The following is a 288,358-nucleotide window of genomic DNA, read 5'->3' on the forward strand; positions in this document are numbered from 1 at the left end:
TGGAAGTACCTTTGGTTAGAAGAGCTAAATTGGCGGGGGGCAAGCTTTCAGTGTTGCTGCTGCAAGACTCTGGAATAAGCTGCCCACGGAGCTGCGGCAGATGAAAGATCTTTTGCCATTTCAAAAGAAAATAAAAACCTGGCTCTTTCCCAGATTTTAATGACTACATGTCTCTGTTATAGGTGTCTTTTCCGTCTCTTTAGCGCTAGGATGCCCGATGGGTTGCAGTGCGCTTTATAAGTGTACATTACATTACATTACATACGTATCGCCGCTACACTTAGGGGAGTGCGCGTGTGGCGGCCTCCCGTGCTCCGGTGACAGCTCTGCGCACCCGTGCATGAGAGGCCTGGCCTTGTGCTCCTTTAGCAAGCATCTCCTTTCAGAAGCTAGTGCTAGCCTGCTGCAGCGAAATCCAAATGCCACTCACCTGGTAGTGCCAATCATGATTGTAATTCGAACGGATTCAAAGGTAGTGAACATTTGCATGTAAGTGGCTTGTATCTGTATCATATTTTTAGGAGTCGGGCACTTTGAATGAAAACTTTGCACATTCTGTCATCTCTGATGCACGCTTCAGAGTAAGTGTTTTTAGGTCTCGCCTGGCGTTAGCAGTGCATCATGCGAGGGCTTCTTGGAATCAATACGGTTCCAGAAGGCGTGTCTGCTGAACCTGCAATTGTTATTGGCGTGCGTCGGTTTTCATCACTAATTATGCTAAACATGCTTCATTCATTGCACAGGAGGGTTTTTAGTCCCTCCTGGTTGCCACCCTGTCTGCTTTAGGCCACGCCCACCGGGATAGGATGATTTACTGGCGGCGTGAGACGGCGACTTTAATCTCTTTTTTACTATGTTGCAGAGTGCATGTGAAGACTGCTCGTGCTGCACTGCCTGCGCTCGCCCATACACCTCCCACTCAGTTTGTTCCACCCCCACCTTCAAAGACCCATCTAAAACTCTCTCTGTGCCAGTCTGACCTACACTTTCATAGTGCTCTCTATACTACCCCTACCCTCTCCCTCTCGCTCAGGCTTCAGGAACGCATTCCCGTCGCTGCTCATTCATCCGGCGGTGTTTACTGTCCCATCCCCATGTACGCCTGAGTGCTACCGCCAAAACCGGTCTACGCGCCCTTTAAGGAGCAGTATATTTACGGCACGCGCTGCTTGTTTGCTTTCGTTGGCTTCGCGGCACTGGAGGTCTTGACAGGGGGGGGGGGGGGGGGGGGGGGAAGGTCTGCACGGTGACTCCCAAGGGTCGCTAGTATCTATGTTAATCAGCCACTACCTCTTTTCCGAGCAGTACTCACTTGTGAGTGAGTTTGGAAGGTTCAGTTTTTACCTGTTTTCTGGAGCGCCTGTAGTTTTAGGTCTATGCTGTCATTTGTGCAGTCTGATATAGCGCGCATTTTATCCGCAGGTACTAGAGCGCTTTACAATGAAACGCAGCATTACATGGGAGTTTAGGAGTGACACGTTATATTGTTTACATCATCTCGTTCATTCCATCCACCCACCCACTACACACTAAGCAGTCGGGCACCGTTACTTTGCAGCGCTCTAACGTCAAGCTTATTGTTGTTGCAAGTTGACGCTTTACAAAACAAACAGTTTGAGTTCATAAACTGACACACTCTCGCTCTCTCCTGCGAACTGGGTGTGTTCATGGGCCCTAATTATATACTGCTGGGTGTTTTATTGTTTCTCCATCTCAGTCTGGGGAACTCAAATTAATTAAAATATTTTTAATAATGCTGTACATATTGAGCAGAAACTATCTTTTAACTCTAATTTGAATCCCAATGGCGGAAAATATTGCCTTATTTTCTGAAGCGGTTTTCCAGCCCCTGCCAACCCCAGGACCAACCCCAGGATACATTGAACCCAAGTGAGATGTGAAAATAACGCAAATTTCTGCACCTCACCTCATGGAACTGTTTCCAGCATGTTGCTTTGGAGAATGAAGTGTAGCAAATTCACGTGTCCCTCCTGCACCCCTCCCCCAGTTCCCCCCCCTCTGTCCAGGAGTGGTCATAAAATGTTTATTTCACGGCTCAAGAGGGAATGAGGTAGGATCTTTCCAATAAATCGTTTTTATTTTTGATTCCCAGTACTCACTCGAGGTTAGGATTCTCCCGCGTCGAATCTGGTAATCCTGCACACCTTCTGGGAGCGTTTCACGATAATCAGCAATCAGCAATCAGATTAAATCTCCCTCAAAATCCTCGTGAAAAGAAAATCCGAATCGTTTGTGGGTTCATCCGCTCTTCGACATCCCGTCGCCAGTGTAATGATGGATGCACGATCATAAATGATTAAGATATCCTTTATTGTAGTCGAAGAGCTGAACCAGCATGCAAACAGCTCGAACATCAAGCGTAACTAAAATTCCTCCAAAAGATACATTCCATAGAATGACTCCACTACATTCTATCAGTGACATACATAAACTTCCACATTACATCTTAAAGAATGTTGAACCATTCAAAACACTAAGAATGAAAACACAACACCCACTTACACTTGCTAACCCTGTTCTCTTCAAATTGACCAAGAAAGAGGCAAACTAAAATAAGGAGTAGGGGGCAATCCACCGTTTTCCTCGGTCTGCCTGTGCACCCTCAATTGTTGCTTTACTTTGGGCAGAGAAGGGGAAACTTTCCCAACCTTAAAGATAGTTTCTTTCCATTTCCTAACTGCATCAGTGATGGAAAGATAGCTCAGTGGGTTAATGGTGTCACTGCAGCTGTTTCTTTGCAACTAGAGGGGCCCGTTACTACTAACAGCATTGCTATTTCTTTTCTAGCGTGCCCAGGGCCCCCAGGTCCAACACCGGTTGCTCTTCACCCGCTGAGGCAACAGAAATAGCACTCCAAGTGCAGTAATTCAGATTATCTCTGTATATGCGTGGACAAACACAAAAACAGTTTGTACATTTGCGACGCTAGCCCCCATTAAAAAGTTGCTCTACATACACAGAGCATTTTGTAAGAAAGTTTTTATAGTTTCGCTTTTGTTTTTACAAAATTAGAAAAGAAGGGTTTGCCAGCTGTCCCCTCATGAAAGTTTAGAACAGACTTTAGGGTGCAAGGATGTGGGCTGGGGGCGACAAAAAGGCAAGAGGTGTTGGCACAGAATCCTTCACCCTTCATGAAACTACAACACAGCACCAATGAACAGAAGTGTCTGTCGGAAGAGTGACTGCGAACTGCTGCCTCAGACCTGTCGGCCAATAAATATGAACTGGCTGCCCTAGAAAATGGCGACCATTGTGTCGTACTCAGAAGGAACAGCAAATAAGCGAGTCCTTCTTTGCGTAGATACGGTGTCACAACCAGATCGCAGCAGCATGTGCATTAGCCCCTTGAGCTATCCGTCCCGTTGGGAGAAACATTCTCTTCTGAAAAGCCTGACTGCTCAGCACTGAAGATGGTGTACATCGGTGAATAGCGAGATTTTTTTTGAGCAAGGGTGAGGGGGTGTCGGGTGGGGGGGCAGGGTGGAAGGCAGCATGCTACTTTAATTTGCAAGCTAGCTAAACTGCTGAATGGCGGGATTAGAGGAGGAGAAAACTGCATGAATACAAGAATCGCTTGTGTCCAGTCTCTACTACAGGGCGGGGGCGTAGAGGGGGGGTGTTGTGAGTTTTCTTTTTCTTTTCTATAATGTGTCCCTCCTGACAGAAACTGTGCTACTACCTTCCAAAAGTGCAGGCAAAAGACACGTTATAGACGGATTTCTCCCCAGATCAACGAAACTCTTGAGTTTGAGTCTGGCCAGAAATGTAACAACTTTTTTTGTTTCTGCTGCTTTGCTTCATTCTAAACTTTCCCTAAATATTTCCCACGTTTGACATCCTTTGACTTTTTAACATCTTTCCTAAAATCGTTGCTTTTTGCTGGACTGGAGTGTGGTCGCGACATCAAAATGCAATAGGTCTCGCCTTTCATTAAGTTAAAGCCATTTGTTTTGCTATACAATACCATTAGCAAAGCAAATGGCTGTAACTTAATAAAAGGCGAGACCTATTGCATTTTCAATGCTTGTTCTTGTTTGTCTTTCTCGAAGTAATTTTGAAATTGGTAACACGTGGTACTCAACAGTTCGAGGAACCTTGCTGCTCTGTAAAACTTCCTCTGAATAACCATTGCCACTATGCAAGGACCCCCTCCCTCACCATAGCTTTGCCTCTCTCCTATTCTTTCTCGCTTTGTGTGGCCTCTTCTCCATGAGACTCTCTTTCTCTCAGTATCACTCTACCTTTTGCTGTCGATGACACCATTTTTTCTGCCTCCTTGTCTCCCATTCTCTTGCTATATCTCCCTTTCTTGTTCTTTCTATCATCTTCTCATTGTAGCTTTGTCTTTCTCTTGTCTTTTCCCTGTCGCTCCTTCTCCTTTTTTACTGCTTTGTTCTCTTTTTCTTTGTCTCTCTCATCTTTTCTCTGTCTCTCTCTGTGCATACTCTCTCAAACGTTTTCTCTCTGCTTCGCTCTTTCTCGCTCTCCTCTTTCTTTCTCTAGCATCAGTTACATACATCTCAGTACTATGATCCCCGAATATGTTACCAGACTTAGAAAACCACACTCCTTGCAAATATTATTTGGGGGATTGGGAGGGCAGGACAAAATATGTTGTGTAATTTAGTAGCAGGAAGAGACTGTCAAAGCATATTCCACTGCTTAGCTACACCCCTAATCGTGGTCCCTTGGTGCAGTTTTTAACTCTTTACCAAATTCCACCGTAGCAGGGTTTCTGGCATCACACTGGCCAAGAATGAAGCTTGAAAATAGCAGCTGCTTGGGCCCTTTCCTCACTGATGCCTGCTGCAGCCACATGCTTTGCAGGATTGTGTTCAGCCCAAACCTCTACATGATCTGAGCATTATTACTTCAGCCTTACATATAGTCCAATGCGGATACGTATAGTCCAATGCGGATGACAGACAACTGCTTTTCAGCGTTCTGGGCAGTTGTTGCTCTCTGGATAATTTACTATAAACAAAGATCTCAGCATGATTAATGGAATAGGGGCCATGGTCGTATGTAGCATACTAATCACAGGCCCCGTTTTAATGAGGGCCTACACCACCAGGGTAGTCATGGGCCGAAGTGGCTTTCCACAGCCCAGTGGTTGAAGAAAAGTTTACCCGAGATTGTAATCGACCCATCTCTTGGGGTCAGGTAAAAATATCACGGGCAGCATGGTTAGTTCTTAAGAAAGCAAAAATGCGGACACATTTTCTGCAAATACTCAAATATCCTCCTTATCCATGGGGGAAAAAGCCTGACATACCGAGTGAATGTGGATTCCAACAGCAGCAGGAGAAGCATCCTGTCAGTTGATACCCAGGGTTCTACACCAGCTTCGCTACAGAGTTCCAAGGAACTACTAGAATGCTAACATTCTATTATCATGATAAAAATTAGGCCCTTAATGACACCATATTTCTGGAATAGGAGAGGTCTTCTCCTCTAGCATATATCCCAGTGCAGACACATGTTGGGAGCTAAGTAAATACTATAGTTCATTCTTGCAACTCTGTGAACTTAAAGGCATCTGTTAGGGGACGAAGTGGGTCGAAACTGTAGTAAGGCTTGCCTCAGGCACTATCTATGTATCTGATGAATAAATATTGACCATCTAGGAGGCAATCAAAATTTTGAATTTTAGTAGTTTAAAGTTGCCTGATTTACAATTGTGCTTATCAAATGATTGGGTGTGCAAAGTTGTGGAGCTATTGGACTTATACTTTGTAGTTATTTTATTAAAGTTTTGGAAGGCTGCTACTCACAAAGTTGAAATAAAGGGCATTGCCATTGCTGGCAGCAGGAACCCACTCTGGTGAGGAGTCTTGGCTGAACTGCTAATTCCACCCCATCACCGCACATGGCCCCAGAGCAACTTAACTCCACTGCTGTTTTTTGATTAGAGTCAATGATCGCTGGGAAGAATATTGATGCCCCTCAGCTGGCGAATCGTAAAATACCAGCTTTGATGTTTGCGGACGACACCGTCTTGCTTGCAAAATCCCCTATGGGAATCCAGAGGACCCTTGATAACTTTAGTGTCTTCTGCAAACAGCGGGGTCTGGAGATTAATCTCCAAAAAACAAAGTATATGGCCTTCAATGTGAGCAACACCACTCGCCCAAATCCCCGCCTGGATAGAAGACCCCCGGAGAGGGTAATCATCTTTGAGTATTTGGCGATTACGTTGACAGAGAAGATGGACTGGGGTGCCCAAATTAACAAAGCAAGCCTGAAATTAACTCAGACAACGGGGGTATTCTAAAATTATACAGGAGCTGTACCGAAAAATTGGTTAGCCCAGTGGTGGAAATGACAGGCCAGGAGTGCTGCTCTGTTTGGAGCGGAATTATGGGGTCACTGCGCATCAGGCTCGCTAGTACGCACTGAGAACTTATTTGCTAAACAACTTGTGGGACTCCCTTCTAGCACACCACTAACACCTCTCCGAAAGGACCTTGGGATTAGGCCCATTGCGGATGAAGTTGCTCTTAGACCTTTATTATACTGGTGTCGTCTGTGGAGCACCCCTGAACTAGCTCCATGCAGGGAAGAGCTGATTGAAGTCATGGGGATGCGAGGTGCAGGGAAGTTACCTTAGTTGTCATATATTAAGAACACATGATAGGGCCTGGGTAGGGGTAATTTGTGGTTTAAAGCAGAAGAAACCTGCCAAACGACCCCCAGAAAGGCCCTGTTAGAGAGCTATAGAGACCACAAACTCACTCAGCTTGAGAGGAGGTCTACACTGGGCCGACTGACTGCTGAGTTTGTGGAAGTAAAAAACAGATATATCCTAGAACTGGTGTTGGACTACATTCAGCCGCTCCTCGCCAAGAAGCTCTATTTACAATTTAGACATGGAGACCTTCCGCTGGGCTCGTTTAAAAAAAAATGGGAGGGCTCTTCCAATGGGGAGTGCCCAGCGTGCAACAACGCAGACGGAAGTCCATGTGCTATTTTTCTGCATATTTTTCAGGAGGGCAAGGTCTCGTTAGCTACTCCAACTTTGCAGGAACTTGGGGTCTAGACATTGTAGTGATGTGTACAGGCTACTTAAATTTGATACTCAGATGCCCTTTGTGTTCTCCATTTCAGGTTTTTTTTCGCCATGTGGTGCACTTGTAGAACCATTCTAAAGAAGACTGTTAATAGGAATGAGCAATAACTGATGACAAATCCTGCTCAAATCCTTTTATTGTTAAATTTTGTATATATTATTTTTACCTTTGTTATTGTCAAAATGAATGAGCAATATTTAATGATTAATTCTCGTCCACACCAAATGATGCACATAATGTCGGCTTCTCACTGTTCAAGCACTAGACAACTTCAGTGCAGCTAAGTGGGGGCTAATACGATGGCTGAGTAAATGTTGTCCTCTTAAAATGTTTTAACTCTTGTCTTGTAGAGTTCTACACCTATACTTTGGAAGGGTTTTAACATCTCCGACTAAAGCACTTTTAAAATAGATTAGTAGCTTAGTAGAACTAAATAGGAGGACTATTATGATCAATGTCTCATATAGGTACTGCTCTTGTGTCCAACTGATATTACTCTATGTGCACCGCAATTTTAAATGTAAAACACAACTGAGCAAAGATGACCCTTTGAACAAGCCATTTTTTTTCTCTTTTAAACCAAATTTAAGTACTTCATGGAACACCAGTGCCTGACAAATGTTGAGGACTCGTGAGGTTTGTATACTGCACAAGCACTTTATAACTGGTTTATCATTTTGGTTGACAACTGGAAAAGCAGCTCTAGATTAGCAACCTTGACATTTTATGAATTGTATATAATCCATTGTCTTTTAACTGTTATTTTAATTGTGCTTTTATGGCCATGTGAGCCGAAATAAAGTTTTATGAATGGATTAGAGGTTGACTTGCTTTTCCCTGGCAGGACATTCTGTGGCTCGATGTAAGCCTATTTATGCATGGCCGTGGGCAGGGAACATTTACATTGGAGAAGTAGGGCACAATAGCATAACTTTCTCCGACTTTGCTGATGAAGTCTCCCAAATTCATCATAATTTGCAGCTGAAGGTAAATGATTTGGCCACCTCTAATGGCAAAGCGGTTTCATAAAGGGAGACTTTTTAGCAATAGAGAAATGTAGGATGGACTTAATTCTTTAAAACAGTCCTGTTGTGGAGGCTCCTTGGCCCTTGGGAATCCAGTGAATTACCCAGATCCTGATGGTCCTAAAGGACCCTGGCAATCCAAAGGCTTGCCTTCTCTCAGGCAAGCAAGCTATCCCCTGACGAAAGGAGAAGATAGGGATTTTCTTGCTGGTACCACAAGGTACCAGCAAAGGAATCTCCTTTTGTGGGGACTGGTGGCGCACAAAAGGGAATGTAATTGGTATGATTTTGAGGATACATTGGGTTGCACGAGTACCAAAAGCTATTTTGCTCCCCCCCCCAGGGCTCCGGAACCCCTCCAGGATTTCCCAAAGATCATCTGAACATAGAAATTCCCTATATCTCAGGGAGGTTGAGGCAGCGAGATATGGTCAGTCCTGAGCTTAGGGGCCCTTCTCCACTCTCCGTTCATCGTTCTCTCCCATCAGGCATGCAAACAGGGTGTCAAATACAGCTATGGTATCATTAAATGTAAAGGAGTTTAGCATGTCATTGGTTTTGGTATGGATAATGCCATCAAATCACACTGTCTTGCACCCACCACCATCTAGTAATTGGTAGGCAGGTGGTGGTACCTTGGAATACGGAGGCCAGGGACGAGCTCCAGATAAGAATGGAGAGTGGCCAGTCAGCAGCACTGATATTGATTGATCTATCAGCTACATTTGATACAGTGAATCATAAGACACAACTAGCAAGATTAGCTGGGATTGGGGTCAGCGGGACAGTACTGAACTAGATGGGATCCTACTTGTCAGAACGTTGTCAAGAAGTCTCACTACCTCCTTACTGTTCTGACTTCAAAACCGTTGAGCATGGAATCCCACAGGGATCAGCACTCAGTCCAATAATTTTTAACATTTATATGAAGCCCCTTATAACTTTCAATAAGTCCCACAACATGAGGCTGGTGAATTATGCTGATGGCACACAGCTGATCTTGTCCATTGAAAGCAACAAACTGCATGGTCTGGTCTCCTTTTATAACTGTATAAGTGACATTGTCAATTGGCCTAACAGCAACTCACTAAAATTCAGTGGGGACAAAACCGAGTTCATGTGCTGCCCAGCTACAAAACTCCCATGAAACTGCCCTGGATTTCTGGCCACTGACATAAAAGAAACCAAATTGAAACCACAAGAAACGGTGCATAACCTAGGAATCACTTTTGATAACAAGTTGTCCTTGGAGAGCCATGTAAATAAAGAGGCTGGCACGTGCTTTTCTCTTCTCAGAGGCTTAAGGAAACTCTAACCATTGCTTTCCCCACATGCAAAAACCTTGATCGTGCTAAGCGTGATCCTTAGTAGGCTTGAGCACTGTAAAGCTCTACAGCTTGGAGTACTGAAATACCTACCAAGAGACTGCATCGATTCCAGACCTCGGTCGTAAAGCTGGTACTGAATAGGCCAAGGAGATCACCTGCCTCCAGTGCTATGAAGGAACTCCACTGGCTTACAATAAAGCAGAGGATAGCCTTTAAATCTTTGTGCAGTCTTCAAAGCACTTCAGGGAAAACGCCCTCATGGCCCTACAAAGACGACTAAAAAGATACGTACTAGGGCGATTCCTTTGTTTGGCAACCTCAAACCTCATCTGCGTTGCAAAATTCTGTACAAAAAAGACAGGGCGGGCAGGCCTTTATGGTCAGAGCGTCTCAGCTTTGGAATAAGTCGCCCTATGATCTGCAACTAATCTACTACACCTCAGAAAAGCTGTAAAAACATAGTTCTTCCCAGTGTAACTCCAGGACCACACCTACCTGCTTTCGATAGCAGTTGGTAATCTTTGTCTATACAGAGGCCCTCAGCGATAGGATACCTGTAAGGTGATAGTGCGCTTTATGAGTGGTATAAATAAATAAATACATACATAAATAAGTGATCTGGAGCTCAGGGCTTGCCCTCTTTGGAGAGGACTTGGTGCACCCCATGGTGTCTCAGTTAAAAACAACTTTTATAACAAACACAGCAGCTCAACAGACATTTGTTCAAATCACTGAAATTTATGGGGGTGGGAGCAATGATGATTTAATGTGGGCTGAAGACACACTGCTGGACATACGCATAGACACAGATCAATGCACACAGGCACAGACGTTGCACACAGGTAGACACACATGCACACTGCTCGATACACACAGGCACAGACATGTACACACTGCTAGACACACCGGCACATATACTTCTAGACATACACACTGCTAGACACACATACAGACACAAATACACTGCTGGACACACAGGGATAGAGACTAACTTCTAGGCCCACACCGGCACACACACACACTGCAAACATGCATAATGCTAGACGCACACAAGCACAATCGAATATACACTGCTAAACACACACATAAGCACTATTAGACACATGGGCACTGAGACATACACACTGCTAGATATGCGCATACACTTAGCTAGAAACACTTAAACTCACAACAAAAACACTGCAAGACAGACACAGGCAAAAACACATTGAATGAATTGGGACTTATAAAGTGCATGGTTACCTTATTGAGTGTTACTGCGTTGAGCTTTCAGTCATCAGTGATGTGTTGTGAGATCACCTACTCTTGTTGGAAGAGCCACGTCTTCAACCTTTTCTTAAACAAGGCAGTAGCTGCTGTAGAGCATAGCGCCAAATGAAGTTTATTTCAAGCCACTGGTCCGAGGTAGGAGAAGGTCCTTCTGCCCATTCTCATGCGACAGATCTTATGGATCTTTGGCAGAAGGCAGTGGGCTGATCGCAATTTTCTGGAGGGCGCAAATAAACTAATTCTGGCCCTCAGATAGCCTGCACCTGAATGGTGTAGCACTCTATTGACTAGTGCTAACGTTTTGAAGAGAATTCTCTTCCTTATCGGAAGACAGTGGAGAGCACGCAAGAGCGGAGACATGTGTGTTCTTGGGGGATAGCTAAGTAAAATACGGGCTGCCGTATTTTGGACCACTTGAAGCTTGTTCAACAGATAGTCCGGAAGTCTCAGATATAGGACATTGTAGTAGTTCAGCCTTGATGTTATTAGTCCCTGGATGACCACCTTACATACACAATACTAGACACACACAAACAGACACACACACAAAAAATAGACTGCTGGACACACAGGCACAGACAGGGACAAACTGCAACACACACACAGCACACATCGCTACACATACAGGCACATACACAGTGCTAGACACATACACAGGCACAGAGACACACACAATGCTGGACACACTCAGGCACACTGCTAAATACATTGCAAGAGAGACACACAAACATTGTGAAACATATACATATGCACTGCTACAAGCACAAAGGCACACACACAGGCACAGTTACATTTACACTACTAGACACCCAGAGGCACACACAAATAAACACTGCAACACACACACAGCTGCTGCTAGACACACACAGTCACAAATACACTGCTAAATAAAAACAGGCACCAACACACGCCGTTAGACACACATTCACTGCTAGACACACAGGCATAGACACAATGTTAGACACACATACATACATAGCCACACACTCTCTGCTAGATACACACAGGCACTGACACAAACACTGCTAGATTTACTCAGGCACAAACACACACATGCACAGCTAGACACAGGCCCATACACACTGTTAACCACACACAGATACAGACACATACACAGAGCAAGACACACACAGAAAGCAACACACACACACTGGTAGAAACAAAGGCACATACAAAGTGAGAGGAACACATTGGCACCAACGTGCACACACTGCTAATCACACACAGGTACAAAATGTACACACAGCTAGACACACACATACACACTGCTAAACACACCTATAAAAACTGCTAGACACAAACAGGCGCACATAAACACAAGCACCTACACATTGCTAGAACAACAGCAATAACATACTAGACTCAACTGGGCACAGACACTTACACACTGCTACACACAAACTTGAACAGAGGTATACACACAAAGGCACATAAACCCTGCTGACATGCACAGACACGTACACACTGCTAGACACACAAAAACATATTATCAAACCACTGAAACAGAGGCACAGATACATACATAAATACTGATAGACACCTACAGGTACACAGATACTAAAGAGTGCTGGGCACACATATGGACACATACACACAGACATAGGGACAAAGGTGCACACAAAAACTCCTGCAGACAGGAACAAACAGTCCCACACACTGCTAGACACAGGGACATACACACATACAGGCAGAGACACACATACACACTGCTAGCAACACAGGCACACCTATTTACACTGTCAGACATATAAACGGAGACATGTGTATTGTGACGCACATACTACCATACACAAACATACAGGAAAAAACATATCCAAACACACACACAGACATACTGACAAACACACACAGACACTCATACTGAAACACACACACTTGCAGACATAGAGGCATGCACAGACACACATACATATGAGCATCCACTCAGGCATATTGCTTATGTGTGTCTTTCTATTGCTGCAATATTGTCACAAAAATACTATAAGGGGGCACGTGTCTTGAGGCTTCTGCCTCAAACATTATTATGGCTATTTTTAATGTTATTATTTTTCAAATGGTTGCTGGCACATACTGAAATCCCATTTCCAGAAAGGCACATACAGCTGGGGAAGAGTTGGTCATAACGCTCTAATATTAACATGTTTTATATATAGTGCTTCCTACCTTAGTTTGTGTTTTCTTAATACTATAAACAACAAATATTACTATTAGAAAGGTAATTTTACTTAATATACTCACACTGGAATGTTGAAAGACTGAATTGGTCTTGACAGGAGTTGAACCTGTGACCTACAGATTCAGTTGGGCCTATTGGGTAGTCTGGCATTGTCAGAAGGGCTAGTGTGTGAGACGATCTGTGGGCTGTTTTCTGGTCTGGTGGGTTGGTTCATGCAGTCAGCCATAGCTTGCAAAACACTTATACAGCTTTACATTACAAGTTTAAAACTGCCTCTATTTGTAGAACGTGAACCGCTTTTTAGGTCTCATCTGTCACAAGTCATGCACGCTCACTTGCAAGAGATATTGTATACAGCAAGGTGCTTACACCCCGCTCACTGCCTACCTTTCACTGGCTTCATTGTACCTCCTATTTGCTACCATTCTACTTGGCTAGTGCGTGCCAACTTCATTTCCTCTTCTTTCGGCTGCAGCATGGCCAAAGTACTGTGCTTCAGCTTGACTGCTGTCCTTTTGCTGACCGCACTGTGTTTGAGGTATTTTTATTTGTTGTTCTTCTCCTGTCGTCCTGGTTTGTGCTGCTTTTTTCCATCCCACCTCCTGTTGTCCATGTTACTTACCCCTTCTCCTTTATTGTCCTTGTTGCTTCTTCCCGCTCCACCCTCCCGTTGTCCATGTTACCCACCGGCCATAAGAAAATAAAGCGTCATCTCACTATATTTTTGTCCAGTTGCCCTTTACCTCTCACCCTCCCTCTTGTTATCAGTGTTGCCCGTACCTCATTGTCTGTGTTAACCACCCACCATATGAAGCAGCCAGTGCTGCCTGAGTCTTACCACGTAAAAAACAAATTAACTTTAAGACATGCTGGACAGCAGTCACGCTGTTTTATAACATGACAAAAGCCATTGACAAAGTAATAGCCCTTACTTAGGTGAGACATATTGGCTTTGCGAATGCTTGTTAACATAAGGCGTATTAGAGGCAAAAATGTAAAACTGAGAAGATCCAAGAATAGATTCCAGATCCCTGACTACCAGTGAATACTGGTGAAAACAATGCAATAAACATATTTACAGACATGCAAGGGCGGTGGGAATATTCTCCCTTGATGTACTGGGTACTTTCTTAGATCAGTATATTTCCCACCTGTCAAGAGAGTCAAAGGAATTCGGGATTTGATATTTTGAACCAGTGTTCTGTCTCAAAGTGAATACAGTCGTCAACGAATATGAACATAAAATAACTACCTTTATAGTGCAGACAGTATGTCACCATCGCTGTTGGAAACAGTTTGGGCAGAACTAGCACTTCCTGTAAATATGGTGCACCTTTAAAATTAAGTTTATAGTAAAGCAAAAGCAAATCATAACATCTGGCAATCATTTCACTACCCTCTTTTCATTTTATTAACAAACATGTTTTACTAAATAAAATGCATATCAATTTTAGAATGATTTTGGGAATATTCTAAATTACAATAATTAATATAGGCACAATTGGTTTCAACCAAAGGTTTTCACTAAATCAATTTAATTTCTCCTTAATGTTTACCCAGAAAAGGTAAACAACTTTCAAAATGATTTTGTACAATTAAGTATACAAATATATAAATATAGATAGAAATCAACATTTACAATAGATGAAAGGCTAAACATAACTAGGTTCAATATGTGACTATTACAGAAAATCAAAGTGTGTGTTAAAATATTTCTGTTTCTAAAAGTCCATCCTTTTGCCCCTGGTTGGCACGGCAGGATGGCCCAGGGAACACTTGCTGGACCTTGGGCTTCAGTGGGAACTGGACAGCTTTAGATACTTGGGGATAAGAGTCGCTGGGAATCCCAAACAGCAATATAACTACAATGTGGGAAGGGTGATTGACGGGCTGCGTTAGTCGATACGTCTTTGGACCTAGTTGCCCCTGTCCACAATGGGAAGGGTGGCCATTGCGAAGATAATCTTTCTGCCTAGGTGCTTGTATGCAGTCCAAAATTCATTGTGCCTGCTGCCTCAAGAGACGTTTCAGATTTTCAACAGCCTACTGATCGCACTGATGTGGAAGGGACAGAATAGTCAAGTGGTTTTGGATACACTTAAGTGAGATCAGGAGGACGGGGGGCTGGGTCGTCCTGACATTGTATTGTTATGCCGCATACCTACAACATAAGGCAAAATGGGCCACCGAGACAGACAACTAGGAAAAAAGGCTGCTAAAGGGAACATGCACAGACACACCCTTGATGGCACTCTTGATGAGGGGATTCAGAGTTGAGGGAGAATACCCATATCTGGTGCGCCACCCCACCCATATATGGGAATGGTTGGTGGTAAGGGTCTTGCTGTGGGCCCCCTTTTCTAGGGACCTAGAAGTATAGATTTTAAAGCTATTCCTTGATATTAGTAATAGCATGTCCAATATACAATGGCAGACAGGGGGATATGGACTACTGAGTGACTTATATCCTGGGGAGCACTTCATTTTTCAGGAGGCCAGAGAGACATTCTTGTAAGTGAGGGACAATACCTGCAATATGAAATATTGTCCAGGACAGCCACGCCAGGCACATCTGGACGGAGTTCACTTGTCCCTCAGCAGAGACATTACAGATGATGTTCAACATAGGAGATTGTGGACATATGATATCACTGCTGTACAGAGCCATAAAGGCTGACAGGCCTTGGAAGGATCTGGCGACCAGAGTCACCCGGTGCACTGACCTCGGAGAAGAGATCACTGATAAGGACTAGGGGGAAAATGTGTGTTGGTCGGGGGGACATCTATCAATGCTAGATTTAGGTTGATACACTTTAATAATGCTCATCGCACTTACCTCACCCCCATTAAATTAAGCAGAATATACGTTGGTCACCCTGCCAAAGACAGTGGGTTTCCTTCATCTGGCCTGGAGTTGTCCCACTGTACTGACATATTGGTGGGCGGTTGTGCTTCACCTCCAGGGAGTGACTAGAGGTGTCCCTGAACTTACACTGTGGCACTGTATGTTTGGAATCCTCAAAAAGTCGAAATAAGGGAAGATGCACCTCAAATTCCTATATTTTGTGGTGTTGTTAGCAAAAAGGCGAACAGTCATGAGACAGCTGGGAATGAGGGCCCTGGGAGTCACACTCTGGCCAAGGGACATGATGGAATGGGTAGTAGCTGAAGAGATTCACAAAAGGATGTCACATGGGTAGGATAAGGTATTGGAGGACCTGGAAACGTGGGCAGAATTACTCACTGCCTCAGTGAATGGTACGGAGCGAGAGAAAACTTATCTGCTACGCAACAGGGTGGGGGGAGTGATTAAAAAAGCTCTCATGACTGGAAGGTTGTAACAGAGACGGAGCACCACCTACAGGCATACTCAGAGGAAAACCCACGAATAATGGAAGGAATACGTATGGTATAAGGTTAACAAACTGCTGAATGGGATGTGCACGTCAATCTATGGGTGGGAAAACCACTACTAGACCAGTCTGTATATTGTCAGGAAGGGAGGGGGCCTCTTTAACCCAGTCATGCTTGTTATAGTTAACGGTTTGCAATACTCTTTGAGGAAAGAACACGTGCAATGAAAACCAATAAAGACATACGTCGAAAAATATATATATTTCTGTTCCTGAAAGGCATTGCTCTCCTTTACTACTATAAATATTTGAGCTCTTCATGCTGAACTGGACCGATCAATGTAGAAATCACTCCTGAAGTCTGTAATAACAAGAGGAAATCAAAAAACGAATATTAGATTTTGAGACATATTTTTTTTAGCAGATTCTTTTTGATAATGAAGTGCATTTAGTTCAGTTTCTCTATTTTAAACATTGATACCTAAATAATAATCTTTCTTTGGGAATTAAAATTATGACATGAACAATCATGACAATATTCAACATGCATATCTCCATTTTGTTACAATTCTCAACCAGCAGAACAGAGCAAACATTGCTATAATAGGCTTCCTACCTTAGCTAAAGCACAAGACCCTTGATTCTACATACATTTTATATACTTACCTTTGACTTACTAATGTAATAGATCACTATCATTTAGTCTAAAGAAAAGGTAAAACAGAAATACCATGCAAAACTGTAGGGCGTCTGCAGTTATAAGTGCCATACAGGGGAGTAGAATTTGCCCCCAAGTGACTGCCAGTGGGGTGCTGAGGGAAATATGAAGCAAATGAATGTAGCCCCTACAGATCTGTATCCTTTTGTAAACTTGCACTCAAAACATACACCAAGTTGACATAGGGGTAAATGCCTCGTGCACTGTGGGAATGTGAAAGAAACTCTCTGTTTGACAGTAAGGGAAGGTCTTAAACACAGAAAGGGAATACAGAGAAATATTTCAAATCCATCTATTTAAACTCATACCTGTAGATTGACCGCTCTGTCTAGATTTCACACGCAGAGTGGACAGAAACTACAAGCATGCAAAGCAAGAATCACAAATATTCGATCACCAGCAGCTAAACGTTACTGGCGTCCTACCACAAGTGGGTAAAATTTCAGCAAATGGAAGTCGAAAATTCGATTCAAAGAGGTGTTGGTCGTCAAAAGAAAGTATTACAAAGAAATTATTACAAAAAAAGCAAATCAATGGACATTGATGATACCATAAACCCAAGAGTCTTACTGAACAAAAGGTCTTAGCATGCTATCTTTGGAAAACAGCTACACATTTCTAATTGGATAAGCATATGTGTGGAATTGGTGACTTGCGAAAAAATAAGAAATTAGTACAAGTCCAGAGGATAGCAAGGAACAACAATTTCAAGAGAGAAGGTATATGAAATTGAAACACTGAAAAAAAAAGACAGCTGAAAACAAAACTTGGAGCATGAAAGCAGGTAAAAGGGGAGTCAGTCAAAAAGGCTATCTGGTTTTCCTAATTATAACAACCAAGCAGATATCTAGGCCAGCGGGACCACTCCCTTATTAAGACTGACAGCAGTGACAAACAGGTTGGAGAGAATGAGGAATGATTATAAAGTAAGGATATGTTTGGGTAATCTACAGTGGAAATGACATCTAGTGAGAGGAAAATTATTTTACTTGCATGACAGATATAACAAGCAACAGTTATATTCATTCTATCGAAGAAGGGGGTATTTGCACACCATGCAAAGAATGCAGATAATAATATCGGCAAGCCCCTGCTTGGAAATAGGAGTATTGTACAACAAGAGAAACACCAATAAAGATTATTTGATAACATTATCTTTAAACTGATGAAGTGGATATTACACATAAAATGCACCTATTGGAAAAATATAACCCGAATAAAAAGTGAAATTAAGTAAGTAAGAGTTCTAACTTAATGTAAGTGGGTGGGGTGAGACGGTGTATTAAAAAAACAGGGCATCACGGTTATTGCTGGTGGAAAAGTCCGCTCTGTCTGCTGCATGCTAGACTGCAGGGTTAGCATTAATCAGTATTAGGCACAGATTACTCAGTGTTTCATGAAATAACTGATGAGTGGTATGGGGAGGGGGTTTCGGTGCTGGCCTCGTGTGGGCACAGTGTACGTGTGCAACAGCAGCTTGAGCGTGTGATGTACAAGGTGGTAGTTTGCAATAGAGGAAATGCTCGTAGTGTTGGACTCTATCCCCATAATCAAATAGCTATTTAACCCATTTAAATAAAAGCAGGTCAGAATTGGTGAATAATATTAATAAATGCCAGTTTGCTCTTAAGTGCTCCACTTGAAATATTTACTAATTTTTCTTAATTTAGACGATCATTATGCCATTATGGTACAAGAATATAGAAGAATACGGTATATTTTCCCAGGCACATTCTTATACCATCAATTGATTCTTTATGTAGACTTTCACCTCTGATCATATGATACTGCGACACTATTTCTAGTAGCATTTTACCTCCTTTAAGAGAAATGAACGATAATATGCGAAATAAACTGAAAGCCAAAGCCTCAGATGCAGCTACTTATCTGAAATTTCATTCAAATGTCATGTCAGAAAAATCAAGTGAAATGGGTATCTAGTTGAGAGAAACGTAAATGTTGGCATTTCATTAAGTTGATAAACATACAAAATTAACTGGATGGTGTTCACATATTGAAAGATGTGACTAAAAGTTACATTCGGGGGGGGCGTGGCCTGACGCCCAAGGAGTATGGCAGCTGCGCTCACCGGCTGTCTCCCGCGAAGCCTTCCAATGAAGAACCTATCATAAGGTATGCTGAGGGTGATGTGAGCTTTGCCATTCATGTCTGCACCCTGAACGAAGCTCTTTTCGCCTAGAGAGTCTCTCCTGTGATGCCGCGCTACAGCGGCGGCCATTTTCTTTTTTCAGCGCGTGAGCGGAGCTCCGAGAAAAGGAGGCAGTTCCTCACACAAGTGCCGCTTCTCCTCACCAACCCGCCGACGAATGGATAACTCTTTCAACTTCCTACCGTCATCAATAGAATCACAATTGTAGTTTAACTTGGGATCTACAAGCAAAAAACGAAACACAGTGACTCAGGTCAGAAAGCTTCTTTCAAGGCATAAATCTTGGTTCCCTTTAGACCACTGTCTCCCAAAATTTTTGAGAAGGCTTATTTTCAAGAGCCTATCAGGTGTCGTTTCAAAATCAGCACATCTTTAAAAAGTCTTAGGAATGTGTAACCTTTAGTGTTGTGTTATATGGTTCTGAAAACTGCATTGTGGGAATATCTTGCAGATGTATCTCATGGTTCAGTTCCCTACTCATGTAGCCAGTTACACGCTAGATGGGATTTTCCCCAACTACTCAGGAAATTGTGAAGGGGTCGTCACCCAGCTTAGCTGGTCTGATCACTATGCATTGGTGTCTGCATTAAAGTTAAATTGCCCTTTTCTCAACAGAAGGCTCAATGTCCCTGTTCTGAGGTGAGATTGGAGAAAGATATTGACTGTGGAATTTAAGGTGGTCCTATAGTTTGGTCCTTTTGCTTTTTATCTAGACCTGCACCTTGCTGCATCTCAATATTATAAGTGGCTCATTTCCACTTTGGATAGTGCTGCCCCTCTTAAGTTAGCCAGGTCTTGCAACAATAAACCCACAGCCCATTGGTCTTCGGATTAACTCAGACTTGTGCGCCTCTCCTTAATATTTCATGCTATTTTTCTTCAGATATGCTCCTTCATTAGTGGAGTGATTATTACGACAGCCATTTTGAGGCTTCCTTTATAATATAGCATGACTGGCTCTATTGCACCTCTCCATTGACTTGAATTCACCTCATTTCTCAGTTTTACTGAGTGTTGTCTTCTCCATTTTTGTGCACTGGTAATCCTTCCTCAACTTTTTAAAGGGACACAACTTCACCTGTTAATCTGGAGATCCTCTTTAAGGTATTTTTTATGTGTCAGAATTTAAACGTCATCTTCCCCTAATACATGCACGTTTTATTTTTTACTTGATAATATGCTTAATGGGAAGAACTAAGATACACTCTTCTACATTTTCAAAAAAGAAGCAACTTTTTATTAAGACGCAAAAATGTTTACAGAATTTTCCAAACTAGAGGACTCTTTACTGTCCATACCTCAAACTCCGGAGGCTAACCTGGAGCCTTCTTCGGCTACTTCAGGAAAGTCTGGCACCAAACGCTTAAAAAAGGATCCTCCGTCTCCGGCCCAAGGAAGTTTCGTCGGTCTCTATGGAGCTCCTGCTAGAAGAAATCAGAGCCCTCCGACCGTTTAAGGAAGAGACTAATGCCAAATTGCAAATCCTTACAGATAATTGGTCCCAATTAGACACACAAGTTTCTGCTGTTGAACAAAGTGTCTCATCATTAAAGGATACATGTGCCAGTGTTTCTCATCTCCACTCCCAAGTCTCTGTGCTTCAACAACAAGTTGAGGACCTTGAAAATCGAAATAGGCGGAACAACCTCCGCATTTACGGCCTGGCGGAAGGACTTAAAGGGTCTGATGCTCTCACCTTTTTTAAATCCGTCCTTCCCAAGCTACTCCATATGCCGGATGGCACTACGCTTAATATTCAACAAGCACACAGATTGGGCTGCATTCCTTCCAACGCCTCATCTTCACAACGACCAAGAGGTGTTATCTTATATTTCTTGGAGTACACGGACCTGCTAAAAGTTCTGTCAGCGGTCAAATCTATTCAAAGAATCACATGGTCAGGATCCACCTTACTTTTCGCACAGGATTACGCCAAGGCTACTGCTAACAGACGCAAAGCTTTCCTCAATATGAGATCCGACCTCCGTTCGATGGGAGCTTGATATGGACTTTTTCTTCCCTGTCTTTTTAAGGTCACGTACAACAGAACAACTACATATGAAGACCCGTTACGACTACAGAGTTTCATTAACTCGTGCAAAACAGTCAACATGGACCCCTCTCATTCTTCAACTTCATTCAATGCTTAATGTTATGTTATGCTTCAAAGGTTTCTCACAGTTTATTCTTCTCTTGGTAGTATTTATCTGCATTAGGATAATACCTATTGGTCTTAGATAAGTTCTCATTTCACATTGGACCCAGTTTGCGTTTAGCTGATTGATATGTTATTTTGCTTTTCTTGTGTACAATGTGTTTCATTCTATCGCCTAATTAATTGTTGTTCTTCGCTTTCACAGATTCTTTTCTTTTATGGCGTGGCTTCCCCAGGTCCTCCGTGTGGTCTTGCCTGGATGTTTCGCCTCTCCATGTGGTTTCACCTCCCCCATCTCCACATTTCTCTTTTGTAGGTATGTTTCTTGTTTTTTTTTTGTTTTGTTTTGTTCTTTGTGTCATAATGTCTTTGCTCTTTTTGTATGTTCTGTACCCAAAAATTATTTGTTCGTTGTCTTCAATATCTTTCTTTACTATTATCTGACTCACTTTTCCTTTTTACTTATTATCGCATGTTCACTTCTTATCATCTCTTCTGTTTCTCTTTTCTTCTACATTTTACTTATCTTCTACTTTGCTGTTATAATGTGCCCTCTTATTGGCATCCGAGTTCTTCATTGCCTTTTGCTATCTAGACTTCACATTTCTTCTTACTCTGATATTTCATCACTCATTAATTTAATTATGTCCTACTTTTATATCTTATATTGTTATTACATTGAATTGGACTCTCATTTCTTATTTTTAGTTCAAGTTGTTTCTATCAATCCATGTCACTAAAATTAATTACCTGGAACGTTAGGGGTTTAAATTCTCCAATTAAACGACAAAGAGTCTTGTCCCAATTAGCTAAGTTAGGTGCTGATATTGTTTTTCTGCAAGAGACTCACCTTTCGGATGCTGAATCCTTAAACTTAAAAAAAGGTTGGGTAGGAGAAGTTTTCTCCTCTCCGGGGGATGGCAAACGTAAAGGAGTAATGATACTTTGTCGTAAATCCCTCTTGTTCTCCGTCTTATTTCAAGAATCAGATGTCTCTGGTAGATGGTTGAATGTTAAGCTTTCTCTAAAGGGTGTTCCAGTCTCTCTTCTAAATGTTTACGTTCCTACATGTGGTGAACCCGCCTTCTGGCCTACGTTGGCCAAGCAAATCACTCACTTTTTAGAAGACAACTTTATTCTAGCTGGTGATTGTAATCAGACTTTTGACCCATTTATAGATAGAAATTCTAAAGTTTCCTTTGTACCTAATAAACCTCATAAGTCTTTTATTCACGCTATTAATCAACATAAACTCCTTGACGCTTGGCGTCTATGCAATCCGACCACCAGAGAAGTTACTTTTTATTCCCCATCTCACCAATCTCAATCAAGGATTGATTATATATTTGTATCCCATAATATTTCGCAAACTCTTACACACGCAGAAATTGGTCCCATTTTATTGTCAGATCATACCCCTGTTTCAATTGGCCTTTACATCTTACCCAAAACCACAGGTCCCAGAAGATGGCGTTTTAATAATGCCATTCTTTTAGATCCAAATTTCACTGCTTCCTTTATTACTTATTCTGATTAATTTTTCATGATAAATCAAACTCAATCCATGCCCTTCTCGACCCTGTGGGACGCATTTAAAGCTTCAGCAAGAGACTTCATAATTGGCTTTGTTGAGAAGAAACGAAATATTGCTCGTAAATTAACTAAGGATCTCTTTCAAGATATTAAGAGACTGGAGCACTCTTATTACACCTCACACTCTAAAGATTGTTTAACAGCTCTCAACAATGGCAAGATGCAATTTAATAAGAAGTCCACGGAAGACGCCTCATTATACTTGTTAAAATCCAGCGCTAAATTTTATGTTGGCAAAAACACAGCCGGGAACATTTTGGCCAATTACCTCAAAGTTAGACACAACAAGCTGAACATTGATTCTATATACGACACACACTTAGATTTAAAGATTAATGATGCTGACATTTTAAATGAATTTTCTATTTTTTATAAATCATACGCCTCTGAAACACAACCTACTGATCATTCCTTACTACACTTTTTCACCACCATTCAAAAATCTCAAAATACTCTCCCAGATCTATCCTCATTGGAATTAGATCTAACACAGCAAGAATTATCTGTCGCCCTTCACCATCTCAAAAAAGACAAAGCGCCGGGAGCCGATGGTTTCACTGTTGAATTTTATTTACATTTTTCTAAACTTTTACTGCCCAAACTATATTCTCTAATAGCTTCCTTGGGCGCTTCAGGTGTTTCTTCGGGCTCTTTCTCAGAAGCACATATTTGCCTTCATCCCCAAAGACAGTAAAGACCCTAAATATTGTAAGAATTATAGGCCCATATATTTGGTTAATATCGATTATAAAATCTTCTCCAAAGCACTGGCCACAAGATTAGATCCTTACTTGCCAGATATTTGGGGGAAAGAACAATCTGGATTCGTTAAAGGCCGTTTCATAACCGATAACACACAACTTCTTTTTAACGTTTTATCCAAATCCTCACATATTAAGCAACCCCTCGCAGCAATAGCATTAGACGCTGAAAAGACATTTGATAGAGTTGAATGGACCTATTTGTTTTACACTCTCAAATGGTTTGGGCCCTAAATTCATATCCTTAATTTCTCTCCTTTATTCCAACCCTCGTGCAGCTGTTTGTGCCAATGGTTTGATATCGCCATTTTTTGATTTAGGAAGAGGTGTGCGTCAAGGATGTCCTCTTTCTCCCTTTCTTTTTAATTTGGCTTTGGAACCCTTCCTCTCTAAGCTACGTCAGAACCCAAATTTACATGGTTTTCAAACATTGAACTCTCACATCAAATTGGCAGCGTATGCAGATGATATTTTGCTTTTTATGTCTAAACCAAATGAATCAATCACTGCTTTTTTGGCAGAGGTACAAGCTTATTCTAGCATCTCCGGGTACAAATTGAATAATGATAAATGTGAGATTTTACCTTTAACAAGGTACACTTTTAAACCAGACTTTACCGCTTCTAATTTTACATGGAGTTCCCACCACATTAGGTATTTAGGGCTACATGTTACGTCTTCTATTTCGGACACAGTAGCACTATGCATGAATAACTGTATACAAAAGATCTCTGACCTAACCTCTAAATGGCATCCCTTTATTTATCATGGTGGGGTCGCTTAGACACTATAAAGATGATGCTTTCACCAATAATTATATAAACTATTTCTAATATCCCGGTTTCTATTCCTACAAAATTTTTTAAGAAGATTAACTCCATTCTTTCTTCCTTCCTTTGGAATAATAAGAAATCCCGAATGTCTCTTGTTAAACTAATTCGCCCCAAAACAGAAGGAGGAGTACATTTTCCCGATTTCCCAACATACCAAATAGCATTCCTTTTACGTCAGGCTTCTTTTTGGTTACGCAACTCCACGGAAAACTGTCCCTTATGGATCACAATTGAACGTCTTTTTTTATCTCCCTTTTCCTTTGACGAATACCTTTCCTTTTCGCAAAAACCGCAGGCCTTATCGACTCCCATTATTAAATTAACCTCTAAACTTTTGCTACCTCTATCCCCCTCTCCTCACAATACAATAGATTCCTTCTTAAATTCTACACTCTGGCACAACAAAAACTTGCTTATTCGGAACAAACCCTTTTATTGGATGACATGGCGTCAGAAAGGATTAATTTGGATCCATCAATTATTTTCACAATTGGATTTTATATCTTTCTCCTCACTTAGTCAATCATTTAATTTACCTGCCTCATTTATTCACAGATACATTTTACTTAGAAAAGCTGTGATGGACACACATGCCCGATTGTTTGCTGCACGGAATACTTCCACCATTCCAGCCTCCCCTTCGCAACTCCACTCACTGTTAAGGACTGAACCCAAAGCTTCCATCATATACACTTTTTTACATAGTACTGATACCGTCAGGCAGAAATCCAAAATTGAAGAGGCGTGGGAACGAGACTTTGTATCATCCTGGTCAGTGCACCTATGGGACAATTTATGGTCTTAGATTCGTAAGTCATCCAGAGCTGCCAACAGAACGCAAACATTGTTTTTTGTTTATAACAGACTTTTGTTTACACCGAGTGTTTTAAGTAAACAATTTACGACTGTACCCGATGCTTGCTGGACATGCTCCTCCCCAAACGCCAATTTGTTCCATATGTTATTTTTATGTCCTATTGTATATAACTTTTGGAAACAAGTCTGGTCCCAAATCAATTTGATTTTTGGTACTAACTTTCCTTTCTCCTATGCTCATGTCTTCTTAGGAAGTCTCTCAAACTACTGGGAGAATGCTATGCTAAATATTAAAATTATTGATTTGGTATTAGCGGTTGCATTCCAGCAAATCACGGCAAATTGGAAAGATTTTTCTAAAATTTCTTACAGGGCATGGTGGTTTGCTGTGTGCCATAATCACAGGTTGGATACTGCCTTTGTATACCCTACACACTTCGCAGCAAAACGGTTGGATCTATGGTCACCCGTTACAAGATACTTGGATGCAAGTGGCAGCCATTTTTTTCAATTGCAACATATCCATCAGGACGTCTTAAAACCCCCCTGAATCCCCTAAACGTTCCTAAATTTTTTTTTGATATTCCATTACTTTGTATGACTTATTTATACTATTCTACTCAGCCTTGTTTCATTCTTGAGTCCGATTTTTGTATAATTGTGTATTTTTATTGCAATGTTTTCCTCTGTATGAAATGTATTTAACATTGTGAACTATGTTATGACACCCTGCGTCTTATTAATAAAAAATTTCTGAACATAAAAATAAAAATAAAAAAGTTACATTCGGAGGTTACTTTTTTTCATTTATCAAATTCTAACTTGGTTTGTGCAAGTGGTGGGTGTGCATACATTGAAACAGTTTCTGCAGGTCCACAGGACTAATCATTTTACGTCGAGCCTAAGCCAACGCGCAAGTGCTGCTCTGGGGATAATCTGCTGTAGTTCAGTACGAGAGAGACCCCCCGCCCATATTTTTCATTGGCTTGTGTCTTTGTCCTTCGTAATTGCTGGATTCTGATTCGGTTGTAGGCTTGTTAGTTCCTCCTTAGCACGGCCTTGTCTTCATTTGCAGCCTCCCATGGCTACTGGCCCCTTTACTTCGGTTGTTACACCATACCTCTTATTTATTTTGTCTAGTAAGCACTATTTTCTTGATTGAGTTTCTCTCGCTGCCACCGCACAACATGGTCTGCTTAGATTCTGCGCGCTGTGTGCACTTTCACTTTCTAAGCAGTCGGGACAATCACAGCCGCTTGTTAGCAATGCCATAGGACCTATGGCATTGCACATTTTTTTTTCAAGGAAATTAAACTCCAGACGTCCACTTGTTTCAGTGGATCGGTGCAATAATAAAATGTGGAGGCGCCTATTGTTCGAAGACATGCTCTTTGAAGCGCTACAAAGAATTAACGGCCCAAGAGATGTTAAAATGTTGGGTGGTCGATTGGTGATTTTGTGCAACTGCAATAATTGTGTATAGCGGTTACTGCACTGCGTTGGCTGCAGCTTCATGGCGCTGAGTAACATTACCTGGCTCTTGCCAACTTAAACATGGTTAACCATTGCTGAGAGGATTATGGGAAAACGGACCCTTAACCTAGAGGTGATCTGCATATTATCGCCCCCACCTCCACCATGCTCGGGCCTATTGAAGCTAAAACCATCTCCCGGCTTCAGGGGACCAGCAGAGAGCTCCTTCTGGGACATTTGCAAGTGAAGCCTCCCCGGGGAGCTGGACCTGGGTCAGTCCCCAAGGGCATGTGATGAGTCCTGATGGCCAGTGACAGGGGAGGGGAATATGTGGATTCTATGTGACCCCCCTGCTGGGGGCGGGGCACTCGGCCTCATTCATATGTGGGAATGTGAGGCTGATTACTGAACTTGATTAACTCACAGCTGTCCTCAGTGGGTGCATCCTGCTCAGGAGAGCTTTGTGGGCTTAGAGTTTGTCACATTGAAATGCATACACCTTGCTCCCTTCCCTCCCATCTACAATCTCCACCTAATCTCAGAACACAAAGGGATGATTAGAAACAAGAACTGTTGCGTTTTAGGGGGTAGACCCCACCCCAAGCGCCCAGGGTCCCTTTGCTGTACCCGGAAACTCCTGGACCTGGAGTTGTTGACACTTCCTGTTCCCTGGAGAGAAACATTCTTATGGGGTGGAGCTCTGAAGGGGGTTGGATCCTCTCCTTGTCCTGCGGACACCCCCAAACCATTACACCCCGAGGATCAAACACAGTTTAGAATATGCTCTCTGAGTGCCATGGGGGCTCTGGTACAGCAGACCTGATAACGGACACTGGCAAACATGCCAATGCTGAAACGCATCATACACACTTTCTCTTGCCCTCCATGAGATCATTTGGCATTGGCGATTTCTGGTAGTGGGTAGCCTGGCGCCTTTCCATCCTGCAAGAGACCCCTCCTTCTCCCTCACAAGCCATGCTTAGGAGAGCCACCAGGTCGAGGGCTGCAGAATGTTGTAGTCCAGAACTCTAGCCAGGCCAGACTCTGCTTGTAGTGTCTCGAGTCTGCAGGGCGGCCCATCACCCTCAGCACCCAGGTGCCTGTGGCCACCAGACTTTGGTCCCAATGCCCCGCCTCCCAGCCATGTTAATTATTGTTAATTACATTAGTGCGCAACTCACCCCAAAGGGTATCTGGGTGCTGCAAGTATTTAGCAATCACAACCCGGGACTCCACGCCCTGTGAAAGCAGCGCTCCACCTATGCGGCACCACAGCTCACCACGTGCACCCGTGAAAGCTTCAGCCTCCTGCCCACAGCAGTGCACTATAGCTCCTGAATCAGGACCGGACCAAGGCGATCAAAGGGACACAACCAGAGAGAGCAGCTTAGCGCAGTAGCAGTGAGTGTCAGTGCATTAACCAGTCAAGACAAATCTCTGAGCAGCACAGACAGACACCTACAGCCAGTCTACAGCGCTACTGCGTGCAGCTTCAGTGACCCTCTTCCCAACAACCTGGTCAAAGACGCTCTCTGGACCACCCGGGAACCGCAGGAGGGCACGTCATGGTAGCACAGGTGAGAGCGTCTAGAAGAACACTGAAGTATGTCTGTGAGAGAGTCTGAGCGAGGTCAATTATGACTTAATGGGCAAACTATTCAGTAGTTTTCAGGTGTACATATGAGGGATCTGTGGGTTTTGGAAGCAGGGTCAGATTGGGAGGTTGGGCATTGGGCCATGGGCCAGTAGATGAGGGCCATCTGTTAGCGGTGTGTTTGTACCCTCAGTGCCTCGTCTGTAAACCCACCTGCCAAGAACACCTCATACAAACCTGAGATGGTGTAGCCATAGAAAGGTGTGTATTCCACCCAGCCTGCTCGGCCCACCCTCAAACACAGAACAACAATGGACCGTCCTGGTTAAGAACCCCAAGTGAGACCTTCCCCTCCTCTGAACTGATCACATGCTTGGGCCTGTCCATTCTCTAGAGATGCCTGCAACCGCACTACGTATGAGAAGGTGTGGGGGGCGAGGTGGAGTAAAGCAGTTCTGTTGCACCAGTGCCCTGGTCCGCTAAGGTTAATTGGACATGCCGGGCTGGCATCAGTACCTTTTTGCATTACCCTGGCCTCTCGGGTTTCAAGCAAACCACAGGGTGTAAAGGCTGACGCCAGAGGATGATGTAGGACGGGCTCAGTTAAAAACAGTAAAGTTCCCTTTGTCACGCAGCATGAGTCTTGTAAAGCGAATCCCTCAAACTGAGTTGCTTCTTAGGGTTCAGGGGAGGTCAGATGGTGGAAGGGGTTCTTGATAGGGCACAGTTGAGAGCTTCAAAGTTGAGTGTGAAAGCAGTGTGAGTTTCACTTTGCCATAAAGCGTGTGGACAGCTCACACTGAGTGAGCCTAGAGATGCACCACTTACATACTCTTTGACATGGGCTATGTCTTCTGCCTTGGGGTGCAACACACAGTTCCATCGAGGTCAGGGTGCATCGTCCATTTATGGGGTGGATGCAGTAAGTGCAGGTCTGCATTTGGGAAAAATGCACCAGGCCAAGACCTGCCCTTAGAGAGCGTTCAGCAAACACACCTCAGCACAGGGGAATGTCTCAGAAGAAGGGTTCTGTCAGTCTGGAGGATGCAGGACGCACACTCTTGTCAGTCACTGAGGACAAAGTGAGAAGCACAGTCATGTCAGGAGTGAAGCCTGAGGAAAAAAACAGGTGTACCTGGTGCCAGTGGGTGTAGAGGGAGCATGACGGTGGAAAAACACGTAATTTACCATACATTATTCCGAAACTTAGCACACTGATACATATCGAGCAAGGTTTTATGATAGGTCACAGTCCGCAAACATGGGATGCTTTTTTAGGGTGCCCGGGTCTCTTATTGGTCCCAATCTAACCCTGCTGGGAACCGTGTCCACGGGAGTGGGTGGGGCCGGTAGAGTGGCTGTCACTGCAGGAGGCCCTAAGCCTGCCCCCTAGGCCAGGAATGTGTCAGGACACTGTGTTCCTGGTCCTCCGCCCTCCCACTGCAGGGTGGCTGGAAGGCTTATAGAGGTCTTTCTGGTGCACAACGCCTCCAACAGGGCGCGAGGATGGTGTTTCTAGTGGGGGTTTCACTTTGACCTTCAAAAGCTCGGATCAGCTGATGTCCAAGAGTCCGCAGAGTCTTTCTGTTTCCTTCCAGTGGTGTGCAGCACTCAAAGGGGGGCGGGGGGAGGTGGGGTTGAGGGAGTTGGCAACAGTGGGACTAACACTCAGCAGGCAGGTGCAACGCACACATACCTATGTACAACAGCCCCCACGGCAAAGCCCGCAGGCATGTCCGCAGCAGCACCACTCACCTTACCTTGACTATAAAAAGCGGTGTTGTGTAGAAGATGAACTGCCAAGTTTTTCTTTTCGAAATCGTTGCATCCTAAAGTTCTGTTCGACTGTTTTCAGTGTGTCAGTTGAATTGTTCTTTAATTTTTGATTGGCACCAGTGACACAGAGAACGTGTATCTGTCTTATCTTGCAGACAGCATCTCCTTAGCTGTGTTTAAGGGTTAGAGGAGGGGAGCTGTACATGTGTTTCTGATCACGGATGCACTATTTTGTTACTGTATTGTTTACAATCTGTTTACTGTCCATAGTATTGTATACCAGCACATACTTGTGTATCTCTGCACATGCTTGTGTTCCCGAATACACACTTAATGCTTCTAATTTACTATAGTGTTGTTCTGCACACACCCTTGTGTTTGTGTACATGCACATTGTCTGCAGCAAGCACAAATATATGCTTTCTTCCATACATTGCAAAACACTTGTACAGAGTTTCTATACAAGTTCGAAAATGCCCCAATTTGAAAACATGGGCCATTTTTTAGGTATTTAATTCACTAACGAGGTCCATTCTTATTTTGGTGCGGGGGGGCCTCTTCTCTGTCCCAGCCCGACCCTGGTGTTTCACCATGCATAGTAGTCTTTCTGAAAGCATGTGTTTTTTTAAGTACATTTTCACTTATTTTATACTGAGCATTTTATTCCTTAGCATACATTAGTGCCTGCCATTGGATATTTACCAACGTATACAGCAGTGAGAGTACAGTGATGTGATTGGTCTACTGTGCATCCTGTCATGGTTGACGCTAACTTTCAACCCAGTGTTAGGGAAGTTTGAAAATTGACAGTCCAAAGGCACATTTTACAGTTGAAATACAAACATTTTTTTTATTTCTAGTTCGGCAATTTGTTTTACAATGGGGGCATTTCTCTAACTAAGTGGTGCGCAGGACCCTTTAAGTAATAACATCTGTGGTCCTCTTAAATATAATCTTATATTTAATTGTAGGGACCCCAGAGACTTCCCTCAGGCGTAAACTACCTCTCTCTGAAGTTCATATCCAGTGGCCTTATAGCTTACGTTTCACCTGAGAAGAAATGGCTGTGAATGAGAAAGTAAAACTAAACTGCAAATACATTAGACGTCATACAGGTGCTTAGTAAAGAATAAAACACACAATAGGTGCAGGTGAAAAGCTAACAAATCCTGACGCAGACGGAGCATCACACACAGAACTCCTCCCAGGTGACGCAGAAGCTTTTTCAAAGAAGGGAAAAAAGGGAAGATTTTGAGCTTTTTCACCTAGTGCTGGCTGCCCTTGATAAGTCAATAGACAGTCCTGAGCAGTCAAGCCAGCAGGGAACCTCCTGCTTCTCCGGTAAATCAGACCACCCCAGCACCTGGATACCCTCACGGGTGACAAGCAGTGCTCTACAAATCCACCTTACATTACATTAGATTACACCTAAGGGTAAACCAGAACTCACCCAGCAGGGAAGTACTGGTAACTATAGGTCCTTCTACAACAGGTGTTTCCAGCATCGTCACACAAATAGAACACGGTGACCATTACGGGGTTGTTTGCTCTACCCCATGCCCCAGTGACACACTCAGGAGTGACACCCTCTGTAATGACACACCCAGTAATGACACACCCGGTAGTGATACATCCATGAGTGATAACCTCAGAAGAGACACACAGGAATGACAAACTTAAGAGTGACACACTCTGGAGTGAAAGTACATGGGCCCCTGTCCCTGCAGGCTGGACTCATTAAGATGTGGCCTAACGGTTAGAGCATATGACCTCGAAGCTGGGTTACCAGGTTCGAGTCTCCTCGGCTCAACCTCTTGTGATTCTGGGCAAATCACTTCATCTCCCCACACCTAACAAAACATGGATGTGCCCGTCTGCAACAGCTGGTGCTCGTGTATAGCGCCATGATACCTCCGGGTTGAGTTCGAGCTATATAAAATTGCAAGACAAAAAACACGGCTCTGCGGATCTCACACGCCCTCACACGTGCACTCACTGTCACGTGCCTCAGAGGTACTCTCGTGCTCATGGGGGATACACTCTCTCCCCTCCATAAGTGCCCCCACGCTACCAGAAGATTCACGCACTGCTGGTTGGCGAAGAGTGAGACGCAAGCTCTCACGTGACAATGTCGGGGTATAGTGCCCACGGTTGTTAAAGTCACCAGAGAAGCCAGAGACACTTTTCTCTTTTAGAGCCGTCCCAGTTGAACTGGCTCGCCTGACTTCCTTTTGTGCTAAAAGGTTTCTTATCTTTATGGGGTCATGTGTTTGGCCCCATAAAGATAACAAACCTTTTACGCCAGCAGTAAGTCGCGGCAGCCAGTCCAACTGGGACAGCTCTAAAAGAGAAAAGTGTACGTCACTGGAAGCTCTTTTCCAATGGCTGGCCACTGTTTACCATAAACGCTGACGCCAGCCAATGGAAAAGAGGGGCGGGGCTTGAACATCGTTGGTGAAAGCTACCCTAAATCATTAAATCTCGCCAGCGAGACTGTGCATGTCTGCGCAGCCTACGCCAGGCGAGACCTAAAAAGGAGAACATATCCGTAGCTGGCAAACATGAAAGGTGTAACCCTCACCTGTACCTTTTATTTTAGTTTCTAAAGTGCCCAAGCAGGAATTTCACATGCAAAAGCAAGTTGATTCTGTGACACTATCTTCACTCGGGTCAATCTAGTAAAATAGACCCAGAGAATTCTGTCAGAGGCAAGCAGAGCTCACTGAAGGACGACAACATTTAAAAGTATGACATCAAATTAGTCATTGTATATGTAGTCATGTCCACTGGTATGCATCTCTTCCTTGGTACATAAGAAACTGAAACACTATGCCTGAAGATGACATATTCAAACCATACGTAAAGTCTTCTTAAAAAAAGTCAATAAGGTATTATGTTAAATATGGTAACTATTATGTATCTAAAAGAGAGGAGTCGATTTGCTTCTTTCTAGGCAGTACAATTATCAACAGCATTCCATTCAATTTAAACCCATTACTGCTGCATAAACTTCATTAGGATAATAGGCTATTAAAACTCAGACACGTGAATTATATCTGTTGATGGCTCAAACAATAAACAAAATACATCCAGTACCTGAACCGGAAGTAAATAGACCTGCCCCAGCCTGTGGGTTTGCTCCTTAAATCTTCCACTCATGTTTAGTGCTGTAGCTAGCTATAAATCTGCACTATATTCGTACATGTGACACATCCACTATAAAATCCATTATTAGTTTCATAAAATGTGGGAATAAACTGCAAAAACAACAAAAAATAAATCAAATTGAAATTGAACTTTACCTTAAATATCTTATCCGAGTAGTGCCACAAACATCACTAGGCCCATAAATTGTGTGAACAGCAACAAGGGAGTGAGATATGACCAGACTGGCCAGAAAGCAACATTATAGCTGTAAGAGATTAAAATAGAGATTACCTGAACATATTATACATGTAGATGATCTAAACCAAGATAGTACTACTGAAATATTGCAATGTGGTAACTAACATGTTGAACAACGACAGTTGTGATATCACATTAGTTCAGCCAATCATTTCCAAAAACGGATACTTTTCAAAAGCAATGGCTTTAATGTAATAAAGGCAGTTTTGGAAGTTGGAATTCTGCAACCACCACTTAAACGTTTTTTTATTAACTTTTTTCCATTTTAAAAACTTGCAAGCAAGATGTATTACTTGCTCGTTCCGTCTCATAAAAAAAGACAAAATAATATAAAAGATTGTGGTGTATTTTTGTAAGTTGATAACCTCCGGGTATTACAAAACAGGCTTCTTCCGCTATCATGTCATTGTCTTCGATCATTCATTAAGGCTTCCTCTGTTTCCTCAGTGAAGAGGATAAACAGTAGAAGAGTCTACAAGAGCATGGAGTGACAAAGTTATGAATTCAGGAGGAAGTCATCCATTTATATTCGGAAAAAGTCCATCTTCTCATAAAATACCCTTGATACAACACCTCAGTCTTTTTTAATTGCTGTAAATAACGGCTGCTCCTATTAATTAATTTAAAGGTACTCCAGCAAGAAGAGAGGTTGGGTTTGCCATGTCTGGGGACAGAAACGTGTAAGCTTCAGGTTGCAGTTTTACTCTCACAGAAAATATACCAAAACAACATAGTGATAAATAGGTCGCACCAGTCAATTAATCCCAATCCAATTATTAAACTGCATGGACTCTTGTTCATGAGCATACACATGGTTCAGAGGTTTGTCTAAATAAATGCAACAACCAGGCCCAACACACATTTCATACCCTACGTCCACCCATCGCCATCTAAAAACACACACTGCCAATGCCAACAAGTTTAATTTTTCCAAACAAGCATTGTCAAAGCCAATGTTTGGAATGTAACTGAAATGCAACACTTTCCTGATAAAGCCTACAGCATATGAGGGCTTTAATAAAGGTTACTCCATTAAGCACAAATTTTTTTTTGAGCAGTCGGCAGTAACTCAGGCAATTACCAGAGGTGATACAGGTGTCCACCACTCTCCACAAAATCTTAGAACACCAGAACATTATGAGCAGATGCCCTTTCATGTCTCCTTCTGTTGAAAGTGGAAAGAAACAATGGAAAAAATGTACAGTTCTCAGTGGCCACTGCCTCTCGGTCCTCTTCGCCAGCTTTGTACAGGACTCCAAGGCAGGAAGCACCTGGCTCCCAGGCTCCCTATGGCCAATCACAACGCTGCAGTGCGGCATTGTGATTGGTTTGAGCGCCGTGGTTTAGTGCTCAGCCAGGGAATGGGAGCCTGGGCATGTTCTCCAACCAGGCGGTAATGCAGCCTGGGCAGAGACCATGCAAAGTGCGCATGATGGTTTGGCCAGCGCAAGACGGACGGCCAAAGCGTTATGCGCACTTGGAGTGGGCAAACGACTCCTCCCTGTCCTGATCTGCGAGTAGAACAGCCCACCCCGCCCCTACCCAGCTGAGCAAGGACGGAAAAATAAAATGATAATACAATGAGTTATTATCATGTTATTTGTTTCCTTTTTGACCTGCTCAGTGGGTGGGCGACGCTCCTCCGCTTTAGCGGAGGAGTCACCCCTGACAGTTCTTACTTGTATGACCACACCAGAATGTGCTACTTCAGTGAAATCTGCATATTCACTTTTGCAAGCATAATGATTTTTGCTTGTCTTTCTAAATAAATATGTCAATGTTGGGTAAAATGGGGATATTCATTATCAAGGCTCTGAGTGCAACTCCTGTAGTTAATGGAAAAAGTGACCTTAATATTGATAAGTCATAATAGTCACTGTATGTAGTAACTACATCTATTCCAGCTGTAGAATATCTCTAACAGTTTTTTAGAAGGGATTTGTACAAGCCATAGATAGGCAAAGCGACAAACATTGTGTAAGAGCAGAAATCAAGAGAAAGCAGGGAGCTAGCCACTGGGTGTTGTCAGATGATGGAGAACATGAAGGAAAAACAATTGAGGACAGATGGAGCAGAAAAAGTAGGAATGGAAAGTAAGTGATGAGACAGGCAGGGAAAATGACAGGGAAATAAAAATGAGAAGCGACTGAGGCAGGGGAGGGAGGGATGACAGGGAGCAGTAGGATCATGTGAGGACGCTGAGCAAGAGGGCAAACCACAACTAGCAGCAGAGATGACAAGGAGGTAAGCAAGAGAGACAAGGAAGAAAAGGTTCAGTGAGACAAGAGAGCAAGAAGGAAGGGAGTGAGGGCAGTGGTTGGGTGGAGATGAGGAGTGAAGACGCGAGTGAGGAAGATAACATTTGTATGACTACTTGAAGCTCATCACCAAAGAATAATAGGAACAGTAATGGGACAATGTGTCCTTTGACTATATACTATGAGCTTGATGGACAGCACATTTAAACAGTAGCAAGCTGTGAAATACTCACAAAAGCCAGTGGCTAAAGATATTATATATATATATATATATATATATATATATATATATATATATATATATATATATATATATGCCGAAAATCTTCTCCGTGGGAGAAATCAGGGTCGCACTCCAGTTTACTCAGTTTGTAGAAATTTTATTTTAGTATTCCATCAGCAATCGTGCCAGACACACAGGTCTCCAAACCAACGCGTTTCGGTATTCTCACAATACCTTGGTCACGGTCGATTGTAACATATCCCATGATTGGTTTTTAAATAAAGAAAAAAACTTTCAAGGAAATGCTGGTTACCTCATTTCCTGTTCCCATCAGGACTCACTCCATTGATTTATGGGAGTTGTAGTCCGATAACTTTATGTATGTAAACAATTATATCCATGAAGTATAAAGAAACATTGAAACAGTGTAAAATTAAACTCTTTCAAAGCGGGATAGGATAATAAAAGACAAATCAACATTATCAGGTCGACTTTCACATGTGTCCATGGTACGAACTGTATTAGTTCATGTAAACCTGCAACACCATAGTTATTTACAATAAATGATTATTCCCAAGTGTTTGAGTGTCTTATTTGTCGCCCGTTTAATCTCCTCCAGTGGAGTGTCTCACTTAGTTTCACAGGGTGAGCAGTGGGTATTCATTTTCTTTTCAAATGCTATATTTTTGTGCGGTTTGATAATTAGATGTGTATGTAGAGTTCTTCCGACTGGTTCAATCCATTTGGTGCCAAAGTCCTGAAATTCAGGATATGGCGTGATTCCCGTTGGCGTACAATAACATTTCGTAGAGCAACCAATTTGAAGGATCGACTTATACACAGTCATTTACAAATCAAACAACCAAAGGAAACTTGGCTCAAAACCAAAGGATTTATCAAATGCCACAACTGCAAGGTATGTCAAATTGCACAGCCCATCTCAGAAATTTCAATGGCCAGTGGGAAAGTCTGGCACATACGAAACTTAATATCTTGTAAAAGCCAATACACCATCTACATCATTGAATGTCCATGCAAGTTAAAATATGTGGGGAGCACCATATGCGAACTAAAAAAGAGAATATTAGAACATGTTCGCGCAACCAAAAACAGAGACAAAAACAACGCAGTGGCAAAACACATGGACATGCATCACAATGGCAATTGGAAACTGTTGAAATTTCATGGGATAGAATCCATCCCTACCTTGACACGCGGTGGCAACAGAGAGAAAATGCTACACCAACGGGAATCACGCCATATCCTGAATTTCAGGACTTTGGCACCAAATGGATTGAACCAGTCGGAAGAACTCTACATACACATCTAATTATCAAACCGCACAAAAATATAGCATTTGAAAAGAAAATGAATACCCACTGCTCACCCTGTGAAACTAAGTGAGACACTCCACTGGAGGAGATTAAACGGGCCACGCCCCCTGATACCGGCTATAAAGTGCGCGCAGCTGATAGCGCGACACAACAGAACCACGAGTCTCCTGAGGCGGAAGCCGGGAGTGAGCCTTATTCTTTTAAAATTGTTTGTGCATTACTCTGTTTTTTAAAACATATCCACTCACCTCCTGGTCACGAACAGCGTTTTTCAGCGCTGCAACGATTCCTATCATCGCCATTACCGAGGGCGAGGCGCTTCCTTAGACACGCCCACCTCAGCTGGCCACGCCCCCTGATACCGGCTATAAAGTGCGCGCAGCTGATAGCGCGACACAACAGAACCACGAGTCTCCTGAGGCGGAAGCCGGGAGTGAGCCTTAATCTTTTAAAATTGTTTGTGCATTACTCTGTTTTTTAAAACATATCCACTCACCTCCTGGTCACGAACAGCGTTTTTCAGCGCTGCAACGATTCCTATCATCGCCATTACCGAGGGCGAGGCGCTTCCTTAGACACGCCCACCTCAGCTGGCCACGCCCCCGTGACACCCCCCCCCTCAGGTATAAACTATGTGCCTCGCTAGGAAGCGCAGCAGACGGGCGCAGCGGGCGCGCCGTCAGCGCGCCGAAGGCGCGCCAAAGGCAAGCCCGTCCGGGCCTGGATCGGGCCCAGGGCCAGTCCCCCTGCCTGTTCCGCTGATTCCGCTCGCACGTCCTGGACCAATTCCCAACTGCATTCACTTAATCCCTCTCACTGCGCGGCCACAACCCCCTGCAACCCTATCTGCTTAGAATCCGCTCCTTTTCATTGCCCTCAATGCAACTTCACTCTCCCTTCCTATTCTTTTCACTCTCCTTCTCATCCCACGCCGCAGCTCCCCGCATCTAACCACCGGATGTTGAAAGCAGGCTTGGTCAACTGCCGGTCTCTCCCCCGTCATGCCAACGACATCTGGCTGTCGATTTCCTCCGACGAGTGGGATATTTTATTTCTCACTGAGTCCTGGATAACTGATGCCTCCTCTCCGGACATCTATCTGGCCATTCCTTCAGGCTATGACATAAAATGTATTAACCGGGCTGGGGGTAAATCGGGAGGCGGACTAGCAGTAATTTTCAAATCTCGTCTTCAGCTGACCACCACCAAACTTACCAACATTGGTATAATTGAAGCCCTATACTTCTCTGTATCCGATTCTGCAGCAGTTATACTGGCTGGTTCACTAATCTATAACCCCCCCACTGCTGCTCCCCTTTCTCTTACCGCTCTCACCCACCAGCTGGCCGACTTATCTCTTAAACATCAATGCTTTTTAGTTCTAGGTGATTTTAACCTCCACGTTGACAACCCTCTTTGCGCGAAAGCAAATAATCTGCTGGAAATCATGGGTAGTCTTAACCTCATTCAACTAGTCACCGGTCCTACTCATGTGGCTGGTCACACCTTAGATCTTATTTTCGCCAATTTCTCCACTATCACTGTCTTCCCTCCCCTCCCCCTTACGTGGTCCGACCACTACCTCATCCCCTTTTCTTTGGCCTTAGACCGGAAATCTGTTCCTCCCGCACCCAGGAAGGAGCTGGGAAGGAAGTGGCACAAAGTAACATGCGCCACCCTGGACCCGGTATTTCACTTCCAGACGGAGCATCTATCCTCTGATATCGACGGAAATATTTCTAGGCTTAATACCGCCCTCATCAATGCCATCGACCACATTGCTCCCCAGAAAATCATTGCCTCTACTAGATCTCGCCCCTCTGCTCCTTGGTTCTCCACCTCTCTCCGTGAGGAAAAAAGTAGATGCAAAGCACTCGAACGGAAGTGGAGACTAAATTACGACCCTGAAGCTAAGCTTGCCTACAAAGTTGCCCTGAAAACATTTCTTAAACACAAAAAAATCACCATGAAAGATTATTTCTCACTTCAAATTGCCAAGGCCAAAAACTCTTCAAAAACCCTCTTCACCATCGTTAAAGATTTCATCAATCCTCCGGCCAGGGCCACTCAGAACTCAGCTAGTCAGACTCTGTGCGAAGGACTGTCGGACTTCTTCCTTGAAAAAATCAACAAACTATGCATCTCTTTCCCTAAAGGGCCAATATCCTGGCCTCCGTCCACTAGTCCCCCTGTTTTACCGTCCTTTCTCGCTTTTAATAAACTCACCCAGGAGGATGCCATCAGACTACTCATTCATTGCAAGTCTGGTGCACCCTCTGACCCTGTCCCTGCCAAACTTATGGGTGAGCTGGCCCCCTCGTTAGCCGATTCTTTCCTCACCATCTGGAACGCCTCCCTCCACCATGGCTTTTTCCCTACCACTTGGAAGGAAGCCTTGGTGATCCCCATTCTAAAAAAGGCAGATGCTGATCCCACTGTCTTCTCCAACTACCGCCCCATTTCCCTTCTCCCCAAACCCGCAAAGGTCTTGGAAAAAGCCGTGCAGTTGCAACTCACGGAGTACTTGGAAAGCAACTCACTACTGCACGACTCACAATCTGGTTTTCGGGCGGGATACAGCACAGAGACGGCTCTGCTGGAAGTATCGGAGACAATCCGGGAGTGCGTGGACAGGGGCGAGGAGGCCATGCTAGTCCTCCTCGACCTGTCCGCTGCATTCGACACGGTCTCTCACCCCATCCTCCTTGACCGACTAAAACAGATTGGCATTGGCGGCACTGCATTTAGCTGGATCGAGTCCTTCCTTTCAGGAAGAAGTCAGAGGGTATTGTTGCGGCCTTTTAAATCGGAGGAAAAACCCCTGTCTTGCGGTGTGCCACAGGGCTCTGCCCTCAGCCCTCTGTTTTTTAACATCTACCTTGCCCCACTGGCCGGCCTGGTGGAGTCCTACGGAGTCAGGGTGGTCTCCTATGCTGATGATACCCAGCTAGTGTTTTCCTTTAGAGACCACTCTGACTCCGCGTTCTCCAACTTCCGCCAGTGCCTCAACAACATCAGTGGTTGGATGTCTGAAAACCATCTAAGACTCAATGCAGACAAGACAGAGGTGCTGTTTTTTAACCAGAAAAACTCCATCCCATCCTCCTGGTGGTGGCCCGCGGCACTTGATCCCGCTCCCTCTCCCGTCCACTCGGCCCGCAACCTGGGTTTCCAGTTTGACGATTCCCTCTCATGCAAAACTCAGATTAATAAAGTGACCTCTGCCTGCTTCCTGAAGTTGCGCATGATTAGAAAAATACTTCCCTATCTCCCTCTGGACTCCCGCCGTACAGTTACCCATGCCCTTATCACGTCCCACCTGGACTATGCCAATAGCCTCTATGCGGGTGCTCCCCAATACCTGATTGACCGGCTGCAGATTATTCAGAATGCGGCAGCCAGACTGATTGGCAATATTCCCTACCGTCAATCAGTAACCGCATATCGTAAGGAACTGCACTGGCTGCCTGTGGCCAGCCGTATCCAGTTCAAGGTCCTCACTCTCACTCACCGAGCCATCAACGATCACGGACCAAACTACCTGAAAAAACGTGTCTCAATATCCCGTTCCATCAGATCTTTGAGATCCAATGACCTACGCCTTCTGATCTCTCCCCGTTTCAGACTATCCAGAATGGGTGGCAGAGGGTTCAGTGTAATTGCGGCAAAACTATGGAACGCACTGCCAGTCGATCTTAGATTCTGTCCCTCTGTATCCATCTTCCGGGCCAGACTCAAAACTTGGCTTTTCTCTAGACTCTGATTTACTACGCTACTTCCCCTTCTTGCTCCTCTCCTCTCCTTGGAGGTTCAGGTTCTAGCGCCGGGACACCCCTTTGGGGGTAGCTGTGCGCTCTACAAACTACATAAAATAAAAAAACGGGCGACAAATAAGACACTCAAACACTTGGGAATAATCATTTATTGTAAATAACTATGGTGTTGCAGGTTTACATGAACTAATACAGTTCGTACCATGGACACATGTGAAAGTCGACCTGATAATGTTGATTTGTCTTTTATTATCCTATCCCGCTTTGAAAGAGTTTAATTTTACACTGTTTCAATGTTTCTTTATACTTCATGGATATAATTGTTTACATACATAAAGTTATCGGACTACAACTCCCATAAATCAATGGAGTGAGTCCTGATGGGAACAGGAAATGAGGTAACCAGCATTTCCTTGAAAGTTTTTTTCTTTATTTAAAAACCAATCATGTGATATGTTACAATCGACCGTGACCAAGGTATTGTGAGAATACCGAAACGCGTTGGTTTGGAGACCTGTGTGTCTGGCACGATTGCTGATGGAATACTAAAATAAAATTTCTACAAACTGAGTAAACTGGAGTGCGACCCTGATTTCTCCCACGGAGAAGATTTTCGGCATATACTAGCGGCTCAGGTTCGAACCGCGAGGATCACGCACCTTTATGCAGCGCCGCCCATCCGGTTTTCGAACCACTTCTGAGAAAAAAAATATATATATATATATATATATATATATATTCACTGAAAAAACCATAGGTTTCACACATGTTTTAGTTAGCTGGACATTTCACTCGTAAAAAACCATACTGTTAATAAGTCAGTTATACAATTAATTTTACAAAAAAAAACATCCATTTAGACACTTATTTACCCATTTATTCTTTCATTAACCTTTAGATATACATATATAAAAAATATTTATTTTTCAGAAAGACACATATTCACTGGATGATGTCATCAGTGATGTCATCAGTGATGTCATTTGAGATGTCATCAGTGATGTCATGAGTGATGTCACTGACCATGTCATGAGTGATGTAATATGTGACGTCATCAGCAGTGGATTGCGGTCGCGCGAGTTATAGTTAGCTGAACTAACTATAACGGGGGAATTTGAATGGTTTTTTACGAGTGAAATGTCCAGCTAACTATAACATGTGTGAAACCGATGGTTTTTTCAGTGAATTTGCAAATTTTTTTAAATGCTAATTCCTAACTATAACGTGTGTGAAACCTATGGTTTTTTAAGTGAATTTGCAAGGTTTTTTAAATGCTAATTTCTAACTATAACGTGTGTGAAACCTATGTTTTTTTTAGTGAATTTGTAAGGTTCTTTAAATGCTAATTTATGTATGTATTATTATATTTTTTATATATTTATTTTACAATAAACTACCTATGTATATAGTTATAGATTGACTGTATCCTGTAATATGGAATGGCTCAGCTCTTTTTTTTTTAATTTGGATAAAGTTGAACAGCATAGTTAATATCTTCTATAAACTTATAAACAGTTTAAAATGTTTTTTTTAAGGGTTTTTCACGGTGCGCGCACCGTGCTCGCACCCCGTGATTTTTTGAAAAAAATTTAAATTTTTTTTCACCTTTCGGGGTCCTTCAGGGACCCCCTGACAAAGGCTAGGGGGTCAGGAACTCTCTACCCTGCCCCCTTTTCACATGCTCTACCTTTCTTTTTCACTGTCACACACAAAATGGCGTCCGACACTTCCTGATTTCGACCGATTGGAATGTTGACTGACATCTAACCACCAATCAGAATTACGCTCGCGGTCATTTGGTGCGCGCCACGTGCGCGCACGGGGCGCGCATATAGATATTTATGTACTTTTAACTGCAATTTTCTCAGGAACTACTGAACAGATTGACACCATAAATGCAAAAGGCACAAGCCTGACCTCAGGACTACCTCTTTGCCAAATTTCAAGTAATTCTGTTCAGCCATTCGGGCTGTACCTTCGACTAAAGCTCCTATGGGAAAATGCATGGGGAAAACTCGTTTTGGGACCCCCTTTTTTCTCAGCCCCCGCTTGACGAATCACCCAGAGACTTTCAGGGTAGGAGCTGAGCGGAGCGCCCCATTAGTTTTGAAAATTTCACGAAGATAAGTCAACCGGCGCCAAAGTTATTCAAAATAGAATTTTCAGATTTCCTATGGGAACTCGGTCATAACTATAACTATCTACTGGCGACCGCCAGTAGATAATATATATTTTATTCACCAAATGCCCTGAAGCTTTTGAAAGGAGCACTCGACCACGTTTCCGTCCTCATGGTCCATTGTCACCTCGTTGCAGCTCGCTCCTCATTGCTGTAACATTTCTTTGAAGTTGCCGACGCGTTTCGAGGCATCACACGCCTCTTCTTCTTGGGCAGAATTAAAACATGGATGGCTCACCTCAGTCTCATTTTATGTGCGCCATTAGTGGGCGGGGCCTAGTGCAGTATTTGGAAAGGCATTATAGGATTCGTGATCCTTGATGGTGAGTATTAGTAATTTACTATAGTAGTTTCAATGTCTTATTAATTATTGCTTTTCTTAGCCTTAGTAGGCACAGCGATGAGGGGCCAGCTATTGTGCATGAAAACGTGGTGCTGTGCGGAGTCGATCCATTTCGCTCCACAGCCTTCGTATTAACGAATGGTGCAGCTTTCCACGGCCAGGCTGCCGTGACAGTAATTTTATTCACCAAATGCCCTGAAGCTTTTGAAAGGAGCACTCGACCACGTTTCTGACCTCGCGGTCCATTGTCACCTCGTTGCAGCTCGCTCCTCATTGCTGTAACATTTCTTTGAAGTTGCCGACGCGTTTCGAGGCATCACACGCCTCTTCTTCTTGGGCAGAGTTAAAACATTGATGGCTCACCTCAGTTTCATTTTATGCGCGCCATTAGTGGGCGGGGCCTACTGCAGTATTTGGAAAGGCATTATAGGATTCGTGGTCCTTGATGGTGAGTATTAGTAATTTACTATAGTAGTTTCAATGTCTTATTAATTATTGCTTTTCTTAGCCTTAGTAGGCACAGCGATGAGGGGCCAGCTATTGTGCATGAAAACGTGGTGCTGTGCGGAGTCGATCCATTTCGCTCCACAGCCTTCGTATTAACGAATGGTGCAGCTTTCCACGGCCAGGCTGCCGTGACAGTAATTTTATTCACCAAATGCCCTGAAGCTTTTGAAAGGAGCACTCGACCACGTTTCCCCTCGTTGCAGCTCGCTCCTCATTGCTGTAACATTTCTTTGAAGTTGCCGACGCGTTTCGAGGCATCACACGCCTCTTCTTCTTGGGCAGAGTTAAACCATTGATGGCTCACCTCAGGTTCATTTTATGCGCGCCATTAGTGGGCGGGGCCTAGAGCAGTATTTGGAAAGGCATTATAGGATTCGTGGTCCTTGATGGTGAGTATTAGTAATTTACTATAGTAGTTTCAATGTCTTATTAATTATTGCGAGGACGGAAACGAAGGCTGTGGAGCAAAATGGATCGACTCCGCACAGCACCACGTTTTCATGCACATCCACGTGAAAAGCAATAATTGCGGGCACCGTATCACCTGACATCATAATATGGTGGGCGGAAAATGGCCTCATGATGGCGGTGAACCCGCCACCGACAGCCTGCCGGTGGCGGGCTCACCGCCATTGTATTGACCCCCATAGTTACTAGCCCCTTTAAATTATCAAATGTGTTACCATTGCTAAAAAGAGGGGTGCTTAGACGCCTCCAAGACTATAAATTATTACCCAATCTCTTTACTTCCCATCTGTGCAAAAATCATCGAAAAACAAGGTCAGATTCCTTTGTAACCACTGGCAAAAGTCACATTTTTAGGTCTCGCCTGGCGTAGGCTGCGCGCATGCGCAGTCTCGTTGGCAAGATTTAATGAGATGTGGTATTTTCTGTAAAGGGCACCCCGCCCCTCTTTTCCATTGGCCGGCGTCACCGTTTATGCTTAACTGTAGCCAGCCATTGGAAAAGAGCTCCTTGTGACGTTGTTGCTCGGCTTTCTGAGCCGTCCCATTTGGACGGCCTCGCCTGCATTGCGTTGGTCGCAAAAGGTTTCTTATCTTTATGGGGCCAAACACATGGCCCCATAAAGATAAGAAATTGTGGTAGTACAAAGCAGGCACCAAAGTATTTGTTGTGGAAGAGAGACGTTTATTTGTCAACCCTCTAACAGCTTCCCCACGGCAGCAGTAACCGTTCAGACCCGAACACCACAGAACAGGACATTCTGGCGTTCTGGAATACTACGCTGAGAATTCCACCATGAAGGAATAACAAGACATCACAACACATTTCCCTCCTCTTAAACATTCTGAAGAGAAATAACAATATAACAAAATAAAAGTTAAAGAAAATCAAAATCCAGAAATAATATAAAATTTGAAATCAACTTTAGTACACTTAAGTTCTCGTCACTCCTTTATACATCACGAAACCTGACAGGCTTGAGAGCACTCCTTCTGCTTCTGCGCAAAACAGGAAACGTACTTTCATCAGGGACACTCTTGCTACAAACATCTGATGTTGTGTCCCTTTTACTAACACCGCTCATACCTTGCACCTTCTCCTCCTCCCTGTTCGTACTGATTTTATGTTTTCTGTTCTTATTCCACCAATCACGCCCTTGAACCCTCACAGCATTTCTTGACACCGCATCAACCTGTACAGGATCTCTAAATTTTGAATTCCCTTTCACCACATGTGTGGGATTCTTGATTCGAACCCAATCACCTACCTCTATCTTTGTTTGTTTTGCACCTGCTCTATGCTTCTCATCATAACACTCCTTCATCTTCTTCTGGTATTGTTCAACTTTAGTTCTCATTGACTCATCACTAGGGTTCAACCTGTCCATTTTAGATTGAAAAGACCTCAACCATGGTGGACATAATTTTGACGTAGAAACACGCCCCCTCATAAGTTCAAATGGACTCTTACCCGTAACAGCATTGGGAGAAGTGCGATGAGACCACAACATACTTTCAACAGCCTCATTAACAGGCACAGAATTCTGTATTGCCCACTGTATGCATTCAACCAACGTTCTATTCATTTTCTCCACCAACCCATTCGCTTGCGGGTGATAAAGAGCAACTCTCTTATGAACCATGGCATTTTTCTGCAGAAAAACCCTAATTTCACTGGAAGTGAACTGAACCCCGTTATCCGAAACCAACTCTTTAGGTAAACCCTCCCTCTGAAAAATCTTCTTGAGAGAATTTAAAACTGAATTAGTGTTAGGCTCTTCCATGAAATCAACCTCCCACCATTTGCTAAAATAATCCACAATGACCAAGGCAAACTTGGATTGGCGTGGTAACATATTAAAAGGACCAATAAAATCAATGGCAATCTTGACCCATGGCCCTTCAGGTAATACACAAGGTTGTAATGGAAAAGTGGTAAGTTTGATACCCTTGTCACTGTTAGCACAAATGACACATCTTTCAATTTTATTATTAATTTCGGTGTCCATGGCGGGCCACCAAAAATCTTCTCTGATTTTCCTTTTCGGAATGGTTTGCCCCAAATGTCCCTCATGGCCATTCTCAACGATTCTCTCCCTTAAACCGAAAGGTGGAACGAACCTATCACCTCTCATTAAAATCCCATTTTTTTTAACATGAAGTTCATCTGCAATTTTTGCATACACTTGCAGATTAACAGGCAAAACTCGTTCCCTCGGCCACCCTTCGATCACACACTTCTTTACAATGGCCAGATCTGCATCATCATCCATACTCTGAATCCATTCTACTTCACTAATAGCCTGACCTTGGCACACATCCACAGAGGCAATCAGGCATTCATCCAAGTCTTCGTCACATACATCAAATTTGGTTTCACCTGACATTGGAGCACGTGATAGAAAATCTGCCCTCACATTTTTTCCCCCAAGTATGTATTCAATCTTGAGATCGTACTGCAATAATTTCGCACTCAATCTTGATATTCTTGGTGTATGGTCTCTTATAACTGTACCCGTTAAAATATTGACCAAAGGTTTATGGTCCGTTTGCAAAACAAACCTCCTTCCCCAAATAAAACACTTGAACCTTTCCACGGCCCAACAACATGCTAACAGTTCTTTTTCGATCACAGAGTATATTTTTTCACTGTCTCTCAATGATCTAGATGCAAACCCTAATGTGACTTCTTCTCCATGCCTGTTTATCTGAGATAAAGTCGCACCCAATCCTTCATTACTTGCATCTACAGTAATGATGCATTGTCTTGAAGAGTAAAAAGGTGCCAACATACTTGGAGAACTGATCTCTTTCTTTAGTTTGTCGAATTCTTTTTGGCACTCAGAAGACCACGTGAAAATTTTCTTTTTCTTAAGCAACTCCCTCAAGTTCGCCGTCTTGCTTGAAAAATTCTCTACAAATTTAGCATAAAACTCACAAACTCCTAAAAATGAGGAAACATGTTCTTTTGTTGTTGGACACGGTGCTTTGACTATTGCGTCGACAAGACCAGGTCTTGGTGAAACCCCTTTCTCCGATATGACATGACCAAGATACTCTATACTATCCTTAGTGAACTCACATTTTTTGCGATTAGCAACAATCCCCGCCTTTTTTGCTCCATTAATTCATCATGATCTTTTATATCTTTCCCTGCCACCAGAATATCGTCCTGAAACGTCACAACCCCTTTTAGACCTTTCAGAACATTTTCCAACACACGCTGGAAAACCGACACGCCAGAGGCTAGCCCAAAAGGCATTCTCTTGAATTGAAAAGTACCGATGGGAGAAACAAAAGCGGTGAAATGTTTAGATGAATCTTCAAGAACAATTTGATGGTAGGCGGAGGATAGATCTATTTTGCTAAATACCGTTGCTCCAGAGAAAGTAGAAACAATGTCATCAATACGTGGTAGAGGATGTGAATCTACCCAAATTACCTTATTTAAACTTCTAAGGTCCACACAGACCCTAAGTTGACCATTTTTCTTCCTTGCGATAACCAAAGGAGATAACCAAATAGAAGACTCGATTGGTTCTATTACACCATCATCACACATTTTCTTGAGAATTTGTGACAGCTCATCACGTACGCTAAACGGAACATTCCTCAACACAATCCATCTCATCACTTTGAACCACGACAACCATTTCTCTCTGAAATTGCACATTCATATCTTCATAGTCTAAGTCACTGTCAATTACAGTATTAACTTTTATGTTCTCTTTGGGTGTTTGACATACTTTTGCAAAATGGCCAATTTGATTGCATAACTTACACTTTACACTCAAAGCAGGACAAGGGCGCCCGTTAAAACCATGTCTTGTGTTACCACACCTGAAACAAATGTTTTTTTGATTGAAAAAAACTTTCCTTTCCCTCTTTTTTTTTTTACAAAAAATTTCCCTGGACCTTTCTGTGCTGTCCCCATACTCTCCTTACTGACTTCTTTGACGACTGACACAGCCGACTCCTCATTTTTTTTTTACGCTCCCTTGACGATTTTTGTGATATTTCTATACTCTTCACTATATCTATTATTTCAGTGAGGGAAGGATTTATTAACGTCAAAAATTTTTCCTGAACCTTTTTGTCCCAACATCTGACCACTATCTGATCCCATCCTCGTCGCCAAATTGTGGTAGTACAAAGCAGGCACCAAAGTATTTGTTGTGGAAGAGAGACGTTTATTTGTCAACCCTCTAACAGCTTCCCCACGGCAGCAGTAACCGTTCAGACCCGAACACCACAGAACAGGACATTCTGGCGTTCTGGAATACTACGCTGAGAATTCCACCATGAAGGAATAACAAGACATCACTACACAAACCTTTGAGCAGGCGAGGACACGGAACACTCATGCTCATTAGCCCTGCTTGTCATTTTTTTATGTCCATGCCTTAAACTCTGCTTCGTAATGGGCATGCTTACCCCTCCACGGCCCTGTGTTACTGAGGCGGCAGCTGTAGAGATTCTTTGAGCAGACATGAAACAAAAGCAACCCGGTCTGGGGCCACCCGGTAGCGGCTGCAACGGCAGCAGCGAGAGCGGCGCAAAGCAGTCGGGGTGCGCAGCGGAGGCGGGGGGGTGCGCGAGCCTGACGAGCCGGAGGAGAGCAGCAGCCCAGCTGCCCGGGCCCCCAAGCTGGAGGCCTCCCAGCCCGGCGAAGACGATGAAGAGGACGGTGAGACTAGCCCCGCAGTTCCCGGGGAAGAGGAGGAGGATGAGGTAGATGAGGAGGACGACGAGGAATCCGCTCCCAGCCTGAAGATACCCCCGTACAGCCCTCCGCGCCTCCTGCAAGAAGGATGGGGGTCCCAGCACCAAGCACTGGGAGAGCCCCGATACCCTGGCACTCTTGGAACCTGTACGGGCCTGGCTGGGCAACCACTACAAGAAAGGGAGGGTCCTTAATTCACAGAGGGCTTGTTGGTTCTGAGGTGGGTTCTACAAGTCACCAGCCGGGATGCTGATTAGCTTTAGAGCACGTGAGTTAACTACTGTCACTGAAAAACATGAAGAGTCGACCGGGTTATAACTTGAGATGACGACAGGCTAAGTCTTCATTAATCTGATCAAGCAAATGTGAATTAAAAGCACAAAACAGTGTTGACAATGAATATAAACAAACACGTTTAATTGTCACCCCTATTATTAACCCCTTCAGTGCCACGCCCTTTCCCCCTCTTGTGCCGGGCGTTGCACTAGTGGGTGGGGTTCATGACGAGATAGTCTCATCATGGGCACAGCGCAACCGTGCTCCATGACGAGACTATCTCGTCATGGGCACTGAAGAGGTTAACCGAAATCAATATGATTTCCAGCATTGGCATTTAGTGACTCGTGTTCCATTGTGACAGAGTTTACACAGCTGCAACCGCCGTAGTCCTTGACAACAGCTCGAAATCTCCAGACCCATCAGGCATCTTCATGTCACCCCTGCTCGGACATCACAATCTCCACATCAGGGCCCAACTTTTAATGCAAGATTTCCAAATGACCGAGCCTCAAAAACATGTCTACCTTTAGCTGTCTTTCAAGGCTTATCTGCAACACCACCACCACACCATCACTCAACAAGCATTTGCAATGCAATAGGTCTCGCAGTTACACGAGTTTAAGCTATTGGCATTGTAAATGACAATGCTTTTATTTATGTTTTTAAAACGAAAACAAAAATAAAAGGCATTGTTCTTTGCAATGTCAATAGCTCAAATGCGAGACCTATTGCATTGCAAATGCTTGTTTAGATTGTTTTCAAGCTTGCATTCGACCTGTGCGTAGTACTGAATCTGTGTTATTATCAATCATTGATTAGAAAATGGAAAGGGGCACATCAACATACTGTCTTAGATTCCCGAGGAAACATTTTTCCTACAGAGGATGGTAAAAAATCTGCGGTAGCAGAGATTATCATTCAGACCAGACTATTCAAATTCGATCTATTTTGGTTTATCTACTGCTTGAAAAGACTCAAAGTAATTTAAGATGGAGCTGTATGGCTGATTTTGAAGGCCTCTCTATTTGAAACAGCAGACCCTTTTTTCATCAAGTTGCACCTGCTTCCTATCAATCCGGGGTTTCAGTTCAAGTCAATTTGTATCATCTCTAAAACTATTCACGAAACTGGCCCTAACTTCAACTTTAGCACACAAAATATGTATATTTCTGGTCGTACTCTGCATTCCTTTTCGGACAACCTTTGATGATCCTGAAAATCCAAAACAAAAGAAGATGAGGCCACTGCTTTTCTTTGTGTGCTACATGGCTATGGAATATTCTCCCATTCAGGCTTCAAGTTGAACCAAATGCAGCTTATTTTCAGGTGACCCTTTAAATATGGCATTTCTAGGAAGCATTTTACCGGTAGCTCATGGAGTCTGGGGAATTCTCAACTTGCAAGTTCAATATCGAGAAACCATTCAGGCTTCGCACGCTCTTTAACTGGGTTAACAAAACATAATCCCTATAGAAATGAGGAGCCACCCTCTCTTCCTGATCTGGGAACAGATTCTTAGTCTGCTGAGGGCAGGGATAATGTATGATGGTCCTCTTTGGATAAAAGGTTACTGTCACTTGGGTCGCCTCTTGAGTTCTTCATAAGAAAAGGAAGGTTGTGGCTTCAATTCCTTGTGATGCCAGCTGTGCTTACACTAAGTAGCCAGTGTTTGCATTACAACAGTTTTCTCGGCTTTAGAAACAATTGAATTGATTTCTGACAGCCCAAAACTTCACACCTAGTTGGAAAGCTATAACAGCCACTGGTGGAAGGTCAAGTGAGCAAGACTGATTTATTTCTGCTTGGGTTCCAGGCTGCATAAAGTATACGTTGTAAATTTCTACTACATACTTTACCAGTGAACTAGATTCATTACAGGCGATATTATAAAGATAGACTTACATTCACAATTAATCCTCATTGGAAAATACAACTGTGCAAATATGTGCATTAGATCTCTTTGCGCAGAACCAAAAATGTTACAAAAAGAACAAGAATCTCTAATGTAGCTAACGATGCCTAGTTTGTATAAAGGAACTGGAAATGAGGCGTATTAATTACAGATTAAAAAGGTTTCACTGCTACCAGCAAACATTTAGTAATTGTGTTGTCAAAGTCAGAGATGTTTCAGTGGGGTAATAAACTCCGTTTGTACAGACACATATAGCTATATTTGAAGTATACTGAGACTTTTATTGTCAAGACTATACTAGTAACAGATTAACTTAATACTTTTTAAATTGTATTCTCATCACTAACATACGGGGGTTGTGAGGGAGTAGACAAAAAGCAAGAGTAGTACCCACAGCCCAAGAAAGGTATCCTAACACTAATCTCATGAGCCACAGTTCCTCCAGAGACAGGGAGAGCAACACAAAGACAGTGAAGGAAGAGACTGACAGATAAGGGTTGTGTCAAGGGCTAAGACTGAAGGGAGCTGACGGTAGTGGAGGTAAGCAGTATTAACATGTATTGAAGAAAGAAAAAAAGAGAGAGTACCAAAAGAAAAACGATTGGAAATTAGAAAATGTGTAAGTGTTAACAATATTTAAAAGAACACCACAAGACAGACCAGAGTAAAACACATTTACGCAGATAACAATATTTCAACAACCATCAAAGTAACAACAAGCCAATTAATTTGACACTGTCCTGAAAAATTTACAAAGGGAACCAGTGGCAGAAACAATAGCGAGGGCGATGAATACTAGATTTATCTACTCGGATTATGAGAGAATCCTGCTTAAGTCAAGGGCAGTCAAGTGCATTATTCAACGTAATACAGTTATTATAATGAACGCCGGTGAAACCACATGACGTTAGCACAGACTTGAGTCACATATAATTTGCACTATGACATGCTTTCACATAAGCCAGCAGATTTTCCTCCATCAATCCCCCAGGAAGACTTGCTGTACAAGTACAAAATAAGGATTCATATGGGAAAGCCAAGCTCCAAATAACAATCAAAAGAATGACGTGGCTGTTTCAGGTTTGCATTCCATAAATAAAAGACTATACATTGCTTTTGCTACATGCAGTAGTTTACAATGTGTCTATTCTATTATAGCCTACAATTAAACCTGGAAATATATTCTGTGCAACCACAATATTTTATATAGATATAAATGCAAGAAAATATAATATCAATGTTTACAGTGGCAGAGATATAGGTTTCAAAATCTCTGATATCTTGTGCTATGCAACCCCCAACATGCCATTTTAATGCATCTACATCAACAGCCTTGATTCATCATCAGCTGATCTACTTCAGTGATCTACTCCAGCGAAAGACATTCCGTTGCTGTATAACCTCAATGACAGACAGAAACTCCTCTTGAAAAACTGGGTCCGGGTTTATACGTTAGAAAGTAAAACAAGCATTGGCATAGCCAATAGGTCTCGCCGTTGGGACCTTATAAGTGTTTAGCCATGCAACAGTTGATACTGTAGCACGAAGGATATTGTGCTGAATAACTAAACACTTATAAGGTCCCAAAGGCGAGACCTACTGGCTATGCCAATGCTTGTTTCTCTTGTGCAACTAACAACCATTGACAGAGCCAATAGTGCTGCTTTTTTGTAGCTAATCTTACTTGTTATATTCTATATCTGGATGCAATGACAGAAGCAGAAAAAGGCCAGTCATGCGGCACACTATGCTAAGTACAGATTTTTAGCTTAGGTGTTTTAAGCCACGCCCTTAACTGCATCAGCCACGCCCCTTTAAGAGAACCCCCCCCACCCGAATTTTCATCCGACTTAAAGCCCTGGGTTCAACCTTTAGACAAGCTTACCCAATGCGTCACTTCCTGCATGGGGTGAGCGGACGACGGCAGCGTGTATCATTGGCCTTTCTATGTGCATCTTGTACGTTGGCTGCAGGCTTGCTTCGGTTTGAGAAAGAGGGGATTGAGGCCTTCTGTAATCGCACTCACTGAAGCGTCCCCGCTTTCAGCCCTAATAGGAAATGAGAGTCCATCTTAAGATATGATATCAGGGTCGGCTTTAAAGCCAAATAGGGTTGGTGGATCGCTGGATGTAACGGACATTCAGGATGAACTACAACACTGAGTGAAATCAGTAACTACAACTTTGCTGCAACCCCCCCTTCCCACCCGCTTGATCTTCCCTCTGTCTGTCACTATTTTCCCCCTCTCCTCTGGCTGTCTTACTCCACGCCCCCTCTCTCTCTTACTCTCACCTACTCTTTCTTTCTACACTCTCAGCTCTCTCGCTCCTCTCTTTATCCCTTCCCTACACGTCGATCTTGCACCGTTCCTCTGTTTCTTTCGCCCCCGCCCTTCTCCTCCTCTGTCTCTCTCCCTCTTCCTTCTTTCTGTATTCCTCACTCGGTCTGCCTTCTTTTACTAGCTCCAACATTCCTCGACCTCTAGTCACGCCTGCCCCTTTTCCCATCTTTCATCTTTCGCCCCTCCATTCCATCTCCTCTCTACCATCTCTTTCTCTCTTGAAGGTTCTCTCACACCAACGCGCGCGTGTCTGCAGACATTCATTTTACTGATTGACATATAGGGCCGTTTCTGAGCTTTCCCGAGCTACGAGCCTGTACACCAGACGAAATATTCCTAATTTCTGCGTGAAATACAAATATGTTGCATTCTATGTAAACAATTCCTTGTTTCCGTATTGTTACCGGAAACGTGCCTAAAACCTCGACGCTTCCTCCTGTCGTTTTTCAAGACTGTACATCCAATTCACAAATAATGAAAAAAACTTGTCGGATTAGAGGGGGCTAAATTTTCCTTTGTTTCTACGAGGACTTCTTTGTTCACTAAAACCAATTGCGAATCCTGCTGTTGCCCATTGGGGACCTAGATAAATAGTTTAAATGTAAGACTGCAAAGCCCCTTCTTGTGTGCGTCTTTGGTGCAGGCAGCAACATTGTACATCATGAAGGCATGTGGGAATATGAGGATACGGTATTAGGAGGTGTTCTAAATATTCCTTCCACTTACGCATACAACAAATGGGTTCCCTGCTATGCTCTGAACACAGTCAGCGTACACAGTTACACACGCCGTCTCAGTGGTTACCTGTAAACAGACATCCACTCTCTTCACTTCACTAAACCGTGTGATCTTGAGCAGATACCGTCGCCCTCCCACTTCCTTCACTTTCCCTCTATCTCTATGCCTAGCAGAATGGGGAATCCTTATGAACAGGATGTGTGGTGGTGTTAACAGAATTTACGCAAGTCTTTTACGTTGAGAAGATGTCATATAGAAGCAGTGTCAGCTTCACAGCACTGTGCCTACGGCGCTACGTATGCTCTTAGAATCGAAAGACAGTCGAGGCACTTGTCGACAAAACCCTGCTAGATGCTGACATGCCATTTCTCTATTTATATTTATTTATTTAACGCAATTTTCTACAGCGCGGGCTTTACCCAAAGGTGTCAGAGTGCTTCACAATAGAACCAAGTACGTTACATGAGGAAATTTACATACTTATACGTTACAGATACAAAAGAGATGGATGAAAAAGAAAAAGAAAACAATAGACCGCGCCCCCAGCTGCCCCTGTGCTACAAAACCCATCTAAACGCTTGCTGACAAATTACACTTTCAGGGGCAGATTCACAAGCCCCTTGTGCCACTTTCGCCTCACCTTTCCCATGGGAAAAGTGACACAAAAGTGGCGCAAGGGACCTGTAAATCTGCCCCTCCAGATGCAGGCTGCCTACAAACTTTGATTCCTGTTCCCCAGCAGGCGTAAGCCCTTTCCTACTCATTCTTGCTTTCTTCTCCTCCTCCGACCAGCGCTTGGGGACAGCCAGTGATGTTTCAGAAAGCAGGACACGGTTTCACGCGACGAGTAACTCTTTAGTTCCCTCATCATTTCACGGTTCGCTCGGAGGGTGTGGCGGGGTTGGCCCCTCGCCTTCCACGTCAGACGTTTAGTTTCAGCTCACTGAACAGCTTGCAAAAACCTCGGCTGGGAGCAGAAGGGTGAGTTATTCCAAAGGAAGAGAAAAAGGTTTTCGACGAGGTGCGCAACCCGTCCCGCTAGTGGTGGGTGCGAGAGTGGGAAAGTGAAAGCATGCATAGTGTGCTTCAAGAGGAAAATAAAAGTAGTGTACACTATCACACTGCCTCCTGTGACCGTTTGCAGCTGCGGAATAGAATAAAAAAATTGCTTACCCACTAATTAGAAGACAGTGTCTACCGCCGCCAGTAAAACATCCAATCCCGGTGGGGGGGGGGGGGTTTTGAAGCAAGAGAGGACAGGGTGGCAACCAGGAGGGATCAAAATGCCACCATTGCAATCATTACACTATACTTAGCATAATTGGTGACGACAAAAAATGACGCGCACAAATGAAAATTGGGGCGGAGCTGAGACACGACTTCTGGAACTGTATAGATTCCAAGAAGCGCTGCATGGCGAGAGCAGCGCATGCGCGCTGCTAACGCCAGGCAAGACCTAAAAAGGCAGCACTGTCTTCATTAACTGGCTTATGCATACATTTCAGAAATGCAATTATAATGGAGGGCGAAATGTTTAGTTTTGATATCAGGGTTAATGATTTTGACTGTCCAGCTTTAAAAGAGACACATAAGAGATGTGTAGATTTAGATAAACGCCAACATAACTAAAACAGCAAAAAGAGTATACAGCGCAGATCCTCAAGTTTGCCACATTTATCCCTGCTGCCTTTCTCATTTTTTTTAAAATTTTCTTTATCTTTTTGGACAGGATTCATTATATAGCTTGCAGGCAAGCATTTTTTTTACTCTTGCCGTGTGAGCCTCTTTGGAGACTGGGATTATTGTAATCAGTCAAATCGGGTATGCTGATAGAAACTAAACTGCATTAGGGTTAAAAGTCCATAATGCAGTGTTCACGTGACATCCTGCTTCTTATTTTCAGAGGGGATTGTTAGGCACTTGTTGCACACACAGAGTCAATAAATGAGACACACACTCAATAAGGAAATGCAACACCCATTTAGAAAAGTATATTTTTATATTGATTTAGACACCAAGATCTATGAGATTAGGTAAGTACTTTACAAGTTAGCGATTTTCAGAAACACTGAAAATACAGCTGTCAGATTTGAGGCATGAGCCTCGAATGAGGTAATGTTATCCTATGGGAGAAACATACACTGACCGCACACAATAAAGTTATAGGGTTGTTCTTCTGGACTTAAGTAAAGTAGGGGCCAAGGTCCTTAGAACCACCAGCAGTTGTGCTGGTCGCAAGGGTAGCCTCGAACACTACCGCTGTAGTCTATGGAGGAAAACCTGTAACAGAAAAAGGCTGCAAGTGGAGACTTGTGGTTTGGTTCCTAAAGGTCCCAGGTGCAAGGAGGAACCACTGGTAGGCTTGAACTCGAGCTGTGGGGCTCGGGTGCAGAAGTGTTTTGACCGGCAGTTTGCTTGCGTTGGAGGCTATCACTGGTTAGGCCGACCTGGAGATGGAGACAGAACAGGACAGCAGGGCCACTCTCGGTGCTGGCCTCGGTGATGCCAACGCCCCTAGTCAGTAGGTTGGTCTGGGCAGTGTTGGTGTTCAGTCTGTACACTGAACAAGCCGTGGATGCTGCAAGGTTTGCGGTACCCGAGGTATTTGATCTGGGCAGCTCTTGGAGGGTCTTAATGTCTCCAAATTTGGCGAGGAAAAGGATCTAATCTCCTTGAGGATGGTAATATCCTCCTGAGCAGGTGGCGCATCGGTGGACCCAGTGGTCAGCAGATTGGTGAACCCGACGTTGCAGTCGGTGCCTTCAGGTTGCAGGGAAGTGGTTCCTTCACTTCAAAGGAGATGCTGGCATTTTGGCCAAGTGCTGGCAGCCCTCTGAGGGATTTAGAGGATGCACTAGACAAGTAACAATCTGCTATACCTATATGTTTCAACTAAACGCAATTAAGTCGATTTATAAAAAAGCCGATCTTGCTAGACCATGCGCTCAAATATTTACATGAATCAGACTGTTAAGTCAGTATTTTATTTTTATTTTCAAATTAACCAAGACAGAAAATTTATGCATAAATCATGTATTTGCATAATAGTAAATGTACATAATTCACTGAGACCCAAAACACGATAATTCCCATGGACAATCTTTCACGCAAGTCATTCATACATTCTCACACTCATATGGATCCATTCAAACCGTGAACACACACTGGACATTCACCCCAAAATATAAAAAGTTATAATTCGTAGCCCCTAAGCATATGTCACATCAGACAAATGTTTTTCGCCGTAAAAAAGTCAAATTGCTGATATGCAGTTCAAAGCTTGTGGCTTAATAAATCCAAAAGGTGAAGAGGAACTTTTGTTCGATGTATAAATGACATAAACATTAGTACATCTACAAATAAATTAATCAGTGGAGTATAGGACTAGGGGACAAATAAGGTCAAGACGCCGACGCGTGTTTCGGTGTTACACCCCCTTTCACGGGGTACCACCTTCTTCAGGGCATGAGGGCTTATTCATATCCAGTGTCCATGGGACCAGACAGACGTAGATTTAAATTTAAAGACATCTGAGAATCGAGTGGAGACGATTAAGAAGATACACGGGCTTCAATAATGGATATCAATGAGGTGTGCCAAAGAAATGTTGCAGTCACTGGCAGCGAGCAAATTAATAGAGAAACACTCATCCACCAGAGGGAGTCGTAGGCCTGGGTAGAGAGTTCACCATTCACAGTGTAACGTGCGCTTCTTTAGTGATAAGTTTCATGAGAGGATAACCGGGTGGTCTGATTGTGAGATTTTTTTATCGACTGATGAAAACTCAAGCTCAAAGGGGCAAACAAGCCCAACAAAATCGGCAACAGCAACAACTGGCCACACGGTCCGTCGGACTATTATGGCGATATTCTAGAGAACGGCATCTCCATCTGGCAGTTCGCTCCAACACAAGAAAGGTTTCAAAGGTTTTAGAGGATAAACATCTGCAGGATGAGCGAGGTCTCTGCAACAGTCAAGACAGGAGCAGGCAGATTGCATTTGGTGCCAAGTACACAGCTAGTCCACAATTCTTGCGTTCTTCAGCTCTTCCTGGTCGTTCTTCTTCTTTAGTCAGGTGACTCTCAGTTCTTGGTGGCAGGAGTTCATCTAATTTCTGAATTAAGGGGTGTTAAGGGGAGTGAAGGGTAATAGGCAATGGGCTACTTACCCTGAGTGTCACTGCACCCACTATATGACCACTTCCTGTGGGGAGTGGGCATACCCCTATCCCAGAGTTCCTAATTTCACCAAAAACTGAGAGCGTGAGCTCTCACCTGCAGGGGGTCAGCCAGCACACTAGATAGTGGACGGTTTTTCAGGATGCTGCTCTACGGTGCCCTCTGGGTGCACGTCATAATACATCTTGTACTGGCAACAGCACAGAATTATTAAGCTAAGGTGTTTGATACCAAACATCATAGGTTTCTGTAAAGACATCATGTAGCTGGAAAACTCGTAATGACCGGTGCCCAGTACATTTACTTAAGATGGCTTCCCTGTTCACTTGTACCATCTAGTAATTGAACTTGTCAGCAAAGAGGCAGATCTGCCTGATCTGCCCTCGCATGTAATATATTGCACCCTGCCTTAGGAGTAGTAGGCCTGCTGTAGGGGTGACTTACATTTACTAGATGCAGTGACTTTGACATGGCACACTATGAGTGTGCTATGTCGTTTTCACTCATCGTTTGCACGATGACACGCAGTCTGTAATGCAGACTGCATGCAATCTGTATGGGAGTGCCTTAGGGTGGCATAATACATGCTGCTGCCCTTACGTACATCTGGGGTCCATGCCCTAGGTACCAAGAGTACCACTTAATATGGACTTACAAGGGTGCCAAACTGTGTGCCAATTTAGTGACAAGTAGACCATTTTACCTTGGCTGACGGAAAGACCAATTGCACTTGGGCCTGGTTAGCAGGGACCAGAGCACATCAGTCAAAAAACAAGCATTGGCATAGCCAATAGGTCTCGCTTTTGGGACCTTATAAGTGTTTTGTTATCCATCACAATATCCCTGGTGCAACAACATCAACTGTTGTATGTCTAAACACTTATAAGGTCCCAAAAGCGAGACCTATTGGCTATGCCAATGCTTGTTTAGGACTTGTGCTCTGCTTAGAAATGACGCACTGCTGTTACGGCCCAGTAACCACCTCCCCGTCCCATGTCATCTGGACTCGCGGGCAGCAAACGAGAGCTCTATTCAACCTGCTGTCACCGTCCAAAATGTTTATTTGAAGATGTCCAGTAGCAAATTATAAGCGTCAGAACCTATGCTTCTCTCACTAACCGAAGTAAGGCGTCTGTAGTAGCACCCACACAACTGCTGCGCTCAGTGGTTTAAATGGTATAAAATAAGTGCAGGTACTAATTAAAATAGAGGTGTGGCAAGTGGACGGGGGTAGGGGCGTGGCAAAGGGAAAGATATGATCATACCTAATGATGAATATGCTACTTACCAGTATGCATCTGTTCTTGGCATGTAGGGCTGCTGACATTCATATCTGTGCATAGATCGCCGCCTAGTGTTGGGTCCGGATGTTTGCACGTTGTTGTCCTGGAAGAGTCTTCGAAGTATCCTGAGATAGGTGACTCCTCCCCTGGACCATAGTGCGCATGGGCATCCTCTCCATCCTCAGATTGTTTTTCGCCATTGTGGCAGTGATGGAGTAGATACAGAAAGTGATGACCATGCTTACAGTAATTCTGAGAGCTGCAGCTGCTACAGGCGCCGGGGAGGAGGGTGGGCGATATGAATGTCAGCAGCCCTACATGCCAAGAACAGATGCATACTGGTAAGTAGCATATTCAGTTCGAGGCATGTGGGCTACTGAATTCATATCTGTGCATAGAATACATAGCAGTACCCTCCATTAGCGGCGGCCACCAGTGCCAGCTGCAGCAGTCTGAAAAAGAGTTTTGAGAACAGCCTGTCCTACAGCTGCCTGCTGTTTTGATTGCACATCTACACAATAGTGTTTGGTAAATGTGTGTGTAGTGGACCAGGTGGCTGCTCTACATATATCATGCAAAGGAATGTTTCCCAGGAAAGCCATGGAGGCCCCTAACTTACGTGTTGAGTGGGCTTGTGGGGGAATCGTTAATGTGCGTTTAGCCTTTTGATAGCAAATTTGAATACATTTAACGATCCATCTGGCTATACCTGCTTTGGAGATGGCGTTACCTTTGTGGTGTGGGGCAAAGGCAACGAAAAGTTGTTTTGTTTTCCTGAAGACTTTAGTCCTGTCTATATAGTACATGAGGGCTCTCTTTACATCTAGTGTATGGAGTGCTCTTTCTGCGACAGTTTGTGGGTTTTGAAAGAAGACAGGCAGTTCAATAGTTTGAGTCATGTGGAACTGCGAGATCACTTTGGGCATGAATTTTGGGTTGGTACGCAGTACGACCCTGTTTGCGTGAACCTGTATGAATGGCTCTTGAATGGTTAGTGCCTGGAGTTCACTAACTCTTCTCAAAGAAGTGATCGCTACTAGGAAAGCTACTTTCCAGGTGAGGAACTGAATCTCGCATGAGTGTAGAGGTTCGAAGGGTGGACCCATCAGGCGTGTGAGGACCAAGTTGAGGTTCCACATTGGAGCTGGTGGGTGGCTCGGAGGAATTACTCGTTTGAGTCCTTCCAAGAATGCTTTGATGGCAGGCACTCTGAATAGAGAGAGGTGCTGCCTGTTCTGGAGATAGGCTGATATTGCTGTCAAATGGACGCGTATTGAGGTGTATGCCAGATTGCATCGGTATAGGTGTAATAGGTAACAAATTATGTTTTGGATGGATGCGTCTAGCGGGTTAATGTTATTGTTATTGCAATAAATTACGAACCTTTTCCATTTGGCTGCATAGCAAGCTCTGGTAGTGGGTCTTCTAGCTTCCTTAATGATGTCCATACAGTCAGGTGGCAGATTGAGGTAGCCAAACTCTAGGACTTCAGGAGCCAGATTGCCAGGTTCAGCTGTTGCGGATCTGGGTGCTGAATCTCTCCATGGTTCTGCGTCAAATGCGCGGGTTTGATCCGCAGCCTTTGATGGGGCACCACGGAAAGTTCGAGAAAGGTGGTGTACCATGGTTGGCGTGCCCACGTTGGAGCAACCAGGACGAGTGTCAGTGAGTGTTGTCTGAGTTTGCGCGCCACCAGCGGTATCAATGGTGCTGGGGGAAAAGCGTACGCAAATCTGCCGGACCAGTTCATCCATATCGCATTGCCCTGCGACTGCGGATGTGGGAACCTGGCGGCAAAGCTTTGGCATTTTGCGTTTTCGCTTGTGGCGAATAGGTCTATGTCTGGATGACCCCACTGCTGGAAGTACGGTTGGAGTACTGAGGGGTGTAACTCCCACTCGTGCATCTGGTGGCTGTGTCTGCTGAGCAGATCCGCCATCTGGTTGTCCTTGCCAGGGAGGTGTTCTGCCATGAGGAACATGTTCCTCTGAATGGCCCACTTCCACATGCTCTGAGCCAGATGAGACAACTGTGGAGAGTGTGTTCCTCCCTGCTTTTGTATGTAGTACATGGCGGTCATGTTGTCCGTCCGGATCAACACGACTTTGTTGCACAAGTGTACTTTGAATGCTTTCATTCCTAGGAAGATCGCCATCAGTTCTAGAAGGTTGATGTGCATCTTCTTTTGTTGTATTGTCCATAGTCCCTGCACTGTGTAATTGAGTACATGAGCTCCCCATCCCTGGAGAGACGCGTCCGCTGTCAGTATTATTTGTGGAACAGGCTCTTGGAACGGTCGGCCCTTGCAAAGGTTTTGTGGGTTCCACCAATGCAGAGAGTTGTATGCCCGACCGCTCACCAACACTAGGTCTTTCAGTTGCCCGTTGTCACGCCGAAGGGGAGAACCTTGAATTGGTAGTGCTGCCCTTGAATAGTGAACCTGAGATATTTTCTGTGTGAGGGGTGAATGGGTATGTGGAAATATGCGTCTTTGAGATCTAGCGTGGCCAGGAAGTCTCCCTGTTTGAGTAGCGGGAGGACTTGTTGTAGGGTGAGCATGTGGAAATGCTCTGACAGAATGTAGCGGTTGAGGGGCCTCAGGTCTAGTATAGGTCTGAGTGACCCGTCCTTTTTTGGTATTAAGAAGTACAGGGAGTATATCCCCATGCCTTGCTCGTGGACGGGTACGACCTCTATTGCGCCTTTTTCCAGCATACTTAGCACTTCCTGCTGTAAGAGCGCTAAGTGCTCTGAGGACATAGGACGGTGTTTTGGCGGTATTGTGGGTGGAGTGGAGGTTAATTCTAGGCAGTAACCGTGTTTGATAATATCTTTGACCCACCTGTCCGTGGTGATGGAGTTCCACGTGGACAGGAACCTTTGTAGCCTTCCCCCGACAGGTGTTATGTGGTCGGGAGGAAGGGAGAGGGCGTCACTGTTTGTTCTTGGGTGAGGACCTGGTATTGCCGTATCCTCGTCCTCTGCCCTTTGTGCTGGAGCCACGATACCCACCCCGGGTGTTTTTATCGTAGGTACTTTGTGTGTTGCCCTTGTTGTAGGTTTGCTGTGACCCCTGTCCTCTGTCTGCTCCTCTATTCCCGGGGCGACGAAAGGAGCCACTTCGAAAGGTCTGTGTTTGGAGAGCCCCCATGGACTTTGCAGTGTCTGTGTCCTTTTTTATTATTTCTAGGGTGGCGTCAACTTCCGGCCCGAATAAGTAGTCGGGGTTGACCGGCTGATTGAGAATGTTATTTTGAACCTCAGGTTCGAATCCGGAGATTCGTAACCAGGCGTGTCGTCGCAGCATGACGCTGGTGTTTATTGCTCTGGCAGCTGTATCTGCGGCATCCAGTGCACTCTTAATGGATGCGTTCGTGAGGAGTTGTCCCTCCCTGATGAGGATCTCTGCTCCCTCTTTATATTGGTCAGGGAGATGTTGGAGTAGGGTTTCTAATGTGTCATAGTGTGCGCGATCGTAGCGAGCTAGGAGCGCCTGTGTATTGGCAATACGCCATATGTTAGCTGCCTGGGCCGCAACTCGTTTGCCGGAGGTCTCTAGCACCTTGGACTCTTTGTCCGGGGGAGGAGCATCCCCAGTTGTTTTCGAGTGCGCCCGTTTGCGAGCATTTGCGACTACTATGGAATCTAGAGGCAACTGGCCTCTAATGTACGTAGGGTCCCCAGGCGCCGACCTATATTTTTTGTCGATCCTGGGGTTTATCACTCTTGCCCTGGTGGGTTCTTTGAAAATGTCCTTTGCTGGTTTGAGGACACCTTTCAGCATGGGTAGAGTTTTGATATTCCTTTTTGAGGATGCGAAAGTATCCATTAGAAAATCGTCCTCGATTGTGTCAGAGTGGAGTTGCACACCATGATTTTCCGCAGCACGTTCAATCAGGGCGTTGAATGCGGCAGTGTCCTCTGTGGGAGACGTTTTTGCGCCATAGAGCTGCGTGTCCTGTGTATCCATAGGTGCACCTGTGTCTACAGGGTCATCCCAAGCCTGGTCAGGGTCCTGTTGGCCCTCAGGGTCCATCTCTCTTGGGTAGGGGACGTCGTCACCCATATAGTCCTCCAAAACGTCGGTTTCGGAGTGTGTCGGGGAGAAGGACTGTGGATCCGGGTAGGAGGTATGGAGACGGTCGTAAAAAACTGGCTCCGAATCTGCTGGCAGCTTTTTCTTCAGCGGGATCCGGTAGGAGTCCAAAGCGTGTTCGGAAGATATTCCCCGCTTCTGGAGCATAAGTCTGCCGGTGTCGGCATCGATGATGTGGGATGGTGACGTCTCCGTAGGAGATCGTTCGGCAGGTGTGATCCTAGTTTGGGTGACACGAGTTCTTATTTCAAACATTTTTGGCGCCGTGGATGGCGGCAGGCCAAATGTGATATGAGGTGTTGCTGGAGAAGCTTTTTGAGCTTTTTTCGGCTCGGGGCCCGATGTGTCCTGGAGGGCTGCCTTTTCTTTGATGCGTTGCAAGGACTCTGCAACTTGTCGCACCTGGAGCGCCGACGGTTGTTTGGCGCCGAGCGGTTCAGTAGAGGCAGGCGTGGGCTTCTTCGGGGCTACGGGGTCATCGAGTCGAGGAGAGGCGGTAGCCGTCGATGGCGTCGATGATTGGGCCTTAGGTGCTGCTTTCGAAGCGGTGTGCGATGCAGCGGCCATTTTGACCTTTGTGGTCGAGGCCGATTGTTTCGGTGCCTGGTGCCGAGGCGGTTTGTCGGTGCCGATGGCCTTTTTCCGTGTGTCGGCGCCGACGTCTGCTGCTGCGAGTTCGGCACCGAAGTCCCGTTTGGTGCGGTCAGTGCCGACGGGTTTTGCTGGCGTCGAAGGTGTAGTGGGCTTCGATCCGACCAGTACCACTTTCAGTTTCGGTTTCTGTGGAACCGACACGACTTTTGGTTTCGGTTTCGAGGAAGGGAAACCAGCCGGTTTGGGTCCTAATGGCTGTCGCTGAATGTCCGAGGCCGGGCCCGAGGGCGGGGCCGAAGAACTGCGAGATAGGTCTTGGGTAAGGCCCGAAGGCGATCCCTCGACCGGAGCCATAGACTGACGCACTGGGATATCCTCCGTATGTACGGGTAGGCCTTGCTCGTCACCGGAGCCACTTTCTTCGGCCCCTAAGGCCTCATCGTAGTCTCCTACCTCGGTGTCGTCTTCATCTCTGTGAAATAGTTGTTCTTCGATGTCTTCCGATCCGGAATCGTGTTCGGAAGCGGGGCTGGAGGGTAGGTTCTCCAAGCCTTCCACATCTTCGTCCTCGGCGCTGAAGATGTTGGTCGGGGCCGGTGCCGCTTGCTGCGCTTCACGTCTCGCCGCTCGTCGATTCCGAAGGGTCTTCTTGGAACGGAATCGGGCACAGGCCATACACGTGGATTCGTCGTGATCTGGTGAAAGGCATTTGTTGCACACCGGGTGGACGTCGATATGGGGATATTTCGCATTGCAAACAGGACACCGCTTGAATGGTGTCCTCGATTCCATCGTCGATGGTGTCGATGGTCGATGTGAAAAAGTTGTTTTAGAAGCTAATAAAACTAACAAGTAACTGTCGATACCGATCGAGAACAGTACCGACGCGAACTAAAGGCCTTTTGGCCTGAAAAAAGTTTTTCCTAACTTGAGTCAAGATAAGCACATCCGAACCCAATGGCGGAAAAAAACAATCTGAGGATGGAGAGGATGCCCATGCGCACTATGGTCCAGGGGAGGAGTCACCTATCTCAGGATACTTCGAAGACTCTTCCAGGACAACAACGTGCAAACATCCGGACCCAACACTAGGCGGCGATCTATGCACAGATATGAATTCAGCAGCCCACATGCCTCGAACCTTCTGTACCAGCTGAATCACATGTCAAAACACACAAGAATTGCGTTTATGGCAATAAAACAGATTAACCCATTACACGACATGCTCCTCGGAAGCAGAGCGGCATCTGCCCTGCACTGGAGGAGAAACCTAACCTGCGCCTGCCGTCCTCTGGAACAGGGTACCGGTACTCTCCCTGGCTACAGAGAAGTGTCGGTACTGAAGGCAAAAAGAATTGGAAGTGCCGGTACTCAGTACCGGTGAGTACCGGCCCATTTAAAGCACTGGCTGCACTGCATAGGCACTTGTGGACTATCCAGCCAATGAGCATTTCGGAATTCAGTACAGTGCACTAGTACTGGCTGTCATGCTGATGATTTTCCATCCCTATATCGTGACACATTAGCAGTCTCTCGCTCTCACAAACGAGTCTGAGTGTATTTAGCAACTGGACTGGCTGTTATGCGTACCAGAAGTATTTTGTTTACAAGCAATGGTGGCTTGTGCGCGGAAAAATTGATAACGGAAAACCGACGAAGCGCTGGATTTATCAACAGGCTCTACAAGTAGCGGTCAGTGATCATCAAAGATGACCATTCTCCCCTAATTTTTGGGACATTAGATTTTTAGTTAAGTGTATTGTTTTCGGTTTTTGAGTCCCTCCGGTATCGGTATTTGGGCTGAAGGATAGTTGAACTCGGTAGTTGTAAATATTTTGTTCTGCATTTCGCCCACTACAAATGCCGCATTCTGTTCATGTTTATTTCGTGTTTCTACAAATATTCTTCCACTTACTACAGAGTGCTGGATAAAAGGCAGAAAATGGCGAGTTAGGGCCTAATCAGTGAGAGATGATTCCGGTCCTATATTTGTCATACACTGGTCATTCCTCGAGGCATGGGTTTAATTTGAAAGCACGTAGAACGTTTTCCTGAAAATATTTTAGTGTTGGTCCTTCCTGAGGCTTGAGCCCAAGCGAATTAGCCCTCATATTGATCCTTAGTTGAGGTTATAATGCCTATGTTACAATTTTTTAGGTTCATCTTTTTCTCATGATTCCAAACCATGTAAGGTTATCTCAGGTCTATGGTTTTTGTGTAAAACAAGATTGCATGACATTGTCCTCTGGCTGACCTGTCTTCTGTTATCTGCCAGTTGACCCGCTTAGATCCATGCATAGGGTATACTTCCAATTAGCTTGAAATCAGCAGGCAGCAAAATTCACTGTGGTGTTAAAATGGACAGCGCGCCATCTCGGATGTTTAATCCGATTTTAGCATTTCTTTGGGAAAACTACAGAAATTGGAGATTAAGGCGGCCAAGTATCGAAGCGCCAATTACTCATTTCCTTATCCCGCTGCTTGTAACTCAGTGTCTAGCACCGACTGTACTCGCAGACTGCCTGGCTATATAAAAGTCCCTCTCCTAAAATGGTGTCCTACTGTAGTACGATAAGACTGCACCCTTCAAACCACCCTTCAAGCAAGCTTTGGTCTTTGGGACGACCTGCTGGTTTTGTCACTACCACTTAGCTATTTTCTTAATTAGTATAGCTAAATAAGAAAAAAACCTACTGTCTTATTTTGTAGGCGAGTGCATCAGTAAATGAAGCATCTTTTGCAATTCGAATCGGCAAGTAAAAAGAGCAAACGCATTTTTTTGGGGGGGAAGAGGGTTGGGGAGCAACATAAGGCAAAAGCGGGTAGGGGAAAGTCACATGTGGGCTGGTGGCAACTGAAGCAACATGGGGTTGAAAGCAAGAGAAAAGGTTTGGTGAAGGGGAAAACTGGTGAGGTGGTGAGCAAGGTCGAGGGCAGGGGTGAAAAGCAAATTGGCGAGAGGGCGATATGGAGTTCGACGGGGTAGAAGCACACTGGTCGAGGGTGCACATATGGCAAGCTCATTTTTGAGGTGTGGTGGGGAGAAGTTCACAGGTGAGAGCAGCATGGGAAGGGGAAGAGACGCACATTAGGGAGGCAGATAGAAAACTTTAGTGCTTAAAAAAGAAACAAGCATTGGCCGCGCGCGAAGGTGAAAGCAGCGCGACGCAGCGAGGGAGGGGAGGGGCGGCGGAGCGTGAAAGCAATCAAATGAGAGGAAAGACAGATTGCGCCTGATCGGGCACTGAAAGCTTGCGGTTGCGCGCATGCACGCGTGCGTGAACTTAAGCGCTAGGCCAGCCAAAGCAGCTTGTGGTAGCACTTTTTTAAAGCCCCTACTAAATGTCTCGCAGAGCAGAGCATGAGCTGGCTCAGGCGAGACCTAAAAATCAGTACTAGTGGCAAAAAGTGGGGGTGAATGGTTTACGCGCATGAGGCAAGTTATAGCTATGGAACTTATATCATAAAATCACTTGCACAGATGGGAAATTCACTCGCACCTGGCAGCCCCTCATAAAGTACCTCTCTCATCGGGAACATTCCTGTTTCACACCTCCTAGACTTAAAGTACTCCAGCTATTCGACTGAGCTCTCATATCTAGCTTGAGTACTTCACCACCTCCAATTCCCTCTCCCCACCTCAAGGTCTTTCTGGGACATCTGAATGAGATAGATGGTTACTTTCAACCTAGAACAACACATCTTTCTAATAGTGCACGCCACAGTTCTACTTACTTCTGCTATGTTGCCTGTTGTCTTTCTGACTAAGCTGCACTGCTGTTCCCTGGATTATTCCACATCCTTTGGTGGCTTTACCACCACAAGCAATTTGTGAAATCGATATACCTATAACTGGTGGTCTTTGTCAGCACAATGTAAGGAAATACTGCTGCCTTGTTCCGCTCAAGGTATAACAGCTTTTTGTTGTCTTTGTATCAAAAAACTGTCAACAAAGAAATATTTAGTATAAAGAAAGTGGGGGTGACTATGACAAACAAGCATTGGCATAGCCAATAGGTCTCGCCTTTGGGACCTTCTAAGTGTTTAGCCATGCAACACTAGATGTTGTTGCACCAAGAATATTGTGCTGGATAACTAAACACTTACAAGGTCCCAAAGGCAAGACCTATTGGCTATGCCAATGCTTGTCATTGATGGATATGGCTAAGGCCTGCCCACATAGGGGGCATCAGAGGCTGCAACCTGGCGTGGTGCCTAGAAGCTCAGGTGGAGCACATCTGTGAAAAAGAGACAGCAAAGGAAGGGGCCGCAGTCAGAAATAGAGATTGGGAGCACCATGATGCCCATCAAAAGAGTGCCATAAATTTCATTCAAATGAAGGGGGTGAACCTCAGCGGACTTTGATTGGTCAGCCCAGCTTAGATCAACCAATCAGGACTACCTTGGGGCCAATGTGCCAGGACACCTGGAGAAGGGAGCCAGAGTAGCAGCTGGCAGGAGGAGCACCAGAACAGAGGATTCCTTTTCACACACACTCTGCTTCTGCTGCAGACATTATCACAGGAGGTGCAAATCTACAAGGGGCTCTTATAATAGGACCCAAGCACCCTGACAGCTCTCACTGTAGCGAGCACTTTAGCTTGTATGTAAGCAGTGCTTAATTTGAGCCGGTGGTTACCAGTGCTCGGCACTGGAACTTAATTGCCAACACCGGCGCTTATGTCAGTCTGGCTAATTTAAAGAAGTCCACAACAACAGTTAATTATTAATTCAATATACATTAACAATGACTAATACCTGCCTCCCAAGCCATTGCTATAGCTGTGGGGGCCTGGAATAGTCTGAATTGTCACACTTGTAGGAGTGTGAGGGTTAGTAGCTGTGTTTTTACTATAATTGGCAGTATGGCAGGGGCAATGTGTGGTGCAAGCTGCGGTGGCCCCTGCTGATTTTTTTTTTACAAATTAAGCACCGTATGTAAGAACCTTTCTTACAGAATAGTGTAAATGTTTGACTATTAGCATTAGCATTTTTAATGCACAGGTCTTGGCTTGAAAGAACTTCTCTGTTACCTCCCATTACTGTGAAGCACCTTTGATACCTTCAAGAATGTGATCTTGCCATTTCAAACATGGTGACTGCCTATTTCTCCTGCAAAATCAATACAGAAGGCCCCATTCTTTATGTGACACCTTAATCCAGATCTGGATTTTTTGCTAACAGAGCTTTGCATTCTGGCGCTTGATCATTTTTATGGTATTGCTAATTAATTGGTGAATATGTACTCAGGATCACTGCTCTTTACAGCCACCCCACCCACACCTTGTTATTACTTTTCCCACGCCCACTACTTTCTGTCCTACATCACATGTTGGTATACTTTTTTGCACTGAGACCACGACATAGTGTAGACATAAAAGAAGGACAGCCTCCAAGAAAAGCTTTGTGAGCCATGCATTGTTGATTGAATTTAACCGCACTGGACACTGGCAGCAGATGGGAGCTTAACAATGGCAGAGAGATGTAATCTCCGTAGAAAAACGTCAGAAGAATTAAAGCTGCAGCATTCTGATCCCACTGCAGACGTCACTACACTTCCAAGGGACGCCAAGACGCACTTCACTAGAACAGTCCAGGCAGGTGGAGTAAAATGTTTTACACCTGGGACCTACTGGGAGAAAGGTGCCGTCACTGGGCGTAGCCCACATTGAGAGCTGCAGGGGCTATTTGGTCTGCTTGATTCCACCTTGATAGCCCTTAGGTTAGCCTTTCATTCGGTTTACTTTATAATTTGCGGGGCGTGGAAGGTCAGTAAGTAGGGGTCGAAATTCAAAGGGGCCACAGCTTGGTACTCATATCCTACTGGAAGACTCAGGAGTACATTACGGAAAACAAAGACGGCTCAGTTTAAAATAGTATATGTGTTGCATCTTGTCTTCTTGAAACATAACATGCCCATTCAATAATATTCAATATACCCCATGTTGAAAGGTGTGCTTTGTTACCCAGAGCACTGAGATTCCTTTTATCAATGGTCAAGGAATTCTGGATTAAAATATTCCTGTAAGGATTCAAACAAATCCCAACCAGAAGTATTTCCATGACTGGAAAGTGTGACTTGCGATGGTAGAAGAATATTTGCAATAAGCACATGCACCCACCGAGCTATCTCACTAAAGTTTCAACCTGGCACCTGGAAGTGTACAGGTAGTGCTATTGCGATGACATTTTGTTTTCCTGCAGCGTTTAATACCTGCATTTCTGCCACTTCAAAGAACTGTGAATAACAAACGCTATGTTTTCTGTTTACTGACATTGCAAGTAGTGAAGTCTGAGTCTGTCTTGCCAGGATTTTGATTCATAACCTTCAGATCAATCATTGCTGATGTCAGTGGAGAAACCAAAATCTATCCCACCTTGCCTGAGGCTGGGTGAGGTGTGGGGCGGGGTACCTAACTAAGCAATTACTGGGCAAAGGCTGTACCTGCCCACCTTGCATGACTGCAGTCATGCCCTGCAACTACACCCTGCTGCACACAGCAAAATGCAGTAATTTCTATGGGGAACATGGGCTGGACAAAGAAAGACGTCATTACAGAATCTAGGAAAAATCAATGAAACATTGTTACCGGGAAATTATTGTTAGGCACTCTGACAAGAAAAAGGTTTGTTATGGAAAAAAAAATATGGAAAGTCCTATAAACAACTCTAGCTGAAGGGACGTTATGGTTACGACCGAAAATATAAACCTTTGTTATGATGAACAGCACAACTATATTTCCCATCCATTACACGGCACGTGTCTCATAGCTTAAGCCAAAGATAAGATCAACAAGCATTGGCTGCGGGCGAAAGCAGAGCGACGCGGCGGAGGAGGGCAGAGGAGCGTGAAAGCAATCAAGTAAGAGGAAAAACAGACGGCGCTTGATCGGGCGCTGAAAGCTGGCGGTTGCAGCTTGTGGTAGCACTTTTTAAAGCCCCTACTATATGTCTTGCAGAGCAGCGCATGCGCTGGCTCTAGCGAGACCTAAAAAGAACACTTTTCATATACTCCCCATCCTAACATCCCCCCAATGATCTCCCACCATTTACTCCCTATCCCTTCTTTTAAATTTCATTATTTCAAACTTCTTAGGAGGGCCTGGCAGCTGTAATTTGCAACTGGGTCTCTCCTCGTGAAAATGATTTTTTATGCTCACTTTATGTATTTTTACAGGCATCCACCATCTTGGAATGTAAAATTAAAAAATATTTATGCCCTCTTCATCTGCATTAGGTATTGGCAAGCCAGTGAGCCTGCACTGGCTCGTGTAAAATAATAGAGTAGTGTCTGAAGATAGTATGGAGAGATGCCCATGTGGCTGCATGGTGGATGTCAACAGCTAGGACAACCCAAGGAAAGGATGTAGTTGCTGCTTTGCTCTGATGGAGTTAACACTTAAGTCCTCAGTAGATTTTTACAAACGCATAACACAGTTTCATGTGAAGGACAATCTATACCAATAATTTTGGAACTGGTCCACCTTTCAATTCTTCACACCAGCAAATACATCAAATATCTCATCATCTATCCAGTACTCCATAGTCCTACCTATTTAGATAATAAGGGTCCATTTCGGGTCCAACTGCAATACATTCTCCTACTCCTCAAAGGCATGTGGTAAAGATTAGAGCACAGTAAGCATGATGGAAATGCCCCCAAGGTAGAAAGGATGCGGAAGTCTAAATACCTGCCTTTCTAGAAAGAAGGTGATGTATAGAGGCTGAACTGACAATGTCTGCAGCTCACTGATGAAAGCTGCAAAAGTGATTGCTATGGGAAACACAATTTACCTAATCAGGAATCTCAAGGTATAACTATTTAGAAGCTTAAAAGGGGTGTCCAGCAAAAAAAGGTGAGCACTATATTCATATCCCACTGCAGCATAATGAAAAGGGAAGTGAGACGGTCGAAGATGGGCATGGGCTGTTTGACGAAAAGTCTCAGAATATACAGTAATAAAATTGCTCTCCGAAGGTGCTCTGAGACTAACTGAGGCAAGCCCACTTTCAACGGCCAGTCATCGAGCTACAGGAATACAAGAATGCCGCCCAACTTGTGAAGATGTGGCAATAATACCATAAGGGCAGAATACAGAATTGGAACAGGTCTGACCTCACTAAACTCTGTGGGCCTGCAAAATTGGCACATGAAAGTACGCATCATTCAGGTTTAGGGACACCTGACAGACTTCATAATTGATGGTTGGCACAACCTGAAGGAACCTCACCATTTTGAAATTCTACTTCTTGAGGGACAATGTCTAGGCTCAGAGATCCAAATTGACTCAGGCCCTAGTTTCTCTTGGGGATCACGAAATAACAGAGAACACACAGTTTCATAATGGATGAACCTTAATTCTCACTGTTTCAACACAGACAAGACTAATTGTTTTGCTTGGTCTACGGCCTGGAAGTCTGGAGGACTTAAGCTCTGCACCAGTTCAGGTCAAATCTGCCCACAATCTAGGTATTACTTTGATTTCTGGCTTCATTCCTTACATCACAAATACACACTTCTACCAGCTGCCACACACTTCAGGTATCAAAAAGATCTTCCTACTTTCACACTTTTGTAAGACCTTTGTCTAAGCATTTGTACTATGCCATCCTGACAATTTTCTCTTTATTCGGCTTGCAGCATATTCACTGCAACATCTTCTATGTGCTAATAATGCTGCAGCCTGCCTTACTTTGGGTTTGAACAGATGATCCCATATCTCTAACCATCTGAAGCTGTACCATTGGCTTCCTACGAAAACATGCTCATGTTCAAGGCCTTATGCCTCTGTCATAAAACTCGTAACCCTACTTCTAATTACATGAATTTCCTTTTCAAACCATATGTCCCAATTCAAGCTCCTTGCTCCACCTTGGTTAACTTGCTGGCAGTCCCCAGGTTTCATAATGCTCTTCTTGGTGGTGTGCGTTCTCTGTGCACACCAGTAATGTTTGGAACCCTCTTCCTGTTAATTTGCATTCCACTAAGTGATTAACTACACTTCCTAAACTACTTATAGCTAAACATTTTACCCTTAAACATCTTCTCTGTTAAGTGCTTCCTTTAGGAGGCAGAACACTCTTTTCCAGAGTCATTCCGCACCTTGAAATAATCATCGTCGTCATCATCATCACTATCAACCCAGGTCTCTCTTCGTCTTGGATGCAATTTAAAATGTTTACTTGCCTAAGAACAGTATCACCTCTGGGGTAGTGGTAAGATTCGAAGAAGTCTGAGCAAAAGCTGGAGGAATGTTGGGGGGGGTAGGGGAAAGCAGACTAAAAGGGGAAGGCATAACTATGTCAAACAATTTAAAGGCCCCATTGAGCCAGCATGATTAGAGTACAAAAGTGGAAGATAGTGATGGAAACAGTCCCTATCTCCCCTAAAATGGCTGTTGTAAGACAAACTAAAATGGCTTGATGCAGCAGCATTAGCAAAAGCAGGGTGAGGATGGCTGCTGCTATTGGTGACTCTTCTCATACTGTCATTGCCGTTAGAGTCAAGGAACGGCTGACCAGGCTGTGAGGGTACCTCACTTGGTAAACATGTGCCCCTCAAATAACCGAGGAGGAGTGCCTCCTGTAGGAGTGGAGTCAGATCAGAGTGATACAGGGTAAGAGACACGCCTGACATCTGTCTGACGGGAAGGATGCAAACCACTTGAGAGTAGAGTGCCATATGCTAAGATCTGACATACGCTTAAGGAGTATCAAGTGTCACACAGTGTCAGAGGCTGCCGAGAGGTCCATGGGGATCACGACAGCAGAGTCCCCTCAGTTCAGGAGGGTTCTGATATTATAGGAAACAGCCACCAGGGCAGTTTTTGTAGTGTATGAGGGCCAGCATCTTGATTGGGATGAACTGAGAAGTCCATTAGATTCCAGACAGTCTGGCAACTGGGAGCTGAACAATCTGGAAAACAGCGTTTACAACGCTGCTGTTACCACGCAGGTAGGTAACAACGCGGTCGTAACAACGACCGCGTTGTTACCACTCGTGGCTTTACATCGCAAGTCGTTTCTACGACTTGCGCTAGGTGGCGTGCAACACTAGGGAATGTGTTGGGTTTTAAATCCAACACATTCGCTGCTGTTGCGCAAACTGGAGTAGGAATAGTAATTTATACTATACCTATACCTAAGTCTAGCGCGCCACCTAGCGCAAGTCGTAGAAACGACTTGCAATGTAAAGCTACGCGTAGTAACAACGCGGTCGTTGTAATGGCCACACTGTAAACTACTGCGTGGTAATAGCACGCGTAGTAAAGTGCTATATTTGAACAATCTCAATGATTTGCACTGGAAATACAATTAGGGATCCGTATCAATAGCTGGCGGCTGATATTGGAATCAAGGGATGTTTATTGAAGATGGCAAGCCCTGTAATGCTCTGTATGGAAAGATTGATTGATATAGTCAAGTTGCAGGCAAAAGAGGTAGTGACCATTTTGAAGATACAGGGAGAGCAGGAGTCCAGCATGGAGCCAGATTTGATCCAAAGTGACCAGTGCTTGGATATCTGCAGGGAGAGGTATAAATTCAGGGAAACACGAACCAGAATCTGAGTAGAGTTCGGATTCAACATCTAAGGGCATATCTACTGAGCGTGGAGTATCAAAAGCAGAGTAGATTGAGGTGATCTATTATTAAAAGAATATGGCAACATTCTTACACAGTTCAAGAGATGAAGAAATGGTGAAAATAGCGGCTCTGGGCTCTAGGAAACACTGGACTACTTAGAATATCTCTTTGGTTGAGCTAGTGCTGGCCTCGATCTTGGTGGTTAGATAGGCTGCAAGGGCGTGCAGATGGCATATTGATAAGATTTGATAGTGGCATTGTAAGTAGACCTAGCATGGTACATGTAAGTGGCTCTTGGCTTCCATTTCAGCATTTGCATTGCCTCTTTTCAAAGAGTGGAGGTTTCAATTGTAACAGGAGGTATACGGTCTTATTCTATGAGAAAGGTGGGATTTAATCCAACACATGTAACCAAAGTGTGGGTAAAACAACAGGTGGTGTCAAGCCAGATCTTAAAATATACATAGCAATGTTTTGGCCATTTTGTACTGTCTGGCAAAGCAAATCCACAAGTCCTCAGGGACAGCAGGCAAAAATGTCAATTGCCACGTTCTCGATGGCTTGGGGATAGCAACCCTATAGATAAATCCTGTTAAAGGATCAGAGCACAAGGCGAAGTTGAGCAACGCTTGAACCAGGATGCCATAAGGGACTATGTCAGGGATTCACTCAATGGAAATAGGAGCCCATGCTATTTTGGTCAGGTTGGCTTTTGTCTCTACTGTAGGTAGATGAAAATCTAGCCCCTCCTCAGTTCTTTGTATCACATTCACCCAGCCCAATCTAGTGCCACTAAGATGGGACTCATCATTCCTGATCTTCTTCAGAACTTTGGGCAGGAGAATCAGTGTTGGGCAGGCATACAGGAGTCCTGAAATCCACTCCAGATGGAAGGCATCTGAGAGAGCGTGGCCTTGGAAAGTCCAACTCACAAAATTACTGACATTGCATGTTCACTGCTGTGGCAAAATGATTGAACCAGGGTGCTCCCTATTTCTGGAAAACACAGAGTCACCTCAGGATAAAACTGCCATTCATTGGCAGCAGGGTTTGTCCGCCCTAGAGTTTGAATGTCCCAACAGGTGGTTTACTACAAGAGCACTCTTTCATAGGGGCCTCTAATGGCAAATTCAATTCCAACTCTGGTGAAGTGTCCAAGTCACTGGCGTCTTGTAGATCATTCTGAATGCCAACATATGCAGAAGGGGAGGGAAGCAAATTGTCTGCCTCCTCATTATCTTCATAATAGGAAGCATGCGTAAGGCCTTGAACAACATCAGTGTCAGAGTGAAAGAGGGTCTCCATCCTCCCAAAATACTGCCTCCAAGGCAAAGGAAAAAGAGTCTTCCTCAAATTGAGGTTAAGCCTCATTTATGGTGTGGCAAGCCATGGCGCAAGCCTTAGCCGAAGCTAGTTCAGGGCCCTCAATTGAAGTCACAGCGGAATCCAGTACCAGCGCCAACAATGGAACAGCTGACAGGGCCTGTGGCAGGTGAGTCAAAGTATGTCTAAGGCCAGAAGCAGAGATGGATGAGTTGGCATGGGGTCAGTTGAAGTTAGGGGATTTTGAATTTCTGTGTTTTTTCAATTTGTCCATGACCTTCGTATTGACCTTACCCGAGACTGAAGAACAAGACTAACAATGGCCTCACAACTTAGAGAATCACCAACGCCAATACTTGTATTTGGTTATAGAGAGTTTGGCTTCCTACTCTATCACGGTCTTTGGGTGCATCAGAGAACATCTGTCACTGAGGCACCCAAGACAAATGTTGAGAGGGTCTTCTTGGAACACATGTTATGGTTTAAATGCCTTAGTCTTGAGGAGTTAAATCCCTGCACACTATCAAAAGGTGTTGGAGTAAACTTTAAAAAGTAGAAAAATCAAAGTAGCAGAGCGCTGGATCTTCATTTCAGCTCTGTCAAATGAAACTGACTTCAGCGTGCAGGGGTAGCGTTAAAATTACACTCCATGTCATCATGTCTGGAAGTGGGGCGGCGTCACAATAAATGCCCGTTGCTCCACCTGCCTGCGACCAGGAGCTGTGGAAAGAGCTTTCAGATCCACTCTGGCACTTGGGAAAATGTACAAGGTGAGGAATCACAAAGTGAGGAATTGGCGGTTTGATGATCTGTGGCTAAGCTGACAGGATCCATCAAAGTTGCAACTGCTGCCTCCTCAGACACCACATCATGTGCCATCTGGCGTGAAGAAACAACTAGATGCCAGCGTCTATAAGGCCTAGCATGCACAATACCTGCAGGACCAGGATTTGAGCTTGAGTAAGAAACATCGTAACCAGTACCCTAAAAGCCACAATCCAGTGAGGGAGATGGAATGCCTTCATAAGAGTTTTGTCGAGCACTGCAACAATAAAAGTGAGCATTTGTGCAGGAGTGAGACAGAACCTTTGAAGGTTGACGGTAAAGCCCATCTCATTGTAAAGAATCATCTGCTGGAGATATTCCTGGATCAGTGTCATGACCTTAACCAGCCAGTCATTCAAGTATGGAAAAACACAGGCTCCTGACTTCTACATAAAAGATGACACAACCATCAGTACATTCGTAAAGAAGCATAGGATCAAATAGAATTTGTGGGTGGGGAGGACTGAAAGATAAAAACTGTTCTAGTGATTCAGGAGTATAGTCAACCATTCTCTGGAGTTCAAGGTCAAGACTAGATAAGAAAACTCTGAAGCAGTACACCTGCACATAGCGTCGTGCGGCTCTGCACCACGGTCCTCCCACTCTGCATGAGACGCCTGGGTGGTGCATTTAAGCACCACCCAGGAGCACTGACATCAGTCACCCTCTTAGGCTGTCTGCATCCTCAGATAAGGAGTCCATCGATAGAATGGCATGCTCATTTTTACAGTGGTACCTTTGTAGATGGAAAAAGTGTCCAGTTTACAGAGCGGGGAGACAGGAAGGACGGTGAGGAACCTGCGGCTAGATAGGTGTATCCGCCAGAAAGATCATTATCGAAGGTAAGCAACTTGTTCATCGGATGGATAATTCTAACCGCAGATTCCTCACATTATGAATAGATACCACAGCAGTATTTCCCAAGGTGGTGGGTCTGAGAATTGGCTCCGATCAAAAAGTCCTGCAGGCACAAGTTGAAAATATGCCTCTCTTGACGGATCTGACTGTCGAGGCAGTAGTGCTTCTCCCATGCCTACAAAACAGCCTGACAAATGTCCTGGACGGGACTCTGCATGCCAATGCAGTGGTAGCAGCTTTGGCTCTGGTAGCATAAACCTGTAAGTCTTCTTGGTCTTGATTACTTGCAAATATGATCTTAAAGCAGTCCATCGAAAGATGGTCTGTTTTGGCCCTGTCTTGCTGTTGGAAATTTGACCTTTCTGCAAGGCCACCCCAGAGTTTTTTGCCATTTTGCTGAAAGCTGTTTTTACTGGTTATAGAACGCTGTGCAGCTTCTGCCTGCTATGCTAACTAGTGGTAAAGTGCTCCTTCTTTCAACATGGTAAAATTTGAATACACCTCATTGGCTTATTTAATTTGCCTATAAGTCCTTAGTATGTTGTTACAAGTGCACCCAGGGCCTGTAAATTGGTGCTACTAGTGGATTACAGCACCGATTGTGCCATTCACTGTAGTGGCACGGTAAAGCATGCCTATAGCCCAAACACTGTAGCCTGGCTGTGCAGTTTTAACCCCTTCGCTGCTAGGCTGACCCCCCCCCCCCCCAATACTAAGCCTTTTTTGGCTATTTGGGGTAGTTCGTGCTTAGGCCCCGGTGACTTTTTGACCACATAAGGTATCTACGCCAAATTTGCGTCCTTTTTTTCCAACATCATGCGGATTCTAAAGGTACCCAGGGTATGTGGATTCCCCTGGAGGGGACCCAGAAATGAGCCAAAATACAGCTAAATGTTTTTTTTTGTTTTTTTTTAAAGATGGGAAAAAAGGACTACTGATGAAAGCGTCTAATTTTTACCCTGCAAATGGTATCAAAAAAGGGGTTGTATTGTTGAAATCACCATCTTCCCAGCTTTCAGGGACAAGCAGACTTTTGTCAGAAAACCAAAAAGTTTACACAGTTTTGGCATTGTTCTTGGCCATAGCCTATTTTTGCTTTTGTTTGTGCTTTCAACCTCCTTCCAGTTAATGGTAGAAATGGGTATGAAAGCAGTAATGGATCCTGGAAAGCTATACATTTTAGGAAAGTAGACACAATTCTGAATTCAGCAAGGGGTCATTTGTGTAGATCCTTCAAGGTTTCTTTATAGAAACTAACAGATAAATATAGGAAAAACTGAACATTAGTTGAAAAAAACAGCCATTTGAGCCAACGTTTTCACCTGTAAAATTGTGACAGCTGTTTGAAAGCAATATACTGTTCCATCTGCTAGACCTTTCTGTTTGTGGGGATATATAGGACTTATAGGTTCACCAAGAACCCGACGAACCCAGAGCCAAAAACTGAGCAGCGTCTTGCAATGGTTTTTCATTATGTTACGGGTATATAGCAATTAATTTGGGAAAATATATACATGGAAAAATCGGTATGAAAGACACCTATGTATTTCTGAAATTGGAACAAAATATAGAGTTTTGAAACAGTAGATATTTGCACATTTCCGAAATTGTGAAGACCCATACTAGCATGAGACTTATAGGTCATTTTTCAAAATGACTTCTTTTTTACACATTGTCTTTCATTTGGAAGGCAGAAATGCATTGAAAGTCAATAGATAATAACAGTTGCTCTACCATTCTGTGTTACCCTAAGTCTCCTGATAACAAGCATTTGCAATGCAATAGGTCTCGCATTTACGGGAGTTTGAGCTATTGGCATTGTAAATGACAATGCCTTTTATTTATGTTTTGTTTTTTAAAACATAAATAAATGGCATTGTCATTTACAATGACAATAGCTTGAACGCGCGTAAATGCAAGTCCTATTACATTGCAAATGTTATAACGTTGTGCCCCCCTCCCCCGCCCCCTTCACCCGTGAAAACAAACGGTCGGAACCCTAGCCAGACGCTCCAGGATTTTGCGATTTGCCTTGAAGTATTACACGATTGTATAGTGCCTTTATTATGAGTTTCTCCTCTGCTGCTACTAAGTGGATTCCACAGGTCATATACTGTGACTGGTTGCATCATTTCAATTTATTTGGGTATCTCCCAGTCCCTCCAATCTGGACCCCCATAGCATTCACTAAGGTAGGTTTTGGAATGCCATTTCCTATGGGATACTACCAGGTCATCTTTGATGGGCTTCTCAGAACCTATACTAAAGCAAATGGAGGATTGCATTTCCAAGGGATAACAGCCTTCACCTGTGGGCTGCTTCCTCTGTTCATATCCCAGGTTGCCTATTCAAAGTGGAATACTCTGCTAAAACAGTTTCCATTGATTTAAGGCTGAAAATAAATGATTATGAGTAAAATACAGTGCCGCAAAAATGCCGCTAAATTTCCATATTTGTGCGCTAAATTTGCTAATCCATGCCGCAATATCCTGGGGGGGTCTGACTTATGTACAAGAAAATCACCCCATGCTACTAATATTAGAGCTTTAATAGTGACCACTTGGGACGAGATTGAATTAGTGGCCACTATATGCAAGATTACCAGCAGTGGTCACCACGGTGCATCAGGCAGGATAGTCACCAGTAATGTAAAAATGTGTTGCCAATGTGGAATGCCTCTACATGGGTATTTTGGTATATATATTAATTCAACCAAGTGAATCCTAATGTAGTGGGCAGGGCTGCTCGGAAGAGGTTACTTAAAGGTAGCAGGAGAGCTACCAGTAGCTCACGAGCTACTCGTTGGAAAAGCCTGCATTAGATCCAAAATGATGGCATAAATACGCTAGCAACGAGAATCTTACTTTGTTGTAAGAAAATTAACTCGCTAAAACAGTAAGGGTGGTAAAAGAAACTTTGCTTAAGTGGCATACAAAAAAACCAGGAAAGTGAGGAAACGTTTTGGAAGGGAAACATGAGGAATATTGAGGGCAAAAAATTAAATTGTTAAAATGCTTCCCAAAGCCCACACGCAATACGTGCCGAATGAACCGTTTGGAAATACTTGCACTCGAGCTGCTATGGCAACGAATGCCAAGAGAAAGTGTGTAGGAATGCCAAATACACCAGTAAACCTTTACCTCCTCGCAGACCGCCAAAAACAGGCTACCTCCAATCTCATCACCCGGGGCTGCAACGCTTCAGCTCTAGCTCCTCTCAGGAGAAAGTGGGCCTGCCTCCCTTGGGTGCATTATTGGATTACAATAGCCCTTAGCATACATGTTTTTGAAGTACAGCAACGTCACAACACCAAACAAGAAGTCAGAGGCCAGAGATATGTGCCAAGGGACAACAAGCATTTGCAATGCAATAGGTCTCGCATTTATAAGAGTTTGAGCTATCGGCATTGTAAAATTACAATGCCTTTTATTTATGTTTTGGTTTTAAAACAAATAAAAGGCATTGTCATTTACAATGTCAGTAGCATAAACTCGCATAAAAGCAGTGTGTGGAGTGCAGCAGTGTGCGGCGTGCAGCAGTGTGTGGCGTGCAGCAGTGTGAGGCGTGCAGCAGTGTGCGGCGTGCAGCAGTGTGCGGCGTGCAGCAGTGTGCGGCGTGCCACGAACGTAAACAGGAAATGTGAGAGTACATATGGAGGTACAGATTTTAGACAGCCCAGAGGCAGGACATTTATTAATTTCATAAAACCTCCAGAAGCTACTTTTACTTAACGTGAATAAAGTTTCATTTATTTTTCGGAAAGAATAACACGGATTGGACATTATATTTATTGTGAGTTATACACGCACTAATTCAAAGAGGTGTTCTAACGCTTGCCATCCTCCAAGACTAAGCCATGACTCTTCGGCCCCTCTACCCTCTGAAAGTGAAAGCCTAAAATTAGGTACTTCGAAATCCAGTGAGCTCGCTGTAGCATCCGCCTTGGTTCCAGGGACAATGGCAATACCGTCACAAGGACTGCCCAAAACCACTGCAGGACATGAAGCGCTGGTCTGACACTATTCGTTTGATGGTCAACTGTGGTAGAAAATAAGGAGTTACTCTTCCCCCTGCAGGAGCAGTCTATTCCAGGGAACATGTAATAACAGGGACAGGATATCAGCCACGTTATGACATGGAAGGAGGGGTGGGGGGCGGTGAGTGCTAAAGCAACACAGGGAAGGCTGGCATATGATGAGCACTTTCGTGGCCGCTTTGATGTTCTCAGTGGCCGCGCGGCTCACTGAGAACATCAAAGCGGCCCCGAAAGTGATCAGCAGGCTGCCAAATGGTGCGCGCGCCCGGCGCACATGCACTGTAGTTGGCAGCCTGAAAAGCACTCGTTTGCACTTCCAAATCCCACTTTCTATAGCTCTCGCCAGAGCAGCGCTAAAGCGCTGGCTCAGGCGAGACCTAAAAACAAGTGACTAGTCAGTGAACGCTGCGCTACTCCAAAACACAAACACGACATATCATTGTGTATGAAATGATATCAGCTGGAGCGGCAGCAGCCATCTTAGTAAACAGCACCTCTAGGCCACATATTTTCTGACAGCATGCAAGATTTAGGCACCGCCGCAGGCATGCACCGAGCAAAAACACAGAGAGCCCAAATAAAATCATTAACAGCCCCCACAAACAGGCTAATCATTCTGCGGACGTGGCAGCGCCTACGGAATGACAACGAGACACTACCCACCCCAGCAGCCTCTAAAGACAAGCAGACTGTAAAAGACCTCCCTGTCTGCATTGTCCCCATTAAGAGTAAGACAAAGGATCAGCAGCAATTAACATAACAGACACACTAATGTGCGCCCGCCATCCCTGAACGAGTTAGGTTTGACTTGACATCAAAAAAGGCAAATATTTACAACTGGTTATGTCAGGCTCATATCCCCTGTGGAAATCAAGCTTCGTCGTCTGGCGTATGCAGGTAAAAATACTGTATCATGCTTGGCCGTCTCGCGGAGCACAACATAAGTGTGTAACTGACCCCCGAGAGGAGATGCCAGCAGCCTCGTTAACTTGCAATTTACCAAGAGTGGAAGACCAACCCGTAGCCAGCCTCTCTGCAGGTGTCTCTTGCGGAGGTGGTCCTCTGCACATCTGCACGAGACCCGACAGCAAGATACAAAGGGGTTTCCGAGGACACCGATCATAATCTGGGAAAATAGGACAATCTGCCGATGGGCATCGGGAGACATGAGGAAAGGAACTGAAGACAAAACAGACAGTCGTCTAAAAACACAAAACAGCTTTCAAGGGGTACAGTGTCTAAACATACAGAGAGGCAGAGTGTCTAAACTTATTAGGGGGGAGAAAACATAACACACATGCCTCAGCAGCGATAAGATGCCAGTCTAAAAACACAAAAGGCAGAAGCTTCTATAGACAACACACGGGTCTAGACAGACACATGCGAACGTACCGCACTCTAAATGCTTAGTTAAAACACACAACATTCAACAAAATGCAGGATTCAAAAGACATGAGATACACAGAACGCAGCAACTTCAAGACACACAGCATAGGATAAAAATAGATTGGTTGCATAACACATCAGGCACTTGTTTTGTAAGACATGGTAATGTTTTTACAATATACAAAATCTATCATCTTACAAAAGTGTATGCAAACTTTTAAACTGAAAAACCGAACATTTGCAAGAACACAACAAGGCAGACTGGTGTTCGCCAACACAAGACAGCGAGCCCTTCCTCAATGTTACTATCAGCCAGGGGAGGGGGCGGTCTATGTTGTTACACTGGGCGCATGTTTAAACGTCTCATGTTGCAGATCACCGAACACGGGGAGATGCAGTCCCCGCCCTCCGTCCCGCCCCCAGAACTGCCGTAACAGTAGGCAGGGAAACCTCCCACCATCAACAAGAATGCCCATAAAGCAAAACAACGTTATGGAGGGCCTCAAACTGTAGATGCACAAGCAAACTTTAAATCTGGCGTATTGAACCAGATGCTTTACCAATATATTAAATGTACCATATTTCCACCTGCCATTTTGTGTCATTGAAAAGCTGTGTTCACAGCAGCAGTGCCTGCACCGCTTGAAATCAACAAATTGACTGAAATGTTCGTTTTCTATCAGTTCCTTTGAACCCCGTTAAACAGTCAAGGAAGCTGAAACCCATGAAACACTCAAAGCCAAATACGCGTAAGTAACTTTGGCGATCATAGAGATGAACACATTTAACTCTTACATAGCAGGAAACTACGTTTGTTCAGCAGAAAGATAGCTGCAGTTGCAGTTCAGCTGTGAAACCACTGGGGTATTGTATTCTTATCCCGGCATCCCCACCTGACCACAGTGTGATCTTCGGCAAACCTCTTCATGCCCTTGCTTCCCTTATTCACCCCCCCTCCTTTTACATGGACTGAAAGCAGAAGCGACGAATAACAGTCTGTGTCAAGGGCATTTAAAACACAAGCCGCAGCGGGGCCTACCTGATCAGCATTCAGCGACCGACAGGTATATTCCACCTGGTTCCAAAACATCACCTTTGTCAGCTCAGCCCTGGGTTCAAGAGACAAATAGCCGCCCGCGTGCAAGCCACAAGAGAGCAAAGCTGAAGGAAAACCCTCGCAAACTACCAACTCGCAACAATAACCGATGTAAACAAAGAGTCCCCGCCTCTCTGAGGCAGGAGGCGGCGCCACGAAAATGTAGAAAAAGATCCGTGAGCCCTCAAACACAGCGATGCGCTGCCTGCGCATGCCTAAGAATAGGCGCAGATAAACACGCAGAGAAAAACAAACACGTCTGCTACAGCAGGAACAGAACAGCACATTCTCGCCATCCCAAGGGCTGGGGTCCAAGCAAACTGTACCAAACAAGCGCTCCCATGACGTTTTCGTTTTGCCTTTTCTGCCGTCCCACTTGGACGGCCTCGCCTGTTAAAAGGTTTCTTGTCTTTATAGGGCCATGTGTTTGGCCCCATAAAGATAAGAAACCTTTTGCGACCAATGCAAAGCAAGCGAGTCCGTCCAAATGGGACGGCTCGATAAGCCATGCAAAAACGTCATCGACACCTCTGTTCTAATGGCTGGCCACCGTTTAGCATAAACGGTGACGCCAGCCAATGGAACAGAGAGGCGGGGCTTAAAGCCCCTTACAGAAAATACCCTGTCAACACTAAATCTCGCCAGCAAGACTGCGCATGCGCGCAGCCTACGCCAGGCGAGACCTAAAAATGGTACCTCACTTGTGTGGGTAGGCCTAGTGCCTGCAACAGGAAACGGTCCAAAACGCAACGTGGACACACTTACAGTGAAAACTGACCCTTTTTTTGCGAAGTGCCTAGCTGTAGATTTTTAACCCTTGCTCTGCCGGCACCTAGGGAAACCTAGCAAACCTATACATTTTTTAAAAGTAGACACCCAGGGGGGAATCCAGGATGGGGTGACTTGTGTGGCTCTCACCTGGTTCTGTTACCCAGAATCCCTTGCAAACCTCAAAATGTGTCCAAAAAAAACACATTTTCCTCACATTTCTGTGGTAGAAAGTTCTGGAATCTGTGTGGATCCACAAAATTCCACCCACCCTGCGTTCCCCAAAGTCTTCCGAGAAAAACGGTTCCTCACTTGTGTGGCTAGGCCTAGTGCCCGCGAAAGGAAACGGACCAAAACGCAACGTGGACACACCACATTTTCACAGTGGAAACTGACCCTTTTTTGCAAAGTGCCTAGCTGTAGATTTTGAAACCTAGCTCTGCAGGCACCTAGGGAAACCTATACATTTTGGAAAACTAGACACCCAGGGGATTCCAGGGAGGTATGGCTTTGGAATTTCTCTGGGGAGGGGGGGGTGGGGGTATTGTCATGCCCATTTTAAGCAGCCCCCAACCCTACATGAATACAAAAATAAATTCCTGGTTTCCAGTGGGCTTTCTGCCCCCAGGGGGGTCTGAAAAACTGCAATTTTTGGGGGAGTGGGGGCATTGATATGCCTGATTTGGGCAGCCCCCACCCTAATTTTAATCGCCCAAAATAAATCCCTGGCGTCTCGTGGGCTTTTTGCCCCTCCGGGGGGCAGTTTGGGGGCTACTGCCCCCATCTGCCCCCCAGTGGGGGTATAAAGGCTGTAATTTTGGTGGGGGGGGGGAATCGGCATGCCTGTTTTGGGCAGCCCCCACCCTAAGTAAAACTTTCCCAAAAAAATCCCTTGCAGCTAGTGGGCTTTCTGCCCCTGCCAGTGGGGGGGGGCAAATTGGGGGCTACTACCCCCATCCGCCCCCCAGGGGGGGCAGAAAGGCTGTCATTTTGGTGGGGTGGGGGTTGGGGCATTGGCATTCCTGTTTTGGGCAGCCCCCACCCTAATTTTATTTGCCCAAAATAAATCCCTGGCGTCTAGTGGGCGTTTTGCCCCACCCCCGGGGGGCAGAAAGGCTGTTATTTTGGTGAGGAGAGTGGGGTCATTGGCATGCCCGTTTTGGGCAGCCCCCACCCTAAAAACATGTTTTTTCTACTGCCCCCATTTGCCCCCCAGGGGGAGGCAGAAAGACTGGTGTGCCCAAAACACAATGGGGGGAGCAAAGGCCCTTGCCCAAGGGGCTGTTCCCCCCTCCCTGGTGCTAGTGGGATCCACTAGGGAAAGGTACCAGTGGAAAGGGGAGATTTTACCCTTTCCAACAATGCCTCTCCCATCTTTTTCGGTGCCTGGGGGGTTGAGATAGCACCCGAAACTGAGAAACAAACTAAATTTCTATTTCACTGTGCGCCATCGTCATTACCGTGAAATACAAAAATAGGCCTAGGGAGGTTGGGGAAGCTCTTCCCCACCCCCCAGGCAACAAAAAAAATGGGAAATCCCTCTGCTGTTTGCAGCAGAGGGATTTCCTGAGCATGTGCTCATGACAGCATGGTTCCGTCATGAGCACACTAGAACTTTTGCTCATGAGGGAACCATTCGATCATGAGCATAGAAGGGGTTAAAACCTCAGACAACTTTTCAAAATATTCCATTATGACATGCCCAAATGTTCCTTTTATATATTAATCAGTCACCCCTATGCAAGTCTTAATGTCCATAAGCCGGGTGTATGTTATTTAAAAGTAGGACATGTAAAGGTTTAATGTTAAACATGTCCTCACAGTGAAAAGGGCCTAAAAGCTATTTTCACTACAGCAGGGTTGCCTGTTCCATAGGAAAGCATTTTGGATACAATATTAAGTTTAATAAATGTTATACTGCTAGCTATAAATGGCTATACATTTTTTTGGGACTTTCTGAAATGTTTATTAGAAGAATAATTCTCTGAAGTCAGATATGTAATAAATATTTTAGAATAGGGACTTTACAAATGTTTATTTATTTATTTTTATTTATTTATAAAGTTTTATATAGAGCGAACAAGATCCCGAAGGATATCAGAGCACTTTACAATAGGATGAAAGGAAGGACATAAATGCAAAATTGTCATCAAGTAGGAGTAAAAAAGACAAAAAACAATATTAATCGCAGAAACCAGGACAATTGCACCATGGAGGGTAATACAGTAAAACAGGTATAAGCGGGCAATGAAGGGGGTCACATTATGCGGTAAAGAGGAGCACTAACAAATGATGGTACAATGGACGTAGGAAACAGTGTCTTCGATCAGATGAGCCTGGCCCAATTAGGGTAAGAATGTATTCATAAGGAATCTTTTGGCTTCCAATTTAAACGCCGTCGTTGAGGAGATTCTGCGTACTTTCGGTGGAAGAGAGTTCCATATCTTTGGGGCAGTGCCAGAGAAGGCTCTGTAACAAGTTCTCTTTTTGCTAAGGAAAGTATTGGTGCTTCTTGAGGCTCTTGCACCACAAGATAGCTCAAGTTTTTGTGCAAGGTACCTGGGAGTATTGAAGTAAAGGGCTTTGTGTACCAGAACGGCAATCTTTAACTGAATTTTAAGAGATTTTAGGACTGACGATATGTGCTCATTTCGTTTGGTGCTTGTAACCAGTCTAGCCGCTGTGTTCAGTGATGCCCTTAGTGGAGCCAGGTTGTATTTGGGAAAGTCACAGAGGGTAGCGCTGCCGTAGTCAAGCCTCAGCAAGACAAGCGCTTGGACCACTTGCTTGAAATCATTTTGTGGAAGGTAAGGTTTGATATTTCTGAGGGTCCTCATCAAGTGGTTTGCTCCCTTACACACCTTACTGATATGAGTTTTCATATTTAGAGGTGCTTGTCCTTGATGACTCCGAGTGATTTGGCTGAGTCTCAGATGAGAGGAGTGTAGTTGAAGGCAGTGAGGTGACTAGCTTGGGGATGTGGTTGGGAGGGAAGATGAGCAGGAATTCTGTTTTGGAGGGGTTGAGCAGGACATGGTTCTCAGTTAACCAGTTTTGAGTAGACGTTAGGGTAGCGTTGAGTGAGATGATGTTTTCCGGGGAAGAGATTTTCAAATAGAGTTATGTATCGTCCACGTACATAAGGAAGAGAATGTTAGTGGAGTTTAATGAGTTAGCTAAAGGTTCCAAGAACAGATTGAAGAGGATAGGAGAGAGGGCAGACCCGTGGGGAACCCCCATGAGAACTGGAGAGGGCTGGGAGAGAGAGTGATTTGCCTTGACTCTTTGAGATCTGTGGTGAAGGAAGGACGAGAACACTGAAGCACCAGACCAGAAAAGCCCATCCTGTTTTTCAAAATGGCAAGGCGGTTGGCATGATTAACCGTGTCGAAAGTAGAGGAAAGGTCAAGGAGGATCAGGAGGCAGGATTTGTTTTGGTCAAGCATTTTTAAAATGTCGTCCATAACGTGAGCACTGATTCGGTGCTGTGCTTCTTCCGAAAGCCGGATTGATGCTGGTCAAGGAGTTGGTAATTCTCTACGTGAGCACAAAGTTGAGATTGTACGCATTTTTCTATGAGTTTTGCTAGGGTGGGGATGTTGGAGATAGGGCGGGAATTATTGAGATCAGCTTTGTCTTCGTTTGTTTTTTTTAGTATAGGTGATACCTGGGCTGCTTTTAGGCAATCAGGGATAGAGCCTTGTGAAAGAGAAGGGTTTACAATCCTTGTCCAGGAGGGGATGAGTACATTCTTGACTTTTTTTTTTAGATGGCCGGGGTCAATGGGTCACTGAAGTGGTTGGATGGGTTGATATTCTGAAGGATCTTGTTGATGTCTTTTTCACTGAATGGGTTAAAGGTGCCCCATGACGCATTGTTCTTGGTGTTCAGGCTGGTAATACTGCGCTTTGCTAAGAGGTCAAGGAGTGATACGGCCCAGGGGGAAGGTAGTAGAGCCTTCTTAGAGGCGAGGTCAATGGAGATGAGTCTTGCTTTCTCAGTGAAGAAAGCAGCAAGCTCGTCGCAGGAGGGTGGGCTGCCACCTGGGTCGGAGCGATTTGGACCTACAACTGATTGCTGTTTGACCAATTAGAAAAGTTTCTTGGGGCGGTTTGCCGCTTGATCCAGTTGGTGTCTGAAGTAGTCAGCCTTAGCGATCTTAATTTGTTTGTTTTAGAGGCTCCTAGCCTCTCTAAGGAGTTTTAGTTGGTCCGGGGAGGGATTGGATCGCCAGGAATGTTCAAGTGCCCCAAGGTTGCGGCGTTCCCTGTTTAAGTTGTCAGTATACCAGGGTTTGGATATTTTTGTTTAGGCATTTTTTTGTTGGATTGGAGCAATGGCATCCATGATGTTGGAGATGGTCGAATTGTAGGAGTCGGTGAATGACTGCACCTCAACCAAGTCTGGGGGGTGAGGGCTGATTTACAGTGGGCAGCTAGTTCATCAGATTTTATTGATCTGAGGTTCCTTTTCCATATCTTTGATTTAGTCGGTTGAGCCTTCGTCATCGACACCTCCCTGTTAATATAAAAAAGGATGCAGTGGTGGTCGGACCAGTCACATGGGCTAATGGAGTTCAAGGAGATGGTCTGCCCTTTCGAGAGATGAGGTCTAGAGTTTCTCCTTTGATATGAGTTGGTTGGTCACAGTGTTGAGTCAGTTCTTGATCATTTAAGAATGATTTAAGGCAAGATACATCGAGGTTGTTGGATTTAGACCAGTGAAGGTTGAAATCACCAAGGAAGATTTGGGACACGGTTGAATCAACATTGACAGAGATGATTTCCATTAGTTGCTCGATAAAGGGGAGATTGTCTCCCGGGGGGTGGTATAAGGTGTGAAGTTTACAAACCGGTAGGTTCATACTTGAGATGCTGAGACAGAGGTATTCACAGGAAGAAGGCTTAGAGGACTCCAAGTGAGAGATCGAGAGTGTGTTTCTATGAATACAGGCTAGGCCACCACCCAACTTCAGAGCTCTGTCTAGCCTAATTATGTTGTGAGTGGGATGTACTAGGAGGTCTAAGATCGGAGAGGAAGAGGGATTTAACCAAGTTCCAGTGAGGATGATAATGTCTAAGTCATTGTGTTGGATGAGGTTGAAGATGTCGGAGGCATGTTTATTAGCTGATTGGCAATTAAGTAATACACATTTAAGTTGTAACGGATTAGGGGGGGAAGGAGTCTGGGTGACTGTCACACGAGTGAGGTTGTCATTATTGCTGCCTCTAAGATTGCGAGGAGGTTCTCTGTGTGGCTTTGAATGGATGGATTGTATCGGTCTCGGCTGGATCATGTTGGGGTTGGACCAGGTAGAATAAGAGTTGTGAAGGTCATGGAGATCAACGGACGCCGGGTGGGTCTCGCGTCTTCTGGGGGGGGTGGGAGGGTTAGATAGGAGAATGGATTTTGGGATGGAGGGGGCTAAAGGCTGACCCTTGCGATCACTATCATTAGTGGAAGCTCTGGGAACATTCGCAGAGGTGAGGAGAGAGCGGATTACGGGGAAAAGATCATTATAGAGGACTTTCAGGTCATGTACCTCAGAAGTGAGAAGGTACAACTGGAGAGATGTATCATCCAGGCGCGTAGCCAAGTCTGAGTGTTGGGCGAGGGGTGGAGGGAATATAGGGAAAGCGAGTGGAGGAGGAGGGTCTCGGTGTAAGCCCACGGGGTCCGCGTTGGAGGTGACTAGTTCCTGGAGAGGAAGTTGATCATTTGGGACTAGAGGGGTTCCATGTCCTTTTAATGGTGAGGTTGGAGCATTTGGAAAGGGGGTGTGATCAAGGAACTGAGGGTTAGGTACATTCAAAACAGGAATGGGCGGGATTGACGGATCATGAGCAGTGGTGGGCGTTTGCCCAGATTACAAACTGGTATGAGTCATAGGGAGAAGGCTGAGGGATCAATCATTGGAGGAAGTGCCAGTAGGTCACCCGGGGATCTCTTCAGTAGAGAATCGGTTAGGATCGGATTGGCTAACTATTCGCCGAGTGAAAAGTCTCTCGCTCTCTGAGTCGAGGGTCTAGTTGGTTGGGGCACGTCAACAGGGGACAAGTTACTTTTGCCCTACCTGAAGTACTTGGAAGTTAAATCTGCATCTTGCGCTCCCACTTCTTCCAGACAGTAATTTGCATTCCAACAGGCGTGAATGAGGTTTTACCTTGGTCCCAGAAGCACAAATAAAGGCTCACCTCAATGTGCAGAGATAACTCATCTGAATCTGACAGAATATACAGGTTGGGTCTAAGAGGATAATTTTTTACATTAAAGTGTTAAATCCTGCTTGAATGTCACATTCTGTTTGGCACGTCTGCTAGGATTTTTCATTTAACACTTAGGGTGCACCTCAAACAGGCCTCCTTCGTCACAGTCAAATGTTAGCTGACACCTGGGTAGGGCCGTTCCTTTATTACCACGAACCAGACAGGCCCCAATTACAGTGGCCTTCTTTTTGACATAAAAGTGTCAAAGCCTTTTTGACAGGCCAGCTTGGTTTACATATATAATTTGGGGTGCACATCAAAGAAGTAAAACAGTGTGCCAAAACAATTCATGTTGTTGCTGAAAATACAGCTTTGTTCTATAAGACTTCTAGCTCTGTATCTCTCTGTTGTGGGAACAGGGATTGCCAATAAACAATAAAGCCAGTGTACAAAAATATGAAGTAGGGGGCACTCTAATCAATGTGATACATCAATCAATCGAGCAACGAGCCTCAGATTCCCTGTGAACCGTTATGTTCATAGGAAGTAAGCTTGGCCACTTTGGAACAATACCCAGTGGGTATGAAAAAAGCCCTCACTCACCAACCTGGTTGGTGACATGCTTCATCATTGGGCTTCCACTGGGACGACCGAATGTCATCCCAGTGTGCTGCGACGCCAGGTTACTGCGGAGCTGGGTTGGTTGTGTGGGGAAAGTGAATTTAAAATAACCAATCAAGTCAAAAAGAAACTTTATTAATTTTGCTCAGATGTAAAGAAGTAAAAAGGAGTGAGGGTCAAAAAAATAAAAGACCTGGTTCACTCCGTGGCGGTCAACATGTTTCTGCCTCATGGAGTGTTAATCGGGCATTCGTCAGGACCAGAGGGGGATGTGCGTAGCCCCGGTGGTGTGCACTCGCTAAGGTCCACCCAACCGAGGGCTAATGTGTGAAAAAAATCAAAATACACTGAGTAGTGTGAACTCCGCCAAGTAAAATAATTAATAATGGGGAGAGGAACGAGTTTACTCTGATGATATAAAGAGACAAACAAACAGAAAGACAAAACATAGGAGAGGTATCAATGTTTGTCACACAAAACGTGCTCTACAGATCAGCAAATTGGAACTGATGTGCTCGAAGGACAAGTGAGTGCCTTTAGGTCTACCACAGGTGCGAAAATTTGTGAGAAGCTGTGCACCTAGGTATAGTAATATATCAGTGTAAGAACAACGGAACGCTGTCCTCTCAGCGGTGACTAGTAGTCAATTCTCGGATCGCAGGTGAAATGTAGCAGTGACACTCAATGCGGAGAAATCGCGCTAGGGATTAGAGTAACTGCACGCGATGCTCAGTGTGCAGAAAAAGGGACGGATCTTACAGCGAGGCCTGTCCGTTAGAAGCCTCATGGATCCCGGTAGGGGGGTGGGAGCAAAATGGCACACCCTGCATCAAGAGAAGAAGGAAGAAAAACGGAGTTCGTGTAAATATCACGAACGGGTGAGAAAGCGAAGGCTCGCTTACCTTGTTGGTTGGGGAGCGGAATTGGATTACTTACGCCCTTGCTGCTCTCAACCCGCGATATGCCTAAACAGCCTCTTGCTGCCGGGTCCGGATAGTAATGCACCCGGGCCGGAGGTCTGTATAAGAAGACCCCACGGCGTATCCCTGGTGAGGCGCTGACAAAGAGCTTCTCCCTGATTGGGTAGAAAACTCTAGCTCGCACGCTGATTGGCCCAGTGAGAGCCAATCAGTGCGGCGATAAGGAAAAACAAAGAAGTTCGTTGCGCTGGGTAACGATAGCAACGAAGGTGAAGAAAGAGAGTTTGTAAAACTTTATTGGCACAAAACAAGAGGAGTATGAACGAACCAAACACACTACCCCGCGCGTGTGCATCAGAGCCTTGAGAAAGAAACAGGGGTACTGCTGAATGGGGCTATGTTGCGAGCACGCGCACGGGGTCAGAGGGACCTGGTTGCAAGGTGCATGAACAGTCGAGGGTTAGTCATGTTCAGCAAAAGAGCAAACGATGTTACTGAAGTACAGAATAGTATTCTTTAAAACAGTGAGGATGACATCAACCCATTGACCAATTAGTGTCAAAAGATGGTGTCAGAGGATTAATCAGTGAATGACGATATTCAGATAGGTTGAGAGCAATTAAAGGATATTGACCCAAGGAACATTATCATTCAGCCCATGGAGGTTAGTCCCCAAACGGTACACCCACCTCTGTTCCCTTTCAAAAAGCACCTTAGGGATGTTGTTGCCACTTGAAATCTCTTCTATCACTGTCCATCTTAGATCGTTGGTAGTATGGTTGGTAGAGAGAAAGTGTTCACTCATTCTGGTTGTAGTGCGTTTGCACCTAATGTTACTCCGGTGTTCGCATATCCGGAGTCTCACCTTCCGTGTCGTCATCCCTACGTATCGTAGACCGCAGGGGCAGGTAATGAGGTAGACCACATTCGTAGTGTTACAATTCGTGTGACCTCTTTGGGTCCAGGTCTTGTTGGGTTCAAGGTCGAGGGTTTTGCTATGTGTGGTCAAATGACATACACTGCAGTCAGAACAGGGAAAATGCCCAGTGATCTTAGGGAGGCCCCAAGCTTCCGTTATAGATCTCTGTGGGGTCTCTCGTGGCATCAGTGGTCGTGTGTGTACCAGATTGTTGCGGAGGCTTTGTGCGCGTTTGAATGAAAAGAGGGGTTTTTCCCAGTTGCGATTGGCGCTGTTGATTATACCCCAATGTTTATTGATAGTCTTTTTGAGTTGGTTAGAAAGGGTACAGTAGGTGGTGACACAGGTAAGTGGGATAGACGCAGTATCCTTTGGGTAGTCCGTTAGAAGTACATCCCTTGGTTGATTCCTCGCACGTTTGTAACTTCTGGAGAGAAGGGGTGAAGGGTACCCTCTCATACTCAGTTTAGTAGTTAGATCCTGAGATTGGCTCTTGAAATCGCTCAAGGTGGTGCAATTCCGTCGTAGGCGGAGGTATTGTCCGTAGGGTAAATTCTCCCTCAAAGGACGTGGGTGAAAACTGGTAAATTCGAGGAGATTGTTCCTTGAGGTGGGCTTGTAATAGGTCCTAGTTTGAAAGGACCCTCGTACTTTGGTTATCACCACGTCCAGAAAAACAACCTCAGTGTCGTCGTATGTATGTGTGAACCTCAGGTGCGGGTTCAGAGTATTGATCCATTGGAGGAAAGACTGGAGGGTGTTGTTACTACCTTGCCAGATCAGGAGCACATCATCTATATATCGCTTCCATAAGGCTATGGAAGAGCGATAAGGGTTTGAAGTAGGGAGGATGAACTTCTGTTCGAAAGCATAGACGTACAGTCCAGCTACACTTGGAGCAAAGGTACTCCCCATGGAAGTACCTGTGGTTTGGAGAAATAATTGACCCTGGAACTCGAAGAAGTTTCTCTTCAAAGCCAAAGTGGCACATTGTATCACGAACTCTTTCGTTGTTTTGTATTCCCAGGGAATCGAGTCAAGTGATTCTTCCAGGACCCTGATGGTTTCGTCCTGGGGGATGCTTGTATATAAGCTCTCTATGTCCAATGTTGCCAGTATTGTGTGTTCTGAGCATGTGGTGTTGCTAAGTAGTTTCAGAAGGTCCTTTGTATCCTTTAGATAGGTGGTCGATTTTTGGACCAGTGGTTTTAGGAAGTGGTCACAAAACCGAGAAAGGGGTTCCAGAAGAGAGTCAATCCCCGAGACAATGGGGCGTCCAGGTGGTGGGACTCTCTCTTTATGGATCTTGGGGAGTGTATAGAAATAGGGGATCTTCCCCGGGCCTTCAGTGAGAAACCGTGCTTCAGCTCTGGTAATGACACCCTGTGTTAGTGCCTCTTCGACCACACTTAGGATCTCGCTTTTGAGCCCCTCGGATGGATCATTGGGGAGTGGTGTATAGTTATGGCGGTCGTTCAATAAGCGGAGGCATTCCTGGTCGTAGTCGGTAGTATTGAGTAGCACGACAGCGCCCCCCTTATCTGCGGGTTTGATAGTTAGGGTGGTGTCCGCACGGAGAGAGGTAATCGCTCTATACTCCTCTGCTCTCAGATTCTTAAAGGTAGTGGGGATGGTTGTGTGCTCAATTTCGGTGAAGACTGCTCGTTCGAAGGTCGTGATTTCCACAGGAATGGTGTGTGGAGGGGGATTAAAGGTCGACGGTGGTCGGAGGGGGGTATCCCCTACGTCCAAGTCAACACCATCGTTAACTCGACTTTCAAAGAAAGCTTTTAATTTAAGCTTCCTAAAGAATGCTGTCAATTCGCAATGAAGGCGAAATTCACGTCCCTTCCCCAATCAAGCGCCTTGGGCAACCTTTCCCCCACAACAAGGTGCTATGGGCTCACATCCTATACAATTCCATTACCCATTTGGCCCGCAGATGGGTTGGAATCCAGGGTATACCTCCCCAATGTACCCCCCTAACCCCTTTCCACAGCCCCATTTTTTAGAGAGGGGCCAAAGGGGAAAAGGCCGGCGGAGAGGGAACAACCAAAGAGTACACTGGGCACAAGACGATCCAGTGGGCAACCACACCCGGAGCAAACAAGCTCAGGAACTGCAGGCCTCGGGACCGAGCACTTCGACAGCCTGATCGTTAATCTGTCAAACAAGACACTGACAGACCATGAGAGATCGGTTTTGGAAAAGGGATTGGGCTTTGTTCCATCAGCCCGCCCTGACAAATTTCGCCTTCATTGCGAATTGGCAGCATTCTTTAGGAAGCTTAAATTAAAAGCTTTCTTTGAAAGTCGAGTTAACGATGGTGTTGACTTGGACGTAGGGGATACCCCCCTCCGACCACCGTCGACCTTTAATCCCCCTCCACACACCATTCCTGTGGAAATCACGACCTTCGAACGAGCAGTCTTCACCGAAATTGAGCACACAACCATCCCCACTACCTTTAAGAATCTGAGAGCAGAGGAGTATAGAGCGATTACCTCTCTCCGTGCGGACACCACCCTAACTATCAAACCCGCAGATAAGGGGGGCGCTGTCGTGCTACTCAATACTACCGACTACGACCAGGAATGCCTCCGCTTATTGAACGACCGCCATAACTATACACCACTCCCCAATGATCCATCCGAGGGGCTCAAAAGCGAGATCCTAAGTGTGGTCGAAGAGGCACTAACACAGGGTGTCATTACCAGAGCTGAAGCATGGTTTCTCACTGAAGGCCCGGGGAAGATCCCCTATTTCTATACACTCCCCAAGATCCATAAAGAGAGAGTCCCACCACCTGGACGCCCCATTGTCTCGGGGATTGACTCTCTTCTGGAACCCCTTTCTCGGTTTTGTGACCACTTCCTAAAACCACTGGTCCAAAAATCGACCACCTATCTAAAGGATACAAAGGACCTTCTGAAACTACTTAGCAACACCACATGCTCAGAACACACAATACTGGCAACATTGGACATAGAGAGCTTATATACAAGCATCCCCCAGGACGAAACCATCAGGGTCCTGGAAGAATCACTTGACTCGATTCCCTGGGAATACAAAACAACGAAAGAGTTCGTGATACAATGTGCCACTTTGGCTTTGAAGAGAAACTTCTTCGAGTTCCAGGGTCAATTATTTCTCCAAACCACAGGTACTTCCATGGGGAGTACCTTTGCTCCAAGTGTAGCTGGACTGTACGTCTATGCTTTCGAACAGAAGTTCATCCTCCCTACTTCAAACCCTTATCGCTCTTCCATAGCCTTATGGAAGCGATATATAGATGATGTGCTCCTGATCTGGCAAGGTAGTAACAACACCCTCCAGTCTTTCCTCCAATGGATCAATACTCTGAACCCGCACCTGAGGTTCACACATACATATGACGACACTGAGGTTGTTTTTCTGGACGTGGTGATAACCAAAGTACGAGGGTCCTTTCAAACTAGGACCTATTACAAGCCCACCTCAAGGAACAATCTCCTCGAATTCACCAGTTTTCACCCACGTCCTTTGAGGGAGAATTTACCCTACGGACAATACCTCCGCCTACGACGGAATTGCACCACCTTGAGCGATTTCAAGAGCCAATCTCAGGATCTAACTACTAAACTGAGTATGAGAGGGTACCCTTCACCCCTTCTCTCCAGAAGTTACAAACGTGCGAGGAATCAACCAAGGGATGTACTTCTAACGGACTACCCAAAGGATACTGCGTCTATCCCACTTACCTGTGTCACCACCTACTGTACCCTTTCTAACCAACTCAAAAAGACTATCAATAAACATTGGGGTATAATCAACAGCGCCAATCGCAACTGGGAAAAACCCCTCTTTTCATTCAAACGCGCACAAAGCCTCCGCAACAATCTGGTACACACACGACCACTGATGCCACGAGAGACCCCACAGAGATCTATAACGGAAGCTTGGGGCCTCCCTAAGATCACTGGGCATTTTCCCTGTTCTGACTGCAGTGTATGTCATTTGACCACACATAGCAAAACCCTCGACCTTGAACCCAACAAGACCTGGACCCAAAGAGGTCACACGAATTGTAACACTACGAATGTGGTCTACCTCATTACCTGCCCCTGCGGTCTACGATACGTAGGGATGACGACACGGAAGGTGAGACTCCGGATATGCGAACACCGGAGTAACATTAGGTGCAAACGCACTACAACCAGAATGAGTGAACACTTTCTCTCTACCAACCATACTACCAACGATCTAAGATGGACAGTGATAGAAGAGATTTCAAGTGGCAACAACATCCCTAAGGTGCTTTTTGAAAGGGAACAGAGGTGGGTGTACCGTTTGGGGACTAACCTCCATGGGCTGAATGATAATGTTCCTTGGGTCAATATCCTTTAATTGCTCTCAACCTATCTGAATATCGTCATTCACTGATTAATCCTCTGACACCATCTTTTGACACTAATTGGTCAATGGGTTGATGTCATCCTCACTGTTTTAAAGAATACTATTCTGTACTTCAGTAACATCGTTTGCTCTTTTGCTGAACATGACTAACCCTCGACTGTTCATGCACCTTGCAACCAGGTCCCTCTGACCCCGTGCGCGTGCTCGCAACATAGCCCCATTCAGCAGTACCCCTGTTTCTTTCTCAAGGCTCTGATGCACACGCGCGGGGTAGTGTGTTTGGTTCGTTCATACTCCTCTTGTTTTGTGCCAATAAAGTTTTACAAACTCTCTTTCTTCACCTTCGTTGCTATCGTTACCCAGCGCAACGAACTTCTTTGTTTTTCCTTATCGCCGCACTGATTGGCTCTCACTGGGCCAATCAACGTGCGAGCTAGAGTTTTCTACCCAATCAGGGAGAAGCTCTTTGTCAGCGCCTCACCAGGGATACGCCGTGGGGTCTTCTTATACAGACCTCCGGCCCGGGTGCATTACTATCCGGACCCGGCAGCAAGAGGCTGTTTAGGCATATCGCGGGTTGAGAGCAGCAAGGGCGTAAGTAATCCAATTCCGCTCCCCAACCAACAAGGTAAGCGAGCCTTCGCTTTCTCACCCGTTCGTGATATTTACACGAACTCCGTTTTTCTTCCTTCTTCTCTTGATGCAGGGTGTGCCATTTTGCTCCCACCCCCCTACCGGGATCCATGAGGCTTCTAACGGACAGGCCTCGCTGTAAGATCCGTCCCTTTTTCTGCACACTGAGCATCGCGTGCAGTTACTCTAATCCCTAGCGCGATTTCTCCGCATTGAGTGTCACTGCTACATTTCACCTGCGATCCGAGAATTGACTACTAGTCACCGCTGAGAGGACAGCGTTCCGTTGTTCTTACACTGATATATTACTATACCTAGGTGCACAGCTTCTCACAAATTTTCGCACCTGTGGTAGACCTAAAGGCACTCACTTGTCCTTCGAGCACATCAGTTCCAATTTGCTGATCTGTAGAGCACGTTTTGTGTGACAAACATTGATACCTCTCCTATGTTTTGTCTTTCTGTTTGTTTGTCTCTTTATATCATCAGAGTAAACTCGTTCCTCTCCCCATTATTAATTATTTTACTTGGCGGAGTTCACACTACTCAGTGTATTTTGATTTTTTTCACACATTAGCCCTCGGTTGGGTGGACCTTAGCGAGTGCACACCACCGGGGCTACGCACATCCCCCTCTGGTCCTGACGAATGCCCGATTAACACTCCATGAGGCAGAAACATGTTGACCGCCACGGAGTGAACCAGGTCTTTTATTTTTTTGACCCTCACTCCTTTTTACTTCTTTCCATCTGAGCAAAATTAATAAAGTTTCTTTTTGACTTGATTGGTTATTTTAAATTCACTTTCCCCACACAACCAACCCAGCTCCGCAGTAACCTGGCGTCGCAGCACACTGGGATGACATTCGGTCGTCCCAGTGGAAGCCCAATGATGAAGCATGTCACCAACCAGGTTGGTGAGTGAGGGCTTTTTTCATACCCACTGGGTATTGTTCCAAAGTGGCCAAGCTTACTTCCTATGAACATAACGGTTCACAGGGAATCTGAGGCTCGTTGCTCGATTGATTGATGTATCACATTGATTAGAGTGCCCCCTACTTCATATTTTTGTACACTGGCTTTATTGTTTATTGATATTCTACTGAGGGGACTAGCCGTGTTGATCCCTTCCTCTCCTGTTGTTTCTGATGGAACAGGGATTGCCCCAAACAGGATTTAAGTACTAGAAGTGGGGTGACACCAGGATTACCGTAGCACACGCCCCCCACAAACACTCAGGACTCAGAGACGATTTTAGCATGGCAAAAGACTTCAGCCATCTTGACAATGCCTAAAGGGGGTAGGTTTAGCTCTGGAACCTTTACACCATTAGTTAGAGTGTCCCCAGGGTTCCCACCGCACCCACTAGCTCATGCCAGGCATAACTAAATGTGACGCAGCCAGGCACCCAAGGATTGAGCCTGCAGTCTGCAGCCTGAGAGGAGTCACAGAGGACTGGGACTGCTCTCTTTTGTATACAGGACAAAGAAGTGGGCTCCAAGGGTTCACTTCCTGTACAACGATACACTGATTCAACAAGCTACAAGATGCCTTTCCTCCAGCTGTCCAGCTGATCAGTGGCAAACTGGACTATCCCTGACACCCAGTAAGTCTATAAGTGCCTCCTCTGAGGTCCTGCGAGGGGCTTTAGAATTGTAAGTGCACTCCTATGGTGGATTGGGACCTAAAAAACGAAAGTCAGAGGGTACAATCTTTGACCAGGGCAAACCCTGTTAGTGTAGCTGAGTTGCGCTCAGCGGCAAACTGTGCCTGGGTCCTGCTCTATCGCAACCACTGACTACAATTGTCACTATGATTCCTGGTGCTACAACCATTTCAAGATTTCAAAATTTATATCTCCGGTTTCCCTTATTGGATTTTTGTCATTTTTGTGCTATTTTCATTTATAAATTGTATTCTATTCTTCAAACTTGCTTTGGGATTAGTATTATTTTGCATTTCAAGTGTATTATTCTTCTAGTACTGCCTCTAAGTTTGACCTGTCTGCTCTGTGCCATTTTACCACGGGATTGAGCTCGGGTTACCTTGATGATTCACACTGACAACAATTGTGGTTATTACCTGAAGTGATTACCCAATCTCAACTACTAATACCCCAATTTCTTACACTTGCGCTTCTTTGCTACGGAAAACCCTACAAAGAGCTGATCGTCCACCCGATGTTCTTTCGTACTATCAATGTAAAAGCATAATGCCCTCTTAGGGTCCAAATTATAACATTTCTCTTCTTCCTTCGGGCAATGAGGTGGAGCAAAGAATGCTGAAGAGGGATAGCATTCCCAATATGAAAAGGAGTGACCACTTTCATTAGAAAGGAAGCTCAGGTCCTCAACATCAACTTATCCAGAAACAATGTTGGATAATGTGGATTGACAGAAACAGTCTACAGTTCGCTCACACTTCTAGTCGATATAATGGTGATGACAAATACTGTCTTCAACTTCAGAAGTCTAAATGGACACCTGCGCAGAAGCTCAAAGGGGATGCACATCAACAAGGTGAGGACCATATTCATCTCCCACTGAGTTATCACAAAAGGTTTTGGCTAAAATAAATCTAGCAAACCTTAAAAATGGCCATGACAACAGGCAAGCAGGTGAAGTTCAAGCGTCTTTATTCTGTCATCCACTCTCCGCAACTGACAGCCTGTTGAACATTCCAAGGTGAACTCTCAAGGACCGTTCCAAGAGGGAGGAAAGGCGGGGGAGGAAAGGAAGCTACCACTAGGAAAAGAAAAGGGAAAACACCTCAGGGAAGGTAACAGGGGACAAAAGGAGAGAGATTACAACACATCTCCCTTCGTAGGGAAAGGAAATCCAGGGGAAAAGGACGAGGTGAGCGGGTAACATGAACCTGTGAAGTAACAGAGTTTATGTGTATCAGTAACATGGAAACCCCCAGGGTCTGGAGGGCGGATAAGTCAAAACGCAAAGTATGCACCAGCCTACCTGCAGACAAGGAATAACAGATCACCTCATGACAGGGAAGGAAAGGAAAGAAAGAGCGAACGAGGTAAGGCTGGAGACACAGGACAACATCAAGCAATGTAACTTCCGATCTCACGGATGAAAACAAAGTACGACAACACGTGGAGAACTGAACAAGGAGGAAGCGGAGAAGAGGCAAAGTATGTACAAACAGCAAACTAATGCTTCCCCCCATTTTCAATAAACAGTCCCACTGCAATGTGATTGACATGCGTTCTACAAAATCCAACTTGCAGCCTGTAAGAAAACAACATCAGTCAAGTGGACTCGAACGCAAAGATGTACAAACAGCAAACTACTGCTTCTCCCCCATTTTTAATAAACAATCCCCCTGCAATGTGAGATTGACATGCGTTCTACAAAACCCAACTTGCAACCTGTAATAAAACAACATCAGTCAAGTGGACTCGAACACCTGACCCTCCTCAACTCCTATGAGCGAGGTGAGGAAAACTTTGAATGGTACTGTAACCCATAAGACGCCCAACGTAGGGAGCCCAAGTAAATGTACATGGTTTAAAGCTCATAAATTTGTGCCCAGTATAGGGGTAGTAAAGTAACAGTAGATGGGAACGTAACCCCTAACCCATGCCCTAATATGGGGGTTCCAACCGTGCTTTACCTAAGATGGCAAAATGTGTAGGCAAAAAGGGGCATGAACCCATACCCATCCTATGTAAGGGTATAAGAAAGAGTACTGTGATACTCACGTAAAACAAGCAAAAACTCATGGAGGGTGTACCAAAAGTCCACAAGCGTACGGTGAACCCCAAATGTCCAGAGTGAGTGCAAGGGAGGTGGCCAATCCCATTGCCCTCCCTGTGTGGGGAAAGCATATAAAGTGTAAATAAGCACGCCTTAAGAAATCTGAATAGAGCCCCCATGAAAGAGTGATATTCCAAGAACATAAGATGTGGCCCCAGAAAACATGGCGCTTGAACCCATATGCACCACCAACCCTAGAGATGTACCCACAAGGAGCAGAAGACCAGATACTTATAAGTCTTAATGTTGAACCCCCAGTGAAAACCTGCGTGCGCCCACTATTGGGAAGTTCCACGGATCTCTCACTTCCTGTGAAGACATGCGGTGGTCTAGAGCTGCTGAAAGTAGGGTACTTTACAGAAATGCCACCATGCTCTAAAGATCAAATGATACCAAAATCGGACAGAATTAGCCGACGCACTGTCCACCTTACGGGTCCTGATAGTATCACCGCCTGCTTCCTTTACACTGGAGAAGCTTGCTGCCATTACTGTTTACAAACTTCAAAAGAACATGGAGTCACGTACGGGACGTCGTGCCGGATGGCTATCGGTGCACTACTGCACCAAAATGTCCATTGTACGAAATACGTCACCGTTGGTGCTAGTGATGCGCTGGAAGTCGGTTGGAGTGGCATTCGATCTCGAGCTTCCATCTGAGGTAAAATTTTCCGCGCGAAGATTTCCACAAGAAATGACAGTTATTACCTGCTACAGTGCCAGCAGTGCACAACACATTGTGAAGTGAACTCCAGATCACATAGATTGATCGTAGGACCAGTAAAGAATCTCCATGCTGAGCGGAAGCGGTGTGAACCGTCGCTCAAAAACACAGCGCAAGCACATATTACACAGCCAAATTCGAGGCGATGACAGAAACGTTGATGCAGCCAAGCAACCTTTGCGCTGTTCCACCTCTAAAGAAATAGTGGGAAGAACCACCCGTAATGCTCCGCCCGTGTAGACAGTCACTTTGCGAAGGTCGTAAAGACAGGATCATTAGTAGAAGGCAAACTTCCCCATAACACAGTGTATATGTGTACAAGGTCACACAGCGTAGCCAGCAGCATTATTCCATTACTTGCCACAATGCAGTTGTAATCAAAGGTTTATTGAAAATGGTAATCCAAGGGGTATAAGTGTGTGAGAGGGTGCACCAGCGTGTTTTAGCAGAGTGAACTGGTTGAAATTAGAAGTTTCATCACCGTCAAATCAGCGTAAGATCAGTCACAGAACCCTCCGGTGACAGGAACACTTTCTGTAAGCGTGACACATAACTCACCAACACAGCTCCCTCAGCATAACGCCAGCATGATTTAAGATGCCTGTAAATTTCCAATGCCATGTTAAACGTCAGTCACATATTTGCCCATAGAGACTGACATGCTCAACCCCATTTGTAGAATGTATATTTCTGGCAATAAGTAGATTGGATGTAACTCAAAGGTGGAGTTGTGCGTAGAAACACCCACTCTCGAGTTACCACAGTATTGTAGATAACATCCAACTCAGAAAGAAGCAGCAGCTGTGGGTAACTACAGATGCTAAGCAGTAAGTAAGCAGCAAACATTGTTGTAGACAGGAAATATTAGCGCCGGGTCATGTGGTGCAGAAACTTGACAGGAAGAATCTGTTTCCAACGAAGACGATAACCAGAAGAACATGGAGCTAATAGGTGAATAACTGGAATCAATCGTAAGATTCAAAGTTCAAAATGGGTAGCGTTTATTTGCACCAGGTCATCCAGCGTAGGCAGGAAAATGATTCCAGTACATGCCACCCGTAGAGGTAGAATCACGGTGGCGGAGAGTGCCTCCGAGTGCATCAGCCTGACAGCGGTGATTGTATTTCCATGAAAGAGGAAGTGGAAAAACACAAAGTGTAGTTGTTTCACCTTAGACCAAAAGTATAAAGCAGATGAGCACCACATGCCTGAGCTAGGGCTGGCCGATGGGAGGCCATGGGTGGGTTTGTAAGGCATGATTCTTCATCCTACCTGGGTAGACTTCTTTTCCTCGCATTTGATGGTAGTTTCTTGAAAGAGACATGTTCTGCTGAAGAAATCCACAATGGGAAAACTCAACTTGCGCAGGCTCAAGGAATGCACACCATCAAAAGACCCCACCGAGAAGGTCCACCCATGTGCGCAGGACCACCACTTCCTCCCGCTGACTTCTGAGAGAGAGCGGCACATTTCTGCTAAAGCTCACTGATGAACGGACGCTGGGACACGCAGAAGCCAAAACCAGCAGAACTGCACCATGAAGAATAAACAAGTAACACACTGCAGTTTCCCTTGGTGAAAGCCATATACGACCTGCAACACTCAGCACAGTTCATAATGAAGAAGAAAACAGAGAAGAGCGGCACTAAGGCAGCACCTCACAGCGGAGCGAGTAGAATCCACGGTGGTCTAGGCATAAACTCAGGAGACTGTTGCCTTAGTCAAAGACTCCTGAAAGCCCCCACTCTGCGTCCTCCGTGCACTGACTCGATGAATATTAAATCCGAAATGCAGAAAGGAAAAAGCACTGAAAGGGGAAATGACATGAATGGCCCCCTTCGCCAGCAGTCAAGGAACTTTTGAAAGCCCCAACACTGCGTCCTCACAGGCACTGAACCGAGGAATACATGAATGGCCCCCTTCGCCAGCAGTCAAGGAACTTTGGAAAGCCCCAAACCTGCGTCCTCACAGGCACTGAATCGAGGAATAATAAATCCGAAATGCAGAAAGTAACAAAGCACTGAAAGGGGAAATGACATGAATGGCCCCCTTCGCCAGCAGTCAAGGAACTTTGGAAAGCCCCAACTCTGCGTCCTCACAGGCACTGAATCGATGAATATTAAATCCGAAATGCAGAAAGGAGAGAGCACTGAAAGGGGAAATGACATGAATTGCCCCCTTCGCCAGCAGTCAAGGAACTTGGGAAAGCCCAAACTCTGCGTCCTCACAGGCACTGAACCGAGGAATACATGAACGGCCCCTTTCGCCAGCAGTCAAGGAACTTTGGAAAGCCCCAACTCTACGTCCTCACAGGCACTGAATCGAGGAATAATAAATCCGAAATGCAGAAAGAAGAGAGCACTGAAAGGGGAGATGACAGGAATGGCCCCCTTCGCCAACTCGTCGCCAGTGTTGTAATGAAGACACTCTGAAGCAGGTGAAGTTCAAGCGTCTTTATTCTGTCATCCACTCTCCGCAACTGACAGCCTGTTGAACATTCCAAGGTGAACTCTCAAGGACTGTTCCAAGAGGGAGGAAAGGCGGGGGAGGAAAGGAAGCTACCACTAGGAAAAGAAAAGGGAAAACACGTCAGGGAAGGTAACAGGGGACAAAAGGAGAGAGATTACAACAGTTTTGGCTAAAATAAATCTAGCAAACCTTAAAAATGGCCATGACAACAGGCAAGGGCTGATCCGGCAACTGCAAAATATAAGCCAAAAGATCCTATCAATAACACTTAGTGTCCAGAGAACGTCCCTGCTAGGCCAGGGAAAAAATACAAGTTTAGTCAAATGTATCTGTAATGGGTTGATTTGTCGGATGCACAGCAATCCACAAATTTGGCTCTATGAGTGGCAAACTGATTTTGTGTAAGTCTGCCTTGTTGCCAAGATGACATCAATAACCACAGGATGAAGGTTAAAGGAGATCAACTGACTCCACTCAGTCTCCAAGCATGGAGATGTAAACCATGCAGGCCTGGGTGCAGTACTCTGCCCTTCTGCTGCAACTGAAGATTTTCCCAAAGTGGCAGCTTAATCAGAGAAGACATGCCCAGTGGTTCTGGGTAGCACATTTTCCCAGCCCAATCTGGTGCCACTAAGATGGGAATGATCATTCCTGATCTTCTTCAGAACTTTGGGCAGGAGAATCAGTGTTGGGTATGCATACAGGAGTCCTGAAGTCCACTCCAGATGGAAGGCATCTGAGAGAGCGTGGCCCTGGAAAGTCCAACTCACAAAAGTACTGACATTGCACGTTCGCTGCTGTGACAAAAGGATCGAACCAGAGTTCTCCCTATTTCTGGAAAACACCGAGTCACCTCAGGATGTAACTGCCATTCATTGGCAGCAGGGTTTGTCCGCCCTGGAGTTTGAAGATCCCACCAGGTGGTTTACTACCAGAGAAACCCCTTGGCGTACCAGCCAGTTTTAAAGGCACAGAGTCTCCTGACACAAGGCCCAAGACCCCACCCTGCCCTTCTTGTTGCAGTGCCACATGGCAGTGGTGTTGTCTGTGAGCAGCAGCCTTCCTCTAGTAATGGGCAGGCTGGTGGGTAACACTGAAGGCAGGCATTCAAAGCTAGATGAATTGCCCTCAACTCCAGACATTTGAAGTGGAGTCACATTTTTGCCAGAGACGATAGGCCTCTGATCTCCACCTCTCGCAGATGGCCGCCTCAACCCAGTAGTTATGCAGCTGTGACAAATTGTTAGCTCTGCATGGGTAAGGAGAGGGGTCTGCCACTGACCCAATCGTGCTGTTAGGAGCCACCACTGCAGGTCTTTTGCAGTCCCCTCTGAAATCAGTATACCTCTAAAGATTCCCCTGATGCTGGGCCCGCTAAGATTTGAGGTCCCGGTGCAGAATTCATAAATATAATCAAGACATAGTTATAAAATGTCAGCTTTTAAAGTTTGCCTGTCTCATTTTGTAACAAAAATAACTTGAAACTGGAGCTTAAGTGGGAAACACCTTTGTCCAGCTTTCACTTTAACGAATCTGGAAGGATCGCAGGTAACGTATGAAACGCTCTAAGCAGGTTCCAAATTTCGTCCACATTCAACAGTCAGTGTAAAAAAAATTAGAAAAGCAATAAATGGTTTTTTCAGAGGAATGTGTGTCTTAATTAGAACCACAGAGTCACTACAGTAGACTCGTCAATATGGACACATATGCAAAAAAAAAATACATGAATACAAACACATTGAAAAGAAACAGCGGTAAAATAAAAACATTTGCAGTTGATTAATGTACTTAATTCACTTACCAAATAGACGCTACTAAGAAAGTAGTAATTGAAATGGGCACTAATGCTGGGTACTTGGCATCATAGTCAGCGATTCCACAGTGCCACTCTAAGTAAATGATGCAATAAACGGCAACGAACACACTTGCAACCAAAAATAAACTGCCGACGAGAAGTGATGCACTGCAAAGTAAGAAAGAAAGAAAGAAAGACGTATAAAACAATTATCTCTGAAGGACTGCGTGATTATTGCAGAGCAAAGTTCTGCTGCAAAGAATACCTCAATAACTAAATGTTATTATGATATAAATAACTCTGCTTTCAGATAATGATTATCAGCATATTTTTGTTTTTTGTTTTCATGCATCAGACTTTTGTCCCTGCAGTCTCTGCGAAGTAAAAGTCTTTCATAAAACGTCATCAAAGTTTCATTTATTAACCAGTTAAGGCGAAATAGCTTCGTGCACGCAGAGTCGCCGCACGTCATTCGAAGTAGGAAATCCATGCATAATAATCCCAGAATCGCATCCAACCATAGTGACTGCAGAACAAGTTAACAGACTGCCAAAGGGTTGATTTTAGTGTTTCAGCAGAAGACATTAGCTTATTCGCTGCTCAATGTAATCCGTAACATCATCCTCCCCGAGATGCTACATTTAGAGATACCTTATCCTATTATACCGGCCCAAAAGATACAAAGAGAAAATAGCTTTTTCCTGAAAATCTAAGCTCTATCTCGTTAAACAGTCATGTTACATACAGCTTTTATCACGTCCATAGTGTACAAGAGTACAAGGTATGAGATCCTTTTTAGGTCTCGCCTGACCCAGCGCTGGTCTGGCGAGACTTTTTGAAAGGGCGCCAAAAAGTGCTACCAGGCCAGCTTAGAGCTACAGTGCATGTGCGCGGGCACGCGCGACGCGATTACTTTCACTTTCCTTTTTAGGTCTCGCCTGACCCAGCGCATGCGCTGGTCTGGCGAGACTTTTTGAGAGGGCTCCAAAAAGTGCTACCAGGCCAGCTTAGAGCTACAGTGCATGTGCGCGGGCACGCGCGCCGCGATTACTTTCACTTTCCTTTTTAGGTCTCGCCTGACCCAGCGCATGCGCTGGTCTGGCGAGACTTTTTGAGAGGGCTCCAAAAAGTGCTACCAGGCCAGCTTAGAGCTACAGTGCATGTGCGCGGTTACTTTCACTTTTGCGGCCACTTGTTCTAGTTGCATCCAAGAGTGATGTGCCTGTAGTTGCCAGGAATATTACTAGAGATTTTCTGAAGAGGCATCTTGTCCATGACTTTAGAATAGTCTGTCTCGTAGCAATGCGAGAACAGAGGGGTTAGGATTTTGGCTCATAGAACAGGATTCTTTTTCAGTACAGTTACCAGGATTTCATATGGGGCCTTTGCTGCTGAAGATCTTGCTTTATTTATGTAACAGACGACTTGACAGCAATTTGGAGGAGAGATACTGTTTTGATTGCAAACAACTCAATGGATCAAGATTGACTATGCTAAAACTTGTATAGTTTTGAAAGTCTGCCCAAACCTGTGCAGGAATAACACTTGCTGCGGTGTTAATGTTTGATTCACTGTTTATTACTACAATGCGCCAGAAATTGTGTTTTTTTTTTTTCTTGTGCGGCTCGATGGAGAACATGCCAGTTTCGGTCAAATTGTCTTTGTGCTGCAGAATTTCTATTTTTTTTTTTTTAAGGGTCTTTATTTTTTCTATTTCTACAGACTATGATTAAAACTGTTTTCAAAGATTGAGCTTGTTTGTAGCTCTGTCCAGCTCATCCTGTACTGGTTTGTTTGCTCGTACATTTCAATTTCGCCTCATCTTTTGTGTTGCAATTTGTATTTATGTAACTAAAAAAAAAAAAACACATGGATAATTACTGGAACCCTGAAATAAATCTGCATTAAATGATGCTACCATTTCATTAAAAAGTTTATTACAAGGGTTCCAGTGTAGTCTTGTGCTGTTTAATTTGATATCTATTAGACCAGAACCTATTTTCAAAGGCAAACCAAGAGTAGTTTAGAGAGGTAGTTCAAGTGCGATTTATATCATGGTCACTATATATTGTATTTGTAATCGTTTCAGAAACGAGATCATATGACAACTTGTCTGCCATTACATAATACATTATTGAAGCTCTTGAAGCTCTTGCAGGACCTTGTCCTATTGGCTGGTATATCCGAATCTGCTCATTCAATTCATATTATTGTGCTCAGAGATTTCCGGTGTTATAGTCAAACTATTCCACGCTTGTAGGCTTTGACATTATTAAAACCTGAGATTCAGGATTATTCCAACCTTCCTTTAGATCGATGTTTATAAAAGCCTGAAACAATTTATTTGATACTTAAGCATTAAAATCTCCTACTATAACGGCCCATTATAGATAAATAAGAAGCAGTTCTTCGGCAGGCAAGTTTCGGGGTGATGCCTTTATCTGTGCTTAAAAAAATGCTTATTATAGTATTTGGTTGGCTTAAATCATTTAACTGTTAAAGCTACAAACGTTTTTTGTGGTTTCAAATCTGCAAATTGTGCAGCAGATGGTGGATTATGTGGCAAATCTTTAATTATGTAAAAAACGCCGCAGCTGAACAACCACTTGATTCCAGTGACCCTAGCTATAGTTTGTAGTGTCCTTGTACTTCATGTTGTCTTTTTCAAGTATGTCCAGACGCTGGAATATTTTATTATGACAAATCAGTTACTTTGTATTTTACGTAGGTACAAAATTATTTGCTATGTACACCACTTGTGATTAAAGTGTTATATTGTGTAGATAAATATCTAATCACTGTTAAATTATTACTTCACAACCGTGTCTCTTAGTTTTGTTGTATTTATCAGCAGATATCAATCGAGGTGAATTTTAACGTCTCCAATGGTGGTTAAACATTTACTTAGGCTGTGATATTCTCTGTTCTGTACACGTTCACATTTTTACGCACTGAATTGGCCTACAGGATTAACTACCGTTGGCAGAATTCACAAACAAAAAACTAAACGTAAAGGCAGACATTTACATCTCCCTGTGAATGCACTTTTACGTTTAATTTGTCCAGTTCCTCTGCAGACATTATAGATGTCTTAACATTGCGAAGGGGTTACACAACACTTGCACTCCACACCTAGTGAGGTAGGGGGCATCCCAACGGAAAACCGGGTACAAGGAAATGAACTACTAAAATAATATCAAGGGCTGAGCTGTTTCCCTGCATGCCAGGAGGCACACCCTAGACTTCCTCCTTCTGCAGCAGATGTACCTCATGAGCATGAAGCACGGCTCATAGGCTATGAGTACACAAGAGTGTGTCCTGCTGGTTTTTCCTGTGCTCTAGAACAGTCACCATATTGCTCCAGAAACTATTTCCCTTACCTCAACAGTTTAATCATATCCACTAGGCAAATTTGTGATGGCTGGGGTCTTCTGGAGGATTGCCCGTTAACTATGATCAATCTGTATATTCTCACAGGATTGCAGAAGAGCTCATAAAAAGATATCCAACATACTGCCCTACTCTCAGCCAGGTATGGTAATTATCAGTGGCAACTTCACTTCGGTCTTGAACTCCAACCTATATTTACATAGTACAGACAACACATGTAGAAAGTCCCCTTTGCCTAAATGGGCCATCTCACAAGGCTTAACTGACACATGGTGTAAATGGGGTATCGCAGCTGTATACATACTATTTTGATACCCATCTTCTCCTGTTGATTATATAGTTGTGTCTTTAATAGATGACACTGTTACAACAGTGCAAATTGTTCAGAGGGGCTCTCGGACCACTCAATAATTTAGATATTACTTAGAAAACAGATTGGGGTGCAGAAGGCAGTGTGGAGACTTGCCACTTGTAAGTCGCAGGATGAACACTTCGCAGGCTTACTCAGGAATGACCTAGCCCAATAATTGGAGTTGAATGCAAGTGCATCTTCTACTCAAATGACCCAGTGGAAAACCTTTAAAACTGTGATTAGGGAGTGGGCCGTGCCCACTGCAAAGGCAGAGAGACAGAAGGATGAACTGAACTGGAAGAGCTAGAAAACCAACAAGCATTGGCATAGCCAATAGGTCTCGCCTTTGGGACCTTATAAGTATTTAGTTATGCAGCACAATATCCTTGGTACAACAACATCAACTGTTGCAGGGCTAAACACTTATAAGGTACCAAAGGCGAGACCCATTGGCTATGCCAATGCTTGCTTAAGGATAGGCAACCAGCAAGATAATGGCCATTTATCATAAACATAAGAAACATATATTTGAAAGGCTAGAGAACATGCTTATCAACCATAAAAAACGCTAAACATACAATATCTGTCACAACACGGACCTCTTCTATCGTCTATTAGAAATAAAAGCAACAAACAAATCAGCTACCCAAAATAGAAAATTGAAAGTCACACTTATGTGAAGTCACAAAAGATTCCCCGGCGATCATTAGATACAAAATATGTATGTTCCAAAAACCCTGGATCTATATACTTTGCACTTTGTATGTTTGACCCCAGTAGAACGTTCTACATTAAATGATAACAACAAATATAGATGTTAACAGAACCTTTTTTTTTATTTATCAAATAATGTTAATTTATCTGTGCTTAAGTGAGCATAACTAGTCCACTAACTTAACTAGGCCGTTATCTGTTTGCACTGACCGCTCAAGAAACGTGGCTTGCACAAACAAGATTTCCTGCGTCCATGTTTTTTACTCTTCTGTGTTGTTGTTTTTTTTTTATTAAACAAAATATATATTTGATAAGTGAGTGGTTTCTTGAAAGGCTGTATGGGTGAGTGACTGGATGTGTGAGTGACTGTGTAGGTAAATAAATGGGTGTGTGAGTAGCTTTATGGGTGAGTGTGTGGCTATGTAAGTGGCTGTATGGGTGAGTGAATGGTTAAGTGAGTGGCTGAATGGGTGAGTGAATGGTTGTGTGAGTGGCCATACGAGTGAGTCAGTAGGTGTGTGAGTGCCTTTATGGAAGTGAGTGAGTGTGAGTACTGGTATGGGTCTGTAAATGGGTATGTAAGTGGTTAGGTGGGTGTGTGAGTGGGCGTGCAAGAGGTTGCATGGCAGTGTGAGTGCTTCTGTGGATGATGTCATCAGTGATGCCATTTGAGATGTCATCAGTGACGGCACTAGCCATGCCATGAGTGATATAATATGGGAGGTCATAAGCAGGGCATTGCATATAACTTTTAGAAAAACACAACATCAATCATGAATCAATATTCTTAGTAAGCCCACACAAGACCTCTTTCCTTTTGGATATGCCTAACCTCAGCCGAGGTAGGAATTCTTTAATCTAGGATTTGTTTATATCACAGATTTCTTATCAAAAATACATATATACACAATTGATATTTTCTTAACAATTATAGTGATTTGTGACCCCAAGTGAGAAAAAACCATAACCTATTGCAATAATGTGACAAAGTAACAAGAGAAATAAAAACGGTTATTGGAAAATTATACAAGGACAAACTTATTACAATTCACAATAATTTAATCAAAGTTGTCTCTTTTATCTGTTGTCGACGGCGTTTCGACCCACTCTAGATACCGGGTCTCTTCAGGACTGTATTTCTAGGGGCTAAACAAAATAAGGATTTGTGACTATACAATGATAAACCTTAATAATATAGTTTTCATTGAAAGGAATCGGACTGGAGGGGCAGGGAGGATAGCTTACCCGTAAATGGCATACATATGTCCATGTACGATCCAATATATGGTGGTAAGTTAAAGGAAGGAATCTATCCCAACCTATAATCAAGGAGTACAGTGTTTCAGTTTTCAAACTATACTCAATTAATGACAGTGCTCACCCAGGTGGTTGAAAGGGTTACACTTACTACTAGTTGCTATATCAGAATGTATCTGAATGGTATATACGTCGGATTCTTCCACAATATAGAATCACTGAAAATTACTTCATTCAAGCGGTGGACTTCTGTAAGCTTCCCATCTCAAGTAATGTTTACACGATCTTCGTAATCATAGTGGGCGCCAAACTTACTTAATAGACGACGCCCGTCTCACAATCAAGATGCTTCTGAAACGAATCCGGCCAGCTGAATACTGCCGAGTTGCACATTATGAATTTTTGCCTACAAATGAGTTCCTTGTGAATATTGTTTTGTGCTTTGTACTTACCCGGTTCACAGGGACATAAGGGTTGCTCTTGTTATTAAGAGTATTCAAGATATGGGCATAAAGCTACGCCCACTTTCCACACATCTTTTTAATTGGCTCCTGTCCTCTGTAAATGGTGGCTTTTCGATGGTCAATATGCTTAGTAGTCCCTCTTTAGGACTGCCTTGTCTCTTCTTGTAACCTCCCATGATGACACCCCTGTTACATGTGTTGTTACTCCCTAGGTTTTAATTACAGCCTCAAGGCACTATTTTCTTAAAAGGCTTCAGGCAAGACACACACTTGGTCCTAAGCTAGGCTGGCAGTGGTTACTTTGCTCACTAGAACATCTCACATTTATATGAGACTGTCTATAAATTTCCACACAGATTACACCCTAATCCAAAATTAATGTAATAATTATTTTTTCACATTTCAAAGCTACTATTTGTATATATGGACATAGCTATTTGAATGTACTCGTAGTACTGTCTTGCATGCAATGCATTATGGTTAGTGTGGATTTACCATATCTTCTGCCGGGTTCAGTACCATGTGTGACCAAATGAGGTCAGCAATGCGGGTGCCTTATTAACTAGGGTCCTCTAGGAGCAGTTTGCGGTACTGCACCTAGACATGCATTGCTGGTTCCTTGCCCACTAGGGACCTCTCAGTGCAACTAGACATTCAATGCTGGTGCCTTGCTCACTAGGGACATCTAGGAGCAGTTTGCGGTACTGCACCCAGACATGCAGTGCTGGTGCCTTGCTCACTCGGGTCCTCTATGAGCAGCCTGCGGTACTGCACCAAAACATGCAGTGTTGGTGCCTTGCTCACTAGGGACCTCTAGGAGCAGTTTGTGGTACTGCATCGAGATATACAATGCGGGTGCCTTGCTCACTAGGGACTTCTAGAAGCAGCTTGTGGTAGTGCACTGAGACATACAATGCTGGTTCCTAGCTCACTACGCAAGCATTTGCAATGAACTAGCTTTCACATTACTGAAAGTATGGCTATTGGCGTTGCATTATTATTTGCAATGCCAATACCTCAAACTATCATTAATGCGAGACCTATTGCATTGCAAATGCTTGTTTATTTTCTTTGAGGCTGTAGTCTTAGATGCACTGTCCGGTCCAACCTTAAAAAATGTAGTTCCTCCACTACTGTTGAAATGTCTCTACTAGAGCCAGCTCCCCCTAAGGTTACTTCTTCCGGATCGGTTTCCATCTCTGTGCTGAATTCGGATCTGGTGTCTGTATTTCGTACCCAAGATGTTGTTGTCGCATTTTCTGACATATTGAGGTCTTTGCAGGTTATCAAATCTGTGAGAAAAAGTGTATATCTGGCCCCTCTGATAATCGATTTTACCCCTACAGAAACTTTGTTGTTTTCCAATCCTTGATAACTTATTCATTCTTTTGTAATCTACTTGTAGTTCCCTTCTCATATTTTGATAATTCCTCATTGTCTGGGTGCTGGTTTAATCCCTTCTGAAGTATTTCTTTTTCCTCAAAGAGTTTGTCCCGATCACTCACAGCATACTGGATTAAAATTCCCATCATTTTCTTAGAGGATTCTGAGCTATTGTGTGCCCAATCTCGCAGCATGCTTGAATCAGGATTTTCATATGTAGGGGCTATTAAAATGTGCATTCCTCCTGGAATACACCCTACTTCTAAGTACTTTTGTAATGATTTACTCTATACACATATTACCTACTGGTGGTCGCCAGTAGGTATTTATAGTTAGGTCCAAGTTTCCATAGTAAAAGCATTTTTTTACTTGCCTATAAATTTGATGTAATTTGACACATTTTCATGAAATCCCCCCCCCCCCAAAAAAGTATTCGGATAGGTTCTGGTTGTCATGGAAAGTTTGAGGGTGATCTGTGGAGTGGGGACCATGAATTTGGGGTGTGAAATACGGGTGCGTTTGTAATGTTAATTCCCATAGAGACCTTTAGACACAGTTAGAGCCCAAACCCCTGAACTGACACAAATTTGGCAGGGAGGTAGATGTTGTTTTTTAGGAAGTGCCTTTTGCCTATTTGGTGTAAATCCATTCAGTAGTTTTTGTGAAATTTAAACCAAAAATTATAGTGGCCACGGATATTTTGCAGTAGTTCCGCGAATAATCACGAATGCACGTGCCAGTGGGAATGCTATGATTGACTGGACGGAACCTGAAAGGAAAGTTGTGGCTGCCACTTTATTGATCAGGGATGGTTTCCGGGGCTGAAAAGTTTTGAAAAAGCTAACATAAGGGGTCAGAGTAGAGGGGCATCGCGACTATCGCGAAGTCATCGCGAACACTGACGGGAATATAAAAATATATATCAGTGAAACATTAATATGCATTGTTATAGAGATATTGAGATTCTGATAATGTTTTTGTAGAGTTATTTTTATAGTGAGCTATCTATTATGATGGTTAGAATTAATTATAGAGCTAAAATCTTTTAATGTGGTGGCTGCCACTGAATTCCTGCTTTTGATTTCGCAAAGTAACAGCTGGATCGCGATTACCAACATCATTGTGATCTCCGGCCTCATGGCAAAAACAGAAAATAGGTTTTAGCGATGGTTGTTCTAGAAATACACTAGAAATACATGAGTTTGAAGTGTACAGTAAAAAACCCCTAGTGTGAATTTTGAAGTGTACAGTAATAAACCCCTAGTGTGTAAAATACTGTAATGTGTGTTCACTTTATGGAAAAGGCACGATCATCGCGGTTAACGTAAAGTCAATTACACAGCCACTTACTCACCTATAGTTATACACACACCCACCCACTTATTCATACAGATACTAACACATACTCACTCACCAATACAGTCACTGACACAAGAACACACTCACCCATATGCCACTCTCACAATCATACATTAAGTCACTCATATACTCACAACACTCACCTATACTGCCTTTCGCATATGCAGTTACTCACCCATATACCACGGACACATCCATTCACTCACTGTCACAGCTATACACACACTCACTCACCCATAAAGCCCCTCATTCACCCATACAGACCCTCACACACGCACTCACTAACCCATACAGCCACTGACTCACCCCCTCACTCATCCATTCAGGTAGTCCCACACACACTCACCCACCCACACAAACATTCATACAACTCAGGCAACCAATCAATCACCCATACAGCCACTCAAATACTCACTCACCAACCCATAAAGCCACTTAGACACCAACTGACAGACTGATACAGACATCTGCATAACCTAGTCATTCACCCAATTATTCACTGAGACACCTAATCGCTCACTTATACTGTCAGTCATGCACCCACTGAATCATCCTAACAGGCAGTCATACACCCACTTATTCATCAATATACCTTGCTATATATATTTAACATTCATAAACTTTTTTCTAAAAACCATCTCAGTCATGGGATGATGTCATCAGTGATGTAATTTGAGAAGTCATCAGTGATGTCATCGGTGATGCCACTGACCATGTCATGAGTGATGTAATATGTGGGCTCAATCAATCAATCAAAATATCTTTATGCGGTTTTACATGAACATCATTAAAAGTACATATTGATAAAAATGACATGCAATTATTATCTTACATTAAAATTGATAAGAATATAATACTTTAAAAAGAAAGTCACTTGTCTCAAAAGCCCTCCCCGTGTGGCTAATCAGAGTTGACTTGAGTATTGTAGCATAGGAAATTAAATCGTTGAATAGGAGTCTACTTTGTAAACCACCCTGCCAATATTTGATTTGTCTGTTGTTACTTTTGATTAATTTGGGCATTTCATAGCTAGAAATTTGATGTTACTGCCATGAAGGTTAAAAAGGTAAAACATTAAAACAATTCATCCTTTGTGAGTTATTAAGTATATGTCCTTACCAGCAATCACAACCTCACGTTTTAGATAAAATTCATAGTTCTGCGCAATCAGACAGCAGCACAAAGAAAGAAAATTAAAGTAACACATAGTTCATCATCTAAAAGACCTTGTAATGCGAAAATGGCTTGAGCAGTATATCTTCTGTTTCTCGCTATCATTAGTGGGATCAAGAATCTTTTCTTATACAACATATATAAGTTACAAAAAAAGAGTAAGTGGCTCATGGACTGGGTGGCACCGTCTCTACATGGGCATGCCATCCCATCGAGACTGGTGTGATATTCTATTGGGAAGCACAGTAAGTATCTTACTTTGTCTGCCCCGAACCTAAATATTAGGGAGCGCTCCCAGGTCCTCAAATCTGTATGTAACTAAGTAGTGTAGACACTAAGTTCCAGGAAAGGTATTTCTCGTTCGTCACTTTCAGCGACACTTTCCCAATCCTCCTGTTTTGTAATTGTGCTAATAGCGTTATGGAAAATTCCTTTATGCTGATGGTTGGAAAAGGCGTTTGGCAAGCAAATCTCATTGAGGAGAACTTTGACGTAGGCCAGCCATGGAATTGACATGCCTCTGTCACATTTCAGACAATCATTGATTATTGCCCTAGTTAATAGAGCATTCTCATTATGCCAAATAGAAAGCCACAACAACAGTGGTTTGGTTCTTTTGAGGTCGCTTATTTAAGGGAGCCCAAGGAGTTCACTGTGGCAGATGAAATTTGAAGAGGATCCTGGTATAGCCAGCAGTCTCTTACAGAAGTTGATTTCCTCCCTATGTATTGGTGAACAATCAGGGTAACCCCAGACGCGGGCCCGATAAGAAGCTGTGGGGCAGCATTGCGCAGTGTAAATTTGCAGAGTGTAGATTTGCGAGAGGCCAACCCCTGGCTGGGCATGGTATACTAAGCAGTGAGCCCACAAATCTGGCTAGTTTTGCCCTACTTTGCTGGACATGTGCCACCCAGGATCCTGTTTTGTTAAAAGATACCCCCAGATATGAGAACGCTTTTATGCCTACCAAAACGTTTAGACCAACGGCTATTTCAAGGTCCACACATCTTTTGTTCCCACAAACCAATAAGTAAGATTTGCTGAAATTCGTTAGGAGGTCCAAATTTAACATGAACTCCACAAAAGTATTAACTTATAACTTAAGTGCGTTTGGAGTATGAGCCATTAAAACCGCATTAACTGCATACAGAAGTGCGGGAAGTGGAGTACAATAAGCCTTCGGAACGTTTAAGGTGCTGGCTACTAACTTAGTGGTCAAATCATTAATATAAAGGGTAAATAGTAACGGTGCGAGCACACAGCTTTGCCGCTACCCAATGTGTCTTGATAGTGTCTGACAATTCGCCTTTTTGTCCGCACTGTACCCTGGCAGAGATATTAGCCTAAAGCACGGCAAGTATGTGGACAAGGGTCTCATTCATACCAATACCAAGGAGATTCTGCCAAAGCCTATTTTGATTTACGCAATCAAAAGCCATAGATAAGTCCATGAATCCCAGGTAAATGTTTGACCGTTTGGCCACCATATACTTGCTGACTATCAGGTTTAAATTCAAGGATTGCTCCACTGTGCACACTACCAGCCCGAAAACCGTATTAGCATAGGTTCAAACTTTTGTTTTCGCATGCCCACTCTAAAATCCTAATATATATGACGCAGCTAAACATTTTGGCCGGTATATCGATTAAAGAAATTGGGCGATAGCAATCAGGCTTGGCCTGGTCGCCTTTTTTAAAAATAGGAACTATGTTGGGGTCCACCCAAGAGATTGGTATAGTGGAAGAAAGTATGCCACTAAAAACAGTTGTCATTAGAGGAGCCCATAATAACGAGCTAAGTTTTATTGAATCAATAGAGACTCCATCAGGCCTGGCGATTTACCACCGGCACAATGTGAGATCGCTGCAGTTACTTCATCAATAGTAAACTTTAAGTTTTTAAATGAAATAGGAAGTTGGTCTGATAAAAAGGAGGTTTGCTCTAGGTTGTCTGAATACATGTTCGTAAAGTGATCCACCCACACATCGCTCTCTAAGTGATAGCCAGTAGTGGTCGTTGGCTGGTCAAAAGAACGCATGCTTGCCACCACCTTCCAGAATAAATTGCTATCATTAGAGCAAGCCTTGAGGAATAAAACCCTCCACTGCTGGGAGATCAACTAATTTCTTCTACACGAGTCTACGTTTTTATAGTTTCTCCTCATTTGGGTCACCTCTTCATGGTCTCCAGGGTTCTTACACAGGGCTTTGTGTAGTAAGCGACTGGCGAGTGAGCATGCGTGGTCAAACCACCAAGGGCTATGTGCCATGGGCCTAGGGGCTTGCAAAGAGATGTTTTGCTCTTCTCACACTGATCTAAAAAGGCACTGACGACCTTCCCCTGTTCCTTGTGCGCTACTGAACAGGTCATTACGAGGGCAGTATTCTCTATGAATACCTTTTCCAGGAATCGTTTGGGGTCAGCCAATTTCCAGCATACTCTCATGTTACTGGAGAATGGTCATATTTGACTGGAGCCTATTACGGATACAGAGCTTTCTCTAGCTGAGATATTAAATTCTGCTACAATAGGATTATGATCAGCGAATTGAGTCAGTATGATAGAGGTAATGTTCAAGCTATTAACATGTGAGGTCATAAGCAGGGCATTGCGGGGACGTGAGCTTTAGTTAGCACAGGTAACTATAACTGCTGAACTTATATGGTTTTGTATAAGTTAAATTTGAGCCTCATTAGAACATCCCTGTAACCTTTGTTTGTTTCAGTATATATATATATATATATGAATATATATATATATATATATATATATATATATATATATATATATATATATATATATATATATATATATATATATATATATATATTACCTACTGGCAGTCACCAGTAGGTAGTTATAGTTAGGACCTATTTTCCATAGGAAATCCACAACATTCCATTTGAAATAACGTTGGCGCCAATTGACGAATCTTCGCTAATTTTTCTAAACTTTTGGCCAGCTCCGGTCCGCTCCTATCCTGAAAATTTCACGGTGATTTGTCAAGCAGGGGCTGAGAAAAAAGGGGGGTCCCAAAACACATTTTCCACATGCATTTTCCCATAGGACCTGTTGACGCAGCTACAGCCCGAACTGCTGAATGGAATTACAACAAATTTGGCAAAGAGGTAGTCCTCAGTTCAGACTCGTGCCTTTTGCTTAAATGGTGTAAATTCGTTTAGTAGTTCCTGAGAAAATTAGAGTTAAAAAGATAGATATATCTGGGCGGAGCCTAACCACACATCTCATCGTGAGATCTGATTGGCTGTCAGTACTTCATCCAAGAAGTGTTGGCAGCCATCTTGGGACCAATATACATGATAGCACCTCATTAAAAAGCATTGCAGTTAATAGAAGGTTTTAAGACTTTAGTTACATTATAAATCATTTGTTGATGGTACTATACTCATTTTAGGAATTCTGGTGTGTTCTAAGGTGATTTTACCATGTGAAAAACCCTTCTGCTGTGATACCATGAATCATGTTTGAGAGAAAACTATTTTCTCATGCTTTTCCCACAGAGGTTTGGAAGGTGATCTATAAGCTAAACTGAGAGCATATTTTCTGTAAATTCACATTATCTTTCTCAGTCATGTGAGAATGAAGTCTGACATTCTCAGTAAAACATGTACATCCAACAAGGGCAGAGACTGTCAGTTGATTCCTTTGTGTTCTACTGCAGCTTCCCAGAGTATTCTAAAGAACAACTAGTGCGCTAACAGTCCTACTTATGACAAACGTGTTGCACACCTGAAGCCATCTTGATTGGAATAAAGTGCTAACTCTTAAAACATTTAATTTAAAAAGGAACAAAATGAGGGGGTTCATTTTGCCATAGAAAGTATGATTAGTGCTGCAGAAAGAAAAATTAGGGCACATTTTGAGTGACTTCTCAAATCCTCTTCTATTTCATTAAAAAATTCTGTCATGCATACTGAAACATGCACTTTCAATACCAGCAGCAGACTTCCCTGGTGAGCAGTAGCTTTACTGCAGTGATCTAATAAGCAACTAGAGTGCTAACATTCTGAATTTATGGCAAATGTGTGACATATCTGAATGCCTTCTTGATGGAATCAAAGTAAAAAACTGAAAGTATTTCCTACTGAGGAGACTGTAGTAAATGAGGAAATTAGGAAACTTCATAACAAATAAATCTCCCAAGATGGCCACCAGAGACAAAAGAGTCCAAATGCAGCACAAATATCACCCAGATGTAGCTCACATGTAGCCCAATGACAGAAGTGTGCAAAACACTTATTTTTTGTGTATTTGCAGTTTTATATAGTGCAGACTTGTCAGGTATTGGAGGGCTTTACATGATCATTGGTTACATCACACAAGATCAAATTCACTTTGGTTGTAGACATGGGGAGATTAAGTGATTTGACCAGAATCACAGAATGTTGAGCTGAAGCAGAAACTCCAACCTGGTTCCCCAGTTGCAAAGTCTGCAGCTCTGGAAGTAACACCATATCCTTTCCCCTAGGTGCAACATTTAATCAAGTGGTCAACTGGATAAAAAAAATAAAGATTACAAATAATTTAAAAGTTCTTTGTCGCCATTTGAAAACTCCGAAAATATGTCCTCATTTTAGTTTTTTAGATCACTAACCATAATTATGATGCAAATAAGACCCTCTCATATATGTAATTTCTAAAGGAAATGCTCTAGGTATTAAAGTTTTGATTACATCAAGATGACGTCAGGCGATCCACACTTTTGTAATAAATATAGAATGTTAGCAATCTAGTTGTTCATTTGGGATACTGTTGAGAGGCAGAGGCCTGGGGCACGGACTCTGAAAACTGAAGGCAGGTAGGAGAGTGCAGAGGCAACAATTTGACCACGCTGGGCAGGCAGGAAGGGCAGTGGCAGCACAACAGACTATGGAGGGCAGTGGAAAGGGGGGCAGGGGCAACAAACCAACAATACAGGACTGGCAAGAGAGGCAGTGGCAATATAATAGACCATTGTGGGCAGAAGGAAGAGGCAGTGGTAGTACAACCATACATGCCAACAGACCCGTTTCAGCCAGGAAACGTCCAATGTTTTTAAGCTCAAATGGGCTTTATTTGATCGGTCTCCTGTCTACAATTTCCTCTTTTTCAATGCAACTTAAAGGGGAAAATCAATACCCCAGTTTTTTTTCAAAATCTCCCTCTTACCAAGTTCAAAATGTTCGCAAGTATGCTACCTTGGATCATGGTAGGCAGGATGAACTGGGGTAGGGACATGGACTCGGATAACAGAGGACAGGAGGGACATGGAGAAGTGCACCAAACTGACCCTACAGGGCAGGCATAAGGGTTTGCAGCAGCACAATACACCACACAGGGCATGCGGGACGGAAGTGCAGCACAACAATCCATAGAAAGCAATAGGGAGGGGACAGGACCATGCACATGGACAACAGAGAACAGGGGGGAAAGAGGCAATGGTAGCTAGCTGACTATAATGGACAGACAGGAGAGAAAGCTGCAGCATAACAGACCATGAAGGGCAGGAGGGACGGATCAGGGGCATTACAATGGAACAGACAAGCCAGGAGGGAGAGAATAGGGGTCTGCACATGGAAAAAGAGGGCTGGGGGCAAGTCGGCAGGGCAGGAGCAGCAAGATGAGAATGGAGGTCAGGCAAGATGGGCACTAGAAACAAGACACACCATGGAGAGCAACAATGAGACTATGATGGCATACACACAGACCATGGAGGGAAGGTGGGAGGGGGTCAGGGGCAGCTAGCTGACCACACAGGGAAGGTGGAATGGGCCATGGTAGCACAGAAGACCATGCATGGCAAGCGGGAGGGTTAGTGGCAGCACAATGGCTATGATGGGCAAGAAGGAGGGTGCAGGGGCATGCACAAAGGACCATGGAGGATAGAAGGGAGGGTCAGGACCTGGGCACAGACAAGAGAGTTCAGGGGAAGGGGCCTCACAACATACCGCGCGGGGCAGGCAGGAGGAGCAGTTGCAGCACAACAGACCAGGGAGGGCAGAAGGGTGTGGCAGTAAAATGGACCATGGAGGACAGGAGGAAGGGGATAGGGGCATGGCATGTGGACAGGCAGGGTGGAGGTGGCAGGGACAGGTTACAGTCATCTGACAATGCTAGGCAGGTGGGAGGGGAGTGGCAGCTCAACAGAACACTCAGAGTAGATAGGAGTGGCAGGTCCATGGAACATGGTGGGCAAAAAAGATGGAGCAATGGCATGCACAAAGACATCGGAGGGCAGGGGGAAGGAGAATAGGGGCAGCAAGCTAAGCACAGAGGCTAATCAGGAGGTCAATGATGGGCCATAGAATTGGGCAATGTAGGGCAGGAGGAGTGGACTGGTACATCATGCTAAATGGAGTGCAGTGGCAGCACATCAGACCATGCATGGGAGGAGGCTAGTCCAGGGATTCAGACAACAGAGGATAGGGAGGAGGTGGATGGGGCAGCAAGCTAACTGTTCAGAGAAGGTGGGTATTAGGAACTTTATTGTTTTTAAAATGTGTGTCTGTGCGAACTACTTAAAATCTGAACAAGTATGCAGCATAATATCACTTTTATTCAGGAAGAAGAGGACGTTTGTGACTGTGACTCCGGGCTCACTTGGCAGAAACACCCCCTGACCCTCCACCCCCATCGCAAAATGTAATGCCCGTGAAAAGGGTAGGTGGACGCAGTGTTATATAGAACATAGTCCTGAGAGCACGACTGAAAATGAAAACTTCATATAGTATATGGTATAAACTATGCAACAAAAAGAGTGATACAAGATGAACCGGGCGTGAAATATAATATGCAATACATTGTGCGCAACGACAGATTCATAGGAGAGTGCGAGATAGCACAGGCACTAGCGCGTGCTATGCGATATGCGCCTTGGAGAGTAATATGCACAGAGCAGTGTTGTGTAACCTAACTAGTCTCTAAAGTTGTAATATAAAATATGTGCTGGGGAGGGTAACATTGCATATGCACTGTGACAAAGATATGGATCCCAGATTGCAATATGTATGGCATAGCGCTGTGCGTTATAACATAGGCATCGAGGAAGACACGTTAGATGGGGCAATATAACCCGTGCAAAGACAAGTGTGGCATGACATATTCACGGGGTGGTGTTACAGTGCACATGGGCTAGAGAGTGTCATAGCATACGCACTAGCTGGTGGAATACAACACAAAGGTGTGGGGCACTCGGCGGGCACTGGTGGGTGCAACACAGCATTGGGCTCAGCCAGGAGCACGCTGTGACTCTCAAGCGAGGTTCGTCTCCTTTCCAGAGAGTAAAATAAAAAGTATTACACATCCGGCGGTGGATGTGTGTTTTATTAACCGTGAGGGGGGTTTCTTGCATAGTTTAGTCGAATTTTTGTCGAATCCCCTTTGAATGGTTTGGTGTGTGTGTGTGTATTAAATGTGCCCGTCAATAGCTACCCATGTTTGTATAAATAAACGACAAGGTTGTCTACTTGGAAAGTACCCACCGGCGGGGGTGCCGGGATTAGGCACGGCAGGGCGTCAGACACGTCAGAGCTTCGCTAGCGGTGTAAATACATTCCACGTGGATTCATTGTATGCATAGTCGCCTTTTAATGAATATCACGCAAATCGTCATGGTGATAGGTACATACGGTTTGTCCAGCATGTCCTAGGTGTTTCTATAAATATATATATTTTTTAAATAATAAAAAACAAAGGCCGGCCCCGAGGGATGGGGTCCCCGGGGCCATAAGTGGCCTGAGGAGGGGCGCAACACAGCCCCCCTCCTAAAGAATATAAAAAAAAAAAGGCCATGACCCAGGTGTTGGGGTCCCCGGGACGATTAAGGCCTTGGGAGGGCCAAATTAATTTTTTTCAACAAAACAAATTAGGGTGCAGGCCCTGGGGGATGGGGTCCCCAGGGCCAGTAAATTAGAAAAAGAAGGGGGGCCACACAGCCCTCCTTCTTAAAAAAAAATTAAAAAATAAAAGACCGGCATCGCGCCCCCTCCTTGCAGCACTCTGCAAACGCGCCCCCTGGCCAGTTGTAAGTTGGGGAATTAATTCCCCTTCAATACTGAGGGTCCCTGAGGGCCAACTAGCCCAACAGGTATCTCCAGTATGCGCCAGGGAGCTACGTTGCAGACAGGTGTTCTGAGGCCACGCCCCTTTTTACACCTCTATGCAACGCAGCTCTGTGGCGCTTACTGGGGGTACCTAGTGGCCTAGTTTGATCCTAGGGACCCTTAGGATTCAAGGGGACTTAATCTCTAAATTTAGAACGGCCACAGGACGCGTTTACACAGTGGTGAAGGGAGGGGCGGGGCCTGAGGTGACACGTGCAAACACGCCCTGTGGCGCGTTTTAAGTTGGAGAAATAATTCCCTTTCAATCCTGAGACACCCTGGAGGCCAACTATCCCACCAGGTGCTTCCAGTAAGTGCCACTGCTCTGCGTTGCAGAGAGGTGGTGCAGGCCGTGCCCCTTTGTACACCTCTCTGCAATGGCGCTTACTGGACGTACCTAGAGGGCTATTTTGCCCCTAGGGACCCTCAGGATTCAAGGGGACTTAATCTACCAACTTAAAAAACAGCCACAGAGAGTGTTTACACAGTGGGGAAGGGAGGGGACGGGGCCTGAGGTGACGTGTGCAAGCACGCCCTATGGCACGTTTTAAGTTGGGGAAATAATTCCCCTTCAATCCTGAGGGCCCCAGGGGGCTAACTTGCCCACCAGGTGCTTCCAGTAAGCGCCACTGAGCTGCGTTGCAGAGAGGTGGTCCAGGCCGTGCCACTTTTTACACCTCTCTGCAACGCAGCTCTGTGTCGCTTACTGGAGATACCTAGTGGGCTAGTTGGACCTTAGGGACCCTCTGGATTCAAATGAACTTAATCTCCCAACTAAAAACGGCCACAGAGCGTGTTTACACAGTGGGAAAAGGAGGTAACGGGGCCTGAGGTGGCGTGTGCAAACACGCCCTGTGGCGCGTTTTAAAAGGTAGTTTTAATCCCCTGTCCTATTATATACTAGGGGCTTACAGAGGAGGTCATGCTGATCACAGGGGGGCCCCAACACATAGTGTTCCCTAGTGTATGTAGGTGTTTTCACTGTATTCTAAGTGTCTTTTAACATAGCATTGGCTCTAGGACTGGTTAGTCAGACTCAGTTACCACCAGTATCCGTCTGAAAAAGTTGAGGGTACAGGATGATTTTGCAACAAGGCTTCTTTCTGCTCTTCTGTTTGTTCTTTCGGCACGTTATCCTTCTTCCTGCACTTTTCTTCGTCTTTGAGGGCTTCTGTCTGCATTTCTTTCTTTTCTTTCTGTGCGTTTTTCTTCTTTCTTCACATGTCCTATCTCTGTAGGCATAGTTAGAAATTAGCATTTAAAAAACCTTTGAAATTCACTGAAAAAACCATAGGTTTCAGGCACATTATAGTTAGGAATTAGCATTTAAAAAAACTTAGAAATTCAATGAAAAAAAAAATAGGTTTCAGGGGCGTTATAGTTAGCTGGGGCGTTATAGTTAGCTGGACTTTTCACTCATACAAAACCATAGAAATTCCCACGTTATAGTTAGTTCAGCTATGCGACACACTGCTGATGACGTCACATATTACATCACTCATGACATCTCAAATGACATCACTGATGACATCAGTGATGACATCATCCTTGTGATAGAGTGGCAGACCTCCTCTCGCCCTAATATAACCTTTGATACACACATTCAAAAATAGAAACTAAAAATTTCAAAATAATGGACATACCAATACCAGTTACAACAACCTATTCAGTAATTCTAAGATCCACATACACATCCACTCATTCACCAACAGTCCTATACAGTCACTCATACATGTACTCACTCATCATATGTACTCATGCACCTATACATCCTGTTACACAACGCCACTCATCCATAGAGTTACTCACACACATAGTCACTCATGCTAATAAAGAATCAAACATCCATTTACTAGCATATACAGTTATACACACACCACCACACTTACTTCTACAGAAACTTACACATACTTAGTCTTTTAAACAATCACTTATAGAAACACATACTTATTCATACAGGAACTCTTTCAATCTCTCACTCTCACATATACTCACTTATATACACCAATAGTCACATATACTAGTTTAAAACATATGTAGTTACTCATGAAGACACTATTGAGACAGTCATTCACTCACTAACACACCCATGCACACACTCATCCACCCATACAGTCCTTCACACATGCTGTCTTCAACACATACAAACAGTGAGTCACTCATTCATGCACCTATGCACTACGTAATACCCCCCAACGAACCATACAGACACTCATACTGATACTCAAAAAACCAATTAATAACCTATATAGACACTCATGTAGCTACTCACCAACCCATGCAGCCACTTATACACAAAGTGAGACTGATACAGATATTTACATATTTAAACATTACTCACTAAGCCATGTATTCACTAAGATACACTTGATCAGTCAGTTATACAATCAATTTTTCAAAAACAAATCATCCATTTAGACACTTATATACCCATTTATTCTTCCATTGACCTTGAGATATACATATATAAAACATATGTAATTTTCAGAAAAACATACATTCACTGGATGATGTCATCAGTGATGTCATCAGTGATGTCATTTGAGATGTCATCAGTGATGTCACTGACCATGTCATGAGTGATGTAATATGTGACATCATCAGCAGTTCATTGCGGGCGCGTGAGTTATGGTTAGCTGAACTAACTATATCGGGGGAATTTCAATGGTTTTGTAGGAGTGAAAAGTCAAGCTAACTATAACGCCCCTGAAACCTATGGTTTTTTCGTGTATATTATATATATATATATATATATATATATATATATATATTCACTAAAAAAACATAGGTTTCAGGGACGTTATAGTTAGTTGGACATTTGACTCATATAAAACCAGAGTAATTCGCCCGTTATAGTTAGTTGAGCTAACTACAACTCGCGCGCCCGCAATGCACTGGTGATGACGTCACATATTACATCACTCATGACATGGTCAGTGACATCACTGATGACATCTCAAATGACATCACTGATGACATCATCCAGTGAATGTGTGTTTCTGTAAAGTTTAAATATTTTTCATATATATCTATGCCAAGGTGTATTGAAGAATGAGTGGATTTACAAGTGCCTGAATGGATTATTTAGTAGGTGTGTGACTGACTGTATAAGTGAGTGATTGAACGTGTCTTACTGAATGCATGGGTTAGTGACTAAACTGTGTGAAAGTCTGTATTAGTCTCTCAGTTGGTGTATAAGCGGCTGCATGGGTTGATGAGTAGCTACATGAGTGTCTATATGGGTTATTGATTTGTTGTCCGACTATCTGTATGAGTGCCTGAGTGTCTGTGTGGGTGGGTGGGGGTGTGTGTGACTCTGTGCATAGATGTCTGAGTGGGTGATTCACTGGTTGTATGGATTCAAGAGTGCATCTGGGAAGGGCTGTATGGGTGAGTTACTGTGTGAATGGGTGTGTTGGTGAGTGAATGAATGTCTCAGTAGTATATGTGTGAGTAACTAAATATGTTTTAAGGCAGTATATGTGAGTGTTTGAGTATAGAAATGACTATACGTGAGAGTAAGTTATTTGAAGAATGAGTGTCTGCTTGTATCAGTGATTGTATCAGACAGTAAGTATGTGTTAGTATCTGCATAAATAAGTGATGTGGTGTGGTGTGTGTATAAATAACACAGTTGGTGTGTATAACTGTATACATGAGTACATGGGTATGTGATTGATTCTTTGCATGACTGACTAGGTGTGTGAGTAACTCTATAGATGAGTGGCGGAGTGTGACTATATGTATAGGTGTACGAGTGCATATTATGGTAATGTATTGATGAGTAACTGGATGTATAAGTGACTGGATGTGAGTGGGTGGTATGTACTATCTGGCATTGTTGTGTGTATGTTTTCAAATATAGTAGTCTGTATTTTAGAGTGCGTGTATCAAAGTTTATATTAGGGCATCAGTATGTGCATCAGATTATCACGTGTATGATGTCATCAGTGATGTCATTTGAGATGTCATCAGTGATGAAATATGTGTGCACGAGTTATAGTTAGCTCAACTAATAATAACGGGCGCATTTCTATGGATTTATATGAGTCAAATGTCCAACTAACTATAACGTCCCTGAAACCTATGGTTTTTAAGTGAATTTCAAAGGTTTTTTAAATGCTAATTCCTAACTATAACGACTGTAAAACCTATGTTTTTTTCAGTGAATTTTGAAGGATTTCGAAATGTTAATTTCATATTTTTCAATATATAAAACCTTTATTTATTCAAATTTTTTTTGTAATATTTTGGAACTCTATTTTTTATTTTAAAAATTCTATAATGTTTTATATCTTCAAAAAAAGTATGTATATCTTTTTTTTTATTTGGGAGAAAACTGGAGTCCCGTACCCGTAGTGTACCAAGCTCCATCAGCACACGAATCCTATCCGCCATATTGCTAAACTCGTAAATGATGCGCAATTCTTATCCGACAGGTTCGTGGCAGCGCATCCCGCGCAACATCATATACGTATGTGGTCGCGCCAGCTATTATTTTGGTATGCGACGGGTACGCAGTACCAAGCCACGCGTTACGTCATGTGTGTACGTGGTCGCGCCCGCTGCGCGTTGCGTATGCGACGAGTATACGCTGCCAGGCCCTGTGTTACATCATAGATGTATGGTGTTGCGCTGGGTACGCCATTCCCTCTTTTTTTTGTCTCAAACCTATATCTAAATAAGGTTAAAGTGTATATGAGAACAAGCGATAATCTAAAATATTTTAAACATTTATATATTTCTAACTGTAATAAACTTATATTATGGTAAATATATTTTCTCAAAATCGCGTCGGGTGCGGCCTCCTTGAGCGCTCGGGCGCAATTGCCATGTGACCTTAAAAAAAAGCATTTGATTGGTTCATAACATTTCCCATTGTAACAGTTGGAGGACCCCACCCATTTTAGTCATTCTCTCTACAGCGTTTGATGAGTGACTCCTCTTCTGCTTAGAGAGCTTTTTTGAAAACTTTTTGCTATGTACACATGTCTGACACTACACACAACATGCAACCATCATCTTCATCAATATTTATACTCTGTAAAGTAGCCTTCCACCTGTGATAGCCATGTACCTAAAAGTTACATACCCAAAGTTTTCCCCACTGCCAGAGGTAACATGGTTGTATACGCTGTCCACAGCACAAGGTAATGTGGTACGGCCCAGGGGCAGTATCATGCATAGATAATGAACACACGGACACAGATAGATAGTGGAAGTGGGTACGGGCACGTGCGTTCGACTCCTCTTTGTTACCAGGGTCACATATCCAGTGACGTCTGTGCTGGATGCGTGTGGGGTGAGTGTAAACCAGCCCTCTGGGAATGGTTGCTGCTAGCATCAACTACAACAGTAATCATTGGATCACAAAGAGATTCAATAATAAAAGGGTCAATAATTTGTGCTGCAGTAAGGTAGGGATAGTAGATGTGAAATAATACACAAAACATTCTATCGTAAAAGAACCATAACTTGTGGTATACTGAGATGCAGGGGGTAGATCTGAAATAATACACAAAAAGATTATATCGTAAAGGGTACATCAGTTCTAGTACACTGAGATAGCCACATCAAAAGCATTCAGCATGTGCTCAGCCAGCGATGATGCATGCTGCGAGCGGGCCGTAGTAGGAACAATGTCTGTTGACTACAGGACTGCATCATCTGCAATAGCGACTCGATCTGAATTGTAAACACTGCTGTCTGCAGTGTAGGCCAGAGAGCGGTCAGCAAGGGCCCACAGCCATGTGGCGTTGACTTGAGCTGCCCAGTTTGTCATATGCGAAGCAACAAAAACCGTGTGCGGACCCTGCGATGATGCGTATGCGTGGTGCTAGCAGAGCGCACTGGAGCAATGTCTTTTGCCTACAGGACTGCGTCATCTACAATAGCGACTCGATCTGAATTGTGAACACTGCTGTCTGCAGTGTAAATTGAAGGCAGTAGTCAGCACAGTCATCCATGAATACTTTTTCTCACTTCCTCTTCACAAAATACAACAACATAAATTACAAAAAACTCTGCAATAAATAAATCAAAACAATTCGATTTGCGATCCCTGCTGTCCACAGTGTACTGTTATTCAGTGTTCTTTTCCACTACCAAGAAGAATTTGGTCATTGTACTAAACCTATAACTCATCTAAAAAAAGTTTGTCAAGCAAGTATACTAAAAGGATATTGTGTATATTTCAATAGACGTTGTAGCTAGTTGCCTACTGGATTCTGTAATCAAACAATCACCATTCGATCTGAATTGTGAGCCCTGCAGACCGCAGTGTAGGCCAGAGGCAGTGGTCATTAACGCCTCACAGCCACGTGCCGTTGGTTTCGAAAGCACGGAGTTGGTTGCACCTGATCGGAGGGGGTACACAAAAATCATCACAGACTAACTTCTGACATCCTCAATCACAGAATCAAGACCCAGTTTCACTGTTCGGACCTGCTGTACCACGGTGTACTCCACCAACTGCAGTCAGCCAAGCCCAATAATCATGTGCAGCAGTTAGCTACAGAAGCACAGAGTGTGGATGCACCTCAACGGAGGGAGTTGTGTGAAAACCAAGCAGCAGGTAATATCGGACATCATCCATTGTGAGATCAAGACACCGTTCTACTGTTGGGACCTAGAGTTGGTTGCACCTGGTCGAAGGGAGTACCTTCATCTCCACTCTCAGATGCAGTTCTAACATCGTCCATTGTGGGATCAAGACACCGTTCCAATGTTGGTATCTGTTGGACTACTGTGTTAGTAGTATACACAGCACTCCACGGTGCTGGGCCTCAGGCTGGGCGCTGTGTGCCTGTGTCGCGGTAGCCAGCGTTGATCTCAGAAGCCTTCCGAGCTCGCAGAGCTCGGCCCAAAAGCTTCCGCCGGCACGTGGTGAGCCCTCTTTCACATACGGCAGTGTCGAAAGGTGAACTGTGGGGCATATGTGTGTCTCAGCGGCCATGACGGTTTCTGGGTACCAGCAGGCTGAGAGCATTATTCCCACAGCCACCTTCGCTCACGGCGTCAGCCTCGTGGCGGTGTAAGCTGCGCAGACCTCGCAGACATGTTCGCCATTCCGGAAGAAAGCCACACCCAGAGAAACATGCTTTTTATTATAACCCCTACGCTAGCCTTGCGTACGCCGAGCCAGCCCACTACGCTAAAGATTTTTTGGGGGGGGAGGGGGCACGTACGCGCTATATTTTCGTAATCTTCCCTACTGACTGTACTATCATGGTTGCGTCCACATGTCCACTCAATAGACCATCAGTGTATCTTCACATGTACATGTCTGTGCTCTGCATACTCAAGTCTGTCCGGCACATCCCCTCAACACCTTGCATTGTATACTTTTATAATCGAGAATCACTTGCTAACTTCGCACATACTTTGCTCCCATCTCTCCCCGCTTTCTGCATTGTGTGGCAGAGGTGCTATGCCATGTTTGGTTTGTGTACATGGCTAGCCACGGTTTCCACAGTACGTAGTGTTGTTGTGTCTGGTAGGTGAACATGTTGTTTGTCATGTTGTATGTGATTATATAAGGTAGCTCGTTTATTTACGAGCAGTGGTTTCTCCCATTTAGATATTGCTATCTTAAAGAGGATACAGAAGTTTTTCTCACAGGTGAAAAGTGCGACCAAAATGGCAGTCATTCATTACTATGCAAGAATGTCCAACTGCACGGCGCTTCTAAGCTTACAGCCCCCAATCTTGCGTGCTTTCTCAAAAGCACGCCAATTCCCACAATCAGACCAACATTCACACAGCTTTCTAATGGCAGTTATCTGTTTTTAAATAACATGGACTGCTACGGAATGTGAGCTGGCATACCGTATGTCCTTACTGTTTCAAACCAAGTAACTTCCTGTGGCAGTGTCTATTCCCATCCACACAAAATAACTCCCACAGTTCAACTTGGCCTTCAATACCTACTTTGAGAACAGATTTTATTAAACTGAGCAAACTGAAACCGCTTTTGTTTCAAACAGAAGTGTCCCTCACTTCTGCAAAAGTAATTTATCGACTGCAGATAGCATGAACTTCAAGTAAAATACAGTCCTTTTTAAATATGAACCTACCATTACACTTTGTGAATTGTTACACAATTTTTAACACATATGACATTTAAGCTCTGGCACACTTTTTTTAGACTGTGTCCTCCGGCCTTGTCACAGGCTTTCAAACTGGTTTTGGTTTAATACCAGACTTCATTCAATTGATCATCTCTGGAAAACAGGAACAGTGCCCATAATTCTCGCTCTGTTTGCGGCCATCCTACTACTATTTTTGCTTGTAAAAAAATGGCTGCGCTCCCTGTGGTAACAAGCATGCCCGACAAAATACGCCTCTATGCAAAGCTGCATCAATACCATGAAAAAATGGAACAACTTTTCAGCTGCCTCTATCTATTATCGGAGCCAGCTACAACATTACATTTATTTACACATATGCAATCTGCGTGCAACAATCTTTTTATTGCAAAACTTGCCCATTCGACTGGCGAATGGATCTATGCCTTGCCAACATCCCAACAATCGCTCCCGATATCCAGCAGGTAATGGAGTATCTTGAAAACCATGAACTTGATTGTTCGGGCAGTGGAGCAATGGCGGATGCAACGCAAAAAGGTATCCCGGCGGAATGGGATTTCTGCGCAGCCGCGAAAGATCTCCTGCAACATGTGACCTTTGACAACATCGCAGATTGCCTGCCAATTCAATTTGCCGCTCCAACAATCGAGGAACATTACTGTCCCTTCGAAGATTTGAATTGGATCGCTTCGCTTTTCTCACATGATGGCAACAATCGCCTCTTGGAACATTACGCATGTCAAGCCGCTGAAAAACTTCCGGACTGCAATCTCCAAGACTTGTAAGAAATTCACATTATTCTTGGATTTATTTTTTCCAACTTTTTTGACTTTTTCCTATACGTTTTTTTAATACACTTCAATTGAACTATTTTCATATAATAACTTTCTAAGTATTCTTATGCATTTGAACTCTGTTTTCATTATTACCCCTTACGTTTCAAGCCTAAACTGGGATGGGTGATCTATGGCCTATGCAAATACGCTGTTTACTTGCTAAATTAGCATAAACCCGGCATCCATTTTGAAACCATGTCGGTTTTTTATGCACACGTCTCTCTGCCTGCCTGTTATCCACGAAGCCCTTTCACGCAAATTAGCTCATCCTCAGCCTCTGCTCACGAGCTGGCGATCAAGATAAAAAAACACGGCATTGTTTAGGAACTGGTTGGCACAGTGTGGTAATAGTATCCTACCTTTATTTTCATTATACAATTTACAGTCATTCATGTCTAATAGGTATTATGTCACATGGAACTGTAACATGTAATGTGGAATTGACTGATGCAGGAGCTTAGGTTTGAATAGAGCAGAAGCGATTGGAGTTTGCCTCAGCTGGATGCCTTAGCTCTTGCACCAGTGGGGCCATTTATGGCACTTAAATAAAGACACTTTTTACATAACTTGCAGACTCCATCGCTTTATTACACACAGCCACTTTCTTAAACACACCTGATTTCACCATTTGTCTTCTGTGGCATTGCAACATTCTGCATTATATTCTTCACAATTATTTCTTTATTCCTGCTTGCTAAAACACTCCATTTGAGTCTTCAGACTGGTAGGGGTGAGTAGATTGCTTCCCACACCCGCTACAGTCTAAATGCATACTAACACCACTTGCACAGCTATGCTACAGCGGCCAGTATGCTACAGCGCCCAGAGCACATCAGTTTACAGCAATCAGCTCACGGTTTCATCCCCGAGTGTACCGGCACCTCACCTCAGCACCATCTCACTCTGGACAAAACAGCACTTTCACACCACTAGCAGTGAATACTTTGCTTCACACTCCCTGTATAGCACACCCTAACCACCCCATAGAGCTCACAGCGCTATATTCTAAACGCTATAGTCTAAACGCATACTAACACCACTTGCACAGCTATGCAACAGCGGCCAGATGATTTACAAACAAAAGGATCTAGGATACAGTACCGCACTTTGGTGGAATACAACACAAAGGTGTGTGGCACTCGGCGGGCACTGTTGGGTGCAAGACAGCATTGGGCTCTGCCAGGAGCACGCTGTGACTCTCAAGTGAGGTTTGTCTCCTTTCCAGAGAGTAAAATAAAAAGTATTACACATACGGCGGTGGATGTGTGTTTTGTTAACCGTGAGGGGGGTTTCTTGCATAGTTTAGTAGAATTTTTGTCGAATCCCCTTTGAATGGCTTGGTGTGCGTGTGTATTAAATGTGCCCGTCAATAGCTACCCATGTTTGTATAAATAAACAACAAGGGTGTCTACTTGGAGAGTACCCACCGGCGGGGACGCCGGGATTAGGCACGGCAGTGCGTCAAACACGTCAGAGCATCACTAGCGGTGTAAATACATTCCACTTGGATTCATTGTATGCATAGTCGCCTTTTAATGAATATCACGCAAATCGTCATGGTGATAGGTACATACGGTTTGTCCAGCATGTCCTAGGTGTTTCTATAAATATATATTTTTTTTTAAATAATAAAAAACAAAGGCCGGCCCTGAGGGATGGGATCCCGGGGCCATAAGTGGCCTGAGGAGGGGCGCAACGCAGCCCCCCACCTAAAGAATAAAAAAAAAATAAAAAGGCCATGACCCGGGGGTTGGGGTCCCCGGGGCCGATTAAGGCCTTGGGAGGGCCAAATAAAATTTTTTCAACAAAAAAAATTAGGGTGCAGGCCCTGGGGGATGGGGTCCCCAGGGCCAATAAATTAGAAAAAGAAAGGGGGGCCACACATCCCTCCTTCTTAAAAAAATAAAACACCGGCATCGCGCCGGAGACCACGCCCCCTCCTTGCAGCACTCTGCAAACGCGCCCCCTGGCCAGTTGCAAGTTGGGGAATTAATTCCCCTTCAATACTGAGGGTCCCTAAGGGCCAACTAGCCCAACAGGTATCTCCAGTATGCGCCAGGGAGCAACGTTGCAGACAGGTGTTCTGAGGCCACGCCCCTTTTTACACCTCTATGCAACGCAGCTCTGTGGCGCTTACTGGAGGTACCTAGTGGGCTAGTTTGATTCTAGGGACCCTTAGGATTCAAGGGGACTTAATCTCTCAACTTAGAACGGCCACAGGACGAAATAATTCCCTTTCAATCCTGAGACACCCTGGAGGCCAACTAGCCCACCAGGTGCTTCCAGTAAGCGCCACTGCTCTGCGTTGTAGAGAGGTGGTGCAGGCCGTGCCCCTTTGTACACCTCTCTGCAATGGCGCTTACTGGACGTACTTAGTGGGCTATTTTGCCCCTAGGGACCCTCAGGATTCAAGGGAACTTAATCTACCAACTTAAAAAACAGCCACAGGGCGTGTTTACACAGTGGGGAAGGGAGGGGACGGGGCCTGAGGTGACGTGTGCAAACACGCCCTATGGTACGTTTTAAGTTGGAGAAATAATTCCCCTTCAATCCTGAGGGCCCCTGGGGCTAACTTGCCCACCAGGTGCTTCCAGTATGCGCCAGTGAGCTGCGTTGCAGAGGTGGTCCAGACCGTGCCACTTTTTACACCTCTCTGCAACGCAGCTCTGTGGCGCTTACTGGAGGTACCTAGTGGGCTAGTTGGACCCTAGGGACCCTCAGGATTCAAGAGGACTTAATCTCCCAACTTAAAAAACAGCCACAGGGCGTGTTTACACAGTGGGGAAGGGAGGGGACGGGGCCGGAGGCGGCGTGTGCAAACACGCCCTGTGGCGCGTTTTAAGAGGTAGTTTTAATCCCCTGCCCTATTATATACCAGGGGCTTACAGAGGAGGTCATGCTGATCACAGGGGGACCCCAACGCATAGTGTTCCCTAGTGTATGTAGGTGTTTTCGCTGTATTCTGAGTGTCTTTTAACATAGCACTGGCTTTAGGACTGGTTAGTCAGACACAGTTACCACCAGTATCCGTCTGAAAAAGTTGAGGGTAAAGGATGATTTTGCAACAAGGCTTCTTCCTGCACTTTTCTTCGTCTTTGAGGACTTCTGTTGCTTCTCTCTGCTTTTCTTTCTTTTCTTTCTGTGCGCTTTTTCTTCTTTCTTCACATGTCCTATCTCTGTAGACATAGTTAGAAATTAGCATTTAAAAAACCTTTGAAATTCACTGAAAAAACCATAGGTTTCAGGCACATTATAGTTAGGAATTAGCATTTAAAAAACTTAGAAATTCACTGAAAAAACCATAGGTTTCAGGGGTGTTATAGTTAGCTGGACTTTTCACTCATACAAAACCATTGAAATTCCCACGTTATAGTTAGTTCAGCTATGCAATGCACTGCTGATGACGTCACATATTACATCACTCATGACATGGTCAGTGACATCACTCATGACATCTCAAATGACATCACTGATGACATCATCCTTGTGATAGAGTGGCAGACCTCCTCTCCCCCTAATATAACCTTTGATACACACATTCAAAAATAGAAACTAAAAATTTCAAAACAATGGACATACCAATACCAGTTACAACAACCTATTCAGTAATTCTAAGATCCACATACACATCCACTCATTCACCAACAGTCCTATACAGTCACTCATACATGTACTCACTCATCATATGTACTCATGCACCTATACATCCTGTTACACAACGCCACTCATCCATAGAGTTACTCACACACATAGTCACTCATGCTAATAAAGAATCAAACATCCATTTACTAGCATATACAGTTATACACACACCACCACACTTACTTCTACGGAAACTTACATATACTTAGTCTTTTAAACAATCACTTATAGAAACACATACTTATTCATACAGGAACTCTTTCAATCTCTCACTCTCACTTATATACACCAATAGTCACATATACTAGTTTAAAACATATGTAGTTACTCATAAAGACACTATTGAGACAGTCATTCACTCACTAACACACCCATGCACACACTCATCCACCCATACCTTACCTTACCATACAGTCCTGCACACATGCTGTCTTCAACACATACTAACAGTGAGTCACTCATTCATGCACCAATGCACTACGTAATATCCCCCACCGAACCATACAGACACTCAGACGCTCATACTGATACTCAAAGAACCAACTAATAACCTATATAGACACTCATGTAGCTACTCACCAACCCATGCAGCCACTTATACACAAAGTTAGAGACTGATACAGATATTTACATATTTAAACATTACTCACTAAGCCATGTATTCACTAAGATACACTTGATCAGTCAGTTATACAATCAATTTTTCAAAAACAATTCATCCATTTAGACACTTATATACCCATTTACCTTGAGATATACATATATAAAACATATGTAATTTTCAGAAAAACACACATTCACTGGATGATGTCATCAGTGACGTCATCAGTGACGTCATCAGTGATGTCCTCCATGATATCTCTCACCATGTCATGAGTGATGTAATATGTGACATCATCAGCAGTGCATTGCGGGCGCGTGAGTTATAGTTAGCTGAACTAACTATATCAGGGGAATTTCAATGGTTTTGTAGGAGTGAAAAGTCCAGCTAACTATAACGCCCCTGAAACCTATGGGTTTTTCAGTGAATATATATATATTATATATATAGGGGTAATATGGGTGTTTTATGGACTTTTTATTTGCACATTGATTACGGACCCCACTGGGGGAATACTGAGCCCGTTATCATGACTACAAGCACCAGCATGCCTTTCATGGAGCCCACCTGGGGGTAATTTGTTAGTGCATGCGTTTAAAGGCTTGGGGCAGCGATGTTCCGTTTCACTGTGTTTTCCCCCGAAGAATGAGTCATCAGACTTTGAAACGCCTTCCCTGGACTGTGCAAGCTGTTTAGGAATAAATTCATGTTATGAACCACCCTGCTGCTGGCTCGTTCTTACCTCAGGGCAACGTGTGATGGATTTAATTGCGGTAGTCCGGCCGCAGAGAACTGGCCACTACTCGATAAGTGGGGCCTGTTGACGGAAAGCAACTTCACGTCGATGTAAAGGCGCAGCAGAGAAAAACGAAATTAACAGCAGTCTCGGCCCAGGGGCCCACTTGGGTGTTTTATGGACTTTTTATTTGCACATTGATTACGGACCCCACTGGGGGAATACTGAGCCAGTTATCATGACTACAAGCACCAGCATGCCTTTCATGGAGCCCACCTGGGGGTAATATGTTAGCACATGCGTTTAAAGGCTTGGGGCAGCAATGTTCCGTTTCACTGTGTTTTCCCCCGAAGAAGGAGTCATCAGACTTTGAAACGCGTTCCCTGGACTGTGCAAGCTGTTTAGGAATAAATTCATGGTGTGAACCACCCTGCTGCTGGCTCGTTCTTACCGCAGGGCAACGTGTGATGGATATATATATATATATAAATTCACTAAAAAAACATAGGTTTCAGGGACGTTATAGTTAGTTGGACATTTGACTCATATAAAACCAGAGTAATTCGCCCGTTATAGTTAGTTGAGCTAACTACAACCCGCGCGCCCGCAATGCACTGGTGATGACTCATGACATGGTCAGTGACATCACTGATGACATCTCAAATGACATCACTGATGACATCATCCAGTGAATGTGTGTTTCTGTAAAGTTTAAATATTTTTCATATATATCTATGCCAAGGTGTATTGAAGAATGAGTGGATTTACAAGTGCCTGAATGGATTATTTAGTAGGTGCGTGACTGACTGTATAAATGAGTGATTGAACGCGTCTTACTGAATGCATGGGTTAGTGACTAAACTGTGTGAAAGTCTGTTTTAGTCTCTCAGTTGGTGTATAAGCGGCTGCATGGGTTGATGAGTAGCTACATGAGTGTCTATATGGGTTATTGATTTGTTGTCCGAGTATCTTTATGAGTGCCTGAGTGTCTGTGTGGGTGGGTGGAGGTGTGTGTGACTCTGTGCATAGATGTCTGAGTGGGTGATTCACTGGTTGTATGGATTCAAGAGTGCATCTGGGAAGGGCTGTATGGGTGAGTTACTGTGGGAATGGGTGTGTTGGTGAGTGAATGAATGTCTCAGTGGTATATGTGTGAGTAACTAAATATGTTTTAAGGCAGTATATGTGAGTGTTTGAGTATAGAAATGACTATATGTGAGAGTAAGTTATTTGAAGAGTGGTTGTATAAATGAGTGTCTGCTTGTATCAGTGATTGTATAAGACAGTAAGTATGTGTTAGTATCTGCATAAATAAGTGATGTGGTGTGGTGTGTGTATAAATAAAGCAGTTGGTGTGTATAACTGTATACATGAGTACATGGGTATGTGATTGATTCTTTGCATGACTGACTAGGTGTGTGAGTAACTCTATGGATGAGTGGCGGAGTGTGACTATATGTATAGGTGTATGAGTGCACATTATGGTAATGTATTGATGAGTAACTGCATGTATAAGTGACTGGATGTGAGTGTAGACCTAGGAAATAGTGGGTGGTATGTACTATCTGGCATTGTTGTGTGTATGTTTTCAAATATAGTAGTCTGTATTTTAGAGTGCGTGTATCAAAGTTTATATTAGAGCATCAGTATGTGCATCAGATTATCACGTCTATGATGTCATTTGAGACGTCATCAGTGAAGCCATGAGTGATGAAATATGTGACGTCATCACCAGTGCATTGCGGGCGCACGAGTTATAGTTCGCTCAACTAATAATAAAGGGCGAATTTCTCTGGTTTTATATGAGTCAAATGTCCAACTAACTATAACGTCCCTGAAACCTATGGTTTTTTAGTGAATTTCAAAGGTTTTTTAAATGCTAATTCCTAACTATAACGACTGTAAAACCTATGATGTTTTCAGTGAATTTTGAAGGTTTTTTAAATGTTAATTTCATATTTTACAATATATAAAACCTATATTTTTTCAAATTTTTTTTGTAATATTTTGGAACTCTATTTTTTATTTAAAAAATTCTATAATGTTTTATATCTTCAAAAAAAGTATGTATATCTTTTTTTTTATTTGGGAGAAAACTGTCCCGTACCCGTAGTGTACCAAGCTCCATCAGCACGCGAATCCTATCCGCCATATTGCTAAACTCGTAAATGATGCGCATTTCTTATCCGACAGGTTCGTGGCAGCGCATCCCGCATAACATCATATACGTATATGGTCGCGCCAGCTATTACTTTGGTATGCGACGGGTATGCAGTACCAGCCCCACGCGTTACGTCATGTGCGTATGTGGTCGCGCCCGCTGTGCGTTGCGTATGCGACGAGTACACGCTGCCAGGCCCTGTGTTACATCATAGATGTATGGTGTTGCGCTGGGTAAGCCATTCCCCCTTTTTTTTTGTCTCAAACCTATATCTAAATAAGGTTAAAGTGTATATGAGAACAAGCGATAATCTAAAATATTTTAAACATTTATATATTTCTAACTGTAATAAACTTATATTATGGTAAATATATTTTCTCAAAATCGCATCGGGTGCGGCCTCCTTGAGCGCTCGGGCGCAATTGCCATGTGACCTTAAAATAAAGCATTTGATTGGTTCATAACATTTCCCATTGTAACAGTTGGAGGACCCCACCCATTTTAGTCATTCTCTCTACAGCGTTTGATGAGTGACTCCTCTTCTGCTTAGAGAGCTTTTTTGAAAACTTTTTGCTATGTACACATGTCTGACACTACACACAACATGCAACCATCATCTTCATCAATATTTACACTCTGTAAAGTAGCCTTCCACCTGTGATAGCCATGAACCTAAAAGTTACATACCCAAAGTTTTCCCCACTGCCAGAGGTAACATGGTTGCATACGCTGTCCACAGCACAAGGTAATGTGGTACGGCCCAGGGGCAGTATCATGCATAGATAATGAAAACACGGACACAGATAGATAGTGGAAGTGGGTACGGGCACGTGCGTTCGACTCCTCTTTATTACAAGGGTCACATATCTAGTGACGTCTGTGCTGGTTGCGAGTGGGGTGAGTGTAAACCAGCCCTCAGGGAATGGTTGCTGCTAGCATCAACTATAGCAGTAATCATTGGATCACACAGATATTCAATAATAAAAGGGTCAATAATTTGTGCTGCAGTAAGGTAGGGACAGAAGATGTGAATTAATACACAAAACATTCTATCGTAAAAGAACCATAACTTGTGGTATACTGAGATGCAGGCAGTAGATCTGAAATAATACACAAAAAGATTGTATCATAAAGGGTACATCAGTTCTAGTACACTCAGATAGCCACATCAAAAGCATTCAGCATGTGCACAGCCAGCGATGATGCATGCTGCGAGCGGGCCGTAGTAGGAACAATGTCTGTTGCCTACAGGACTGCATCATCTGCAATAGCGACTCAATCTGAATTGTAAACACTGCTGTCTGCAGTGTAGGCCAGAGAGCGGTCAGCAAGGGCCCACAGCCATGTGGCGTTGACTTGAGCTGCCCAGTTTGTCATACGCGAAGCAACAAAAACCGTGTGCGGACCCTGCGATGATGCGTATGCGTGGTGCGGACAGAGCGTACTGGAGCAATGTCTTTGGCCTACAGGACTGCGTCATCTACAATAGCGACTCGATCTGAATTGTGAACACTGCTGTCTGCAGTGTAAATTGAAGGCAGTAGTCAGCACAGTCATCCATGAATACTTTTTCTCACATCCTCTTCACAAAATACAACAGAAATTACAAAAAACTCTGCAATAAATAAATCAAAACAATTCGAATTGCGATCCCTGCTGTCCACAGTTTATTGTTATTCAGTGTTCTTTTCCACTACCAAGAAGAATTTGGTCATTGTACTAAACCTATAACTCATCTAAAAAAAGTTTGTCAAGCAAGTATACTAAAAGGATATTGTGTATATTTCAATAGACGTTGTAGTTAGTTGCCTACTGGATTCTGTAATTAAACACGTTGTAGTTAGTTGCCTACTGGATTCTGTAATTAAACAATCACCATTCGATCTGAATTGTGAGCCCTGTAGACCGCAGTGTAGGCCAGAGGCAGTGGTCATTAACGCCTCACAGCCACGTGCCGTTGGATTCGAAAGCACGGAGTTGGTTGCACCTGATCGGAGGGGGTACACACAAATCATCACAGACTAACTTCTGACATCCTCAATCACAGAATCAAGACCCCGTTTCACTGTTCGGACCTGCTGTACCACGGTGTACTCCACCAACTGCAGTCAGCCAAGCCCAATAATCATGTGCAGCAGTTAGCTACAGAAGCACAGAGTGTGGATGCACCTCAACGGAGGGAGTTGTGTGAAAACCAAGCAGCAGGTAATATCCGGACATCGTCCATTCTGGGATCAAGACACCGTTCCACTGTTGGGACCTAGAGTTGGTTGCACCTGGTCGAAGGGAGTACCTTCATCTCCACTCTCAGATGCAGTTCTAACATCGTCCATTGTGGGATCAAGACCCCGTTTCACTGTGTGGACCTGCTGTACCGCGGTGTTCTCCAGCGACTGCAGTCAGCCAAGCCCAATGATCATGTGCAGCAATTAGCTACAGTAGCACAGAGTCTTATGCACCTCAACGGAGGGAGTTCTGTGAAAACCAAGCAGCAGGTAATATCGGACATCATCCATTGTGAGATCAAGACACCGTTCTACTGTTGGGACCTAGAGTTTGTTGCACCTGGTCAAAGGGAGTACCTTCATCTCCACTCTCAGATGCAGTTCTAACATCGTCCATTGTGGGATCAAGACACCGTTCCAATGTTGGTATCTGTTGGACTACTGTGTTAGTAGTATACACAGCACTCCACGGTGCTGGGCCTCAGGCTGGGCGCTGTGTGCCTGTGTCGCGGTAGCCAGCGTTGATCTCAGAAGCCTTCCGAGCTCGCAGAGCTCGGCCCAAAAGCTTCCGCCGGCACGTGGTGAGCCCTCTTTCACATACGGCAGTGTCGAAAGGTGAACTGTGGGGCATATGTGTGTCTCAGCGGCCATGACGGTTTCTGGGTACCAGCAGGCTGAGAGCATTATTCCCACAGCCACCTTCGCTCACGGCGTCAGCCTCGTGGCGGTGTAAGCTGCGCAGACCTCGCAGACATGTTCGCCATTCCGGAAGAAAGCCACACCCAGAGAAACATGCTTTTTATTATAACCCCTACGCTAGCCTTGCGTACGCCGAGCCAGCCCACTACGCTAAAGATTTTTTGGGGGGGGAGGGGGCACGTACGCGCTATATTTTCGTAATCTTCCCTACTGACTGTACTATCATGGTTGCGTCCACATGTCCACTCAATAGACCATCAGTGTATCTTCACATGTACATGTCTGTGCTCTGCATACTCAAGTCTGTCCGGCACATCCCCTCAACACCTTGCATTGTATACTTTTATAATCGAGAATCACTTGCTAACTTCGCACATACTTTGCTCCCATCTCTCCCCGCTTTCTGCATTGTGTGGCAGAGGTGCTATGCCATGTTTGGTTTGTGTACATGGCTAGCCACGGTTTCCACAGTACGTAGTGTTGTTGTGTCTGGTAGGTGAACATGTTGTTTGTCATGTTGTATGTGATTATATAAGGTAGCTCGTTTATTTACGAGCAGTGGTTTCTCCCATTTAGATATCGCTATCTTAAAGAGGATACAGAAGTTTTTCTCACAGGTGAAAAGTGCGACCAAAATGGCAGTCATTCATTACTATGCAAGAATGTCCAACTGCACGGCGCTTCTAAGCTTACAGCCCCCAATCTTGCGTGCTTTCTCAAAAGCACGCCAATTCCCACAATCAGACCAACATTCACACAGCTTTCTAATGGCAGTTATCTGTTTTTAAATAACATGGACTGCTACGGAATGTGAGCTGGCATACCGTATGTCCTTACTGTTTCAAACAAAGTAACTTCCTGTGGCAATGTCTATTCCCACCCACACAAAGTAACTCCCACAGTTCAACTTGGTCTTCAATACCTACTTTGAGAACAGATTTTATTAAACTGAGCAAACTGAAACCGCTTTTGTTTCAAACAGAAGTATCCCTCACTTCTGCAAAAGTAATTTATCGACTGCAGATAGCACGAACTTCAAGTAAAATACAGTCCTTTTTAAATATGAACCTTTACACTTTGTGAATTGTTACACAGTTTTCAACACATCAGACATTTAAGCTCTGGCACACTTTTTTAAGACTGTCTCCTCCGGCCTTGTCACAGGCTTTCAAACTGGTTTTGGTATAATACCAGACTTCATTTATTTGATCACCTCTGGAATAACAGGAACAGTGCCCCTAATTCTCGCTCTGTTTGCGGCCATCCTACTACTATTTTTGCTTGTAAAAAAATGGCTGCGCTCCCTGTGGTAACAAGCATGTCCGACAAAATACGCCTCTACGCGAAGCTACATCAATACCGTGAAAAAATGGAACAACTTTTCGGCTGCCTGCCTCTATCTATCATCGGAGCCAGCTACAACATTACATTTATTTACACATATGCAATCTGCGTGCAACCATCTTTTTATTGCAAAACTTGCCCATTCGACTGGTGAATGGATCTATGCCTTGCCAACATCCCAACAATCGCTCCCGATATCCAGCAGGCAATGGAGTATCTTGAAAACCATGAACTTGATTGTTCGGGCAGTGGAGCAATGGCGGATGCAACGCAAAAAAGGTATCCCGGCGGAATGGGATTTCTGCGCAGCCGCGAAAGATCTCCTGCAACATGTGACCTTTGACAACATCGCAGATTGCCTGCCAATTCAAATTGCCGCTCCAACAATCGAGGAACATTACTGTCCCTTCGAGGATTTGAATTGGATCGCTTCGCTTTTCTTACATGATGGCAACAATCGCCTCTTGGAACATTAAGCATCTCAAGCCGCTGAAGAACTTCCGGACTGCAATCTCCAAGACTTGTAAGAAATTCACATTATTCTTGGATTTATTTTTTCCAATTTTGACTTTTTCCTATACGTTTTTTTAATACACTTCAATTGAACTATTTTCATATAATAACTTTCGAAGTATTCTTATGCATTTGAACTCTGTTTTCATTATTGCCCCTTACGTCTCAAGCCTAAACTGGGATGGGTGATCTATGGCCTATGCAAATACGCTATTTACTTGCTAAATTAGCATAAACCCGGTATCCATTTTGAAACCATGTCTATTCTTTGTGCACACGTCTCTCTGCCTGCCTGTTATCCACGAAGCCCTTTCACACAAATCAGCTCATCCTCAGCCTCTGCTCACGAGCTGGCGATCAAGATAAAAAAACACGGCATTGTTTAGGAACTGGTTGGCACAGTGTGGTAATCGTATCCTACCTTTATTTTCATTATACAATTTACAGTCATTCATGTCTAATAGGTATTATGTCACATGGAACTGTAGCATGTAATGTGGAATTGACTGATGCAGGAGCTTAGGTTTGAAAACAGCAGAAGCAATTGGAGTTTACCTCTGCTGGATGCCTTAGCTCTTGCACCAGTGGGTCCATTTATGGCACTTAAATAAAGACACTTTTTACATAACTTGCAGACTCCATCGCTTTATTACACACAGCCACTTTCTTAAACACACCTGATTTCACCATTTGTCCTCTGTGGCATTGCAACATTCTGCATTATATTCTACACGATTATTTCTTTATTCCTGCTTGCTAAAACACTCCATTTGAGTCTTCAGACTGGTAGGGGTGAGTAGTTTGCTTCCCACACCCGCTATAGTCTAAATGCATACTAACACCACTTGCACAGCTATGCTACAGCGGCCAGTATGCTACAGCGCCCAGAGCACATCAGTTTACAGCAATCAGCTCACGGTTTCATCCCCGAGTGTACCGACATCTCACCTCAGCACCATCTCACTCTGGGCAAAACAGCACTTTCACATCACTAGCGGTGAATACTTTGCTTCACACTCCCTGTATAGCACACCCTAACCACCCCATAGAGCTCACAGCACTATAGTCTAAACGCTATAGTCTAAACGCATACTAACACCACTTGCACAGCTATGCTACAGCGGCCAGATGATTTTCAAACAAAAGGATCGATGATACAGTACCGCACTTATTTATAAAGTGGGAAGTTTCATAATCGTCTGGTGCGTTGATCAAAGGAAACCAGACCCTTTTGGCTTCCTATGCAGTGAAACCTTCCACTACAGACAAATATGAGCAATTTTTTGGTCCACACACAACAGCCAAGGAGTCCGTTCACAAAATAAATTAGTTCACAGATGTCTTTATTCCTTGAATCTTCATTTTCTTTTTAATTCTTGCCAGTAGCCAACGCATTTCGTCCTATTAAAGGACTTCTTCAGGGCTCATTAATCCATATATATTTTCCAATCAGTGTCCCCTCCTCTTCACTTCAAGCAGACCACTCAGTCCTTTTTCTTTATTTTCTCAGTCTTGATTATTCCTCATCTTGGAGTAAGTGCATATAGTTAGCTCAACTAATAATAACGGGCGAATTTCTCTGGTTTTATATGAGTCAAATGTCCAACTAACTAGAACGTCCCTGAAACCTATGGTTTTTTAGTGAATTTCAAAGGTTTTTTAAATGCTAATTCCAAACTATAACGACTGTAAAACCTATGATGTTTTCAGTGAATTTTGAAGGTTTTTTAAATGTTAATTTCATATTTTACAATATATAAAACCTATATTTTTTCTCATTTTTTTTGTAATATTTTGGAACTCTATTTTTTATTTAAAAAATTCTATAATGTTTTATATCTTCAAAAAAAGTATGTATATCTTTTTTTTTATTTGGGAGAAAACTGTCCCGTACCCGTAGTGTACCAAGCTCCATCAGCACGCGAATCCTATCCGCCATATTGCTAAACTCGTAAATGATGCGCATTTCTTATCCGACAGGTTCGTGGCAGCGCATCCCGCATAACATCATATACGTATATGGTCGCGCCAGCTATTACTTTGGTATGCGACGGGTATGCAGTACCAGGCCACGCGTTACGTCATGTGCGTATGTGGTCGCGCCCGCTGTGCGTTGCGTATGCGACGAGTCCACGCTGCCAGGCCCTGTGTTACATCATAGATGTATGGTGTTACGCTGGGTAAGCCATTCCCTCTTTTTTTTTGTCTCAAACCTACATCTAAATAAGGTTAAAGTGTATATGAGAACAAGTGATAATCTAAAATATTTTAAACATTTATATATTTCTAACTGTAATAAACTTATATTATGGTAAATATATTTTCTCAAAATCGCATCGGGTGCGGCCTCCTTGAGCGCTCAGGCGCAATTGCCATGTGACCTTAAAAAAAAGCATTTGATTGGTTCATAACATTTCCCATTGTAACAGTTGGAGGACCCCACCCATTTTAGTCATTCTCTCTACAGCGTTTGATGAGAGACTCCTCTTCTGCTTAGAGAGCTTTTTTGAAAACTTTTTGCTATGTACACATGTCTGACACTACACACAACATGCAACCATCATCTTCATCAATATTTACACTCTGTAAAGTAGCCTTCCACCTGTGATAGCCATGCACCTAAAAGTTACATACCCAAAGTTTTCCCCACTGCCAGAGGTAACATGGTTGCATACGCTGTCCACAGCACAAGGTATTGTGGTACGGCCCAGGGGCAGTATCATGCATAGATAATGAACACACGGACACAGATAGATAGTGGAAGTGGGTACGGGCACGTGCGTTCGACTCCTCTTTATTACCAGGGTCACATATCCAGTGACGTCTGTGCTGGATGCGTGTGGGGTGAGTGTAAACCAGCCCTCAGGGAATGGTCGCTGCTAGCATCAACTATAGCAGTAATCATTGGATCACACAGAGATTTAATAATAAAAGGGTCAATAATTTGTGCTGCAGTAAGGTAGGGACAGTAGATGTGAAATAATACACAAAACATTCTATCGTAAAAGAACCATAACTTGTGGTATACTGAGATGCAGGCAGTAGATCTGAAATAATACACAAAAAGATTGTATCATAAAGGGTACATCAGTTCTAGTACACTCAGATAGCCACATCAAAAGCATTCAGCATGTGCACAGCCAGCGATGATGCATGCTGCGAGCGGGCCGTAGTAGGAACAATGTCTGTTGCCTACAGGACTGCATCATCTGCAATAGCGACTCAATCTGAATTTTAAACACTGCTGTCTGCAGTGTAGGCCAGAGAGCGGTCAGCAAGGGCCCACAGCCATGTGGCGTTGACTTGAGCTGCCCAGTTTGTCATACGCGAAGCAACAAAAACCGTGTGCGGACCCTGCGATGATGCGTATGCGTGGTGCGGACAGAGCGTACTGGAGCAATGTCTTTGGCCTACAGGACTGCGTCATCTACAATAGCGACTCGATCTGAATTGTGAACACTGCTGTCTGCAGTGTAAATTGAAGGCAGTAGTCAGCACAGTCATCCATGAATACTTTTTCTCACTTCCTCTTCACAAAATACAACAACAGAAATTACAAAAAACTCTGCAATAAATAAATCAAAACAATTCGAATTGCGATCCCTGCTGTCCACAGTGTACTGTTATTCAGTGTTCTTTTCCACTACCAAGAAGAATTTGGTCATTGTACTAAACCTATAACTCATCTAAAAAAAGTTTGTCAAGCAAGTATACTAAAAGGATATTGTGTATATTTCAATAGACGTTGTAGCTAGTTGCCTACTGGATTCTGTAATCAAACAATCACCATTCGATCTGAATTGTGAGCCCTGTAGACCGCAGTGTAGGCCAGAGGCAGTGGTCATTAACGCCTCACAGCCACGTGCCGTTGGATTCGAAAGCACGGAGTTGGTTGCACCTGATCGGAGGGGGTACACACAAATCATCACAGACTAACTTCTGACATCCTCAATCACAGAATCAAGACCCCGTTTCACTGTTCGGACCTGCTGTACCACGGTGTACTCCACCAACTGCAGTCAGCCAAGCCCAATAATCATGTGCAGCAGTTAGCTACAGAAGCACAGTGTGTGGATGCACCTCAACGGAGGGAGTTGTGTGAAAACCAAGCAGCAGGTAATATCCGGACATCGTCCATTCTGGGATCAAGACACCGTTCCACTGTTGGGACCTAGAGTTGGTTGCACCGGGTCGAAGGGAGTACCTTCATCTCCACTCTCAGATGCAGTTCTAACATCGTCCATTGTGGGATCAAGACCCCGTTTCAGTGTGTGGACCTGCTGTACCGCGGTGTTCTCCAGCGACTGCAGTCAGCCAAGCCCAATGATCATGTGCAGCAATTAGCTACGGCAGCACAGAGTCTTATGCACCTCAACGGAGGGAGTTCTGTGAAAACCAAGCAGCAGGTAATATCGGGCATCATCCATTGTGAGATCAAGACACCGTTCTACTGTTGGGACCTAGAGTTTGTTGCACCTGGTCAAAGGGAGTACCTTCATCTCCACTCTCAGATGCAGTTCTAACATCGTCCATTGTGGGATAAAGACACCGTTCCAATGTTGGTATCTGTTGGACTACTGTGTTAGTAGTATACACAGCACTCCACGGTGCTGGGCCTCAGGCTGGGCACTGTGTGCCTGTGTCGCGGTAGCCAGCGTTGATCTCAGAAGCCTTCCGAGCTCGCAGAGCTCGGCCCAAAAGCTTCCGCCGGCACGTGGTGAGCCCTCTTTCACATACGGCAGTGTCAAAGGTGAACTGTGGGGCATATGTGTGTCTCAGCGGCCATGACGGTTTCTGGGTACCAGCAGGCTGAGAGCATTATTCCCACAGCCACCTTCGCTCACGGCGTCAGCCTCGTGGCGGTGTAAGCTGCGCAGACCTCGCAGACATGTTCGCCATTCCGGAAGAAAGCCACACCCAGAGAAACATGCTTTTTATTGTAACCCCTACGCTAGCCTTGCGTACGCCGAGCCAGCCCACTACGCTAAAGATTCTTGGGGGGGAGGGGGCACGTACGCGCTATATTTTCGTAATCTTCCCTACTGACTGTACTATCATGGTTGCGTCCACATGTCCACTTCACTCAATAGACCATCAGTGTATCTTCACATGTACATGTCTGTGCTCTGCATACTCAAGTCTGTCCGGCACATCCCCTCAACACCTTGCATTGTATACTTTTATAATTGAGAATCACTTGCTAACTTCGCACATACTTTGCTCCCATCTCTCCCCGCATTCTGCATTGTGTGGCAGAGGTGCTATGCCATGTTTGGTTTGTGTACATGGCTAGCCACGGTTTCCACAGTACGTAGTGTTGTTGTGTCTGCTAGGTGAACATGTTGTTTGTCATGTTGTATGTGATTATATAAGGTAGCTCGTTTATTTACGAGCAGTGGTTTCTCCCATTTAGATATCGCTGTCTTAACCCCTTGTGTGCCCATGACGAGCTGGACTCGTCATGGGCCGCGGTTGCGCTGTGCCCATGACGAGTCCAGCTCGTCATGAACCCCGCCCGCTAATGCAACGGCCGGCACAGGGCGTGGAAAGGGCATGGCACACAAGGGGTTAAAGAGGATACAGAAGTTTTTCTCACAGGTGAAAAGTGCGACCAAAATGGCAGTCATTCATTACTATGCAAGAATGTCCAACTGCACGACGCTTCTAAGCTTACAGCCCCCAATCTTGCGTGCTTTCTCAAAAGCACACCAATTCCCACAATCAGACCAACATTCACACAGCTTTCTACCGTCAGTTATCTGTTTTTAAATAACACGGACTGCTATGGAATGTGAGCTGGCATACCGTATGTCCTTACTGTTTCAAACCAAGTAACTTCCTGTGGCAATGTCTATTCCCACCCACACAAAGTAACTCCCACAGTTCAACTTGGTCTTCAATACCTACTTTGAGAACAGATTTTATTAAACTGAGCAAACTGAAACCGCTTTTGTTTCAAACAGAAGTATCCCTCACTTCTGCAAAAGTAATTTATCGACTGCAGATAGCACGAACTTCAAGTAAAATACAGTCCTTTTTAAATATGAACCGTTACACTTTGTGAATTGTTACACAGTTTACAACACATCTGACATTTAAGCTCTGGCACACTTTTTTAAGACTGTCTCCTCCGGCCTTGTCACAGGCTTTCAAACTGGTTTTGGTATAATACCAGACTTCATTCATTTGATCACCTCTGGAATAACAGGAACAGTGCCCATAATTCTCGCTCTGTTTGCGGCCATCCTACTACTATTTTTGCTTGTAAAAAAATGGCTGCGCTCCCTGTGGTAACAAGCATGTCCGACAAAATACGCCTCTACGCGAAGCTACATCAATACCGTGAAAAAATGGAACAACTTTTCGGCTGCCTGCCTCTATCTATTATCGGAGCCAGCTACAACATGACATTTATTTACACATATGCAATCTGCGTGCAACCATCTTTTTATTGCAAAACTTGCCCATTCGACTGGCGAATGGATCTATGCCTTGCCAACATCCCAACAATCGCTCCCGATATCCAGCAGGCAATGGAGTATCTTGAAAACCATGAACTTGATTGTTCGGGCAGTGGAGCAATGGCGGATGCAACGCAAAAAAGGTATCCCGGCGGAATGGGATTTCTGCGCAGCCGCGAAAGATCTCCTGCAACATGTGACCTTTGACAACATCGCAGATTGCCTGCCAATTCAAATTGCCACTACAACAATCGAGGAACATTACTGTCCCTTCGAGGATTTGAATTGGATCGCTTCGCTTTTCTCACATGATGGCAACAATCGCCTCTTGGAACATTACGCATCTCAAGCCGCTGAAGAACTTCCGGACTGCAATCTCCAAGACTTGTAAGAAATTCACATTATTCTTGGATTTATTTTTTCCAACTTTTTTGACTTTTTCCTATACGTTTTTTTAATACACTTCAATTGAACTATTTTCATATAATAACTTTCTAAGTATTCTTATGCATTTGAACTCTGTTTTCATTATTGCCCCTTACGTCTCAAGCCTAAACTGGGATGGGTGATCTATGGCCTATGCAAATACGTTATTTACTTGCTAAATTAGCATAAACCCGGTATCCATTTTGAAACCATGTCTATTCTTTGTGCACACGTCTCTCTGCCTGCCTGTTATCCACGAAGCCCTTTCACACAAATTAGCTCATCCTCGGCCTCTGCTCACGAGCTGGCGATCAAGATAAAAAAACACGGCATTGTTTAGGAACTGGTTGGCACAGTGTGGTAATCGTATCCTACCTTTATTTTCATTATACAATTTACAGTCATTCATGTCTAATAGGTATTATGTCACATGGAACTGTAGCATGTAATGTGGAATTGACTGATGCAGGAGCTTAGGTTTGAAAACAGCAGAAGCAATTGGAGTTTACCTCTGCTGGATGCCTTAGCTCTTGCACCAGTGGGTCCATTTATGGCACTTAAATAAAGACACTTTTTACATAACTTGCAGACTCCATCGCTTTATTACACACAGCCACTTTCTTAAACACACCTGATTTCACCATTTGTCTTCTGTGGCATTGCAACATTCTGCATTATATTCTACACGATTATTTCTTTATTCCTGCTTGCTAAAACACTCCATTTGAGTCTTCAGACTGGTAGGGGTGAGTAGTTTGCTTCCCACACCCGCTATAGTCTAAATGTATACTAACACCACTTGCACAGCTACAGCGGCCAGTATGCTACAGCGCCCAGAGCACATCAGTTTACAGCAATCAGCTCACGGTTTCATCCCCGAGTGTACCGACATCTCACCTCAGCACCATCTCACTCTGGGCAAAACAGCACTTTCACATCACTAGCGGTGAATACTTCGCTTCAGACTCCCTCTATAGCACACCCTAACCACCCCATAGAGCTCACAGCGCTATAGTCCAAACGCTATAGTCTAACTGCATACTAACACCACTTGCACAGCTATGCTACAGCGGCCAGATGATTTTCAAACAAAAGGATCGAGGATACAGTACCGCACTTATTTATAAAGTGGGAAGTTTTATAATCGTCTGGTGCGTTGATCAAAGGAAACCAGACCCTTTTGGCTTCCTTTGCAGTGAAACCTTCCACTACAGACAAATATGAGCAATTTTTTGGTCCACACACAACAGCCAAGGAGTCCGTTCACAAAATAAATAAGTTCACAGACGTCTTTATTCCTTGAATCTTTATTTTCTTTTTAATTCTTCCCAGTAGCCAACGCATTTCGTCCTATTAAAGGACTTCTTCAGGGCTCATTAATCCATATATATTTTCCAATCAGTGTCCCCTCCTCTTCACTTCAAGCAGACCACTCAGTCCTTTTTCTTTATTTTCTCAGTCTTGATTATTCCTCATCTTGGAGTATTGGCACAAAAAAGTATTATAAAGGAAGTTCCTCAAATAGTATAGGGCAATGTTGACCCGTTCTTTGAATTATGTCAAGACGTCCTTCTTTTAAAACAACACACCGCCAAAGCTATGCTACAGCGCCCAGAGCACATCAGTTTACAGCAATCAGCTCACTGTTTCATCCCAGAGTGTACCCGCACCTCACCTCAGCACCATCTCACTCTGGGCAAAACAGCACTTTCACACAGGTAAGGGTGAATACTTTGCTTCACACTCCCTGTATAGCACACCCTAACCACCCCACAGAGCTCACAGCGCTATAGTCTAAACGCATACTAACACCACTTGCACAGCTATGCTACAGCGGCCAGTATTCTACAGCGCCCAGAGCACATCAGTTTACAGCAATCAGCTCACGGTTTCATACCCGAGTGTACCGGCACTTCACCTCAGCACCATCTCACTCTGGGCAAAACAGCACTTTCACACTGGTAAGGGTAAATACTTTGCTTTAAACTCCCTGTATAGCACACCCTAACCACCCCACAGAGCTCACAGTGCTCCTACCCTCCTCTTTCCTACTTTTTCGCCCTTTTTTCCCCTTACTTGCTTCAACGGAATCACAAAATGGCTGCCAACACTTCCTAGTTGCAACCGTTCGCAGCCAATAACCAGCAAGCTCGTGCTCGTAACACCTCAGCCAATCAGATGGCAGAATTGCCAAATATTGATATCGGTAAATTTCGACATTTCTCCAAAACTACTGTATGGATTCACACCAAATAAACAAAAGCCTGCTTTCTAGACCATGGCCCTTCTCCCTACCAAATTTGGGGTAATTCCGTTTACCAGTTCGACCTGTAGCCTTGTCTAAAGTTTCCTATGGAAATTGCATGGAGAAAACGCGTTTTGGGACCCCCCTTGACGAATCACCCCCAAACTTTCAATATAGGAGCTGATATGAACAAAGACACCAAAGTTATAAGCAAAACAAAAAATGTTCTTCCTATGGAAACCTGGTTCTAACTAGAACTACCTACTGGCGACTGCCTGTAGGAGAGATTGAATATGCTACTTACCAGTATGCATCTGTTCTTGGCATGTAGGGCTGCTGACATTCATATCTGTGCATAGATCGCCGCCTAGTGTTGGGTCCGGATGTTTGCACGTTGTTGTCCTGGAAGAGTCTTCGAAGTATCCTGGGATAGGTGACTCCTCCCCTGGACTACAGTGCGCATGGGCATCCTCTCCATCCTCAGATTGTTTTTCGCCATTGTGGCAGTGATGGAGTAGATATAGAAAGTGATGACCATGCTTACAGTAATTCTGAGAGCTGCAGCTGCTACAGGCGCCGGGGAGGAGGGAGGGCGATATGAATGTCAGCAGCCCTACATGCCAAGAACAGATGCATACTGGTAAGTAGCATATTCAGTTCGAGGCATGTGGGCTGCTGAATTCATATCTGTGCATAGAATATATAGCAGTGCCCTCTTATTAGCGGCGGCTACCAGTGCCAGCTGCAGCGGTCTGAAAAAGAGTTTTGAGAACAGCCTGTCCTACAGCTGCCTGCTGTTTTGATTGCACATCTACACAATAGTGTTTGGTAAATGTATGTGTAGTGGACCAGGTGGCTGCTCTACATATGTCATGCAAAGGAATGTTTCCTAGGAAAGCCATTGAGGCCCCTAACTTACGTGTTGAGTGGGCTCGTGAGGGAATCGTTAAAAGTACGTTTAGCCTTTTGATAGCAAATTTGGATACATTTAACGATCCATCTGGCTATTCCTGCTTTGGAGATAGCGTTACCTTTGTGGTGTGGGGCAAAGGCAACGAAAAGTTGTTGTGTTTTCCTAAAGGGTTTGGTCCTGTCGATATAATACATGAGGGCCCTTTTGACATCTAGTGTGTGGAGTGCCCTTTCTGCGACAGTTTGTGGGTTTTGGAAGAAAACGGGCAGTTCAATGGTTTGATTCATGTGGAACTGCGATACCACCTTTGGCATGAATTTGGGGTTGGTACGTAGTACGACCCTGTTGGCGTGAACCTGTATAAATGGCTCTTGAACGGTTAGTGCCTGGAGTTCACTAACTCTCCTCAAAGAAGTGATCGCTACTAGGAAAGCTACTTTCCAGGTAAGGAATTGAATCTCGCATGAGTGTAGAGGTTCAAAGGGTGGACCCATCAGGCGTGTGAGGACCAAGTTGAGGTTCCACATCGGAGCCGGTGGGTGGCTTGGTGGAATGACTCGTTTGAGTCCTTCCAAGAATGCTTTGATGGCAGGCACTCTGAATAGAGAGAGGTGCTGCCTGGTCTGCAGATAGGCTGATATTGCGGTCAAATGGACACGTATAGAGGTGTACGCCAGATTGCATCGGTATAGGTGTAATAGGTAACAAATAATGTTTTGGATGGATGCGTCTAGCGGGTTAATGTCATTATTATTGCAATAAATGACGAACCTCTTCCATTTGGCTGCATAGCAAGCTCTGGTAGTGGGTCGCCTGGCCTCCTTAATGATGTCCATACAGTCAGGTGGCAGGTTGAGGTAGCCAAACTCTAGGACTTCAGGAGCCAGATTGCCAGGTTCAGCTGTTGCGGATCTGGGTGCTGAATCTCTCCATGGTTCTGCGTCAAATGCTCGGGTTTGATCTGCAGCCTTTGATGCGGCACCACGGAAAGTTCGAGAAAGGTGGTGTACCACGGCTGGCGTGCCCACGTTGGAGCAACCAGGACGAGCGTCAGTGAGTGTTGACGCAGTTTGCGTGCCACCAGCGGTATCAGTGGTGCTGGGGGAAAAGCGTACGCAAATCTGCCGGACCAGTTCATCCATATCGCATTGCCCTGCGACTGCGGATGTGGGAACCTGGCGGCAAAGCTTTGGCATTTTGCGTTTTCGCTTGTCGCGAATAGGTCTATCTCTGGATGACCCCACTGCTGGAAGTACGGTTGGAGTACTGATGGGTGTAACTCCCACTCGTGCATCTGGTGGCTGTGTCTGCTGAGCAGATCCGCCATCTGTTTGTCTTTGCCGGGGAGGTGTTCTGCCATGAGGAACATGTTCCTCTGAATGGCCCACTTCCACATGCTCTGAGCCAGATGAGACAACTGTGGAGAGTGTGTTCCTCCCTGCTTCTGTATGTAGTACATGGCAGTCATGTTGTCCGTCCGGATCAACACGACTTTGTTGCACAAGTGTACTTTGAATGCTTTCATAGCGAGGAAGATTGCCATCAGCTCTAGAAGGTTGATGTGCATCTTCTTTTGTTGTTGTGTCCATAGTCCCTGCACTGTGTAATGGAGTACATGAGCTCCCCATCCCTGGAGAGACGCGTCCGCCGTCAGTAGTGTCTATAGTCGCACCTAGGTACTGTTGTACGTGTGCGGGCTGGAGATGGGATTTTGGGTAATTTAGTGAGAACCCCAGACTGTGAAGGAGGTGAATGGTGCGGGACATGTGGCTGGCACATTGCTGGGCTGACTTCGCTTGAACGAGCCAGTCGTCCAGGTAAGGGTAGACGTGTATGTGCTGCCTCCGTAGATGTGCCGCCACAGTAGCTAGGCACTTTGTAAACACCCTTGGTGCCGTTGTCACGCCGAAGGGAAGGACTCTGAATTGGTAGTGCTGTCCTTGAACAGTGAACCTGAGGTATTTTTTGTGTGATGGGTGAATGGGTATGTGGAAATACGCATCCTTGAGGTCCAGTGTGGCTAGAAAGTCTCCCTGCTTGAGCAGCGGGAGGACTTGCTGGAGAGTGAGCATGTGAAAATGCTCGGAAAGAATGTATCTGTTTAGGGGTCTCAGGTCTAATATAGGTCTGAGTGACCCGTCCTTCTTCGGTATTAAAAAGTACAGGGAGTACACCCCCGTACCTTGCTCGTGGACGGGTACGACCTCTATTGCGCCTTTTAGAAGCATGCTTTGCACCTCCTGCTGTAAGAGCGTTAAGTGCTCTGAGGACATAGGACGGTTTTTTGGAGGTATTGTGGGTGGAGTGGAGGTTAGTTCTAGACAGTAACCGTATTTGACAATATCTTTGACCCACCTGTCCGTGGTGATGGAGTTCCACGTGGACAGGAACCTTTGTAGCCTTCCCCCGACAGGTGTTATGTGGTCGGGAGGAAGGGAGAGGGCGTCACTGCTTGTTCTTGGGGGAGGACCTGGTGTTGCCGTAGCCGCGTCCTCTGCCCTTTGTACTGGAGCCACGATATCCACCCCGGGTGTTTTTATCGTAGGTGGTTTGTGTATTGCTCTTGTTGTATGTTTGCTGTGACCCCTGTCCTCTACCTGCTCCTCTATATCCGGGGCGATGAAAGGAGCCGCTCCGAAAGGACTGAGTCTGGAGAGCCCCCATGGACTTTGCAGTGTCCGTGTCCTTCTTTATTTTCTCTAGGGTGGTGTCAACCTCCGGGCCGAATAAATAGTCGGGGTTGACAGGCTGGTTGAGTATGTTGTTTTGCACCTCAGGTTTGAATCCGGAGATTCGTAACCAGGCATGTCGTCGCAGCATGACGCTAGTGTTTATGGCCCTGGCAGCTGTGTCTGCGGCATCCAGCGCGCACTTGATGGATGCGTTTGTGAGGAGCTGTCCCTCCCTGATGAGGATCTCTGCACCTTCTCTGAATTGGTCAGGGAGATGTTGGATTAGCTGCTCTAATGTGTCGTAGTGCGCTCTATCGTAGCGAGCGAGGAGTGCTTGAGTATTGGCAATGCGCCATATGTTGGCTGCCTGGGCGGCAACCCGTTTGCCAGAGGTCTCTAACACCTTGGACTCTTTGTCCGGGGGAGGAGCGTCACCTGTTGTTTGTGAGTGTGCCCTCTTGCGAGCATTCGCAACGACAATGGAATCCAGAGGTAATTGGCCTCTGATGTAAGTAGGGTCCCCAGGCGCTGATCTGTATTTTTTGTCGATCCTGGGGTTTATCACTCTTGCCCTGGTGGGTTCTTTGAAGAAGTCCTTTGCTGGTTTGAGGACACCCTTCAACATGGGTAGAGTTTTTATATTTCTTTCTGAGGATGCAAAAGTATCCATAAGAAAGTCGTCCTCGACGGTGTCCGAGTGAAGTTGCACCCCATGATTGGCCGCAGCACGTTCAATTAAAGCGTTGAACGCCGCCGTGTCCTCTGTGGGAGATGTTTTTGCTCCATAGAGTTGCGGGTCTTGCGCATCCATAGGTGCACTTGGGTCCCCAGGGTCATCCCAAGTTTGATCAGGGTCCTGTTGGCCGTCAGGGTCCATGTCTCCGGGGTAGGGGACTTGGTCACCCATGTAGTCCCCCAACGCATCCGTGTCGGAGTGTGTGGGAGAGAATGATTGTGGATCCTGGTAGGGTGAGTGGAAAGGTTCGTAAAGAACTGGTTCTGAAGCCACAGGCAGCTTTCTTTTGAGTGGAATCCTGAAGGAGTCCAAAGCCGGCTCCGAAGTTATTCTCCGTTTGTGGATAATCATCCTGCCGGTGTCGGCGTCGATTATATGCGATGGAGACGTCTCCGCAGAGTGTTCGGCAGGCGTGATCGTGGTATGGGTCACCCGTGTCCTGATTTGGAACATTTTCGGGGCCGTGGATGGTGGCAGGCCAAAAGTGATGTTTGCTGGTGTCGAAGAGGCTGCTGGAGCTTTAATTGGCTCGGAGCCCGACGTGTCCTGGGGGACCATTTTCTTTTTGGTGCTTTGCGCAGCAATGGGTCGCGTCTGGAGCGCCCTCGAGTCTTTCGCACCGACCGGTTCTGTTGAGGCGGTCGTGGATTTTTTCGGCGCCGGAGGGTCATCGAGTCGAGGGGCGGGAGTGGCCGTCGACTTCTTCGATGATTGTGGCTTAGATGTCGCCGTGGAAGCAGTGTGAGACGCAGCAGGCTGTTTGACCTTTGGGGTCGGAGTCGATTGCGTCGGTGCCGGGAGCCGAGCAGGTTTGGTGGAACCGAAGGCCTTCTTCCTTATGTCGACTCCGACGTCGGCCGCTTCGAGTTCGGCACCGAAGTCTCGTTTGGTGCGCTCGGTGCCGATGTGTTTTGCTGGCGTCGAAGGTGTGGAGGGCCTCAATCCGACCAGCGCCACTTTCGGTTTCGGTTTCAAGTGAACCAATACAGCTTTCGGTTTTGGTTTTAAAGAAGGGAAACCAGCCATTTTGGGCATTAATGGCTGCCGCTGAATGTCCGAGGCCGGGCCCGAGGGCGGGGCCGAAGAACTGCGGGATAGGTCTTGGGTAAGGCCCGAAGGCGATCCCTCGACCGGAGCCATAGACTGTTGCACTGGGCTTTCTTCAGTCTGAACTTGTAGGCCTTGCTCGTCACCGGAGCTACTCTCTTCGGCCCCTAAGGCCTCATTGTAGTCTCCTACCTCGGTGTCGTCTTCATCTCTGTGAAAGAGTGTTTCGTCGACGTCTTCCGATCCGGAGTCATGTTCGGAAACGGGACTGGAGGGTAGGTTCTCCACTTCTTCGACATCTTCGGTCTCGGCGTTGAAGATGTCGGCCGGGGCCGGTGCCGCTTGCTGCGCCTCGAGTCTCGCCGCTCGTCGATTCCGTAGAGTCTTCTTGGATCGAAATCTGGCACAGGCCATGCATGTAGATTCGTCGTGATCCGGTGAAAGGCATTTGTTGCACACCGGATGGACGTCGACGTGGGGGTATTTCGCATTGCATACCGGACACCTCTTGAATGGCGTCCTCGATTCCATTGCTGATGTCGAATCGACGGTCGGGTAAGATGCGAAAGTTTGTTCTAGAAGTTAGTAAACTAACAAAGATACTATCGATACCGATCGATAACAGTACCGACGCGAGCTAAAGGCCTTTTGGCCTGAAAACAGGTTTTCCTAACTTGAGTCAAGATAACACATCTGAACCCAATGGCGGAAAAAAACAATCTGAGGATGGAGAGGATGCCCATGCGCACTGTAGTCCAGGGGAGGAGTCACCTATCCCAGGATACTTCGAAGACTCTTCCAGGACAACAACGTGCAAACATCCGGACCCAACACTAGGCGGCGATCTATGCACAGATATGAATTCAGCAGCCCACATGCCTCGAACAGATAGATCGATAGATAGATCTATCTATCTTTGTGGCTAAACTCCCTTAAACTTTTTGCCTTGCTTCTAGACCTTTTTATGACATTATGTTGCCGAAGTAGATGCTTTGGGCACTTTGCCACTGCTGATCAGTGTCAAAGTGCAAGTGCTCCCTTTATGAAGTGTTATGGTAATTGGTTGTCCATAATTGGTATGTTTGCCTTACTAGTAAAGTTCCCAGTAAAGTGCACTATGTGTGCCATAGTTGGTAATGCAAATGCTACTTGTGGGCCTGCAGCACTAATTGTGCCACCCACACAAGAAGCCCTAAAGAGAGAACTCAGGCCTGCCACTGCAGTGCATTGGGAGCAGTTTGCTAACTGCCATGTTGTCCTGACAAGTGCACCCACTTGCCGGGCCTTACCCTTCCCTTTCCATGCACATCAGACACCCCTATGGTAGGCCTAAGGTACCCCCCTGGGCAGAGTGCAGTCTCTGTGAAAGGTAGGACATGTACTGAGGTGTGTACCATGTCATTTTGCCCATAGGACAGAATGGGGAAGGCTGTGTAATATGTTTCCAGCCTATCTTCCCATAGGCATAAGAAGGAGAGGTGAAGTTTAGTGTGCCTGAACTCACAATTTAATAACATCTTTTTGTGAAGGTGGTTTTTGAATTGTGTGTTTAGAAACCACGCTTTGAGAAGTAGCTATTTATTTTTGTTCTAACAGTTCTGTGTGTCGCTGCCTGGTTGTGGACTGACTTTCTGGAATTGAAAGTGATAGGATCTGAGAAATGTCTTGACCCAGGGGAGGAGTAGGTGAGACAGCAACAGGCTCACCTGCATCTGGAATGTAGGGGGGAGGAGTAGCCCCCTGGGGGTGAAGACGCCTGGGCTGCTGCCATGAAATAATGGCTCCCCCTCCTGCTGAGTGATTGAGGCACCAGACCCCCATTATCAAAGAAAGAAGGTTTCACTGGCAGAGAGACATCCAGAACTGGTTTGGACAGGGGTCGGTGCCCCTGAACACAAAGACTTCAAAGACATTTAGGGGTATAACTATGAGAGCTGAAACCCCTGAAAGTTGGACTGATCAAGACTGAAAAGGATTGAAACTACTTTGTGGTCAAGAGGAATCTCTGCCAAGGAAGAACAGCTGAAGAGAATGAAGAAAAGGACTGACCCTTGCTGTGTGTTCTGGGGCTGACCTGCAGTTTGCTGATTTAACCAAGGAGAGGCTAAGGGACTTTGTTGTGTGCTGTGTCCCCCTGCTTGAAAGGACTTTGCTGTGTGCAGTGTCCCGATGTAACTTGTCTCTTAGGAGAGCTGGCTCCCTGTTGTGGAAACTCAGGAACATAAAAATGTCCATATGTGTCTCAGCGGCGCTGTGTACGTGTGCTTTTTGCAGCCTGAGACCTTCGTAAGCATTGCCACTGGACTGTGCGCCCGAAACCCAACCGAAGCTCAGCGACGCTTTGTGCATGTGCAGCCTGAGACTGCCGTGGGGTCCGTGGTGCTGGTTGGAAAGCGCCCAGTGACTGCAGTGCCCCCACAGCATGAATCATCGTCCACGCTGCTGTGTAGCCGTTTGTGGCCCAAGCCGTCATCGTAACGGAGGCTGCGGATCAAGATCGCCGGCCCGAACCACAACGTGCTGAAGGATTTCGTAAAGCTAAGGAAGTCGTCAGGTAATCCTGATCATTGTCGCAAAAGGAATCTGCCCAAGATCGTCAGCGACAGAGAAAGGCATCGCCGTAACCTGCCAAGCTACAGCGTCGCCTTGCATCGGAGCTGCGTCGTCATTGGGAGCGCCCAGCAGGACTTCCGACGAGCGGGGGGGGGGGAAGAGAGAGAGAGAGAGAGAGAGCGAGGCAGCACATCCCCCAGGTAAGGCTTGGACTCCGGTCGGGAGCCGCAAGCGTGTGTGGCCTGGGGAGGCACAGGAGGAGTACAGGAGTGCCTCCGTCTCTCTCCCGGTGTATCGCGTTAGACGCACAGAGTCCTCGAGTGGCCTGGACCTGCCCGGCAGTACTTGGGCCGCCCTCAGAAGTTCAGGACTGTTGTCAGTGGTTGGGGGGGCCTAGTGGTGCCAGAGCTAATCGCATCGATTGGCCTGGTATTATTCCTGCATTACGAACTGCCTGATTATGTGCATTGAGGATTGAATTATTCTCACAGTACGACCTGCCTTATTACTTGCATTAAGGAGCGCGTTATACTTGCATTACAAACTGCCTGATTATATCCATTGAGGATTGAATTATTCTCACAGTATGACCTGCCTTATTACTTGCATTAAGGAGTGCGTTGTACTTGCATTACGAACTGCCCGAGTACGTGCATTGAGAATAGCATTATTCTTGCAATACGAACTGCCTGATTACTTGCATTGAGGATTGCATTATTCTTGCAATACGAACTGCCTGATTACGTGCATTGAGGATAGCATTATCTTGCATTACGAACTGCCTAATTACTTGCATTGAGGATTGCATTATTCTTGCATTACGAACTACTTTAGTCTGACGATATGAACTGCATTACGAACTGCATAACATTGCTTTAGGACTGCATTTGATTATCGTGAACCGCTCATTAATACCACAAAAACCTACAAGTGTTTGTTGGCCTAATAACTGGCAAAGTGAAATATTACAAATACGCATATGTTGGATTCTTATATATATTACTCATTAAACAGCTGTTTCCTTAGGATATACCTGTGATATCGAAAGACAGTCACTAGACTTTATACTCGTTACATCCAATGGTCTGTTACACTAATAGAATGCATGGAAACAGGACCCAGAAACAGCACTAGAGTTCAAACAAGTTGCTATTACATATGTACTTATATATATACTAATCTTGCGTTTGGCACTCTTTTCTACAAGTGTATTGATTCACAGTTGTATGTATATGCAAGACTGCATACTGATTCCCAGTTGTCACCGCGCCAGGATAATGTTTTAAAAATGATGACACATTATGAATGTTTAGTTTTGAATTTTTAGTGATATATGCATGTTAGATAGTCGCAACCAATGATTAAGTGATAGCAACACGATATTGTTTCAATTTAACGAATGTTGTCTATGTCTATGGTCAGCAGTGAGTTGCCGTGACAACCAGTCCAATGAGTGCCCTAGTGTAGTGGTTATATTCTGCCGAAATGAGTCTTGGCCTGTACAACGGAATAAATATTTTTTTTTGAGCATTTCACCCACGGAGTCAGCGCCTGTTTTTTCTTACCTTCAAACCAGGACTGGTACGAGAGATATAGAGAGATATATATATATTATTGTAATTGCATTTATATAGCGCTTACTACCCCTGACGAGGCGTCAAAGCGCTTTTTCGGCGAGTAGAACGCTACTCCGGAACCCATAAAGGATTAGTATAGTGAAATATGAAAGTAATTTGAGCGGTGGATAGGTTAGTCAGTTATTTGGATTCAGAAGGATAGCGGAGGGATAGGAGAGGGAAAAAGGTCTGAATTTATAAAGTGCTCGTTACCCCTGATGGGGGTGTTGAAGTGCTTTTTTCGGCGAGTAGCACGCTACTATATATACATATGTGTATATATTTGCCACAATTCCAGAAACAGGAAAGTCAACGCCTTGTCTTTACGGAAAAATATCTTTAATGCCAGCTGATAGTGTTAGACGCAATTCGCCTGCCCCGCAGGCTTGCTCACTAACAATTCAATACATTTTTTGGCTGTTTTTAACAGTGATTTCAAACGTGTCATGTGAAAACTACAATTTCATAAAGTGTGAAGACAGACTGGTAGTTCTCTGAATGGTAGATACATAACATATAATCGTGTAGACAGTAAACAATTACAATTTGGAAAAACAAATTCATATTGATTAGGTATTAATAGATAATACATTTGATAAATTAATTAAAAATCTTATATTGCGCAGTTATAATCAACCGACATGGACTGAACTCATTCCGCAATAGATAGGAGGTAGCGTATCGCAATCGATGGTTTTTATCTAAACAGTGCCATGGCAACATATCGCAATCGGTACAACTTACCCAAATGGGCCAACGATTATTGTAACGGTTGTTGACATGATAACAAAACAGCCATAATGCGACCAAGTGTTACAGCCTATTGACAAATAATGTCAAGGCTCTTACCGCAAAGCATATCAAAAGCAGAAAACTGACATTGTATACCTGCCCCAGTGGGCTGACCTGATGATGCAACAACATTCTAGCCATGCTTGTCACAATGCGCCGAATTTGCAAAAAGTCTGAATTAAGCCCGAGTGGGCTGACCCAATATTAACATAAAAACATGTTTTTTTCTACTGCCTATTCTTAACAATAAGAATACTTCCAATTATAATACCAATTTCTGAGACAATTGTCTGTTCATAAAGTGCTTGTAATGAATATAAAAACAGTTAAAAACAAACAGGAAGGAATCGAAATTGGGAGCAATTGGAACGGACTAATCACAAATATGTGTGGAGATCTTCCTCCATGTTAAGCCCATCCGGCATTTTAATATTGAGTTTGATTATATAACTGGATTCAAGCCTCCTCAATTTCTTTTCACGATCGCCACCCCTGAAATTAGATGGGACTTCATCGATTACAAAGTAAGATAGGCCACCCACAACTTTACCATGATGCTGCTCAAAATGTATGACTACGGGATAAGATTTATCCCCGTTCTTGATAGCTCTTAAATGCTGTAGGACTCGCTTATGTACCGGAAGAATAGTGCTGCCTACGTACTTCAGGCCACAAGGGCACTGAAGCACGTAGACAGCAAAATCTGTTTTACATGTAAAGTGACCTTTTATTTTTTGCACTTGTTTGGAAAAACCTACGGCATAACTGGAAGTGTTCGTTCCATGTATTCAAGCTTTACACTTGGTGCATTTTACAAAACCTTCTTTACGGCTCAGCTACATTGTGTTAGACTTAGTTCCTGGTCCCTGGAGTAGCATATTACTGACCAAAGATTGTTTCAGTGATCTTGCCCTTCTGAAAGTGATCTGCGGCCTGCGCTGCACAAATTTACCAAGGATGGGATCATTCCATATAATATGCCAGTGTTTTTGTAAGATGGTACGAAGTCCATTATGTTGATTATTGTAAGTAGTAATCATTCTCACTGTGTTGTCATTCTTTTTGATACTAAATACTAAATTGATACTAAATTATTTCTTTTTACTGGCTTCATTAATGCAGCTGCAGGCTAATGATCGCAACTTAAAATTTACCAGTGTAGTCAGTTTGTCTGAAGTCAATTTTCTTGACCTAACAGTATTTGTACACAATGGCAAATTGGAAACTAGACTTTATCGCAAACCAACGGATGGTAATACATTACTACATGCCGATAGTTTTCATCCTAACAAATTGATTAGAAGCATCCCCTATGGGGAATGTCTTCGTGCGATGAGGAACTTCAACAATAGTAAGGATTTAGAGACTGAGTTTTTATGTCTTAGAAAACGGTTTGCAACCAGGGGATATTCCCAGAGCTGCTTTAATGAAGCAATTCGGAAAGCAAAGACCAAATCCAGGGAAGAGACATTCCAACAAGAGCATGGTTGCTGTACTTCTAACCCCTACAAGAGGTGCTGGAGGGGATATGTTGCTGACATTTCCATCAATTGGAATGAGAATACATCATAACCAGAGTCCTCCTTTAATTGGTTGAAAGAATAGTATATTAAATGTACAATTAATGCGAAAAATGATCTATGGATATATGCAAATGCTCGTTCTCGAACAGGTTTCATAAGATAACTGATAGGGATTTACTTTTAAGAATCGACAGCCAACACTGAAATGAGACCACCCAAAGTGTGCACAGAATCTTCGTATTAGAGGAACTGTTCTGATGTGATTTCTTATGAAAAGGAGCCAAGAAATTTGACAAAGAAAGTATGTGCAACATGCTACACTCAGAAGTCTGGTAAGTACAGCAATCAACAGGTTTTATAGAAAACATGATTAACAGATTAACCACTCTTGCGAGCCATCTAAAATTAGTACTTTGAAAAAAGCGGTGAATTTTGAATGTAGGGAACATAGCTATGGCTGTAATGAACGGGTTAACTGAAATCAATTAGTTCATTATATTAGTATGATCAGACCTAAAAATGAAGCTTTCCACATCGGAGATAATGTCTGTGTATGGAGCTTTACAGGTAAATGAAAAAATGCTAGACAAAATGTTGCTTAATCTCTATGTGAATACGATCATTATAATAAAAAAGATTTCATCCAGTTTAGCTGTGAAAAACAGCAGGAATAATCAGAGGATGGATCCAGATATGTGTAAGACCGTTAAGAACTATTACGATTGAGAATTACAAATACTATAACAAGTAACAAGTGTATTTGTTTAATGTTATTAAGTATGATAATATTACCCTTCTTGCTCCCAATTAGAAGTGCAATGGATCTTCAGAATACATAGAAGTACATGCCAGATTCAGGCAAAAACAGAATGTGATGAGTAGCCAAAGACAGATGAGCAGGAATTAGGCGGAGAGGACAGTTAAAACATCGACAGTAAGGGCGCCGGAAACTAAATTGGATTTTGAGGGCAATGTACATGTCAAGTCTAGAAATTAATACTGGCCATCAGCAGGCCTTTGTGAACTTCTGACAGTCATGTAAAATGACCTCTCATCCTCACTGATTAATCTTGTAAGAGTTTAGAATATTAATCTTAGTTGGGAGATTAATGGAAATCTTGGCTTGTTCACTTCAGATTAGGTTTCTGGAACCAGTTCAAAGCATTATTGAAGTCAAGTTATTCTGCATTTTTACAGCAGATGAATACAACAGATAAAGGTTAATATATGTGAATCTGTTTTAGCATCAATAACCAGGGCTCAGCAGTTCAAAGGTTTGAATATAAATCACAGTTCTGAGTTAAGTGGTGTCCTTGTTGAACGGAGGGAATATCAGACTTATCAAAATAGGCCAAACGGGGCACAGTGGTTTGAACAATATTCTAGCGCCTAAATGTCAACAGCAGGGAAATCATGTAGCTGATATATAAATACTCAGATTTGCTTTTTATTGGTGATACAAAAGTGCACAGACAGTAGTGATCATGAAATTCTGTTCAACAGAACTCTTAGATCATTTCACTGATGAAGGCAAAGCCTCCATTTAGGAAAACTAGAGCCAGATAAATTGGAGTACTGATAAGACATACAGTGCAATAGTTTATGAAGGCAAAATACTGTGGTCTCATGCTAATCGTGGACCACTGTTCAAGAGCTACATTACATGTATTACATATAAGCACTATTAAAGCAAACTAAATATCTATTTTCAGCTCAATACATGTTTACGAAAATGCTCCACGAACACATAGGTGGACCAAAACATAATACAGCATTTTAGTGCTAGGTGCACTAATGTAACGTAACTGGTGCTATGTAAAGCGCTCTGATACCTGATTGGATTGGGGTCTAGTTCGCGCTATATAAAACTCTGCAAAAAAAAAAAAAAAAAACTCTGCCTCTGCTCCATCACCTGGATATTTTCAGAAATTATTTTCTGAATACCAAAGGAAACTACTGTGAGCAGTGAAGTCCAAACCCGCTTGTTTTAGCTTGTAGATCCTGATAAAAGAAAAAAAATTAAAACCATGATGAACTCAGACAGAGAGGGCACACAGCAAAGTACTCCACAAACTACACTAGGATTCGCTCAGCTGCATTTTTAGGTCTAGCCTAGGCAGCGCTTGCGCGGTCTCTTCGAGACATGCTGTATTCAGGGTATGGGCATAAAGCTCCACCCACTTTTTACCCATCCTTTTAATTGGCTCCTTTCCCTGTCCTTTCTATATGGTGGCTTTACATTGGTCAATAGGCGTAGTAGTCCTCCTTAGTACCCCCTTGTCTCTTCTTGTAACCTCCCATGAGGACACCCCCTGTTATATGTGTTGTTACTCCCTAGGTTTTAATTACAGCCCCAGAGCACTATTTTCTTAAAGGGCTTCTGGCAGGACACATGCTTGGTCTTAAGCAAGGCTGGCAATGGTTACTTTACTCACTAGCACATCTCACATTTATACAAGAACTTCTATAAATGTACTTTCATCAGCTCCACACAGTACAACCTAATAAGGAATTAATATAATAATTCTTTTGTCACATTTGAAAGCTACTAATTGTATATATGGACATAGCTATTTGAATGTAGTCGTTATACTGTCTTGCATGCAATGCATTATGGGTAGGGTGGATTTACCATATCTTCTGCAGGGTGCAGTCCCGTATGTGACCAAAAGAGGTCCCATGGGACCTCTTTTGGCCACATACGGGACTGCACCATGCAACGTGGCTAGGTAAAAAACATTGGCATTTATAATGCCAAAAACTCCAACTCCAACAAATGTGAGACTGATTGCATTGCCAATGCAATAGGTCTCGCATTTGGAGCTGTTGGTGTTGAAAATGACAATGCTTTTTACTTTTGCTTTTTTAAACCAATGGCAATAGTGCTATGCAAATATAATAACTCCACTGCAAATAAAAAACGTAAAAAACATTGTTATTTTCAATGGCAACAGTTCTAACTTTACCAAATACGAGACCTATTGCATTGCTCTAGGTGTACAAATACCACATACATACACCTAGTGGTTAAGAGGTAAGAATCCATCAGTGAGGGAAAGTACTTGTAAAGGGCACACCACTGAGTAAAACATCTTTCAGAGACTAATAGTACGATAACTAAGTGTGCAGAAGGCAGCACTCAAACAAACAATAAGAACAAATAAAAAAAAAGAATCACAAAATATAATGCATGTTGTAAATGTATTTAGCATTTTGGGAATGGTGTAGGCCCAGTAGTGAGTCCTAACATCACATTAGGATTGTCGTGAGTCTTAAATAGTGTGGTTTTCATTCTTTTCTGAATCTAAAGAAATCTTACTCAAGTCTTTAATGAATGGGAATGGAATTTCAGAGCACAATGTTCAATATGGAGGAATCTTCCTGTGGTATTCTAGAGTCTTGCAAGGGTTGCTAAGGATTTAGAATGTTAGAGAACAGTTGTGTTAGAGAGAGTGTGGCTGTTAAAAGCTGTTGGTTGATGGGGTCTTTGATACCTTCCTGCTTATTGAATAAAAATAATATATTCACGGTGGAGCCTTTGGTGTTTCATTGAACTTAACACTGGCAAAAAGCATTCTCAGAACAACAAAGAACCCCGGATCAAAGACCTCAAGACACTTTCCTGCTTCATCTCGCTTGGGCTTTCAAACCACTGTTGGAAACTATTTGTTGAACTTTCAATACTGTGCTTCCAGTGGTTGCAATTTTACTTCAGTTATACTCTGTACTTTAAAGCTGTGGCGCAGGCTCCACTTCTGAGCACCAGCTCCTTTTAGACTGTTAAATCTGCAGCTTGATCTTTCTTCTTGAGAACCACTTGGAATGTGGTAGGGCATGCTAACCACCCTTGAGCACACTCAAGGCAGCAAGTATTTCTCGAGTGCTGTGCAGGATGCAGGAACTCTTGTGCGCACCAGGCTTACTGACACTATGCCTGGTAGCACGACGCTTCAGGACAGGAAACGAGCAGCACTCTGTGATGTCGCACATCACGTCATATGGTACTCACCAGATTGTATTTGTTTACGCTGCTCATCATACAACACTGGCCTGTGTGGTGCACGTGGAAGCCATTTAACTTTCAGGAAACTCGGTAATCTTTGTCTGCTTTGCCTATGTGGAGAAGGAAAACAGGCCTTTTGGCTTTAGTATTTTCTATTCGTAGGTAGTTAAAATGAAGACCTAGTTTCCGAGGAAGAGCGTTTTTTTATTTGGCAATAACTTTGGTGTTGTTTGAATAATCCACGCAAAATGTTCAAAACTATTGTGACGCTCACTCTAGCTGCTGTCTTGGAAGTTTAGTTGTGATCCAATAAGCAATAAGGGGGGGCTGAGAAAAAGGGGTGGTCCTAAAAGGCGTTGTCCCCATGTTAATTCCCATCGAGATTTTAGACATGACTACAGCCCGAAATGCTGAACGGAATTACACCAAATTTCGCAGAAAGGTAGCTGTTGGTCCGGTAAGTGACCTTTTTGTAAACTGGCGTAAATCTGTTTAGTACATTTTTGAGATATTAAGAGAAAAAACTATTTGTATATATAGGGACGTGAAGGCTCCGCAAACCCTTCTGATCTCTGCTACAAAACAAGAAGTGTTGGGAGCGAACTTGGGACTCAAGACGATGCGCAAATGCCTCTTGTGGGGATTCTAGAGGGACAGTGGCAGGGCAAAAAAAAAAATGTTTTAAAAGAATTTTGGGGGGAGCGGTTACTCCCGCCCAAAAAAAAAAAAAAAAAAGAAGCACGGGTTACAGAACTTCTTTTCTAATTGACCCCTGGGAGAGCCAACTGCGGGTGCATAAGCCCTAATATATATGTGAGGGGTACTGGCACAGCCCTCCACCAATCCCAGGGGTCACCACTTACTAAGGGCAAACATTTAAATAAATAAGGAGAGCCCACACGGCCCCCGTGCAGTTCTGGGGACCGCCACCTCCCCGGGGCACTAGCAAATTATTTTTGCAGGCGGGCCCGATGGGCCTGCCCACGCCCCGGGGACCGCCACCTCCCTGGGAAAAGTCATATTAAATTGATCTGGGGGGCACGTGAGGCCTCCCCTGCAGCCCTGGGGACTACCACCTCCCCGGGGCAAAGTTTTACGCTGGAGGGGGCTGCGGGCCACCCTCGTGTAGCCATATATGACCCCAGGGACCGCCACCCCACCCAAGAGCCGGCTCATGCTACGTCCCAGGATGCCCACTATGGGACATAGCTGTTTCCCATGACCTGGCAGGGGCTTTAACCACTCCAATCAAGACACAGCAAACACTCCACTTCCAGCAAGTGAGAGCAGTGAAAATGCTCTCACATGCTGGAAGCAGAGCATTCATCTGTTTTTCTGTCCGCGGTCAAGCGAGCAGGTAAACAGACACAGACACATTTTTAGCAGCTCTCCGTGTCTCAAAGCAATGACGGCTCCAGCAAGAGGCAGGGAGCCAGCAGGGACCGTGGGGGCCTTCAGGCTCTCCTCATAGTCCCATGACAGACTGTGTGCCCTGGGGGCATCTAGAGAAACATGGCCAGGTCGTGGGGGATAGGGATCCGGGAGCCGAAATAGGCCCAGCAAGGGGGGGAAGGGGGGGTGGGTTCATGCCGCCTCTTTCCCTATAGCAAAATGGCCAGGCCCTGGGAGATGTGTCCCTGGGGTAAAAATTGGCCCAGGAAGGGGAATTCAGCCCCCCTCCCCTATTAAAGAAGAAAGACGCCGGAGTCCCTGTCCCTTTTCTTAACCACTCTGCAACGGGGCCTCCTGGCACACAACTTGTTGGGAGTGGAATCCCTTTGGCTGAGAGGTCCTTGGGGGCCAACAACCCCTCAGGTTATCTCTAGTAAGTACAACACAGCGGGATTTCTGCAAAATCGTCCATTACTCTGCAATCGAGTCTACTGGCGCACTGCTGGTTGGGGGATATGCAGGGTGTCCTTCGGGGGCCAATAACCCCTCCTGTTACCTCCATTAAGTCCCACAGCAGCAGGATTTCTGACAGCTCATCCGAGGCCCCGCCCCTGTCTCCACCACTTTATTTATTTTATTTTTATATAGCGCGGACTTTACCCGAAGGTGTCAGAGCGCTTCACAATAGGCAAAGTAATGATAAATAAGGAGAAAAATTACAAGTGAGCATGTTACAAAAACAAACGTTACGTTACATGAGGCAATAGTGACAATTGTGCAAGTATCAAAAGCAAATAAAATACAAGAGGTAGCAAACGACATGTTACAAAAGGAAAAAGTGACGTGTGCAGGTTACAAGAGCATACAAAGTACACGTAGAGGTAAAAAAATTGCAATAAATGGCAGACACTCAAAACACTAAAACAAAAGTTACGTGCAAACGCACCTCCAGGTGCATTACTGGTTGGAAGGTGAAGTTCCTTTGTATGCTGAGGGTCGCTGGGGTCTAGAACCCCTTCTGTTACCTCCAGGAAGTCCCACACAGCGGGTTTGCTGAGACATCGCTGGAGGCCCAACCCCCTTTCTCAGCCACTTTACAAACACGCCTAGTAGTTAAAATACCATAGAAATTCATTTAATAAACAACAATTGTTACATGGACTTTATAGTTACAAAATAGTTTTTTTTAAAACATAAAAATTCATGGAAAAAAAACAAAGGTTACAGGGACGTTACAGTTAGGAAATAGAATTATAAAAACCATAATCATTCACTGAAAAAAACAAAGGTTACAGGGATGTTATATTTAGGCTCAGATTTCACTCGTAGAAAACTATTGAAATTCAGCAGTTATAGTTACCCGAGCTAACTATAACTTACACCGCTGCAGTGCACTGCTTATGACCTCACATATTACATCACTCATGGCATGGTCAGTGACATCACTGATGACATCTCAAATGACATAACTGATTACATCATTTACATAACCACTCACACACCCACTCACACCTCTATAGAGCCTCTACTATGCTAACTCATACACACAAACTCTCATATACCCATTAACAGACCTATACAAGTATTCACACAACTACTCACTCCTCCTTAGAGCTACTCCCACACCCACTCACTCACTCATACAGCCACTCAATGATTCACTCACCTATACAGCAGCTCATACTACCAGGCACTCACCCACACAGCCACACACTCACCCATACCGCTACTTACACGCAGGCTTATTCACCTACACAGCTACTCACATACCCACTCACATACTCATTCAGCCTCTCAATATAGCTACTCACTCACCCATACAAGCCCTCACAAACCCATTCACACATCCATACAATCACTCCCATATCTGCTCACTTACCCATGCAGTCATTCACACAGACACTCACTCATACAGCCACGGACATACCCACTCACTCACCAACATAGTTACTCATATACCCACTCACTCACCCCACAGCTACTCAGATACCTACTTATACACCCATACAGTCACTACCGCACCCAGTCACACACCCTTACAGCCACAAACACACACCCATATAACCACACAGATACCCACTCACACAACCACTAACACAACTACTCACACACCTATAGACCTAATCAGAAATCCACTCCCTCACCCATAGTCACTTGTGCATGCACTCACACACTCATACAGCCACTCTCAGACACTGATACAGTCACACACCCACTCAGATGACACAATTTTAGAGATAGTATCACTCATTAGTACTACATCTGGTATACTTATCTAAATTTTGTAGTAGGTTAGTATATATGTTAAATAACCATAAGCTCTTAAAAACACTTATACTCGCTTGATGATGTCATCAATGATGTAATCAGTTATGTCATTTGAAATATTATCAGTGATGTCACTGACCATGTCAAGAGTGATGAAATATGTGAGGCCATGAGCAGTGCATTGTGGGTGCATAAGTCATAGTTACCTGAGGTAACTATAACTTCAGAATTTCAATGGTTTTGTACGAGTGAAATCTGAGCCCAATTAGAACATCTCTGTAACCTTTGGGTTTTTCAGTTTTTTGTTTGTAAATATAACTCTAAAATAAAATATATATCGCCAGTGGGTAGTTACAGTTACAAACAAAGTTTCCATAGGACAAATATTTTTTGTTTTGCGACGACCTTTCGCGCAGCTTGACGAATCTTCACGAAATGTTAAAAAATCTTCCCCTTTTTAGGTCTCGCTGAGCCAGCGCATTCTGCGCTGCGTTGCGAGACATTTAGTGTGTGGGTGTACAAAGTGCTGCCACAGGCTTTTGGTGGCCTAAAGCTTGCGCGCATGTGAGCGTGCACGCATGCAGCCGCCATCTGTCTTTCCTCCGCCGCGCTCGATCGCGATCACTTTCACATTCGCGGGCCGCGCAACTTTCACAGCCGCGCGGCCAATGCTGGTTTATTCCAGTTCCAAGCACTCCTTACAGTTAATTCCTAAGGACTGAGTTCAAAGGCTGCAACAGACTAGCTCTTGACGCATATTCAATCTTTGCCCACTAGATGGGAGTATTTCTATACATAAATTCGAGATGCTTTGTAGTTAAGCGTACGTATAGAACAGGTAAAATACGTTTATGTTTGATTTTATCAACTCTGTTAAGCTCCACACTTTGCCTTTATTTCCACCAAACACACAATATGTCCTGACAAAAATGTATATGTTGCACTGAATTTAGACTTTCTACTTGAATGCTAAGAATGGAAGGGACAATAGTATATGAGTTGCACTTTCTGCCTTGGTGCTATAAAAAAGCAATACACTATGAGCTCGGTGGTTTAACATCTGTATCTTAAAGTTTAATTAGATCACTTAGCTTTCTGAAAACATATTTTTGTTTGCATCCTTTGTTTATTCTTTGAATAGTGTTAAAAATAATCTGACCAGCATGCAAAATGGGCGAAGCTGGGCTAGTGATGTAGCAAGGTTGCTATCGGCCCTGGTGCAAGGAAAATGCTAAGCTTTGTCAAAGGTGGACACTCCCAATGTAGTGTGGTACGGTCAAATGAAGCAATGTTTGGGAACCCACCAAGTGGGTTAAAAGACCCCTCACACACCAACCTGGTTGGTGTCATGCTTCATCATTGGGGCCCCAACCGGGTGGCCGAATGCCTCCCGGTTGTGCTGCGACGCCTGACTACAGCGGAGCTGGTGTAGTGCAAAAATGTGATGTGGTGATAATTAAAAAATACCGCTGAGAGTCCTTGCCATTGGAAGATTTATTATTGGCGGCTCAGGGTATTGGTTAAAAAGATATGTGATGCAACTAAATGGAGAAATAATTATCTGTTAGTTGACTATGTGGTGGGTCTACATGTTTCAGCTCACAAATAAAAGTAATGAGGAGCTTTCATCAGGACCAGTGTGAAGTGAGTGGCAAAAGGTGAAGTGCCACGTGGTGAAAAATTTTTTAAAAATATGAGTTACCTACACACTCGCTAAGGTGTGTGGAACGCGGTGTCAACACATTAGCGGACACTGTGGCGCAAACCTGTGGAAGAAAAACAAGACAGCACACAATACACATGAGAAATCAACATTGGTGCACTGGATGACAGGCAACATACAAATAGGTTTAATGTGCTGTGAATAATCAAACCTGTCTACAATGAACGTACCGTGGGTGACACACATACATATGAAGTGTATCATGCTGCTATGCAAAAGAGCGGAGGCAAGACCATTAGGAATGCTAGGTAATACGTAAAACGTTCTGTGGACTAGGGGTGCCATGTGGTAGATACCGCGGCACTACATAGGACTACAGGTGAAAGTCACACGAATAGCGCCAAGTGGTTCTGCTAGCAATGGTTGCGGGACCTCAGAATGAGGTGTGTATAAAGTGAGAGGCCCAGAACGCGCTAAAAGAGAGGGGCTGAATGTAGTCTCCAAGCGCTAAAGAAGAGTGATGGGCACAGGCTCGATAAAACAATGCGCAAAGTAGCAGGGGGAAAGGATAATTACACTATGGCTGAGTGAAGGCGCTGTGCAGGAAGCGGGAGGGGGGCGCTTCTTACAACAGAGCTGTTGGTAAAAGAAACAACAAGATTAGAGAGCGAGGCAGGCAGGAAGGAGACGGTATCCTGCTAGAGCGAATACGAAACACCTTACTTGGTTGTGAAGCTACCATCGCCTTGCACCTACTGTGGCCTCCCGAAGTCCCGGATGCTGACGGACCCCGGGGCGGAGGAGATTAAATAGGGAGGAGCGCCATTGTATACGTGCGTTCGTGCTGGCAAGCTAGGGCGTTACTGTCTTAAACGCGCATGCGTATGGGAGTAGCGTGATGATGGTACGCATGCGCGGAAGGGCTGGCAAGCTAGTTCGTTACTGAGTTAAGCGCGCATGCGTGTGGGAGTAGCGTGATGATAGCGCGCATGCGCGAAAGGGCGCCTGAGGTTAGAGAGAATAGCCAGCGTCTAGCGAGCATGTTTGAAGGAATCAGACGCGGGTGATGTTAAAGGAACCCAGGATTACTGGGAGAGCCCACACTAGGGTGCGAGCCTGGTTGGAAATAGGAAAAGGCAATAGTATACACTGCCCGGGATGGGGCGCGGGAGGTGGCAAATGCATCCATGGACAGCCGTGGAGTGGGAGCTAGGGCCTAGGCGACAATAGGGGGTCTAAGATGGCCAGATGAGCCAGAATGGGAACAAAACGTGGCGAAGCCTATGGATAAAGGCATAGTGGAGTGGTCCCAGGTTGTCAGGACTTTCTTAGGCTGTTCCAAGGGATATTATCGTTCAAGCCAGTGATGTGGCTCGGAAGACGATATATCCATCTTTGTTCCTGTTCTAGGAGGCGAGTCTGGATGTTGGGAATGTTGTTGTCCAAGGCTTCAAGTATCACCCATCTCATGTCGTTAGTCGTGTGGCCTTTTTCCAAGAAGTGGTTTGTCATTTTGGTGGTGTTTTTCTTGCAGCGTATGGTGCTGCGGTGCTCACAGATACGGGTTTTAACTTTGCGGGTGGTCATCCCAATGTAGGTCAGATTACACGGACATGTGATGCGGTATACAACATTCTCTGTGTTGCAGTTGGTGTGTTTTCGTAACTCCCATGTCTTCCCAGGTTCCAAATTCAGGTGCTTGGTTGTCTCTGTGATATGGCATACGCTGCAGTTACCACAGGGGTAGTGCCCCTTGATGTTGGGGAGGCCCCAGGCATTGAGTACCGTGTTGGGTGGTCTGGCTGGGGCCACTGGTCTGGTAGACACAATAGTGTCCTTGATGGATCTTGCCCTTTTAGTAGAGAGAAGGGGAGGTTCCCAATTCAGGTGGCCTGTGTTGAGGATCTTCCAGTTCTTTTTAACGATCTGCGCAACCTTGTTGGACACTGTGTTGTACGTGGTGACACATGTGAGTGGGGGGGGGGTTGGTTCTTTAGGGTACGTTGTGAGTAGACCGTCTCGGTTTTGATTTCTGGCCCTTTTACTGGCGGTCTTAGTTATGTGCCTTGGGTAACCGCGTAGGTGCAGTTTCTGGCAGAGGTCGTGGGCTTGTATTTTGTAGTCATTGGGATCGCTACAGTTTCTGCGAAGTCGCAGAAATTGGCCATACGGGAGGTTTTCCCGGAGGGCCCGTGGGTGGAAGCTGGAAAAGTGGAGGAGGGAGTTGCGTGCAGTGGGTTTGAAGTGTGTTTTACTCATGAGTCCTCCTGCCACTGCATAGATGTCGAGATCCAGAAAGGTGGTATGGTATCTGTCAAAACTGTGTGTGAAGCGCAAGTTAGGGTCACACGTGTTTAGCCAGTCACAGAAGGTGATGAGTGTTTCGCTCGAACCTTCCCAGATGAGGAGAATGTCATCAATGTAGCGCTTGTAGAACTTGATATGTGGAATGCGTGGCTGATTGTTGCTGAGCAGGTGTTTGGTCTCAAAGCTAAAAACATACAGGCCCGCTATGCTGGGAGCGAAAACGCTCCCCATTGATGTACCGTACTTCTGTAGGTAGAGCTTACCCTCATATTCGAAGTAATTCTCCTTGAGTGCGAGGGTAGCGCACTTCAGAACAAATGAGGGGGGCGTGTGGTATTGCCAATCACCCTCATTGAGGGCCTCTTCAAGAACACGTAGGGTATCATCTTGGGGGAGGCCGGTGTACAGACTTTCCACATCCAGCGACACCAAAAAAGAGCTTTCGGGGTCGTAGTGAATGTTAGCTAGGAGTCCTAGCAGATCTTTGGTGTCTTTAAGATACGTGCTTGTGGACTGGACCAGGGGTTGTAAGAAGTGGTCACAGAAGCGTGAGAGGGGTTCCAAAAGGGACCCAATGCCTGAAACAATCGGGCGACCTGGGGGGGGAAACCTGTTCTTATGGATTTTGGGAACAGTATAAAAGTATGGTATTTTTCCTTGGGTGGTGGTCAGGAATTTGGCCTCACTTTTAGAAATGTGCCCACTTTGTTCAGCTTCTCCTACTAGGGTTTGGATGTTCTCTTTGAGTGAGATGCTGGGATCATGAGTGAGCAGTTCGTAGTTCTTGGTGTCATTGAGTAGACGTTGGCACTCGTGATGGTAGTCCTTTCTGTTGAGGATTACTGTACCACCCCCTTTGTCGGCGGGTTTGATGATTATATCAGGGTTATTCTTCAGTGTTTGTAGGGCCAGCCGTTCTTGTTTACTAGTGTTTTGAAATATGTGGGGTTCTTCGAGGGCTTCAATTTCCTTAAACACCGCTTGTTCATATACCAAGACTTCCGGGGGGATAGAGCTCGGGGGGGGCATGAATGTAGATTTTACCCGGAGGGTGGTGTCCCCCTGGTCAATAGGGTCAGGGAGGATCGGAGTATTCTCGAAGAATGCCTTGAGTTTTAGTTTGCGGAAAAATTCAGCTAGTTCGCAATGTAGTTTGAATTTGTCCAACTTGGACGTGGGTGCATAGCCTAAACCTTTCTCAAGGATGGCTTCCTCTGCGGGTGTTAAGATATGTTGGGAGAGGTTGGTGATAAGGCTTAGCGTGTGCTCGGGCCTGGTTGTTGGTCTCTGGTTTGGCTCCTCGTCTGTGCTCCCTGTGGAGGGTCGTCTTGCCAGTGAACTGTGTTCCCTCTGCGTCTCCTGCCGCGACCTCTTCGGCCTCTTCCTAAAAAAGGCTGTGGTTGGTTTTGGTTCATGTAAGGAGGTGGTGGACCAAATGGTGGGTTCCAGCCATATCCAAATTGTGGGTGTATAGGGGGATACATGGGTGGATATAGTACGTTGGGACCCCGGGGCCCCGGGGTCCACGGTTGTTGCCATCCTGTGGAACCCCCTCTGCCTTGTTGGCGTCGGCGGTAACTGCTATTGCTGGAGTTGCTGCTTCCGGATGAGTCTTCATCTGATGTTGTCCCTGACAGATCCGCCCGATTAGGTGGTTGAAAATCTGCGGCGGCATAGGGATAGGTTTTGGTATAGGAGAATCTCTTGAGATCCTTTTGAAATTTGGTAATCTTGCTTTGGGTGAGGCCTTCTTTATATTCATTTATTTCTTTGTTCGTTTCCTCTATTTTTTTCTTGAAAGAGGAGAGAGTGGCTTTGAAGTGTGATTCCGTGGTTTGTATTTCTATGAGGAATGCATCGGAGAGGCGTTTAGATGTTTGGATGATGAGAATCATCCAGTCACGGGTGCATCTCCACGCTATTTGGGCCCAGTCCTTCCGAAAGATAGGATCCTCTAGAAAGATACGTGGGGCATTCGTGACTATCAGGCCTCTTGGCGCGGTGTTGTTCCTCAGATATTCAGTGAGAATTACCCCGTGGAGTATGGTTCTTATCCGGTTGCGCTTTTTCTCATTAAGGTTGTCCCAATCGGCTGTTTGTGCGATCGAGGTAGCTAAGTTGAAGTCAGCCAGTAATGGAGGATTGTCAAGAATATTGTTGACGTCATCCAGAGTGAACCCTAGGCCAGGGTTCTCAGCCATAGTGAAAAAAAGGGGGGGGGGGGGGGGGGAGAAGGGGAAAAAAGTATTTGCGCAGGTCAAGAGAAGATCTGCTCTCACAGCTGTGCGCTGCGAATAATTATCAAGAACAAAAGGGAGAGCTAGGGACAACTAGGGGGGGTTGTGTCCGTATCCCCTGGATTTAGATAAGCTTTGTCAAAGGTGGACACTCCCAATGTAGTGTGGTACGGTCAAATGAAGCAATGTTTGGGAACCCACCAAGTGGGTTAAAAGACCCCTCACACACCAACCTGGTTGGTGTCATGCTTCATCATTGGGGCCCCAACCGGGTGGCCGAATGCCTCCCGGTTGTGCTGCGACGCCTGACTACAGCGGAGCTGGTGTAGTGCAAAAATGTGATGTGGTGATAATTAAAAAATACCGCTGAGAGTCCTTGCCATTGGAAGATTTATTATTGGTGGCTCAGGGTATTGGTTAAAAAGATATGTGATGCAACTAAATGGAGAAATAATTATCTGTTAGTTGACTATGTGGTGGGTCTACATGTTTCAGCTCACAAATAAAAGTAATGAGGAGCTTTCATCAGGACCAGTGTGAAGTGAGTGGCAAAAGGTGAAGTGCCACGTGGTGAAAACTTTTTAAAAATATGAGTTACCTACACACTCGCTAAGGTGTGTGGAACGCGGTGTCAACACATTAGCGGACACTGTGGCGCAAACCTGTGGAAGAAAAACAAGACAGCACACAATACACATGAGAAATCAACATTGGTGCACTGGATGACAGGCAACATACAAATAGGTTTAATGTGCTGTGAATAATCAAACCTGTCTACAATGAACGTACCGTGGGTGACACACATACATATGAAGTGTATCATGCTGCTATGCAAAAGAGCGGAGGCAAGACCATTAGGAATGCTAGGTAATACGTAAAACGTTCTGTGGACTAGGGGTGCCATGTGGTAGATACCGCGGCACTACATAGGACTACAGGTGAAAGTCACACGAATAGCGCCAAGTGGTTCTGCTGGCAATGGTTGCGGGACCTCAGAATGAGGTGTGTATAAAGTGAGAGGCCCAGAACGCGCTAAAAGAGAGGGGCTGAATGTAGTCTCCAAGCGCTAAAGAAGAGTGATGGGCACAGGCTCGATAAAACAATGCGCAAAGTAGCAGGGGGAAAGGATAATTACACTATGGCTGAGTGAAGGCGCTGTGCAGGAAGCGGGAGGGGGGCGCTTCTTACAACAGAGCTGTTGGTAAAAGAAACAACAAGATTAGAGAGCGAGGCAGGCAGGAAGGAGACGGTATCCTGCTAGAGCGAATACGAAACACCTTACTTGGTTGTGAAGCTACCATCGCCTTGCACCTACTGTGGCCTCCCGAAGTCCCGGATGCTGACGGACCCCGGGGCGGAGGAGATTAAATAGGGAGGAGCGCCATTGTATACGTGCGTTCGTGCTGGCAAGCTAGGGCGTTACTGTCTTAAACGCGCATGCGTATGGGAGTAGCGTGATGATGGTACGCATGCGCGGAAGGGCTGGCAAGCTAGTTCGTTACTGAGTTAAGCGCGCATGCGTGTGGGAGTAGCGTGATGATAGCGCGCATGCGCGAAAGGGCGCCTGAGGTTAGGGAGAATAGCCAGCGTCTAGCGAGCATGTTTGAAGGAATCAGACGCGGGTGATGTTAAAGGAACCCAGGATTACTGGGAGAGCCCACACTAGGGTGCGAGCCTGGTTGGAAATAGGAAAAGGCAATAGTATACACTGCCCGGGATGGGGCGCGGGAGGTGGCAAATGCATCCATGGACAGCCGTGGAGTGGGAGTTAGGGCCTAGGCGACAATAGGGGGTCTAAGATGGCCAGATGAGCCAGAATGGGAACAAAACGTGGCGAAGCCTATGGATAAAGGCATAGTGGAGTGGTCCCAGGTTGTCAGGACTTTCTTAGGCTGTTCCAAGGGATATTATCGTTCAAGCCAGTGATGAATATTGCGACGAGGACCACCACCTCCCCTGTGCTTCTTTAATTATAATGGGGGGAGGGCTCTTGGACTCACCACAGCCCCGGGGACTGCGACCTCCCTAGGGCTTTATGCTAAAAGAATGCGGGGGCCTCATGACCACCCCCGCAGCGCCGGGGCCTGCCACCTACCGGAGGTTTAATTTGATATATAGGGGGGCATGCAGACCTCCCGCATCCTTTACAATGTGTGTGGGGGTCGTGCACTCTCGCCCCCACCTTTCCAGGTGTCACTCGAGCAATGCCGTGTACACATAGCGACACAGTGGTCCAATCTGGTTATGAGAAATGTGAGGACAACTTTTATGTAGTGAGGGACGGTAATTAAGAAGATAATTCATTATATCACGCATAAAAGGTGGACACCGCTTTAGGTAACAGTGTTGGCTTCAAGAATGAAGGTCATCTTAGAGTTAAATGTGCCACTTAGCTAAAGCATTTTCCGAGCAAGCTGGAGTATGGGCATGGTTAGTAGCAGCTGAAACTGAGGCCAGAAAGGGTAGATTGATCCCACAAGTATATTTTCTATCTAAGAAGCATGTAGACAGTACTTGTTGTTGTGGATAGAGTCCCTCACCAAGAAGAGCCCAACCTATTGCATGACTCATTAAAACCATTCATCTGCTTCAGATATAGCTGAATGTCATTTAGCCTTTGTTAGAAATGGGGGTCTCTAGTTAGCCATGGCTTGCGCCGGTGTCCAAATAGGGACCCTTCTTCCGAAGTCAGGGCAAGTGGGCTACCCCCTTTGATAACCCCTGCTCAACCCTGTGGTAACGTAGCACAAGCAGTTAGGCCTATCTCAGAGGCAGTGTGTGAAGCGTTTATGGCCACGTACAATAAGGCAGTAATGATACCACAAAAGGCCACAACTCAGGTAGATATAGAAAAATAATATCTTTATCTAACAGTTTAACTCAAAAACTCTCAAAGCGTTTCAACAACTACAATTCACGTCAACCCGTAGGGACTAAAAGAGACAACAACATATTAACCCAAAGCAGGACGCGACCCGTTGCGCACCAGGTACCTGTCGTTGGAAGGGACTGCAGCAAGCAGCTTCTGGAAGAAGCGGAGACGGTGAAAGGCAGACTCCCAGCGACCACAGGTCTTAGAGAATGAGGTCCGCAGCGTGCACTCACAGTGGTTCGGGCACTCAGGGTCAGGCGGGCGCTCAGCATCAGCAGCACGCGGCTGCGGCAGCCCGGGCTGGTGGTGGCAATGACTCTCATTGTGCAGCTCCGTGGTGGGCTCACAGCGGCAGCAGCTCTCTCTTAGCTGCGGCGGCCCACAGAACAAATCCCAAGGATGCAAGTTGTCAATGGTGCGGGCGCTCAGCGGCCACAGCTCTCTCTTAGCTGCGGCGGCCCGCGGGGCAAATTACGAGGATGAAAAATAGCACAAGGGGTGGGCACTCAGCGACTACAGCTCTCTCTTGGCTGCGGCGGCCCACTGGCCAAATCCCGATGACGAACAGTAGCAAAGGGTGTGGGCACTCGGCGGCTACGGCTCCCTTGGCTGCGGCGGCCCACAGGACAAATCACGATGGTGCACAGTAGCAAAGGGTGCGGGCACTCAGCAGCAGCAGCAGCTCTCTCGTGGCTGTGGCGGCCCACGGGTCAGATCACGATGGTACACAGTAGCAAAGGGTGCAGGCACTCAGCGGCAGCAGCTCTCTCATAGCTGTGGCGGCCCACGGGACAATTTAGGGTCTCAACCAGGCGGGCACCACGGTGGACGCTCAGCGGCCAGAGCGCTCTCTCGACTGCAGCGGTCAACGCAGATTCAGCAGAAGGTCCGAAGGTGCCGATTCAGGCTGGCTCTCAGCGGCGGCAGCTCTCTCTTAGCTGCAGCGGCCCACACAGGTTTAGCAAGAAGTTTCAAAGGTTCAGAGTCAGGGGGGCACTTAGCGGCGGCAGCTCTCCCTTAGCTGCAGAGGCCCGCACAGTTTCAGCGAAAGTTTAGAAAGTCTCAATTCCGATTCAGGTGGGCTCTCAGCGGCGGCAGCTCTCTCTTAGCTGCAGCGGTCTACACAGGTTTAGCAAAAGTTCAGAAGCGCCCAGTCCGCGGTCCTCACAGTAGAATTACTCAACGGAGGCCTCACCTGCAAGCAGAACTCCTCGCACAGGATATCCGACGGCGGACGGGGTGAAGTCTAATGACCCCGAGACTTCTGCAGGAGGCGCTCTCGATTTAGGCCCTCGGGTAGTTTCTTCGGCAAGCTTGATGAAAGTTGCAAAGTCCTTTCCTCTGTTCACTTGGACAGAGTTTCGTCTTGACATCCAGAAGGAACTCACTTGGCCAAAGTTCCAGCGCAGCATTTTATACGTAAGGTTAGCTATATAAAGTTCGATGTATAAAGGGCAATCGTGTCATCCTATACTAACCCTGTACCAACTGTTTGCTAATGTTTTTCATGTATTAAAAAATAAAAAATAAAAGTCTTTGTTCTCTAAGGTTGCAAATCACTGACTCTGGTCAGAACCAGTTTGGTGGGGTCGGAGAGCACTTGGTTTACGAGGAGACATCCTGCCCTTTCAGAATGAGGGGGTCTGCTATCAGACACCCAGTGGGAGGTAGAGCCATCATTCACCTTGCCAGGCACGGCCCTGCTCGGATCAAAGAGTCACCCCTCCCCATGCTCTGAATACCGATCTCTCTCTCCAGTCAGGTCTGACCCAGCTGGCCCTGCTGCTCCAAAACCAGACGGCCAATACACATACGCGCAACAGCCTACAGTAAAGCTTAGGCAAGAAACTACCACGTTTTCAGGAAAGGTATTTCAACACATGCAATATATAAACGGTCCTTACTAAAAGGTGCCCCTCAATGTCCTGAGCATATACATATCAAACTCGAGGGTTCTATCAGGTTCCTAGGGCCCAATAGGATGATAGAAAGCAATCTTTAACCGGCCCATCCTGGCCTATGAGAATGGATCGTTTTGCAGTAGCGACAGTGAAATGGAAGGTAACTCACTATTGAAACAGGCTACACCGATGTAGGTATTAAAGTTATCCTTATTCATACAGTCATTTATATACAGGGAGCATTTGCGCTGTGGCACTGAGTAGCAGTGGCACGGCGCCCAGAACATCTCAATCCAGCCAATATAAAAGATAGGGAGAGTAGAGAGGCAGCGATACCCACGCCAATGATGCCAGGTCTAACAGCCTTCTTAGCCCCTACAAAGCATTTTTGGGGGGAGCAGCGTCAGTAATCATCTAACTTTACCACATTTAATGGATACATACATGCTCTCTCATACTTGGTGTATTAGGTCGATTATACTTCGTAGATCTGGGATAACATTTAGGGGTCAACAGGGATCACAAATGTAACCCCTATTAGGTCTTTGGCTGAATGCAGGAAGGAACAAATTAATCCAGGTGCCTTAATATGGCTTTTGACAAATAAGCATTCCTGCTGTTGATCTGGTGTTTCTACTAAACACATACTTACTGATGTTCATATGAATGTATTTGGTGTTTCAGAGAAACAATGGGTGTGCCTTTAAGTCTGTGCAAAGCAAGCCACTGTAATATTTCTTGATCCCTCCTTCAGAACAGTCTCTGAAACCTATGGCTTTTTAACCAAAGTATTAAGAAAATGTGATCTATTTAGCTTTGCCTATAGTCTCTTCATTGGTAAGAACCTTTGCTTTCCAACGCCCCACTTCCACTAACCTTCATTCATGGTCCTCCGAGAAAGAAAATTCCTTTCCACTCCACTCATGCATTGCCATCTTGGCAAAAAACAGGTTCCTCACAAATCAACCTCTTGTCATAACCTGGAGACTTTTGATATCTGCTATGATTTAGAGTTAATTAAGCCGGTTTTCTCAATGCCATAAATTACATGTCTTTATTAAAAGGCTAATAAAATAATACAGTAAATCAGCTGAGTCCCGAATTATATTTTTGGGAGAGCAGTAGTCTTACAACAGCAGTAGTGAGAAAAGCATAGGTATAAAGCTAGCTTACCTGCCTTCTTGTACGTGTTCTTTGAAAACTTTAAAAAACTCTACATAATACGTTGCAGCAACTGATGCCAAGATCCAGAATACCGAATGAACATTAACTCTGGGAAGTGGCTTCTGTTTTGTCTTTTCTTTTTCAGGAATCTCTAAAAACAAAGTAGAAAGATATATTCATGTTTATGGTTGTAGCTCTCCTTCTCAGAATAAGACATCACAGCGCTGTATAGAAGAATCATTACATATCAAGAACAAATTAAATTTAGAGCTAGGGCTGGACAGCAGCCCTCGATATATCTTAAGTACAAAGGCTGTATTGGGAGTGAAAGGAATGAGTCCAAACTTCTGCAGTAGAGGATTTGTAGGAGCAGAAGGGGATGTTCTCCAAAGAATTTATTTTTAACAAGCATTTACAAAGGCAGTAGGTCTCACCTTGGGACTTACTAGCTTACCAATGCCTTTAAGCAATGCCAGATAGCATAGGCAAGATGCTGTACAGCATGGCCAAAAGAAAAACAAATGTGCAATGATGTGGCAGCATCATTTTGTAGTGCGCACATCCATCATTACGCATGCATGCTTCTACTAAAAGGACTGGGGCACCATCTATTTTTCTTTGAATTATTTACTGATCGAAAATCAATTGGTAAATCATAACAAGCATTTGCAAAGCCAATAGGTTTCTCCTTTGAGACCTATTGGCATTGCCAATTAATTGTAGCCAGGGTGCACAGCATCTCTGCGCATACCTACAAAATGGCGGGGGGGGGGGGGGGAGCAGAAGTAAAACCAGTCAGGGAAACAACAAGTGGGTAGGTGTGAGGAGCATGGAAGCAACATGGGGGCAAGGAAGCAACAAGGGAATGGCACACTGAAGCAATACAAGGGCTTGGGGAAGCAGCAACAGGCAAGAGAGAAGGAGAGCATGGTTTGGGGAAGCAAGATGAAAGGCACAGGTGGGAGAAGCAATGGAGAGAATCAGATGGATGAGTGCAATATAGAGGGGGTGGGGAGAGGCAGAACCGTGCAGAGCAAAACAGAGTGCATGGGGAAAGAAGTACAAGAAGGCAGCTCGAAAACACACACTCTCTCATAGAGTGCTTAACACAAAATAAAAATAAAAGTTCCTGAAATGCAAGTAGCAATAAACACTTTGTTTAAGGCGGAGGGGCCAGCAGCAATTTGCTGCCTGGTAATCTTAAAACCACAAAATAAATAAAATATAACATACTTAAGAAAAAAAGACCACAGGGGTAGAGCACAAACAGAGGAGTGGGAGAAGGAACAGGGAGTGGGTAGAGAGAAGGGAAAAGCAGCAAATGAGGGACAGCAACAAAGAGTGCAGAGGATGAGGAAATGTGCTAGGGAAGAAGCATATGAGAGCTTGCAACATGCAATAAACAGCAACACAGAGTGGGTAGCAGATGTTTGGTGGGAGAGAAAAGCACACAAGGTAGAGAGCTGGAATACACATGAACTCTCATGGAAAGCTCACTTCGAGGAAAAAAAATCACTTTCTAAGTGAGCAGTGGAAGGATACGAGTCAGTAAAGTCAAACATGATAAAGAGGCTATGCTCCAGAGAAGTGACAACCGCAAAAGACAGAACAAGATGGGCAAGGAAAGCCACTGAATAAGAAGCAAGTAAATGAGAGTGACAATAATGCCAATGAATGGTAATCAATGGTCAGGCTTTAAGTCAACTCTAAATGCTTGGTAAGCCTTCAATACATCTTTTCCAATAAAAAAGGGTGCTGCGCTCTCTGGGAGGAGAGACCTAAAGAGGAGCTCAAACATTATTTCAAAATGTATTGCCTATGTATTGAATATCTGTTGCATTGGAAAAACAACTGTAGACAGATGTACATGATTCAGGTTCCCATCGGGATATTTTATCTTTATTTTTAGTTGTAGACTTTGGTAGATCAGAAATGTCCTTTGGTGCTGCAGAGCGTGGTGCCAAAGTATGCTTTGAAAAGCAAACTTCAGAAACCTCAGTCATTCGTAAAAATGATAAGCAATAACCTTTTGTGGTTATTAGAAGTATCTATGACTACAATTGTTGTACTCGACCCTCTGAACAGTAAAAATAGGGAAAGAGTAAAAATAGGGGCAAGAATCACAACATCCTCATCAACTGAAATAGGGAACATGAGAAACATATTTGTGCGGAGAGAGAGGGAGAGAAATAGAAAAGAACTGTGCCTTGTAAGAAGGTCTCTTTTTGTTAGGGAAACTCTAAGGCGAATGAGGATCAATGTTAAAAGACAGTCATCAACACTGAAGTACCTAGCTGACAAACTGGTACTGTCCGGCAGTAGCAGATCATCTAAAAGCAACAGCACCTTACTGATGAAATATCAAACATTGCGGAAAAAGAAAACTTACAACTGAGCCTTCTCCGTATTGCCCCCTAGAATCTGGAACTTCCTGCCCCCTGAAATCAGACTGATCCCTTCAATCACTTCATTCAAAAAAGATTCAAACTGCTTTTAATGAACAAATCTCTACCCTGAACCCACTGACTCATTCACTGGATATTGATATGACACAGTTCTCCAACCAGGGCTTGCACATGCAGAGTCCTGGTTTATAACTCACTGTCTCAGTACTGATTTGCAAAGGACATTGTCAGTGTTTATGTTACTTGGTTAAATATTTTCTACTAATTGAACTATTTGTAAAGTACTCTGATACCCTTCTAGGGTCAAGTTTGCGCTATATAAAAGTTTATAAATAAAATAAAACAAAGAAATCAAAAGAGAGTTGAGATTAAGCACTGCATAAGGACTATCAAACAAGAGGCACAAGGTGAGAAGCACATTTTGACTGCCTGCTGGTTCATATCTTCTGTTAATATCTATGAACCTTGCTATGCAGACAATATGTTGAATTTTACTTTTGTCCTACAAAATGAGAACATATTTAATTTTTATGGGAATATAACCAATAACAGCACATCATTATCACTGAATACCACAAACATCTCCAAACAGTTTACTATCAAAGTGACCAACCCCTAGCCTCTCTTTGTGCCAGAGAACAGCGCCAAATGCACTCCGTGAAAGATGCCTCAGTACACTAGGCTTAGCTTGCGCCAGTCGTAAATGTCAATATAATGTGCTTAATTATGTGACCTCTTTTCTTTCTGCCAAAATTAATGCAATTGTTATCAGTCCATGTGATTGCATGTATGTATGCTGTTATACGGCTGTGGTTGTTTGTAGGCAAGTTTTATAAGTATGTACTTAATTGTCCACTGAAGATTTTTATCAGAGGTTATATATTTTTGCATATTGGAGCCCTGGTAAAGCTTGATTGTGAGCAAAACATTTTGGCTGCACTTATATGAATAAACGATGAATAAAGAAGGTATTCAAATTAATTTGGCTTGAATGGAACGAGAGATGGTTAAGCAGAGTAAAAAAAATAAAAAATACAGGGCGGCATCAATTCCTCTTCGGAGGTCCTCTGGGCAAATTGTACCGCTAGGGCATTTATGACTCAAGAGCCAGGAAGCCGTCTACGATATATCTTTACCTGTAAATCGATCACACCTTGTTTCGTTAGCATTTTCTCTCCTCACCTTTTTTTTTTCTCGTTCCCCCATGTACAACAGAGTGTGACTATAGGGAGCTGTCCTCAATTCCCCGCCAGTTCAAGTCTAGATTTTAAATGAACTCGGTAAGCGAAACACGAAAGACAATGATGGTTAACTGTGTGTCTCCCAGCATTGATACCCACAATTTATATAACTTTTATTTTGAAACAATATGATTTAATCTTAACACCTTGTGCAGTTTGATTGCTTTTACAAACGATAGGAGAGATTGACTTTACAGTAACACACCGCCGGGCACCTTTCCCTAGGACTTGAGCTGATAGTGTCACATTTCAAATGATTTGTTTAGTGTGTTGAGGTGAATCACTGATTTTTTTTGTATTAATTGTTGCACGAAGGGCACAGCACTTTACCTGTTTTTATTCTAATTATTTTACAGGTTCCTCTCGGAGAGCAAGGGGCTCTACCACATTTAAACTGAGCAGTGTCTCAGTAGGGTGACATTTCCTTTACTCTTGGATCTTAAGGAGGTAGGGTCAGTACCTAAGGGGTCATATTGTTGAGAGTCCTGATGAAAGCAGGGGTAGTACATTTTAATGGCTGAAACATGTCGACGGTTTTGCAGAGTGGAGGGGTTGGTGTCTCATTATAAGCTCCCCAACCCAACATCCACTAGTCCATTCTTAATCTGGACAGTGAAACCAGTAATAAAATTGTAATAGGGACTCCCAGGTACCAGTTTTAAACCACTATATCCGCAAATTTTTTCACGTGTGATCCAGTTTTTCTCAAGTTATGTTGTATTGTCTTCCCCCTCCCTATTGCTCCACCTCCAGCGTTGGTCTGCGCGGAGGTGTGTTAGCAGTCCTATGATGAAGCATGACAAAGCTTGCTGTGAGTGAGGGCAGTTTTAATCACTCTTGTGTATTTCCCCCACACAAACTTTCTATTATCAAGATTCCTTGTCCCTCTTCTAGGTTGTGATTAAGATATTGTGCGGGAGGTCGAGGAGGGACGTATTCCTCTCACCCCTCTTTCTCTTGTGTGAGTTTACTTCCTGAACGTAGCACTTTCCTGTGGCCCTTGAAATAAGGGTCACAAAAGGAATGCCATGGGTCACAGTTGCGATCTCTGGCAATCCTTAAATGACACTCAAGAACAAGCATTTGCAATGCAATGGGTCCCGCATTTACACGAGTTTAAGCTATTGGCATTGTAAATGACAATGCATTTTATTTATGTTTTAAAAACGGAAACAAAAATAAAAGGCATTGTCATTTGCTCAAACTCGCACAAATGCGAGACCTATGCATTGCAAATGCTTGTTGTTAACCCCTTCGCTGCTGCGGACATTCCGCTGCAGCGCTGGGGGGGGCAGGGGGGCAGCGCGGTGGGCCTGTGCTCATGACGGAGCCGCTCCGTCATGAGCCACAGTTGAGCTGTGCTCATGACGGAACGGTTCCGTCATGACTCCGCCCATTTGCGTTGTCCCCCCGCACAGGCGGGGAAACAGCGCCGCGCAGGCGGAGCGGCCGCCAACAGGATTGTCATGACGGAACCGTTCCGTCATGAGCACACGGCAACCGTGGCTCATGACGGAACGGTTCCGTCATGAGCGGGGAAGGGGTTAATAACGATTTGAGCGAATGTCGTTTGCTGTATGGCTGAACATTTTTGTTTTTCTTGCTGTGTGTAGTATTTTTGGGAAAACCGCTTAAACAAACTAACACCTTTTATTTGCACATTCGTTCCCCCTTCAGCGTACCTCCTGAACTGCTGAACAATCAACACGACAGAGGCCGTTTATGTGGTTAATGGGGTTCAAAGTGGGGAGATTTGCATATCAAAAGAAAGTCGAGACTTGTGTGACACCATACAATGCGATGCACCTAATAGGATACAAAGCGAGGCAACATAGCCCATCATGTCAACGCGCCTGTTACTGCTGTGTGCAAAATTCAGCTTAGAGTTACATTCTTACTGGACCAGCTTTGTCGTTCATCCTTCCGAGTTTGAAATGGGAACTGTGAATTCGGGGTGCTATGCACCCACAGATGACCTAGTGCTGGATGGTCGTCCCCCGAGAAGGAGTTACAATATGAAACAATGCCGTGGCGCACGCCGAAATCCTTCTAGATAGCACTCCGCATACCGCACTCCGCATTCAAACCAACATCCTTTAAAAGGGGCATTTTAATTTTAAATAAACGCAAACTTTACTGCACCACTGTCCCCTACAGGAACAAACAAAAATACAAAAAATATTTATAAAAAAACAATAGCTTTACCTTTTACAAAGTCATGCAATTTATAACACATATTAAAGACATCGATTGGTGTCTTTTACTCATCTACTCTCAGTTCAGAAGTCTATCTACCTAGTGCTTTTCTATGGCATGTTGCGCCTGTCACTTTACACCCAGCACGCACTTCACAACCAATGGCAGGTCGGCACACTGCTGTGAACGCGGGGAAATAATGCGTTAGCGGCTGAAATGTTCATTCATTGCTTGGCCTCTGTGCTGGAAGCCTGCACAGTGGGCGTGCCTTTAAGTGCTCACTGTGAATGGGTGGAAGACGGGGTCTGTCTGAGGAATGGCCAAAGGGTTCACACTGAGGAAATGTTTATTTTCTTTTATATAATGCGCATGTAGTCTGAGTTGACGTCAGAGGACTTTAATAAAAGGCACAGTAGACAATGAATTAACTATGTGCATTTAGAGTCGAAACAATTGAATCATGACGCCTCGTCGGGGGTAGTAAGAGCTATATAAATAAATAAATTGCCTTGCACACGTGTGTTTGTCACAGAAGTGCTCTCTGGATGAACGAAGGTTGTGAGCGAAGTGTTTGGTGACCACCAGGACTAGGGAGCAATACGGCCGGAAGAGGAGCGATTTAAAGAAAATATTGATATGAGAGACCCCTTAGCTGTGAGAGAGCGGAGGGCTGGTGGCCTTGGAGGGTGGCAGTCACAGACTGGGCCTTATCTGCACACACAGGCCCTTATCCTCTGTAGAGGCCCACCCTGTCTTGCACCAGGGAATTCTGGGCTGGCCCAACGCCGGGGGATGCTGTGAACCAACCGCTGATAGGAATTTGCCCGCCCCTTCACCTCTCCGGGCCCCTCCCCCTCGAGAGGAGTGTGCAGAAGCCCAGAAGATGTTTGTGCCCTGGAGCGGGGGAGGGCAGGCGACTCTCTAAACCGCCCCTACTTGATGAGGATGGCCTCATCAGACCGACCATTCATAACACCTCCCTCCCAGAAGCACCTAGTGACCTCCTACACCCACCACCATCTTTATGGATTTACGCAATTTTAAATAGTGCGCATCATGCCCATAGGAGTCAATGAACTTTACAATATAAAGTGTTGCATCACGTTAAATATGTGCACAAGATTACACAAGTGGCAACATTACACAATGTTACACAAGTTCCATACACGTACAGAGTTATTCAAACTTTACAAACTATAGAAAGCAGGAAGAGAAAAATAAGCCAGGTTCCCCTTGCCGACCAAAAATATCATGTTAGCGCTTAGAAACGGCAGCCGAGATGTAAAAAAAAAACCCAAGCATTTGCAATGCAATAGGACTCGCATTTACGCGAGACCTATTGCATTGCAAAAGGGAGTGCGGCGGGGGGCAAGAAAGCACAAGCAACAGGAGTGGGGGGGAGAAAAGACACGGACAGGGGGAGAAGGCACAGTAAGAAAATAGTGCTCATGCAACACTCGAAGTAAAGGGGCCAGTAGCCATGGAAGGACACAAATGACGACATGGCAGTCATAAGGAGGGACTAACAAGCCTAGAGTATAAACCAATCAGAAGTCAGCATTCACAAAGGACAAAGACACAAGCCAATGAAAAAGAAGCAAAAAGAACAATTGATGGACAGAATGCAGAACAATCTCATACATTCACCCCAGTACAGAGTTCTAGGCCTAAATCCATCGTTTTTTTGCTCACCATGCCATTCCAGTTTGGACCAAACCATGTGCAAATCAGTCTTGACCCTGCGCCCAATGGGAACAGTCCAGCCCAAACTGCCAAGCCAGGTCCTCCCTGAACTGGAAACAAACATCCTAGGACCGGTTTCGGGCTTTCAGCCCTCATCAGTCAGGATAGCTTGACTCCAGTGGCATGGAGAGCACAGGACCCACGTCTGGGCATACCCGTCCCACTCGAAAGTGACAAATGCAAAAAGAACAATTGATGGACAGAATGCATAACGATGTCTTACATTCACTCGAATACAGAGATCAGGGCCTAAATCCATCGTTTTTTTGCTCACCGTGCCATTCCAGTTTGGACCCAGCAATATGCAAATCAGTCTTGACCCTGCGCTCAATGGGAACAGTCCTGTTAGCCCAAAACCAGTCCCAGGGTGCTTGTTTCCTGTCCAGGGAAGACATGGCTTGGTAGTTCGGGTTGGACTGCTCCCATGAGGCACAGGGTCAAGAATGATTTGTATATAGCTGTGTCTGAACTGGGGTGGCACAGTGAGCTAAAGAATGATGATGGATTTCAACCCAGATCTGTGACTGGGGGTTGAGTGTTTGAAAAGTTTCAGCACCCGGTCCATCATCGCCTTGTGTTTGCTTTGTTCGCCCTAAGTTGGCAGGGTATGCCCAGAAGCGGGTCCCTTGCTCACTTTGCCACTGGATTCAAGCTAGCCTGGCTGAAGAGAGCTGTTAGCCCGAAACCGGTCCCAGAATGCTTGTTTCCGGTCCAGGGAAGACATGGCTTGGCAGTTTGGGCTGGACTGTTCCCATGAGGCACAGGGTCAAGACTGGTTTGCACATAGCTGTTTCTGAACTGAGGTGGCAAAGTGAGCTAAAGAATGATGATGGATTCAACCCAGATCTGTGACTGGGGGTGAGTGTTTGAAAAGTTTCAGCACTCCGTCCATCATCTCCTTGTGTTTGCTTAAAATTGAATTTCCACCATGGGGTGGAAGAAGTTAGGTACGGAGGTGGTCTAGATTTCAAAGAGAACAGCAATTCCGAAACAGGGTGTCACAAGACGTTTTCCACACAATAACAATAAGGCAGACATCTTTCAAGTAAAACTTTAAACAGTGTAATCTACATAACATATTGCCCTCGCAATCCATTTCTGCTTCTCATGTTAAGCGTGATTACATTCTACACGACTTAAGATCACAAACTCCATTCCATGAGTAATGCTGTTACTATATCACCAGAAAATTACCAGAAACTTGCAGGCGTTGATTTAAAACTCGAAAATAAAATAAAACATAAGCTAAAAAGCAAAGTATTTCCTACTAAAAACAAAGCAGATGCCACTGTGCACTGGGCCTATGCGGCTGCTTGAACGCCCAAGGGGTGTTCGCATCCTCAATAACATTAATAAGGTAATAGGACTTACTGAAAAACGAGAGCTCACGTTTATTCTATACCTAACAGCTTTGGAGTGACGACTGGCTTATTTTAGAGATCGCTGAGGCCACCTTTGATGAGACCCGTTTCAATTCACTAAGGTAGGGAGTCCAACAATACAGAGACAGCAGACGAGATGTCTGCTGTTTGAAGCATTCAAATAGTTTAAAACTATTTGGGAAAATATAGTGACAATAATATAAAGAAGTCTGATACTGCAGTTTAGGCTGCTGTTGCATTCCAATTGACCCACTTTTGTCACCTTTTATAAATACTGGTGATAGCCAAAAAACAACATCCTTTTAGTGTGGCATTTTTGGTTCCAGATCTATAACTCCTCTACAAGGTGGCAACACACACAGCATTGTCCACAAGTGATTGATTAGGTGTCGCCTAGCGTTGCTGCGCACATCATCAGCATGCTCGGCGAGATTTATTGTCAAGGAGGACTTTGAGAGAAGGGCTTGAAGCCCTGCCCCTTATTTCCATTGGCTTGCGTCACCGTTTATGGTAAATGGTGGGCGGCCATTGGAAATAAGCTTATTTTGTTGCCTCCTTTTCACTTTTTTGTCCGGCTCACCCGGACTAGCTCGTCTGCTTTCCTTCTGTCGTGAAGGTATTTCTTATCTGTGTGGGAACCATATGTTTTCACTCAGCCCCGTAAACACGGGGCTGAGTGAAAACAGATGGCGAGCGCTTGTTTTTTATGCAGATTTCTATACCGCGAACTCTACCTGAAGGTATTGGAGCGCTTTCCATGAGCTCCGGTTACGTTACACAAGGGCACATTCAGGCACGGGGAGATTATGTGATCGGCAGGCAGGGCTGTTTGGGAGGAGCGCTTGAGGCAGGCTGGCAAGGCGTTTTTATTTTAATGCAGATTTCTATAGTGCAAACTCTACCTGAAGGTATTGGAGCGCTTTACATGAACTCCGGTTACGTTACACAAGGGCACATTCAGGCACCGGGAGATTATGTGATCGGCAGGCAGGGCTGCTAGGGAGGAGCGCTTGAGGCAGGCTGGCGCAGTGTTTTTTTTTTGTTTTAATGTATGGCACCGCCACTAACTCCTTTGGAAACCTCATCTCCAGACCTTCTTCGTGTGAGTGGAATCCCCTCTAATTCTCAGGCGTGAACAGCATGGGACTTGCCTCAATTTGAGACCTTCATGCCACAGCTTTAAATCATCAGCGCGCAACTTAGCCTCCCCAAGTTGATGCGCTTTAACTTTTTTTATTCATTGCTTCTCTTTTCAACTTCGTTGTTCGCGTCTCACGTTCCTGACTTCTATTTGAAAACTAAGTTGTGTATCCCGTATATCGTGTAGAATCTGCGTTCAGGACCTGGACACCCGTGACCAATATGAACAAGCAATAGGTCTCGCCTTTCATTAAGTTAAAGCCATTTGCTTTGCTATACAATACCATTAGCAAAGCAAATTGCTTTAACTTAATGCTTGTTTTTAGTGCTCGATGGTTTACATTATGCACAAGATGCAAGGACTATGTTATCCATGCTAATTAATATAGCTAAATATGATGGCTGCAAGCATTTTATCATCACGAATCCTATTAAACAATGGCCACTATGGATGTGAGTGCCTCCCAATCAGCCATATGTATTGGAATATGTAGAAATAGAAAAACAAAAATTGAAAGATGACTGCTGTCCATGCATAGAGCCATCTCTTAAAATGGTCAAAAAACATTTTTAGGCTGTCCCCCCGACAATAGAGCCACAGGCAGACGAAAAATAGAGCAGTGACTTGGGGGTAAAAGAAGGAACTGTGGGTGCAAGAGGACATTGGGGAAGGTCGGAAAACGAAGAGGGATCTATAAGAGTAGAGAGTGTGAAGGACACAATATAGTGTCTCACTGCAATGGAATGTTGGATGTCGACAATGGAAAGACACATCAACCAATCAGAACACTGTGAGACTGGAATGTTGCTGGGCAGGAAAAGTGAGATAGAAAACAAAGCCATTCAGTCAAGAGCAAAGGTCTAATTCAAAGCTCACTCACATTATGTATAAATAATGTATTGGAAACAATAGGTCTTGCTAACAGATAGCTAAAGCTGTCACTAGCCAAGACCTAGAAATAATGGCTTCACTTCCACAAAATATGCTTTAAAAAAGCAGAACCATCAACAGTCCTCCATAACCTATGTACAGATATCAGAACATTTTATTTAAGAGATGTTTCTAAAGTAATCCCCAAGTAAGAGTGGGCACTAACTTTATGCAACGCATAACCAGCGAGAACAAACTTAAAGTCACACCTAAATAAACATGCACCAGTGCATTCAGGACCCATCAGAACGGTCTCCTTACAACAAACTAATCAAAACTGCCATGGTGATTTAATTTACCCTGGGTGCTTGGAGACAGACATAGATGCGAATCCTTACAAACTCAATTCAGACAAACGTTTTTATAAGCGTTAGAAAATTAAAAATAGATATGTTGGACAGACGGTGGGGCAAATTCAATGACTCAATGAAAGGGAATTTTTAAGGTAAAGTAGTGAAGTTGGTAGGAAGATTTCAACAGTCTCAATGTAGAAGCATAAATTTCAGGAAGTCACTGGAAATGTTTTTGTCTTTTTCCACTATCATTTTAGCTTTAAAGGTATTTGTAGTATGTATCATTTGGGGGAAATTAAGCCTTCCCAGTGAGATTTGAGACCACTTTTAGGTTTTTCAAAGTGGTAACATGTTTCCTCAACGTTTGCAGAAAAAATAAACATCAAGGTTACTCGTTCCACTTCACACCATAAGCCTCATTTACTGGGGTTTGTGGATACTGGACTTGGAGTCCTTCCTCAATAGTCGTAAGGACTTTTATGGCCTCTAATACCGGAAAACCATAATTCCTCTGCTCAATCACTAAACGTTTGGGCAAATCACTCACATTTCAGCATCCTTGGGAAGGCTAGGTTTAGGGAGAAGTGACCAGTCATATCCTGCTTTAATGCAGGAATGATTGAGAACGGATAAATACCCTACTATTTAAAAAAAAAAAAAAACCTGGCAAAGGGTTGTCTTTTGTACATAAAAATTAGCGAACTGCTGCAGATTTGACAAGAACTGCTGGAATGTTTTCTGCTGGAATCAAATAACTTTCTCTCCAGGATAACAAACAAAGCCATAGCAAAGCTTTACAAAGTTAGTCAAACCATGACAACATGGAAAGTAAGAACTAGATAGGTAGGGGAGATATTAGGAGATGAACGGTCTCATGTCCTAGGTTTTACAAGAGAGGTTGCTATAAGATAGATAGATAGATAGATAGATAGATAGATAGATAGATAGATAGATAGATAGATAGATAGATAGATAGATAGATAGATAGATAGATAGATAGATAGATAGATAGATAGATAGATAGATAGATAGATAGATAGATAGATAGATAGATAGATAGATAGATAGATAGATAGATAGATAGATAGATAGATAGATAGATAGATAGATAGATAGATAGATAGATAGATAGATAATTGAACATGATTTACTAACAGTAATTGGGACATTTCACAGTAAGATTCTCCAGATCACATCTGAGAGGCAATGAGTTGTCAGATATACTTACGCCTGTGCAAGAAATTTTGCGGGTGAAACTAATTTGACACCTTTTCACAGATGTTATCCATTTAGCGGATTTCATGGAATTTTGAGGAATTTCACTATTTTCCCCACCTTTAGGCGAACCAGAGAACTACTGTTAATCGTCACAAAACACCACAAAACCGAGAATCACAAATCGAATAGTTTTCAATCAATTAATCAATCACTGCATTTGTAAAGCGCGCTAGATACCCGAGAGGGTCTCAAGGCGCTGGGGAAGGGGGGGGGGGGGGGAGTGCTACTGGTCTAAGAGCCAGGTCTTGAGGAGTCTTCTGAAGGCCAGCAGGTCCTGGGTCTGTCGTAGGATGGTGGGGAGAGTGTTCCAGGTCTTGGCGGCGAGGTAGGAGAAGGATCTGCCGCCGGCGGTGGTTTTTCGGATACGAGGGACTGTGGTGAGGGCGAGGTTGGCTGAGCGGAGGCTTCGGGTGGGGGTGTGGAAGCGGAGTCGGTTGTTGAGGTAGGTGGGTCCGGTGTTGTGCAGTGCTTTGTGTGCGTGGATCAGGAGCTTGAAGGTGATCCTTTTGTTGACGGGGAGCCAGTGCAGGCCTCTCGGGTGGAGTGTGATGTGGCTGCGGCGGGGGACGTCGAGGATGAGTCGGGCCGAGGTGTTCTGGATGCGTTGGAGTCGTCTCAGGAGCTTGTTTGTAGTTCCTGAGTAGAGGGCGTTCCCATAGTCGAGTCTGTTGGTGATGAGGGCCTGGGTAACGGTTTTTCTCGTGTCGAGGGGGATCCATTTGAAGATCCTGTAGAGCATACGGAGGGTGTTGAAGCAGGACGCAGAGACGGCGTTGAGTTGCCTGGTAATGGAGAGAGTGGAGTCGAGGATGACCCCCAGGTTGCGTGCATGGTCCATGGGTTCTGGGGCTGTGCCTAGTGACGTGGGCCACCAAGATTCGTCCCAGGCTGATGGGGTGGGTCCGAGAATGAGGACCTCTGTCTTGTCTGAGTTCAGCTTCAGTCTGCTGTCCTTCATCCAGTCGGCTACGGCCTTCATACCTCTGTGGAGGTTAGCTTTGGCGGTGTGGGGATGTTCAGTGAGGGATATGATCAGCTGGGTGTCGTCGGCGTAGGAGATGATGTTGAGGTTAGGTTGTCGTGCGACGTGGGCGAGGGGGGCCATGTAGATATTGAACAGCATCGGGCTGAGGGAGGATCCCTGTGGGACGCCGCAGATGATCTCGGTGGTTTTGGAGCGGAAGGGTGGGAGGCGGACGCTCTGGGTTCTGCCGGAGAGGAAGGATTTGGTCCAGGCCAGGGCCTTCTCTTGGATACCGGCGTCATGGAGGCGTGCTGATAGGGTGCGGTGGCAGACCGTGTCAAAGGCTGCTGATAGGTCCAGGTGGATGAGGGCGGCTGTTTCTCCTTTGTCCATCAGGGTCCGGATGTCATCAGTGGCGGCAATGAGGGCGGTCTCGGTGCTGTGGTTGCTGCAAAAACCGGATTGGGAAGGGTCCAGGATGTTGTTAACTTCGAGGTAGCGGGTCAGCTTTTTGTTGACAATCTTCTCAGACACTTTTGCCGGGAAAGGGAGCAGGGAGATGGGCCGGAAGTTCTTGAGGTCCTTGGGGTCCGCCTTGGGCTTCTTCAAAAGGGCGTTGATCTCGGCGTGCTTCCAGCTTTCTGGGAAGGTTGCTGCCTCGAAGGAAGAGTTGATTGTTTTCCGGAGGTGGGGCGCGATGGTTGCGCTGGCTTTGTTGAAGACGTGGTGAGGGCAGGGGTCCGATGGGGATCCGGAGTGGATGGAGTTCATGGTTTTGATGGTGTCTTCGTCGCCGACGCTGGACCAGACGGTCAGGCGACTGGTGCGAGTGGTAGTCGCAGGGGTGGTGGATTCGGTGGTGGGTGCGGGGGGGTCGGAGTTGAAGCTGTCGTGGATGTCGGTGATCTTGCGGTGGAAGAAGGTGGCCAGGGAGTCGCACAGGTCTTGAGATGGCGGGATGTCGTTGGTATTGGAGCTGGGGTTGGAGAGCTCTTTCACGATGCTGAAGAGCTCTTTGGTGTTGTGTACGTTGTTGTCTAGGCGGTCCTTGAAGGCGGTCTTCTTGGCGGTCCTGATGAGTTGGTGGTGTCTGCGGGTGGAGCTCTTGAGGGCTGTGTGGTTGTCTGGTGTTCGGTCGTGGAGCCATTTCTTCTCCAGCTTCCGACAGGTGTGCTTGGAGATCCGGAGGTCCTCGGTAAACCAGGCGGCTTTCTTGTTGGTGTGGTTGGTTGTAGAGGTCTTGAGAGGGGCGAGGGTGTTGGCGCAGTCGTTGATCCACTGTGTGAGGTTGGTCGCGGCGGTGTCTGGGTCGGTGGGTGGTCTCAGGGCGAGGGCGGTAGTCAGTTGGTCCTCGGTGACCTTGCCCCAGCAGCTGTTGGGTGCGGTGGTGTGTGGTGGGTTTTCTGAAGGTGAAGTGGACGCTTCTGTGGTCGGTCCAGTGTGGTTCGGTGGTGTGTTTGAAGGAGGCGTGGGGGCTTGCAGAGAAGATGGGGTCGAGCGTGTGTCCAGCGGCGTCAGTAGGTGTCGTTACAAGCTGTTTAAGTCCGAGGTTGGCGAGGTTGTCGATCAGGGCGGTGGAGTTGGCGTTGTTGTTGTTCTCGAGGTGGAAGTTCAGGTCCCTGAGTAGGATGTAGTCCGTGGAAGCGAGGGCGTGGGTGCTGATGAGGTCGGCGATGGTGTCACTGAACTGTGGGCGGGGTCCGGGAGGTCAGTAGATGAGAGTTCCTCTGAGGGTGGTGTTGGGGTCGGTGTGGATCTAGAAGTGCATGTGCTCGACGGTGGTGAGGGTGTCATCGGTGTCCGTTGAGATTTTGATGGAGTCTTTGTGGTTGATGGCGGGAGATCTTGTAGCCCTGTGAAATAGCTATGGCGATGTCTGGTGCTGAGGTGGCGTACAGCCAGGTCTCCGTCAGGAAGGCGACGTCGGGGGCGGTGGAGTCAAGGAGGTCCCAGAGTTCGATGGCATGCTTGCGAGCGGAGCGGGTGTTGAGGAGGATGCAGCGGAGGTGGCTGGTGGTGTGGAGTGTTGGATGCTGGTGAATCTGCAGTTCCGGCAGGTGAAAGGTCCCTGGGTGCGTTTCGGGGTGGCCCAGTAGCAGGGGTGGTCTCGTCTGGTGTTGAGTGCGTGGAGGGTGCTTGCGTCGTAGTGCAGTCTGGCGTTGCGAGGGGTGCGGGGTCCAAGGGTTCTGGCGCTGGGTGCGGTCCAGGTGCAGACGGGCTTGCCTTAGGCGCGCCTTCGGCGCGCCCGCTGCGCGGCCGCTTCGCGGCCTCCATATGAGGGCAGAGGGAGGGAGGAGCAGCTGGGAGGTGGGAGCAGGGCAGCCAATGGGAGTGAAGGGGGCGGGGCCGCAGGGGCTCAGCGGCGGGGGAAAACCCGGGGAAAAAACGGTGGGAAAAGACGGCAGGAGAGGGACAACAGAGCACAGGGGTACAGAAAGGAAAACACAGGGGCACAGAATGAAAAAACAAAGTGGCACAGAAAGCCAACGCAGGGGTACAGAATAAAAAAGGGAGCGAGCAGTCAGGCGGCAAAAGAGGTTCAACCCACAGGGGGCTGCGTGGCAGATGGGGGGAGTGACCTGCCTGGTGACAGGGTTAAAGGTCGCTCTCTACCACCGCTTCGCGGCCTTCATAGGAGGGCAGAGGGAGGGAGGAGCAGCTGGGAGGTGGGAGCGGGTCGGCCAATGGGAGTGAAGGGGGCGGGGCCGCAGGGGCTCAGCGGCAGGGGGAAACCCGGGGAAAAAACGGCGGGAAAAGACGGCGGGAGAGGGACAACAGAGCACAGGGGTACAGAAAGAAAAACACAGGGGCACAGAATGAAAAAGCATTGGCATAGCCAATAGGTCTCGCCTTTGGGACCTTATAAGTGTTTAGCTATGCAACAGTTGCATAACTAAATACTTATAAGGTCTCAAAAGCGAGACCTATTGGCTATGCAAAGCGGCCGTGAAAGTGATCGCGATCACGATCAAACATCAAAGCGGGCGTGTGGCCGCCAAAGTGAAAGTAATCGCGGTAAAGCGCGGCGCCCGCGCCCATGCACTGTAGCTCTAGGCTGGCCTGGTAGCACTTTTTGGAGCCCTCTCAATAAGTCTCGCCAGACCAGCGCATGCGCTGGGTCAGGCGAGACCTAAAAACAAAGTGGCACAGAAAGCCAAGCGCAGGGGTAAAGAATAACAAGCATTGGCAAAGCCAATAGGTCTCGCCTATGGGAGAGCTAGTGCTGGCTTTCGCAATCAGGTGGGAGTGGGTAACGCAGGGGTGGATGGGTAAGCTGGGTGGGTAATGCGACAGCTAAAGAAAGCGATATGAAGCGGCCAGCGCTGGCTTTGCAGCTTTTTTTTCCTTCTCTCAGTGGGAGGGAGAGAAGAAATATGGGCGGAAGGGAGGGTGCTGGGGGAGAAGAAACAGGGATGGGAGTGCAACTGGGAGGGGAGCAGAAACAAGATTAGGGCAGATGAGGAAAAGGAAAAAAGCGCTAGCGTTGACCGCATCATATCGATTAAAAAATATATTTCCTGAATAGCAGCGTATGGCCAGTGGAGGGACTCTAATTAAACTTAAATAATCTGTGCCTGGTCCATGAGCCACCGAAAGAAAAGGAAGTGACACATGGCAGGAACTGCCAATTAGAAGGCAGCCGGGAAAACTGGTAATACTGCAAACGAATGGTAAGCAATGGGCGTGTTTCAAGAACAGTATGAAGCAACAAGAAGGTGCACACCTGTTTCTTAAATTTATTGGTCAGCCTTGGTGGAAGGCATATAGCGCTGCCTATGTATGAATGAGCGATGATCCCTTGCTGGTCCAAAAGGCATCAGTTCACAACTGACAGACTGGTGAGCACCAGTGGCATCTTTTGTGGCAGTGTTTGCATGAACCCACCAGAGGTTTACCATCTCATTTCAGAAAGTCCTGATAAAGTGATTATGTCAGTCCCTAAAAGTATTCAAGTGTCTATTCTCAGCATACCAAAAGTAGCTCATATTTTACAGGCTCAGGTCTATGAAAGCAGAAAACTCGCCGACAGGGTCACTGCATTATACAGCAGAGGAGGGTCAAATTATGTGAAAGGGTTAACTAAATTATACTTTGGGAACAAGCAAATTATGCAGCACAATGCAGCACATTTTCTGCTTGCATTGCTTTATTATTTTGTGTTTCTTTGCACACACCAGACAGTCTTACTATGTGTAAAAGATTTTACCTCATAAGTAGCAGTTTAATAACCAAATATAGTAATAAACAACTAAAAGTTGACCAAATAACATTTACAAAGGGTCTTCTACTGTGCGGAATGATGTGTTGCCATGTTTTTAGTAATTTTTGATCCGATTGCAGAATAACTATCAATCAGGTTAGAAAGGTTTCCCACCCCAGGCTTTTTAAAGTAAGGCTATAAATTAGAGGACATAACTTAAAGGCCCAGTCATCTGACAACAAAGCTATCGCCATGATTACAGAGCACCTATAGGTTCATGTCCATGACAGCACAGGAGGCTTGAAATCTGTGATTGTCGGAGGATTCAAGGTCCTCTCCTGGAAACCTTAGTGAATTCCCGACAGTTGTAAATCTGGAAATATGCGCGTGCATAAACTTCAGTAGCACAATTACAATATTCTTTAACTATCAAATACTCTGGGCTTGATTCTTCAAAAAACACTCAAAAATCTGCACTAGCAAGAAGATTCCAAGCATGCCTGGGTGCAGATTTCCAGTTACAAATTCACAAACCTTTTCTGGTTGCACTTGGAAACCTGCGGCAGTCACAGCTTTCCACTAATAATACTGAATAGGTTTATATGAATCTCCCCTCACGTGCGAAAATAAACAAAAGCACATATTGCGGAAGAAACAAATGAACACGTTCAGAGACACGTGGCTGTGTGAATTTCTGCCCTGTACCCCCCACTTCCGACCCACAGAGATTTACCCCTAAGAGTACTGTACTTCCATGTGCATAAACTGTCTTTCGAGTGCGAAACTGACTTCTGTCAATTGTAAAACCGATTTGCAGTTGTAAACAAAAATACAGCAGCATGTAAATGAGACTTACACTGCCTGATTTGTTATTGCTAGCACCTATTTAAAGGGGGATAATTTTGCAAATATCTTACTCTGTGTTGAGTGAAATCAAATGCTTGCTGTGATTCATGTTGGGAGGGGCGTTTAGGGACCATCCAAACCACATTCCTGTCTAGGCAGAGGGAGGAAGTAAGGAACGGATGGACTAGTGGGTGGGGGAGGGATCTACTGCAGCTTGCATAGGACAAAGCTGGAGCCGGTAGTTGGCATTGGGGTTGTATAGCGCACAGCTGCCACTTTTATGGCCTTTTTGATGTAATCCCCTTGTTAGTGTTGCTTGACCTTTAAAATGAAATTGTTTTCAAATATTGTCTGGGCTGTGTCATGAATTCATGTGTCTTTAACTTGGCACTGTTTAACATCCGCTCAGCCCCGGGCTAAGAATAGCGCTTCATCCACTGAAAGCCAGCTTCAATGCGCAGTGCAATATGTCAACTGTTCCTCCTATGTAGCAGCGGAGCTCACGCGAGCAGGGCGTCTGACAACCGGTGCTCAGAAAGGTATGGTGTTGTAACACTCTCGGTGCCCTCACTTTTAAGGAACAGTGCCATACACCCCAGAGGAGGGGTACACTCAAAATTCAAGCTTTGGCAAAGCCAATAGGACTCACTAATGGACCAGTTCGCTAGCTTTGACAAATCTGGTGGCTGTGGGTGATTTTAAATAAGCGCAATAAAGCGGCCGGCGCTGGCTGCCTCATAGCAGTTTTTAGGTCGAGATTGAAGAGACGGGCAGGTATGAGGGGGAGATGAACGAGAACGGGCCGAGAAGAAACCGAGAGGGAAGGGTGGGTAGTAAAATAAACAAGCAGGAAGTGGGATAAGGGAGGGGGTTGCAAATGGTGATCACTTTCGCGCCCCCTTTGATGTTCTCAGTGGCCGCGCGGCTCACTGAGAACATCAAAGGGGGCGCGAAAGTGATCAGCAGGCAGCCAAATGGTGCGCGCGCCCGGCGCACATGCACTGTAGTTGGCGGCCTGTTTGCACTTCCAAATCCCGCTTTCTATAGCTCTCGCCAGAGCAGCGCTAAAGCGCTGGCTCAGCGAGACCTAAAAAAGGGAGCGAGCAGTCAGGCGGCATAAGCGGCAACGGAGGTTCAACCCACAGGGGGCTGCATGGCGGATGGGGGGAGCGACCTGCCTGGTGACAGGGTTAAAGGTCGCTCTCTACCACCGCTTCGCGGCCTCCATGTGAGGGCGGAGGGAGGGAGGAGCAGCTGGGAGGTGGGAGCGGGGCGGCCAATGGGAGTGAAGGGGGCAGGGCCGCAGGGGCTCAGCGACGGGGGAAAACCCGGGGGAAAAACGGCGGGAAAAGACGGCGGGAGAGGGACAACAGAGCACAGGGGTACAGAAAGCAAAACACAGGGGCACAAAATGAAAAAACAAAGTGGCACAGAAAGCCAAGCGCAGGGGTACAAAATAAAAAAAGGGAGCGAGCAGTCAGGTGGCAAAAGCGGCCACGGAGGTTCAACCCACAGGGGGCTGCGTGGCGGATGGGGGGAGCGACCTGCCTGGTTTCTGGTCACGGAAACGATTTTTCATTTAAAAATTAACAACTGCACCAGTTGACCGGCCTTGCAGTGGTATGGTGCTCATTATGTTCCCAGGCCTCTCATTCAGAGTGATTTAGAGAAACATTCCCAAGTGAGATACTTTTCTTTATCGTGCAAATATGTGGCTGGTGTTTAATAACAGGGCCTAGTGTAAAAAGGAAAGCATAATTAGCTGTCAAACACTGGCACATTAACTGTAGAAATGCGTTTAGCAAAAACAAGAAACACAATACCCAAACTTTCAAGAGCTGATCCCGGAGCATGACCTCGGAAGTGGTGCTGCCTTGAGGGGTGAGGCCACTTCACGGGTGGGAGAGGAGGAGGGGCAAGAAAGGAACGTATGATGCGCTAATAAATACGCCAATTCTGTCATTTTTTTTAACCGGGAGGGTGGACAAGGATATACAATCCCAGCTGTTGAGAACTACTGTACTTGCTTTTTTTTTATTAAATATTAGCAAAAGGTAAGACTGCTACTCTATAGTTTTGTGTTTCCTTTTTAAGAGGGGTTCCACTGTGCGTCTTATTGCAGCAAGCCACGGACCGCAAAATTAAAATAATGCTAACCCCCCCGTACTAACTAAAGAAAACAGAGATGGGTCAGGATTTAGCGGCATTATATATGTTAGCGCTAAGTAAGTCCAGATGTTACTGCTAATGCCCAGTACATTATGCGCGAGCCAGCAGAAACCAGAGCCTTTGACCTCGCTACACATTAAAATTATCTCAGATTTGTGGATGGGGGAAGCCTGCTAAACAGAGGGATCTGCAGCTGGTGCCTTCCGAGGCTGTGGCATTAGAGTGTGTGGCTGCCTCGCATACCTCCTCTGCTCTTCAGAGGCCAGCCTGCCCGGCTTTGCAAAGACAAGAACTGTCCTCTCCGTGATTCATTGACGGGCCTGTGATGCTAATTGGCAGAATGTTCATAACAAGCAAAGATAGATAAAAATGAAAACTAGCAGGAGCAGCGGCGCACGGCCCATGTTCGCGCGCTGTTAGTGTGCCCGCGAGCGATGTGCTTAATGAGCCATGACGACGGAGCGCCAGCGAGTGGTGCGAGCACCAGGCCATATGTTTTGAATTATCGCGCCAGTGTCTGGGCATGATAATTCAAAACATATGGCGCCCGTGCGAGTAACCGCAAGCAATAGGCCACACACGCATGAGTGTGTGGTGAGTGTTTGAAAGCCCCTTACTAAAAGTCTCGCCAGAGCAGCGCATGCGCGCTGTACAGGCTCGACCTAAAAAGCAGGCTCATTTTGGTCAAGGCTTTTTATGCCTTGGGACGCACTGAAAGAGGTTTCATGCAACTCATACTTCGCTCAGGGTGGTGTTTACACCATACTTTTCAGTATGTTATACTTGAGCGCATTTTTTAGAAATGCATGCATGACTAGCTGTGATTTGAGGCATAGGTGTTATGTGTACTTGGATAGTGTGCACCCAGGAGAATATCCAGGCACCATGAAAAAGATCTCTCTTGATGTAAGGGCAGTCATTATGTTGGACAAGAACAGATTTTCAGTAGTATTTATAATCAAATAATTTGAAGGTAACCAATAGATACCACTTGCAGATAGGCTCAAGATCTCTGGTAGTTCTCGACACTCCCACAGGCAGGACACCATCACACTGCAGACTAAACAGTGTAAAAAAGAAAAGAAAGAAAAGAGCACCTAGGATATGGAACAAAAGCCCAGTATCCATCAGGACTGTCCCATATGCACAAATTTAGAAAAGAGTTGAAGACTCGCCTCTTTAAAGAGGACTACATCACAGTGCATTAACGGACCACAACCCACCTTCCTCTGTTATTACTCACTGAATTTATGCTTGTCTTGAGCATGCAAAGCAATCAGCTGTCTTTTTGGCTAGGTTTGCTCTACAGAAATACCATGTACATATATACATACTACAGTGAATTACCTTAAGCACACGCTGTTAAAAGTCCACCAAAAATGAATAGGATTTAAATTCACAAAGCATCCATCCCCTTTACATTAATTGAAAAATCACAAAAATATAAAGCCATTGTGTTTTTATAACAATGAACAAAAAACTGCTAAATCCAAATGATGAAGATTTCATCACAATCAAATGAGGATTTGTCTGATCATCCCGTTGGGAAAATGGATTTTGGAGTAATGTTTATAGGTGATCAATGATGCACCTCCTTTGAAATTAGGGAATTTTGCCTTCTGAGCGATACAACAAGGAGTCTCTAAAAACTAGAATACCAGGAACAGCAGCTTGTTCAAGTAAACAGTGGGCTTTATTAAAATGTCATTACATCAAATTGGTAACTATCCAAACTGTCAGAGATACATTTGTGAAAACAGTTTTTGACACAAAAACAAAGGACATAAGGGACATCTCAGTATATTTGCCTGAGTCATGTATATATATCAGATTGCAATGTCACAGCACATTGCTGGGTTATAGACAAGCATAGAATGCTCATAGCGGAGCTAATCAACTTGGCCCAAACCGCATCCCAGGGAGAATGAACAACACTGCAAACATGCAAGGATTTGTCAGAACTGTTAAAAATGGGATCTCTGGTTGGCTAAGGCTTGCGCCAAAGCTTTTTTCAGAGAACTCACACCCAATCGCCCAGTGCAACACATCACTCATCCACACTGCCCCTGAATCTCAACCTGCACCCCCCTTACGGGAACCAGGTACCACCCTCTGGGAACTGAGAATGGGACTTCTTGCACTGGACACACTTCTGCTGCCACCACTGGACCCCACCCTTACTGGTGAATCCAGAAACTCACACTGCACTTGGGGGATGATCTACCCTCCCGAGCTAGTTACTCCATACCAATTAAGTCACCACTGTAGGCCAACCCAAGAACCAGCACAATGGCTCAAGGGCAGTCTCTCCTCCAGATTCTCTGCTTTCTGTCCTTGGCAGGACACCCAACTCATAGAGCAAAAGAAACACATTTCCAAAGACATTACACTTAAAAACAAACTTAGACACAATAATCCCTTTCCATGTGACTATCTAAAATGCAGAGTTTTGTAGTGCAGCCAGTTGTCGCTGTGGTACTGCGCAAACGCACGTCCTAATCCCACCGCTAATCACCAATGTTAGAAATGGGATCTCTGGTTGGCTAAGGCTTGCGCAAAAGCCAGGCAGAGACCACTACTCTAGTCAGGGCGAGGGAGTTACACGCCAAAGATAACCCCTGTTCACCCCCTTGGTAGCTTGGCACGAGCAGTCAGGCTTATCCCAGAGGCAATGTGTAAAGCATTTGCGCACGAACACAGCAACAACATCTCAGGCACACTACAAAAGGAACTCCACCCAAGGTTATATCAAAAATAGCCTTTGTATTCTCATAACACCTTAGAATAGTAAACACATATTATACATGGTGCCACCTGGCACTAGGTCATATTTACAAGGGATTATTTACACCTGACAGGGCCAACAGGACCACTGTCAGAACCATCACAAAGTTAACTTAGTAAATGTAGAACTTATCATAAACATAGAACACAACCAGTAACTACTGGTAACCACTGTACTCAGCATTAGCCTGTAACATAAACTACATTATGCACAGTATCACATCAGGCGCGAATTACATTCTGCGCCAACCTCACCAGCATAAACACATTATGCAATCATCTCAGAAGTCTAAGCGCATTAAACCCTAACCTCCTAAGTATAACTACATTAGGGGCATAAACCATAATATGCAAAACAACCTCATAATCACAAGGTCCACATTTAGAGGTATAAAACAGGGTGTGTCAATCATACTACATGAATCACATTTACTAGCACCACAATCACATTAGGGCCTGGCACTCTATTATCTTAACAGTCCCCCTGGCCAACTGGCCATCTAAAAAGGGGGCTCAAATGCCCTGTGTCCAGAATGTCAGGGCGCTACCAATGCAGCAGAACAGAAAGTGCGCCATTGCGCTGGGGCAGAGGAGTACATCTCACTCCTATCTCTCAACACATGCTCCAAAGAACTTTGCCTAAACGTTGCAGCTGGCGCTAAGTGCTGCGCAGCTGTGAATACCAAATGTGGGGCACTGGCACCGACTGTGCCCTGCAAACAAATATGCCCCAAAACGTTGCAGTTGCCTGCGCTCTCACAGGACAACTGGGATCAGCCGTCAAACCACGGGCACCACTATGCCTCTGGACCCCCACTGGGGCCCTACGCAAAGATCATGACCCATGTTGGAGGGCGGGCACCGAAAATGTGCCCCGCAATGCCCCCAAGTCGCAGTCGCCCCCGAGCAGGTGGGGGCCGCTGTCTAAATGGCAAAAACGGAAGGGGAAAAGCATGGGCCCCTCTGGGCCCTTATAAAATAATGATGCCCATCGTTGGAGCGCACGGGCTCTAAAACACAAGATGCCCCTCTCGGTGGAGCGTGCTGGGTCTTAAAAACAAAACATGCCCCCTTATCTTTGGAGCGGTCCACTGTCAGACGGGGCCGCTCAAAGTCTACCCACGACTGCCCTGGTGCCTCGTGAGCAGCAAGAACAAGGAAGGCAGCTCCCCTCCACTCACCGGGGCTCTGGGGACTCGCTGGTCTCCTCGGCGGCTGCAGCAACCCGCGGGAACGGCACCACTTCTCCTGGTCTCCTCTTTGCTGCTACCTGCGGGGGCTCCTTCAGCTCAAGGGAGCCCCGCCTGTTACAACAGCACACCTCGCTACACCCGGGACTTCTCTTGGCATTGCGCAGGTCTCCCACCGGCATCCGGGAGCCCTGCTGGGCAGGTTGACGCTTCCTCCTCGCGCCCCCTTCTGCTTCCGGCCATTACCCTGCCCGGAGTCAGGAAGCTCGCCTGGCTTCCAGGTTGCGCTGCTTCGGCCGCCGGCTTCAGTTTTCCTCCCGGGCCGTGGTGGTGATTTTCATCACTAAAGTATGGGGCGGGCTCCCGCTAAGGCATCCACAGCGGGGTGGGCACCCGCAGTCAGGATGAACATAGAGCGGGGTGGGCACCCGCGAAATCAGCATAAGGCGGGGTGGGCTCCGGCTCACCAGTAAATAGCAAAAGTGGCAATGAAGGGTAGGCTCCCCCTATGAAATCAGAATTGCGGGGGATTCCCTACGTCGGGATTCCCCCGAAGGCGCTCGCAGCCCCACGCTGCAAGGGGACAACCTAAGCGCTCCCCCTCCAAATAAAGCGCTCTTCAAGACCAAACGCTCCTGGAGAAATGAGAATAAAGCGCTCACAAGGCGCTTAGGAGCCACAGCTCCAGTAGCAGGCAAAGGTCCCTCAGTAAAAGGCATCAGTCCTTAGGGCTAAAGAGAATAAAGCAAAAGGTCCCAAGAGTCCTTTAGGCATCCAGGGGCAATGCAGGGCCCAGGGGACAGCACACAGGGCCCTACAGCAGGGAGGCAGCCCCCATGGTGGTCCCTCCTGGGCCCCAGCAGCAGCAAGCCCCCCTCCGTCAGGAACAGAACAGGAACTGACCCTTTTTATGGGGTCACAGCCCCTATATTTATATTAGTAAAACCCTTTGTGTCAGAGCACAGGGCTGGGGGGATACCAGTCAGAAATGGTTTAGGGGAGCTTTGGAGCACTTTGTTGTGCTCAGCTCCTCTCTCCTTTGTCAGGTGGGGGTTAGGTGCTCAGACGCACCGCAGTGAGCAGAGCCAGCATTGTGGAGGGAAGGCACAGCCATATTCAGGTCCCAGGTGCAACTCCTCCCTCCCATCTGCATGCAGATCTCTCTATTCACCACTGGGCTGACTCACCCTGGCTCCTGGAATTCCCCACACCATCCAGCACCTGTCAATCACAAGCCAGACATGCACTCCACATCAGGCAGGCAGACACACTGCACACAGAAATGCCAACTTCTAGAAGTGGCACTTCTCCACTAGTCACCATAAATTTGCGCACACCATTGCGCAGCATTTATTCTCACGAGTTCGCACATACTAAATTCGACCCTGCACTCCTCTCACATCAGGAATTACCATGGACACACATATCCCCCATGCATTCCTATGGGAGGGCAGGCCAATCTCACCACACGCACTCAGAGAGCGCACACACTTTACACTGGGCCACAGTGCTAAAGTGCGCAGAGGCCAAAAATCACTACCACTATGTCAGCGCTTAAGGCAAAAAGTTCAGGGGTGAACCTGCCAGGAGGGCCAAGTCCAACAAGAACCATAGAGAAAATAGCTACTGTACTGTTAATATGAGCCATAATGACCTGTCCAGGCACTGACCTATGGTGCCACACCTACATAATAATGATCCTGACAACTTTAGCAAATTCACTTGGTCAAACTCTTTAGCCATGGCTTTCCATGACCATTTAGCAAAGATACTGGGTATTAAGAACCTCAATTAGTAAACACTTTGGCTCTCATTACAATGCCAGTCCGACAGACATTGTCTCAAGATCGGAACAGCCCAACAAGTAAACGGCGGTACCAACCTCCAGATTACGATCTGACCACTGTGTAGGCAGTCAAAAACATGTCTTTTTGCATTGAGGCTAGTGCTGCGGCCCAGAAAAGAGAGGCAGCACAAGCCTCAATGCAAAAAGGCATGTTTGGAACAGCCCTGCACGGATGTTTCGGAGGACACCGCATCTGCCACCTGGGCCCCATAGCAGAGGCCCAGAGGGGATGGGGCCATGCTAGGGGCCTCCAAAGTCCCTTTCTGACAGCCTTTCTATGGCAGAATGCCATGGAAAGGCTATTCGAAAGGAACATCGTAATCACTACGGCGGTTCCTGTTGTAGGGTATTATGCTCTGACTGGCGGTCCGACTGCGTGTCTCCAACCGGCGAGCATCATAATGCGGCGTTCGGACAGCAGCACCAGATGTCGGGCAGACAGCCACCGGCAGTCCATTGATCAAGATCCGTCCAACATCGTAATCAGGCCCCTTGTGTTTTTAGAAATATTACAATACTGATACAATTCCAAAACTTCAAAACAATCAATTGTTGACATACCATTAAAAAAAAACACAGTGGCAAGAGTCCAGCCAAAAATGCCAATGACATCTAGATCTCCTGAATGTTTCCTATTAGGAAGAGCCCCATCGGCTCCCAAAAACCTCCTCTGCAGTGTTCAAACGTTCTAAATCCTTGGGCAGTGTCAGACAGTCTCTTCAGATCCAATCCATTCTTCCCCCTCTAGTATTCTTTTATAAGACATTTTGGAGTTAAATCTTAATACTAACATTCCACTTGCTAATAGTTCCACAAGCAATCTAAAAAATTGTTGTGAGGAGCAACAGGGCCCACTCTTAGTCTCCATTTTAGCTTCAAATCTTGTCCTAATGGTGTCTTTTTACACGTTTTACACTTCCACAATAATGTCCTGAGAAGTTGTTCTGCATGCAGTTTATTTCTTAGTAAGCATTATTATCCTGTTGCTTGTACACTCTGCCCAAAGCTAGGCACATAGAAAGTGATGCCCTTGTATTTGGTTGTCCAGCTGGAGGCAGTTCTAAGGCGTCAGACACACCATCGCATTATCTCTGCACCTTTGATACTGTTCTAATTGGAACAGTGCTTTTATATTATAAACAGCCTTTGCATTACCTTTGGTATAGGAGAACTTCTGCTGAGATTGTCCTGTAACGCGACACACTGGGTCTGAGATACAGCACTGCTGACTCTGACCCCTATACAGCAAAGAATGATAGCCTGTTGGGCACGTGCGTATTTCTTGATAAATCACACTCAGGTAGGGGGGCTTAGGCTATCCCAAAAGGATCTGGCAGAGGGTACTCCCTCTATGCTCTCAATAGCATAGGTAGTGTTTGGTAGGAGTATAATCATACAATCACTTAGTAATGTTACAATGATTGAACAGTTTCTCTTTAGCACCATTCTAGAAATGCTGGTTACAAAGCTCTGCTTCTTCTGCCTAGTAAAACACTATTTCCATACAAGAATACAATTGTTTCAATAAAAATCTGAAAAGCTAATTCATATTTTTCTTGTGTTTACCTTGGGCATGCAAAATTAAATAATGCAAGGTTTCATTTTTGTCCATATTTTCCTTGGGGAGTAAAAGAGTGGTCATGTTTGAAGTTGCTGATACCATCTGTTACACCCTGGTAAATTTAGGGGTTCGGATGGGGCACTGTAAGATAGCTAGGAAACAGGACAACATTTCCTGATGTGTGTGAACCGAATTTACATATTCTGAAGTTTATATTGTCCAGATCCACAGTTCTATATAATTTGTAGGAACATTATAACATGGCGCCACCAACATTCTAGGTCTCCTGAGCAGTTCTTGTGTGTGTTCAAGGTCTCCTTTTCACTTTATACGCAGACGTTCCTTGCGTTAGGGATTAATCCTCTTCAGCTTAATAGCATCCCCCTATTTTCGTCTGATTGTTGTTCAAACTTGAACATTAAAAGAGTTACCTCATTATAGTATTTTCCTTTCTTTGAATTCCATTCATTAAATATGGCACTAGCTGCTATTATTCCTGCTATTTGAAGACATGTAACTAGATCTGCAGGTCTAGTGACTTAAATAATTTATTCAGCCTACTTTTAATGCTCTTGACCCATAAAATGGTTTCAAATGATGTGATTGTGGGCAAAGAATTTAATTCATTGAGCTGCCATTTTCTTCATTATCACATATGAGTGCAGCTACAAATGTGCGAGTTCAGCATTTGCGCTGTACAAATAAATTCTTTTGTTTGATTTAATAGACTTAACTTCCTTTCCATATATAATACAAATCTAGCCACATATAGGATGCACATGACCCCTGATTTGCCTCTTAGTTCATTAACAGCCTTTACATCAGGGCAGGAGAAGGAATATTTCCTAAATCATATTTAAAAAACTATCACTGTTATTAAATGCATAACTAAAGCATAAAGCAGTAGCACATTGTCATTTGTGATCAACAGATTTTACATTGAAATGGCCACAAACATTCCCACTGACACACAGCTTTACTGATAAAACTATATAGTGCACAAACAATAATGTTTGGAAACAAAGTTTCTGCAAATGTGTGTCACTTGCACATCACCAAGAAAAGTGTTCTGGTTTGTTTTGCTCCCGTTTAACTGTTTGCATCACACTTCTTAATTACAAAAAAGCTATGCTTTTGTAATTCTGGATATATTTTGTAATATTTGTAATATCAATTTACAGGCTATCCATTTAAATTGTATGTGTTAGAAAAAAAAACCTGACATCTTCAGACAGCTCACTTAACAGAAACCTCCAACTCTGGTAAGAGAGAGAAAAATAAACCTCATTTTCCAAGCAGCAAGTAGTTAAAAGACAAACTGACATTTGACCTCTTTCCTTGAACAGACAACAAATGTGTCAAGATAAAAACAAGATTTAATTGTATCTTTATTGCTCATTCACTTTCTAAATGAACAGTACACCCTTTCCTTTCCAGTCTGTGTATACTCGCCAGATGGGACTAGTAGGTGCTAAAAATAGCTCGACCTGATAACATTTTACTCACAATTGGAGAGGACAAGTAGATTTTTTGAGGCCTGGACTCCCTGTTGGAGGGGGAGATGTTACCTTTGTGGTTTATGCTCACAAAACATATAAAACAGAGGTATTATACTCTTGGGTTTACTTTCCTGCAGTCAAGGGTGCTACACATACATTTCACACATACACACCAGCTGCCTTACAAGAACAATACACAGCTTATGAAGATTTAGAAATACCATTAACATATCAGGAACATCAGAATTTGTTCCAAGGAGCCCTCCCACATCCACTAAACAATATAAGACTAGGTCCCCACAGCAATGAGGATGTGACCTGGCCAGTCCAAGCAGGCTATGCACCATATCCAAATTTAGCACCATTAAATGTTGCAAAACTCTGTACTCTATACACAGGTCTAGTTAGACTATGAAGACGTTTAACACTGTTTGTTATGCATATAATAATAACTACCCCAGTGAGGTATGTTCAAGCAGTGCAGCCACAGCTAACTGTGCCTGCAATTAGTTGTCACCACTAACGCAATTATAGGTAAAGTTCCTGCCAGCCAGGAGGGTATTCTGTTCTGAATTGCACAAAAAATAAATCAACTTGAAGCAGTGTTTCCCTGTATGGGACCTCAAGACAAACACAGAATTCTCACAATGTGCCTACCACTTCGTATGGTTCCCCCAGTACAGCATTGTGCCACCTTGGGCAGTCTTTGCTGCCATTTATACCATAACACATGGTACAGCATCTATTTGCTTAAACTTATTTTTACACCAAAACAGATCTTTAGCCAGAGTAGATCACATAGTTTGGAGATCTGCGGCACATTGCTACAGGTTAAAATTTTCAACAAACAGAAATTGCTTATCTCAGTGTCTTATTTTTGGGGTACGATTTGTCAAATCAAGGCAAAAGCCTTACCCTATTTAGAGAAATGTGCCCTCTTAGAACCACCAAACAACATCAAAAAGCTACAATCACTGTCAGGCTTTCTCAACTTAAGTAGAACATATATACCAGACAATGCACAACGGCTTACTGTACGAATTAATTTGTCCTGATTTTTCAGGCGAACATTGGACTTCAGACTTTGATGATATCTGCATAAAACTGTAAACTGCCATGCTTGCATCTAGACACTTACACACTCAGGCCAACACAACTAACTTCGTGATCCGCATATCTGTGGTATCCACTGGCTGCACGTCCCCTTTAACGAGGGTGACACTGTGCAAATTGCATATAAATTTCATTTATATTCCAATGCTGAAATACGTTTTACATCTACAGAATAAACTGAGTGCAGTTCAGATAGCTGTTATACAGGAAAAACCACTGGATCAGGGGAAACGTATAATTGTGGTTACTACCATACCAGCGTTAGAGGCTGTCACTAAGACAAGTGTTCCTAACACAAAAGCCTTACATCTAAGATGAATACAATGGACCACCTCCTTAACAGCTACTGATGTTGACTATGTCTTTGACCCTAACTTGCAAAAGTAAGAGTTCCTCCAATATGGAAAATAATACCCTGCACCCAGTGATGTTTTTCTACTTGAACAGTGCGATTACATAATCTATACTGATGGTTCAGCTCAGCCCACAAAAGACACCAAGCAACGATATTCTGCTGCATGAGCAGCAGTAAGCAGTGTCATGACAAATGGAGAATTCCATCAACAAAAAACATTTATACAATCCTTAGGGGATTGTATGTCTTAGCTGGCTGAACTAAAAGCTTTTATTTGACCACTAAAGAATAATGACCCTGAATTCCCCACACACACATAGGGTATGATTTGTATTACTCTGTCAAGTCTTTAAATAAACATTTATATTATTGGTGCTTCAATGGATTCAGAGATTCTAAAGGAAACATTATTAAGCATTGATTGAAGATGGAACTTTCTTGCGGAGTACCTCAGGGCTCCTCCCTCTCCCCACTTCTTTTCAATCTCTATCTCCTCCCGTTAATTTCCTCTCGCCGGGACAGGAAAGTTGTGACATACAAATATGCGGATGACCTCCAACTGGTTTTCGATATTAACCTCCACCCTTCCTCGCTGGCCCATTTCCAAGACACTTTGATCTTCATTAGCGAGTGGATGAATGGAAATCAACTGAAGCTCAACCCCGACAAAACGGAACTGATCCTCACGGGTGGACCTGCTAACCCATGGAACTCCAACTTTTGGCCATCTTCTTTAGGCAACCCTCCTCCCCCGGCCAGTTCTACCAAAAGTCTAGGTATAGTGGTCAGCAATGATCTATCAATGAAAGCCCAGATCAGCTCGGTGGTCTCTGTTGGACTCTTTCAACTACGCAGAATCAAGAAAATCAGCAGATTTCTGTCTCAGGAAGCCTTGACTTTAGTATTTTAGCTTTGGTCATCTCCCGACTTAATTACTCCAACTGCCTCTATGTAGGCATCCCGGCGTACCAGCTTAGACACCTCCAACTAGTCCAGAACCAGGCTGCCAGATTGATTTTCCATCAGCCTAGATGGCACCGCATTCGGCCTCTGATGAAAGGCCTCCACTGGCTGCCTGTGGCCATGCGCAGACTTTTCAAGATGGGATGCACAATTTTTAAATCTCTTTATGAGAACAGCCCAGCCTTCATCTCATCTAAAATTATACGTTACGTCCCCACTGGCAACCTTCGATCCACTCACCTGAATCTGCTAGTCACCCCCACCTTCAAACGCAAAAAACTTGGAGGTGCCCGTTTTGGAGTTTTAGCCCCTCAGTTCTGGAACTCGCTCCCGCTGGAGTTAAGGACGGCCACTTCCTATGCACTGTTCAGAAAACAGCTGAAGACTTGGCTGTTCTCTCAGGCCTACGACAACTAGCTCTATCCTCTAGTGCTGCTTCACGTCTCTCTTAGCGCCAAGAAGCCGTTGGTGAACGAGCGCTTGATAAATTCCCTTTGACATAACATAACATAATATAACATTGATTGCTTTGGGAAAAAGTGTCACATCTTAAAGAATGTTTGCCACAGGCTCATGTAATTCATACATTGAGTCACCAACGTGTTGGAATACACGTTGTAGGGAATTCACTGCCTGCTGACGCTACCAAATCAGAGGTTCAGACTGCTGTTGTTAACTGCAATTACTCGTTCGCACACAAAGGTGGGTGATGACATCATGGTTGCAGCGAATGCTTCACAGAATGGCACTCCATCACCTAAAAATATCCAGCAGAATACTCCTACCTACTGAGTTATCAAAACATACCTTTTACTCACATTCCCGGGGTGGGTGATTGGTTAATACCTAACCAGGACTGCAGGTTAAAATTAATCAAACCTGCTTCCAAAATGAGCGCTCAAATGAAATTTCCAAATGTTCTGCCACTGACAAAGTGAAGTGCAACCAGCAACTTCTGGCTGGATTCCTTAAGTTGGGGGATCTAGTTTGAGAGAAGATTACCGAAAGAAAAGTATTTGGTCCATCATACAGAGCATCAGTGCCAGTACTTAGCAATCAAGGTACCAGAACTGTGATTTTGACACCTCTTGCTGGTTGTAGAAACAAATGGTTTGCTTCCAGTGATCTGATCAAACCACAACTTGTGGTCAGTCCTACACAGTAGGCCATGAGGGCTCCTTGGTAGTTACCTGCTTCCTCTAGCTACCAAACAGGAAATCACTCTACAAGCATTAAATAATACCAATACTGAGTCTTCCTGGCTTGGGACTTCAGATGCTGAACGTTTACTACTTCCTGCAACTACAACTAATACAGGATGCACATCACATGTGAATTTACCGTTTTTTACTGCTTCTCCTAACAACGAAGTTGTTTATAACCAACTACCTTTGCAGGTGCCTACCAGTTCTCCATTACAACCAGAGGTTCCTGCTTTTGCACAAACTTCATCTGGCTACTATGCCGAGATTGATGATTTTTCATCTGATTCCTAACATACTATCCTGCATGGTGCATATTTTCTGATTAAAACTGAATTTTCGGATTCCCATAGGGTCCTATATGTGGATTTCCATTTTACTACTTTCCCATTCATGTGGATTGGATTTGTTACAGTATTTGTCTTGCTACTAAACTGACATTACCTTCCAGAATGCTCTGCTGTTGAACTGGTGGCTGAGGTACTGAAGCCTCATTTTTGTTAATATAAAGTGCAAAGAGACCTGTCCCTTGTGAACATTTCTGCATTTCCGCTTCCTGATGGAATTGTTTGGGATAAGGTCTCATTTGATGTTTTTTCGGTGCTACGGAAACTCTGTAAATTCCTTACGTGTTTAAAGAAGCTATGGACAAAGTTATTATCCCTGGCTACATCTCTGATGAATGAGATGAAGAACAGCTGTCTGAAGCTGAACTCGGACAAGACGGATGTCCTCATCCTCGGATCCACCCCCTCAGCCTGGGATGACTCCTGGTGGCCGACCGCACTGGGAGCAGCACCAACACCCACCGACCACGCACGCAACCTAGGGTTTATCCTTGACTCAACAGTCTCCAAGACCAAGCAAGTCAACGCTGTCTAGTCCTCCTGCTTCAACACCCTCCGCAAGATCTACAGGTGGATCCCCACCGAAACAAGAAAAACGGTCACCCAGGCCCTCGTCAGCAGCAGGTTAGACTACGGAAACACCCTCTACGCAGGAACATTGGCCAAACTACTGAGATGAATACAACGCATACAGAACGCCTCTGCACGCTTGATCCTCGACACTCCTCGCCGCAGCCACATCACACTACACCTGAGAGACCTGCACTGGCTTCCCATCAACAAGAGGATCACCTTCAAGCTCCTCGCCCACGCACACAAAGCACTCCACAACACCGGACCGGCATACCTCAACAGACGACTCAGCTTCTACACCCCGAATCGCCAGCTCGGCTCCGCCGACCTCGCCCTTGCCACCGCCCCCCACATCTGAAGAACGACCACCGGCGGCAGATCGTTCTCCCACCTCGCCGCCAAGACCTGAAACACCCTCCCCATCCTCCTACGGCAGACCCAGGACCTACTAACCTGCAGGAGGCTACTCAAGACCTGACTATTCCAGCAGTAGCAGCACCCCTCCCCCACAGCGCCTTGAGACCCTCACGGGTGAGTAGTGCGCTTTACAAATGTTTTGATTGATTGATTGATTGATTGAAACAGTCAAGAGCATGATTTCTGAACTTGAGTCTTATATATTAAATGAAACTGAAGATTTGTATTTAAATTCTGATAAATATGGTAAAATGTTTTGCTCACCACTATTTACATAGAGCTAGTACTCCATGTACAGTTTTCAATTACACACAATAGTAACAATGCCAGACACCACCAGTGGGTAGTTCAAAAACATGTTTGAAAACTTTTGCAAATTATTCTGGCCACAACCCTATAGACATAGTTTCTTATTATTATAAGCTTACCCCTTCCCCAGCGAAGAAAAATATGCCGACCCAAATAAAATTAAACTAGTCAGATTCATTTATTTGCCACTTTGCCATACTAGGCTATGAATATTGGAAGGAAAACATTGATTAAAATCAATTTGGGGAACCTGACACTGGGAGGTACAGGGTAATGACGCTTTCTTCAGAGCCTTTCTGATCTCTAGGCAAATAATCTTTCTGAACAAAATGGTGCAGCAAACTACATACCAAGGTTGGCTAAATAAAAAACTTGAACGCATCTCACTTTCTCTATTGCATGTTTTGACAACTGTCAACACTTTGTAAATTTACAGAAGAACAGCTCAATAATATGATACAGAATGGCACATACAACTCTTCACTGTCAGGTTCAGATGGATGGTTAGTGTCGCCAATTGACACTAATGGTTGTAAAGCATGCTTGTTGAACTCCTCCATGGGTTTCAAAGCTAGCAGACCAGACCCCAGACACATGCTGTCACAACATTCAGGGGTGGTTTTCACCTATAGCGTAGTAAAGTTATGCCAGCGATGGTTACAACATTCCACATTATCTGCATTTAAAAACATCACTCTCTCCTTTCTGATGACATAGATTTACAAGATTTCTTGCTGGGTCCTACATCTCCATGTTCTAAAAGATTCATGTACATCACTTATAATGAACTGTGGAAAATTCCTCAGCAGGAAGCTGCGGAATGCTTAAGACAAATTTACAGGATTCATTTGGAAACAGCAACGGCTGTTGCGGATAATGGTGTGACTACATTGTCTACTAGCATTTATTCTTTGAATAATAGTGTATCATCTACATTCAATATAATACAGAATGACATGTCTCTCTTACAGCATGGGCAACGTCAACTGAGATCATTTATGCAAGTGGACTTCGAAGGTTTTTAAATCAAACTGTGTGCCTTGGAAATATATGAACACAACAGAATTGTTTTGCCTTATAATTTAACACACACACACACACATACAAATGCTGATGGCAAAGAAATACACCACTTATACAATAATAAACAAAGAGCATTTAGAGAAATTACCTTTTACAGTAGCCGAGGCATCATCTGATGTGTGGTTAATCCATGGTTTTACTTCATTATCAATATCCATGTTTTAGTTTACATCCTTTCGGAACCACTTTTAAGTGGGTAGGTGTTAGACCTGTCAGCCCTTTGGGTGGTCCCTCCTCATCATTATTTATTTTGTCCCACTTTTGCCTCAAACCCTGTTTGAATCTTTCCTTTTTGGGAACCACCAGACTTTTTCGTGTTGCTACAGATTCAGGGAACCATTTTAGCTACCCCTGAAACTTCTGTCTGAGGGCCTGAAGCACAAAATGGTGGCCACCTGTGACATCACCAGCATCCACTGGAACCTACCAGCACCTTCCAGAACATTCCAGGAGCTTCCAGAACCCTGTGACCGTTGGAGGCGGTTTAGAATGTTGGGAGGATAAGAGAGGCAGTTGGCAGTTGGAGCTGGCAGTTGGCACCTGACTGGTGAGGAGAGAGGAGCACAACAGTGAAGGAGGAAGGAGTGAAGCAGCAGGGGTGGAAACTTGTGCCTGGAGTGGGGTCCATAAACCCACCCTTGATACTTGTCCCTACTGATGGATCCCAGCCTATAGCCCTGTGTGGGAAGAAGACAGAAGAAAACCATCCTAAGGACCTGGACAGCAGGAACAGGCCTTAGAACCAAGAAAACAGCAAGATTCTGACCTGATAACTGGTTTCCCTGGAGTCCGGCGTCGAGTAGCCTGAAGACCTGGAGCCCGAGGTGGAGAAGCGGCGCTGACTGAAGTAGCAGACGTCGTACCCGGAGCCGCCTGAGGTCGTGAGAGGGCGCCGACGGGGGTCGAGAGGAATACCAGAGGTCGAGGAGGAAGTGAACCGAGGTCGAGTGAGCGGCGTCATCGGAGGAGTGAAGTCCGCCCTCCGGAGTCGTCGGAGACCGAGGTAGAGGAGCACCGGAGGTCGGGAGTGAGGATCGCACTCCGGAGTCGCCCGGAACCTGTGAGGAGGAGCACCGGAGGTCGGGGGTGAGGATCGCACCCCGGAGTCGCCGGAAGTCGACATCGAGGCCAGGCCGGCCGACGTCATCGGAGCCGAGAGCGCCATCGGACCGGAGCCGCCCGAAGTCGACATCGTGAAGAGACTGCCCGACGCCGTCAAATCGGAGGTAGAGATCGAACCGAGGCCGCCGACATCGGACCGGAACCGCCTGCCGGCGTCGTCAAAGAACTGACATTGTGCCGAGGCCGCCGAGACCGAACCGGAACCGCCTCACGGCGTCGACACGACTCCAGCGGCGTCGGAACATCAGAAAAAGGGCAGTAAGTGGAGTAGAGGGCGCCTAAGGCCCTGTGGAGACCTGAGAGACTGCTCTAAGGGGCTAGGGAGGTGCTGAAACCCACCTGACTGTGCCTGGGGTGAACTGGGACTAACCTAGAGAGGTTGTGTGGAGAAGGAAAGCCAGGGCATTGGTATTTCCCCCCTTTGATCTACCTCAGTTTAGGCCTCAGCCTTGTCCCAGCCAGGGAGTAGCCTCCCCCCTCAAGCCTTCCACAACCCTACAAGCTGTGCCTGGGCCAAATCAGCCCTTAAGAAGTGAAGTGTCATCTGATTATATGAGGGGTGCTGTATACTTGTAATTATTTATTGGGGATACTGTATTTATTGAGTTTTTATCTATTTATTGCTGCACTATATTTATAGGTCCACAGGACTTGTTGGTGTACAATATTTATTGGTACAGTATTTATTGCCTCAAAGTATTTAATTGTCTGTATATATTGCACTTGTATTTATGCCCTGTTATTTATGATCACCCCTATTTATTTCATCAAACAGCCGATATTTATTTGACCTGCACTAATTGAAACTTGTATATTGTGATTGACCTATTTATTTTTCCAATCAGCAACTAAGAGAAAAAGATAAAGAAAGAATATTTTCATAATTTTTACGGTGTAGAGTCGTTTTTGGAACGGATGCACGCATGGTTCTTGTATGGGTATATTGTATGCTTAGCACTGCGCCTGTTTCCTTACCACTCGAGCCAAGCTACCACAGTGTGTTCGGGGAGTCCACCACCACCCTGCGGAGTGGGAGTGGGCGTTTCCAACAGTAGGTGTGAACTTTTAGGGGAGAGTTTTGTTCACAAAACCTGGTGGGTTTTGGCCTTCAAATACAGGTGTCTGACTCTGGGAAATTGAAGCCTTCATTAGCAGAAACGAATGTGAAACTTCGCTCAGCCATTCTTTAGTTTGTAAAGAAGCTTCATGGCACATGCAATGCATCCATGCCCAGATTGGCATCTTATCTGAAGGGTGTCCCAGTGTCCTAGATTCAGCCAGTGCTCAGATTGCTTTCAAATGGAGATTATTTGATCATGAACGACCTAGGTTGTTGTGGGGTGAAACCGGGAGTGCCATATGTGGTGACTGTTTCCAGGGTCGTGACTTGATGTATTAACATGTTATTTCCCCTTGAACACACAATTATCGAAGTTACCATTTGGCCCTCAATTCAAAATTTTATAATAACTTCGATAAGTTAAGATGACTGAAAGCCTTATTGTTTCAGAAGGACGCTGCACTAACATCTGCTTCAAAAACATTTGATCTTCAGGTTCGCAAGTCCCCCTCTGAAGTTCAATCACTATTTATTTTATGTTTTTATTTATAAAGTTTTATATAGCATAGACTTGACCGTAGTAGGGTATCCGAGCATTTTACAATTGGTGACCCAAGAAATAAACGACAACCAAGCAACGCAAATGCTGTTAATAGCCATTGCAAATCTGGAGGACGTGAGTTAAACACCTAGACGTCGATGACGAGTGAGAGCCCAGGTGGAGACACTGTGTCAGCAAATTGTCCATATGCTGAGTCGGAAGTTCTAGGGCAGAGTTTTGTTCATCAAAAACAGTTTCATTTCTTTTTTTAATGAAGGGGTTGGTGGGTTCAGTCTGATTTCAGGGGGGGAGGGAGTTCCAAATTCTATGGGCCATTCTGGAAAAGACTCGGTTGTAGGTTTTCTTTTTTCTGAAATTTCTGAGGTTTTAACAAGAAGGTGCTGGCACTCCTACAGAATCTTCAGCCACAAGACAGCTCCCATTTCTCAGATAGGTATTTCGGTGTGTTGAATTGTAGTGTTTTATGTGTCAAGCAAGCAATATTCAGCTGTATCCTTACCTCATGTGGGAGCCAGTTTAGTGCCTTTAAATCGGGAGCGATGTCGTTGCATCTCTTGGATCCAGTGATGAGCCTTGCAGCAGAACTAAATGACACCCTTAGTGGAGCCAGCTTTGATCTGGGCAGACCACATAAGGTAGCACTTCCATATTCTAACCTGGAGATTACTAGTGCTTGTATAGCTGTTTTGAGGTCGTCTAGGGGGAGGAAGGGTTTTATTTTTCTTTGTACGTTGATTTGGAGGTTGGCTCCTTTTGTGGCTGTGCTGATGTGTTACTGCATGTTGAGATTCTTATTGAATGTTATTCCCAGTAATCTTGTGGAATCTATGTGTGGATGGCAATTGAAGGCTGTTAGATGTTTCATTTAAGTTTTGGTGTCGAGGGATCCTTTTGGTGGGGCAATTACGAGGAATCCGGCTTTGAACGTGTTGGGTTTAAGGTGGTTTATGGTCAGCCAGTTTTGTGTTTTTCTGTACTGTTGTGTTGAGTAGACTGATTTCTTCATGGTAGGAGATTTTTTAGGTACAGTTGTGTGCCATCCGCACACGTGGTATTTGACGTTGGAAAGTTTAAGAATTTTGGTTCGAGGCTCGATGAAAGTAAGTGGTGGAATCCATACCTCGATGAAACATGTGTTGGCTATTGGCTATTAGTATGAACTTTATATATGTCAAGATGGAATATTGTCAAGAATAAAAAAGAAAAAGAACTTGGCTCATGATTGCATCAGTCAAGATTGAATTTTGTCAAATAAAAAGGAAAAACAAAGAAAATCTTCGTTTTGTGGACTTCTATGAGATTGGACATTTATTTGAATATCAGTGCTCAGGATTCCTCATATCATACACATTACCAGCAAGCTGCAGCAGGTGACTCCACACTGTATGCAAGCTCATGGTAAATGGCACGACAGTAAAAGCCATGATCGACACAGGGTGTCAGTAAACGTGACGAATGTGGGACAATACAACCATCTGGAACCGTGACACATGCTGTCACCAAAATATACACCTATGGAGGTTAAAGGCCTCTCCTGTTGATAGGAGTGCTTGATGTAGTAGTACAACATGGCAACACAGAGGCACCAACCAAGATCCATGTCACAAAGGAAGGCAAGGAGACGCTACTGGGGTGTCACATGGCATAAGACCTAGAACTAGTCTTCTTTGTGCAGACTGTCCAAGCCTGGCAGGTAGACTACATCCTCACATACTTCCTTCAACCATTCCAAGGGCTGGGATACCTAAGGGAGCTCCTGTGAAGCTACGTATCAAGTCAGTCAAACCAACGGCAAATCAGATCTGGAGAATATCATTTCACCTCTGCTAGAATGAGAGTTGAAAGAACTCAAACTCCTCAACATGATGGAAAATGTATCCATGCCCATCCTGTGGGTTTTTCCAATGGTAATCAGGAAGGACCTCAAGCAGCCAGGGGCGATCAGATTGTGTATTGACATGCACATTCCTAACAGTGCCGTTAGGAGAGAGAAGCATACTACCCCGACCATGTATTATAATAGCGGATCTCAAAGGGGTTCTGTGTTTCTCAAAATTTGGCTTGAATGCAGGGTACCATCAGCAGCAACTGAACCTGGAGAGCTGTTCTATCATGACGTTTTCAACACATTAGGGCCTGAGATGATACAAGCATCTCAACTTTGGGATCTGATCGGTGGCCGAGGGGTATCAAAACACCATTCGAGAGATCCTCTCCAGCTTGCAAGGGGTAATGAACATCAGTGACGACATCCTGATTTATTCATCCATCCTTAAGGACCACCATGGACATCTGCTCACCACCCTATAGCGCCTCAGTGATCATGGACTTACCTTGCATCTGGACAAGTGATCCTTCTTTCAGTCACAGATCAAATTTTTTGGCTATGTCTTCACAGATGATCGATTAAAAGTCGACCCAAGAAATTCAGAAACCATCCAGCAAACCCCAGCCCCCTGCAATGCAACTGAGGAATGTAGTTTTCTGGGAATGTCCACCTACTGTGGGTGTTTTTTTCCGAACCTAGCAATTTTATCAGAGCTGTCATGTGGGGTTATGGTAGTAAGGAAGAGGAAACATTTGAGAGCATCAAGCAGGTCCTACCGACCAGCACTATGATGGCCTACTTTTACTCTGATAAGGCCAGGAACTGTTTGTCGATGTCAGCCCTGATGGCAATGGGGGAGAATATAATATAATAGAAAATGTGTAGACTACATTACATCTAGACATTTTATTGGAAAGTGTGAAAAATGTATGTTTCTCTTCTTCACTGAAAGGTATTAGAACGCAGGCATTACAGTGAACGTAATATGATATCATGTTTCAGTCACAGTTCTTATAAGTCAAACTGAAGCAATCCCTAGTATCAACTCGCTCATGGAGATTGAAAATCAGTCATTCATAGATGCCAACTCTCCAGATTCAAGTGGTAGACTATCAATTTCATAGCTAGTCTCCCGATTCGTGCATGCAAAAACCCAATTTCTCAGCAGGCTTCAGCTGACAGGAACTGGTCTTGTGTGACTTGGAGTATGCACTGCCAGTAACCTGTTCCTGCAGGCCAATGAATAACATGTTTGTCAGGCTCTCTCTGCCTGCCACAGAGTTTTCTCTGTGGTCCTGACAGGCAAGGACAAGCATCGGCAAAAACAATAGATCGCACCTATGCAAGAGCCATTGGCTTTGCTAATGTGTTTTAGACATGTACACCAACGTTGATGCTGTTCAGCATAGCTAAAAGTTAGTTTCTTGGAGTGTTTTAGAGTGGAATGGTGAAGATTGGATTAGAGTGTCATAGAGTGCAGTAGCATAGAGTGCCACGTATTGGAGTGCATAGAGTAGAGTCACGTACAGTAGCGTACAGTGCAGTGGTGTACAGTAGAGTGGACTGTCAGGGCTCGAAAAATCCACTCACCCGCCCGCATTTTCGAGCCAGATTCAATTAGGGCAAGCTATTTATAGGTCCTACTAGCCTTTTCTGGTGAGTAGGAAGACAAACTGACTTTTGAGCCCTGACTCTGAAAGCAGAGGAAATGTGACAAGGTAGCAAGATTTAAAGGCATCTTTATTGCTCACAAAGTGAATGAGCACTAAAAATGCCTATAAATCTTGTTAACTTAACACATTTGCTCCACTTCCAGAAACTGAGGTCAAGTGCATTTAATTTAGGTCGAGTACATTTTTTAGGTTACTAGACATGCCGGTCTAGTGAAAATTAAATGATTTTTCGGAGCCCTGGGACTGGTGTATTGTGCATTGCCGTAGTATTGCAGGGTATAGTGGCATAGTGTAGAGTGGCATAGAATTCAGTGGCGTACAATGCAGCGTTGTAGAATGCAGTGGCGTTGATTAGAGAGTTGCACAGTAGAGTGCAGTGGTGTACAGTGCAGTAGTGTAGAGAAGCGTGCCATTGAGTGTCGTGATGCACAGTAGAGTGTAGCGCCGTAGAACGCAGTGACGTAGAGTACAGTGGCGTAAAGCAGAGTGCTGCAGAGTGCATTGGCATGGAGTGGACTGATGCAAAGTAGAGTGGCGTAGAGTGCATTGGCATAGAATGCAAAAAGTGCAGAGTAGAGTATCATAGAGCGCAGTGTTGCAAAGTAGTATGTTGTAGAGTGAAGTGGCATAGAGTGGTGTAGAGTGCTTTACAGTAGCATGGGGGGGCGCAGAGCTGAGTGCAGTAGCATAGAGTGGCCTGCAGTGGTGGGGCGTAGAGTAGAGTGGACTCGTGTAGAGTACGTTGGCGTACAGTTTTGCAGAGTAGCCCGGCATAGAGAGCAGTGGCGTTGAGTGCAGTGGCATACAATTCAGCAGCTTACAAAGCAGCATTTGAGAATGCAGTGGCATCATTTAGAGTGGTGCATAGCAGAGTTCAATGACGCAGAGGTGCAGAGACGAGTACTGCAGAGTCAAGTGGCATAGAGTGCAGTGGTACAGACTAGAGTGGTAGAGAGGGCACTGGCATAGAGTGGTTCAAAGTGTAGTGGCATAGAGTGGAGTACTGCAGAATACAGTGGTGTAGATTTGAGTGATGCACAGTAGAGTGACTTAGAGTGCTGTGGTGTAGAGTGCATTGGCATAGAGTACAGTGATGTAGAGATGAATAGAGCGCAGTGGCATTCAGTAAAGAGTTTGAGAGTAGAGTGCAGGGGCGTAGAGTTAAATGACAGAGAGAAGTGGCATAGTGTGCAGTGATTTAGAGTATAGTGGCCTAGAGTGCAGTAGCCTAGAGTGCAATCTTCCAGAGTGGAGTGGTACAGGGTAGAGTGCAGTGGCGTACAGTAGAGGGGCATAGAGTAAAGAGGTGTACAGTGTAGTGCATAGAGTGCAGTGGTGCAGAGTAGATTAGAGTAGACTACAGTGGGTTGGCATAGAGTTGAGTGGTATAGACTAGAGTGCATTGGCGTAGAATGTATTGGCATAGAGTACAGTGGTGCAGAATGAAGTCATGTAGAGTGGAGCAGTGGAATGGAGCAGTGGAATGGAGTGATGCAGAGTGGAATGAGATGTGGTAGCACACTGCCATTACAGACAACACATGTTTAATTGAAAATACCATTACATTTGCACAGAAATGCAGTTTCACTAATAAAACTATACAGTTTACAAATACTTGCACAGTTCGCTTAAATGCTGTTGTGTGCCAAAAAAAAAACACAGTTTCCTAACCCAAGTATCCAAGATTGTCACATAAATGTTCACACTTTGAAGTCAGAGGGAGAAAAGTAAACAGCAAGCTCAAATGGAAGACAGAGCCTGACATCATTCTTTGAATGCATAGCAAATGTGACAAGATAAGAACAAGATTTACACTCCTTTTTACAGAAAGTAGCATTCGTGGAAGAATACAAGGAAAGCTAGTGTGAAAAGGCTTTGCTCCTTGGAAGGGACACACTCACTCTGGCGCCAAAAGCAAATAAAGTCAGCAAATAGAAAGCCAGAAAATGCGAGTTACAAACCACAAAGCAAATAGAAGGAAACGGTCAAAATGCATTCCCAAGGAAGCTTTCTGAATGCCCTTTAGATGTCTTTAGAAAAACAGAAGCAGCTGTGTGGTAGGCTTTGACCTCAAAAAAGTACATTTGCATTTCTGATATCCGATCCTTCAGTAGCACACTTGCAAGCCCCATAAATGCCAATAGACCGAATCAGGCGTTAATAGAAGTCTATAGAATTACATTCTCTCTTTTATTTTTATAAAATCTCTCACTTTCCTTTTCTAAAACGTTGGCATTGCTATCATCAGGGTTCTATGGGTCACGCATGGCTCTGAGTCTCAGTCTACCTGCTGCACCAATGGTAGCTACCCCTCTGCATCTTCAGGGAGTGGGGGCACCCATCCCTGTCCCTGTCCTAGAACACGATTCCTAGATCCGGGGCTGTTGCCATGCAACAGAAAAGTTGTCGGCTTGGTAAACTCGCCCTAGGTGCACTTCGCGTCCTTTTAGCATCAGTGATACGTTGAACAGAAAGGTCTGCTCTGAGCCTACAATGTAATATTCTTACAATGTTTTTATGTGCCTGACTCTAACATGGCCGACTCACGCTTTCACACTATCGGTGAATGGAGGGACAGACTGATGAGCTTCAAGAACATTTGGGGTGCAGGCTCTTTGCTGTACCCACCACTTTCATCCCCTGGGTTCCGCTGGAGTAGGAACTCTGCTTGTTGATGAAACCGGCGTCTCACTCTTTGCAAGTCCTCATCCTCCACTCGCACGGCCATCGCCTCGGGATTCGCTTCCTGTAATTGACGCACAGTGATGACGACGGCGTCGCGTGTCGCGAGACACCCAGAGGTCTACTGTGTAGGTTGGTTTGCTGCTGAAATGGCGAAATTTTAGCATGAGTGTAGCAAAATTAATTTCTCGCTTTGGAGGAATGACCACCTGTAGAATATGTGTACGGTCGGCAGCGAAGAGCATGTAATCGCTGTGAATAGTAAATTAGGGCAATCCATCCGTTATCTCATCTGGGTGCCGAGATGTCAAATTTCGCTTGCAGTGTTTACGGTGATTCTAGGGAGAAAGTACTAAGACAGTAAGCTAGGTGCACGCCCTCTGCCAAGTTTTAAGACTACTTATATGTGACATTGCCATGTGTACAAGTGTTTTTGAGACCTTCACTTGCGTTGCAAGTGACACTTTTGAGTGACCCTTTAGCATACATGCCAACATTTCAGGACAGGGACGTGGGAGATTTAAAGTAAAAAATCGGGAGAATGAAAATTCCCCATTGACTTCTAATGTAGACAATCCAATTTCAGGCGGGAGACATCTGAAATAAAGCCATTTTTGGCTTGAAAAATCGGTAGTCTCCCTCCTGAATCGGGACTATTGGCATGTATGCTTTAGCAGGAGTAGGGCAGAATAGCCCATACAATGCAAAACATTTCAGAAATGAGTCCCTTACGTGTAATGTATCAGTCTAAAAGGTTGTCTAAAACAGCCGCAACGCCCCTAAAGTGAAAATCCGTATGCGATATTAAATTTTCAGTGCCTTGTTAAATAGCTATATCGGGCACATTGGGCTAAATGCTTCTATATTTATAGCAGACGTGTAGCTGGACTATTGTGTGTTGTAGGCTATTCTGACACGTTTGATAAAGCGGAGGAGGCTTTGATTTTTTTTTTAGGTCAAAATTGGGCTGCGCGTGTGCTGCTCTGCCAAGGCAATTAGGGGCACATGCATCATTGTGTTTTGCGGTGGCAAAGCGGCAGATTTGCAGAATCTGCTGCTTTGCTACCGTAATTTTTGCATTTTGGATGCATCATCCCAAATGCAAAAATCGCTATTTAAGTAATCGCAAACTTTGCGATAACTTAAACTGCGATTGCACTTAGGGAATCGAAAATTGCAATTCCCTAAATGCAGTCTAACAACAACAAAAAATTTGCGATTTTGCTTTTTAGAAATGCAAATTACCATCAATTTAATGTTGATGGGAATTTGCGAAAACTTTGAAAAATGCACAAAAGTGCGTTTTTCAAAGTTCTATGTTTCACAGAAACATGCCCTTGGGGCATGTGTGTGTGCAACATGTTTTTTAATTGCACTTTCAGGGGTGCATCAGGTTGTCATTATGGCACCCTTGAAATTGCATGCGCAATTTGTGAGTACCTATTGGGTACTCGCAAAGTGTGCATGCAACTCCCATTGATTCCTATGGGCCTCTAGTAGGCCCATAGGTATGATTGGGAAGCCATTCCTTATTTGCGATTTGTAATTTGCGAGTCGCAAATAAGGAATGTGTAGGAATTACAATTTTTTTTGCGAGCCCTACATGCATAAGGAATTGCGATTCCTAAATTTCAATTTCTTAAATATAGCAATTTTGGAATCGTAATTCCCAAGTTTGATGCATGTGGCCCTTAGTATTCTGTCAATGGGCTTCTCAACACACCCAGCGCTTCTGCTTGGTTGGTTGGCCTGCCTTTTGAAATTCCTTTACTCTGGTTGGTCAGTAGTAAATCTGTACCACCCTTGGGTGCATGGTTCCCTCCCAATGGACATCACTGATTGATTATTTTGGTTGGCCATCTCTGCCTATCTGTTGCCTCCTTGCTTGCAGCCCCTCACTCATGTCATTGCTACCGTCAGTTAATCTCTCCAGTGCTTCACTTAATCTCCCCAGTGCTGTCCCCACACCCCCATCTCCCATAATCGCTGCTAAAAAATAGGGGGCTCCCATAGAAAGACTTCTGTTCAAGTATTCTATATATCCTTGATGCTTAGACACCCCTTTCATGTTCTCTCCTTGTGAAAAACACCAATTTTTTCGCTTCGTATTTGACTTTCTTCTACTATTTCATGCGACAGTCAATGAAACGAAAATGTTCATGTGCCCAGCTCTTCATTATGTGGGTTGAGATAGCTGTGGGCGTCATTTGGAAATTAGTCTTAGTTCCCGTTTCCTGTAGTTTTGGAGTGTATCGCATTGGTTGAGTTTTTGCTAAGTGTGTAAGTTGCTTATTTTTCACTTGGAGGTGTCTATTGGTCGGCTTTGCAGTAAAATGTAGATTAAATTGGTTTTTGATACTGCGGCTGAAGCGTCCAAGTATTATTTTTACAATTTGGACACACACTGCTATCACTGTCTGCTTTCTATCTCACAAACGGTACGGCTGGCCATTTCCTTGATTAATCGCCTGTTTTCCTCTACACAATTCACTCCCAGAAGGGCATACAATATTTAGTCACTGCTACAACTTGTATTAAAGCGGCAGAATACAACTGTACAAAATCGAATCGTTGCCACACAACATTCTTGGCTGTTTGATGGCTAATAATGGTCTTACAATAAAAGAACACAGGGAGAATGTGCCTATGTCCCTCTGGGTTCACAATGTATTGTATTGTAATTGCATTTATATAGCTCATACTACCCCTGATGAGGCGTCGAAGAGCTTTTTCGGCGAGTAGCACGCTACTCAGGAACCCATTAAGGATTAGTGTTTAATTAGTATAGTGAAATATAAAAGTAATTTGAGTGGTGGAAATTAGTCAGTTATTTGGATTGCGAAGTATAGCGGAGCGATAGAAGAGTGATAAAGGTTTGCACTTCTATAGCGCTTGTAACCCCTGACGGGGCGTTGAAGCGCTTTTTTCGGCGAGTAGCACGCTACTCCGGAACCTTTTAAGGATTAGTGGTGAAATAGTATAGTGAAATATGAAAGTAATTTGAATGGTGGATAGGTTATTAAGTTATTTGGATAGATCAGGGTAGAGGACGGATAGAAGAGGGAAAAAAGGTTTGCATTTATATACTGTTTGCTACCCCTAATGAGGTGTTGAAGCACTTTTCTCAGCGAGTAGCACGCTACTCTGGAACCCATAAAGGATTAGTGGTGAATTAGTATAGTGAAATATGAAATTTGAGAAGAGGACATGTTAGTCTGTTATTCAGATTGAAAACGATAGTGGAGGGATAGAAGAGTGAAGGATTTTGAAATTATTTTTTTGAGAGGTCAAAGCAGTAGGAGGAGACTTGCGATGAGTAAAAAGGGATGTGGTGGGAACCAGACGCAAAAATTCCATCCCGGGGTTGTCCGCAGTCAACAAATCGAGGAGGAAGATTATTCCAGAGCGTGTGCATGCCCCATCTACACCTACAGTGGTCTATCCTGAAGTTACGAGGAAGGACACCCCAGCTGACAGTCTTGGCTTCTTTCAAAGAATTTGAAAGTAGGATTATTTCAGCCCTTATGCGTTTGACACTCGGATGTCTGCACTTGAGCAAACTGTTGGTTCTTTAAAGGCATCAGTGGATACCCTATATTCAAGTATAAGTAGCCGGCCCTCCGATCCCCAGCATACCATTACAAATGCAGGTCCGAGTACTCTTCCCCGCGACGCCATTGCCAGAAGAAGTGGGGAGCAACATCTCAGGCTAAAGCACAGGCCCAGGTCTCATCAGCAGCTTTATCACACTGCATTTGCGATCCTACACTCCTAATCTACCCGATGTCCCTAGGGTCAGGTAGGCTAACTCTTGGTGGCAAGCACTTGGCAAGACGACCTAGCAGGGAAACCTAAGCAGCTCAGATTTGTCCGCCGCTGCCACATCTCAAAATTCACAGCCGACATACTGCCCCTCTAATACCACCATCCAGGTGCCCTCGGCGGCAACTACCTACATCATTGTACTGGGGGAAGTTCCCTCTTTGTGAAGGACGGCAGAGAAAAACTTCAATCAACTTAAAAATAAGACTGTTCACTGGCTGGCAACTAGGACTAATGCTTCATATCCACCCACACAGATGCTGGAAGAGAAAGTGTTTCGTTGGACTCTGAGTACTGAGGCAAGTGGGATCAATTTTGGAAGCCTCTGATTTAGCGTGGCAGAATATGGAGGATGGAAACAGCTTACCAAAGACCAATGAAGTGCATTGCCTACATTTCTGTGGCTGGAGATACAGACATTAAAATGTGGAGGGTGCAGATAGGGATACCTTTAGAAATTCCTTGAAGTTCTTATATGCAAAGGACTGCTGATTAGGTCGTCTTAAACCGTGCCATTTGCTTTATGGTAGGGTTGCAGAGCAGACTACAGCTTATTTTTCAAGGTAAGGAAATTGATATGCAGGGCCTGCCAGTCTCGGATTGCTGCTTCAGGAAGGGGAGGGAAAAGCCATGAGCAGAGAGCTCACAGTTCACTGTACCCACGTTTTGGGTACTTCTGCTTGAGCCACTACTATTTGCTGTGAGAGTCATCACTTTGCACAAAGGCTTTGTCTAAAAAGGAGTAGGAAAGCTGCATTTTAAATAGCCAACACAAACTTGATCTGAAACCTTAAGACAGTGGATTCACTTTCTCCTATCCAGCTTTTGTGGTACGCGACATTCAAAAGTCTATGGAAAAGGCATTGGAATTTACACCTGTTTTGAGACTCTCCCTTCTTTCTTAGCACCCCCTTGACCAAACACCACAAAACCTACAGTCCTCCAACAATGAAACTCGTGCCCAGGTCTGCAAAGTTTTACAGTTTTGTCAAAAAAAGAATATATATATATATATATATCAAGAATCAACTCTTTGCTTGTCCTCCCCTCCAGCCCAGCTAGAATTCAAGGCATCACAGCAGAGGTCCATTATCAAAAATTATGATGCTTGTTCCAGTCCAGGGAGGACCTGGCTTGGCAGTTCGGGCTGGACTGTTCCCATGAGGCACAGAGTCAAGAATGATTTGCATATGGCTGGGTTCAAACTGGAATGGCATGGTGAGCAAAAAAAAACAATGGATTTAGGCCCAGATCTCTGTACTGGGGTGAATGTATGACATTGTTCTGCATTCTGTCCATCAACTGTTGTTTTTGCATTTGTCACCCCGAGTGGGACAGGTATGCTCAGACGTGAGTCCCGTGCTCTCCATGCCACTGGAATCAAACTATCCTGGCAGAAGAGGGGTGAAACCCCGAAACCGGTCCTAGGATGCTTGTTCCAGTCCAGGGAGGACCTGGCTTGGCAGTTCGGGCTGGACTGTTCCCATGAGGCACAGGGTCAAGACTGATTTGCATATGGCTGGGTTCAAACTGGAATGGCACGGTGAGCAAAAAAACCAATGGATTTAGGTCCAGATCTCTGTACTGGGGTGAATGTATGACATTGTTCTGCTTTCTGTCCATCAACTGTTGTTTTTGCATTTCTCACCCCGAGTGGGACGAGTATGCTCAGACGTGAGTCCCGTTCTCCCCATGCCACTGGAATCAAACTATCCTGGCTGAAGAGGGGTGAAACCCCGAAACCGGTCCTAGGATGCTTGTTCCAGTCTAGGGAGGACCTGGCTTGGCAGTTCGGGCTGGACTGTTCCCATGAGGCACAGGGTCATGACTGGTTTGCATATGGCTGAGTTGAAACTGGAATGGCGAGCAAAAAAAACAATGGATTTAGGCCCAGATCTCTGTACTGGGGTGAATGTATGACAGACTCCGCCTCCAGCCACCAAACCAACGACCCCCACCACTACCCTCAGCGCATGGACCCCATCAGCACTGAAGACACCACCCACGTCATGAACACCATCCACTCTGGCTCCCCCTCTGACCCATGCTCTCATCATATCTTCAACAAAGCCGACACCATCATCGCACCCCACCTCCGGAACGTCATAAACAGCTCCTTCACGTCAGCCACCTTCCCTGAAAGCTGGAAACACGCAGAAATCAACGTCCTTCTGAAGAAACCCACAGCGGACCCCAAAGACCTCAAGAACTTCCGTCCCATTCTCTTCTCCCCTTCCCGGCTAAAGTCATCGAGAAGACCATCAATAAACAGCAGACTGCATTCCTCAAAGCAAACAACTCGCTCGACCCATCCCAGTCCGGATTTCGAGCCAACCACAGCACCGAGACCGCCCTCATCGCAGCCACCGATGACATCAGGACCCTGATGGACAACGGAGAGACAGCCGCTCTCATCCGTCTGGACCTCTCGGCAGCCTTTGATACCGTCTGCCACCGCACCCTAATAACCCACCTCTACAACACTGGGCTCCAAGGAAAGGCCCTGGACTGGATCACATCATTCCTCTCCGACAGAACCCAGAGAGTCCGCCTCCCTCCCTTCCGCGGCCACCAAGATCATCTGCGGCGTACCCCAAGGCTTCTCACTCAGCCCAACCCTCTTCACTATCTACATGAGCCCCCTCGCCACCATCGCACGCAAACTCAAAATCATCTCCTACGCTGACGACACCCAACTGATACTCTCCCTCACCAAAGACCCATCCACCGGCAAAACCAACCTCCAGGACAGAATGAAAGATGTCGCAGAATGGAAGAAGCACAGCCGTCTGAACCTCAACTCGGACAAGACGGAGGTCCTCATCCTCTGACAATCCCCATCCGCCTGGGACGACTCCTGGTGGCCCACGGCGCTGGGCACCGCACCGACACCCACGGACCATGCACGCAACCTGGGATTCATCCTGGACTCCTCCCTCATGATGATTAAGCAAGTCAACGCAGTCTCGTCCTCATGTTTCAACACCCTGCACATGCTCCGAAAGATCTTCCGGTGGATCCCCACCGAAACCAGAAAGACGGTCACCCAGGCCCTCGTCACCAGCCGACTGGACAACGGGAACGCCCTATACGCAGGAACCACAGCCAAACTTCAGAAATGTCTTCAGCGCATAGAGAACGCCTCCGCACGACTCATCCTCGACATCCCTCGCCACAGCCACATATCCGCCCACCTGAGAAACCTGCACTGGCTCCCCGTCAACAAGAGGATCACGTTCACAAGACAGAAGTAGCTCAGCACACAACTTAAATACAAATATTATAGACAAAATTATTTGTCAAAATCAATAAACAAACAGATATGTGTTGTATCCCCAAAGATTCACGATAAACTTCGTAGTCTTGATGATGAATTTTTCTTTATTTGGAAGTTCAGATTTTTCGATTTAAAAATACAGCATACAGTTCATAGCCAATTCATAGCCGACGCGTTTTGTCCCTACGGGACTTCTTCAAGGCTATAAAGATACATATATAGGACATACATTATTATATACAGTTAAAATTACATAAAAAGAAGAAAAGATGCTATTATCACTTCAAGATCTAAAGTGTTATCTTAATACATTTCCTATGTCCAGTATGACCCGTGAATCTATGCGGACTGGGGGATACATTCAAGAACAGGAACGAGAATATAAAAAACAAATCTTTTGGAGGAAATTTTTGAAACAATTTTTTGAAACAATTTTTTTGGAGGTTCTAACAGGATAACCCTGATCTTTTTTAACACAATAGACAAAGTGTATTTATGTCCATTATTAACCTACTAACTCTTATGTATGTATATTTCAATTTTGTTCAAATTAATCAATCAGTGTTGTAAACAGATTATATACAGAAGTTCTATAGGCAAAGTGTGCCACAATTAACACTGTACAATAATATCCAACAAAAGAAAAAGTCAATTATTTTCTAATTTTGTACATACCTCGCGAACAATACTTAAAAAATCCACACGAGTTAAAGTTTTCCCATTTTTTCTTTTCTGTGATTATGTGGTCAAATGTCTAAAATCTATAATAAGGGACAAAGATTTACGTCAATTTATTTTTGAACAATACATAATGTACAGAGTTATCTTATCTCGTCTAAAGAAACAGATAATGGTTGTGCTTATATCAAGGTCCAAGCAGCTAAATCATATTTTAACTATATCATTTAGACTAATAAGCCTGATAAATTTGGTAGACCTGTAATTTAATCAATAAACACCATTTGCTCAGAACGTTAGCTTTAGACATATGTGGTACATGAAACATACCTCAATATTGACAAAACCTCAGTATTTGTATGATGTGGAGGTAGAGAATACAAGGTACGATGGCCTTGTTCCTACAGAAGAAAGGAGTCCGTATTAGAAATAGTTACGATTTTTAAAACGTTTTTTTGTTGTTATATTTAGTATTTTGGTCTTTTAATATTGCTACTCTATACGGTAATAAAGTTATTCTAAACGATATGACATATCGGGTTTGTCAATATGAAAAGGATTGGTTGAGGCTTACAATTCAAAAAGTCATGTTCAAATTGAAAACAACAATACGGGGCAAAAAGCCATATTCAAATTAGAAGAAGGCAATATGCAGACGCATTCGTCTGTTTGGTCATGGAAATTCCTATTGTCCAATGAATATTGTTCCATTGCAACTTACGATATATGCGTCAATTTACATCGTTCATATTTCAAATTAATTAAATATGAAACGGAATTTTTTTCTCTCAAGCAATGTACTCTAATATCCGAACTTTTTTAGAGTAATTAACGAATTCAAGTGTATTTGTTTTTGACAATCAAAATTGTGTACATGACGGACATTAGTACGTTATCCTACTCTGTATACACAAAATAAATACAGCCCTGTTAATAAAAGCACGTGGAAAAAGCAAATATGGCCATCGCAAGGCTTAACATGTCCAATGTATACCCTACTGGTGCACTCAAATTTGTCCGCTTGAGTAAAAAACCCCCCACTGTTAGTGGCGACACTCCTTATCTAACCTAATATCAAGAGGTATGACTAATCAAACCTCAATGGTCTTAGTGGAATTTCAAATAGCCTTTAGGAATCCTGACCCGCGCTCGTACATAAATGTCAGCGCCGTGTGTACAAGTTAACTATGCACCATCCAATGGCTATATAATCACAGGGAACAGCAGTACCATAATTGCAAATTTGTGAAAAGGAGAAAAAGAAAACGAAAAAACCCCTCAACAAATATAGGAGATAGAAAGTAAGCAAATAAAAGTTTAATGTTCAGGGTTTTGAGACTTACGTGTGATATGGTCAAAACCACAGGGTCCGTGCTCCGTGTATGCAGAAAGGTCGAGAATAACCGAAAGCTCTGGGCCTCTATATATATGCATAATTAACTGTCTACACCTGTGAGGTGTGAACCAAATTACGGAGCCAAAGCGGAAACCATCTAATTTCATGGAACACCTACGCGAACTTATCCGCCATCTTGGAACAGTCAGAGATCCTTTCGATATGTATATAATGGTTTTAAGGAATATCTTGAATACATTGATATGTATTTGAAATAAAGGAGTGATTTGTATTTATATTCAGCAAATAGCACAAACTCCATATGGAGCTTAAGCGATTGACCAATTCAGCATTTATTAAACGCTGTCACGGAAAAGGTGTCCGCCATTTTGTAGTGGTAATGTGTAGTCAAAAATCGAGAAAAAAGAAAAGATAAAACTGTATCCAACCTAAAATATGTATTGAGAGTAAGGTCTGAGCATTCGATAATTGGTTTATGTTCCGAAAATAACGGAACCCGGTATAAAGCGTAAGCATTAGACATTTCGAAATTTATTGAGCGTATTAACAGAAACATGTCAGCCATTTTGTAATGGTTATTTATAAACAAAAAACGAAAAAATGAAGAAAAACAATTACAGGTCTGAATAATAAATTGAAGATGGAAAAAATCTAGCACATGTCTGCCTCTTTCCAAGATTTCCAGATGAACCGACCTAACCGCCATATTATAGTGGTTGGTTAGGACGGAACCCAATATAAAAATACATAAGTTATAGATTGAAATAGCAAACGATAGTTCAGGTGATAAGGTCAGGTTATAGGCACATATCCATCAATAGTGAGGTATGATATTATTAAGTAGCCTGAGCAGAATTATTATGATTTATAATTTGTTGAAGGATGAAATATATCTGCTCAAGTGGGCTATAGTCGGAAGACTGGTGTTCATAGTTCCTATTTGGCCTATCTCATTGTAGGGCATAAATTATCATATGCACCCTAATAACAATGTCACTTCTTAATAATATTATTAGTTTATATATATATTGTGTTGATTACATAATCCACAAAATGAAAATGGCAAGAGAGTGAAATCCCAGGATATTAGTCAATGCCAATTATCGTCTGGGACTAAAAAATTCAGGGAAAATGGTAGCGTCAGGGTGTATGACAAACGATCGATGTGACTATGGAACATAATAATTCAGCTTGGTATTAGAATTATTATCGAATGCATACGTCAGAGCGTCAGATGCTGCTATAAAAAATGGTGAAATTCATTGTTGGTATTAAGACCAAACATAACCGTACGTAAGCGACAAATCCAGCGTGCCTCGGTTTGTCTTAAGTACACTGTCCTGTCACCACCCCTTTCACTTTTGGCAACATGATCTATCGCATGGAAAGTGATCTTAGTATTCTCCGGATGGGTTTCATGTATGTGAACAGAGACAGGATATTTATCATCTCGATTTTTTATAGCCCTGACATGTTCCTGTATTCTTGTCTTGAGACTGCGAATACCACTTCCAACATATCCTTTTCCACATGCACATTTGAGAAGATAAACTGTGTGTGTGGTATTGCAGTTGATGAAGGACTTAATTTCGAATTTCTTCGAGTTGCAATATTGAAAACCAACAGTCTTATTAGTTCCCAAGTTGCAAATACTGCAGTTACCACAAGTGAAAAAGCCACAGGGTTTGACAGGCAACCAAGTTTGTTGGCAAGCTTTCAATGGTTTTATATAGCTAGGACAGATAACACTCTTTATGGTTCTTCCCCTCCTGTAGATTACTTTTGGTTTGGTGGAGACTAGATTGGCAGATGAAGTGTTCGATGTCAATAGGTGCCAATTTTTTCTGAGTATATTAAATATTTGTCCACTAGATGAATTATATTCGGTTATGAATGCCAAATCAATCTGATCAGCATGAGCCTTCTTGCTTTTAGCCTTAGAGAGAGTGGATTTTCTGTCTTTTTTTACAATCTTATCCTCAGCCCTCTGTAAACAGTCCTTATCGTAACCTCTTTGTACAAAATTTTTCTTAATCTTTTGTACTTGTGTCAAGAATGTGTGATCCTCGCTGCAGTTGCGGCGAGCCCTGACCATTTCTCCAAAAGGGATTGCTGAGATGGTTGCTTTCGGATGACAGCTCCTAGCGTGGAGAACACTATTGCAGGCAGTCGACTTTCTAAAGATGTCGCTATGTATTATGTCGTCTTTAGCATACAGTCTTAGATCTAAAAAATCTATCTCTTGTTTGGAGCTCTTGATTGTTAAATTTACATTAAACCCATTATTGTTCAAATAGTGGTGATATTCTGTGAGCTCTTCCTCACTTCCTTTCCATATGAGGAAGATATCGTCAATATATCTACAGAAGAAGAGAATGTTATCTATCCATTTGCTTGCCCCTGATCCCCAGGCATGCTCCACCTCATACAATCCCATAAAAAGATTAGCGTAAGATGGAGCAAACCTGGAGCCCATGGCAGTGCCCTGTTTTTGGAGGAACCAATCCTCACCGTGCATGAATGCATTGTGTGTAAGAATCAGTTCAGACATTTGTAGTAGCATATGTGTATGGTGCAGATGTTTTGCATTCCGTTTGTTCAAATAGAATTTCAAGGCCCTTAAGCCACATGACATCTGTATGCATGTGTAGAGACCTTCCACGTCCATAGTTACGAACGTGAAGGTGTTCTTTTCCCATTTGAAATCTTCCAGTTTGCAGATTAGATCTTTGCTGTCCCTTAAGTAAGATGGTAAATTTAGTACTATTGGTTGGAGAAAATGATCAACATACTCGGCAATTCTCTCAGTGGGTCCTCCGTTGCCAGATATTATGGGCCGGCCAGGTGGAAAAGAACCACCTTTGTGTATCTTTGGTAGAATGTAGATACAGGGGTGCCTGGAATTATTTGCTGTGAGATATCTATATTCCAAATCGGTAATACGGCATGACTCCTGCCAATCCATTAGATGCGCATTGATCGTCTTTTCGAAGGCTATAGTGGGATTGCTCTTAAGTTGTTCATAGCAGTTTCCCTGTCCTAATTGGCGATTAATTTCAGCTAAATAGTCAACCCTATCCATAAGGACAATGTTGCCGCCCTTATCCGCCTCGTGGACTACTATACTGTTATCATCTCTGATTGAGTATAGAAATTCTTTATCCTCATTAGGTAAATTAGGGGGGCATGCATATTTTTTGTTCTTGGCATAACTGTCTTCAAGTTTATGTAATTCCTCAGTTATTTTTCTCGAAAATTCGTCTATGCTGTGATCTGTTACAGTTATAGGGGTGAATTTGGATTTTTGGCGTAAGCCACTGTCTATGGACGTGTCTTCACGTATATTAAGATCTGATGCAAAATCCATTAAGTTAGTTGAATCATTCACATCGTCTAATGTGGTGAGAAGATGTAATACATTCACATCTGAAATACTGAAAATGGAGTCTAGAACAATGTCAGAAACAGAATGATGGGCAAAGGGATGTTCTGCAAAATATCTTTTTAATTTAAGTTTGCGGACAAATCTGAACAAGTCCAGATGAACATTTTCAAATGAAGGTCTCTCAGTAATACAAAAATTAAGACCCATGCTTAACACATATTTCTCATGGTCATTTAAGGCTCTAGATGATAGATTTACAATGCTTAAGGTGTTCAATACATCATTATTCTCACTGCCCATTTCATGGTTCACAATCTTTGTTATTTCTTGCCCTGTTGTGTTTCTACTCGTGCCTTTGTTCCTGCCCTTGTGTTTCTGGCCACCCCTCCTTGTTCTTCGATAGGGTTTTTCTTTTTGTTTCCCAGACGGTACCGCTGTACCTCTCGTAAAAAAACAGAAGGAGCATTTGGAATACTAGATGTACTAGTGCCTTCCCCAGGATCACTATCAATTGAGGAGATGGAGGTATTACTGGAAGAGGTATTCGTGTCTTTCACATTGCTCTGTATATCAGTGGTCTGTTTAGGCATCATATCGTCATATTTACGTGCAAATGTGAATATACGACCTTTGTCGTAATCTCCCTGATCACGTAATATCTTTTGTTGATTTTTCTCTTTAAGATATATTTGATATTTTGCTAGTTCTTTTTTCAAAATTTCTTGATTTTTTATGGTGACATCTCCCATATTCATATCACTAATTTCTTTTTCTAACCTGGATATGTCTTCCCTGATTTTTTTATCTTTACGTTCGGAATTCCTAATAAGAATATCCATCATTTTGTAGGATGAGTCATAAAGACCCTCCTCCCATTCCGCTAATAGATCAGGGTCCAGATCTTCATAGTTGGGGAAAATGAGGATACGGAGCCCACGGGGAATTCTCTTATTTTCAAGATATTTCTTTAGGGTGGCTCCGTCCCACCATTTGGCAAGCTCTTGTTTTTTTAATCTCTCAAGTCATATATTTACTCTTTAAACCCTCGTTTTTAGTTGCAGACGATGGAGGGTTATTCGTGGTCTCGCTTCTTACAGTGTTAAAGAGATCACCTATCAGTTCCTCTCTATTGTCTTCAAAATTCATTATATTAAAGATAGTGACTGTAAACTTGACTGTGCTAGGCGGCCCAAATTTGTGCGATATAGAACAGAGATAAGAAGATCAGGGCACTAGAAAACCTGCACCAATCAAAATAATACAATGTTGTAAATGAACAAAGATATGGTGCAAAGAGCCAGGGACGTGACCTTCATACGCCCCTAATATTTGGTGTCACCCAAAAAAATGCACAAGACAGAAGTAGCTCAGCACACAACTTAAATACAAATATTATAGACAAAATTATTTGTCAAAATCAATAAACAAACAGATATGTGTTGTATCCCCAAAGATTCACGATAAACTTCGTAGTCTTGATGATGAATTTTTCTTTATTTGGTAGTTCAGATTTTTCGATTTAAAAATACAGCATACAGTTCATAGCCAATTCATAGCCGACGCGTTTGGTCCCTACGGGACTTCTTCAAGGCTATAAAGATACATATATAGGACATACATTATTATATACAGTTAAAATTACATAAAAAAGAAGAAAAGATGCTATTATCACTTCAAGATCTAAAGTGTTATCTTAATACATTTCTTATGTCCAGTATGACCCGTGAATCTATGCGGACTGGGGGATACATTCAAGAACAGGAACGAGAATATAAAAAACAAATCTTTTGGAGGAAATTTTTGAAACAATTTTTTGAAGCAATTTTTTTGGAGGTTCTAACAGGATAACCCTGATCTTTTTTAACACAATAGACAAAGTGTATTTATGTCCATTATTAACCTACTAACTCTTATGTATGTATATTTCAATTTTGTTCAAATTAATCAATCAGTGTTGTAAACAGATTATATACAGAAGTTCTATAGGCAAAGTGTGCCACAATTAACACTGTACAATAATATCCAACAAAAGAAAAAGTCAATTATTTTCTAATTTTGTACATACCTCGCGAACAATACTTAAAAAATCCACACGAGTTAAAGTTTTCCCATTTTTTCTTTTCTGTGATTATGTGGTCAAATGTCTAAAATCTATAATAAGGGACAAAGATTTACGTCCATTTATTTTTGAACAATACATAATGTACAGAGTTATCTTATCTCGTCTAAAGAAACCGATAATGGTTGTGCTTATATCAAGGTCCAAGCAGCTAAATCATATTTTAACTATATCATTTAGACTAATAAGCCTGATAAATTTGGTAGACCTGTAATTTAATCAATAAACACCATTTGCTCAGAACGTTAGCTTTAGACATATGTGGTACATGAAACATACCTCAATATTGACAAAACCTCAGTATTTGTATGATGTGGAGGTAGAGAATACAAGGTACGATGGCCTTGATCCTACAGAAGAAAGGAGTCCGTATTAGAAATAGTTACGATTTTTAAAAAGTTTTTTTGTTGTTATATTTAGTATTTTGGTCTTTTAATATTGCTACTCTATACGGTAATAAAGTTATTCTAAACGATATGACATATCGGGTTTGTCAATATGAAAAGGATTGGTTGAGGCTTACAATTCAAAAAGTCATGTTCAAATTGAAAACAACAATACGGGGCAGGAGGAGGAGCCTAGCGCGCAACCAAGATACCCGCGTAGGCTTACGGCTCTCGAGGGCCTCCGCAACCTCCCACGTCTATCCTGATTTAATCCTGGTTTACTTGACGGGCTTTTGCAGATGAACTTGCGCTGAGGTGCCACCCGTTTTCCGATTTCAGATCGGACGCTGGGACCCGGAATGGTTGCACTCCGAAGTTTGCGGCCTGCTCTTGCCTTGGTCCCGATCTCGAGCTGGTGAAGTGCCCGGGTGCGAAGTGAACAACAGCGGCTGGCTGGGCTTGCCACGCCACGGACCCCGCACTTTCACTTTCGTTTTCAAGCTTGCTCTCTACTATCGGCCGAGAGACTCTGGTGTTTCAGAGGGGCGCAGTGTCTGGCCTGACTCTTGGATTATACATGGGCTGACTGTCGGCGACGGCTGTGCTCAATTGCATTAGCTGCTTGGTCCCTTCTGGTGCGGACGGGTACCGGCCTTGGTGGCCTCCGGATGATGGCGGCGAGACTAGACGGAGGCAAATCGAAACCCAAGTCAACCAGGAGGGGCGCCTATACCCAGGTCAATAACATGGATCGATATGCGCAGGCAAAGGGATCCCCTGGTGGCTCGCGTAAATCGCCTGAGAGGTCTAAGGAGGTCTCCGGCCCATCGTCGGAATTGACCCTGCTGGACGTCATGGGCGCCATTGAGGAGATGAAGACAGCTGTGGGTCAGCAGTTTGATACCCTGGCTCATAAACTGGACGCGGTCCTGATCGATGTGAATTTGGTCAGGGCAGACCTGTCCAAAACTAACGAGCGGGTCGACTCCTTGAGTCAAGCGGCGTCGAGTCTAACTGTGGACGTGGCCGCCCTGCAGACAGAGGTCCGTAGGTTGCGGCTAGCCAGTGATCTGACGGACCGTCGACTTGAGGACTCTGAAAGCAGGGCTAGACGGAACAATGTCCGTATCATTGGAGTGCCGGAAAGATCGGAGGAATCTGCTGCGGATCTTTTTGTTGAGGATCTGGTGACCAAACATCTCGCGCCCAAGGGACTGAGCAAGTTCTTTGCGGTGGAGCGGGCCCACAGGGTTCCGGGTGGTGCGCCCAAGGTGGGTGCTCCCCCGCGGCCTATAATCGCCCGACTCTTTAACTTTCGGGATAGGGATGCTATCCTTCAGGCGTCGAGGGTTGCCGGACCGCTTAAGTTTGAGAACTCCAATGTCAGCTTTTACCCGGACTTCACGCAAGCGGTCCAGAAACAACGGCTGGGATTTGTGGGTGTCAAACGGCGCTTGAGGGACATGGAGCTGAAATATGCGATGTTGTTCCCGGCGAGGCTGCGGGTTGAGTTCCAGGGTCGTTCCCACTTTTTCGACCGGCCAGAGGCGGCTGGAGACTGGTTAGATGCCCTGCCACGGGGACAAGATCGAGACAGTCGGATGGCGGAGAGCGGACGGGATTTGGTGAAGCAGGACTAGAACTTGGTTCCTGGTGATGGACTGAGTTGGTGACGTTTTGTACCTTGGCCCAAATGGACCCTAGACTGGCACACTATGCCCTTCAAATGCCCGGGGGTTGTGGGGAGCTTATTGGGGTCCTTTCCTCCCTCTGGGGTTCTTTTTGTGGTATATGTTAGGGCGACAGGCACACTGCGAGTTGGGGGGGCTGTTTGGGCTCAAGCAGGGGTGCAGGGAGGGGGGAGTTGTGGTTTGGGGATTGTGGGGGAGGGGGGTTGTTGGGGATTGTTTGTTTGTTTCGCAAGGCAATGTGAAGTTCTCTGCTGACTTATCCGGGTTGTGCTTTCCGGGATGTGGGGGTCAGGCACGGGAGTGGGATGGGGGGTAGGGGATTGAGAATCCTTTCGTGGAATGTGAATGGACTTGGGGACAGGATCAAGCGCGGGGTGGTGCTGCAGTTTTTGAAGCGGATCTCGCCCGACATTGTTTTCCTGCAGGAGACACACGTGATTGGGAACTCCTTCCATGCCCTAAATAGGAGGGGCTACCGCCTTGCCGCTCACTCTGGTTTCACTTCTGGCTCTAGGGGAGTGGGCATTTTGGTTAGGGCCTCTCTCCCATTGGAAGTTGATGAGGTGCTTCATGATGATAGGGGGCGCTATGTGGCACTGGTGGGGAGATGGGAGGGTAGGACTATCTCGCTCGTCGCTGTGTATGTGCCTCCGGGGTTACAGACGGCTACATTTGCTGATTTGGGGCGTTTGGTCCTGGGACTCCCGGGGGGGGTTCTGGTGTTGGGGGGTGACTTTAATGCTGTTGTCTCCGGGTTGGATGACCGTCACCCCCCCAGGGATCTCCCTAGGGCTCAGGCCTGGTTGGGTGGCTTTTTGGACACCTTGGGACTTGTAGACTGCTGGAGATTGATGCACCCGGGTCAGACGCAATATACCTTTCACTCGGGGGCCCATGGGAGTCTCTCGAGACTTGATTACATGCTTATGCCGGCGACCCAGGCTGGGATGATTGGGGAGGTGCGTCATTTAGCAAGAGGTATTTCTGATCATTCCCCTATATGGTTGCAACTGAAGGTTGTCCCTGGGGCAGAGGGGAGAGTGGCACCCATTAGCCCCTGGTATCTACGTAACCCTAAGATCCGCGCGGAGCTGGTCAAGTCCACTGATCACTACTTTAATGATAATGTGGGGTCGGTGCCGTCGGCCGTCTCCCTATGGGAGGCTTATAAGGTGGTGATCAGGGGGCAGGCCTTGTCCCTTATCTCCCATGCTAAGAGGTGCGAGAGGGCAGAGGTGGTTCGCCTGGAAACTGAAATAGCTGAAATGGAGGAGGACTTGGAGCGGGGAGTTACTGATGAGAAAGTGCATGTTCTCAGCCTCAAACAATCAGATTATAGAGCGCTAGTCACGGAAGCCGCTAAAGGGATGAGTAGAGAGCAGCAAGGACGACTGTATGATGTGGGGGATAAGGCCGGAAAGTTGATTGCTTGGTTGGATAAAAAGGAGAGAGCGAGCAGGGTGGTGCCCGTTGTGGAGAGAATGGATGGAGTGCGTGTGACTGACCCGGTGGAGATCGTTGATTGCTTCGCGGCTCATTTCCGCGGAGTCTACTCTCCGGTTTCTGTCCGTTCGGAGGAGGATTCTCATCTGTTGCTTAGAGACATTGCATTGCCAACTCTATCGGAGGCTGATGCAGTATTGATGGAGGCGAAGTTGTCGTCAGATGAGATCGCTCTGGCCACTCGCTCGATAGCATCGGGTAAAGCTGTGGGTCCTAATGGTCTTCCCATCGAACTATATAAGTTGCGTCCCGATAAGATAGCGCCGCATCTTCGGGACATGTTTTTCGCGGCACGTGCGGCGGGCTTCCTCCCCCCTGACCAACGCCTCGCCACCATAGTTGTGATACACAAAGAGGGGAAGCCGCGAGATCGCTGCGCCTCCTATAGGCCCATTTCGCTGTTGAACGCAGAACCCAAAATTCTGGCCGAGGTATTGGCTAATCGACTGGTTCGGGTCGTGGGCGACTTGATTCATCAGGATCAGTCCGGTTTCATACCTCATCGGAATACCGCTCTAAATTTGAGGCGGTTGCACGGCGTGCTTGCTAGAGCGGAATTTATACGTGAGCCGGCCATCCTGGCGTCTTTAGATGCTACAATGGCGTTCGACACTTTGGAGTGGCCATATATTTGGGCTGTGTTGGCGAAATTTGGGTTCGGCCCGGAGTTTATTGGTTGGGTAAAACTACTATATGCGGACCCTCTGGCTCAGGTGGTGGTAAATGGTAGGGTATTGGCTCCCTTCGCACTGGGGAGAGGCACGCGGCAGGGATGTCCGTTGTCACCCCTTCTCTTTGCACTTTCTCTGGAGCCTCTCGCCGCCTGGTTGCGTTGGGAGCCGTCGTTGCGAGGCATTAGATGGACGCCGGAGTTTGAGGACCGTGTCTCCCTTTACGCGGATGACATCCCTCTGTATCTCACCTCTCCCCGGCAGTCGCTAATTGTATTGGTGGACGTTCTGAACTCCTTTGGTCGCAACTCCGGCCTGGTCATCAACTGGGCCAAATCGTGTGTTTACGTCCTCTCGGGTGAGGCCCCCCTCCTGCCACGGGGTTGCCCTATCCAGATTGCTACTCCGGGGTTCAAATATTTGGGAATCTTTATCTCACTGGATCCCGTGGTCCGCTATGAGCGAAACCTTCTCCCTCCCCTCCAGCGATTGAAGGCCGACGTCGAGAGGTGGCGACGACTTCCGCTCTCGCCACTCGGACGGGCGGCATTGTTTAAAATGATGTCGCTACCTCGCTTCTTGTACGCTTTGCAAAATACTCTAGATGTCGTGCCGGCCCGTTATTTCCGGGAGGTGGAGGGTCTTCAGCGCCAACTGTTTTGGGACGGGCGGCCGCGGATTGCGCTCGCCAAGTTGACGCTCCCTTGGTACGATGGGGGAGTCGCCCTCCCCGATATTAAACGATACTATTGGGCGTCTCAGTTGGCGGCGGTGAACCACGGGATATACGGTCCCGCCTTGAATCCGGCCTTCGAGATGGATACATTTCTGCTCCCGGGTGGGGACTATAATAGGGCGCTGTACTCGGTGACCCCGGACACGCGGTTGACAGGACCCACGCAGGTTGCGGTACGTGTGTGGCACGCGGCGAATGCTGCGATGGGGTGGAGGGATTGCTTGACTCGGGCGACGCCGTTGTATGCCTCTGGGCGGTTGGGCTGTTTGTGGAGATCGAAAGGCTTTGAGAAATGGGATATGATTGGTATATGTAAGGTGGGTGACCTTTGGGCGAAGGGGTCTTTCAAAACGTTTGAAATGCTTAAAACTGAATATAACTTAAACGATAGAGAGTACTTCCGGTATGCTCAAGTTTACCATGCACTGTGTTCGGTTTTCCCGGACGTTGCTGCTATCCCCGAGTACTCCCCACTGGAGGATAGAGTGTTGGATGGCTACGTGCCCGACAGCACTATTTCTCTGATTTACAAGAAACTCATTAATGATCGCGCGGACCTGCTGCTCCGTCTGCGGGAGGCATGGACGGGCGATGGCTTGGAATTGGACGATGAGGACTGGGTATCGGCGGTGGCCTCCCCGAAAGAGGTGGCGATCCCGGCCCGCTTACGATTCGTACAGCTGAAGATCCTCCATAGAGTCTATGTCACAGGGCCCGGTTTGCTGCGTATGGGTTACTCGATGGATGGACTGTGTAAGCGTGGATGTGGCCTGTCGGGTTCCTTTCTCCATATCTTATGGGAATGTTCGGAGGTTGTGCGATTTTGGAACGGTATCCATACCGTAATGGAGGAGGTCACGCACGTTGCTCTGTTGCCAGAGGCTAGGAGGTGTTTGTTGAATGTCTGGGAACCGAATGATTGTAATGCGGCACAGACGCAGTGGGTGACCTTGGGGTACATGGTGGCTAAGCGTAACATTGCACAGTTGTGGGGCTCCCCGAGGCCGCCCACGATCGAGGTATGGAAGGAGAATATGGACTGGTGTATGTTTAGGGAAAAGACGGTGTATGTGGCGAGAGGCAAGCCAGGGAAATGGTCTAAGGTATGGGGCCCATGGAATTTATATCGAGGAAGTATCTACACCCCGCCTCTGCCATTAGAGGTCGATCTTGCTTTGTCCCCCTAGCCACGCATTCTGCGGGATGGTGTGAGGTGTGTTCCATGCTTTGTTCTCCCGTTGCCCCCCTCTACCGCTTCCAGACAAGAACTGCTTTGGACACTGTACGTTGTTCCCCGTCCTGGGAAGAGCACGCTGCTATTTCGGACTCTCATTGCCTTGAGTGTGTTTTATATTTATTAAAAAATGAAACTGTTTACTCCGATTGCTACTGGCCTATGGCCACGGCCTGTTGCATGTGCCCGCGAACCGCCGGGCGCTTTGCCGCTGGTGCGCTGGAATGTGTGGCGTTACACTGCGGGCCCTCGGGCTCTATAGCGGCCGGCCCTGGTGGTTGTAGGCCCTTGTCTGTATTTTACTGTGTACCAACGGTTTCTAATAAAAAAAAACAAAAAAAAACAAAAAAAACAATACGGGGCAAAAAGCCATATTCAAATTAGAAGAAGGCAATATGCAGACGCATTCGTCTGTTTGGTCATGGAAATTCCTATTGTCCAATGAATATTGTTCCATTGCAACTTAAGATATATGCGTCAATTTACATCGTTCATATTTCAAATTAATTAAATATGAAACAGAATTTTTTTTTCTCAAGCAATGTACTCTAATATCCGAACTTTTTTAGAGTAATTAACGAATTCAAGTGTATTTATGTTTTTGACAATCAAAATTGTGTACATGACGGACATTAGTATCTTATCCTACTCTGTATACACAAAATAAATACAGCGCTGTTAATAAAAGCACGTGGAAAAAGCAAATATGGCCATCGCAAGGCTTAACATGTCCAATGTATACCCTACTGGTGCACTCAAATTTGTCCGCTTGAGTAAAAAAAACCCCACTGTTAGTGGCGACACTCCTTATCTAACCTAATATCAAGAGGTATGACTGATCAAACCTCAATGGTCTTAGTGGAATTTCAAATAGCCTTTAGGAATCCTGACCCGCGCTCGTACATAAATGTCAGCGCCGTGTGTACAAGTTAACTATGCACCATCCAATGGCTATATAATCACAGGGAACAGCAGTACCATAATTGCAAATTTGTGAAAAGGAGAAAAAGAAAACGAAAAAACCCCTCAACAAATATAGGAGATAGAAAGTAAGCAAATAAAAGTTTAATGTTCAGGGTTTTGAGACTTACGTGTGATATGGTCAAAACCACAGGGTCCGTGCTCCGTGTATGCAGAAAGGTTGAGAATAACCGAAAGCTCTGGGCCTCTATATATATGCATAATTAACTGTCTACACCTGTGAGGTGTGAACCAAATTAAGGAGCCAAAGCGGAAACCATCTAATTTCATGGAACACCTACGCAAACTTATCCGCCATCTTGGAACAGTCAGAGATCCTGTCGATATGTATGTAATGGTTTTAAGGAATATCTTGAATACATTGATATGTAGTTGAAATCAAGGAGTGATTTGTATTTATAGTCAGCAAATAGCACAAACTCCATATGGAGCTTAAGCGATTGACCAATTCAGCATTTATTAAACGCTGTCACGGAAAAGGTGTCCGCCATTTTGTAGTGGTAATGTGTAGTCAAAAATCGAGAAAAAAGAAAAGATAAAACTGTATCCAACCTAAAATATGTATTGAGAGTAAGGTCTGAGCATTCGATAATTGGTTTATGTTCCGAAAATAACGGAACCCGGTATAAAGCGTAAGCATTAGACATTTCGAAATTTATTGAGCATAGTAACAGAAACATGTCAGCCATTTTGTAATGGTTATTTATAAACAAAAAACGAAAAAATGAAGAAAAACAATTACAGATCTGAATAATAAATTGAAGATGGAAAAAATCTAGCACATGTCTGCCTCTTTCCAAGATTTCCAGATGAACCGACCTAACCGCCATATTATAGTGGTTGGTTAGGACGGAACCCAATATAAAAATACATAAGTTATAGATTGAAATAGCAAACGATAGTTCAGGTGATAAGGTCAGGTTATAGGCACATATCCATCAATAGTGAGGTATGATATTATTAAGTAGCCTGAGCAGAATTATTATGATTTATAATTTGTTGAAGGATGAAATATATCTGCTCAAGTGGGCTATAGTCGGAAGACTGGTGTTCATAGTTCCTATTTGGCCTATCTCATTGTAGGGCATAAATTATCATATGCACCCTAATAACAATGTCACTTCTTATTAATATTATTAGTTTATATATATATTGTGTTGATTACATAATCCACAAAATGAAAATGGCAAGAGAGTGAAATCCCAGGAAATTAGTCAATGCCAATTATCGTCTGGGACTAAAAAATTCAGGGAAAATGGTAGCGCCAGGGTGTATGACAAACGATCGATGTGACTATGGAACATAATAATTCAGCTTGGTATTAGAATTATTATCGAATGCATACGTCAGAGCGTCAGATGCTGCTACAAAAAATGGTGGTATTAAGACCAAACATAACCGTACGTAAGCGACAAATCCAGCGTGCCTCGGTTTGTCTTAAGTACACTGTCCTGTCACCACCCCTTTCACTTTTGGCAACATGATCTATCGCATGGAAAGTGATCTTAGTATTCTCCGGATGGGTTTCATGTATGTGAAAAGAGACAGGATATTTATCATCTCGATTTTTTATAGCCCAGACATGTTCCTGTATTCTTGTCTTGAGACTGCGAATACTACTTCCAACATATCCTTTTCCACATGCACATTTGAGAAGATAAACTGTGTGTGTGGTATTGCAGTTGATGAAGGACTTAATTTCGAATTTCTTCGAGTTGCAATATTGAAAACCAACAGTCTTATTAGTTCCCAAGTTGCAAATATTGCAGTTACCACAAGTGAAAAAGCCACAGGGTTTGACAGGCAACCAAGTTTGTTGGCAAGCTTTCAATGGTTTTATATAGCTAGGACAGATAACACTCTTTATGGTTCTTCCCCTCCTGTAGATTACTTTTGGTTTGGTGGAGACTAGATTGGCAGATGAAGTGTTCGGTGCCAATTTTTTCTGAGTATATTAAATATTTGTCCACTAGATGAATTATATTCGGTTATGAATGCCAAATCAATCTGATCAGCATGAGCCTTCTTGCTTTTAGCCTTAGAGAGAGTGGATTTTCTGTCTTTTTTTACAATCTTATCCTCAGCCCTCTGTAAACAGTCCTTATCGTAACCTCTTTGTACAAAATTTTTCTTAATCTTTTGTACTTGTGTCAAGAATGTGTGATCCTCGCTGCAGTTGCGGCGAGCCCTGACCATTTCTCCAAAAGGGATTGCTGAGATGGTTGCTTTCGGATGACAGCTCCTAGCGTGGAGAACACTATTGCAGGCAGTCGACTTTCTAAAGATGTCGCTATGTATTATGTCGTCTTTAGCATACAGTCTTAGATCTAAAAAATCTATCTCTTGTTTGGAGCTCTTGATTGTTAAATTTACATTAAACCCATTATTGTTCAAATAGTGGTGATGTTCTGTGAGCTCTTCCTCACTTCCTTTCCATATGAGGAAGATATCGTCAATATATCTACAGAAGAAGAGAATGTTATCTATCCATTTGCTTGCCCCTGAGCCCCAGGCATGCTCCACCTCATACAATCCCATAAAAAGTTTAGCGTAAGATGGAGCAAACCTGGAGCCCATGGCAGTGCCCTGTTTTTGGAGGAACCAATCCTCACCGTGCATGAATGCATTGTGTGTAAGAATCAGTTCAGACATTTGTAGTAACATATGTGTATGGTGCAGATGTTTTGCATTCCGTTTGTTCAAATAGAATTTCAAGGCCCTTAAGCCACATGACATCTGTATGCATGTGTAGAGACCTTCCACGTCCATAGTTACGAACGTGAAGGTGTTCTTTTCCCATTTGAAATTTTCCAGTTTGCAGATTAGATCTTTGCTGTCCCTTAAGTAAGATGGTAAATTTAGTACTATTGGTTGGAGAAAATGATCAACATACTCAGCAATTCTCTCAGTGGGTCCTCCGTTGCCAGATATTATGGGCCGGCCAGGTGGAAAAGAACCACCTTTGTGTATCTTTGGTAGAATGTAGATACAGGGGTGCCTGGAATTATTTGCTGTGAGATATCTATATTCCAAATCGGTAATACGGCATGACTCCTGCCAATCCATTAGATGCGCATTGATCGTCTTTTCAATGGCTATAGTGGGATTGCTCTTAAGTTGTTCATAGCAGTTTCCCTGTCCTAATTGGCGATTAATTTCAGCTAAATAGTCAACCCTATCCATAAGGACAATGTTGCCGCCCTTATCCGCCTCGCGGACTACTATACTGTTATCATCTCTGATTGAGTATAGAAATTCTTTATCCTCATTAGTTAAATTAGGGGGGCATGCATATTTTTTGTTCTTGGCATAACTGTCCTCAAGTTTATGTAATTCCTCAGTTATTTTTCTCGAAAATTTGTCTATGCTGTGATCTGTTACAGTTATAGGGGTGAATTTGGATTTTTGGCGTAAGCCACTGTCTATGGACGTGTCTTCACGTATATTAAGATCTAATGCAAAATCCATTAAGTTAGTTGAATCATTCACATCGTCTAATGTGGTGAGAAGATGTAATACATTCACATCTGAAATACTGAAATTGGAGTCTAGAACAATGTCAGAAACAGAATGATGGGCAAAGGGATGTTCTGCAAAATATCTTTTTAATTTAAGTTTGCGGACAAATCTGAACAAGTCCAGATGAACATTTTCAAATGAAGGTCTCTCAGTAACACATATTTCTCATGGTCATTTAAGGCTCTAGATGATAGATTTACAATGCTTAAGGTGTTCAATACATCATTATTCTCACTGCCCATTTCATGGTTCACAATCTTTGTTATTTCTTGCCCTGTTGTGTTTCTACTCGTGCCTTTGTTCCTGCCCTTGGAGGATCACGTTCAGGCTGCTCACCCACGCACTCAAAGCGCTCCACAACATGGGCCCCGAATACCTCAACAACCGCCTCTCATTCTACACCCCCACCCGCCAGCTCCGCTCCACCAGCCTCGCCCTCGCCACCGTCCCACGGATCCGCAGAACCACCACCGGAGGAAGATCGTTCTCCTACCTGGCAGCCAAGACATGGAACTCCCTCCCTGCACACCTACGACTGACCCAGGACCATCTCACCTTCAGGAAACACCTCAAGACCTGGCTATTCGAGCAGTAGCAGCACCCCCCCCCCTTCAGTGCTTGAGACCCTCACGGGTGAGCAGCACGCTCTATAAATGTCACTGATTGATTGATTGATTGATTCTGTCCATCAACTGTTGTTTTTGCATTTGTCACCCTGAGTGGGACGGGTATGCTCAGACGTGAGTCCCGTGCTCTCCATGCCACAGGAATCAAACTATCCTGGCTGAAGAGGGGTGAAACCCCGAAACCGGTCCTAGGATGCTTGTTCCAGTCCAGGGAGGACCTGGCTTGGCAGTTCGGGCTGAACTGTTCCCATGAGGCACAGGGTCAAGACTGATTTGCATATGGCTGGGTTCAAACTGGAATGGCATGGTGAGCAAAGAAAACGATGGATTTAGGCCCAGATCTCTGTACTGGGGTGAATGTATGACATTGTTCTGCATTCTGTCCATCAACTGTTGTTTTTGCATTTTTCTCCCCGAGTGGGACGGGTATGCTCAGACGTGAGTCCCGTGCTCTCCATGCCACTGGAATCAAACAATCCTGGCTGAAGAGGGGTGAAACCCCGAAACCGGTCCTAGGATGCTTGTTCCAGTACAGGGAGGACCTGGCTTGGCAGTTCGGGCTGGACTGTTCCCATGAGGCACAGGGTCAAGACTGATTTGCATATGGCTGGGTTCAAACTGGAATGGCATGGTGAGCAAAGAAAACGATGGATTTAGGCCCAGATCTCTGTACTGGGGTGAATGTATGACATTGTTCTGCATTCTGTCCATCAACTGTTGTTTTTGCACCAGATTTGTATAAGGCGCCGTGAGCAAGGGTAGGGATAACTGCAAGGCATTGTGCTGCTGATCTTAGATGTCTTTGGGGCGCATAGAAGTCAAAGCGTCTCCTCAGATATGGCAGCCCAGATTTGTATAAGGCGCCGTGAGCAAGGGTGAGGGCCTGGAACAAAACGCGTTGCACCACAGGGAGCCAATGCAAATCCCGGAAATGTTGCCTTGTACTTGATCTGCCAGGGATGCCCAACAACACTCTTGCTGCTGCGTTTTGAGTAGTTGGCAGCTTTTTTAGCTGGTATCCGAGAAGGCCAATATATAAAGCATTGGCTTAATCAATACGTGACACAATGAGGGCACGAGTCACCATTTCCTAAGCCGATCTGGGCAGCAGTGGCAGAAATGTTCTCAGTGATTTCAATGTGCCGAAGCACAATCCGGCCAGTTTTTTTTATCTGCGGTGAGAATCTGAGGTCCTCACTAAACCAGACCCACAGATTGTTCACCGGACTGTCAGTTGTGTTTGGCCTGGGGTAGTCTGTAGGCCAAAGGTTTTCTCTGAAATGGGGAGGAAAAGACCCATATAGAAGAACCTCAGACTTGTCCTCATTGCATTTGAGCTGAGCCCTTGCAAGCCAGCCAAAAATGATTGAAAGACAATTTTTGGCTAAGTCCAGGGACACATCTTTTTCCTTCCACGTAAAGAGGAGCTGAGTATCATCAGCGTAAGCTATGATCTTAGCTCCCACCTCCTCCGCCAGATAGATTAGAGGCGTGATGTAAACGTTGAAGAGAAGGGGGCTCTGAGTGGAGCCTTGCGGAACTCCCGTAGTCACCTTTCTTGGGGTCGAGGAAAACGGGGTCAGCCATATCTGCTGTGTTCTGTCCTCTAAAAACAATTTAATCCAATCCCAAGTAGAGCCCGAGATTACAATGTTAGAAAGACGGGCCAAAAGTTGACGATGAGGCACCGTATCGAAAGCGGCAGAGAGATCCAGTAAAATCAGGGCCGCTCTGACGCCTGCATCCAAGCATTCTCTAACAGCCTCCGACATCTCAACAAGTGCAGTGTCAGTGCTGTATGTGTCCCTAAATCTCGACTGGGCTGGGTGGAGGGCACTGGAAGTCTCAACAAAGTTGGAAAGTTGTTTGTAGACTGCCTTCTCACAAACTTTCGCCACTGAGTGAGATGGGTAGGTAGCTAGCTAATGTAGCAGGATTTAAAGAGGGCTTTTTCAACATCGGGAGCAGTTTAGCCTGTTTCCACTCAAGTGGAACTGTGGCGGTCTGAAGTGATATGTTAATAATATTATTAACTTCGGAGTTGACCTCCTCAGCAGCTGCTGTTAAATGCCTAGCTAAACATGGATCAGCTGGTGAACCAGATTTCAGGGATTTGAAAATGGCCAATGAAACCAGCAGGGGGATGGGTGAAAAACGCATCAATGAGGAGGGGGCTGAATCCGAGACCAGGGCATTCTGAGTAGCGAGCCCCGCCTGCCCTCGAATACTCGTCCCGAAAGTGTCCTGGATCATTTAAATCTTCTCTATAAAGAAACCGGCCAGCTTCTCACACCAAGAGTTGGAGGCAGGGAAGGCAATACATTCTGCTCAAGGATTCAGAAAACGTTGGACAATAGAAAAGATTTCTTTTGAGTTATTTTTGGACTGAGCAATGTGCTCCGTTTAGATGTTGCCTTTAGCCTTCTTGATAGCAGCATAGTACTCTTTCTGGGATTTCTTAAGCACTATTTTAACCAATGGGTAGTAGGCCTGTCTGCAGCTGCGCTCCAGTTTTTTACAGGATTGCTTTAGCTCCTTGAGCTTGCTAGAGAACCAAGGTTTGGAAGGGGTGTGTCTCACTCGCTTATTAGAGAGAGGTGGGGAAAGATGTTACACAGCCTGTGAGATCCAATTATTAAAACTCCCTACAGCGCCAACCAAATCCTTGGAAGCGATAGGGCGTGTGTCGGACAGGACTCTGTATAGTGCAGCGGGCTTTTTTAGATGGTCTGTCGTGAGTGGATCTCTTCGCTGGATAAAGCACCTGAAAGGTCAATGAAAAGTGAATTAAAAAGTGATCGGACCAAGAAACTGGAAGAGGTTCCTGAACACTTAGTGGGAAATTGAAGCAGACTGCGTCTAACGTATGCCCTCCCCTATGAGATGGGGAAATAATCCATTGGAACAGTTGAGCCAGGTTCAACAAGTCACCCAATTCGCTTGTGTCGTTGGCCTCAACACAGTCCAAATTAATGTTGAAGTCCCCTGGCAACATTAAATTTGAATAATGCAGGGCCCTCGGGACAATAACTTCATCTAAAGCCTTCAAGAAGGTTCCAAAAGAACCCGGGGGACGATATACCAGTGAACCCTCCAGCGTAAAGTGGGGGGATATGGTGAAGGAGAAGTCAAGAGCCTCCCCCTCGCCCATGCCCTGAGTCTCACCCTGCGTATAAACCCAAGTATCCCTTAAACACTACTGCTACCCCTCCTCCTCTACCCACTTTACGGTCAGCCCTTGCTATTTTATACCCCATTGGGATGGCCAATGCAGTAGCCTGGGCCGCCAACTCATTGAGCCAAGTCTCGGTTATGAATAGTAGATCCAGCTGAATGTCCGATAAGAGCTCAAAGATGTCCGGGGCATGTTTTACCATGGAGCAGGCATTAATTAGGGCCGCTCGTATGCACCAGCCATTCTGCGAAGCTGTAGGGGCGGGATTAGGAGGGACGCTAGCTACCAAGTCAGAGCCAAATCTGAAGTTGCACTGATTACATGTACTGTGAAGATTGTCCAAAACCATTCAGTGTCTCCCACACATACCCATGTGAGTGCCAATACTCAAAAGTTCAGCGCGGCTAAAAGTCAGGCGACCGTGAGACAGCTCCAGCGGGAAACAGAAAGCATGGCTGGTGCTGGCCCCCAGCAACTAGAGCGTGCCCTCAGCAAAATGGCAGCCTAGATTATCCAACTCTTCGTGATGCATGGTGAGTGTGTGAAAGTGATTGTTCGCTTTCAATTTTTAAAAAACAGTTTAGCAGCAGAGTTTGTTTTAAAATTAAAATAGCAGCACAGGTTAGCAGCAGAGTTCGTTTACAATTAAAATAGCAGCACAATTGAAAACATTAAAACACTCTCCAAATAATCTCAAAACGAGCCCAGTGCAATACGGGAAAGGGGAAAGCAGGGTACTGGCACCTCCTCGCTCCTAATGGCGCTGGCGTCCGCGCAGCACGCAATATTTATGTGAGAATGCCCCCAGCAACTAGAGCGCACCCTCAGCAAAATGGCGGCCTAGATTATCCAACCGGGACTCCCCGTGGTGCGTGGTGAGTGTGTGAAAGTGATCGTTCGCTTTCAATTTTAAAAAACAGTTTAGCAGCAGAGGTCGTTTTAAAATTAAATAGCAGCACAGGTTAGCAGCAGAGTTTGTTTAAAATTTAAATAGCAGCACAATTAAAAACATTAAAACATTCTCAAAACACTCTAAAAATGAGCCCAGTGCAGTGGCGAGAAAGGGGAAAGCAGCGTACTAGCACCTCCTCGCTCCTAATGACTAATGTGCCAGTGCAAAGAAATAGTTATAGTAAAGTACTGTTGACATAGGCATTTTGCTATAAGATCTCTTAGACTCTAACCGCCATTAAATTCAATCTGAGTTCCTGTTACTGTGTACCTCTAAATGAGCAATACATTCTGATGGACAGTCATCGATACCTATATTGCTCTAAACAAGTGGACTTTTTTCTATTTTACATTATTTCCATATTGATTGCATAAACTAACATGTTGATGTCTTTCTCACTACAAGTCAAAATTAAATATATAAAAAGTAAGTGTGAAGAATTGTATATGTACAGATGCAGTCCAATCACAAAGTTCAAACTATAACATGACACTTGAGCATCTCTCATGGCATGAGAATGTTGGATTAGTCATCTGGAGCTGAGGTTAGCAAGGTAGATTGGTAAATCCATAGCTGATATTTATTACAGTTTGGTGGATCATGTCTGATTAATAGAGATGTATATGTAATTCTGCATCCATATTATGCCAACGTGGACTCTCAGTGCCAATAGCCAGAATGAGTCGTGAATCTGCTCTTCTTAATTTGTGTCCTGTCCCCCCTCTTTCTTTTTGCTTAACAATTTTGATGCCAAAATATTTTATTTGTTGCTTCATTACAATGGAAGTCATGAAAATGTTTGGTCATAGGGTAGGTGAAGTCCTTATTTTTAATGGCCCGCAGATGTTGCGAGATCCTCAATTTCAATTTATTATTCGTGCTTCCAACATATAATTGTTTGCAAGGACACTAGTACATAAACCATGAATTTAGACTCACAGGTGATATGATCCATGATGTACTCACTTTGCCATTTTGGAGTTGAAATGTTTTAGTGTTTTGACCATTAGCACACGCTTTACACTTTTGGCATCTCCAGAAACCAGAAGTGTTGAGCCAAGTGGAGGTAATGGGTTGTTTTGTCATTAGATGATTATGTGACAAAATATCACCCAGAGATGCTGTTTTTCTATACGTTATGCTTGGATGCAAGGAAAGAGTTGTTCGTAAGGTTTCATCTATCAGAAGTATTTTCCAATTCCTTTGTATGATTTCTCTTAATTTTTAGTTTTGGTTGTTAAAATCAATAATCAGTCGAGTTTTGGTGTCCTTGTTTTGATATAACTCTGGAACATCCTGACGTATAGTTAGAAGATCTTTTCTCATTTTGGATTCCACTTTAGTTCTTACAGTCTCAATGACTTTCAGTGGATATCCCCATCCAGGAAACGGTTACTCATCTCATCTAACTGAGCTTCCATATCAGTGGTTTCAAGCAGTTCCTCTTGGCCCTAAGCATTTCTCCATAGGATCTGCTCCATTTAAAATTTTGTGGATGCCCACTGTTAGCATGGAGAATGCTATTGCATGAGGTTGGTTTCCTGTGCATTTTGGTACAAAGTTTTTGATTTTTAATGAGTACTTTTTTGTCATGGAAGATGACACTGGACTCACTGATAGCAAATGTGAAAGAGAGATTATATGTGTTTTTGTTTAAGTTTTGGATAAAATCTTCAAAGTCGACACAGCTTCCCTCCCAGATCACAAAAAGATCGTCTATACATCTACTCCAGATTTTGATATTGCGACTGGCCGGCATTTTCAAAATTTCAGTCTCCCAAACTGCGATAACGAGATTAGCGTAGGTTGGCGCAAAAGCTGTCCCCATTGCAGTCTCCTGCTTTTGATGGAAGAAGTCAACTTTAAAAAGAAAATGTTGTGGTTAAGGCAGTATGTTAACATGTCCAACAACATCTCTGAGTGTTCAAGGTAATTTACAGATCTTGTGTTCAAGAAGTGTTGACAGCAGCAATTCCAACAGTATGGACGATCGAAGTGTACAGGGATGTGACGTCTATTGTTGTTGTAATGAAACCTTCTTTCCATTTAATTTCGTGAATCTTATTAAGAAAATCCATAGTGTCTCTCAGGTAAGAAGACAATGATGTCACACAAGTCATTAAAAAGATATCAATGAAACGTGATGTGTTTTCAAGGAGCGAACCCTTCGAGCTCACGGTTGGTCTTCCTGGTGGATTTTTGATGGATATATGAACTTTCAGCAAAAAGTAGATCGTTGGGACAATCGGCAAATCAATTGTGAGGTACATATATTCTTCATAATCATTTAGGCCCTGATCTTTCCAGCCCAACAGCATGAGGTGATATACCTTGGTCCAAGTTTCCATTGGATTGGATTTTAGCTTCCCATAATGCTCCTCATTCCCCAGTTGTCTATTGGCCTCATTGATGTAGTGGTCAAGATTTTGTACCACTATATTTCCGCCTTTGTCAGAGGCTTTGATTATGATCTGTGGGTCGTCTCTTAATGCTCCTTGTTCTCCCAGAGGTTAAATTCCAATTTTTCTTCCCCTTTCCCTTGATTGTGGGTTTATCGAGTATTGTGCGATTTATGTCCTCCACCATAATTTCTTGGAAGAGGTCAATTTTATTGCCCGATGGAAGTTGTGGGCAAAACGTGAATTGCGCTCTTAATTCACTGTCCCCTCTTTTCCAGGTGGCAATGCCCAAACGAGTGCAGAATTATATATCCGACTCCTTAGGTTGTTGTGATTTGTTCTCCCTGGAGTCCTGTTCTTTCTCCAATTCCATTAGAGTTCTTAGTGTAGGTATGTCTTTTTGACATAGGAGTGATGTTTCCATACTTGTCACCGTTGATGATATTTGAGTTGGAGATTTATTTTCAAAATGTTTTTTTAGTTTGAGCTTACAACAAAACTTGTATAGATCAATGCGGAAATTAGGAATATCAATATCATGGTTCGGAGAGAAAGTGAGACCTTAATTAAGCTGTGTAATCTGATCCGGACTTAAGATCCTGTCTGAGATGTTGATAACTAAGTCCTTTTTAATTGAGGTCTTCTTTGGTTTTGCTTGTTCTTTCCTCTTCCTTTTTTGGATTTGACTACATTTTTTGTTTCTTCTATTCGTGGTTGAGTTTGTCCCCTTCCTCGTGTTGTTCCTCTTCCTCCTTGCTGCGTTATCATTTGGACTAGTCGCATCTCCCCACGAAAATCCAGGTTGGATGTGCTTGGTTCGTCATCCGCCAAGCTTATATCGGAACTACCTACAGTGCCTGTGGACTCCTATCCAGCGCATTTATCCATTAATGCCTTATTTCGATATAGGTCCTACTTTCTAGCAAAAGTGTAAATCCACCTGTTGGCGAAGTCCAGTTGGTCTCTATTTAATTTGCTGGCCTTTCTTTTTTCCACATCCATTTCATGTTTAGCAATTTTTTTCTCCATTGATTTAATCACATCTTTCTTCTCATCATTGGAGGGGTATTTGTCAAATTCCTTCTCTAGTTTTTTGATTTTTCACTGATTGTCTCTAGTTTACTTTCTGCATGTATGATCAATGTTCTCATTAATTTGAGGGAACAATCATTGGTGTTAGATTGCCATTGTTTGATTAAATCGGTATCTAAGTCATTCAAAGTAGGCATTATTAGGATTTTCAGTCCTCGGGTACTCTCTTGTATTCAATATATTTCTCTAGGGTGGCCTTCTCCCACCACTTGTTGACTTCAAAGATCCGATTTTGTTGTAATTCTCTAATCACCCCTGTGATTGTTCTCTTAGTTCCATTTCCATGATTCGCAATGATGTTGGTGCTAATTGATGGTATTGCATCATCATTTAGTAATTCACTGACACGCAGTGTTCTATTCCTGCTTCTCTCTGCCATATTGAGGGAAAAGATGAGGATGTTTGTAATGATTCCCTTGTTATGCAACTGCGGTGGGCTCTTTAACAAAACAAATTCTGCCGGTGCAAGCTACACCCTTCTCTGTTGTTCTCGAAACGCTATTCGGCGGTTTCAAAGAATCGTGGAAATGCTTATATCCGCTGTTTGTCGAAGTTCCCAGATATTTGGTTAATGAAGACCACGGGGAAGGTGATTACACAGGCGGTATTTAGTCAATTCCACCACTGTTGACTCTCCTGATTCAGTCAAACAAAGCAATTTGCTTGTCCGCGTAGTTCAATGCGTGGGTCAATGCTCACAGTGCTTCGGATAAATAATTGTACAGAGGCTGAAAGGAAGGATTTGACCCTGGAGTTTTTTTGTCAATGCCGCCACTGTTCCCTCCCCCGGCTCGGTTTAATCAAGGCGGCTTTCCTATCCGCGTGGGTCAGCCGCAAGCAGCCTCCTGTACACTGCCCCACAGCGTTTGAGTTGCCCCTCACAGACCTCCCCACGCCTTCATACTCACGATGAGGTAATCGCCGGCCGCCATGCACCAACTCCAGCCTCAGCAGACACACGGTCAGTTTGTCGTATCAAGCAGAGGCGTCAGCAGGTTTACGTCTCCAAAGCTCCAATGGCTGCAAATGTTCCCGCCGCTTAGCCTCACTCCTCGAGTGCTCGTGGTGTGCAGCACATCCACTGCATCAATATATCAAGAATCAACTCTTCGCTTGTCCTCCTACTCCAGCGAGAGTTCACAGCACCACAACAGAGGTACATTTTCAAAAATGATTTATTGGCACACCACAGTGCAAAAACAGGTTTAAAGGACGGTCTACACGTTTCGGCTTCCTAGCCTTCTACTGAACCATAGAGTCTCACTGTCTAGAGCGTCTCTTAAAGTGCAAGTGCTAGATCCCTCTTCACTTTTTACTGCTCTTGAACAGCTAGACTGTTAATTCCCATATATAATTCAGGGCAAATGATATCACCATTTGCAACAGATTATTATACCAATACAAAAATGCAAATAAGTGCATAATGTTTCCTAATCCATGTACTTTTTGATATTAACAATTTTTACGATAAATTATGCAATTCTTAAAATTCATTTTTTCGTTTTATATAGGTTTTTGTATTTTTACTTCAGTCCTCCAACAATGAAACAGGTGCACCAGGTCTGCAAAGTTTTACAGTTTTGTCATATATTCATACTCAGACACAAATATATACTCATACAAAGACATATATATGCACACATATATACATACATATACATGTATACATATATATTTACATATTATGTATATATATATATATATATATATATATATATATATAAATCAAGAAACGGAGTTCCAGTAGTGCACTCAGATCTTTTAAAGAAATCACCAAAATCCAAGGGTCATTCAAAAGGGGTTTATTCAGCTCATAAACCCTGGCGTGACTCGTTTCACCCGCTGGGGGCTTGATCACACAACAAGACTGTTAGGGCTTACATACTCTTCCGGTAATCGACATTGAAATGGAAAGAGGACTAATTGTTATGTTTTCAAGCGTCATTTTGCATTGGTGAAAACGTAAGTATATTAAGCACAATACGGTTTCCCCAAAGTAAATTTAAGAGGGAGGCACATTAGCGATGTTCGTATTAGGTTAACACACAAACTTTGCAACTTATTAATTGGATAAATAAATAAACAAACAATGTACTCCCTTCACTGACGTTCATAGCAGTGTGGTGATTCAAGGGAAATGGATTGCATGTAAGCATTGATCCAACGTGCCGTGTTGTTCGCGCAATGTACTTTGGGATATGCAGTATATATGGACAAATCATCACCGTATTTTGTAAATATCATGTGCATCATGTTAATACTACATCATTTTCTTAAAGAGACGAATTTAAACATAAATAAATCAATCTTGTATCTCACGCATTTCGAGCAAAATGCTCTATACTCTGTAAAACTATGGAAGTCCTCCTTCGCTTATTGCTTAGATCGTTTCACACTTGTTAAGTGTCTTACTATCACACTATCATGAATAGTGAGGGTAAGCTATGGTTCACTGTCCACACAATGTATATCCAAAGGCGTCATACTCTGTATTGTGCTTAAATATAAAATTTGGCATTAGGCATGGACTTTTGTGTATTACACCACAATTATACTGCTCATATAGTGAGCTCCTCTAACCCTGCTCAGTGGGTAGAATGAAACATTAGATGCCATATTCTGTATGTTGTCGCATTATAACGTTGTAACGTCTTCCTCCCTCTGTCATAGACAGACTGGAACATTAATCTAGTGTGAGCCTGTCACTTTGAAGTCTGTTACAGTGGTTCACCCCTTTAAACAAACTCAAACATACTGTGCTAAAAAAATAATAACTTTAAATCTAATGTATAAAATTTGAGTGAAATCTTATCTGTTCCCTGGGACGCAGCTGAAGAAAAGGGTAGGGATCCTCTGTCGCGAGCCCGAGACATGGTCCCTTCCTTTCCTCCTGTGAAAGATAAATAAATATAAATGTTTCAAAAATTTACATATAGTTTAAATCGCACTGTGAGGAGGTAGCCTCCATAGCCGGTATACCCTTCCCAACATCACTTGTACAACAGAATGACAATGGTACGAGATGGCTGGGAGGGAATGAGTTAATCCTTTCCACTAACTCTTGTGTGCAGGGAGGAGCTACATCACCCGGGTTGAGCAGGAACCAATGGAATGCGAGAGAGGCGTGACCCGCTGAGTATGAAGGGAACCCGGAAGAACGTCAACGGGGTGTGGAAACGGAGGAGCAAGGAATACAGCCACACCGAGAGGAAGAGAAGAACGAAGAAGAACACTCGACCAACAGCCTAGGAGACGAGGAACCGAGGCCGACCGTCGACTCGGAAGAAGCACCCGACTCCGGAGAGAGCGAGACCTGGTCCGAGGAGTGGTGGACACCCCCAGGAGGACGCTGACAAGCTGCCGCAACTCCGGAGAGTTGCGGCCAACGCGGTACGTGACACGGGAAGGGGGAGGGATAAGCGGGGTTTAGCTAAGAGATCACTGGGGTATACAAATGTATGGAATCCTGTGGTGAGAACGGTTGTCCGAGCACGCACCTCCCTTTGTATACCTTCACAACCCAGCCGCGTTGGGAGGAGTACTGACCCGCTTGTTTTGACCCCCTTGCCCTTATCCTCGGTAGAGTGTATATTCCAACCTTATTTTTTTGTCTCTTTTATGGCATTTATACCCTTGGATTCTCACATACCTCCCTTCTTTCAGCATCCCGGTCCTTTTATTTTGATAGACACCCGATTCCCTTCTCCACGTTCTATGCCTAACAGCACACCCGTATTTCTTTTGTCGTGCCTCACAACGGGTGCTTCTTTAATCACTGGTGAAGGGTTCGTATCAGAAAAGCCTGAACCACAAAACTGATCGCCTTCTCTCCTTTCACTTTCCGAGGCAACCTGGGGAGGAGTCCGACCACGACAGGAACCCATCACCAGCCGGAAGACAACGCGGAAGGACCACAACTAGAGAAGACCATCCTAAACCTGTTTTGTGGAACGATTATTTTTATTTGATTAAAATCCAATCACAATTGCTCAACTAATTCGGCCTCCTCGCTTTTCCTTTCGACCCTCCCTCTCACACGCACAAACATACGTTCTAGCTCTATCATCTAAAACTTAGGGCAATTGGATAAATTGTACACATAAAATATTAATCACACAAACATTGGTGTCAGATTTAGCACCTACAACTTATACATTTAAAAAATTCATTAAAAACTACCTCTTTTACATTTGATCCTCAGAGCTACACAGGCAATTAATCGATGGTCGACATCTGGCGCAACTGCTCAATGTCTATTTATTCATTCTGTAAATGAATCGCCATCTCCTCATCAATGTTATGTCCATTCGGGAAACGTGTTCCCACCCCTAAGATGTGTCTCGATTCCCGTTGCCTAAGTCTGAGTGTCCTGTTCCCACCTCTTCTATTGGGCATTACTTGTTCAATAACATAATATGACAGTTTGGTATAATCCGAGTAATGTGTAGACTCAAAATGACGAGCTATGGGATACTGTTGGTCTCTGTTGGTAATGGCCCTCATTTGCTCGAGGACTCTTTTCTTCACCATATGTGTGGTGCTGCCTACATATTTCATTTTACAGGGACACTCTAAGACATAGATCACATAAGTACTGCTGCAAGTGAGGAATTGTGTAATACTGATCATCTTGTTTGTGCTGCTATTCCAGAATTCCTTCTGCATGCGACTATTTCCGCAAGCCTTGCAGTGGCCGCATGGGAAGAAACCCTGGAGATTTATACTTCTTTTCTCATCATCATTAGGTAAATCACTATGTACTAAAAGGTCTTTAAAATTCCGTCCCCTTCTGTAACTAATCTTAGGTTGTGTAGGGAGAGAATTTCCTATGATTGGGTCCCCTCTCAGTAAACTCCAGTTGCGAGAGATAGTTTTACGAATCTGGCTAGAATGTCCATTAAAGGTCAGAATCATTTGTGTGTCTGTCATTTCTGGTTCATCTATGATGTTCGTTTTAGATTCCGTCATTAGTGTTGCCTCTCTATTGACTGCTTTCACCCTTTCAGTTGCTTCTTTGAGCACCCAAAGTGAGTACCCCCTTGCTTTGAATCTCTGTAGCATGGTGGTTTGTTCCGTAAGAAAACCTGCCTCAGTGCTGCATTTTCTTTTCGCTCTGAGCAATTCCCCATAGGGAATGCTCCATTTCAGTGTGTTCGGATGACTGCTTAGGGCATGCAATAAGGTATTACCCGCTGTAGATTTGGGAAACAGAGTAGTGGTTACTTTGTTGCATACAATTTCTACATTAGTGTCATGGTATTCTACCTTTTGTTTATTGATATTGCATGTAAGTGTTAGATTTTTGGTATTCTGGTTAAGTTTAAAGACGAAAGTTTGTACTTTCTGTTTGTTGCCTTTCCAGACAACAAACAGGTCGTCAATGTAGCGTAACCAGAGTTTGACCTTAGCAAACTCACTCTGTAGACTTGCTTCCTTTCTGATGTCCTCCTCCCAAGCACCCATAAAGAGATTAGCAAAACTAGGTGCAAAGCTAGTTCCCATAGCGGTACCCAGGGATTGTTTAAAGATCTCATCATTAAACATAAAGAAATTATTGGTCAGGCAGTATCTTATAATGTCCAATATAATAATTGTGTGATCCCAGTGTCTTACCTGTCTGCGTTTGAGGAATCTAGTACATGCTTCTAAACCCTGATCATGGTTGATGACCGTATAGAGGGAAGTCACATACATAGTAACTAGTAGAAAATCAGACTCTCATTGAAGATTTTGAATTTTGCCTAGAAAATCTTTTTGTGTCTTTGACATATGAAGGTAAGGTGATTACAAATTCCTTCAAAAAATGGTCAGCATACCGAGATAGATTTTCCAATACACAACCCCTGGAAGAGATAATAAGTCTGCCAGGGGGGTTCAATTTGTCCTTATGTATTTTGGGGAGAAGATACATGACGGGAAGGATAGGGTAGTCTTTTTTGAGGTAACAATATTCTTCCCATTCAATCAGGCCTTTGTCTTTCCACTCAGTTAGTTTCTCCCAAATGGATGTGATACTGTTGTTGTACTCTTGCCTGTTGCATTTAGTGTATATTGTGGTATCACTCAATTGCCGTGTTGCTTCGGCTACATACATCTCTCTGGGCAGAATAACAATATTCCCACCTTTGTCGGCAGGTCGTATCACTATACTATCGTCCCTGGCTAATTCCTGAATATCTTCTTTCTGGGAGAGGGTTAGATTGTGTTTAAAATTTCTCATTTTCATTGCCCAATTTTTTTGTCTGAAGTCTAATAACTCTTTTCCTACCTGTTCTTGAAATGTGTCTATGTTATCATGACCCATATTTGGTAGGAACGTAGATTTTGGTTTAAAGCCAGAGCAAGCGGCTGCATCATATCTAATTTCCATTTCATCTAAGATATGTTGGGCCTCGCTACTTGTGGTGGCTCCCTCATTCTCATTTTGTAATTCATTTAACGCCACTAGGGTGTCTATGTCACCTATTGTTAGCTCTTCACTTGACATTTGTCTACTTCCATGGTTGTTACCTCTATTCTTTGTCGGTTTTAGTGTATGCCATTTCCTTAATTTCAAACATCAATTTCATCGTTAACATAATTCATTGGGGTAGCTGGGCAGAATGAGAGTCCTAAACAGAGTGTCCGTTTATCTTTGTCACTAATATATCTTGTAGAGAGATTAATGATAGTCTGATTTACCGTGCTGTCATCCATTATAAATTTGTTTTGGAGCGTGTTTGCTTTCTTCCCACTTGCTCCGTGCCACTCTCTTTTCTTTCTCCTCTGTTGGAACCTCTTCCGCCTCTTCCTCTTCTTCCTCTTCCTTGTCCTCTCCTTGTTGGGGTCTCCTCCCTTGGATGTTCCTGAGAAACTGCTTTGGGTATTAGCTGGCTCCGTCTCATGAGCCGGTATTCGTCTAAAAAAGTCTTTGGCCGCGTCATGGCCTCTTCTTGCGACACTGATCCTCCCGATGTGTGTGTTAGTTCTGATCCTTCCGTGTTGGTGTCACTCAAATATTCAGCTTCTTCTTCTAGTCCTGATTGCGGTGTTGGTTTGAGTGGTACCCTGCTCCATTCTCCTTCATATAGGTGGTCATACTTTCTGCTGTGTGTCAAGATTCTGCCCGCCTCATAGTCTCCACAATCTCAATGGAGTTTGTGTTGTTTTCGGGCTTTTATGTCTTCTTCCACTATTTTTAGGCGCTTTTTCATTTTTCCAAGAACTTCAAAATCAGTTCTTGTTCAGGATGAGAATTGAGTTCTTCTTTAATCTGTCCAATTTCCTTCTTGATGTTGTCCCTGTCCGACCAGGCATACTTGACTAAGATTTTTAACATATTTTTAGAGCTATTTGCAGAATTCGCTGACCATTCCTCTAACATTTGTGGATCTGGTGAGTCATAGGATGGAGTGATATAAATCCTCAACCCACGGGGTACCATTTCTTTGTCTAAATAGTCCTGAAGTGATATCGCTTCCCACCACTTGGCCATCTCTTGTTTGTGAAATTTCTCATATTTCTTATCTACGGCTAACTTAAGAAATATGAGAAATTGCACAAACAAGCGATGGCCAAGTGGTGGGAAGCGATGGGGGGGTGAGGGGAGTGGGTCCCTTTGGGCTGTCCACTGGAGCTAGCGGGTCAGGGGCTGCTGTTACTGCCCCTTATACTCCTTCATTTTTCTAGAATGCCAGGACTGAGCTCCCATGCCGTGTAAAGCAATATATTTTAGTTCAAGTTCGAGCCAACAATTCATAGAGCGTTCGTCGACAAAATCAACTTTAGAATTGCAGACCCAAAATGGACAGTGGGAACAAGAGCTGCTTGTCCAATAAATTAGATTTTTTATTTGGATTTGGATTTTTCAGATGTTTCACGAACCCATGTTCAGAGATCATCTATGAACTAATAGTCCAGATTAGTCTATCCTCCAAATTTGATTGACAGGCTGCCTCAATTTGAGGCCTACCGTACCACTTTTCTAATGCTAATTTCTCAAAAACTACTAAATGGATTTACACCAAAATAGGCAAAAGTACTTCCTTGAGTAAAGTTCTAGTTTCCTGTCAAGTTAGGTGTAATTCCGTTCAGCTGTGTTTTTTAAAATGTTTGTCATCAACTTCCTGTAAGAATTTAAATAGGAAACCACTATTTTCACTTTTTTGAGCCCTCCCCATTTGTTTTGTCTCCAGATGATGGACCAGCACGAAACTTGCCATGTCAAGCCCCAATGGATAAAGGCTTTTCCTTTTAAAGTTTAAAGATTCATGAGAGTTGGAGCAGATTTAATAATACAAATACTTCACACTTGGAAAAAACTCCCAAGCAGCCTCTTCTCTATCTTCTTTATGATTTTACCGTACAGCACAAATGTAACCTCTTGCATCCTGGTTTTGGTTAATTATCTTTTTTCACAGAAATAAATAGATAAACATTATGTACTAGTCTCACAAAATATGGTAGAAGCTTGTTCTAGAGAAATTCACACACACTTTGGCATAGACAAATAGGTGATTTTGTAAGATTTGGAATCCTTTGGTTCAGTACCTCTGTGGAATTTAGCCCTGGGGCATTATCTCCAACATCACAGAGCACTGCATTTATTTGTTTGAAGAAAGGGAATAGGCTATTACTGCATGGAGCATTGTGCGTTGGAGAGGAACAGACTGTACTTCATGTGTGATATAAATTGACCATACTGCAAGTGTGCATAGGGGTGGAGGAGTTGGAGAGAATGGGGGTAGGGATGTTAATCTAGACCTATATGAAATCAGACTCTACATTGTAACTTTGTGCATACATATTACTTCACATGAAGTGTGACTGGGGGGATTTGGTGTGCAGTTGATGTAATTGTCATATTCTAACTCTGTTCAATGTTGATTTAGAAAAAGGTGGCATGTGCCTTCTAGGTCTCACAAGAGAACAAATCAGAGGAGGTGGTTGATTTCCTTACACTTCTTAATTGTGGCAATAATTGGCATTTATGGTTTTCACTGGTTTTATGGAGCTCATCAACACCCCTTTGATGTAGCGCAGGGGGATCATTTCGTAAGAAAGTTGACCAAAAGTGCACTCTTGAAGTTCATGTCTATTGCTAACGATACCTGGACTATGTGGTAGTATACGATAGAAGCAGAATACTGGAGTTCCTGCACTCTGAGGAAATGTTTCCAAATTATAAATGTCTATATTTGGTAAACTGTGAGAAATTGATTGGAAAGCAACAGACACACCCAGACATGATATATTGCCTTGAAGGCTGGACAGAAATAGGCATTTTGAGGATTTTTAAAATGGTGACACTACCCTATAGCCCCCCTCCAACACTGGATCGTATGTGTTGTAAAGGCCAATGTGTATCTGTGTTCCATCTTTCTACTTTTTTGAGTTATGTGTATTTGTAGAGCACATTATTAACCGGGAAAGAGTCTGCCCCCACCTGGGGAGGGTGGGGCTATTCTAAGAGCAACGTCTTGAGCGTCTTGCGGAACTCAAGAAGAGGAGGAGACTCAAGAAGAATGCCCGTCCTTCGGATGTCATTGACTTGCGCAGTTATGTCCAGTTTGATATCTGTGATGATCCAATGTATCCTGCTGTGAGTGGGTTCAAGATCTGCCAGCCACCAGGTGGAGTCCCATGGTGAAGAGTTCTTGCAGAAAATCACGACTTCTGTCTTGTCAGTGTTTAGCATGAGGTAGTCGACTTCATCCAGTTGGTGACTTCGGTTATGCAGGCTGTGAACTTGTTTCAAGTGTTAGTTGGTCTTGTCCTACTGGGAGAGTATGATTTGCATTTCATCAGCATAGGAGAGGGTGTTGATGTTGTGGGCATGCATGACTCTGGCTAGAGGGACCATGTAAGCATTGAAGATGGCAGGGCAGAGGAATGAAACTTGTGGCACTCCACAGACAAGTTAGCGAGTTTCCGAATTGTATGGATCCAGCCTGACAGATTATGTTCTTCTTGCAGGAAGGCGCAGATTCAATGGAAAATGGGTCCTTGGATGCCAGTCTCCGGCAGGTGTCAGCTAAGGATGGGCTGGTAAATCGTATCAAATGCTACAGGAAAGGTCCAGAAGGATAAGGGCTACCATGTCTCCTCTGTCCAGGATCCTGCATATGTCATCTGTGGCGGCGATGAGTGCTCATTCTCTGCCTTGGTTCTTTGTGGTGATATGTGGCATGTATCGGTTTTCATTGGGTTTAGTGGTTGCTTACAGGTGTTAAATGCAGGGTTGGTGGAAATTTTGGAATAAATCAAGCAGTAATAGAAGGTTGTGGCTCTTGCCTTTTGGTGAAGAAGCATTGTCCTGTGAGGGTTAGCTCAGGTGCTTGGAGCAGGACCTCTGGGTAGACTGAGAGATAACTTGCCTATGTGACTACTGTATATAAAATGTATGTGTAACCTGAAGCACACCTCTGCTGCCTAAAGCAATAGACATGTGGATCAGTTTCTCATAGTGCACAACAAATGTAGAAATTCTCAGAATGGGGTCTATGGAGAGCCTGTAAAGCGTAACAGTAGCGCTTCTTTTGTATACCTATTGCATCTGTGTGGTGCCTTTCTAACTAGTATAGTTTTGAAGCAAAATACTAGTGAAAACGTACTCTGCTGTAGAACTAAACCAGGGCTGGTCAAATGGAGCACAACTCTGAGCATAACAGGTTACCAATACAGGAGCATTACACAAGGAAAATACACTTCTTTGTGTAAATAATGTTCCAGCGTTTCATAAACAAGTGTCTATATTACTCTTTTCCTGTAATTACTACAGATACTTAAGAACCACTTTTACAGAGAATAGTTGTTGTTAAAAATTGGGTTTTTGGTTGACTAGGGTATGAGCCCAAGTCATGTAGAAACCACAATCCTAATCAGGGTAAGAAGTAGGCAACTCTAAATTAATCTGTGTTCACCCTCGGGTTTCTTGGAACAGAGGAGTCAGGCATAACTTTAGAGGCAATGTATATGTGCAACACTTCAAGCAGTAAAACAGTGAAAACATAACACAAAAGGATTCCATACCAGGTTAGAAAAATAGAACTTAGTTTAATAAATAAAATTACACCAACACAACAAAAACGTATTGAATAAAACTCGAGATATTAATTTTTAAAGAAAAAAATGAAAATAGCACCAAAAAGCACTTCGCGCCAACGAGGGACATCTGGTCGGGCTGGACCTGGGCAAAGTCAAAAGTTCAGGCCGACCGTGATGGAATGCGGGCCAGATACAGGGACCCAGTGAGACCCGCTGAACAAAAGTACCTTGATCTGGTTTGCGTTGATTTCGAAGAGGATACAGGATGCAGTCGATGTCAATCCTCGCAATGGCAGCGATACACTGTCTTGATGTGCACAACAGCAACGCTTCGTCTCTGATGGGTACAGGGGCTGAAATGCGGAGTTCTCAGCTGCGTCAAGGCTGCCTTTGATGGAGATGTGAAGACAATAGATTCATACAGTGCTGGTTCCAAAGGCATAGTGGGGTCACCGAGCCATACAAAGGCAGCGATGCGTCAGTTCTGGTCCACGTAATAGGGGTTGATGCGCCGGTTCTAGTCACTCAATCAGAGGTGATGCGCCGGTTCCAATTGACGTGACAGTGCCAATACACCGGTTCGAGAGAGAATGCATGGGTTTCAGTGCAGCAAGCACCTTAGGCCCCCCTTCCAAGGGTCTGGGACTAGGGTGCCACCACTTGGCAGGGCAGACTGTTAGACCTGTCAGCTTTAGGGTGGTCTTCCCTCAAACATTTTTCTTACTTGCCCCCAATTTTGCTGAATTCTTTTTGTTGGCCTTAGGACTCTAAGGTGCCGATTACGATGCCGTCCGGTAAGGCTCCGAACGGGATTTGGATTCAGCGAATCCAATTTGGAACCTATATTTCCGACCTAATCGACACATTTCCCAATGAGCGATTACATTGCAAGGAAACCATTCAGGCTGTCCGAATCGGTTCCAAACAGCATTCGGACAGCCCAAGTAGTTCTGAGCCAAATCCTATGGACACGGTTTCCGAACAAGCGATTACGATGACCGATCCGGACAGCCGTTCCGATTTGCTCTGTCCAACACGAAACGGCTGTCGGAATTGGACTTTAGGGGCACTTTGGACTCCCCTTCACCCAGAGGCCTCCGGTTGGGGCCCTGCCTGTCACAGGGTGCATGGTTTTCACCAAAACCCCAATTTTTCAATGGGAGCATGTGTTGTTGGTCGGAACCCAGGCTCCCTTTGAAGACAATGGGAGTCTGACCAAACGATGTACAGAAGCATCGTAATTGGTCGGTCGCACTTGCAGAATCCGATTCATTCGGAAACTATTCCAAAACTGATTCGGTTGGAAGAGTTTCCTAACAAGATCGTAATTTACCCCTAAGTACTTTACCACTGCCAACCAGTACTAAAGTCTATGTGCTAGTTTCCCTAAACATGGTTTGATTGGCTTATCCCCAATTGACATATTTAATTTACCGATAAGTCCCTAGTAGAGTGTACTACCTGTGGCCTGGGTATGTTAGTTAAATTCTGCCAGTGTGGTCCCGCAACATTGATTGTGCCAGCCACTTAAGTAGCACTTTAACCCCTTCTGTGCCCATGACGAGATGGTCTCGTCATGGAGCACAGTCGCGCTGTGCCCATGACGAGACCATCTCGTCATGGGACCCACCCTTGGGGGAAGCGATGGCGCTCCCCCCGTGATTCCTTGATCTTTTTTTTTTTTGCTGGGGAGGCAGGGGAAGACCTTCCCCTGCCTCCCCCCGCCCCCCCGCCCGCGTCATCAATGACGTCAGCGCGCGAGCCGTGCTGACGTCACCGGAGGCTTCCCCTTTGCTCTCCGAGGCGCAGGAAGCCATTTGCTTCCTGCGCGTCGGAGAGTAAAGGTCAGTTTTGGGGCTGGGGAGGGGGTATTAGTGCATCCGTGGGGTAGGTAGGGTGGGGGCACAATGTTGGGGGGGGGTGGAAATGTTTTTTTGTACACTCTGCTTTGTTCCTGCGCTTGGATCGTCCAAGCGCAGGTGAATTTATGTGAAATGCCCAAAAAAAAAAACGCTTGTTTTCGTTTCTTTGTCGTTTTCTAGGTTAGGGGTGCTGCTAGCGTGGGATGGGGGTGGGGGGCGAAATAAAGTAAGCATTAGGGGTTGCAAAGTGGCCAGATTGATTTTATGTGCATCCAAATAGGGTCTCAGCGCCAGGATACCCTTTGGGTGACAGCTGCGCTTAACAAGAAATAAATACATACATACAAATACACCAGAATCATTTAGTTTTCCAGTGTAGTGCTACTTTCGTTTTCTGGTCTTCCTTTGAACAGCATTGTTGTTCCCCGGGGGCAAAATAAAGTTAGACAGAGGGATTGCAAAGTGGCCAGATTTATTTATTTTACATCTTGTGATCGGTGGGTGCTGGCAGAGGGGTGGGGGGTGAAACAAAATAAGTCAGAGGGGTTGCAAAGTGCCCTGTTTTTTTTTTTTAGTATGCAAATACACCAGCATCACAGAGTTTGCCAGTGAAGTGCTACTTTAGTTTACTCGTGTAACGTTGAAGAGCATTGTTGTTCCCAGGGGGGTGAAATAAAGTGAGACAGAGGGGTTGCAAAGTGGCCAGATTGATTTTATTTGCTTCCAAGTACACCAGCATCAGAGTTTGCCAGTGAAGTGCTACTTTCGTTTTCTCATCTAACTTTGAACAGCATTGTTGTTCCCAGGGGGGGCGAAATAAAGTAAGACAGAGGGGTTGCAAAGTGGCCAGATTGATTTTATTTGCATCCAAGTACACCAGCATCAGAGTTTGCCAGTGAAGTGCTTCTTTCGTTTTCTTGTCTTCCTTTGAACAGTATTGTTGTTCCCAGGGGGGGCAAAATAAAGTAAGACAGAGGGGTTGCAAAGTGGCCAGATTGATTTTATTAGCATCCAAGTACACCAGCACCAGAGTTTGCCAGTGAAGTTCTACTTTCGTTTTCTCGTCTAACTTTGAACAGCATTGTTGTACCAAGGGGGGGTGAAAGAAAGTAAGACAGAGGGGTTGCAAAGTGGCCAGATTAATTTCATTTGCATCCAAGTACACCAGCATCAGAGTTTGCCAGTGTATTGCTACTTTCGTTTTCTCGTCTTCCTTTGAACACCATTGTTGTTTCCAGGGTGGGAGAGTGTACTATTTCTGGAGGTACTGCAATACCTGGTTGATGGGTGAATTGGAAAACACAATGTGCACCATGGTTCTGTGTTTATGGATGTGGTCTACCATACTGCTTATGTTTTGTAAGGATGTAAGCAATGGACAGTGAAACGGCTCCCTTCAGGGCCCTCTAGTCATGTCCATAACTTTTCCGGTGAAACCACTCGCTGATTTCTGAATAGTTAGTGAGAGATCGGTTAGATAACCATGTTGTTTCTGCTTACATTTCACATGCTTTGCATTCCCTAGGAGTGTTTTTTTTTTTTTTTAGGCAGCGTATTACTCTTATCAAGTGCATAATTTGAATTGAGCCACATCCAAGTGTTTATAGCGGGCACAATCAGGTTATAGCTGAAGGCAGTGCGAGTTTCTCTCAGTGGGCAAGTATGGCATTCAGTGGGGATGTGGCACTATTGCCGGAGCTGTTGAATTTGGAAATGGGGAACCGGGTTCAGCATTCATGACCAGTCCATCACACCACTGTACTGAGGGAGCACATTCCCATGCTACACCGTAGAAGGCCCCACTAGACCTTAGAAGGCTTGATGTCTTAGCACAAGCAGGTGTACTGTAGTAGTGTCAACTTACAAAAGAGTACAAGTAGAGGTATAAAAGTGCAATAAATGGCAGACACGCAAAACACAGGAACACACTGGGTAGGCACTTCTACGGGCATGGAGAACAGAATTTCCTATAATGTAAAGACTTCCTTCACACAATAGAGAGGGTGTGAATTAAGTTTGGAAGTGTCTTTGCAGGAGGAGAACTTTGAGGTTAGTTTTGAAGGACTGGGAAGAGGGAGGGGGTGGTCCGGAGCTGAGGCTCAGTTCCAGATTCTCGCCGCGTTGCTTGTAAAGGATTGGGCCATCGATCTTTCCTTTTTGAAAGTGGGAGGGTCTTGCAATACATTTTGCGCAGTACGTGATGGTCTTGAGCATTATATGCATATGTTACAATAAAGTTTTTTTTCTTCTTTTTATTCTAGTCTAAAGCTTTTCGACGGTGGCTGTTCTGCAGTTTTGTGTAGTTGCATTGTGTTGGTAAGAAATTTTTTGTTGTTGTATTTACACCAAATGAGTAATAATATAATGTCTGAATGAATTTTTTTGTAAGTGATGTCATAATGGCGGCATATTTAGTTAGTGGTTTGAGCATGAAATTCTTTGTGATGTGTTTTGCATAGTCTTATGTGTAATTGCTTTTCTCTTTCTTTTTTAGTGGGATATTGTTGATCCATACTGTGTCTGTACAGAGTTGGTGGTGGTGAGTAGTTTAGCTGCCTCTGGCAAGTGAGTGGTATTGTTTTGGAGTATATTTGAGTTTTTGATAAAGGTGCTTTTTGTTTATTACTTATTTTGCAAAGAGTTTGTTGTTGTTGACTTGTTTGACAAGTTACCTTTATTAGTAAGCAATATGGCTAGCCGTAGAATGACTGCTCAACAGGTGGTCGGTATGCTTCTTGAATCTTCCTCTGAGCATGATTATGAGACTGACAGTGCGTCTGAGGGAGAGGAGGGAGGGGAAGATTCTGGCAGTGAGTTTTCTCTCAACATGGAATCATCGGATGATGAAGGTACTCTCAGTGCAGATGAAGGTACTCTTGGTGTGGATGAAGCAACTCTCAGTGCGGATGAAGTGCCTGTCTTAGAGGAGGAAACTGCTGTGCCGATGGTGCAAGAGGCATCTGGATTGCAGTCTGAGGCTGCTAGGCTTCCTACTGAAAGTGCTGGACTTTGGGTTGATCCAAACATGGTGCAGCCGGTGTTGCCTGCCTTTAGCGGTGATGCAGGGTGTACAGTGAATTGTGAAAAATGTTTGCCTATACAGTTTTTTCAGTTGTTTATGGATGATGTATTTTTGGGTGAGATTGTTGAGCAGACGAATTTGTATGCTGAACAGTTTTTGAGGAACAACAGCGACAAACTTAGGCCCCAGTCTAGAGCTACCCGGTGGACTCCCACATATCTGGAAGAGATGAAGAAGTTTTTGGGTTTGACTTTATTGATGGATGTGGTAAGGAAGCCAACCTTGGCTTCATATTGGTCTAGTAGCCCCTTGTTGGCAACTGCCATATTTCCTGCAGTTATGACTCGTAATCGGTATTTACTTTTGCTACGTATGCTGCATTTTGTTGATAATTCTATGGCGTTGCCACGAGATCACCCTGACTGTGACCGTCTTTTTAAGATTCGGCCCGTTCTTGATCACTTAGTGGATTGATTTTCTGAGATCTATACTCCAGGGAAAGAAATATCTATTGATGAGTCTTTGGTCTTGTTCAAGGGCCGTTTGGTTTTTAGGCAGTACATCCCTAGCAAGAGGGCACGCTATGGAATTAAGCTGTATATGTTGTCTGAGAGTAGGACAGGATATGTTTTTAATTTTCGTGTGTACACTGGTAGAGATTCTGCTATTGATCCCCCAGGTTGTCCGTCCACTTTTGTAGTTGCAGAGAAAATTGTGTGGGATCTTGCTAGGAGACTGTTTAACAGAGGCCACCATTTGTACCTTGATAACTTCTATACTGCTGTGCAATTATTTAAGGAATTGTATAAAGTGGACACTTTTGCATGTGGCACAATCCGCTCTAACCGTAAAGCTTATCCGAAAGAGCTTGTTTGCAAAAAACTTCAGAGGGGGCAGTGCAGTTCCTTGCGTAGTGATGAACTACTAGCTGTAAAATTTGTGGACAGGAGGGATGTGTACATGCTGACTACCATCCATGATGAGAGAACTTTACCTGTGACTGTTTGGGGTCAGGTTGCTGAAGTGCGCAAACCTGTGTGCATTCTAGACTACAATAAGCACATGGGTGGTGTTGACAGAGTAGATCAGAGGTTGGAACCTTACTCTGCTATTCGGAAGGCTTATGTTTGGTATAAGAAGTTGGCCATCCATTTCTTCGAATTAGCAATGTTCAATGCTTTTATTGTGTTCAAGGAGTGTTCTCCTGCGTCAAAGTTGACATTTCTTCAGTTTCAGCACTCTGTGATAGCTAGCCTTGTTGTTGTGGAACAGGCAAGTGTTCCTAGATTTGGAGTGGTGGAGGATGTGGTTCGATTGAAAGATCGCCACTTTCCTGATTTCATCCCTCCCACACCGGCAAAAGATTTTCCCACTAGGAGATGCAGAGTCTGTTGGCGAAGAAGTACGCGGAAGGAGATTCGTATGTATTGCCCCGACTGTCCATCTAAACCTGGGCTGTGTGTCCCTGCTTGTTTTAGAGCGTACCATACGCAAAAGAGTTTTTGGCAGCATTCATGAGTGGTAAAGTGAACTGATTGGTTTGTAGTCTTTGAAAAATTTGATTCTGTTTCAAGGTTGCCGTTAGTGCAATGTGTTTAGTTTCTGATTTTGTGTTTGTAGATTTGTATCTATTTGTGATTTGTTTGTGTTTCTATTTTTGTCTAAAAAAAATCCTAAATGTGTTGGCAGTGTGTGTGGACTGGCACTTCTTTGGCGGTGTACGTGGAGTGGTGCTTGGCTGGCGGTGTGCATGGACTGGTGCTTGGCTGGTGGTGTGCGTGGACTGGTGCTTGGCTGGTGGTGTGCGTGGACTGGTGCTTGGCTGGTGGTGTGCGTGGACTGGTGCTTGGCTGGCGGTGTGCGTGGACTGGTGCTTGGCTGGCGGTGTGCGTGGACTGGTGCTTGGCTGGCGGTGTGCGTGGACTGGTGCTTGGCTGGCGGTGTGCAGGGACTGGTGCTTGGCTGGTGGTGTGCGTGGACTGGTGCTTGGCTGGCGGTGTGCGTGGACTGGTGCTTGGCTGGCGGTGTGCATGGACTGGTGCTTGGCTGGCGGTGTGCGTGGACTGGTGCTTGGCTGGCGGTGTTGGTTGAACTGGTGCTTGGCTGGCGGTGTGCGTGGACTGGTGCTTGGCTGGCGGTGTGCATGGACTGGTGCTTGGCTGGCGGTGTGCGTGGACTGGCGATTGGCTAGTGGTGTGCCTGGACTGGCGCTTGGCTAGCGGTGTGCGTGGACTGGTGTTTAGCTAGCGGTGTGCGTGGACTGGTGCTCGGCTAGCGGTGTGCGTTTTCAGAAATGCGTGGGTTTGGTAGGTTTCCCTAGATGGCCGCCGAGCACCGGGCCAAAAACCTAAGTGACCCCCCTTGCAAAACCAGGTGGTTTTGCGACAGGCCATTTTGATGTCGCCTCACTGCGTTTTGGGCCCTTGCCTGCCGCGGGTACTTGGGCCTCCCACACAAGTGAGGCACCATTTTTACCAGGAGACCTGGGGGAACGCTGGGTGGTGGTAAATTTGTGTGAGCCCGGTGATGCCACTACTTTCCCACCCCAAAATGTGTGAAAAAAGTGATTTTTTCAGCAACAATTGAGGTTTGCAGGGGATTCTGGGTAAGGAAACGTTGGGGGATCCACGCAAGCCATACCTCCCTGGAAGCCGCCGGGTGTCTAGTTTTTAGAAATGCGTGGGTTTGATAGCTTTCCCTAGATGGCCGCCGAGCACCGGGCCAAAAACCTAAGTGACCCCCCCTTGCAAAACCAGGTGGTTTTGCGACAGGCCATTTTGATGTCGCCTCACTGCGTTTTGGGCCCTTGCCTGCCGCGGGTACTTGGGCCTCCCACACAAGTGAGGCACCATTTTTACCGGGAGACCTGGGGGAACGCAGGGTGGGTGGAAATTTGTGGATCCACGCAGATTCCAGAACTTTCCATCCCAGAAATGTGGGGAAAATGTGTTTTTTTTGTCATTTTTTTACGTTTGCAAGGGATTCTGGGTAACAGACCATGGTGGGAGGCAGTCAAGTCACCCCATCCTGGATTCCCCTGGGTGTCTAGTTTTCAAAAATGTATAGGTTTGCTAGGTTTCCCTAGGTGCCGGCAGGGCTAGGGTTCAAAAACTTCAGCTAGTCACTTTGCCAAAAAAGGGTCATTTTTCACTGCAAAATGGAGGTGTGACCACGTTGCGTTTTGCGCCGTTTCCTGTCGCGGGCACTAGGCCGACCCGCACAAGTGAGGTACCATTTTTCTCGTAAGACTTTGGGGAACGCGGGGTGGGTGGAAATTTGTGGATCCACGCAGATTCCAGAACTTTCCATCCCAGAAATGTGGGGAAAATGTGTTTTTTTTGTAATTTTTTTACGTTTGCAAGGGATTCTGGGTAACAGACCATGGTGGGAGGCAGTCAAGTCGCCCCATCCTGGATTCCCCTGGGTGTTTAGTTTTCAAAAATGTATAGGTTTGCTAGGTTTCCCTAGGTGCCGGCAGGGCTAGGGTTCAAAAACTACAGCTAGTCACTTTGCCAAAAAAGGGTCATTTTTCACTGCAAAATGGAGGTGTGACCACGTTGCGTTTTGCGCCGTTTCCTGTCGCGGGCACTAGGCCGACCCGCACAAGTGAGGTACCATTTTTCTCGTAGGACTTTGGGGAACGCGGGGTGGGTGGAAATTTGTGGATCCACGCAGATTCCAGAACTTTCCATCCCAGAAATGTGGGGAAAATGTGTTTTTTTTGTCATTTTTTTACGTTTGCAAGGGATTCTGGGTAACAGACCATGGTGGGAGGCAGTCAAGTCACCCCATCCTGGATTCCCCTGGGTGTCTAGTTTTCAAAAATGTATAGGTTTGCTAGATTTCCCTAGGTGCCGGCAGGGCTAGGGTTCAAAAACTACAGCTAGTCACTTTGCCAAAAAAGGGTCATTTTTCACTGCAAAATGGAGGTGTGACCACGTTGCGTTTTGCGCCGTTTCCTGTCGCGGGCACTAGGCCGACCCGCACAAGTGAGGTACCATTTTTCTCGTAGGACTTTGGGGAACGCGGGGTGGGTGGAAATTTGTGGATCCACGCAGATTCCAGAACTTTCCATCCCAGAAATGTGGGGAAAATGTGTTTTTTTTGTCATTTTCTTACGTTTGCAAGGGATTCTGGGTAACAGACCATGGTGGGAGGCAGTCAAGTCACCCCATCCTGGATTCCCCTGGGTGTCTAGTTTTCAAAAATGTATAGGTTTGCTAGGTTTCCCTAGGTGCCGGCAGGGCTAGGGTTCAAAAACTACAGCTAGTCACTTTGCCAAAAAAGGGTCATTTTTCACTGCAAAATGGAGGTGTGACCACGTTGCGTTTTGCGCCGTTTCCTGTCGCGGGCACTAGGCCGACCCGCACAAGTGAGGTACCATTTTTCTCGTAGGACTTTGGGGAACCCGGGGTGGGTGAAAATTTGTGGATCCACGCAGATTCCAGAACTTTCCATCCCAGAAATGTGGGGAAAATGTGTTTTTTTTGTCATTGTTTTACGTTTGCAAGGGATTCTGGGTAACAGACCATGGTGGGAGGCAGTCAAGTCACCCCATCCTGGATTCCCCTGGGTGTCTAGTTTTCAAAAATGTATAGGTTTGCTAGGTTTCCCTAGGTGCCGGCAGGGCTAGGGTTCAAAAACTACAGCTAGTCACTTTGCCAAAAAAGGGTCATTTTTCACTGCAAAATGGAGGTGTGACCACGTTGCGTTTTGCGCCGTTTCCTGTCGCGGGCACTAGGCCGACCCGCACAAGTGAGGTACCATTTTTCTCGTAGGACTTTGGGGAACGCTGGGTGGGTGGAAATTTGTGGATCCACGCAGATTCCAGAACTTTCCATCCCAGAAATGTGGGGAAAATGTGTTTTTTTTGTAATTTTTTTACGTTTGCAAGGGATTCTGGGTAACAGACCATGGTGGGAGGCAGTCAAGTCACCCCATCCTGGATTCCCCTGGGTGTCTAGTTTTCAAAAATGTATAGGTTTGCTAGGTTTCCCTAGGTGCCGGCAGGGCTATGGTTCAAAAACTATAGCTAGTCACTTTGCCAAAAAAGGGTCATTTTTCACTGCAAAATGGAGGTGTGACCACGTTGCATTTTGCGCCGTTTCCTGTCGCGGGCACTAGGCCGACCCGCACAAGTGAGGTACCATTTTTCTCGTAAGACTTTGGGGAACGCGGGGTGGGTGGAAATTTGTGGATCCACGCAAATTCCAGAACTTTCCATCCCAGAAATGTGGGGAAAATGTGTTTTTTTTGTCATTTTTTTACGTTTGCAAGGGATTCTGGGTAACAGACTATGGTGGGAGGCAGTCAAGTCACCCCATCCTGGATTCCCCTGGGTGTGTAGTTTTCAAAAATTAGGTTTGCTAGGTTTCCCTAGGTGCCGGCAGGGCTAGGGTTCAAAAACTACAGCTAGTCACTTTGCCAAAAAAGGGTCATTTTTCACTGCAAAATGGAGGTGTGACCACGTTGCGTTTTGCGCCGTTTCCTGTCGCGGGCACTAGGCCGACCCGCACAAGTGAGGTACCATTTTTCTCGTAGGACTTTGGGGAACGCGGGGTGGGTGGAAATTTGTGGATCCACGCAGATTCCAGCACTTTCCATCCCAGAAATGTGAGGAAAATGTGTTTTTTTTGTCATTTTTTTAGGTTTGCAAGGGATTCTGGGCAACAGAACATGGTGGGAGGCAGTCAAGTCACCCCATCCTGGATTCCCCTGGGTGTCTAGTTTTCAAAAATGTATAGGTTTGCTAGGTTTCCCTAGGTGCCGGCAGGGCTAGGGTTCAAAAACTACAGCTAGTCACTTTGCCAAAAAAGGGAAATTTTTCACTGCAAAATGGAGGTGTGACCACGTTGCGTTTTGCGCCGTTTCCTGTCGCGGGCACTAGGCCGACCCGCACAAGTGAGGTACCATTTTTCTCGTAGGACTTTGGGGAACGCGGGGTGGGTGGAAATTTGTGGATCCACGCA

At 44.6% G+C, this 288,358-nt stretch overlaps 1 protein-coding gene across 1 annotated transcript; it reads right to left on the minus strand.

The window, feature by feature from the left end:
• Positions 1–14,276: 14,276 nt before the first annotated feature.
• TMEM128 (transmembrane protein 128) lies at positions 14,277–232,984 on the minus strand. The gene is made up of 5 exons (XM_085642424.1): positions 232,824–232,984; positions 187,929–188,070; positions 108,096–108,257; positions 33,434–33,543; positions 14,277–16,603 (listed from the first exon to the last, which is right to left on the minus strand). The coding sequence occupies exons 1-4, from the start codon at positions 232,921–232,923 to the stop codon at positions 33,444–33,446; spliced, it is 504 nt and encodes a 167-aa protein (XP_085498550.1). The 5' UTR covers positions 232,924–232,984; the 3' UTR covers positions 14,277–16,603; positions 33,434–33,443.
• Positions 232,985–288,358: the final 55,374 nt, after the last annotated feature.

This window comes from Triturus cristatus, chromosome 2_2 (genome assembly GCF_964204655.1).
Source record: "Triturus cristatus chromosome 2_2, aTriCri1.1, whole genome shotgun sequence".
NCBI lineage: Eukaryota > Metazoa > Chordata > Amphibia > Caudata > Salamandridae > Triturus > Triturus cristatus.

Coding starts and splice junctions, on each gene's coding strand:
- TMEM128 (XM_085642424.1), bottom strand. CDS start 232,923: ATGGCCGTGCGAGTGGAGGATGAGGACTTGCAAAGAGTGAGACGCCGG. Junction 108,258..187,928: donor GAACACGTACAAGAAGGCAG/GTAAGCTAGCTT, acceptor CTTACTTTGCAG/TGCATCACTTCTCGTCGGCA. Junction 33,544..108,095: donor TTCTTAGTAGCGTCTATTTG/GTAAGTGAATTA, acceptor AATCTCTTACAG/CTATAATGTTGCTTTCTGGC.